General features: G+C 48.2%; 10 protein-coding genes and 1 pseudogene across 34 annotated transcripts; 6 read left to right on the top strand and 5 right to left on the bottom strand.

Annotated features, from left to right (window-relative positions):
• The first annotated feature begins 88922 nt into the window (after positions 1-88922).
• MRPS18A (mitochondrial ribosomal protein S18A) lies at positions 88923-106990 on the top strand. The gene is made up of 6 exons (XM_055406291.1): positions 88923-89055; positions 98445-98476; positions 100868-100975; positions 103378-103501; positions 103717-103786; positions 106579-106990. Exons 1-6 carry the CDS (start codon positions 88944-88946, stop codon positions 106721-106723), a joined length of 591 nt encoding a protein of 196 aa, XP_055262266.1. The 5' UTR covers positions 88923-88943; the 3' UTR covers positions 106724-106990.
• Positions 106991-107388: 398 nt separating this feature from the next.
• RSPH9 (radial spoke head component 9) lies at positions 107389-120961 on the bottom strand. The gene is made up of 5 exons (XM_055406290.2): positions 120706-120961; positions 116944-117109; positions 114833-114962; positions 114272-114418; positions 107389-107602 (listed from the first exon to the last, which is right to left on the bottom strand). The coding sequence occupies exons 1-5, from the start codon at positions 120930-120932 to the stop codon at positions 107442-107444; spliced, it is 831 nt and encodes a 276-aa protein (XP_055262265.1). The 5' UTR covers positions 120933-120961; the 3' UTR covers positions 107389-107441.
• Positions 112832-112931, top strand: LOC129543931 (U6 spliceosomal RNA; annotated as a pseudogene).
• Positions 120962-122376: 1415 nt separating the features above from the next.
• MAD2L1BP (MAD2L1 binding protein) lies at positions 122377-131904 on the bottom strand. Of its 2 annotated transcripts, none has more exons than XM_055406816.2 (3): positions 131565-131904; positions 126648-126913; positions 122377-124442 (listed from the first exon to the last, which is right to left on the bottom strand). In XM_055406816.2, exons 1-3 carry the CDS (start codon positions 131668-131670, stop codon positions 123930-123932), a joined length of 885 nt encoding a protein of 294 aa, XP_055262791.2. In that variant the 5' UTR covers positions 131671-131904; the 3' UTR covers positions 122377-123929. The 2 variants fall into 2 exon arrangements, with proteins under 2 accessions (XP_055262791.2, XP_055262792.2); XM_055406817.2 differs by lacking the exon at positions 131565-131904 and adding an exon at positions 127534-130409.
• Positions 131905-132079: 175 nt separating this feature from the next.
• GTPBP2 (GTP binding protein 2) lies at positions 132080-141715 on the top strand. Of its 2 annotated transcripts, none has more exons than XM_088831038.1 (12): positions 132080-132342; positions 134154-134180; positions 134464-134648; positions 134942-135050; positions 135508-135705; positions 135999-136173; positions 136307-136526; positions 136946-137081; positions 137201-137259; positions 137803-137974; positions 138394-138558; positions 141583-141715. In XM_088831038.1, the coding sequence occupies exons 1-12, from the start codon at positions 132157-132159 to the stop codon at positions 141619-141621; spliced, it is 1671 nt and encodes a 556-aa protein (XP_088687164.1). In that variant the 5' UTR covers positions 132080-132156; the 3' UTR covers positions 141622-141715. The 2 variants fall into 2 exon arrangements, with proteins under 2 accessions (XP_088687164.1, XP_055262909.1); XM_055406934.2 differs by lacking the exon at positions 141583-141715 and adding an exon at positions 138788-140058 and having other exon boundaries at positions 132083-132342.
• Positions 141716-141739: 24 nt separating this feature from the next.
• Positions 141740-173157, bottom strand: POLH (DNA polymerase eta). 3 transcript variants are annotated; one of them, XM_055406931.2, is made up of 11 exons: positions 172881-173157; positions 169067-169207; positions 168416-168550; positions 166859-167076; positions 156667-156836; positions 153457-153560; positions 152183-152302; positions 150627-150750; positions 149818-149883; positions 145562-145731; positions 141740-143833 (listed from the first exon to the last, which is right to left on the bottom strand). In XM_055406931.2, the coding sequence occupies exons 2-11, from the start codon at positions 169201-169203 to the stop codon at positions 142936-142938; spliced, it is 2142 nt and encodes a 713-aa protein (XP_055262906.2). In that variant the 5' UTR covers positions 169204-169207; positions 172881-173157; the 3' UTR covers positions 141740-142935. The 3 variants fall into 3 exon arrangements, with proteins under 3 accessions (XP_055262906.2, XP_088687163.1, XP_055262907.2); XM_088831037.1 differs by lacking the exons at positions 166859-167076; positions 172881-173157; XM_055406932.2 differs by lacking the exons at positions 168416-168550; positions 169067-169207; positions 172881-173157 and having other exon boundaries at positions 166695-166994.
• Positions 173158-173307: 150 nt separating this feature from the next.
• Positions 173308-214897, top strand: XPO5 (exportin 5). Of its 2 annotated transcripts, XM_055406930.2 has the most exons (32): positions 173308-173572; positions 174906-175027; positions 176040-176112; positions 177180-177317; positions 177517-177699; positions 179874-179900; positions 180436-180621; positions 181272-181348; positions 185999-186098; positions 187219-187302; positions 187991-188116; positions 189108-189198; positions 190715-190843; positions 192221-192339; positions 193292-193447; positions 194774-194815; positions 195142-195231; positions 198032-198231; positions 198857-198956; positions 200084-200265; positions 206569-206669; positions 208324-208420; positions 209062-209198; positions 209709-209806; positions 210613-210659; positions 211334-211431; positions 212054-212116; positions 212927-213009; positions 213439-213546; positions 213679-213816; positions 214001-214165; positions 214315-214897. In XM_055406930.2, the coding sequence occupies exons 1-32, from the start codon at positions 173468-173470 to the stop codon at positions 214447-214449; spliced, it is 3600 nt and encodes a 1199-aa protein (XP_055262905.1). In that variant the 5' UTR covers positions 173308-173467; the 3' UTR covers positions 214450-214897. The 2 variants fall into 2 exon arrangements, with proteins under 2 accessions (XP_055262905.1, XP_088687162.1); XM_088831036.1 differs by lacking the exon at positions 179874-179900.
• A 1829-nt stretch (positions 214898-216726) lies between these two features.
• On the bottom strand, positions 216727-223671 carry POLR1C (RNA polymerase I and III subunit C). 2 transcript variants are annotated; one of them, XM_055406936.2, is made up of 9 exons: positions 223468-223671; positions 223277-223348; positions 218473-218580; positions 218168-218300; positions 217761-217880; positions 217515-217667; positions 217212-217361; positions 216979-217095; positions 216727-216865 (listed from the first exon to the last, which is right to left on the bottom strand). In XM_055406936.2, exons 1-9 carry the CDS (start codon positions 223534-223536, stop codon positions 216747-216749), a joined length of 1041 nt encoding a protein of 346 aa, XP_055262911.1. In that variant the 5' UTR covers positions 223537-223671; the 3' UTR covers positions 216727-216746. The 2 variants fall into 2 exon arrangements, with proteins under 2 accessions (XP_055262911.1, XP_055262912.1); XM_055406937.2 differs by lacking the exon at positions 218473-218580.
• Positions 223672-223700: 29 nt separating this feature from the next.
• On the top strand, positions 223701-228017 carry YIPF3 (Yip1 domain family member 3). Its single transcript, XM_055406935.2, has 9 exons — positions 223701-223925; positions 224538-224735; positions 224923-225029; positions 226296-226341; positions 226482-226574; positions 226732-226863; positions 227050-227163; positions 227330-227453; positions 227552-228017. Exons 1-9 carry the CDS (start codon positions 223845-223847, stop codon positions 227698-227700), a joined length of 1044 nt encoding a protein of 347 aa, XP_055262910.1. The 5' UTR covers positions 223701-223844; the 3' UTR covers positions 227701-228017.
• Positions 228018-229647: 1630 nt separating this feature from the next.
• On the top strand, positions 229648-233340 carry LRRC73 (leucine rich repeat containing 73). Of its 2 annotated transcripts, XM_055406099.2 has the most exons (6): positions 229648-230482; positions 231079-231239; positions 231590-231712; positions 232099-232199; positions 232347-232569; positions 232699-233340. In XM_055406099.2, exons 1-6 carry the CDS (start codon positions 230211-230213, stop codon positions 232767-232769), a joined length of 951 nt encoding a protein of 316 aa, XP_055262074.2. In that variant the 5' UTR covers positions 229648-230210; the 3' UTR covers positions 232770-233340. The 2 variants fall into 2 exon arrangements, with proteins under 2 accessions (XP_055262074.2, XP_055262075.2); XM_055406100.2 differs by lacking the exon at positions 231590-231712.
• A 129-nt stretch (positions 233341-233469) lies between these two features.
• TJAP1 (tight junction associated protein 1) lies at positions 233470-257240 on the bottom strand. 18 transcript variants are annotated; one of them, XM_088830998.1, is made up of 14 exons: positions 257152-257240; positions 256569-256664; positions 249081-249180; positions 247858-247970; positions 247637-247766; positions 246608-246681; positions 240639-240736; positions 239840-239965; positions 238273-238301; positions 237421-237582; positions 237157-237223; positions 236039-236146; positions 235861-235944; positions 233470-235228 (listed from the first exon to the last, which is right to left on the bottom strand). In XM_088830998.1, the coding sequence occupies exons 8-14, from the start codon at positions 239936-239938 to the stop codon at positions 234131-234133; spliced, it is 1647 nt and encodes a 548-aa protein (XP_088687124.1). In that variant the 5' UTR covers positions 239939-239965; positions 240639-240736; positions 246608-246681; positions 247637-247766; positions 247858-247970; positions 249081-249180; positions 256569-256664; positions 257152-257240; the 3' UTR covers positions 233470-234130. The 18 variants fall into 18 exon arrangements, with proteins under 18 accessions (XP_088687124.1, XP_088687125.1, XP_088687123.1 ...); XM_088830999.1 differs by lacking the exon at positions 247858-247970; XM_088830997.1 differs by lacking the exon at positions 249081-249180.
• Positions 257241-261592: the final 4352 nt, after the last annotated feature.

Raw genomic sequence — 261592 nt, 5'->3', positions numbered from 1 at the left:
ATTCCAGTGCGGAGACCCCTGGCCGGTGACCCCGCCGGTCCGTCAGCCTCTTGGATGCGTCTTCCGACCGAGCGCCGCTGCCGCCGGCTCCACTCGTCCCCCCAGCGCCGCGGCCTCGTCGCAGCCCGGCTGCCCCAAGCCTCTGCGCTCCTCGCCGCTACGAGCCGACTAAAAAGAAGGGCTGGCCCCGCCCCCGACACGCCCAGGGGGCGGGGCCAGGCCCAGCCTCCGCTCCCGGGCCCGTCCCCTCCGCGCCTCTGGCCACTGCCTTCCCCTGGGGACACCGACCGAAGCCCGGGCCCCCACCCACCCCAGCGAGGGGAGTGCTCGACCCCCACCAAGGCGCACAGCCCGAACATTACCTACCGGCCCCCCCTTTGCCGGGAGACACACACGCCCGCGCGGTATTTGCGGGGAGGGTACAGGAAAGTGAGGTTATGTGCGGTCAGGGCTCCAGAGCTATTCCCTCCTCTGTGCTGGGAATGTTGGAGGGGGCAGGGGTTTGAGGGAGTCGGACAGGGACGGGTGGAAAGAGAGACACACAGATCCGTTGGAATCCTGCGGTGACCCCTGCCTTCTCCACCCCCCAAACACTCTCAACTACCCTCCCCCCCAACACACACAGTCACAGGCGTCCTCGGTCTCACGCAGACGCTGCATCCCAAGTTCGCCCAGCTTCCCTGTGGTGGCTGAGCGCCCCCTAGTGACTGTCATATGCACACCCCATCTCAGGTTCAAGAGGCCTCAAGACAAGGGTTGAGGGAGATTATCCCTGACACCCGCACCCCCGCCCCTCGTTTCTGACCTCTCAAACAGTGGCACGTCTGAGACTCGAGTGGTCCCACGTGCACAAAGCCCAGTGCTGGGCACAGAGGGCATGATGTATCCAGCTGAACTCTGTGCTCATCTCGGGGCCTCATCTGGCCCGCTGACATCAGAGTTAGCTGCAGCCAACAGGCCGGGGTGACTAGGGTCCTTTGGGAAATGTTCAGGGAGGCTCCCCTGGGGAGAAGTATTTGGCACCATGTTTGTGGGGCTGAGAACAAGAAGCCGTGTGGTTCTGGGGTTAGTCAGTGGCCCAGAGAGAAGAGGACCTGTTGGAGCCCACGTATGCACTGTGGAGTCTGGCAGAGCCCAAAGGGAGAGGCAGCTGGGCAGACAGAGGCCCTTGTTTCTGCTTCTCCACCCCCCCTCCCCCAGATGTTGCCAGGGAACTGAGGCCAGGGGGCTGGTGGGGGCGGATGGAGCCCAGGGCCTGAGTGATGATTCAAACCTACTCACCAGCACTAAAGAACGTCTGTAGGCCAGCTGCCCGGAGCTCCCACCAGGCCGGAGGCCAAGGCTTCTATCAGTCCCAGTCCAGGCTCACAGCTCATCTTCTGAACAGAACTGGGGCATTCTCCTCAGCAGCCCCCAGACCTTCAGGATCCACTGCCTACTTCTTGCAGCTAGCAGCCTCTCCTCCCTTTCCCCCAAGTCCCCTCTGTTTCTTCAAAGCCCGCTTCTCCCCCAACTCCGCATGTCTTCCCTAAGTGCCCCCCAAGACCCCCTGCCCCACCCTTGCATATAGTAACCAGCCTGGAAAAAGTCCTGGTTGGGCTTGGACCCAGCAGCTCCCAGTCTCCCCCGGGGAGGAAGGGGGTGCAAGGGGGTGATACCTGTGAGCAGAGAGGGACTAACTGGTCTCATTATTCATCTAGACCTGGCCAGGGCCTGCCTGGGGCTGATGCAGCCTCTGTGAAGGCCTGGGCTGAGAATGGGAACTAGGCTGAGACTAGAATGCACAACTTCCCTCAAGTTGACCCAAACGACACAAGGTTACTCACCCAGCCCCTGGTCTCAGCTCATGGTGCTGTGCTTTGGTGGGGGTGCTAGGTTACCACTTAGTGCCACAGTTCCCCAGAGGGAGTCCTGAGGCCCTTATGGGCAGAGGGACCGGCTCAGCCTCTACCCCATCCTACCCTCTCCATCATTCATACCTCCAGTCCCGTCTCCACCACCTGGCAGGCTCCCCAGCAGCAGGGACAAGGTCTTTTTACAGTTAGTAAATGTTTATTTGCTGGCTCAGGGCCCCTCCCAGGCAGGCCTCCACACCAAAGTCCCACGCTCCAAGAAGCCACGTGGGTCATGGAAGCGAAGTCACTAAACTTCCTCCTTGCCCAACCTGGTCCATGTCTAGCAACCTCAGAGCACAAGATTCGGACACCTTACCAGGGATCTCCTGCCTTATTCCTGCCCTGGGGCCAGCAAAGCCCAGGACAGTGGCTCCCAGTTTTACCACCAGGGATCACCCTGGCCCTCTCCTCTGCATCCCTTCTCACCCCAGCTTCCCTTGGCCCCTGGAGAGGCCTAAAGAGGGCTTAATGAAGGACCCTGAAGTTGGGGGGAAGATGGAGGGGTTCCAAAGAGGGAGGGCCATCGGTTGTCATTTAATAGCCACAGGTCTCTCCCCCACCTGAGTCAACCATTCCCCATTCAGCAAAGTCACAGCAACCTCTGTAGGCTCTGCCCAGGAAACCAGAGGAATGAGGCAGCAGAACTGCAGCCTTGCCTGAAGGGTTCTGAGCACCCTTCACTGGGGTGAAGAGGGGTCTCCTGTCTCCATCCTTCATTTCAGAGCCACAGCTTGAGGGTGACTCGGGGGAGGGGGATTGACACCACCCCCAGTGTGGTGTCACCAGTTTTCACAATAATACACTGCCATGGACTCAACCCCATTGGTTATTATCAAACTGAGAGTCCCACGCACCTGGATCTTCAAGAACAGGGACCAGAAACACACAGAACAAGAACACAAGTCAACAACCATAAGACTACATCGCATCTCTACAGCCTCTTCTCCTCCCATGGACGTAACTCCCTCCAACAAACTTGATTCCACTTATCCTTCCTCAGCAGGCCGCTTCAACCCCAGGAATATCAGGGCAGACTATCGCCCCAGAGGGACCCAAGGTCACCCAGAAACATGGCAGGGAGGTGGGTGGGGGGCTCATGGAGCAGAGAGAAACCCAGACAGAGGTGGGGCCTGACCCTCTCAAGGGGCAACCTCAGCCCCACTCAGAGGACCCCACCTCATGGCCAGGACAGTCTCGGCCTGTGGCTGTGAAGCAGTTCAGAAGAAGCCAAAGAGGAAGGGGAAGGTGTTCCAGGGGAGGGGGAAAGAAAGGCAGGGGTGGGTGGAGAAGAGTGTGAAAGGTGGCCAGGAGCCAGCAGTGGCCCCAGACAAAGGGAGTAGTGACCGGGCCCAAGGCACAATGGTTGTACTTTGTCCTGCTGATCCTGACACCTCTGAGGTTCAGGGTCACTCCCCCTGTGTGGGTGGGGGCGCTTCCCTGCAGGGATGAAGAGGCAGAGCCCCTCCAAAGCCCCTGCAAAGGGAGGTGGGGGAGAGAGTCGGTAAGCCTTGCTGTTGTCTAAACATTTCTCAGTGTGGTTCCTCTGTGATGGAAGAAAGGTTTCTCCCTCGCTCCATCCCCCAAGCCCCAGGCGCCTAGCAGGACACAGAGCTGATCCACCGCAAGGGCAGGAACAGAATATGTTGAATTGGAGAAAGAACTGGGTTGTTCTGCCTCAATTCTCTATCTCTCCTCTTTCTCTCTCTCAGTCTTTATGATAAAGCAAGGAAGAGAGCCCTCTTTTCCCAGTGCCAATGTTGTATTCCCATCTGGATCTGGAGGTCTGACTCGGGGTAATGATGCCACTTAGGAAACAAGATTAGAGCAGAGAAAGCCCAAAAAGAAGAGCCAGTCAGGACAAGGGGAAGCAAGAAGGAGAGGGAATTGGGACTTCTCCGTGGTTAAGAATCTGCCTTGTGATGCAGGGGGCACGATTCAATCCCTGCTCTGGGAACTAAGATCCCACGTGCTGCAGGGCAGCCAAACCCGTGTGCCCTGGCTACTGAGCCCCTGTGTCCTAGATCCTGTGCTTCACAAGAGAAACCACCGCAATGAGAAGCCCATGCCCCACCCCGAAGAGCCTCTAGCTGTAACTAGAGAAAACCCGCACACAGCAACGCAGAGCCCCTGAGTCACAGCAAAGACCCAGCCCAAGCAAACATAGTAATAATAAAAATAAAACTTTTTAAAGATGGAGAGGGAGCAGAAGGGACAGGGTAGGGACACATTCTTGGGGAGCGCCCCCACCCACACAGCCCCCGGCCCCATCTGCCTCTCCTTCACAGGCCTCAGTCTAATCCCCAAATGCCAGGCTCTCCCCCTGCATCGCTGCATCCCAGGCATGTCCACGTCCTGACACTCCAATCTTTGCTACCCCTCAGCATCTGACCCCCATCCTGCCCACTGCTTCCCCTTTTCACACCCAGTCTTGGAGGGAGTCCCTCTGCTGGGAAGAAGGTGGTGGCAGGGTTGACAGCTGAGGTTCTAAAGCTGCATTCTCCCTCCCGACCTGGGGGGTACCTGGGAGCTGAGCTGGGTTCCAGTCTGTGGGACTTCCCCAAAGCCTGGGGGGCACCAGGCTGTGCTGATATTATAGAGACACAGGGCCACCTAAGTAGGGCAGTGGGAAGCGCAGGGACTCTGGCTCCAGATGCAGCCAAGTGATACTGCCACTCTTTAACTGTTTTTCCTCAGGCAAGTTACTCAACCACTCTGATCCTCATCTGTAAAACAAGAGTAAAACACCTGCCTTGGGGAGTTGCTGCACACCGACAGCTGCCCACAGCCACCCAAGAAGTTAGGAGGGAAAGAGGCCCTGAGAGAGGCACAGAGAGTTAAGAAGGTGCTGAAGCAGGGTGGTCAGAAGGGCCAAAATGGGCATCAAGAAGGGCTTTGGGTGGGAAGAACCTCAGAACATTTATTCCACAAGAATTATTGGAGCGTCCCTGGTGGTTCAGATGGTAAAGAATCTACCTGTAATGCAGGAGACCTGGGTTCAATCCCTGGGTTGGGAAGATCCCCTGGAGGAAGGAATGGCAACCCACTCTGGTATTCTTGCTTAGAAAATCCTACGGACGGAGCCGGGTGGTCGCAAAGACTGAACAACTAACGCTTTCACTTTCAAACATCAAATTCAGCCCATGAGCCCTGTTTTGGTCCAGACCCCTGGGGCTACAACAATGTAGAAGGGGCTTCCTGTGTGGAGGGGAACCAAAGAGTACATTGAAAATAGAAACTCTTGAAAGGGGCACTCTGGGAGTGGGGGAAGGCTTCCTGGAGGAGGTGACACTAGAGTCTTGACCGAAGAGTAGGAGTCTAGCCAGCTGAGTGGAGTGGGGATAGGGAGCAGGCAGGAAAGTGAGATCTGGAGGATGCTGCCAGCTCCCTCAGCTCTCCCAGCTCTCCCCTGGGTGACAGAGCTTTTGCAGAGCAGAGGATTAGGGCTTCTTCTGAAACATTCCCAGCCAAAGTGCATAGCGACAATGCTGCTCCCTGGAGGGGTGGGGAAGTGAGCCCCACACTGGTTTCCGCCAACCCTCTGGGACAGCGTGTCTCTGCCACAGTATTTAACCAAACAAGCAGACACTAGAGGTAGGTCCAGCTTGCACATCAAGCACTGCAGTTGTTTGCCCAGGGGCGACAGGAGGAGGGCAGAGAACACCAGCATGTGACAAGCACAGGGTCACTCAGCTGGGGTGGAGCTCAAAGCACAAAGACCTTTCCTCCAGTTCTGCCCCCCTTCCTATCCCGACCTGGTGCCTAGAGCCTTCCCATCTGCCTGCCACAGACGCGTGGAGGCTGGAAACAGCACTGGGCAAAAAACTCGAATAGGCCACATGCTGTGTGACCTCCACCAAGTCAGCCCCCTCTTCTGGACCTCAGGCTTCTTCTAGATGAAAGCCTCTCCCTAAGCTCTGAGGTTCTGTTACAGCTCCATCAAACACTCCAACTGAGATCACTGATATAAAACGTCATGTCTTGGACTTCCCCGGTGGTACGGGGGTTAAGAATCCGCCTGCCGGTGCAGGGGACCTGGGTTCAATCCCTCTGGGAAGATTCCACCTGTTACGGAGCAACTAAGCCCGTGACCCACAGCTACTGAGTCTGCGCTGTAGAGCCTGTGCTCTGCAACAAGAGGAGCCATTGCAATGAAGGTGGTCTACGCACTGCAAGTAGCCCCCACTTGTAGCAGCTAGAGAGAAGCCCGTACGCAGCCATGAAGACCCAGCACAGCCAAAAAAAAGAGCCAAATGTCACATATCCCAGGGGTCTGTGTGTTTCTAAAGTGTCCTGGGGAGGGCAAGGCTTAACTCCAAGAAATTCAGACGAATGGTGACATCTGGCGCACAGCACCAAGTGGCAGAGGGAGATGTGATTCCAAGAAACCCCTCGAATCCCAGCAGATAGAGAACTTCTTCTGCTCTTACCTGGCAGGCCAAGACCTCTGTCCTTTTTGAAATGACACACCAGCTTGGAGAACCCTCACTGTGAAACACCCCGGCCCTGGCTCCCTAACCACACCCTCCTCGCATGTAACATGCAGTGGAAAAAGCCAGAGGGGCTGGGCTCAGTCTTTGTTCTCCACGTCCAAGCCATGAGACTTAGGACAAGCGACTGCATCTGTCTGAGCCGCAGTTTCCTCATCTGTAAAATGCGAGTCCTCGTGCTTACCTTCCAGGATTATGGGGAGATGTTCAGAGACAGTGAATATGAGCAAAGCTCTCGGCCTAGAGTAGGTCTCATGTAATGTTACTTCTCTTCCCTTTCTCCTGTCCCTACTGCCATGTGTGAGCAAACCCTCAGAGAATGCAAACATACGATCATTTGGCTAAAGTCAAACAGAAAGGAATAGGGAAATGGATGTATCCCATCCTTCTTTTGGGGGAGGGAGCAAAGAAAGGAAAGAAAGAAAGAAGAGGAAGAAATTGCACGATGCCTGCCAAAGATGACTAGGGCTTAGTTCCTGCTTTAGCCTCTCTTTGGAGCAACTGTGTCACCAGGTAATCACTGAGTTGGCTATAATGTAGTTTCCTTCAGGGAAATCCTAGGTGGGGGGAGAGAAAAAAGAAGAAGCAGCAAGTGCCCCCCACCTCCTGGCAAGAACGGTCCCTTCTCTCCTCCTCCAGTGACCCCCTGGTCCTGGACTGGAAGTCTGGCCCATGACCCAGGCCCCCCAGGACAGTTCACAAGGATAAAGCCAGTTAATGACTGGCCCCCTGAGAGGAGTTGCCCCACCATCCTGCCTGCCTTCCCAGACCCAGAAGTGCAGGGCAGGCCATGGGGAGTGGAGGAGACTTCCCTTCAGCTTCCAGAAGCAGCTTGGCCTAACATCCTCGAGATAATTAGTGAAGCAGACAATTAGTCAAGGGGTATCTGTGTCAGGAGGACATGGGCCGATTCCTGGAAGCCTGGGATGGGGGGAGCTGGGGACGGGTGTGGGAGCAGGCAGACACAGCACACTCAGTTTCATCTGCCCCGCTGATTGGAATTTCACTTGGGATTTCGTTTGAAAAAGGTTCCACTGCTAAAGAAGTATGAAAATCCCTTCACTGGCCAGAGGGCCCGAAAGAGGCCCAAGGCCATCTGAAGTCATCCACATCTCTTGACTCACAGCTCAGCCTCCCGGCCGCCTCTCCACGGGCCACTTGATCACTTAATCAGGACCCAGCACTGAGCCAGGCACCTTTGGGGTATGTGGGACTTCTGCCCTCTGGAAAGCCAGGCAATGCCCGGGAAGGGTGCCGGCTCTAGGTGCCTTGTGCATCTGGAACATGTCAGCTTCTGGGCCCAGGGCTCCTTGTCAGCTCCCCCTTCCCACAAAGAGGGGCTGAACATGCCCTCATTCCAGGTAGTGCCCTCCAGAGGGCGCTGCTTGTGTAAACCGTGCCCCACTGGGGTCCCCTGGAGAGATAGATCTTTGCACATGTCCCCATCTGCCAGCCCCCTGGTTCAGACTCAGCTCCTTCCAGAACACAGCTGGAAGCATCATGAAAAGTGAAGTAGGGCACACTGCAGGCTGCTGTGCCCGCTCCAGCTTCCCCGAGTCCCGAGACCTGGCCCTGGTCAGCTCCAGCTTTGGGCCACCAACCCCCCCTCCCCCCACCCCCTGCTGAGGGTGACGGTCAAAGTAGCTAACACCCATGACAGCCCAGGCACAGCTTACATGGAGCTGGGGGCAGGTGCTGAGCCAAGTGTAAATCCCTCAGTTTCTGGATGGTGGGGAGGTCCAGAGGACCAAGGAAGGGACTAGGGTGGCCAGAGAGGCATACAGGCAACCCAGGGACTAGAACAGCAGCTGTTTACCAATCAAGTGGCTGTGCCAGCCTGTACCAGCTGAGCGTCTGCCCTGCCCCAGTCCCCTCTCAACCCTAGGCTGGAATGTGTAGTTCCCAGCGGAGAAGGAGGCCTATCTGGGGCCCTGGTCAGCCTGCCTCCATGTCTCCTCCGCTCCTGGGAAGACCAGGGCATGACTCCCCGCACGCTCCATCCACAAGTGTAGTCCACGTAGCAGAGACCCCACCACTCACAGGTTCCAGCCATGGTTTAAAAATGGGCAGGTACCCCAGCCAGGATTCCCAAGTGCCCAGATCATGGACGGTTACGAGTAGTCAGAGCATTTTCCTTCCCTTCTGGTCTCTCTTCCCTTGACTATCTCATCCCACCTCATCTCTTTCTCTCCCACCCCTTTCTACTGGCTCCCATCATCCCAGGGGACTTCCTGAGCAGTCCTATTGGCCGAGAGCTCCTCCAGCCCGTCAGAAACCTCAGCTTTTCTGAGACCTCCCCCCGCCGGGAGGTGACCACTCCCCACTTCCCACTCACTGTTGGGGGTGGGGGGCAAGCAGGGCAGTGGGGGACTAGCTAAGGGAAAATATGGTCTTCACATGTCCCCAGGTCCCCCCTGCCCTCCAGGGACTAGGGGACAACCTGTAGAAGGGACAGCTCTGAAGAGATGGGACGTGCCCTTGCCCGCCAGGCACCAGGGGTATTGGGGTGGCAGTCCTACAGAAAGGAACAAGAACAGAGAAGGCGGCCAAAGCCCCCCTGCCAGGCGCTCAGTGTGGCCTGTGCCTTCAGAGAGGACAGAGGTAGGCACTGTGGGTCTGCCCTGCCCCAGCCCCTCACCACTGCCCTGGGGGAGCTGACCCAGCCCCCACTCCGTGACCCTCTCCCCACCGCGCGTCCGCCAGTCTCGTTCTGTCCATCGCTCCTCAGATCTCCAGGCTGAAGGCTGCAGGGACTAAAAAACCACGTGTGCACTCCAACACACACACACGCACACACACACACACACACACACACACACACAACCCACCGCCGCCACCACGGCCCATGACAGGGCCCCACAGAGAAGAGAGGAGTGTTCCCAGAAATGCAGCTGCTCCAGAGCCAAGCCGATCTGGGTCACGGCGCCCTTCCCACAGGGGCTGCGGGGAGGCCGGGCGTCCTCCGAGCGGCCCCTCAGTGCCGCCGCCGCAGGAGTTACCTTGAAAGTCCCTCACACAGAGTGTCTCTGAGGCCCTGCCGTTAGCACCGCTGCTTCCTGAGCAGAGCTCCTCAGAGACGCCTGTGTGGGGCCGCGACTGGGGGTCCGGACCCCTGAGTTCACAACCAGAAACTGTCACAGTCTGTGTGACCTGGAGCCCACCTCTGACTTCAGCATCTTCTCTGTAGAGTGAAGATGCAGACTGGTTGCTGACGCCCTGTTAGGGCTTCCAGTCCAGAGGTGTAGGGAGGCGGAGGAAGGGGTCAGGGTGAGAGCTGTGGATACTCAGGCCTGTGGCCTGGCAGACTGGAAGAGATGCAGGGAGAACCAGGGAACTCCACTCCGGCACCACCTCTTAGAGGTCACAGGAGGGCTTCCCAGGTGGTGCAGTGGGAAAGAAACCCCCCTGCCAACAGAGGAGACGCAAGAGACGCAGGTTCAATTCCTGGGTCAGGAAGACCCCCTGGAATAGGAAATGGCAACCCGCTCCAGTATTCCTGCTTGAGAAATCCCACGGACAGAGGATCCTGGTGGGCTACAGTCCCTGGGGTCACAACGAGTCGGACACAACTGAGCATACATGAAGATCACAAGAGCATAATGTGTGGGAGACAGCGAAGGGCCAACTCTGTAGTCTGCGATCTGAACAGCAGCCTGGGCTTGCCTGTTGCCATTGACCAGAACAGCTGGGACTGCAGCAAGAAGGATCTGAGATCACGCCGGGGCCGACCAAACTCGTCTTCTCCAGAGGGAATTATAGGATGAGAGCCGCGGGAGGTCTCTCCTGAGACTTCTCACTGATTGGTAGCCTGGGTGAAATGCCAGGGAGTGGGAGACAAGGGGAGAGACAAGAGGAGAGGAAGACAAGGTGTTAGCTCCCGTCCCCTCCCAACCTTTCAGCAGAGGAGCTGGGTGGGGTGCCCGTGCCTCCAGTCTTGGAGCTGAAGTGGAGGAAGGAATTTGTCAGGGGTGTGGTGGAGCCGCGCACAGGGCAGCAGAGAATGGAATGGCAAGGCTGTCAAGTGGCGAAGCAAGTGTTTGTGGGAAACAGAGAGAAAGACCCTTCTCTGGTGGGAGGGGGTGAGAGGGAGCCTCAGCCTGGGGCTCCCTGCCCAGGCACCCCAGCCTTACTCCAGGCTCAACAGAACCTCACTGGGGCAGAGCCTGCCCCTCCGCTGTGACTGCGGCTTGGGCAGGGGAGCCCAGAGCCACTGTCTGAGAAGCAAAGTGACACCCGCCCAGCCTGGGCCCAGGTACTAGCGAGGGGAAGGCTGGGGGTGTCCACAGGGCAGACTGAGCACAAGGGGCCCTCCTTCCCCCGAGACGGCAGGACACTCAGGTCAGCTCTGCCTTTTCTCTGGGCGTCATGCCCACCCCTCCCCTGGGGGCAGCTGGGCAGGCTCTAGGAGAAGGTCTGTCCTCGCTTTCCTCCTGGCCCAGCCCTCAGGCAGGTGGGGAAATTCTGAGACTCATTCCAAAGTCCCTCCGCCTCTGTCCCAAACCTGGCATCTCTGGTCTCCTAAAGGGATGGAGGCTGAAAAACCACCCATCGGGTCCCTTTTTTCCCTCTGTCCTTCTTTTTTTGCTGCAGTGAGGACCAGGAAAGGAGAAAGTTGAGCAAGGCTGTGCGGCCGGGCCCTGCAAATACCTCAGCCAAATAATGAGCAATCTGAGGTGAGGCTGGGGTCTGTGGATGGCGGCCGGGTGAGCAGAGGAGCAGAGATGCAGTGCATGTGTGTTTCAAGGAGGCTGGTCAGCCCTCCAGCCTCCTCTGGAAATCCCAGCACCCAATCTTCCAGCCTGGAAAGATTTATTAAAGTAATTACATACCTCTGTCCAGCCCACCCCCACCCTCCCAGGCCTTCTCCACATCACCATCCTCCTTCTCTGTCTCTTCTACCCAAGCAGGAGGAGTTGAAGATTTCCCACCACCACCACCAGCTTCCCAGGTCTCTCCCTACAAAGTCACCTGGGGACGCACCCCTCACCCCACCTCCCCTCCTGGCCTAAAGCTCCTCTGGAAATTCCTGGTTGTCAGAGGACAGGGACACAGGAGTCCCCCATGCACCCCAGAGCTGGCAGAGGTAGCCTCCAGCCTCCTTGAAGCTGCCCACGGGGCAGGTGAGAAGTGGAGCAGGGCTATCCTGATGAGCTGGCTGGGTGCTGACTAGGGAGCCGCATCTCTGGCTGCCTCTGACCCAGACAGAGGTGGGGGGGCCCTGAACCCTCTTCTACCTGAGCCGACAGTGCAACCCTGCTGGGCACTTACAGCAGCAGGCTTCAGATGAAGCTGTGGTCTGACTGTGGACACCTTCCGGACGTCCTTGGAAACCCAGGACCCCCTCCTCCACCAGGACCCCTCCTGCGTGCCTCACCCACCCTGAGCCCCTAGAGGGCGAGGGAGAGCAGTGCTGGACTTCCCGCCCTTGGGGCATACCCCGGTGGCCCTCGGCACAGGCCCCTGGGACCAACCATCCCCCTGCCCCTGGGCGAAAGGGACCCACGCTAAAGGCTGGGCAGCCAAACTCACCATCTAGGGGCAGGAGAGTGTGGGCCAGGTCTGGGAGGGGCGCTGCTCGGAGGATGCAGGCCCAAGCAGGCTGTGGGGGCTGCTGAAGAAGGATGAGTATAATCAGGAAAGATTATCTGGGACCAATCCGAGATTATTCTGCTATTCATCTGGGAACGGAAAGAAGAGCTATGCCCTGGGCCCTGGGAATTTCTGGTTATTCCCTGATCTGGGAATAACGAGGGGCTTCTTGGCCCACAGAGCAAAGCTGCAAAGCTCCCCCCACCCTCCCAGGGATCAGAACTAGGGTGAGACAAGGGCACAGTTTAAGGAGGGGCTTATTGTCAAGTGCAGGGTCGGCCCTGCCCGTGAGAGCCACCGTAAATTCTGTACCCTGGTTCCCCTCATCTTAGTCCCAGACCTGCCCTCTGGGCTGCCTGTCCTGGGGACTAAAGCCACAGGCATATGGGAGGCAGAAGTGGGGTGGGGAAGCAGAAGGGTCCCTTTTTCACACTGGATCCCTCAAAGGAAAGAGCTAACCCCCAACTCAGCGAGAGGGGAGGGGATGAGGAGGGACAAGCTGTTTGTTAACTGAGCCTAGGTCCCTGCGTCTGTCTGTGTCACTGTCTGCATGTATATTTGTGCATCCAGACTGTGCGTCTGCCAATTTTTAGCTGTGAGTCCTTGGGCAAGTTACCCAACCTCTCTAAAGTTCTGTTTCCTTGAAAACTTGTAATAAAAATACCCATACCACAGGGTTATAGTAAGAATGAGAAAATATATGCAAAGTATGAAGCATAAGCACCTGGCCTGCACACAGTAGAAACTAAATTAATGGTGATTGCTATTCCCATTGTCAATAATATTATTGTGTATGTGGCTTCAGCTTACGTTGCAGCCTTATTTCCCACTGTTGCCCTATGTATAGGTCCCATTCCAGCCAAACAAGTCTTCTGATAGCCCCAAACACACACATCGCTTGTTTCTTCCTCCCGGTCTGTGCTCCATCCGTTGAAAATGCATCTCTTAAAACAAGACTTTCAGAACCACTTTTGTTCAATGGTCTCCCCAAAGCTCTTACAGCATGAACTGTCTATACCACTCATGCCAGCCTCAGTGTGCTGTTCAATGCAGTTAGCTCTCTGGGGTGTGTGTGTAAGTGTGAACTCTCTCCAAGCACACTTATACAGGAGGGGCTGCACTTTTCCATGGTCTGTATCTCCCCGACCCCAGCCCAAGGACTAACACAAGCCTGTAGGTGCAGGGAGCCACGCGTAGGCTCTTTGTGAGTGATGACGATGATAATGGTAAATACTGCCTTTGACTGCATTCCTACTGCGTGCCTTACATGAGCTAATTAATTCCCATAAATTATCACTGTAAAACTATAGTTTGGAGAGTTTAAATAACTTGCCCAAGGTCAAACCGCAAATAAACAACAGGGCTGAGATTTAAACTGTCTGGCCCCAAAACCTGCACTCTTAAGAGTGCAAACCACTATGGTTTGCATAAAAGAATGAACTGAAAACCAGAATTTCCTTTTCATACTCTAAGAAGGAAATAACAGGAAAGCAAAATGATATCAGAACTTCAGTCAAATGCTTTCAGGGTTTCAAACCAGAGTCCAGTGGAGGTCCTGATCCCACACTGTTCAGAGTGAGGCCAGAGGCCTCAGGTGTGCCTTACTCACTACGGTTCTAGGGAAAAAGAAAAATAGCAAATGAAGTTGAAAAAACATTCATCTCAGAAAAATCACTTACCTTGATCACCAGAATGTTCAAGTTGATCTTAGTTCTATTTTGTCTGTAGGAGAAACTTAACTTTCCCTTTGTTGATCATCAATTTAGCAACTTTTTGATAATTAAATGGGCAACAATGGTCAGTCAGCAAATATTACATGGAGTAATCACCAGAAAACCTTTCACTGACTGGTTTTCACACATACCCCCATGGATCCCCAGCTGTTACAGTAAAATTTGGTCATGGCTCTGTTCTCTTTGGCATCTTCCTTTTGTCATTCCGGGGCTGGGCCACCTTGGAATGTCTACTCTACATTCCTCTCCTTCTGATTCAGTTTTCTTACCTAGAAAGTGGGGATAGGGCTTTCCTGGCGGCAGAGTGGTGGAAACATGGGTTCAATCCCTGATCGAGGAGGATTCCACATGCCACAGAGCAGCTGAGCCCTTGCTTCTGCGCCGCAATTACTGAGCCTGTGCTCTAGGGCTTGGGAGCCGCAACTACTGGAGCCCATGCACCCTGGAGCCTGTGCTAGGCAGCAAGAGAAGCCACCACAGTGAGAAGCCCGAGCCCAGCAACTAGCGAGTAGCCCCTGCTCTCTAAAACTAGAGAAAAGCCCTCGCAGCAATGAAGACCCAGCACAGCCAAAAATAAAAAAAGAAAGAAAGAAACTATTTTTAAAAAGAAAATGGAGACAATAACACTACCAATTCCACAGAACTATGGCAAGAACCTAATGAGGTGACATTAGGTTCATGTATACATAAAGCATACGGATGACTTTCCTGGCAGTCCAGGGGTTAAGAATCCACCTGTCAATGCAGGAGACTAAGATCCCACATGCCACAGAGCAACTATGCCCTCACTCCACAACTACTGAGGCTGTGCCACAACTAAGCCCTGTTACAGCCAAATAAATAAATCAATATTTTTAAAAATAAAGCACAGGGGTTGGCATGGAGTGAGTGCTTATAAATATGTCAGGCTATGGTGGTGTCATTTTGAGAAGGGTAGAGGTTCCCTGTTGGCAACCCCACTATGGCCATAGGGAAGCAGCTTCTCCCAGCACCTCTTCCCTCCTGTCTGCTAGGACGTGTGTTCCCGGAAAGCTGCCTTCTGCACTCTCTTAACCGGCCAGTCACACCTCAGCCACCCAAAGACTTAGAATCATCTTTGAACCCCAAGACCTCTTCCCGTCCAACTTTGTTTTTTCTGACTTGGAAGGCAAAACCTTCTGCCACCTACACAGCTTGCCCAAAATTGTATACCATTTGCTTCCAGACTACCTGCAAAATTCTATATATCCCCAAAATGGAGCTTTACACACCGTGGCCAACAAAATCAAGTTTGCTCAAAACACTGTGGACTCTATTTCTTTTTGTGAATTGACCTCAGACTTCATTGTACACCAAACAAGGAAATCAATCTCATAATTTGGTGCCACACCTTGTCTTGAACCAAAAAAAAAAGGTGTTGTTATTACCTGTACAGTTTGCTCACTCTTCTGGGTCACACATCTTGGCATTAAATAACTTTTGGCTATTTCCACATACTATTCGGTTCCCAAAGATGAAATCCTGATATCACTGAGGAAAATTTTGAACAGAATAAAGGTTCTGAAGGCGCTTCATTTGTTCATTTGCTGATTCATAAATTTAGTAAATATTTCTTGATACTTTCTTACATACCAACCCCTGGATGAAATACTATGGTAAAACAGACTGACACAATTTCTGCCCTCTTGGAATGTACAAGTTAACTCCTGAGAAGAACATACATGGTCTATGATTATGTGGAACTGGTAATAATAAAAAGCCTCTAATAATGCATTAAAGGAACTTCTAGGAAAAGACGCCAGCCTGAACACCTGCATCCACTTTTGCTCTTTCCTGAAACTCCACTAAATCAAAGCGAAAGGCTTTCTAAACTTTTCTTCCATGATTTTACTTCTTAAGGTATATACCCACAAGGACAGGAAGAATGGGAGAGAACAGCAACAAAATTTTGGAAGCTAGAAGCAGGTGGAAGAAGAGTAAAGACTATGGAACAAGCGGTGATGAAAACCATTACCAGCTAACCTGTATCCCAGAATCCCCCAAAGGCTCAGGAACTGGTGACACCAGTTACCCGGGGAAGTGAGCGTGAAGTGGATTGAGGACATAAAGAGGACTGGGAATGTGTTAAAGGCAGTCAGAGGGACTTCCCTGGTGCTCTAGTGGTTAAGACTCCAAGCTCCCAATGCAGAGGACCTAGATTTGATCCTTGGTGGGAACTACACCCAGAATGCCACAAGTAAGGAGTTTGCATGCCACAATTAAGACCCGACCCAGGACAGTCAAATAAATATTTTTTAAAATAATAAATGAAATAATTAATTAATTAATTTAAAGCAATCAGATCCTCGGATTCTTTCCCTACCGCATATAGCCAAAGGACTGAAGCAGTTCCCTGGTGAGGGGAAAACAGGTCTCTGATAAGGAAATTCCAGGAAACACTGAAGGAAGGAGTATCTCAATGAAAATGTTCACGTAGTGGGTGCTGAGACCTGGGTCCTCTTACCCGCTGGAATTCCCAGAACACTGGCCGTTGTCCTCCAGGATGGAAACTGGAGGGTGTACCTCTGGGAAATCTGAAAGGAAGAAAAGACCAAGGATACTAACATCAGAGGCCTCAAAATGAAATATTCCAACCAGATCACCCTAGTGTGAGGCTCACAGGCAACAGGCCACACACAGTCACACACACATACACACAGATGAACTTCCAACCAGCTTTTCAAACCCTTATATTTAAAAATAAGCAGACAACCAAGGCTTATGGCACACCTGAGGGAAGCTATGACTTGGAGGAAGCTGAGCCTATGTAGCAAGAAGAAAGCTTAAAAATAACATTATCATTATATCCTGAGCATGATAAGGAAAAACTATTGCAAAAATGAAACAAAAATAGAATAGTGCTTTCTAAAAAGAGAACATGAGAAGGATTTTAAAAATCAAACATGTCACAGAAGAAATAAAAAACAAACTCAGTAGAAGTTTAGAAAACAAAGCTAAGGAAATGTCTGTAAGGTAGAGGGAATATAACAAAAGGATGGAAAATTTTGAATGACTGTGCAATAAAATTGGGGGACAAGTTCAGGCAATAATAACCAAATAAGAGGAGAACATCCAAATAGTTGGAGAAACAGGGAAACTAAGGGAAAGACATCATTACTGACATGCTCTAAAAAAGAACTGAAGAACTTCTGAGATCCCAGTGCAATGGATAATCATTTTTTTAAGTATTATTTTAAATTTCAATTTCCAATTGTTCGTTATTAATATATCAGTTCAGTTCAGTTCAGTCGCTCAACCATGTCCAACTCTTTGCGACCCTATGAATCACAGCACGCCAGGCCTCCCTGTCCATCACTAACTCCCGGAGTTCACTCAAACTCATGTCCATCGATTTGGTGATGCCATCCAGCCATCTCATTCTCTGTCGTCCCCGTCTCCTCCCACCCCCAATCCCTCCCAGCATCAGACTCTTTTCCAGTGAGTCAACTCGTCGCATGAGGTGGCCAAAGTATTGGAGTTTCAGCTTCAGCATCAGTCCTTCCAATGAACACCCAGGATTGATCTCCTTCAGAATGGACTGGTTGGATCTCCTTGCAGTCCAAGGGACTCTCAAGAGTCTTCTCCAGCACCACAGTTCAAAAGCATCCATTCTTCGGCGATCAGCTTTCTTCACAGTCCAACTCTCACATCCATACATGACCACGGGAAAAACCATAGCCTTGACTAGACGGACCTTGGTTGGCAAAGTAATGTCTCTGCTTTTCAATATGCTATCTAGGTTGGTCATAACTTTCCTTCCAAGGAGTAAGCATCTTTTAATTTCCTGGCTGCAATCAGCATCTGCAGTGATTTTGGAGCCCCAAAAAATAAAGTCTGACACTGTTTCCACTGTTTCCCCATCTATTTCCCTTGAAGTGATGGGACCAGATGCCATGATCTTTGTTTTCTGAATGTTGAGCTTCAAGCCAACCTTTTCATTCTCCTCTTTCACTTTCATCAAGAGATATATAGAAATACAATTGATTTTTATATATCTAGCTCATATCTTGCAACCTTACTAAATCCATTTATTAGTTCTAGTAGCTTCTTTGTATATTCCATCAGAGTTTCTACATGGATAATGATGTTGTCAGCAAATAATGACAATTTTACTTCTTCCTTTCCCCTCTGAATGCCTTGTATTCGTTTTTATTGGCTTATTGTACTGTTAGAACCTCTGGTACGAAGTGGAATAGAAGCAGTGAGAGTAAACATGCTTGTCTTATTCCTGATCTTAGAGGAAGAAACATTCAGTCTTTTACTGTCACAGGATTTTTTTTTTTTTGTACAGGCTCTTTATCAGGTTGTGGAAGTTCTTTTCTATTCCTGGTTTGTTGAAATTCTTTTATCAGTAATGATTATTGAATCTTGTCAAATGCTTCTTATACATATATTAAGATGGTCATTTTTTTTCTTTTTTAATTAGGTAGTACAATGAATTACATTGATTTTTTTAATGTTACAAATCTTCATTCCTAGAATAAATCTCACTTAGCCATGATGTGTTATCGTATCTATTAAGATAGAGTTAAATTCGATTTACAAAAGTTTTGTTAATAATTTCTGCATCAACACTCATGAGGGATACCGGTCTATAAATTTGCATTCTTGTAATATCTTTGTCTGGTTTTGATATCAGAATAATGTTGGCCTCATAGAATGAGTTGAGATTTCCCTCCTTTATAATTTTCTAGAAAACTTGTGTAGAATTTATATTTTTTTCTTCCTTAAATGTTTGGCAAATTTCATCATAAAGTCATCTGGGCCTGGAGTTTTTTTTTTGTGGGAGAGATTTCAACAACAAATCTAATTTTTTAAAAAATTGATGTAAGTCTATTCAGACTATTTGTTTCTTCTTGAGTAAACTTCTGTAGTTTGTATCTTCAAGGAATTTGTTTACTTTATCTAAGTTATGGAAATTATTAGAGTAAAACTATTTTTAAAATTTTCTTATTATCTTTTAAGTGTGTGTAAAATCTATAGTGAAGTCACCTTTAATTCTTGATACTGGTAATTTGTGCCTTTTCTCTTTTTTTCTGCTCAATCTGACTAGATGTTTATTCAATTCATTGATCTTAAAAAATGGTTTTTGGTTTCATTGATCTCCAGTCTTCTATAATGTTTTCTGCTTCATTAATTTTTCTCTGATATTTATTATTTCCTTTCTTCTGCTACTTTTTGCTTAATTTGCTCTAGTTAAAATTTTTTTAGTTCAGGAATTCCCTGATCATCCAGAGGTTTAGACTTAATGCTTTCACTGCCGTCACCCAGGTTCAGTCCCTGGTCAGGGAACTAAGATCCTGAAACTGTGAAGCACATGCAGAAAAAAAGTTTTTAAAGTCATTAAAAATCTTAAACTGTAAAACAAGGACTTCCTTGGTAATCCAGTGGCTAAGACTCCACACTCCCAGTGCGTGGAGCCCAGGTTGGATTCCCTGGTTAGGAAACTAGATCCCACACACCACAACTAAGAATTTGCATGCTGCAACTGAAAGGTCCCACACGCTGCAATGTAAATGGAAGCGCCCATGTGCTGCAACTAGGAGCCAGCACTGCCAAATAAATTAATTAATTAATTTTTTAAAATGTTTAAAACAAAAATAATACAAGAACATGTTTTCATCTGTTTTGTGCTCTGGAATAAAATTTCCATTTCAAAAGCTCTCAAGAGATACGAAAACATATCCAGTCATTCATACAACAAATATTGAGTCCCTGAAAGGGCTGAACACTATTCTAGGCGCTAGAGATACAACAGCAAATAAAACAAAGTTAATGCCCTCAGTGAGCTGACTTCTAGTTGAAGGACACAAGGCGATGCCTAAGTAGGCAGATATGTGTATAAGATGTCACGTAGTAACAGATGCTAAGCAGAAAAATAAAGCAAGATGAGAGGGGACAGAAGCTGAGCACGCTGAATGGGACTATTTCTGTTTCAAACGGGCTCAGCAAACAGCCAGCTTTGAACAGAGACATGGAGGAAATATGGGAGGCCACACAATGTCTGAGAGAGCAGCAAGCCTGAAGTACCTGATGTTGGAACTCGCTTCTCTTTGAGGGAAAGTGAGAATGTCTAAATGGCTGGGGAGAGAGGAAGCTGGGGGTCAGAGCATGTGAAGTCTAATTGGTGCTATAGAAACTTCGTATTTAATTCCGAGTGTGGTAGGGAAATGGAGAAGGCAATGGCAAGCCACTCCAGTACTATTGCCTAGAAAATCCCATGGATGGAGGAGCCTGGTAGGCTGCAGTCCGTGGGGTTGCTGGGGGTCGGACACGACTGAGTGACTTCGCTTTCACTTTTCACTTTCACACATTGGAGAAGGAAATGGCAACCCACTCCAGTGTTCTTGCCTGGAGAATCCCAGGGATGGGGGAGCCTGGTGGGCTTCCGTCTATGGGGTCACACAGAGTCGGACACGACTGAAGTGACTTAGCAGCAGCAGCAGCAGCAGCAGTGGTAGGGAAAACTCGGATAGCCTCCCAGGATTCCTCACCTGCTATGCACACACTCTGTGCAATCCCAGGACAGCTCTCACTGCTGCAATTAGGTTCTATTACATGGCACGGTTGACTCTTGAAATGAGAGGCTGTCCCATTGAGCTGGACCTAGTCACATGAATCTTTTTCTAAATTTTATTTTTATTGGAGTCTAGTTGATTTACAATGTTGTGTTAGTTTCTGCTCTACAGCAAAGTGAATCAGGTATACATACACATATATCTACTCGTTTTTTAGATCCTTTCCCATACAGGTCATTACAGAATATTGAGTAGAGCCCCATGTGCTATACAGGAGGTTCTTATTAGCTATCTATTTTATAAATCAGTAGCATGTATATGCCTGGAGGAGGGCATGGCCACCCACTCCAGAATTCTTGCCTGGAGAATCCCCATGGACAGAGGAGCCTGGCGGGCTACAGTCCATGGGGTCGCAAAGAGTAGGACACGACTGAATGACTAAGCACACACACCCAGTGTATATAAGTAAGATTTCCCCAAGTGGCATTAGTGGTAAAGAACCCATCTGTCAATGCAGGAGACATAAGAGATGTGGATTCGATCCCTGGGTCAGGATGATCCCCTGGAGGAGAGTACGGCAACCCTCTCCTGTATTCTTGCCTGGAGAATCCCATGGACAGAGGAGCTCCATAATGTTGCAAAGAGTCAGGCACAACTGCAGCAACTTAGCACACACATATGTTACATGTCAGTCCCAATCGCCCAATTTATGTCTCCTTCCCTCACCCCTTGGTAACCATAAGTGTGACTCTATTTCTGTTTTGTAAATAGGTTCATTTGTACCTATTCTTTCTAAGATTCCATGCATAAGCGCTATCAGATGATACTTGTCTTTGACTTACTTCACTAAGTTTGAACACGAACCTTTTAAAAGTAGTTTTGTCAACAATGAAAAACCAACAGCCCAATTCAAAAATGGGCAAAAACTTGAAGAGACATTTCTCCAAAGATATACAAATGGCCTATGAGCATATGAAAAGGTGTTCAACATCACTATTCATTCAGTTCAGTTCAGTTCAGTCGCTCAGTCGTGTCTGACTCTTTGCAACCCCATGAATCACAGCACGCCAGGCCTCCCTGTCCATCACCAACTCCCGGAGTTCACTCAAACTCATGTCCATCGAGTTGGTGATGCCATCCAGCCATCTCATTCTCTGTTGTCCCCTTCTCCTCCTGCCCCCAGTCCCTCCCAACATCAGAGTCTTTTCCAATGAGTCAACTCTTCGCATGAGGTGGCCAAAGTATTGGAGTTTCAGCTTTAGCATCAGTCCTTCCAATGAACACCCAGGACTGATCTCCTTTAGAATGGACTGGTTGGATCTCCTTGCAGTCCAAGGGACTCTCAAGAGTCTTCTCCAACACCACAGTTCAAAAGCATCAATTCTTTGGCGATCAGCTTCCTTCACAGTCCAACTCTCACACCCATACATGACCACGGGAAAAACCATAGCCTTGACTAGACGGACCTTGGTTGGCAAAGTAATGTCTCTGCTTTTTAATATACTATCTAGGTTGGTCATAACTTTCCTTCCAAGGAGTAAGCGTCTTTTAATTTCATGGCTGCAATCAGCATCCGCAGTGATTTTGGAGCCCCCCAAAAATAAACTCTGACACTGTTTCCACTGTTTCTCCCTCTATTTCCCTTGAAGTGATGGGACCAGATGCCTATTTCACCATTTCACTATTCATTAGGGAAATGTAAATCAAAACTACAGTGAGATACCACTATACATCCATTAGGATGGCTATTTCAAAAAAAGGTGGGAGGGAGATTCAAGAGGGAGGGGACATTGTATATCTACAGCCAATTCATGTTGATGTTTAGCAGAAACCAACACAATTCTGTAAAGCAATTATCCTTCAATTAAAAAAATAAATAAAAATTTTTTAAAAGACAAAATAATAAGTGTTTGTGAGGACATAGAGAAATGGAACCTTATGCACAGTTGTGGGGGATGTAAAATGATAATAGCCATTGTGGAACACACTATGGAGATTCCTCAAGAGGTTAAAAACAGAATTATTATATGATCCAGAAATTCTATGTCTGGGCATACCCAAAATAATTGAAAGCAGGGTCTCAAAGAGATATTTGTATATTGTGTTTATAGCAGCATTATTCACAATAGCTAAAACATGGAAGTAACCAATGTGTCCATCAGTAGATGAATGGATAAACATAATCATTCAGGATATCAGAATCCTTTATTATGCTACAACATGGATGTTCCTTGAGGACATTATGCTTAGTAAAATAAGCCAGTCACAAAAAGGCAAGTACTATCTGACTCCACGTATATGTAGTACTTAGAGCAAAATCATACAGGCAAGGGACTTCCCTGAGGGTTCAGGGGTTAAGACTCTGCCTTCCAATGCAGGGGGTGCAGGTTCAATCCCTGGTTGGGAACTAACGTCCCACACGCCATGGGGTATGGCGAAAATTTTTTTTATAAAATCATAAAAGCAAAAAGTAGAATGGTAGTGACCAAGGGCCTGGGGGAGGGGAGGACGAGGAATTATTGTTTAATGGGGATACAGTTTCAGTTTTACAAGATGAAAGAATTCTGGAAGCATACAGTGAGGATGTTTACACAACACTGTGACTATATTTAACACAGCTGAACTGTACAATTGTAAATGCTTAACATGGTAAATTTTATGTGTAATCTACCACAATTAAAAAAAAATGGGGGAAAAAAGTGGAGCTTTCTTTAGCTGGTCAAAGAAGTCAGAGATTTAAGGCATGAGGCATTAATGTTCCATTGGTGGCTTCAATATGGAGGGGCCCACATGGCAAGGAATACAGGCAGCCTTTAGGAGCTCAAAGCACCATCCCTGGCTGACAGCCAACAAGGAAATGGAATCACAGTCCTACAGTGACAAAGAACCAAATTCTGCCAACAATAAGAATGAGACTGAATGTGGATTTTCCCCCAGAGCCTCCAGATAAAATCTCAATCCAGCCAACACCTTGATTTCAACCTTGTAATACCCTAAGCAAAGAACCCAGCCAGCCATGCCAGACTCCTGACTTACAGAGCTGTGAGCTAATAATTAGATGTTGCTTTAAGGTATTAACACTGAATCGGTGATTGCTTATTAGAGAACAATAGACGACTAATACACTCAGTATGAGGAGAAGCCATAGGTACAGGTAGTCTTTTTATGAGTTTTATGTCACCCCAATTAGACAGTAAGCTCCCTGAAGGCATAAACCCAGCAGTTTAGGTAAACCCAACGCCCCTCCACAAGACTGGGCCAGGTGCCATGTGGACACCTGGGCACTACTCCACAAATAGCTAACACATTTTGATCAAAGGCAAGTTTTGGGGGAAAATGTCTAGGTTCTTGTATTTACCACGGTGAAGGACTGATATATGTGCAAGTTCTTTAAGAAGAAGTTGCACTTTATATACGTATGTTTTGTCCTCTCCTATGGGAAATGACATCCTCAAATGCAACATGCTAAAATAGAACTCACCTTCTGTCCAAACATAGCTCCTCCAGGCCTTCCCTTCCACTACCAGTAACACCACCATCACCCAGGTACCCAGGCTCTGAACCTTAGACTCACACTCAATTCCTGCCTCTCCCATCTACCCCGTAGTTGGAGACCTGGAGATTCATTTTCCAAAATGCTCCTATGTAAGTCCCAGATTATCTGCACAACTGAGGCCTCTTCTGCTCTCACCTGCATAAGGGCGAGGGCTCCCTAAGAGCTTAACCATTCCCTCTTCCCTGCCTCAAATCCTCCTTGGTCTGTCACCTGGCTAATACCCCTAAGATAACACTTGGCAATGTAAGCCCTTTCTATAAGACCGTCAGAGGCTCTTCACTGGTCACTCGGGTAAGCTGGGTGCCCCACACCAGGCTGTGAGCCTCTTGAGGGCAAGAGCCATGTGTAAAGTTTCTTTGCAGCATCATTGACATGCCATGTCTGTATGAGGCTGTTGATGATAATGGTCATGACCATGAGAATTTGGAGGCTTCCTTTTCTTCTACGTCAGAGAAGACCAGTTTGGGTTATCATTCTCCCACAGTCTAAAGACTTAATCAGAAGCAGAGGAAAGCTATGCAATGCGTCTACCTTCTCTATAAACCTATTATCCCCAACCCCTCCCTGAGCCTTGGAATCCTGGCTGGCATGCAACTCCCACCCCAGTTGTTCCTTTATCTATTATCAGCTGTCAGATCTTTTGTTCACAATAAAGGGGTTCCCTTCCCAAGGGTGTATGCAATTTGACATAGAGATAGCCTTAAAGGAAGCAAATATTAATGGTAGGAGTTCAACGGTCAGCTGGTGGGTGGAGTGAGACGTTTGGACTGGGATACAGAGATTTGCTACCACATCCAAAAACAGGACTGATGTCAATAAAAGAATCGTATTGAACACACATACCCTCCCCCCCATAGCTGGGAACAGAACAAGAGTCTAGGAAATGGGCAGGATCCAGAGCAGGCTGCTGGGAGAAATTCCCAGTGAGAAGATGGAGAGGAAATCTGTGAGATGTCAAGTGTCCAGAGATCTTAACCGAATAAAAGAAAAGTTCCTCCCATCCTCTCCACCTGAGACCCTTCTCCAACACCCCCAAAGGTCATGCTGGGTTGGAGGGGTGGTCACTCAGTCTAGAGGTGCAGGGAAGGCTGCTATGATCTTGGTCATTTTCATGCCCCCAACCTCATTACCAACTCCAAAGACAGTTAAAGTCCAACGCTCCCCAGGAGTGAGTGATGGAGAAGCCATCTTCTGATCCATCAGACTCTCCCTGCTCCATCTGTCCTGTTCCCGTTATTAAAGCCCAGAGAAATGGTTCCCTGTGCAATCCTTGCCTCCCCATAGTTGCAGTCGACAGCTTCCTGGACCTAGAGAGGGGAAGCCTCTATGTATGTGCGCATGTGCAGGATTGGGGTGGGGGTGGGTGAGGGTGACCCAGGAGGATGAGGGACCGGGGAGGATGAGGGGTGTAATGGAAAAGGAGGAAGGGAGGAAGATGTGCGCAGCTTGGGGGGTGGGGTGGCCTCTGGCATCCTGGAGGAGTCTTCCTCCTTAATTGCTTGAGTTCTACAGCTGTCATTGCTAACGAGAAATTAAAAAGCACCCTGACCTCTGCCCCCACCCCTGCCCCCATCCTCACAAGTGCTTTCTCAGCACGTTGCTCTGGGAGAAGCACCCGGCTGGAGGATGCTACAGAGACCCAGGGACGCCTTGGGCTGATGGCTCTCTGCTCCCCGAGGCGGGGGAGGCAGGAGGGCACAGTGAGGAGAGGAGGTGAGAGTGGGCCCCCAGCTTCTCCGCTCAGGCTCTGGTTTCCTGGAGGTCCTGATTATTGTATCTCCTGCTTCATAATCCCCACAGCTCTTCTGGGACTTGTCAGACCTCAGGTCCAGATTTGGGGGTTGGGAATTAGGGTCCCTGGAACTGCAGTTTGAAGATCTAGGTTCAGCTGCCCTGGGCTCAGTGAGCAATCAAACTGGAGAGAAACAAAGAAAGGATGCGTCAGAAACCACTGTAAGAAGGATCTCAACTCGCACAAGGGCAGAACCTCCCAGTTCTCTCTCACATCGCACCCAGAGAAGCATTCTCCTCTCTAAGGATAAGAAACTTCTGCTTAGCATCGCCCATGGGAGTCTGCATGCTGCCTGCCTCCTCTCCCCACCACCCTCATGCAGATCTCAGGGCCAGACACTAACTTATTTGCTCTCAGCATGGAATTCCAGCACCTAGATATGAGACCATCAGTGTGGCTCCTTCCTGCCACCCACCCTTCCCTCTCTTCCTGTCAAAGACCACTGGATTTTCACAAGCAAATATTCTAATATTCTAATGTCTTCCCTTCCCATTTTTCACCCACACTGCCCCCACTGTTCTGCACAGTGCAGTGAAATAGTGGCATCATCTACCCAGATTATAGACAAGTCCCCCAGTGGATCCTAGTTCTTTCACTTTAAATAGTAACACTGCAATGAACATCTCCGCTCACTTAGTGAAGTGAATACGATTCCTGAATACATTTGCTATTGTTCTTTCCAACTTGTGTAGATACTACGGAGACGGTGGCTGTGGTTTAGTCGCGAAGTCGTGTCAACCCCATGGATTGTAGCCTGCTAGGCTCCTAGGTCCATGTCCCAGGCAAGAATACTGGAATGGGTTGCCGTTTCCTTCCCCAAGGGATCTTCCTGACCCAGGGATCAAACCCACGTGTCCTGCATTGGCAGACAGATTCTTTACTGCTGAGCTACTAGGGAAGCCCACTATGGAGATTAATGATAGGCGATTTCATTTCAAATTGTTCCTAACTTTATCATAGATTGTTGCCTTCAAAGATTTCCTCAAATGACGGATTCCCATCTTACAACAACTGTCCTTGAGAGTTCTGGGGTGTTTTGAAGGTTTCTTTGCTGTTAAATTTGGGTTTTCCAGCTCAAGATGGCTGGGGATCTGCACACAAAGTCAGCCAACACATGCAATCCCCAATCACATTAGTATTCCATCCGTTCTGGCAAATCTTACATAAGTCCATTTTTACATAAGTCAGAATCCCGTCAAGTCAGGAGATAAACGAAGCAGGTATCTGCCTGACAGCAATGTAAACACAGGGGAGGACGGAAACCTGCCCAGTGAGGGTGTCACAGCTCCCCTTGCCTGTGAACAAGGGTTATTTCAGAACGAAGGAGCAGAGAGCGTGACACATGCGTTTACACCCCATCAGCCAGCGCTCTCTTGCCAAGGCTGCTGGAAAAGCTTGACTCAGGCTGAGTTTACATAAGTCAGCCTTACGTAAGTTTTTACCTATAAAGACACTGGAAGGCACAGGGAGAAATGTAAATAGCCAGGATTATGGGTGTGAGTTTAATTTGGGGGACCCGATCTTATGAGACCACTTTAAAAATCATGTAAGCATGATCAAGATGAAGCTTGGGCAGAATGCCTACTATGCGTCCAGCCCTGCAGAGGGGTTGTCAGATGATTAGAAGATGTTATGAGATGGTCCCTGCCTTAATGAAGCCTATAGTCAAGTTATGGAAAGATCTAGAATCCACTAAAGCGGCTTCCATCTCCCACTTGGCTGGCCCCCCAGGCTCTGGCCACTGTCTGCTCACTCTTAATACCCCTCCCCCCCATTACTCCCTAGCCAAGCCCTCCCCTCATCCTGTCCCCCAGCTTGTCCCCACAGAGGAGTAAACCTCTCCATGTATGGGACATTCCTTGGCATGTTACTGATATTCACAGCAATGACAATGTCAAAAGGCACCCCTCTCCACATCCCCCTCCCTCAGCTGCCCTCCTCGCCTCCCCAGTATCTTTGGGGGGGGCGGCAGTGTTCCTGACTTCACTCTGTCCCCAGTCACCTCTCCAAACACAGCTCAGAGGGACTCAGAACGGGAATGAGGGTGGGAGGGGAACATAGGCCTCCACCATCTGCACGTTCTCAGCAATCAAATCAGTCCTCCCCCAACGCCTGTCCCGGGCTGGGGGTTGGGGTGGGGGGAGGCGGACAAAGGGGGGCGAGTGCTGAGTCAGGATATTCCTCACATTCCCTCCCTTCTCCTGCGGCCGAATGCCACAAACCCTGCCTCCAATGACCGGCCTCAGCTGAGCAGCTGCTCCCGACACTGACCCCAACTCAAGCCCAGCCCTCCTCCCGCACACCCAAGCAGGAGGCCACAGGAAGGACGTTGTACGGCCTGCTGTCCTCTGGGGCCCTGCTAGGAGGAGAGTGGAGGGAGGAGTCCCCCCTTCACCCCGACTCCATCTACCACCCCCCAGCCCCACTCACAGAATCTGCTGCCTGTGGTCAGGGAAGGACAGCGAAGGTGGTGGAGGATGAGAAGGAAGACCCCCCGCGAGGCACACACATCAGGGCATCTCGTGGGGCATGGTCCCCTCTTGCGGGCAATGTCTGGAGAGCCTCCGTGGTGCAGAAGCAAGCCTGAGAAAAGCCCCAGGAGAGGCTTCCAACTCCAGGGAGCCCCCCAGTCTGAAGGGAGGCCATGCTTGTCCTCAGGAAGCCCAGAGTTTGATGAGGGAGACTCCCCGCAAAGACTCTAGGGAGGAGGCTGTGCTCGCGGTAACATATACCAACAAACAAATAAAGACTCGGAAGTTCAAGGGCAAAGCTCTGTGAGTGAGCATTTTTGGGAAGGGTAAGAAGCTCAGAAAAGATCAGCAGGTAAAAACTGGTCCAAATAGGAAAGGATGGCTTTCTAGAGGAAGAGATTCTAGGGGACAGAAAACATTTCCGGAGGCTCAGAAACAAGCAAGAACGACAAGAGCAGTGGGAGGGCCCAGGACACAGAGGAGACTTTCCGAGGTCCTGAGAACGGGCTTTGGACACGGAGCAGGGTCCCAGGCTCCATTCCAGGGACCAGCGGCCAAGGCTCTGCCCCTCTCAGGCCACGGACACCTCCTCAGCATGAGGTGGGGCTCGGCCCCAGGACCCCAAGGGCACCTCCAGCAGGATGTGTGTCGGACCCTCCTGCTCAGCTCAGTGCTCTGATGTCTAACAAAGGAGCTGTGTTTTCCTTTTCACTGGATCCACAGATTATATTTCCGGTCTTGCCCCTCAGCCTGGAAGGTCTATTTCCTTCCCTCCGTCTTCTCCTGTGGTGAAGCCCTGGTGGGGGAGAAAAGCCCAGGATGGCTGCCTGGAGGCTTGCTTCCCAGCTCCTAAAAGATGCAGGCAGAGAGGAGGCGGGCCCCCCCACCCCATAGGCTGCATGGCCTGAGTCCTGGCTCCCGGCACATGCAGGTCCCAGGCCTGACCCTTGGCAGCCAGCAGCAGCCCACTCAGCCCATAAATGGCCTCATCCCTCCGAGGGCCCAGCAGGATCATTTCACAACGTGTGCACTCTACAGAGTTCGTTCTTGGAAAGCTGGGGACGGGACAGCTCAGTCCTGGGTGTGGGAAAGGCCTCAGCCCCTGGGGTCCACACTTGCATGATAAACAACCAAGGGCCGGGGAGTGGGTGGGGACAGAGCTTAGCCAGTGTTCTGTGGCTGGGGGTAGACAAGGGTCCCCCTGCAAGAGCTCATCACACAGCCATTCCTGCTCAAGGGGGTTGCTCCAATCAGATGCTGGGCATGGGAAGAGACTGGAATTGAGGATGTGGGAAACACATAGAGGGTGGCAGGGGAGGCTGTCATAGCCCAGTGGGCTGAATGAGCCAGTGAGCACCCGCATGGGTTTGGGAGATGAGAACTTGGGCAGTAGGTGCCCTGCCTTTGCACAGCTGGCATCGAACCACCTGAGCTGGGAAATAAAAGCAAAAGAGAAGCCGGGACCCCAGGAGGGTTCAATTCGCAGAGTACAGACTTTGTCCTGAGTCTAGTAAGAAACAGGGCAAGGAAGCTGAGCCAGGGGTCAGGCATTCACAGAGAAGGCTTCCCAGAGAAGGGGCTTGAAACAAACCTCTTTGTGACAAAGGAGAAAGAGTGAGGCTTTACACAGAATAGGGCTGAGGCTGTCCTGGCAGAGAGAAGAGCCTTTACAAAGGCCCAGAAGTGCCTGGGAAATGAAGATTCCCCCACCCCACCCTCTTCGGGTTAGAGAAGGGGCGGAGCTGGGCTGATCCATGGAAAAAAAGCCCCTGATGACGGATCAGGGCCAATCCGCCTTTGATGTGCCAGTTCGAATAACTGAGGCCTGGATGCTTCTAAGAGGCAGGGGCCAGGCCGGCCTCCTGGGGGCTGCTGGAGGAGAGGGACTTAGCAGCCTGACAGTCATTGCGCAGGTGCTCAATAAATGTCTTAATGAAGGCATTGATTCACTGATTGATTGATAGGGGTAATGAGTCAGGGGTGGCGCTTTTCTGAGAGACTGGCAAGTGACCCTTCTAGTGCCTCAGTGGAGATTATATAAATACACTGCAAAGTCCACCTATGGGTTAGTGTCTCCCCCAGGCAGCCTCGTCAACTCTCCTGGCTCCTCTACTCAGAGACATCAGCCTCTACAACAATACAAGATTAGCAAAAAGGATTTCCATGTACATATAAAATTTGAGTACATATAACAGCAATAATAATTAACATTTAGTGATCATTTAGTTGCTTTATGTGTCTGACCTCGTAAACCTCAGAACAACCCTTGCAAGTAAACATAACTAGATGCAGGAAAAAAATGTGCGTCCAAGAGAAATGTTTTTAAATTTCTTTTGGTTCTCTGACACACATTTTTCACATTTTAACATCTCTGAAATCAGGATGTGCCCTGCAATCAATAACAAGAAGGCACTGTGTCAGAGTTTAATTAGCAGTGTTCTTTTCTTCTTAACTGTGCGTAATTTGTTTGTCTTGCTTTTGGTGAAATATAGTTGATTACGTCCATGGTCTACATAACTGACCACCTGCCCTTTTCAGTCAATAGTGAATGAGAATCAGCGCTTGTCTCTCGGTTTCCAAATCTGCTTTCTGGGGTTTCGTCTCCACTCATCAACCTGGGGGCTGCCTGAGGACAGGCTGACTTCTCTCCCCAGAGCTCCCAGCAGCCCTCAGTCCAGCACCCCCAGCTCAGGAGCCCCCTCAGACATGGCGGGGGAGAGCGTGATGAGTGGGCACAAAGAATCCTGAACCTCCCAACCAAGTCCTTTTTAGGCAGCATAGAAAGAAGAGCCCCGGGAAGCTGATCTCAGCAGATCCCTGAAGGAATGGAGGTGAAAGGGAAGGAACAAGATTGCCCCACACATCTCCAGGAAGCTCTGGGCCGTTGGAAACCACACAGGCCGGCACTAGGCCATCCAAACCAGGAGCCAATTGCAAAGGCTGGCCCTGGCCTCCTCCAGCCCTTGCTCTGCTTACCTGCCAAAGTGTGTTCCTTGGCCTTCCCCTCTGCCCTGAGGCCGGATCGGAGGAAAAGCAAGAGAAGAAGGGACCAGCCCTGTTGGAGAGCTAAGGAAACTGAGGCCCCGGGGACCCCAACCTGGCTCTACACCAGCAAAGGTGCTGACTGGGTGCCCACGCCCGCTCTCCAGGCTTTCCACAGTGGGGGATCTCCGGGAGGCAAGGGGCGAGGGGAAGGGAGAAGTATCCCTTGCCAGGGACTCTCCCACTTGGTCAGAGCAGTGCCTCCTCTTTCCCTCTCTTCCCAGGACTCCTCCCCTCAGATGCCCGTCTTTTCTGTCCTCCACTTCCCAGAAGCTCCATCCCTGGGATGCTGGTGGCCCTCAGATGCCCACTGACCACTGGGTCAGGTGCCCAAGCCCAGCCTGGTTGGTGGGGGTGGGTGAAGGGAAGAGAAATCACTGTTTGTCCCCTTCCCTTCAGACCTCTGAATCTGCAGATGGAGATGGGGATGGAGGCCTCTGAATCTGCAGCAGGGCTGGAGGATTAGATTTTTAATGAGGACCAGGGACTGCCGGGGTTAGGGAGAGGGGCTTTCATCCTGGCCTGGGTGGGGGAGGGGAGCCCAGGGTTCTGTGCTGGGCTTCCCAATCCCCCTCTTTCAGCACCTCCTCCCCACACCCCTGCTTTTGGAGGCTCACTGATGGACCCCGCTGGGGTGCACAGGGGAGGCCAAATCATGGCCACCCCTCCTGTCCATGGCCCGCCAGGACTCTGCAGCCAGAGCCACACATGCCCAGAATCCCCACTCACAGCTGGGGCTTAAGGACAAAGCCCACGCCTCCTGCCTGTCTTCTACCATGCTCCCTTGCAGGTGGATTTCAGAGGCTCCTTCCCTCTCTCTGTGCCTCCTGCCTGTGGGCTGTGGACACAGTAAATGACCTCTGGCAAAAGGGTGGGGGTGTTAGGGGCACAGGGACCCGACTGTGACCACTGCCTCAGCCACATGTGCAAGGGGAGATGGTGAAAGGGGAGCGAGTGGGGTTTTGGGCAGACACTGAGTACCTGGGTACCAAGACTGAAGCCTGGGGAACTGGAGCTGGGATCCCTGGGACCTGAGTGCATCAAGACCCCATTTCTCAGGGACAGATTGCCCCACGCTCCGGGAATGGAGAAGCCAAGGCCCACTTACAGGGACTGGGATCCCGGGAAAGAATCTCAAAGGCTCTTAGGGATGGGAGGAGCTTAGAGACCAGTAAGATCAGCTTTTCTTACAGCCTGGGAGCCTCAGACCCAGAAAGGGCCAAAGGCTAGTCAACCTGGTGCCCAGTGCTCACACCCACCAGCCTACTGCAACCAACCCACACTAATACTGAGACCTAGAAAGGTATTAAATCACCTAATTCCTCTTATGAAGAAACTGAGACTCAGAGAAGCCAAATAAGTTGCTGAAAGTCACAGCAGGAGTCTGTCTTTAGGTCACTGAATGGTTAACGAGGAACATCTCAGGGGACGCAGGGATGCAGGAACTGAGGTCCGACCCAAAAGGTCGGGGAGCTCTGCTTGGCTGGGGCATAGAGCTGGTCCCTGCCCTGACCACAGAGGAGGACGCCAGGCAGGAAAGGAGACCAGGCAACCCCATGCCCACCTGCTCACTGTTTAGTGGCAGCTCAGCCCTGCTCTGCCAGCACACGGTGGGGAGAGCTGCCCCTCTGTGGTCAGCTGAGCCTGGGCTCTGCTGGACCCCCACCCCTCCCCCAATTCAGCCCACCCTACAGTGATGCTGGGAGACACTGAGTAGCAAAAAGAAGGGGCGAACCCTGCGAACATGAATATTAACCTAAGCACAGTGCCAGGTGCTATACGGGACACATCTTTCACCAGAAATATCTTCAACCCCCTAGCATAGTGCTGGCTTTTGAAAATACTCAGTAACTGCTGTATGAAAGGCTGAGAAATACAGAGATCAATGAGGCATGGACCTGCCCTCCAAGAGGTAACAACCTGATGGAGGAATCAGTTATGCAGACTAATAATTATAACATGAGGCAAACAAAATACTGTAGAAACTCAATGGAGGGAGAGGTTAATTCCAACTGCAGGACTAGGGAAGACTTCATGGAGGAGGTGGCATTTGAGCTACATAATAAGAACAATAATAGTAATGATGATGATGGCTTAGATTTATTGGATTTGTTCAGCACCCGTGTCAGTGCTTGTTACACATTACTATATTTATTCTTCATACTACCATCAGATATAGATACTATTAATATACCCATTTCACAGATGATGAAACCGAGGCTCAGACAAAGTAACATGCCATTAAGTCACACAGTTCTAATAAATGAGCAGAACCACAGTCTGAGCCCAATTCTGACTCAAAAGGATGTTTGGGTTTCTCTCTTCGTCCATTTGACATTCATTCAACAATTATTTATTGAACTACTGTTCTGTACCAGACAGTCAGAGGCTAACTGACCACAGAACTGACTTCTACAGGTGATTCAGCAGGACTATAAATAAACTTAACATAAAACAGGAAGTGATTTGGTTCATAAAAGACGTACAGAGGATGGAGAAAGTGCAAGGCAAGGGTAACAGAAGCTTCATGGGGGAGGGAGCCTGTGAGCTGGACTCTGAGGGATGGATAGAATTTGGACACCCAGAGATGGCAGGGGGCATTTTAGGCCAGAGGAACAGCTTAAGCAAAGGTGCTAAGGCAGGGGTGGGAGGGACCCATACAAGAAAGGGCGAACGGTGCAATTCGACCAAATAGATTGCAAACTGGCACCTGTGGGCCACATCCGAGCCTCAGACATGTTCTGTCTGGCCCACCTGCACTGGCCTCCACAGCGTCCTTGAAAAAGGTGCAGTCCATCACCAGAGCCAGAAGGTAAACAATGAAATTGGGGGTGGAGGAAGGAGGTCTTTGTAGTCTTAAATTCCAGAAATGCAACAACCATCGAGAAGCTGAGTAGAACACCTCCCCCCGCCCAGTCCGGTCCACTTCCCTTGTCCCCAGTTACCTGTCTGGCCCCTGCAGGCTCTTGAGTTTGAGGACCTGGATGACAGCCCAGGGCACCAAAGAGAGCAGTGGTGGATAACCATGGAAAGATACCTTGAGGTCTAGACACAAAGGGCCTTCAACACTGGACTGAAGAATATGGGCTTTATGTCAGCAATAGCTGTGTAGTTACAGCCCCTCCGCCACCAGCAGTTGGGTAAGAAGAGCATGCACACACGCACACACACAAACACACACTGAGGGGCTGGGGACAGTCTAAATTGATGCTCACTGTACTTGGGAAGCCCCAAGAGAAATCTTTACACATATTGTCCTGGCCTCAGGCTCAGTTTTCACAGCCCTCCTGTCCCCATGCCCAGCTCCAGAGTTGTCCCAGCTGTGCCCTCAGCAAGCTTCTCTCTTCTTTATGCAGAAGGGAGTCCCAGAGGTGTCTCCTGATCCCAGAGGCTCCCCAACCCCCAGTGCGGAGTTGGCTGGCCAGAGAGAGAATTCCGGACAGGATTTAGAACTGGAATTTCCCTCTGGGTGGGCGGGGCTGATCAGGTGAGCTGTGTTACAGGGCTGGGGGCTGAGTGGAAAAATTTGGTCTGTCCCGGCCCCTTCCCCCAGTGACTCAGGCACTGGGTGGTGGTGAGTCTGGGGAGGGGACGAGACAGGAACCCACAGAAAAACTTTCTCTTGTCTCTGGCTCTGCTATGGCTCAGATCCCCTCCTCCATTTCACACACACACCCAGCCTTGCTGCTCACCACAGTCGCTGTCTGTACCTGCGGCCACAGACACAGAGCCAGCACATCCCAGGGCTTTCCACGCTGGCTAGGAGCAGGGTGACCAGTCCACCCGAACTTGAGCCAAGCCCACTTCCAGGCAGCCTGGGGGAGATGTGTGTCCCCATGGTGGCTGTGGGGGTAGGCTCACAGGTTTAGCAAATAGACAGGATATTCACTGTCCCATGCAATATACTAAAAAATTATTTGCTATTTCTTCTCTCTTCTTTATGGCAAAGGGAATCCTGGAGCCAAGCACTCTGAAATTCAAATTTAACCGGGAAGCCTGAATTTTACCTGGTGAAAGGCAGGGGTGAGGATAGAGAATACCCAAGGCCCCCCCACCACTCAGGCCCAAGATCTTCTCTGCCCCGCCCCCCCAATCACATGCTCCTGCTTAGACCCCCTTAGTCCCCTGCTGTAACTCACTGCGCCCCTTTCGGCCACAAGGCCTCTCTCAGATCTTCTAAGTCCCCAAAAATCAGGCCTTTTTCTTTTCCCAGAGAGTCCTGGGACCTCAACCCCCATGCCAGACAGGGAGCTGGCAAGGATGTAGAGGGTAGTTTTCCAGCATGACTATGTCTGAGGACACTTCACCTCTGCGGCATTCAGCTTCAAGCTAGGAAGACTGTGGGGAAGAGGGGTCAGCTACTCCAGGGGGCCTCTCTCTCCTCTGAGTTTCCCCCCCGCACCCAGGGTCTGGTTGAAACAGTGTTGCTCATTCCCTCTCTTCTCCTGGACCCCACATGCCTCCCAAAACACACTTGCCCATGACCTTGTTATAGTCCCCATCACTGCAGTATTCAGGCCCAGGCCAGGGGGCTTTGTCCAGGGAACAGAGCAGTGGAGGAGGTGGAGGGGAGGATTGGAGGGGTGTGGATTCCACCAGACTCCCTGCCTGTCTGGAATAAGCACCTCCGATGTGCAGACACTGCGCTAGGCCTCAGGACAGCGGTGGCCAAGGGCCTCGAGCTGCTCCCAGCTTGCTGGAAGACAGAGGACATTCACCAGGCAGTGAAGGAGGGACAGAGAGAGATGACAGAGGACGTGGCTGCCTTTGGGGACATCAGGAAGGACTTGTAGGTTTCATAAGGCAGACGAACCTGAACAGCCACTGCATCTAGATTGCAGCTGTGAAGGGTCCTCCTCCCCCTCCCCTGCGCCGTCCTCCTCAGGTATGGGCTGACTGGCTCTGACAGTAAGCTCCCCGAGGGCAGGGCCCCCAAGCTGTGTCAGATGTATTCTGGAGATGGAGTGTTTTGACTCAGGATGAGTTGACAATACAGTTGTTCTTTTTTTTTTTTTTTTTGGCTGCAGCTGCCTCAGGCCATGGGGTGAGGGATGGGTAGCTGCTGAAGGACCATCTTATCCCAGAGACACACCATCTTTTTCCTGGAGACTCCCACATCCACCTGCAGTAGAGAGAGGGCAGGGCAGGGACCCTTTGTCCACATGGAGAGGCCAAGTCCCAGTGACTCACCTAAAGTCATGCGGCCCACAGAAGGAGGGTGGAGCCAGGAGAAGAGCCTGGGGGTCCCAGAGCACACTGCAGGGCACCCACCACCTCCCTGCCTCCATCCACCCACAAGTTTGTCTGGTGATGCTGGCCAAAAGGGAAGACACTGGCTGTCATCCTAGTGAGGCCTTCTGACTTGTTCAAGCAGAGCAAGCAGAAGTCAGAGGGAGAAGAGAAGCATTTCTCTGACCTGTGTGACCCCTGCACAGTCCAGCAGCCAAGGTCCTGACCCTCAGAAGAACTGGATCCTCAGACGCCAGGTTCTGAACTGGCTCGGTCAGTCTTCCCCCCCAACCTCCTCTGGGATCCTGACTCCCAAACCCCACAGGTCCTGCCCAGGTTGTTACCTCCACATTCATACACACCCTCCCCACCTCTGGGGCTTGCCTTGGACAATCACGTCCTGGCAGTAATCAGCCATCAGGCCTCTGTCAGTCCCCAGACTAGACAGCACAATGGGCAGGACACAGAGCCACGAACCCAGCAGAACCAATCTGGCCAGCACCCAAACCAGACACTCCCCATGCAATAGCCTCTGGTCTCGTAGTCAGTAGAGAGGGTTTTGTCGAAAACAGAGGCTGAATCTTCTGGAACGGCCCCCATCCCTCACCCCACCCCAGCCACCTTCATCAGCAAATGGGGGATAGGGTGACTCAACAGGGAGAAACAAGGAGAGGAAGAGGAAAGGCCCACAATGTCTGAGTCAGGAGACCTCCAGGTGGTCCCTCAATACACAGACAGGGAAGCTGAGGCTGCAGGATAAGGGAGAGAAAAATGGGCTTCCAAAGCTCTGTGTTCTAAGGGACTACTCTGACAGTCCTGTGGTTGACACTCCGTGCTTATACTGCAAGGGACACGGGTTCCGTCCCTGGTCAGGGAACCAAGAGCCCACATGCCCTGCAGTAGGGCCAAAATTTTTTTAAAACGAAAAAACAAAACTCTGGGTTCTAGTACTGGCTTAGCCACTGTGTGACTCTGGGCTGGTGCCTTCTCCACTCTGTGCTCTGCGGTTCCCTCCACCTTTGCTGCTCCAGGGTTCTAGTTAAAGCATCTTGCCCAAGGAGTTCAGGTCTGACCCCAGACAGCCTCCTGAGGACGCCTCTCCTGTCTACCCCTCTAGCCCCCTGCCCCAGCTGGGTCCTGGAGACTTAGGGCAGACAGGGTGGAGGGCAGGGAGGAGGGGGGTATCACCCCAGGGAGGGGCAGTAGGGAAGGGAAACTGAGTATGTCCCTGGCTTGCCCCAGCCTGTCCCCCACATCCGGGGGAGGGTAAGAGTGACTGTCAGCTGGGGAAGGAGGGGGCCAGAGGGGCAGGCTGGGGAGGGGCAGGGAACCCCCGTCCAGACTTGTTGGGGCGGCTGGGTGCTGCTGTTTCCGGCTGATGAAAGGGCCCTGATTGATATGGCAGCGGTGACTGACTCTAACCCCCAAACCTGAGCCCTTCCTGTCCTCAACCTGGGCACACCCAGGGCCCCGCTTTAAAGATAGGCAAAAGCCAGGGAAGGGCCGCCACTGGGGACGGTACTCCAAGGAACACGAGAAGGAAGCTTGTCTAATCTTCTGCCCCAGCCCAGGAGTACAGGCAAGGGAAGAGAGGCAGGGGTTCTCCCTCCTCTCCGCATCCTGGGGTGAATACACCCACGTTTGATCATTCAAATATATACACACAGAAGTAGATTTTATCTCTGTAGCCTGCAGGGATGGCAGGGAGGAGAGCAGGGATTGTTTCTGAACACTCGTTTTACAAACTATCTAGCCATCTGCCTCTTGCCGGACGCACATAATAAGAGCTAATGTTTATTGAGCACGTCCTCCGGTGTGCAGGGCATCTTTTTAAGACCTTAAGGGGCATGAGCTCGTTGACCCCCCACCACAGCCCTATGAGGCAAATGCTATCATCATCCTTATAGATAAGGACGTAGAAGTCCAGAGAGGTTAAGAACTTGCCAGTGGTCAGAGGCAGACTTATGTGAACTCAGTCTCCAGGGACTGAGGTCCTAAACACTGTGCTACTGCCTGCAGGGAATTCACAGTGGAGACCCTGCCAAATTGTAACCAATTTGTAAATAAATAATGACCTTATAAGTGGTAAATAAAAGTGTACAAGGTACAATGAAGGGCACTGTGGGTGGGGGTAGGGGCGGAAGGGAGAACCATACAATAAACATATTAGCTGAAATTTAAAGGGTGTCTTCTACTTTAGGTTGTTTTTCTTTGGGGGGGAGGGGGGTTTGTTTCTTTTTTTGCCTTTTAGGTTTTTTTATTATGGTAAATACACATGATATGAAATTTACCATTTTAACCATCTGAAGTGTACAGGTTTTTTTTCCAGTGGAAGTTTTTAACTTTGATGAAGTTCAATTAATCTCTTCTTTTAAAGAAATCATTGCTAAATCCTAAGTCTTGAAGATTTCTTCCTGTTTTCTTCTAAGAGTTTTAAAGTTTCGGCTCTTAAATTTAGATCACTAATCCATTTCGTGTTAACTTTTATATGTAGCGCAAGGTAGGGTAACATTATGAAATCTGCAAACAGATAGTTTTAGTTATTCCATTCTCGCTAGATATCTTATGTTTCTTTTTCTTGCCTACTTGCTCCAGCTAGGATTTCTGTTACTGTGTGGAATCTCGTTTCTGATTGTAGGGGGAGAGGTTTCTGTCTTTCACCATTAAATATGATGTTAGCTGCATGTTTTTCATATAGTACTTTGTCATGTTGAAAAAGGTCCCCTCTATGCCTAGCTTGAGAGTTTTTATTATGAAAGTTTTTGTATTTTGTCAAATGCTTTTTCCACATCAATTGGGATGATTATATGTCTTTTTTTCCTTCACGCTTTTAATGTGGTATATTACATTGACTAATTTTCATATATTGAACCATTCTTGCATTCAGAGGTAAGTCCCAGTTGGTCAAGGTGTATAATTCTTTTTAAATACCGTTTTATTTGGTTTGCTAGTATTTTGTCGAGGATTTTTTGCACTTATACATTTAAGGGATATTAGCCTGTAATTTTCTTTTCTTATAGTGTTTTTGTCTGGGTTTGATATCAGGGTAATGCTGGACTCATAGAATGAGTTGGAAATGTTCCCTCCTTTTCAGTGTCCGGAAGGTTTTGAGGAGGGCTAAGTATTAATTCTTTACATATCTGGTAGAATTCATCAGTGAAGCCATCAATCCCTGACTTTTCTGTCATGTTGAGAAAATTCCCTTCTGTAGGAGTTTCATTACTGATTCAACCTTTTCCATTGTTATAGATTTATTCAGAGTTTCTGTTTCTATTTAAGTCCGTTTTAGAATTTTGCATGTTTCTAAGAATTGATTCATTTTATGTAAGCCATCCAATTTGTTGGTATATTATTTGTTGTAGTATTCACGTATAATCTTTTTTATTTCTGTAAGGTTGGTAGTAATGTACCCTCTTTCATTTCTGATTTTAGTAACTTTATCTTTTTTAGTAGCTTGCTTTTTTATCTGATTTTAGTAGCTTTATCTTTTTTTTAATGTCAATCTAGCTAAAGATTGTCAATTTTGTGGATCTTCACAAAGAATTTTTGGTTTTGTTTATTTCCTGTATTGCTTCTCTATTCTCTACTTCATTTATCTATACTCATATTTATTAGCCTTGCCTTCTATTAGCTTTAAGGTTACTTTGCCCTTCTTTTTCTAGTTCTTTAAGGTATACATTTAGGTCATTGATTTGATATCTTTCCTTTTTAATGTAGGAATTTACAGCTACTCTCTGAACACTGTTTTCTCTACACCCCACAAGTTTTGGCATGTTGGGTTTTCATTTTCATTCATCTCAATGTATTTTTTAATTTTCTTTATGACTTCTTCTTTGATTCAATGGTTAAGAGTATATTGTTTGATTTCTACATATTTGTGAATTTTTCAGTTTTCCTTCTGTTATTGATTTCTAGTTTCATCTCACTGTGATCAGAGAAGACCCTTTGTATGATTTCAGTATTTTTAAATTTATTAAGACATTTTGTGGCTAAGATACAGTCTGTCCTAGAGAAAGGTCCCTGTGCACTTAAGAAGAAAGTGTAGTCTGCTATTATTAGATGGTGTGTTTTGCATATATCTGTTATGTCTAACTGGTTCACAGTGTTGTTCAGTCAGTCAGTTCAGTTGCTCAGTTGTGTCCGACTCTTTGCGACCCCATGGACTGCAGCATGCCAGGCCTCCCTGTCCGTCACCAACTCCCAGAGCTTGCTCAAACTCATGTTTGTCGAGTCGGTGATGCCATTGTTCAGGTACACTATTTCTTTACTGACCTTTTGTCTAATTGTTTTATCCATTTTTGAGGGTGGTTTTCTCCAATTGTTGGAACTATGGGAAGAGTAAACACTTTCTCTTTTTTGTCGAGTGCATTCTATGTTGTTTTAATTATTTATAGTGAGAATTCTTCATTTTTATAACCAGGAAAAGCAATGATGCCTTTTTTGTTTTGAAGGGTAAAAAGAATAAGTAGGCATTCACTGTGGAGACAAAGTGGGGAAGGATTTGGTCCTAGCAAGGCAGAGGAACAGCAAAGAAAAAGTGACCAGTCATTACACCATCCTCTATTCTAGGAACTGCCAGCCATAAGGCAAAGCTGTAGGGCATTGTAGGTGGCTGGAAAATGTGGCCACATTATCAAGGGCCTCTCACATCATTAAAAAAAGAATACAGCGTTAGTTCTTGCCACGGGGGGCAGGAGATAACAGGTTTTGATTTTACATGTTAAGCAAATTAGTTAATGGGGATGGGGAAGAGCCCAAAGGCTGAAAGGCCACTGAGGAAGGTGTTTCAGTAATTAAGGAAAAAGAAGATGGGACTGAAAGTGAGTCATGGCTTGAAGGGTAGAGAATAAAAATGGAAATACAAGATAAGTGGAGGCCAAATCAGACAACAATTACCCATGAATGGGAAGTGGATTTGTCTGTTTCACCAGGGTCTCCAGTGCCATAGCCTAGCCTGGCATAGTAATTAATGGCAAGAGGCCAGGTCCAGGGGTGATCATGATCACAGTCATAATCACTAACATAATCATAATGAAAATCATGCTGATTCACAAGGCTGAGGAGGAAAATTTCCATTAAAGGAGCACGGTAGCCCCTTTACAGCTGGGAAAATCCTCTGACTTCTGTCTCCTAACACATCACAATGTTATTCCCATTCTACAAATGAAGAAACTGAGGCCTGGGGAGGTAATGCAACCAGATCAAGACCCATACTCCTTGGTGCTAACATTTATTCATTCATTCATTTATAGCCACATAGAGGGAAGCTCTGCTATCCCCCAGCAGAGCCTGAGCCATGACTGTGTGTTCACTTTCTACTTGTACAAATTTTACATTTACTATGCCTCAGTCTCCTGCTCTATGGAATGGGGGAAATAGTACACTTCCTCATATGGTTGCTGAAAGAATTCAATTACTTAAAGAACCTAGAGCCTGTCACATAGTAAGTGCTTAGTAAATAGGTGCTCTGATTACTTTTTCTAATTATCACTAGTATCTACATGTATCCCTGGCAGATCACCTGAAAAGAATAAAAGGAGGGGGAGAGGGAGTGGAGCCAGACTCCTAGCATCCACCAGGCCCTTTCCTTACTTCTCAAACCCCGACTCCTGTGAAAAAGACCCAGAGGTTGGAATACGCATCTGTGGTCTCTTTCACTAGGGCTCTGGGCCTCTTTGCGGCACCCACCATTTCTGTTCCTTTCCAAGCTTCTTGGTGCTAACATCTATTCATTCATTCAACAAACATGCACCAAACTCTGGGCCCATACTGAGGGCTAGGGCTACAAAGAAAACTACAGCCTGGGCCTGCCTTCAAGAAGTTCACCGTGTAGTCGATTCAACTTACCCACTCCCTCACTCACCCACTCCCTCATTTATTCATCACTTACTGGGAGCATCCTCTGGGCCACACACATACACTCTGTTTATGTCTCCTCCTGTCTCTGGACACAAAGCAATTATTCCAGGAGTCTTTTCCCAGGGGTTGTTTGGTTTCCAGTCTTTTTCTCATACTTTTCTTCTGTGGACCCAGATTGTGCCCACACACAAAATCACAGAAAGAAACCAAAACAGAGATCCAGGAAGAATACACTCTTCTCCCTTATTTCCTGTGGCTGAAGATCTTCCACTAGTTCTTGGAGTCTGGAGGGGAGAGAAGCAACAACTGAATCCTTTGGACTTTCTTCCTTTCATTCATTCGCCCATTCATTATTTACTTAGCAAGCTGCTTACTGAGCACCACGTCTGGGCCAGGCCTTGTACTGGTCAGTACAGAAAACCGAAATGAATGACCAAACAGTACACCCTCAAGGCACCTCCACTGAGTCGCTCAGAGGCTCCTTCTTTCCAGGAATATTTACTGAACATCTTCCATGCATGAAGCACCAGTTAAGACTTTGGGCCTGTGGACAAGAAAGATGAAGTCCCTGCCCTCATGGAGCTTACCAACTAGACAGAGAGACAAACAGTGGGCAGCCAACACACAGATAGGCAACGACCCATGATCAAAGCTTAAAGAAAGTAAAGCAGACTGATATGGTAGCGACGAGGGTGAACAGCACAGGCTATTTGAATCTCCGCAGGGCACTTGCCTTCTCTGCAATCACACCTTCCTCTGATGCTGGACACGACCGAGCGACTGAACTGAACTAAACTGCTGTGAGGAAGAAATGAATTAACATATGTGAGGCCTAACACACAATAAGCACTGTAAGTTATCTATCTTTTAAAAACAGATGCATAAATGGGTTATCAAAACACTGGCAGCCAGTGTGGGCAAGAGCGATATAGAGCTAAGGCATTCTGAGAGCACTGGGGAGGAGCCCCAGGGGGCCAGGTGTGGCCCAGCCAGGGACAGAGGGGAGGACCCTGAACACAGAAGCTCTTCTTCCTCCTTCCCCAGCCCCACCTGAGTCCTGCAGCCCCCGGGCCACCCCTAAAGATGCTGCTTCTCTAAGGAGCTCAAGTGGGTGGGGTGGGACAGAAGAATCGCACATGCCTCCCCTCCCCCTGGGACTAGAGAGGAGGCAGGGCTCACAGGTGTCCACTGAGGCACAGGGCAAGGGGCATAGTGCCTGCTTTCAAGGCCAGAAACCTTCCAAGGCCCTTGGCTCTCCAAAGTGTCCATTGCTTCATCTGCTGATGGAGATGCAGGGGGCGAGGGTACCCAGATGCTCAACCCACCGGAGAGTGAATGAAAGGTCAATCTCCATCCCTGGAGTCCCTCCCTAGATCCTAGGCTCCCTTCCAGCATCCCATCTTTCAGATGAGCACACAAGGGCGGAGGGAGAATACAGATCATTCTTGGTCACTCAGCTCAGAAATGGCTGCTGCTGCTGCTGCTGCTAAGTCGCTTCAGCCGTCTCGGACTCTGTGCGACCCCATAGACGGCAGCCCAGAAATGGCAGTGGCAGTTAAAACCTGGCCTGCCCAGCAAGCAGCTATTCTTTTTCTCTTCCTCTATTCTGCTTCTCCTCAAAGGAAGCGAGGAGCCTTTAGAAGACTATGGGGGCGCGGGGGGTTGGGGGGGTGGTCAGTAGAGCTGGGAGACTCAGGAGGGCGGAGGGAGTGAGACACGAACTGAGGTGAGGGCTCCAGGATTGGGGGACCACGTAGTTACAACCAGGAAGGGATGGAACCACAGGAGAAAGCCCCACCTGCCCCACCCCCACCACAATAGGCATCCTGGCAAACAGGATGAGGATGGAGCAAGGCCCTCCTCTCCGCACCAACCCCCCCCCCCCAACACCCGTAGCATCAGCTGACCCGGCAGCCCCATTTCAAGGCTTGTGCCCACAGGGACCAGGATGTGGGCACCCCAGGGAAGGACAAGTCCTGACGTAGACAAGTCTGCGACCCCCCATGCCCGGCCTCCGCAGCCGCAAGCCAAATACTCCTTGCGGTTTGGGCCGCGAGCCAAGCGCCCACACCCCGGCTCACGGGACCGCAACTTCCCCGTTGCATCAGGTTCCCGAGCGCGTGCATACAGCGCAGAGCCTGTTACACAACCGTGGTGCGCGCCCCCGGCACCCACACACCCCGGGTGGCCCGGCAGCCCCACAGAGGAAACCGGAGCCGTGCAGGGAAGGCACAGGCCCCTCTACAAGCTCTGGCGTGGAGAGCAGTTGGGGGAGCGGTGGGGAGGACCCGGCCCGGAGCCAGGGCTCTGCGGGCGCCGCCACCGGCTCACGGCGAAACCCCTGTAAGCCACGTCCCCTCAGAGCCTGTCTCCCCACCTAGAAAGGAAGATCTCTTTCCACCCTCATGATCCTGAGACTCCCTCCCCTCGATACCACTCAGCACCCTCTGAAACCCCACCACCATCCTCCTTCCCCCTAGGAACGTCTCTGAGAAAGGGAGGCAGGAATTATGCAGGGTGGAGACAGAGGGTTGGATGCGACGACCGCTAAAAGGGCCCTTTTCCGGATAGGGCTTCCCCCTCAGTTGAAGTGGGTGTGCCTTGAGGGGAACCCCATGGTCACCTCCTCCCTGGGAAGAGGGAGGGCAGTGGCCAGAGCTTTGTGAAGTGACTCTAAGGATCAGGAGATGAGGGAGGTAATTTTCTTCCTTGCACGTTAATTTTTTTCTCCTTTCTCTATAACAAACATACGGTTGCATATTATTAATTCTTTGCGATAGAAGGGGGGATGGGCTTAACCTTCCCTGGGGCATTTACCCTCCGCCCAGGATGGTGCCTGAAACCAGTGTTTCCCTAAGCGTGCCATGTGGTGAAAGGGCTGGAATCAGCATCGGAAACCTGGACTGAACAAAATCTGACACGTTTTCCTGCCTGCAGGACCTCTCTGAGCCTCTAACGTACTAGTATGGACCGAGACCTTCTGAGAGGAGGAGAGAGATGAGGAAACACATTTGGATGCAGAGCTCTCTATAGGGAAGCATCTCCAAAGCCACTTTCTAGGTATTGTGGGAACTCAGGGTCCAGCGAGGCGGAAAGCCAGGCACACACCCAACTGTGAAGGGCTGCCATGGGAGGAGAGATGGCAGGCCCTGGAGGGCACGAGGGTGGACGCAACTACATGAGTCAAACCCCAACCCCTCTGCCCAGAGCTGGCCAGAGCACCGCATCCCTGCAATGATGGTTACAAAGGCAGGTAGTAATGTGAGAGGGCCCTTGGGTGGCCAGGCCACCTCCCTGAGGTTACTTAGATCTGCAGTGACCCCTGCTGGTTCTGCCCAAAATCACCCCTCCCTTCATTCCTCACCTTCCTGGTCTCCCTCACCCTCCTCACCCACCTTTTCCTCCCCAGTCTCTGACCCTCCAGCATCTCCCCCAGTGCCTCCACCCAGCCCTGTCGGGGTGTACTCTGACTACACCCTGCCACCAGGACTCCACTCATCTCCCCATCCCTAGGGCTGGGATCTGGCTGGGCTGTGATAGAGTGTGTGAGTGAATTCTGGGGCCTGAACTGGGGAGACTCTGATGGCACAAGAAAGGGGGCTTCAAGACTGCCTGCCTCCCTCTCGAGGGCATGGGACACCCCTAAGAACACTATAATAATGGCAGACATTCGCTGAGCACTCACCATCTTCCAGGAACACAGCTAAACCTTTGTGTAGATTATCCCCTTTGAGTCTCACAAGAATCCTAAGAAGTAGGCACTATTTCTACCTCTGACATTAACCCAGTTTCCAGAAATGAAACTGATGAGTAAAAAGTAGCAAACTGCAGAGCCTGGATTCAAATCCAGGTCTCTGACTTCACTTATCCATTAAGCTATTTTATTATTCTCAAGTCTCCCCACCACCAGGACCACCTTCATGTTCCAGGTCTGCCCAGTACCCATAGTTTTAGGGAAATGTGCCTCCAGGGGCCTTGGCCCCTGACCTCCAGGGATGGCCCAGGGAACCCAAATCTAACCAGTTCTTATACCCTTCCTCCTGGTAAATTGGGCTCCTGATTTTGATTTCCCTGCCCAGGACCCACTCCTTCTGATCATCATGTCTAGATTTCTTCTGGGCCCTCAATAGAAATGACTTAGACAGAGATGACTCACCTCTGCCCCTCATCTCCAGGGGGAGACATGTGATTCAGGCTTGGCCACTCAAGTGCCAACATGTCCTAATTGGTCCAGGAAGTCACATATGAACCAAACCAGGCCAATAGAGCCAATGCTGGGATTTTACTGAAGCCCCTGGGAAGGAGAATATTAATAGTTGTCTGCCCTGGAGTTGCTAACTGGATGTGCATCTGTCAGAAGCTGCCTGAGAAGGAAGCCAATGCAGGGGAGCAGAAACCAATCCTGATGACATTATTCCTGCTGTGCCAAAGACAGTCCACCTTTGGACTCTTCAGTGACCATAAGCCAATAAGTGACTTCTTTGCTGTTCTTGTCTTGAGCAAGTATGAGTTAGGTTCCTTCCTTTAAAACAGAGATCTATCTGAGCCCCCCCCCCCCACTGTTAATCATCGTTAACAGCTGTGTCTCCTTGCCCATTCCTCCTATGCTTATTTAAACATACTGGACATTTTTTCAAATAAAAATTGACACCTCTGGCTACTCCTTCCTTCAAGATATATATACTCTTTCGCTTATTTTTTATGAAACTCCACTCCCCTAGTTTTCCTCTGGCCTCTCTGAAGTCCCGTCCAGCTCATTTTCCTTTGCTGGCTCCTCTTTATTTGTGAGTAACAGAAACCCACTCTGGCGTTTATAAGGTCCCCCTCACCACCACCACCAGCATTTATTAGAAAAATATTGAGGAAGCAGCTCAGGGGTTGGACTGGGAGACTGGACATGAGACATAAATTTCTTGACTGGATTCCAAAGGCCTCTTCCATGCTAGTGTTAGGACACTCAAGATACCTAGTCCCAAGGTAAAGTCTGGTCAGCTGAGCCCAGCTCACAAGGCCACCGCTAGGCTGTCCCATGCAGGTGCGAGGAAGGGTCTGACAGGCCTCTAGGAATCCTTTGAAAACTCGAGAATGAGAGGAGATTATCTGATGTATCGCCCTACACGATGGTAGAGAGACCATCCCCAAAGGGAAATAAGGACCAGGAGGCCACAAAATGAGGGTGAACATCTCCCGGGGTCAGGGCTGTGCCTTCAGTGTTTTCTCTTCTCACTTTTAACTGCTCCCCGGGCCTTCTCATTCCCTCCGTGATGACTGCAGTTGCCACTAACATGCCTCTGTGTGTGTGTGTGTGTGCTCACTCATGTCTGACTTTTTCTGCAGCCCCATGGACTGTGGCCCACCAGATTCCTTTGTCCGTGGAATTTTCCAGACAAGAATATGGAATGGGTTGCCATTTCCCACTCCAGGGGATTTTCCCAACCCAGGGATCAAAACCACATCTCTTGTGTCTCCTGCATCACCGCACAGGTCCTTTAGCACTAGCGCCGCCTGGGAAGCCCCCAGCTGACAAGCCTACAATTTCCAATATAGACCTCCAACCCAGCCCCGTCTCCTGAGGCCAGATCCATATCAACAGGAGCCTCACTACGTAGATGGTTCATAGGCCCTTCAACTCAACTGGTCCAACACTGAACTTGTGCTGATCCCCACACGTGCTCCTTCGGACTTCCCTTGAGGTCCAGTGGTTACCAATCTGCCTTCCAGTGCAGGGGATGTGGGTTCTATCCCTGGTCAAGGAACTAAAATCCCACATGCCATGGGGTAGCTGGGCCCATGCGTCATATGAGTTCTGCAACAAGAGAAGCCACCGCAACGAGAAGCCTCACACTGCAACTGGAGAGTAGCCCTCACTCTCCACAACTAGGAAAAGGCCGTGAGCAGCAGCCAAGACCCAGCATGGCCATAAATAAATAAATGTTTTAAGGTAAATGTTTGGAAGGAAAAAAACAAAACAAAACCTGCTCCTTCTTCAGGGTCCCTCAGCTCAGCAAATGCAGCCATCAGTCACTCAGCTGATCAGACCAGAAGCTGGGAGTCATTGAGTCATTCTCAATGGCCTGTCTGCCTGAGGGCCTCCACACGCGCCAGTCCCTCTCTCCGACACTCTTTTCAGTCTTCATTGCCCCTGTCTCTCACCCAGCTAAGACCTTGTGTCATAGACTTCTATCCATCTCTTCTTCTTCAATATTATTAGCAGAACTGCTGATCTGTTGCTAAGGCCATGGCTATCTAGCATAAAGACAAGATTCCTCAGCCTGGCAGAGTTAGCCTCAATGGGTCTCAGAATTCCAGCTCAACAAACAGGCTCATATATATATATATCTGAGAGTCTCCTCTAGCAAGGAGGAAGATGGCACTCACCAGCATCTTCTCATCAGGTATCAGGTAGCCATGAGAAAAAATGGGCCCACAGGCCAGGTGTAGCCCCTCCAGGGTCTACTGTCTCCAGTTCTTAGGGCTTGCTCCAGTGCTCCAGATTTTCTCTGACCTCCTGACTCCAGAGAATCCCCCTCTCCACCTCTGTCCTGTACATTCGATGATCTCCCAAAAACATGAGGATGTGTCCAAGAGGTGAAGTATGGAGGGTAAGGGGTGGGAGACTGGTTTGGGATTAAACCCCACCAGGCTGTGACCTCCTTAGGGCAAGGATCAAGCTTTATCCGTCCCTTTCCTCCTACACCTGGAAGGGTACCTGGCACAGAGTGGGCACTTAGTAAGTGCCTAAGGGATAAATAGAAAGGCTCTGGGGTGTGTGGCGGGGTGGGGTGAGGAGGATAATTTGAGATGCTGCTCACTGGGTGCTCTGAGGGCTGGGGGAGAGCATGAGATGGGAAGGGAGTGCCAGCTAAGGGTCTGCCCGGTCCCCACCACTGCCTTTGATGGGAAAGGGGACAGAGTCAGGGGAGGCCAGGGGGAATCCAGGGTTGGTGGGAACTGGATCCCAGCAGACCCTCCTCACCCCCACACTCACACCCAGGCGGGGTCTGAGAGTAAACAAGCACATTCGGCTGTTGTCTCTGATCTGTGATGCCCTTGCTCCTCTTGACAGAGCACAGTCAAAGGGGCACTGCCACGAGGCCACATAAGAGCCACACAGGGGCCTTCCAGGCCAGTGTCTTCTCTCCACCCCCGCCACTGCCAGGGACCAGGCTGATCCCAGGGAGGCCCCAGAAACAGGAGACGTTCCAAACAGGTAGCTCGACTCCAAATGTCACCTGGAAAAACCTTCGGGGAGCAGCAGGTTGAGTCGGATGCCTACAGAGAGCAGACGAGGAAACTGAGGCCAGAGAGCAGGGTTTGCCCCCAGTCACAGAGGATGCTGTCTGTGAAATACGGATATAGCAGTGATTGCACTCATCTTACAGTGATGTGGGCGAACTCAATCAGGACACATATCAGGTGCTTGGAAAGGGCCTGATACGTAGCAGGCACTCAGTGAACACTGGCTATTGCTACTGAATCATCATCAAAAGGTCTCCTCGTCTTGCCAGAGTCTCTCCCAACCCAGCAAAAAGCCTTCCCCTGAGGAGTGGTTTGCAGGAGCAAGCCGCAGGCAGCTCTAATCACACCCATTTCCCAGGGTGTGGGGAGAGCCTGGGCCCTTCCCGACGCTCCCACCCACCCCGGCCTCCACTCCTCGGTCTCTGGGATTCAGTGGCCCCTCGGCGTCTCCAGTCGCCAGCCTGTCTGCCCGGCTCTCACGCCTGATGCAGAGATAAACACATCCCGCGATAGTATTGTTTCCCACTTCCAGAAGCTCTCAAGTGTGATCCTAGACGGTGGGATTAGCCAGGCATTTGGGCAGTTTAGGGGCTTGGAAGGATTGAGAGGCTGTTCCCAGAACTGGCCAGCCTTGTCCTTAAAGGCAGTTGAGGTTGGCTGGGCCTGCAGACAAGAGGTGAGGGGAGCAGCTGTGACCTGAACTTCTGGAACATTCTGCCGTCCTCCCCGACCACCATACACATTTGGCCTAGGATGGCAGGAAGGGCTGCCCAGCTGAGTGGAGAAATGAGATAGCTCTCTCCAATAGTCAGTTCTCTCTCTGCACCCAGAAGAGAGCCTTCTGGTCCCTCCATTTCCCCCAGGTGACTGAACTAGGGGTCTCCTGGGGAAGAGAAACTCCGAGCCCGTGGCAGAGAGCACCCACAGCGCCCAGAGCCACCGAGGGGCAGGCAGAGGGGAGGGGAGTCTGGAGGAATGCAGTGTCAAGACTGCGTGCATCAGACTCGCCTGGTGGTCCCGGGGTTAAAAGTCCACCTGCCAGTGTGGGGGACACAGGTTCAATACTTGGTCTGGGAAGACTCCACATGCTGTGAGGCAACTAAGCCTATGAGCCACAATACTGAGCCCGAGCTCCAGAGTCTATGAGCTGCAACTACCGAAGCCCTCGCGCCTGGAGCCTGGGCTCCGCAACAAGTGAAGCCACCCACACACTTCAACTACACAGTAGTCCCCAGTCTCCACAACTAGAGAAAGCCTACCTGCAACACCGAAGAAACAGCACAGCCAAAAGTCAAATAGTAATTTTAAATATATACTTTTTAATTTAAATTTTTAAAAAAATCTATGTGTAAAAATATTAGAAAAAAGGCTTACCTCATCATTTCTGGTAGGGTCAGCCTGAGGAGAGAGGCCTTTCTCTCCCAGCCAGGGCGGGCCCTCCTCCTTCCCACCCCACCCCCTGGACTCTGGGTACCGCCACTCTCATGACCTCACTGTCACGGCCAGGCCAGGCAGGTGGCCGGGAGCCAGGGGCCCGCCAAACTCCGCATCCCCTCGAGATGAGCACGAGCCAGGCAGGGCCGGGACATGTCGCTCAAATAACCTCCACCCGCCTGAACCCACGCCCTTGAAGACAGCCTGTCCCATTCCTCATTTACAGCTGCCAGGCAGGCTCCCCTCCCCCCCTACAAGGTTGAATTCTGGGTGCCCTCCACTACCGATCCCATCTGTCAGCCAGATACATACCCAAGTCCTCCCCTGCTAGGTTCGGCTCAGCTGTCCCAGCACAGGAAGTCTCCCCTGAGTCCCCTCCCTGCCCCTGACCTCTCCAGAATGTCACAGAGCAACGGCCATCGTGGTGGTGGTGGAGCTGGTGTTGATGGTGGTCATAGTAACAGTGCTCGCGGAGGTAGAGGTGATGGTGGTGGTGACGGAGGGAGGGCTGGCGGTGACAGCAGAAGTGGTGGCGTTGCTGGGAGGTGACGACAGTGGAGGTAGCAATGGTGACTGAAGCAGCAGGCAAGAGGTGAATAGGGGTGTCTTCCTTCCCTCCCTAAAGCTAGGGATGCAACTAGACCCTCAGACGTGTCCCCGAGGACTCCAGGGACAGTGGTGAGTAAAGCGTATCCAGGACATTTAGTCACAGAGGGCCCCAGAGCAATGAGGTAATGACCCCTCGCCCAGTTCCCCGGTGAGGCGTGGTGATTTCCCCTCCCGGGCCCTGGGAGAACTTCCCTCCGACTTAAAGCATGTATCCTCTGGCCCAGAAAGTGCTGTGCTTCCCTTGAGAGAAGGTGGGAAGAGACCAGGCTTCGGAGACGGAGGATCCGATACTGGAATCCCAACATCATGGAACAAACTTAGGTCTGAATCTCACTATAGAATGGGAGTCAATTCTTCCCGGCAGGGTCCTTGTGAAGAATGAGATAAGTATCTTTAAATGTGCCTGGCACATGAGAGTAGTATGATGAATAACAGATCTTTTTCATTTTTCATTCTGCTTTACACGGCTTTCTTATCAACCCCTGGCCCCACCAACCCCTTTGCCTTATGCCTCCTTTTATCCGTTTTCTAGGACTGCCATCACAAATTACCACAAACTTGGTGGCTTAACACAACAGATATGTGTTACATTGCCATTCTGGAGGCCAGAAGTCTGGAGGCAAGGTGTCAGCAGGGTCAGGCTCCCTCCGAAGGCTCTAGCAAGGAGTCCTCCCTTGTCTCCTCCAGGTTCCAGTGGCTTAAGGCGTTCCCTGACTCCAGGCTCCCATCTCTGCTTCTGGCTTCACGTGCATCCTCTCATAGCCTTCTTCTCCCTTCTCGCTTACATCTTCACATGCAAACTGCCCAGGGACTGCATGTTCATTTCTGCTTCTAAGAACACCCTCATTGGATTTAGGGCCCAGCCTAATCCAGCATGATCTCATCTCAATCTTTACCTTAATGACATATGCAAAGACCCTATTTCCAAATAAGATCACACAGTGAGGTCTCAGGTAGATATAGATTTGGGGGGGTGGGGGGTATTAAACCACTGCACCCCTCCCCAACCTCTGCCAAACCTAACTCCCCAACCTCCCTCCCACTTGGCAGGATCATGGCCCTAGTCCCCCTATACCTCCCAGGCCAGCACCCAGACACCCTGCCCCGCCCCGATCCCGTAGCCTGCCAGGCCCTCAGCCCTCGGCTGGGCTCGCTGGTGCCATGCATGCATGCCTGTATCCATGTGCAGACTCTCCTTTTCACTTGGCGGTGAAAAAGGGGGATTCTAGGCTTGAGTTGGAGCCCACAGGGGCCTCTCTGCTCGGAAATGCTTCTTCCTCTCCCCCTGGCAGCTGTTTGGCTTGGCGGGGGCCCAGCTGGCAGGCTCAGCAGCCAAGGAGCCCTGGGGGGCAGGGGGAGGGAATAGCGAGGGGCAGGCAGCTCCCTCTTCGGGCCCAGGCCCTGGGAGCCGGGCCAATGGCGGGCCTCCTTGCTGGCCGGCTCCAGCCCCCTCACTCTGGGTCCTCCTCCTCCTGTCCCCTCCATCCCACAAAGGGGAATTCTGGAGACCCTCCACCACCCCGCCCCGACCAAAGAGAAGACGTGCAGAAGTGGAGCAGCACTGGGAAAGCAAGAAACACACACACCAGGAGAAAGAGCAGTCAGCAGGCCCAGGGGCTTTGCTCAGGGGGCCGGGGGCACTCTGAGGCCACCTCGGGACAACCTGGACTCCTTCCAACCTCTGGATCCCCTGTCCCCAGCCTCCCAGCCCCCTCCCCAACCTGCTCCTCCCACGTCCTGAAATCTCCCGCTCTTAGTACCCTTCTAGGGCTCTTGGCTTCTCCTCCCAGGGCCCCTCTGAACCCCTGAGCTGTTGCCCATTTTTCTGACACGGTCTTCTCTTTAGGTGAGCTGGGTTGAAAATGATGCACCCCAGCCCCTAACAGGTCTTGGAACCTTTCACTACTAATTGAAAAATAGTAGCAACAACAAAAACCAGGGAGGGGCCCAGTATAATGAGCCTGGATTTTAGGGTCTAATAGGTCTGGGTTCATGTTGACCCATGTGACCCTGGACAAGTCATTCAGCCTCTCTGATCCTCAATATCTGCTCATAAAAATGAGGGCACTCATAGTTAATTTCCAGGTTGCAAGGGTAACATGGCACAGCTTCTGAAACAAGGTAGGTATTTTCTGAGTGGTAAAAACGTACTACGTGCCAGGCACCATGTTAAGTGTTTTGCATAGTTTACCTTATTCAACTCTAATAATAGCTTCACGAAACAGAAACCATTGCATGGCCAAGAGAGCTGAGCAGTGTGCCTTGGGTTCCCTAGCTGGTAAGTGGCTGAATTGGGATTCAATCCCAAGTGCTTGGAATTCAGCCCCTGATCTCTGCCTCCACCACTGGCAGTATAGCCAAGGTCAATAGTATCAGGATTAATATTATTAGAGAAAAAGTGTGCTTATGTAAATTTTGGAAGGGAACGTATACCAAGAGTATAGTTTTAATCTTATTTGGGCTTCATTTTAAAACATCTTTTAAAGCCTCAGTCATTTTATGGGTTTGTTAGCTTTAGGGAAGAGATTCAAATCTTGGACCAGCCCTAGATGCTCCATGTTTTTGTGACTACCATTGGCTGTCATCTCCAGAGTCTTGCTGGAGATGAACCATAGCACCAGATCCCATGCTTCATCGTCAGTCTTGACCCAAAGATGTCACCATTCCTAGTTACCTGTCACCACATAATCAGCATTGATCGGAAACTTTTCCTGAAATAGGATAGAACCGCTCATTTGTCTCTTTCATGTCATTTAAGCTTAGTGATATAAATAAAGTAATAATCAGGGATTTCCCTGGTGGCTCAGTGGTTAAGACTCCGAGTTCACAGTGCAGGAGCCATGGGTTCGATCCCTGATCAGAGAACTAAGATCCTGCATGCCACATGGTGCAGCCTAAAAACAAAATAAAGTAACAGTTGGATGTTAATTTAAAAAAAAATTTTAAAGGCATAGTAAGCAGCTGGGCCACAGGGGTTTTCCCTGCAGGTGCAGCACAGAAGTCTTCCTTGCCCTGCTCACATGGATTTGCATGAAGCTCTTGAGTAGGGATCTGCCCAGGGGCCTTGGAAGTCCTGAAGTCTGGGACACAGAGGCCAGCTTCTCCCCGCCTCCCAGCCATGGCAGGAGACCACTGGACCGGAGGCTCCTTTGGCTCTCTCGTGCCCTGGCACATCTGGAAGCTGTTAGCCTCCATCCCTTCTCCCACCTCCCCCTCCGTGCTCCAGCTGTTCTTGGTGGCTGATTCTGAGAAAGACCCCCTTAGCCATGGATGCCTGCAGAGGGGGCGGTGGGGTAGGGGGGCCTCCCCACCGTGTGGGTAGGGTGGGTGGGAGGTGGGCAGGCTGCAGAGGGTGCATGTGCGTCACCCAGAAGAGCTTCGCTCCTCCTCCCTCAACCATGCAGACAGTCTGCCTGCCCTTGGGGTTACTAGGGGTTGAGTAATGAGGAAGAAAGAGAGAGGGAGGAGGCAGGGGAGAGTGTGGAGGGGACCAGGGACAGAGATGAGGAGAACGTTTCTGCTGGATGAAATCTGCAAAAAGTCATCTGATATTGTCTATCCCCCAGTTGCCTGGAGGTCATGACAGCAACCACATCATGTAGCGGACAGAGGGCAGCCTTTGTGGTTGAGCAGAGCTGGGTCACAATCCTGGCTCCATCACTGTTGGTCCGTGTGACTTTTGAGCAAGGTCCTTACCCTCACCAGGTCTAAGCAGCTCCAGCTGTGCAATGGGAGAATGGCACCGCCCTCGCCAGAGGGTTCCCTGGTTTGGTTTACACCCAAGATCACTGCCTCCCCCGTCTCTAAGAACTGCAGGAAACTGCACGGGATTCTATCCCCTCACTCCACACCCTGTCCCACTTTCTGGGGTCTCACTCACTAGTGCCTTCATCCGACTCCCCCACCTTGCCTGGACCCACTATGAAAGCAATGCTCTGCCCAAATGGAGCCTGACCCTCCCTCCACTCTGCCCAGTTCTGTTCTCCTCATTTTCTAAACTTGCTCAAGACATCCTGCTGAGGGAGACTGCCGCCAAATCTCCCTCTATCCCATAGTAAATGTGACCATGGGGAGGTTATTGAACATCTCTGAGACTCAGCTGTCCTAGGGGTTAAATATCACCACTGCTGCAAAGATGCGACATGTCATCATCACAGAAATTCTGGAAACTATGGTTTCTTCGCCACCATTCTATAGATATGGAGAAAAGGATGCATGCTGACATTCATTAAACCCTCGCCACACAACAAGCCATGTACTGTGCCTGGAAGAAAAGCCGAGGAAATTCTGGATTCTTCTCTTAAAAGATGTGGGCTTGAAAAAGCCAAGGACTGGTTAATATTTCCTGTGGGTGCTACTGCATAATGACAATGTCCCCAGGCCACCGCACAGCCTGCCCTGCCTGTCGTCATCCTGACTGGGACACTCAGAGCTGTTCAGTCCCAAGCCAAGAAACTGATTCGAGCACCTGCAGTTGGATGGCCCTACACCCACCCTTTCCTGCTGGTCGACAAGCTCCAGTCCCTCTGGAACAATGAAATCACATCCCCCCACCCCCACCCCTGGGCTCTGACCTCATTCTTAGCCTTTCCTTTCCCCACCCCTTATTCCACACCCCCTTAACCCGTTTGAAGACTGGTCCCCAGGAGCCAGGGCTTCCCTGGTGGCTCAGATGGTAAACAGTCTGCCCACAATGCAAGAGACCCAGGGTTTGATCCCTGGGTCAGGAAGATCTCCTGGAGACTCCACTGTTCTTGCCTGCAGAATTCCATGGACAGAGGAGCCTGGTGGGCTACATTCCATGGGGTCCCACAGAGTTGGACACAACTGAATAGCTAACACTTTCACTTTTCTTTCCACAGGAGCCAATCGAGGTTGGCTCCATGTTATTTTTTTCACAACCATTCTAGTGCTTCTTTTGTGCTAGGCACTGTGTTAAGTGCTATACGTCGGCTATCTCATTTGACCTCCCACAGCAACACCCCCCCAAATGTGTATTATTTATACCAATCTTGCAAATGAGGAAACCAAGCCTCAGAAACAGAGCCACCCCACACGCTGTGCAGACCTGGTCTAAGGGACCAGCACCCTCTGTACCTGGCACAGGTGGTAAAGAGCAGACTCCAGTCCAGCCAGAGCACAGGATTCTAGACCTGAGTAATCAACTGCCTATGCATCAGCGCCCCCTAGGTGCCCACTAGGGGCTCAAACTCAACATGTCCAAACCAAACCCCCGATCTTTCCCTCCAAAGGCACTTCACTCATAACTTCCCCAGCACAGCTAATAGCAACTCCTTCCTTCCAACGAATGGCTCAGTGCCACCATCGACACTTCCCTACATCTCACCTTCAGTCATCAGGAAGTCCTGTTGGTTCTACCCTCAAAATATATTCAAGCCCTATGACTCCCAGCCACCCAGCTGCCTTCCCCTCTCTCCTGGTTTACTTCAGGGACCTCTCACAGATCTCCCTCCTTCTGCTCTTGGACCCTGTAGTCTACTCTCTACACAGTCACCAGAGTTAGAGTTGACCCTTTTCAAGCCAACCTCATCCGTCCTCTGTTCAACACACGCCAGTGTTACTTCCCATTTGGAGTAAAAGCCAGGGGCTCAAATGTCTTCCAGCACTCTGCTGCCTCCCTCCCCTCCTATCACCCTCCCCTTCCCTCTGCTCCAGCCACACTGGCCTCAGACACTTTTCTGCCTCAGGGCCTTTGCTTCTGCTGTTTTCTTTGCCTTGAATTCTTTGCCCCCAAATATCCTTCCCTCCTTTGGAGAAGGAAATGGCAACCCACTCCAGTATTATTGCCTGGAGAATCCCATGGATGGAGGAGCCTGGTGGGCCACAGTCCACGGGGTCACAAAGAGTCGTACACGACTGAGCGACTTAACTAACTAATCCTTCCCTCCTTCAGGTTTTGATCCTAAACTCACCACTCAGTTAGCTGACTCTGACCCAACAATACACGTCTGTAACCAATCTTCTGTCAACACTCTCAATCCTCTCCCCTTATCCTATTCAACTCTTAATTTCCAAAGTCCTTATCAGGCCTAATATACCCTAAAACTTACTAATTTTTGTGTTTTCTTCTTTGTCATCTCTCTCAACCACTAGAGTGCCAGTTCCATATGGGCAAGCAAACATATCTGTTTTTTCACTGTCAAATCCCAAGTGCCCAGTACTATGCTGGGCACACAGTAGGTGCTTAATTAGTATTTCTTGAATGAGGTGGCTGAGCTGGTACAAATCCCGAAGACACCTATGGAACACATCTTGAGGGATTCAGGTGAGCAACAGGTAAATCTACTTTTGTGCTAAGCAGTTTTGGAGGTCTGCCATGTATCAAACCCTGTGCTGAGTCCAGGGAAGTGATCAGGGACAGACATGGTCCCTGCTTGGTAGACTCCTTACCCAGAGGAGGGCACAAGTACCATCTCCAGGAATGGGGTCAGGGCAGAGGTCACTGAAATTGATACAAACAGTAATCATTGAACACAAGCATATGTGAGGACTCTCGCTAGGACACCAGTTTTATTTTGCCCTTTAATGTAGATTTCACGATTGAAAACACCTTTCCATCCTATCTCCTGGGTTACCTACTATGTATCTCCTGGGTTACCTACCCCAAAGCCTCCCACTTCCCTCCCCTCCACTATCCCTCCCTCCCTTTATTCTCTCCTTCTTTCCTTTCTTCTAAAACACTTGCTGAGCACCTGTTCCATCATAATACAGAAAGGTGGGACTTCCCTGGTGGTCCAGTGGTTAAGACTCCGCACTTCCACTGCAGGAGATGTGGGTTCAGTCCCTGGTTGGAGAAGGAAACTCGCTCATGCCAAGCGGTACGTGAATGTGGTATGGTAAAAAAATAAATAAAAATTACTTTTTAAAAGTGCCAGCTGATCTTGTACCTGATGAGGTACTTTAAAATGATAATAATAATACAGCAAAGTGTGGGTTGCGGTATACCAATGTGGTTTCAGAGTCCCAGGAAATTTAAAACTACACTCACAACCATTTCAATAAGAACACCAAGATGTTAGATAACGAACAAAGCAAGTCATAGCCCTCAGAAGCAGGTTCTTGTTGTTCAGTCGCTGAGTCGTGTCCGACTCTGCAACCCCATGGACCGCAGCATGCCAGGTTTCCTGTCCTTCACTATCTTCTGCAGTTTGCTCACACTCATGTCCATTGAGCTGGTGATGCCATCCAACCAACTCATCCTCTGTCAACCCCTTCTCTGAGGCTCAACCAAAAATATAGGGCGTTCCCAAGGAGAAAGTAGAGCTAAGCCAGATCTAAGAAGGGGGAGAAAAAAAGGATCATCAGATTTTCCAAGATAGAAAATAAGAAGGAAGAGGATGCCATGTGGAAGGAAGAGCTTGAACTAAGGGTGGAAGAAGAGACCGTACTGGTCATCAATCTGATTGGCGCAGCAAAGTCATCAGAGGGGTGCTGGGAGGTACAGACACCCAGACCACGTGATGAGTAAGAAGGTCAGCAGTTGGACTGTGCAGCTGGCCTTGATGGCAGGCAGTAGAGCAGAGCACCCACTCTGGATTCACATGAACCCGGAGCCAGATCCTGGCCAAACCCCTGGGGCAAGTCACTTTCCTTGTATTTCTCACGTCTAAAATAGAGATAATAATTCCCAGCTCACAAAATGTTTATGAGGATTAAATGAGATGATGTATATGAAAACTTCTGGCATAGTACCTCATAGATGCTTTTTAAAAAATGTTTATTGAATCTGAGAAAATGAAGGCAGTGGGTGTGAACCGCTCATTCAAGAAGCTTAGTCACGGAAAGAGGGAAACATGTTGCACAATGGCCAGAGAGTGCAGAGCAGGGTCAAGGGAGGCTTTTTTTCTTTTAAGTTGAGGAAAACTGTGGGTGTTTGAGAGCTAAGGAAGATGGGTGCAGCCAAAAGATGGGTGGGCTAGTAGTGATGGAAATGTTCTAAAACTGCTTGTGGGGATGGTTACACAACTCTGCGACTAGACTAAACCATCGAATTCTCACTTTAAGTGGGTGAATTGTGTGGTATGTGAATTACACCTCAAGAAAGCAGCTTTTTTCAAAAAAAAAAGCAGGCTGGATAGAAGGAAGGGGATACTCTGCTAGGGCCAGACTTAGAGAAGTTAGGCAGATACTGAGTTCCTCAAGACAGACTGGCAGGCTGGTGGACTCATTTCTTGGTGCCATGGGCTTTAATGAGTGGCTTCCCAAGTGGCTCGAGTGGTAAAGAACCTACCTGCCAACGCAGGAGACGTGGGTTCAATCCCTGGGTTTGGGCAAGTCCCCTGGAGGAGGGCAAGACAACCCTCTCCAGTATTCTTGCCTGGAAAATTCCACGGAAGGGGGGAACCTGGTGGGCTACAGTCCATCGAGTCACAAGGAGTCGGACAATACTGAAGCGATTTAGCACTCACATGGCAGACATCTAATGCCAGGCCCTGTGTCAGAGGCTGGGAGGCTGCGATGCTCTCAAGGTGCTCACAGTGCCTGGGAGCGGCCAGCAGGAGCGGAGACATGGCAGGGCATGGTGGGGGCGGGGAAGACACTGCCCTGCCCACTGTCTTCAGCTGGAGGGGAGTTGATCTCTCTCTCTGAGACAGACTCACCGGTGGGCACAACGCTGCAGCAGACAGATGCCAGGGCTGTGACTGAGGGAGGGGAGAGGCGGTGCGAGGAGCTGCAAGGTGGGGCGCTCCCTAGCCTAACTGGGACAGCTGTTGCAAGTGCCCCATCCTGAAAGAGGTCAGAGGGTCTCGATGCCGTCACCCTTGATCCCCTAATCACTTTCATCAGACCTGGACAGGGAACCACCAAGCGCATTTATGGAGTTCTCACCATATACAGGTCTCACCTGCACGTGGTTTCTTTGTTTCCTGGAGTAACCGCCCCCAACCGGACTTCTCTGGTGGCACAGTGGATAAGAATCTGCCTGCCAATGCAAGGGACAAGGGTTCGATCCCTGGTCCGGGAGGATTTCACATGCTACGGAGCAACTAAGCCTGCGAGCCACAACTAACACAGCCCTCTGCTGCAGCTACTGAAAGCCCTCGATCCTGTGCTCTGCAGCAAGAGAAGCCACCACAGTGAGAGGCCCGGGCCCTGCAGCTAGAGGAGCCCCAGCTCGCCACCAGCAGAGGAAACCTGTGTGCAGCAACGAAGACTCAGCACAGCTGAAAATAAATAAATACAGCAGTGCACACATATCAAAATAAACTTTTTAAATGCCCCCCACCCCCAAAACACGATGAATCCTGCTTGTGTGGTAAAATGATGCTACTGATGACAGTTGGGGGCGAGAGGGAGTTACCTGGTGGGCTCGAGGACAGGGCAAGGCGTTAGTCTGGGCCACAGAAAAGCCACCAAGCGGACAGACCACAGCTGAAGGGGCACCAAGAGTCAGATTATCTCTTGAGTCCACAGCAGGGGTCTTTGGGGCACAGGCTGTTTAGCACATCTCCAGGCACCAGGCTCTCCCCACCACCACTGCCCAGAACACACCTCCATCTCAGAACCATATGCCTCCTGACCCTTCCCCACACCACCCTGCCCCACTTTGGGCCCATCAGGCAAACTGAGGCAACGTGCTAGCGGAAGGGTCCTCAGTGCGGTCCTGGCTTCTAGCCCCTTGGGTTCTGCCATCAACCTGCAGTGTGACTGCCTCTCTGGGCTCTGCCCCCTCACCTGTGAAGCCAGGGAACACGGGGAGGTTCAGGACATGGACTCCAGACCAGAAGCTCCAGAATCCTAGGTTTTAATTCCCAGCTCGTCCCCCGGCAGTTACATGAACCTGATGGTAAGCTTAGTGACGGAGGGCAGGGGCAAAGGCACACTCTTCATAATTTACACCTTCATTCACTTAAAATATTGAAATATGCAAATATATTACCTACCAAGGAAAAATAAATTTTTTAAATCCAGATGACACTTCATTGGAAGTTCCCTGGTGGTCTGGCGATTAGGATTCTGTACTTTCACTGCTATGAACCAGATTTAATCCCCTGGTTGGGGAACTGAGATCTTGCAAGCTGCATGCCACGGCCAAAATTTTAAAAATAAAATAAAAAATAAAAAAGATGAGATTTCATTCGACCTAGAGATGTCTTTGCTGGTCCTCACCCACTGAACCTCTGCCCGGTTGCCTCTGTGAAGCCACTTTCCTCAACATCTGATAACATGCAAAACTTTCCCTCTTGACCTCATCTTCACCTATTCAAGCCCAGGCCTGTCTCACCCAAAGGTCCCATTGCTGTATTTTCCCCACAAAATAACCACTTCCTCAAGACGAAACACAGTACATTCCTAGAAAGCAGAAAAAGTGGCTGTAGCTTCTATATTCAATGGCCCTTTCATTTTTCTGCCAGGTCTGTTTCCACACCAGCCTCCCATCTGGACTGTGAGTTTCTTGGGGGCAGAAACCTGTCTTATTCATTCTCTGTCTCCAGCCTCATGTGTCCAGGGGATTCACAGCATCCTAAGGGCAGGAACTCCAACTTAACACATCTGGTCCTCCGTCAATGCCTGGCACAGGACGGCTCAGACCTCACACAGAGAGCACAGCAAGGAAATGTCTGTCATATTGAATTGGTCTGGTGAGGTAAGTATGTGGACATGAGCGACAAACAGGGAGGGTGCGATACTGGCCAGATCTGGAACAGGAAGGCAGCAGCTGTGTAAAAAGCTCAGCTCATGTGAACTGAGCTTTTCACTACATGCCAGGTGCTCCTCTAAAAGCTTTTCATGCATTAACTCACTTAATCTCCACCGCAACTTACCAACTACCAACAAGCCTGTATTATCCCCACTGTACAGATAAGGAAACTGAGGCACAGAGCCATGAACGAACGTGCCCAACGTCACAGCTAACAAGTGGCACAGCTGGGATTTGACCACCGTCTGAACCCAGAGCATATGTCCCCAACTATTTAAATTGTCTCGAGGCTTCCCTGGTGGCCCAGTGGTTACAACTCCACGCTTCCACTACCGGAGACACGGGTTCAATCTGTGGTCAAGGAACAAAGATCCCAAATGCCTCACCATGCAGCCAAGAAATAAACAACAACAAAAGCCAGAAAATCCATGTATCCAGCACCTTATAAATATTCAATAAAAATTAGCTATAGTAGAAACATGATAAGGGCTTTCCAGGTGGTTCAGCAGTAAAGAACCTACCTGCAATGCAGGAGACACAGGTCCGATCCCTGGGTCAAGAAGATCCCCTGAAGGAGGGCATGACAACCCACTCTGGTATTCTTGCCTGGGAAATCCCATAGAGAGAGGAGCCTGGCGGGCTGCAGTCCATGGGGTTGCAAAAGAGTCAGACATGACTGAAGCAACTGGGCACGTACACAGAGTCATGATAAATGGTTATTAATGAATACAATTAATAACAATAATAATAACAATAAATCATTAGGATAAATAAATAACCACAATTCTTACGCTCTCCACAGAGAGGCTGGCCTGGCCACCACACAAGTGAGATGGAAAGGCTCAGCCCAGCAAAAGTGTGGGGTTGAGGGGTGGAGAAAAGGCCTTATAGAATCTCCCTCTGCAGAAGTTTTTCCAGTGAAGAGAGGACCACTCTCAGTCTAGGCCTACATGGAGGCCAGGGGCTGGATGAACACCTTCCAAGGTGTTCACCCTCTTCTGATCCACACCTGAACTGAGAGCCTAAGGGCAGAAGTCTGTGTCTGGAGGTCACTCAGTGGCTACTGCTTGGAGCAGTCACCCATGCCAGAGGCTAGAAATGAGAGCATCACAGCTCCTTCATACAAGGAGAGAGACAAATATCCACCTGACCCCAAATCTCTGCCTGGCAGACAGAGGCCCCAACAAGGCTTCCAGGAAGCAGGCAGGAGACAAGAAGCCTGGGCCTTCCAGCTCCCAGACTGCCAACCCCAGCCCAGAGTGGCCTGACCCTTCCCACCAACTACCCATGCTCCCAAATGCGTCCCAGCCCATCAGCAGGACCCCACACCCTCCCGTGGTACAGCCACTCTCAGCTTTGATGTGTACCAGTAATTATACACCCCAAGAAATCCGTTCATTCTCCTCCCACAGGTTTTCCCTGGGCTCGCCACGCTGAAAGTCCCAAGTTAGGCACCAAGTATACTGGCCCACAAAGAAGTTGCCCATCCAGGGACTTCCCAGGCAGGTCGGTAGTTAAGACTCCACACTTCCACTGCAGGGGACATGGGTTCCATCCCTGGTTGGGGAACTAAGATCCCACATGCTGCGTGGCCAAAATAAAATAAAGAACTTCTTCAAAATAAAAAAATGAAAAAGTTACCCATCCAGTGGGGGAAACCAGTGGCGTTTAGGTGCCTTGTTCAAAGGACGCACACGCCCTCATCAGTTAGACGCCGAGAAGGAAATCTGTGATGGATGCAGGAGTCAGTCAAGGTTACTTAAAGGAGTTAATGTTTGAGCTGAACCTTGAAAGAAAATAATAAATGAGGTCGGGGGAGCCGGGGAGGGGATGGGCTTTCCAGGCAGCGCTGAAGCCATCTCATTTGTGTGGCAGCCAGGCCAGACTCTCTCTGGAGAGCATATGCTTTATATTGTGGGAGCCTGCGGGCCAGCTGGGGAGGGTAGGTCGTCTGGGGTGACCGGCTTGTGGAGCCCAAGACTAACAGCTAGAGACAAAATGGAGAGGTGGGGGGAGCAGAGGGCTGGGAGCTGCTCGGGCCCCTGCAGAGTCCTGGGCTTGTGCTGCCGGAGACAGAGAACTGTGTAGGGACTGTAAGCAAGGGCATGACAGGGCCTTCTTTCTGGCTTAGTAAGATCATTCTGTCAGGGAAAAAAAGTGATATGAAGGGGGAACCCTTGACTGTCAACGTCATGGTCTGCGGGCCCCTCCTGCTCTTCACACCAAGCAAGACTCTGTCGACGTGTGTTCGAACCACATTTCGCAGGCATGTGAAGGGCAGAGAAAGGAAGAGGGCCCCACACATGGCCGGTCTGGACGCTGTCTTAGGCCCCAAAGGTGGCAAATGCCAGGCCCAGCTGGTCCCCATTGCTATCGACCATATCTCCCGCAGCGGCTCAGAGGAGAACAAAGAGAGCCTTTCATGGGGCAGGAGAGACTGGAAAATAGGGTGAGAGATTTAAGATGACAGCAAACACTTATTGAGTGCTTAGCATATACTGGTGACTGTCTCAAGGTTTTATATATGTCAGTCCTAAGAAGTAGGGTCTATGACTGTCATCGTTTTACAGAATGAAGCAAGTCCCACAGTATCTACCAAGAGCATTCAAATCCAGAGTCAGGCTCCTTTTATTTACACTATAAATACGTACTGAGCGCCTACTATGTGGACAGCACTGTCTGGACACTTAGTATGCAATGGCCAATAAATAACAAATTTACAAATAGTCCATGCAGTCAACAAGTACTCCGTGCTACCTCCCTGGGGTGGGATGAACAGAAGCAAAGGTCAGTCCTCCTGCCTGGAGAGGATGCTCAGGGCCCCCAGGGCATCACTGGCCCAGTTGCCAAGGAGAAAGAGCAGCCCCTCTGCCAAGAAGCTGGTGGCATCTGAGGCTCGTGATCCCCTCTCTGATAACCAGGCTGCAGAACAGAGGACCCAGGGCTCAGGCCCTGCAGCACCCTCACCTCTGGGCAGAGTGCCCCTCCCGTGTCTCTCTGCTCTGTACCCAATCTCTTGGCAGCCACTGGGGAGGGGGAGGGGGTGAGAAGGGTGAAGGGCAGTCTGCCAGACAGACTTTACAGGAGAAACAGAGAGAGAATTTCTCCTTCCCCAAGCCTGTTCCTGACCTTACAGTGCCAAGGGCCTCTCTAAGGCTGAAAATGAAGTGAAGTCACTCAGTCATGTCTGACTCTGACCCCATGGACTGTAGCCTACCAGGCTCCTCCATCCATGGGCTTTCCCAGCCAAGAGTACTGGAGTGGGTTGCCATTTCCTTCTCCAGCGGATCTTCCCAACCCAGTGATCTAACCTGGGTCTCCCGAATTGCAAGCAGACGCTTTACCATCTGAGCCACCAGGGAAGCCCCTAAGGCTGGAAGACCAGAGCCTATAGGCTGGAGGAAATGGCAGAACACTGGGGCAACTGGGCTGCTCTGCTGCCTGGGTGGTCAGCGACTACCTCTGCGATAGTGACTCAGCAGCAGCCTCTAAAGCCAAGACAAGGGCTTTGGTGTTGCAATCTTGCACCAGCTGCTCCAGGAAGGTGGGCTAAGGGCCAGTGATCTGGCCTCAAGGGTGTGGACTAGGGTAGTGTGTGTATTGGAGGGATCTTTTGGGACTTTCTCAAATTCATAAGCCAAGGGCAAGAAAGACAGTGTCTGGACTTATATTCCTGCTGCAGGCTCTACAGAGCTCCAGCCATGCCCTTCTTCCAACCTGTTCCTTTCTTCCTCCCCTCTCTCCAAGAAGCTCCCTGAAATGCTGCCTCCTCCAGGTAGCCTTCCTGAATTGTCAGGAGTTAATGCTTCTCCTCGCCTGCATAGATTGACTCAAGGTTTCTCCAGTGTTTTCCTCCAACTGTCATCCAAGTCAGGGAGTATGGCAGGCCCATGCCTCCTGACACGATGGTCAAATTTCTTTGACATCTGATCTTTTAGCTTCAAACATATGTGAGCTTTGCGTTCTACTCCAGGATACAGCCACACATATCTGTTAGTATATATTTTTAAATGTCTTAAGTTACTTACAAGGTGAATCGTAATTTTTCTCCTAATATCTTCTAGGAAATTGATGCACCAAGAAGATACCCCATGCGTAACCTGTAACTTTGTAAACTGCCTGGGACTTCAGCACAAAAACATGAATTTCCTCCATTGTAGGACCAATGAGGAAATAAACTTCAGCTAGAAAGACACAAGCACTTCTTGCTGACACAGAGGTATGGAGTCATGCAGTCCTTAGGGACAGCCAGACAGGTGGGCAGCTGGAGTCCCCTCTGTGGTCACCTCTGGTGACATAGAACAAATACATAGAACAAACATCCTGCTTCCCTGGTGGCTCAGAAGGTAGAGAATACACCTGCGATTCAGGAGACCTGGGTTCAATCCCTGGGTCGGGAAGATCCCCTGGAGAAGTATTCTCCCCTGGAGAAGTATCCCACTCCAGTATTCTTGCCTGGAGAATCCCATGGACAGAGGAGCCTGGCAGGCTATAGTCCAAGAGGTCGCAAAGAGTCAGAAACACGACTGAATGATTAATACTTCACTCTATGGATATCATGGTGGGACCACGGTCAGGAAGAAGTTATCTAGAACAGTGGTTCTCAAACTTGAGTGTAAATTAGAATCTTCCAAAGACCTTGTAAGAGGAGCCTGGTAGGCTACAGTCCACAGGGTCACAAAGCGTCAGATACGACTGAGCGACTAACACTGACTAAGGACCTTGTAAAAGCCCCAGTGCTCAGGCCACAGCCCATACCAATTAGATCAGCAGCATCTCTGAGGATGAAATCCAGTTAAGGGTAGTTTTTAAGGCTCTCCCAAAGGATTCCAACATGGAGTGCGTTTGAGAAGCAGCAATCTGGGCCAGCCCCTTTGTAATGCAGATAGAGATGCTGAGATGCGACCGCCCAAGGTTATGAAGCTCAGAAGTGGCCAGACCCAAATCTTTCAGTGCCCAAGGCAGATCTCCTTCTGCTGTGCCCCTGCCCCCATCTTCCACGTTGCTGTGGAAACCAAGCCGGCCAACTGCTACTCCCAGAGGGACCTTGGAGTTCTTGGCTCAAGGCTGGCTCAGAAGAAGAGATCCAGGACAGGCTGAAAGAGTCTGCTCACCCCAGTGTGCCCCCACCAAGCAGCCCCTGAGGCTGGACACCTTAGGCCAGAGCCCCACCCAGAAATCCTTTGGGCCAGACACAACCCTGGATTTAACTGGAGCTCAGGGATTTAGCTGGGCGGTGGGTGGGCTTGCATCAGGGACACCAAAGGGAGATGTGCTACAGCCAGAGGGTAGAGAAGATGATGTCCCTGGACCCACCCTATGGGCCCCAGTACACCCCACTCCCTCCATTCCCCACCCTGCTAATAGCAACTGACCCCTGCCCTCCACTTCACCTTCTTCACCCCCAGGGAGGTGACAAAATGCCAGCAGCCTGTGAACTGTCAGCAGCTGTTTTTATTCTGGAGTCTGGCTGGGCTCGATGGGTTCATCCCGGACCTCCTCAGGGCCCTGTATCCAGGCCATCCTGTGTGGGAGGCACACTCGCTACACAGAACTTCTAGAGGCAGGGGAGGAGGCAGTCGCAGGTTCTGAGCCACTGGACTTGGGGCATTCATGGCCCTTGGCGGGGGGTGGGGACACAGGGGAAGACGGAGGGGCTGAAGTGGGTAGGGGTGTCTATCCTTCTTCCTCTCTCCTAACCCAGTGCTTCTCAACCCTGAGGGCACCAAGAAGCACTTGGGGAGGTTATTTCAAAGACTGATGCCTGGGTGTTTGAAAGTTGCTAAGACAGCAGATCTTAAAAGTCTTCATTAGAGGAAAAAAAATTGTCACTTTCTGTGGACATGGATGTTAACTAGACTTATTGTTGCTATCATTTCGTGATATATACAAACATCAAATCATCATGTTGTACACTCAAAACTAATATAGTGTTACATGTCAATTATACCTCAAAAAATATTAAAATCTAAAAAAGAGGACCGATGCCTGGGGACTTCCCTGGCCATCCAGTGGTTAGAACGTGGTGCTTTCACTGCTGTGGACCCAGGTTCAATCCCTGGTCAGGGCACTAAAATCCTGCTAAGACACTGCAGCATGGCCAGAAAAAAAAAAAATACTGATGCCTAGGGGCTATCTGCTTTAAATCCCCGCAGCGGATGCTAAGGTGCAGGCCAGAGGGAGAAACTGGCCTGACTGAATCCTGTGAACCGGAGGATGGATTCTTAAACTGGGCAGAGACTCAGGGAAAGTGTCAGTCCTTTCTGGGGGTGCAGGGTGGGTGACATACCCTGGGCCTCCTTCTTCAAGTCCATCATCCACACAGTGCAGTGAAGGGTCATGGCTGGAGCGCACACAGATGATGATCCTCCCTCTCCCCTCTCCTCGCCTTGGGTAAAATTACTTGGCTTTCCAGAGCCTCATGGAGAGAACTGTTGCCACCTGGGAGGTACCTGTGACAATTACGTCATTGTGTCTGTGCGGTCCCAAGCACACAGTAAGCAATCAATAACAGGTAGCCTTTTATTATTTTTTAAAAAAGCTAATTTGTACACCCATGTTCAAAGCAGTCTTATTCACAACAGCTCAAACGTGGAAGCAACCCAAGTGTCTGTCGAGAAAAGAATGGCTAAGCAAAATGAGGCATATGCGTACAAAAGAATATCACTCAGTCTTAACAAGGAAGAAAATTCTGCAATATGCTGCAATATGAACACACCTTGAGGGTATTACGCTAAGTGAAATAAACCAGTCACAAAAAGACAAATGGTGTATAATTCTACTTATAGGAGATACTTGGAATAGTCAAATTCAGAGAAACAGAAAGTATTGGCTTGGCCAAAAAGTTGGTTCCAGTTAATGAATACATTGTTCAATACGGTTCTAAGTGAAAATGAAAAAGGTGTCTTTTATTTGTACTTAAAGTTGAATGAACTTTTTGGCCAGCCCAACAGAATGATGGTTGCCAAGGGCTGGGGAGAGAGAGGAACGGGCAATCAGTGCTTCATGGGTACAGAATTTCATCCACAGATGAAGAGAGTTCTGGAGATGACAGTGGTACATTACAAATGTACTGTACACACCTGAGCTGTACACTTAAAAAAACGGTTAGTATGATAAATTTTATATTATGCATATTTGACCACAATTTTTAAATGTGGCAAAAGTAAAAGCGCATTTTTAAAGAATCGGTGATACGACTGACCACAGGCCTGAGCAAGGCTGTTCCCAAGGAAGGGTGGACACAAGGCCCTGCCTTCGGGCCTTTTCTTCTGAGACGGTACAGGGAGACAGATGCACAATGAATGAACTCAGGATTTACACTGCTAATAAACAGGAAATAATAGATGGGTTTAAATATTTACACGGTATGCAGGCTTCAGGGTGAGGACCTCACTGAGGCAGGCCAAGAGGAAGAAGGGGAGGAGGGGCAGGAGATACACGGAGAATATAAACCCTGGTAGAAAATGGGCGGGGGGGGGGGGTGTGAAGCCGCTCAACTACGTGTTTCAGGCGCACCCAGGAGGAGGGGGAACCCCTGTTCAAGCCCTGGGGAGTGTGCCAGAGCCTGGGCAGCGTGTCCCTTCCTTTCACGGGAGATTCTTGTTTACCCTGAGAGGCTGGAAGAGAATGTAATCAAATTATGTCTCGTTATTCTAAATCACTGCCTCCGGTGGGGCAGGCAGGGAGCCTGGAAAGGGGAAACAAGTTGTTTTCCAGGACACTGTTTGTTTGTTCATTCTCCAGCTCCCTCTGTCCCCAAGCCCTTTCCTCCCTTTCTGCCTCCCCCTTCTGGCCTCTCCCTCCTTCCTTCCTGGATTCTGCTCTCTCACCCTTACCAGCTCCTTGGGCAGATTGGAGGGGGTAGGGTGCACAGTAGGCACTTCTTAGCAGTCAGCACCGTGGGGAGGACCACAAGGATTATTCCACCACCCAGGACTACCTGACCAGCCGAAAAGATTTTTATCCAGCCCTTCCCACCTCCCAACCAGAAAGAGCAAATACAACGCCTCTTTTTCTAGATGTCAGGTCACTTGATTGACTCGGACTTTGCCTCTAACTTTCTGTGCCACTTTGGGCAAGTCACTGGACCACTCTGGAACTGGAAGTTCCTTCCAGAAAGAGGAACTCCCTCTGCTTGCCCTTTCCTGCCTCCCAGGACTGCGGCCACCAGTCAGAGACCCTCAGCTCTGGGAGCCTGCAGGCCTGAGGCGGGTGGTGTGCACAGGTCTTCAGGGGCAAGGGCTTGTGGTACGGTCTCCATGGAGATCCCAGGGCCAACCTGGACTGGAAGGGCCCCTCTAAGAGCATCCCATCCGTCCCCCAGTCTCCACTCAAGCCCACGTGCAGCTTCTCAGAGAGGAAGGTCGTGGGGACATGGGTCCCTGTGAAAGCCAGATGGGCTACAAAGGAGAAAGCAGAGAAGACATCCGCCCTCGCTCTGTGCCCGGGTGCCTTCCGACACCCCCAGGACTGAGACGAGAGGCTGCCTTCACTGCCTCCCCTGCGTTCTCACGTTCCAAGGCCTGGTAGCTTGTGGTGATAAACAGAACTGAAAATCTTCTCAGGTGTCAAAAGGAAACGGAGGAAAAGGTGGCATTTTTCCAAACTTGACAGACATCTCTGCCCTCCCAACACGCACATACACAAGAGCACGTACCACGTGGTCACTAGATCCGTGTCACTGATAAAACCTAGTTTACATTCTTTTATTATTAATACCCTTGACTTTAATCAATTCATCCAGAAACTGTCAGACCCAAAGTTCATCCGGAGGCTGCCACCAGCCAGGAAGGACAGTGCGGAGGGGCTGTTGTGACTGCCCATTCCTGGCCCTGCAGTTTTCTCACTGCCCGCCTCACCTTCCAACCACCACCCCAGCCCCCTCTACACAAGGGCAGGCTTCCTGAGGGGCCAGCAGTGGCTTCTGTAGGGAGAGCAGGGCCAACGTGAAGGAAAAGAGGAGAAAGCTTAGCTCTCTGGCTCCCAGCCTCTCCCCTACCCATCATAGCCCCAGGACAGAGGTACAAACGATGGATTTCAGCTCATCAAGTCAGAGATGACCTCAGAGACTCACACCCCACCTCTCAGTTTCCAGTGAGGTCACTGGGGGCTTCTCTGGTGGCTGAGTGGTAAAGAATCCATCTGCAATGCTGGAGACACAGAGACCCGAGTTCAATCTCCCGGTTAGGAAGAGCCCCTGGAGGAGGGCATGGCAATTCACTCCAGTATTCTTGCCTGGAGAACTCTATAGACAGAGGAGCCTGCAGGGTTACAGTCCATGGGGGTCACAAAAAGTCAGATAGGACTGTAGAGACTGAACACATACATACGAGGTCACTGGAGTCCAGAGCATACCAGGGACATGCCCCAGGGGCCACGGCCAGGGGTGAACCCAGTCCTGAGAGCCAGGTGACTTGCCGATAAGCCATGAACCCCCAGATTTCTCAGTTGTCTCCCTCCCCACCTCCCACTCCCACTATCCTACTCAGCATGGGCTGCTGTGACAAACTACCACAGACTGAACGGCCTAAAAACCAGACATTTCCTTCTCACTGTTCTGAAGGCTGGGCAGGCCAGGACCCAGATGCAAACCAACAGACATGAGTTTTGGTGAGGGTCCACTTCTTGGAAAGCAGACAGGCCCATTCTCACAGTAACCCCACGAGGCAGAGAGAAAGTTCTGACGTCTCCTCTTCTTATGAGGCTGCTAATCCCATCACTGGGGATTCACCCTCAGGACTCATCTAAGTCTAATCAACTCCTAAAGACTTTCCCTTCTCATACAATCACATTGAGGCTTAAGGTTCCAACGTGTAAATTTGGGGTGGGGGGGGACACACAAAGGTTCAGTCTCTGACAACCACTTTGTGGCTTTTGCCTTCCTCTCATCAGACCATTCCAAAGAGCAGAGCTCCCCAGGGACTCTTGCCAGTTGGTCCCTAAAGTTGCCCCCTTCTGACCTAGATGCCCAACCCTGGCCTAGGACTCAAGTGATCATGCCTTCTTATAATATCCACAGCAACAAAGATAAGATTGGGGGTTTATGCGAGGACCTGGGGATGGCCTCTGGATTCAGATCAAGCCTTTGAATAGAGCTACTCCCGTATCCAATCCCTCTCCGCCCATCTCACCTGGTGATTCCCCAGACATCAGTTTTCAGTTTTCACAAGAGGAGAAACTGAGGCTCAAAGAGATGAACGGACTGGCCCCAAATGACCCAATTGATCTGTGGCAACTGTAAGCCCGTAGATCTCCCACTCAGTGACAGACTCCATGAGGCATTGTCCAGTCCCCACTTCAGGAATAAAGGGCAGATTTTTCCAGCTTTTGAGAGTGCTGCAGGCAGAAAGACCTGAGCTGCCAACCTCTGTGGAGTCTACCCACCTCCAATGGTTGACTGTCATGAGGATATAAAGATCAGGCCCTCCTGTCCCATTTGGAGTCACCCTGAAGGATCACCCCAGCATTGGAACTCCTTGTGAGAGGCAGGGGCAGCTCACTGAACCCCACCACAGCCTGACCCCTCTCTCTGTCCGACCTCCCTTCCTTCCCTTTAGCAGAACAACCAAGTACTCCTAGAATACCCACTGCATACTAACCTCTGCCTCCGAGTCCACTGCTCAGGAACCCATTCTCTGACATACTCTGAATGCAGGGTGTGGGTTTCCATTGCTCTGAGAGATCTTACATTTTATCTAAGAAAATACAATTACCTGAAGGAAGACAAAAAACAGACTGCTCCATGGGGGACATGGAGGATGGAGAGGGCATGGCTTCTGACCTGGCAGAGGTCGGGGGGAAAGCAGATCTACCAACTGACAGTTAAGGTATTAAATGAAGGCTTCGCGAGAGCAAGATGGCATTGACATAGAGGCTTGGGAAGCCCCTCCTGCTTTGGGGTCAGTCTGCGGAGAAGCAGATTATGGAGTGAGGTGTCACACCAGGATGAGCATGAGGTTCGAGGATAACAAGCCCCTCGGGCCAGGTACATTCTGTCTCAATCTGGGGACCTTAATAGATGTAGGGTGTTGAAATGGGGGTACCAAGAGCTCGGTTATATCTTGTAACTGGTCACACAACATCTGGGACACTGGGTCCAGCTTAGAGCATCTCATTTTAAGGAGGATACTGACCAGCCCCAGCTGCACACCAGAACGCTGAGGTCTGGAACTTAGGAGAGAGAAATGGAGCTGAAGGATGATCAGACCAAACAGACTTGGGTGCCAGGATTGTCTTTCAACCATTTAAACACCATAGTGTAGAAAAGGGCACCCCATTAGCGGGAAATGCCCCCTCAAAGCCCTTGATGGACTAGGGTCACGGTGCATCCACGGTCCCCTGACATTCAACCTCTCCTCCCTTTGTGCTTAACAGCACTCCTGACTCTTAGCTGTACACATGGCTGCTCAGAATTAAGATATTTCCCAGAAGCCCATTCAGCTCTAGCCATAGAACTTATGTCTGGCAATATAAGGGATGTAAGCTAAAGCATGTACAACTTCCATAAGGCAACCTTCAAGGATGGCAGGAAGTTGGACTATTCTTTTTCAAAAAAATATTTACTTATTTTTGGCCATCCTGCATAGCTCATGAGATCTTAGTCCCCCCACCAGGGATTGAACCTAGGCTCTCAGCAGAGAGAGCTTGGAGTCTTAACCACTGGACCATCAAGGAATTCCCAAATCATTCTTTGTTTCTTTCTCCTTTCTGTTCCCTAGATCATACAGGCAGAAAGGCTGGAGCTCAAGCCATCATTCAGGACTAAGAGGTGGCAGAGCAACCAGCTAGAAGGAGCTTGGTTTCAGAGTCCTTGGCCATCTTATCACTGCTGCTTGGGGTTTTCTGTCGTGTGTAGCTGACCTGACTTCTAACTAACACGGTGGTGACCATGTGTAGGTCTTTCTGTCTAGGACTTTCCCTTTCTCTTTCCCTTCTTTGGGGAAACTCCTTTTTGCCTCTCCTGCAGTTTCTCCATACACTTCCACTGGGGCCTGCCAATCTTAGTGACTCAAGGCTGGGAACCACTGGCAGCCTCTCAAGGAGACAACGACAAGAGAATTAAAGCAAAGTGCAGAGAGAAACAGAGACAAGAGCAAGAGGGGAAGAGCCTGGTGGTGGCTGAGTCTCTGGCTCCAGGTGTCCTGAGGCCCCACTGAAGCCTCTCCACCCATGGTTGGTTCTAAGAGGTAGCAAATGGGGAATTCCCTAGTGGTCCGGTGGTTAGGACTCCAGGCTTGCACTGCTGAGGACCTCCATCCCTGGTCAGGGAGCTAAAATCCCACAAGCTGTGCAGCCAAAAAAAAAAAAAATCTAAAAATATAAAGATAAAAGGTAGGAAATGTCCTTCTTCAAACTGGATGACTGCTACTTACATCTCAGACAGTCCTGTCTAATGTAGAACAGTATGTACCTAAGGAGTCAGAGGAGAAGGCAATGGCAAGCCACTCCAGTACTCTTGCCTGGAAAATCCCATGGACAGAGGAGCCTGGTGGGCTGCAGTCCTTGGGGCTGCAAAGAGTCAGACATGACTGAGCAACTTCACTTTCACTTTTCACTTTCATGCATTGGAGAAGGAAATGGCAACCCACTCCAGTGTTCTTACTTGGAGAATCCCATGGACAGCGGAGCCTGGTAGGCTGCCATCTATGGGGTCGCACAGAGTCGGACAAGACTGAAGCTACTCAGAGGTAGAAGTCAAATGAACACTGGAGCAGCAGGAAGGAAAGGGTGAGAGAGAATGCAGAAAGATCAAATGGAGGAAGTCCTGACAAAGGGAGTGAAGGGTGGGCCAGGCTTTGAAAGAGGTGGGGATTCTGACTAGAAGGTGAGGGAGGGTATCCCCAAAGTGAAACATGATGGGGTGGACAAGGGAAGGAAAATGAGCAGGGGTGGGTTTTTTAAAAAATATTAATTATTTGGCTGCACTGGATCTTAGTTGTGACAAGAGGGATCTTTGGCCAGCTTCTGTCTGATTGTGGCCTGGGGCTTAGTTGCCCCACAGCAAGTGGGATCTTAGCTCCCCAACCAGGGATGGAACCTGAGTCCCCTGCATTGGAAGGCAGATTTCCAACCTGGGACCAGGGAAGTCCTGGGATCTCTTCTTTAGTTTCAGCATGTGGGATCTAGTTCCCCAACCAGGGATTGAATGCCATGCCCCCTGCAGTGGCCATAAGGAGTCTAAGCCCTGGACCACCAGGGAAGTCCTGAGCAGAGGTAGGTTTTGAGAGTCTGTGTGGGAGGAGAGGGAGGAAGAGTTGGGAGGGGAGGGGAGGCATATCACAGAAGGTGCCTCATGTCAAGCCTCAGAGCTGGGATTCTATTCCCCTTAGTCAGCAGTTTTCAGACTTTCATCTTTCAGGAGTTCCTTAAAAATGCAAATTCAGGCAGCAGCTGTGGGCGATGAGATACCATCGAGTAGGAAACTGATTGCGGTGTTTAGGAAAATCAGACAGAGAGCAGAGTAGACTGGAGATGGGGAAACGGATGGGCAAATTAGAAGATGGTGGAAATTTAAATGTTAAGGAAAAGGAGGAAATCATGAGATAACTTTGAAATTCATGAAAATTGTGAAAACTTTGGAAATTGGATGAAGGCAGTCAATGGTGACTATCTGAGCCACAGGGAGACCAGCAGCCCTGATGGCATTTATGAGAAAGGCTGTGGTGCCCTTGAACTTCCCAGGTGGCTCAAGGGTGAAGAATCTGCCTACCAATGCAGGAGATGCAGGTTCAACCCCTGAGTCAAGAAGATCCCCTGGAGAAGAAAATGGCAACCCACTCCAATATTCTTGCCTGGAAAATCCCATAGACAGAGGAGCCTGGCGGGCTACCATCCACAGGGTCACAAACAGTCAGACATGATTTAGTGATTGAGCATGAGGTGGCCTTGCTTAGAGAGGGTGCATATTTAAGCTCCTTCAGAAGAACCAAATCGAAATTTTTGTAGGCAGTTGGAGACAGCGGTTGGAGCTCAAAGGTGGGTTGCTGTGGTTAAGATTCCTCCCTTCTAATGCAGAGGACGACGGTTCGATCCCTGACATGGCCCAAAAGATTAAAAAAAAAAAAAGCATTGTTGTGGATTTTGGACTTATCAGCCTCAAAGTGAAAGCCGACGGTGAAAGTAGCTGAGACTCTAAAAGAGCAGAGAGAGGGGTGAGGACTGAAGACTGAACTCTACCACTCTGGGTTACAAAGACAGAAGTGTTCACAAAATCAGTATCCTAGAACCAGACAAGACTCCTCACAGATGTAGAAACTGAGGTCCAGAGAGAATGAGTATCGACTTCAGGTTGCCCGTTGGTTAGAGGAGAGCCTGGTTTTCAGCCTGAAGCTCCTTCCTTTTGCTTTTGTAGCCATTCCCAGTGCATACAGGGGAAAGCATCTCCTAAGGTGTCATTTTATTCATTTCAGTTCAGTTCAGTTGCTCAGTTGTGTCCGAATCTTTGCGACCCCATGAATCATAGCACGCCAGGCCTCCCTGTCCATCACCAACTCCCGGAGTTCACTCAAACTCATGTCCATCGAGTCGGTGATGCCATCCAGCCATCTCATTCTCTGTCGTCCCCTTCTCCTCCTGCCCCCAATCCCTCCCAGCATCAGAGTCTTTTCCAGTGAGTCAACTCATCACGTGAAGTGGCCAAAGTATTGGAGTTTCAGCTTCAGCATCAGTCCTTCCAATGAACACCCAGGACTGATCTCTTTTAGGATGTACTGGTTGGATCTCCTTGCAGTCCAAGGGACTCTCAAGAGTCTTCTCCAGCACCACAGTTCAAAAGCATCAATTCTTCGGCGGTCAGCTTTCTTTACAGTCCAACTCACATCCATACATGACCACTGGAAAAACCATAGCCTTGACTAGACGGACCTTGGTTGGCAAAGTCATGTCTCTGCTTTTTAATATGCTATCTAGGTTGGTCATAACTTTCCTCCCAAGGAGTAAGCGTCTTTTAATTTCATGGCTGCAATCACCATCTGCAGTGATTTTGGAGCTCAAAAAAATAAAGTCTGACACTGTTTCCACTGTTTCTCCATCTATTTCCCATGAAGTGATGGGACCAGATGCCATGATCTTCGTTTTCTGAATGTTGAGCTTCAAGCCAACCTTTTCACTCTCCTCTTTCACTTTCATCAAGAGGCTCTTTAGTTCCTCTTCACTTTCTGCCATAAGAGGGGTGTCATCTGCATATCTGAGGTTATTGATATTTCTCCCGGCAATCTTGATTCCAGCTTGTGCTTCTTCCAGCCCAGTGTTCCTCATGATGTACTCTGCATATAAGTTAAATAAGCAGGGTGACAATATACAGCCTTGACGTACTCCTTTTCCTATTTGGAACCAGTCTGTTGTTCCATGTCCAGTTCTGACTGTTGCTTCCTGACCTGCATATAGGTTTCTCAAGAGGCAGGTCAGGTGGTCTGGTATGCCAATCTCTTTCAGAATTTTCCACAGTTTATTGTGATCCACACAGTCAAAGGCTTTGGCATAGTCAATAAAGCAGAAGTAGATGTTTTTCTGGAACTCTCTTGCTTTTTCCATAATCTAGCGGATGTTGGCAATTTGATCTCTGGTTCCTCTGCCTTTTCTAAAACCAGCTTGAACATCTGGAAGTTCACAGTTCACGTATTGCTGAAGCCTGACTTGGAGAATTTTGAGCATGACTTTACTAGCATGTGAGATGAGTGCAACTGTGTGGTAGTTTGAGCATTCTTTGGCATTGCCTTTCTTTGCGACTGGAATGAAAACTGACCTTTTCCAGTCCTGTGGCCACTGCTGAGTTTTCCAAGTTTGCTGGCATATTGAGTGCAGCACTTTCACAGCATTATCTTTTAGGACTTGAAATAGCTCAACTGGAATTCCATCACCTCCACTAGCTTTGTTCATAGTGATGCTTTCTAAGGCCCACTTGACTTCACATTCCAAAATGTCTGGCTGTAGGTCAGTGATCACACCATCATGTTTATCTTGGTCATGAAGATCTTTTTTGTACAGTTCTTCTGTGTATTCTTGCCAGCTCTTCTTAATATCTTCTGCTTCTGTTAGGTCCATACCATTTCTGTCCTTTATCGAGCCCATCTTTGCATGAAATGTTCCCTTGATATCTCTAATTTTCTTGAAGAGATCTCTAGTCTTTCCTATTATGTTGTTTTCCTCTATTTCTTTGCACTGATCACTGAGGAAGGCTTTCTTATCTCTCCTTGCTAGTCTTTGGAACTCTGCATTCAGATGCTTATATCTTTCCTTTTCTCCTTTGCTTTTCGCTAAGGCCTCCCCAGACAGCCATTTTGCTTTTTTTTGCATTTCTTTTCCAGAGGGATGGTCTTGATCCCTGTCTCCTGTACAATGTCACGAACCTCCATCCATAATTCATCAAGCAGTCTATCTATCAGATCTAGTCCCTTAAATCTATTTCTCACTTCCACTGTATAATCATAAGCGATTTGATTTAGGGTCATTTTATACCCATCAGCAAAAATGTGCCAATAACTCCAAAGTGTTCTAGAAGGTTAAAAGCCTTCCCCTTATACAAGAACTGAACTGAGGCACCGGGAGAAAGAAATTTGATGAGTTTCTCAGCCGGACAGGGACATGAAGTCCTTTTCTGATAGAGCATCCAGCCCACTGCAGAAATGCCCAGTCACAGCCAGGGCTTGCTTGGTTTGGGTGGCAACTGAGTGGAGCAGGTCCCACTGCCCCCCCCACTGGCTGAAGATGGAGCGAGGTGAATGCCAGCCAAGCGCTGGGGGTCCAGACTAGGATACCCTCGCTTGGCATGTCTCCTGGCCTCGGCCTGGAGGGTGGCCACAAAGGGCACTGCAGGCCTGCTCTCCCTCCTCTGGTAGTTCTATTTTGGGGTTGCCTTCCTCTGGTCTCACTTTCCGGAAAGGTTCTAGGGCGCTGAAGGCCCTTAAAGCTGCTTCCCACCAGTCCCACTTCTCTTGGGTTTCTCCCCCTGTCCATATCAGGGTAGCAGCATGCCCAAGTGATCTAGCATAGAAACAAACCAGTTTTGCTTTACAATTAATCTATTATACGGCACAGTCAAGCTTTATGTACATTTCCTGACTGTGTGTTTTATTTTATTTTATTTTTCAAAGAATTTTTGCAGGGAAGATGAGGGAAGGAAGAGAAAGCAAACAAGCCCAGGTCAATCATCCAGTTTACTACAACATATTTATCAGACAAGAACTTTTATCCTTGGAAGTGTTCCCCTGAGGCATATAATCATTTGTTCACAAAAGGTACATAGTAGCTGTTCAGCTGAGACTTGCTGGCAAAGAGAATCCAAGAAGGAATAGATAAGATGAATAACTTGGACACAGCAAAGTCCCAATGAGGAAATGAAACAACACTGGAAAACACTGAATGTGCGAGGACACACCCGATGGTTCCCAGGGCCATTGCGTCAATCAGGGCACACCTGTAGGTAGAGAGGCCATCAGTGAGCAAGAGGTTCTTTGTCCAAGGTCTCCCCATCCACCCCCACCCATACCTGTTTGGAAGCAGCAGCCCAAACAAGCAGAGAAGTGCCCTTTTTTAAAGGTCATAGGAAACCAAGGTGAGCAGCCAGGCGAGCTGAAAGTCAGCAGTCCCTGGCTGTTATCCCCAGCCCCAGCTAGGGTTCTGTCCCTTCCCTCATCTGCACAAAGCCAGCTGGGGAGGAGGGGCAGCGGCCACAGAGGAAACCAGACCCTTGTGGGGAGGATAGTAGCGTCAACTCCTGGCCCAGGCAGGCCACGTGTTGTTATGGTTTGAGTTGACCAGCTGGAATCAGCGGGGGGATTTGTAAGGAAACCACATTAATTAGGAAAAAAGCAAACAGGACCGTCCCTTGTCCCTCACTCTGCCAGCCCTTTCTGCCAGTGGCTCGCGCGGCCCCCTCCCACCGTGTCTCTACCCTATCAGCTCTCTCCACTTTCCTGAGCCTTTTTGCAGCTGCTGCTTCTTCACAGCGAACATCTGTGTGGCTCTTGGCTCTGACCCCCTCTTCCTGGGCGAGGTGGGAGGAAGGCTGAAACAGCAAGCACACTCATCCACAGCTGGGACCAGGACTTCCTCAGCCCCAAAGCCATAGACAGGCTGACCGACCCAGGGCTTCCTAATGCTTGCTTTTGCTCTGACCTGAGCCGGCTGTCCCATTGGCCAGCAGCAAGTCACTGAGACCAAACAGATCATCTCTGCTGCAAGTTTTTCTTGGCGAAACGAACATTTTCCTGGGTTTCTCTGTTATGAATGTTTCCCTGAACGTCTTCATTAGGAGGGTTTACTTGGGGCTTGAGTTCTCTCCAGGTTTAATATCTGGGGTCCAAGAAGGATCCCAGAGGAAAGAAGGAGGATTTCCTTGGAAAGTGGGGTGGAAGCAAGGGGGCTGGGTTCCTGGGAAGAGACGGTGGACAGAAGAGTGTGTCAGGACAAGCAGTTGTTCAGCGGCCTCCTTTCTCTCATATACGCGCACACAGTGCAGCGTCTTGGCAGCCTATTCCAGGGTCGCTATTGCGGCTGGAAATAGTTCCTTCCCGTGCATGAGAGTGAATCTGCCAACAGCCCTTTGACTCTTGAAAGGACCTCCCCATTGGGTGGCAGCTACCATTTTGCAGCCCTCCAGAGAAGGGCCCTCACTCCATTATATCCCACAGTACAGCTATACTTGAAAAAACAATACTGACAAAAGCCACAACCTACTCCGCTGGGAACAAGGTATGTAAGACTCACTAATGAAAAAAAGATGCTATTTTTGGAGTAGGGAGATAGGTCTTCAAAAATATGTTTGAATTAAATGCAACCTATGGAGAAATATCAATAACCTCAGATATGCAGATGATACCCCCCCTATGGCAGAAAGTGAAGAGGAACTAAAGAGCCTCTTGATGAAAGTGAAAGAGGAGAGTGAAAAGGTTGGCTTGAAGCTCAACATTCAGAAAACTAAGATCATGGCATCTGGTCCCATCACTTCATGGGAAATAGATGGAGAAACAGTGGAAACAGTGTCAGACTTTATTTTTTTGAGCTCCAAAATCACTGCAGATGGTGATTGCAGCCATGAAATTAAAAGACGCTTACTCCTTGGGAGGAAAGTTATGACCAACCTTGATAGTATATTAAAAAGCAGAGACATGACTTTGCCAACCAAGGTCCGTCTAGTCAAGGCTATGGTTTTTCCAGTGGTCATGTATGGATGTGAGAGTTGGACTATAAAGAAAACTGAGTGCCAAAGAATGGATGCTTTTGAACTGTGGTGCTGGAGAAGACTCTTGAGAGTCCCTTGGACTGCAAGGAGATCCAACCAGTCCATTCTGGAGGAGATCAATCCTGGGTGTTCATTGGAAGGACTGATGCTAAAGCTGAAACTCCAATACTTTGGCCACCTCATGCAAAGAGTTGACTCGCTGGAAAAGACTCTGATGTTGGGAGGGATTGGGGGCAGGAGGAGAAGGGGACGACAGAGAATGAGATGGCTGGATGGCATCACCGACTCGATGGACATGAGTTTGAGTGAACTCCAGGAGTTGGTGATGGACAGGGAGGCCTGGCGTGCTGTGATTCATGGGGTCGCGGAGAGTCGGACACGACTGAGCGACTGAACTGAACTGACTGAACTGAGTGGTTCAGTGGTTAAGACTCCTCGCTCCCAATGCAGGGGGCCTGGGTTCCATCTCTGGCCAGGGAACTAGATCCTGTATGTTGCAACTGACAGCCAGCATGCGGCAACAAAATCCTGTGTGCCACAACAAAGACCCAGCACCAGGCAGAAAAAAAATCAACTTAAATGCCTAGGAACTGGGGATTGATTAAGCAAGCAATGGCACTTCCAGACAATGAAAAACAGAAAAAGAGACCAAACAGAGATTCCAGAAACAGATCTATATCAGATAAAATGCAGTGGGGAAATTATAATATATTTAATAAATGATGCTGGGTCAGTTAAATATTGCCCTGGGGGAAAAATGAATCTTAATCCCAATCTCAGACCACATAATAAAAGAATTCCAGATGAGTTTAAGACCCAATGTAAAAGTGGAAGACAACATAGGAGTACATCTTCATGACCCTGACGAGGAAAAAATTTGAATTAAAACCAAACAAGCCAACAACAAAGGAAAGAAACCTGATAAATTACATGATGTTAAAATAAAAAAACTGCTTATCAAAAAATATACAGTTGGTGTATACACACACACACACACACACACACTGAGTTGGGGCTTCCCTGGTGGTTCAGTGGTAAAGAATCCACCTGCCAATGCAGGAGACACAGGTTCAGTCCCTGGTCCAGGAAGATCCCATATGTGGACCAACTAAGCCCATGCAACACAACTATTAAGCCTGGGTTCTACAGCCTGGCAGCCGCAACTATTGAGCCCATGTGCCGCAGGTACTGAAGCCTGCATGCCCTTGAGGTCATGCTCCACAGCAAGAAAAGCCACCACAATGAGAAGCCTGAGCACTGCAACTGGGCTTCCCTGATAGCTCAGTTGGTAAAGATTCTGCCTGGAATGCAGGAGACCCCAGTTCGATTGCTGGGTCAGGAAGATCCCCGGAGAAGAGATAGGCTATCCACTCCAGTATTCTTGGGCTTCCCTTGTGGCTCAGCTGGTAAAGAATCTGCCTGCAGTTACAGAGTAGCCCCCACTGGCCGCAACTAGAGAGTCAACACAGAGCATCGAAGACCCAGCACAGCCATAAATAAATATAATTATTTTTTAAATATAGTTGACCCCTAACAACATGGGTTTGAATTGCATAGGTCCATTCACATGCAACTTTTTTTCAATAATGAATACTATAGTACCACTCAATCCTTGGTTGGTTGGTTCCATGGATATGGAACAGTGATTATGAACAAACTTCATATAGAAGGAAGCCTGTATACAGAGGTCCAACTACAAATTATAATTGGATTTTAAACTGCATGGAGACTGGTGCCTAACCCCGACATTGTTCAAGGGTCAACTGCAATGCAAAAGAGTGAAAGCAACCAAAGAAAGGGAGACGACATTTGCTATACATACATCCAACAAAGGACAAGTATCCAGAGTATATAAAGAACTCCTGCAAATGAATAAGAAAGACAACCCAACATAAAATGGGCCAAAGACTTGAACAGACACTTTACAAAAGAGGATGTCTAGATGGCTTGTGAAAAGTGACTCATCCTCTTTTAGGCATCAGAGAAATGTAAATTACACAATGAGAACCTACTCTGTACTCACCAGAATGGCCAAGATGAAAAGTACAAAAAAAATATCAAATACTGATAAGGATGTGGAATAACCATAATCAGTAAAACTACTATGGAAAACTGTGTGGACTTCCCTGGTGATGCAGTGGATAAGAATCCGCCTGTCAGTGCAGGAGACGTGGGTTTAATCCCTGTTCAGGGAAGATTCCACATGTCACAGAAAAACTAAGCCCATGGGCCACAGCTATTGAGCCCTGAGCCTCAGCTACTGAAGTCACTGTGCCTAGAGCCTGTGCTCTGCAACAAGAGAAGCCACCCCGATGAAAAGCCTGTGCACCTCAACGAAGAGTTCCCCTGCTCGCCACCAACTAGAGAAACCCCTTGCAAAGCAACAAAAAAACAGCACAGTCAAAAGTTTAAAATTTTAATTTAATTTAAAAAACTGTTTGACAGAATCTACTTAAGCTGAGTATACACATACCCTATAAGCCAACAGTTCCACTCCTAGGTATATTCCGAAGATAAGTTTGCGCTTGTATTCACCAAAAGTCATATAGAAGAATGTGTATCACGTCACTGTTTGTAACAGTCCCAACTGGAAATTATCTAAATCCTATCAACAAAAGAAAGGATAAGTAAACTGTAGTGTAATCACAATGGAACATTATACGCAATGAGAATGGATGATGATGACGATGTATAATAAAAGTGTGGGTGAATCTCACAAACCTGACGTTGGTGAGCAGATGAAAGTAGATGGAAAAGAGTACATGCTACATGAGATTCAATTTCTATAAAGTTCAAATGCAGGGGAAAAAATTTATGGTATTAAAAGTCAGGATAATGATTACCTTGGTGGGGGGTAGGGAGTAGTGTCTGAAAGGGGACCCTAGGGGAGTGCTAGTGATGTTCTACTTGTTGGTGTGGGTAATGTGTTATCTTTGTGGAATTTCATCAGTTGTATGCCAATAACTTGTCTACTTTCTTCAACAACAACTTTTTTTAGGTAAATCTAATCTCTTAGCAAAATCTGGTCTCACAAAATTCTTTTTTCACATAGAGACTAATTACAAATGGAGTCACAAAAAATAGGGACTTCCCTGGTGGTCCAGTAGTTAATACCTTGTGCTCCCAATGCAGGAGGCCTGGGTTCAATCCCTGGTCAGGGAACTAGGTTCCACATACTGCAACTAAGACCCAGCACAGTGAAATAAATAAATATGGACTTCCATGGTGGTACAGTGAATAATAATCTGCCTGCCAATGTAGGGGACACAGGTTTGATTTCTACTCTGGGAAGATTCCATATGCCAAGGAGCAACTAAGCCCATGTGCCAAAACTGCTGAGCCTGTGCTTCGTAACGAGAAGCCACCACAATAAGAAGCCCTCACACCACAAAAAGATTAGACTCCGCTCACTGAAACTAGAGAATAGCCCACTCAAACAGAAACAGAGACCCAGCACAGCCAAAGATTAATCAAAAAAAGAAGACATTATAAGACAAAGAAAACACACAGTATTATTTCATTTTGCTGAATGCAAATAATGCTTCATTGTTTCATTTTTTTACAATGATCACATGTTACTTATTGTAGAAAACACAAGTTTATTTTTTTAATAAACTTTGATTAAATTAGGATATGATAACAAAGAGAGGGTTAACATTCAAATCTTTTGAATCACTCTGTCCAAAACAAACCCTAGATGGGGCTCTGTTACTGCCTTGGTCCCAGTTGATCCCCAGAAGCTGGGGACTCATAAACAAACACGGGGTGTGGTACAAGCAGGAAGGGTTCAAGGTCATCTGTACAGAAGGAAAGTAGAAGCTACCAGGACAGCTGAGGACTTCCTGCCCTGGCTAGAACACCTAGACATACACACCACCAAACTCTCTGCTCCACTCCTAATCCATGTGTCTGTCTCACCTCCTAGATTGACCATTCTCTCAAGTTCCCCCTTCCTGGAACCTGTCTTTTCTGAATGTGATGTTTTAAAGAAACCCAGTGCCACATTTTTCCTTCTTTCCTCTTAGTTGATACCACTCAAGTACCCAATACAGCAGCTGCTCTGCATCATCTTAGTCCACCAATTTGACAGTCCCTACTGGAAGACTGACTCCTTCCCTCCCCTCATCAGAGAGCGTGCTCTGCCTTTTAATAAGCCTTATCTCCCCATGTATGAATCAGACTAGTATAACAAGAAAATCCCCCTTCAAGTGTGGAAAATATTATCCTAACCACCACATGGAAGAACTGAGGTGTGAATGGCTATCCTTTCTTATACAGCTCTAGAGGAATATTCTGTTAATCCTGCAAATCCAAAAGATAGAAAACTGAGCTTTCTTTTTGGTACTATAAGTTTTGTTATTAGACAAGTATGTCAAACTTATGGAAAGTACCTAGCACATGGTCATCTCAGTAACTGCCTTATTAATAAATTATGGTTATTGAGCACTTACGTTTTATCTCATCTGGTCATGTAGGGATGTGACAGTTGGACTGTGAAGAAAGCCGATCGCTTAAAAATTGATGCTTTTGAACTGTGGTGCTGGAGAAGACTCTTGAGGGTCCCTTGGACTGCAAGGAGATCCAACCAGTCCATTCTAAAGGAGATCAATCCTGGGTGTTCATTGGAAGGACTTATGCTGAAGCTGAAACTCCAATACTTTGGCCACCTCATGCGAAGAGTTGACTCACTGGAAAAGACTCTGAAGTTGGGAGGGATTGGGGGCAGGAGGAGAAGGGGACGACAGAGAATTAGATGGCTGGATGGCATCACCGACTTGATGGACATGAGTTTGAGTGAACTCCGGGAGTTGGTGATGGACAGGGAGGCCTGGCGTGCTGTGATTCATGGGGTCGCAAAGAGTCGGACACGACTGAGCGACTGAACTGAACTGAACTGAATCTTCACAAAAGCCGTAAAAAACAGGTCCTATTCACTCAACAAATATATATTGCACTCATTATGTGTCAAGCACTGTACTAAATGCTGGAGACATGAGAGTCAACAACAACAACAAAACCAATGTCCTTGCCTTCATGGAGCTTACAGTTTACTGGGGAGACACATATTACACAAATTGATACAAAACTATAATTGAACAGGGTACTAAGATGGGGGGGGCTCCCCTGGTGGCTCGGTGGTAAAAAATCTGCCTGTCAATCCCCAGCCTGGGAAGGTCCCCTGGAAAAGGAAACGGCAACCTATTCCAGTATTCTTGCCTGGGCGATCCCATGGACAGAGTAACCTGGCAGACTACAGTCCACATTGTTAAAATAGTCAGACACGACTTAACTAAGAAAACAACAACTAAGATGGAGAGATAGCTGGTGCAGAGAACCAGTGACAGAGAGGTTAAGGAAGACTAATGTGGAAGTGAAGTTTGAGCTGAACCCTGAGAAATAAGTCTCAGTTCAGTTCAGTCGTTCAGTTGTGTCCAACTCTTTGGGACCCCATGAACCACAGCATACAAGGCCTCCCTGTTCATCAACAACTCCCAGAGTCCACCCAAACCCGTGTCCATTGAGTCAGTGATGCCATCCAACCATCTCATCCTCTGTCGTCCCCTTCTCCTCCTGCCCTCAATCTTTCCCAGCATCAGGGTCTTTTCAGATGAGTCAGCTCTTCGTATCAGGTGGCCAAAGTATTGGAGTTTCAGCTTCAGCATCAGTCCTTCCAATGAACACCCAGGACTGATCTCCTTTAGGATGGACTGGTTGGATCTCCTTGCAGTCCAAGGGACTCTCAAGAGTCTTCTCCAACACCAGAGTTCAAAAGCATCAATTCTTTGGCGATCAGCTTTCTTTATAGTCCAACTCACATCCAATCATGACCACTGGAAAAACCATAGCCTTGACTAGATGGACCTTTGTTGACAAAGTAATGTCTCTGCTTTTTAATATGCTGTCTAGGTTGGTCATAACTTTCCTTCCAAGGAGTAAGCATCTTTTAATTTCATGGCTGCAGTCACCATCTGCAGTGATTTTGGAGCCCCAAAAAATAAAGTCTGACACTGTTTCCCCATCTATTTGCCATGAAAGTGATGGGACCAGATACCATGATCTTAGTTTTCTGAATGTTGAGCTTCAAGCCAACTTTTTCACTCACCTCTTTCACTTTCATCAAGAGACTCTTTAGTTCTTCTTCACTTTCTGCCATAAGAGGGGTGTCATCTGCATATCTGAGGTTATCGATATTTCTCCCGGCAATCTTGATTCCAGCTTGTGCTTCCTCCAGCCCAGTGTTTTTCATGATGTACTCTGCTGCTGCTAAGTCACTTCAGTCGTGTCCGACTCTGTGTGACCCCACAGACGAAGCCCACCAGGCTCCCCCGTCCCTGGGATTTTCCAGGCAAGAACACTGGAGTGGGTTGCCATTTCCTTCTCCAATGTGTGAAAGTGAAAAGTGAAAGTGAAGTCGCTCAGTCGTGTCCGACCCCTAGTGACCCCACGGACTGCAGCCTACCAGGCTCCTCCATCCATGGGATTTACTAGGCAAGAGTACTGCAGTGAATTGCCATTGCCTTCTCCGATGATGTACTCTGCATGTAAGTTAAATAAGCAGGGTGGCAATATACAGCCTTGATGTACTCCTTTTCCTATTTGGAACCAGTCTGTTGTTCCATGTCCAGTTCTAACTGTTGCTTCCTGACCTGCATACAGGTTTCTCAAGAGACAGGTCAGTTGGTCTGCTACTCCCATCTCCTTCAGAATTTTCCACAGTTTATTGTGATCCACACAGTCAAAGGCTTTGGCATAGTCAATGAAACAGAAATAGATGTTTTTCTGGAACTCTTGCTTTTTGATGATCCAGCAGATGTTGGCAATTTGATCTCTGGTTCTGCCTTTTCTAAAACCAGCTTGAACATGTGAAAATTCACGGTTCACGAATTGCTGAAGCCTGGCTTGGAGAATTTTGAGCATTACTTTGCTAGCGTGTGAGATGAGTGCAATTGTGCGGTAGCTTAACATTCTTTGTCGTTGCCTTTCTTTGGGATTGGAATGAAAACTGACCTTTTCCTGAGTTTTCCAAATTTGCTGGCATATTGAGTGCAACACTTTCACAGCATCATCTTTCAGGATTTGGGGCAAAAGGTCAGCGTCAAGTTACCAGAATGAAAGACCCCTTGGTGAGGGGAGCGCAGCTTGGGGGCAGTGGGGCGGGGGTGGGGTGGGGTTGGGGCGCGAGTATTATTTCTATCCCAGATCTGTGAGATACCTGATTTTCCAGAATCATTGTCCTAATCATTTCAACTTCCCTGGTACAAGCTTAGGCGCAGCCTCAAGAAGCTGAAAATCCACATCTCACTTGTAAAGAAAAAGTTTTAAAGAAATAAGGGTAGTGCATGTAATTTTACCGAAGAAGTCTGCCAGGGAACGAAAGCGACCCTGGAGACTTCGAGGACTGGCAGACAGGAGCTAAAAACCTCCCCAGCCTCTCAGAATGAAGCACAGGCTTCACACATTAACTCTGCTTTGCTCAGAGCTGGGGAGGTGAGGAAATCGAAGTAACTGACAAGAGTAACGGAGCTGAAAGCTCACAAGACGCACTCTTCCTGCCCACTACTGCGGCTGCGCGCGCGCGCCGTTCCGGAAGCGGAAGTGCACAAGAGGTCAGCGATAGTTTTCAAGATGGCGGCCCTCAGTGTCCTGGTGTCCGGCTGCGGACGGTTTCTCAGAGGGCTGCTGACAGGGCCGACCGTTTCCAGCTGGACTAGGCCACCAGCCCGCGGGTTCAGGGAAGGTGAGTGCTGGGTCCTGGTGACCTCCGAGGGTTGAAGAGAAGAAACGAAGGCTGCTTCTTTCTGCCCCCATGCGCCCCTCCCTCCCTTTCCTTCGCGCGATTCTGAAATGTCGGAGATGTTTGAGCTCCGGGAATGCCAGCAGTTTTCTTCCAAACCCTGATGCTATTACCTTGATCTCTCACCCATCTTGAATGTCCTCATGGGTGGTGGCGGGGAGGGGGGAGAGGGGAATGAAGATCGGAGAGAAAGCCTTGCTTATTTAGGAGAAGAATAGAAACCTGTCCTAGGGTTCATAAAAGTTTTTTGTTAAGGGCCTGGCAATGTAAGAGACGTAAGAGACATGGGTTCGATCCCTGGATCGGGAAGATCCCCTGGAGGAAGGTATGACGATTCACTCCAGTACTCTTGCCTGGAGAATCCTATGGACAGAGGAACCTGGCAGGCTACAGTCCATAGGGTCACAAAGAGTCGGACACGACTGAAGCGACTTAGCACCCACGCACGCAGGCTGCTGCTGCTGCTGCTGCTGTGTCACGCACGCAGGCACTGGATGTTAATTCTCTATTCCATATTCTTCGAACCGCCGCCTCCTTCACTAAAGAATTACTTCGCGATCAGGGAAGGTCAGCTGGATACCCTCCCCTGGGGCTCCTTTTCCAGTTTCTCATCTGAAATGCTGTAATCTGATGGCATCTTTCACGGCCCGAACCCTTAGTCTAAGAGGTGGAAGGTAAGGTGGAAAGGCCATTGAACAGCTGAAACAGACATATACTGGATGGTGGTTTTGCTTTTCATTAAGTCTGGAAAGGCAGCCTGACATTGAACTGAGAGCTTACTGAAGGCGAAGTGCTATTCTTCAAACTGTCAAGGGGTTCCTGAGAAGTTAGGTTCCAATGAGATGATGGAATACTCTCCAATGAATACAATTTAGGTATTAGATATTGGGGCTTCCTCGATGGCTCAGCAGGTGAAGAATCCTGCAATGCAGGAGACACGGGTTTGATCCACAGGTCTGGGAAGATTCCCTGGAGAAGGAAATGGCAACCCGCTCCAGTATTCTTGCTTGAAAAATCCTATGCACAGAGCCTGGTGGGCTACAGCCCACGGGATCCTAAAAGAGACGGACATGACTTAGCGACTAAGCACACGTTCAGAGAGATTTGGTTACTGGAAACAGCAAACTGAATTGGAAGTTCTCCTGAAGGGGGTGTGTCTTTAACAGGCTCATAAAAGGATGGAATCTGGCGGAAAATGAAAAGGTCTTTTCAGTACATAACCTTCCTTTGTGCACTGCGGGAAGCTGGAAAGGATAAGTGATATGCAAAGAAGTGGTTTTGTGTGTGTGTTTAAGATCTGGAGTAGCGTATCCTTTAACTAAAGCTGAGATGTATCCAGGGAAAAATGGTGATCATTTTGCCAGGGCAAGCATATAAGTCCGAAAAAAAAGAGCCTAACAAGGGGAGCATTGGATTTGTCTCAGAAAACGTCTTTTGTAAGTTTTCAGTAGAATGGCAGATAAGGAACCAAGTTTGGGAAAATTAAAGAGATAATTAATGAAGAAATGGAAATAGGTGTTTGAAGAATTTAGCTATGAAGGGAAGATGGAACATTTGCTAGAAAAAAAAAAAACAAAATCCAGGTACTGCCTCCTTAGCATTAGATTAACTAATGCATTGATAAAGAAAGACACCAAAGAGATCGTGCTGATGGTGAAAAGGACTCAGAAAGTTGTTTCATGTGTTCCTATGCTGTAAAATAGGCATATGCCCAGAACTTTTTTTTTTTTTGGCCATGCCACTTGGCTTGTGGGATCTTAGTTCCCCAACCAGGGATCAAACTTGGATTCCTTGCAGTGAACGCTGCTGCTGCTGCTAAGTCACTTCAGTCATGTCCGACTCTGTGTGACCCCATAGACGGAAGCCCACCAGGCTCCCCCGTCCCTGGGATTCTCCAGGCAAGAACACTGGAGTGGGTTGCCATTTCCTTCTCCAATGTGTGAAAGTGAAGTTGCTCAGTCGTGTCCGACCCCTAGCGACCCCATGGACTGCAGCCCACCAGGCTCCTCCATCCATGGGATTTTCCAGGCAAGAGTACTGGAGTGGCTTGCCATTGCCTTCTCCATGCAGTGAACACACAGAGTCCTAAACACTGGGCCACCAGGGAGTTCCATGCCTGTAACAATTTTGATGACATCTACCAAGTGTCAAACATTAACAACTACAATGCACATATCCATTACAAAATTAAAAGTTGAAAACAGTTCTTTGCCATGTTCCCAGAGGGTAGGTAAAAGGAATAGCTTTGTTTTTTTAACAAAGGAATATTTGAGATATGAATTTTTCAGTTGGAGAGATGGCTATATGATGAGATGAATATTTGAAGTCTTCCTCACCATGAATACCTGGTAGCTTCTCTGTTACTATCAGACCTAAAAGCCAGATAATTGAATTGATGTGATCTTACTTGAAGGCATTGGCTTATACTTTTCTTGAGAACCACCTATCTCCAAAGCCTTTAAAAACAACACCAACAACTTTCTCTTGATATTCTACCTATTATGTGTGAAGCTTAAAGAATTACACATATAGCTAACTTTGACTGGTCCTGGCTGGTATAGTTGAAGAATAATATTGTATACATAGAATTTAAAGTCACAGAGAGGAAGCTGGCGTCTTGCTGAAAACATTCAAGCATTTCTACTTTTCTGATACGATAGTACTCTTTAATTTTAGTCAGAGTTCGTGGGCACTCAGCACTACTGCTCCTGCCTGTAGAAGCTATCTCTATAAAGCAGTGGTTCTCAGTCAAGGGCAGTTTGCTCTCTCAGGAACACTTGGCAATGTCCAGAGACATTTTTGGTTGTCACAGCTGGTGCTCCTGGTGTGTGGTGGTAGAAGCCAGGGATGCTGCTATGCATCTTCCTGTGCACAGGACAGCCCCCCACAACAAAGAACCACCTGGCCTAAAATACCAGTCCCACTGCTGTTGAGAAAGCCTGGTCTGACCTTTGACCAGACGGACATACAGAACCAAAAAAGATGACTATGGAAGAAGCAAGACTTAAGGGAACACAAAAAATGGAAATTGTGGTTTACTAAGTGTCTGCTGCAAGCACTCTGCCAGGTTTTCCACGTACACTTTTCAGTCTTCTCAACAACCTTTAAAGGTGGATATTACTGGCATTTTTACAAATGAAGAAATCTGGTCCAAAGGTGTTAGGAGCTATGCCCAGCATCACACAGCTAGTAAGTGCTGGAGTCAGAAGTAGGGCCAGCAATCTTCCCTCTCCACCAGTGACACCACCTTGGTACTCCACGGCAGGGCTTCCCAGTGGCTCCCTCCCTTCCCTAAAAGCTCTTATCGGTTAACTTGCTGGAGTTGATTTCATGACTGACACCGTCAGACCTAGTAGAGATAAGACCTTGATATTGCCTTGTCACTCTTAGAGCCCTTGTGAAGGAAAGCATTTAAAACAAGAGTAATAAACACATATGACTTTCTAAATGAACAATAATGATCTGGCAGATCCTCAGAGCAGAGTGTGCTGAAACGAGTAAAGGCTGAAGGGAATGTTTTTCTTCTTTTCCAGTTAGCTAAGGGAGCTTTCTGGAGGACCCAGCATTTCAGACAAGGATGTGCCTTGCAGGATGGACAGCCCTGTAACTAAAAGCTTTGAGACAGCAGTGAGCAAGTTGGGGGCTTTAAAGAATTCAAAAAACATGATCCAGAGTCACCTGCTAGTGGAAAGAGATTTTTGCGTAGCAGTGAGCCTCCTCATTTGAAAGATAGTGCAGAGGGAAGTCCCCTCAGGTGCAAGGGAAAAAGAAGGAGCAGGTGGTGAGAGAACCAGAAAACTTTTGTGGCAGAGTTAAAGATGAGCAGAAGGGAGCAGTGCTCGAGGGTGGAAGGAGTTTGAGAAAAGTAGTCAATGGCCACACTTGCCAAGCGTGCTGAGATTGTTGGTGCTGCCCTGTAGCCACCTTGCCATTCAGTTGCTCCATCCCTTCATGCTCTGCTTGGGACTTGATGTCCATGGAGCCTTTCCAAGAAGGACATCTGTCCTCTGGGCACTTCCTGCAACAGTTCCCTCCAGCCCTTGTCATTCATCTCCCCTCACTTCCTCCTTTACTAAACAGTTGGGCCTTTATCCTGCCGCAGTTCTCTGTGTCTGTTTGTGTGGCCATCAAGGTCTTTTTGCCTCGCTGCGATCTCACCGCGATGCTGTTTGCTCTAGACTTACAATTTAGTTATCTTGGACTCCATCCTAGGCGAGTATTTACTGAAGTACTCAAAGGACCTCTTTACAAGGCATGGACTTTATTAGAGTGAAGTTCCCATGCTTGGTTTAGTTCTCTTTTCTCCTCTAGGGCAAAGATAGTGTCTCCTCTTAGAGGGGAGCTCTCCACGTGAGTGGAGCCCAGTCATACACTCCATGGGTGCTCAGCAAATGCCTTGCCTCCTGTGGCACAGATTGTTTGATGTGTAAGATCTTGGCCCTTAATCTTGGTTTAGAAAACCGCTTCTTTAGTTTACTTGATCCAGCCACATCTCAGAACACAAGGGCAATTCCAACTTTTTCTAAACAAGTTTTCAGTCAGTGACTAATGGTCTGTTAGTCCAGCTTTTCTTAACCACCCCCACTTCTCTTGAATGGAGAGGAGGCCAGGGATAAAATGGATCTCAGGTCTTGTTTGGTTTTGACATGTTTTTGTATGCATGCTGAAAAGCAATACTGTTTTGATTCCTATTTCTGTTTTGAGAGGCCTGAAATCTACTAGGGCCTCTTCAGGCTCCAGTGGCCCTCTCTCCCTGCACTGAAATACCGTCCTGATCAGTCTCAGTTCCGTATGAGTTCTCAAGTCATTCCTCCTTGTTTGACAAGTCGTCTCTATGAGATAAGCATCTGCCTATTGTTTTACCCGCTAACTTATAGTGAGATGATTCACTGGCTCAGAGCTGCTGTGTGTGGGGAGCTTGTGAACAGTGGCACTTGCCATGGACGTTGATCTCTCTTCCAGGGGCCAGTGTGATGACTTCAGGGCTTGGTTCTTTGCTGGGAGTGATGTGTGTTTTGCTCGATTTCTTTACCTCATGGTTAGGACCCAAGTGCCTCCACGGAGAGGGGAAGCACATGTTGGTCCGCTTCACTTCAGGGCGCTGATCTCACGCCGACTCAAGGGATTCCGGAGTAGGTCTCTCCTTTTGTTTCCCATCTGGATTCTTAAAAACCTGTGCTGCCCCCCTCACCTGCCGTTGCTCAGACTGGGTCATCCTCCGTCCCTCTTCCAACTTGGTTTTTGCAACGTTTCCTGGGTGCCCAGCTGTGCTAGGGCTCGGCCCTCCTGGCCTGATGCTCTTGTAAGCTGACGCAGTGCAGTGACCATCCCCCTGCAGATGTGCTGGCCTCCAGACTGAGTACCAGGTTGAGTCTCACCCACATCCCGTTTAGGCTGGTCTCTTGGGAACAAGTAGATCCTTGCATGGGGTGATGCATTTTCTCTTAGGGAAAGAAGCTGAGTTTGTCTTTGAGTTGATTAGTAACTATAGTGTTTTCTGGAGAAAGCCTCAGGGCCTTTCTGGCCAGTTGTCACTCCCTTGTGTGTGTGGAGTCGCAATTGAGGGGCTCTTAGGTTGGTTGTTTGTAGTAACGGGTCTTTATAAATGGCCGTGCCCAGAAAACGATTGGGGGATAGTTCCAGGCAGTCTGGGTCCAATTTGGTGTCGGTCACAGAGCTCAGTGATCACAGATGTTGCCGTGGGCCTCCGGGTGGGTTCAAGTTGCCTCACTTTTTTTTTCTTAGCCTCTCTGTTTTTACTGCTTATTTTTTATTGCAAAAGAAGTACATGTTTATTTTGGAAACTTTAGAAAATCACCTTCTGCCACCACTGAGAGAAAACCAGTTTTACCATTTAGGTACATAGCTGCAGGGGTCTGTGAGCTTCGTGTCAGTTCAGTTCAGTTCAGTTCAGTCGCTTAGTCGTGTCCGACTCTTTGCGACCCCATGAATCACAGCACGCCAGGCCTCCCTGTCCATCACCAACTCCCGGAGTTCACTCAAACTCATGTCCATCAAGTCGGTGATACCATCCAGCCATCTCATTCTCTGTCGTCCCCGTCTCCTCCTACCCCCAATCCCTCCTAGCATCAGACTCTTCCAGTGAGTCAACTCGTTGCATGAGGTGGCCAAAGTCTTGGAGTTTCAGCTTTAGCATAAGTCCTTCCAATGAACACCCAGGATTGATCTCCCTTAGAATGGACTGGTTGGATCTCCTTGCAGTCCAAGGGACTCTCAAGAGTCTTCTCCAGCACCACAGTTCAAAAGCATCAATTCTTCGGCAATCAGCTTTCTTCACAGTCCAACTTTCACATCCATACATGACCACGGGAAAAACCATAGCCTTGACTAGACAGACCTTGGTTGGCAAAGTAATGTCTCTGCTTTTCAATATGCTATCTAGGCTGGTCATAACTTTCCTTCCAAGGAGTAAGCGTCTTTTAATTTCATGGCTGCAGTCAGCATCCGCAGTGATTTTGGAGCCCAAAAAAATAAAGTCTGACACTGTTTCCCCATCTATTTCCCATGAAGTGATGGGACCAGATGCCATGATCTTCGTTTTCTGAATGTTGAGCTTCAAGCCAACCTTTTCACTCTCCTCTTTCACTTTCATCAAGAGCCCTTTGAGTTCCTCTTCACTTTCTGCCATAAGGGTGGTGTCATCTGCATATCTGAGGTTATTGATATTTCTCCTGGCAATCTTGATTCCAGCTTGTGCTTCTTCCAGCCCAGCGTTCCTCATGATGTACTCTGCATGTAAGTTAAATAAGCAGGGTGACAACATACAACCTTGACGTACTCCTTTTCCTATTTGGAACCAGTCCATTGTTCCATGTCCAGTTCTAACTGTTGCTTCCTGACCTGCATACAGGTTTCTCAAGAGGCAGGTCAGGTGGTCTGGTATTCCCATCTCTTTCAGAATGTTCCACAGTTTATTGTGATCCACACAGTCAAAGGCTTTGGCATAGTCAATGAAGCAGAAATAGATGTTTTTCTGGAACTCTCTTGCTTTCTCCATGATCCAGCGGATGTTGGCAATTTGATCTCTGGTGCCTCTGCCTTTTCTAAAACCTGCTTGAACATCTGGAAGTTCATGATTCACATATTGCTGAAGCCTAGCTTGGAGAATTTTGAGCATGACTTTACTAGTGGGTGAGATGAGTGCAATTGTGTGGTAGTTTGAGCATTCTTTGGCATTGCCTTTCTTAGGGATTGGAATGAAGACTAACCTTTTCCAGTCCTGTGGCCATTGTTTTCGAAATTTGCTGGCATACTGAGTGTAGCACTTTCACGGCATCATCTTTCAGGATTTGAAATAGCTCAATTGGAATTCCGTCACCTCCACTAGCTTTGTTCGTGGTGATGCTCTCTAAGGCCCACTTGACTTCACATTCCAAGATGTCTGGTTCCAGGTGAGTGATCACGCCATCGTGATTATCTTCATCATGAAGATCTTTTTTGTACAGTTCTTCTGTGTATTCTTGCCACCTCTTCTTAATATCTTCTGCTTCTGTTAGGTCCATACCATTTCTGTCCTGTAATCCATGTCTAATTGTGTGTACACTGAGGGACATGTTTCTAGGGCGAGGTCTGTAACTTTCATTAGATTCACAAAGTTAACCTTAGGTTCTTTCTAATCTGTACTGCTTCTTTCCTTGACTAGAGCTGAGTAGAACTAATTGCGGTAGCCAAGCTGCTGTTAAAATATGGTTTTAGCATTTGGGGAGACACTTTGCAGCCTAGCTATAGCTGTGCACTCACATTTTCTATTACGGTAATTAGCAATCAGAAGGGCATCACGGCCAGTATTTTGCTCCCTAACATTTATGGAGCATCTGTGGTGTGCCAGTTCCTGTGCTGAAAGCCACGGCTTCTGTCTTTCTAAAGAAACTGGGCAACCATGGGAGACTCTCCAAGAACCTTCTGTTTGATTTTATTTGCCAATGTGGGTTATGAGCTTGGTTCTCCCTTAGAATATTATTGAAGTTGTCTTTCTGCATCCTGGTTAAATAAGAGGACATAAGTACAGCCTGACATGCATGCAGTGAAATTGTTTTGCCCTTGGGTTCTTTTCTGACTGCCTCACTCCTAAATAGGCGAAGAGCTGAATGAGTCCCTCTCAGGATGGCTCTGCAGTCCTCTCCTTGAAATTCCGCCCCAACCCCAACCCCGTACCTGCAGGCCCCTTGTTCCTATCACTCTTCCCTCTCCAGTGTGAATAACAAAATTCATCCCTTCAGGGAAGAGAGATAGCTGCCTTTGTACAGGTTTAACACAAGGTTCTCAAGATGTTCTCAGAGTGAACTGATCTCATTATTACCCATTGTGGGGCCCCTGGGTGCTGCATCTTAGATTGCAGACTGGTCAAGGTCAGGAACCACATTTGTCTGGTTTCTCTTCATGAAGAACACGTAAAATGGGTACTTTTTGTCTTTTTATGGCCTCTGTCCACCCCCAACCCCTGAACTCTTAGGCCATGATTGCTAGCCACGGTAGCGCAAGATCTTGCCAAGTACCTTGGATGGAGCCAAGATAAATCTTGGCTTAGAAAGAGAAACAGTGTGAAGACCCTTAATCTCAGAGAGGTGATATGATATGGGCATTTGGATTTGCCCCCCACTCAGCCTGCAGGAGAAGTGAAAGTGCAAGTCGCTCAGTGGTGTCTGACTCTTTGTGACCCCATGGACTATACAGTCAATGGAATTCTCCAGGCCAGAATACTGGAGTGGATAATCCCTTCTCCAGGGCATCTTTCCAACCCAGGGATCAAACCCAGGTCTCCCACATTGCAGGCAGATTCTTTACCAGCTGAGCCACCAGGGAAGCCCAAGAATACTGGAATGGGTAGCCTATCCCTTCTCCAGCAGATCTTCCTGACCCAGGAATCAAATTGGGGTCTCCTGCTTTGCAGGAGCCCTTGCATTATGGGCTTCCCAAGTGGCTCAACAGTAAAGAATCTGCCTGCAGTGCAGGAGCCACAGGAGACATGGGTTCAGTCCCTGCGTCAGGAAGATCCCCTGGAGGAGAAATGGCAACCCACTCCAGTATTCTTGCCTGGAGAATCCCCATGGACAGAGGAACCAGGTGGGCAACAGTCCATGGGGTTGCAAAGAGTTGGACACTACTGAATTAACTTAGTACTGCTCTGCACAGCCTGCAGAGCGCAGAGCCTGGGCACTGGGACATAAACCCTGCACATTTGCGGGGGGAGGCCATGGGAGGGTGCAGACAGAGCGCTTCATTTTTCTTCGTGTGTGAGGTTTGAGCTATTATTTAAAACTCCCTGTTCCTTATTAAATGGTTGACCTAATTTTTCCCCTTTATCTCTGCAGTGGTGGAGATCCAAGAAGGGAAGACGACTATAGTAAGTATTGTCGAGTTGGCCACTTCTAACCTCTGTACCACTTGGAGCTGCCTGGCTGCTCCTCTGAGAAAGAGTAGGAGCCCCAACTGGACTGGCGTCAGGATCTGCTCCCTCTGTGACCATAAATCCCGCATTTACTATTTTCAACCCATGTGCGGGAGTGTGGTTAATCAGGAACAGTCGCTGTGTTGGACTGAGGCATCTGTTACTTGATTAAAGTGACCTTTTGTATGACATGGGCTCAGAAGTATTTGCTGCTATATTTTTTGGTGGGCGATAAGTCAGTTTTCCAAAGGGGAAACTAAGGTAATGGCAAGGCTAGAGAGAGTAAGTTGACCCCAGGCCAGGAGCCTGGATCTCAGTCTCTTAACTTTCTGCCTGGAATGACTAAGCTACTCCTTCAGTGAGGCAGTGAGAAGGTGACACTTTCTGGGCCCTGGGCTCATAGCTGGCGCCCTGGCTCATCTGTTGGTGAGAAAGCTAGACGGTTTTTCACTCCCTCTACTCCTCCCCCAACCCCCACCCTCACTGGGCCCATCTCGCCTCCCTTCCTCAGGGAGTCATGGGGCCTAGATTATCCTATAATCCCTAAAAGACAACGTTGTTTTCACATGGCCTTCTGTGCCTCCCAAGAAATCCTCAACCACTCCACAGAGTTCCCAGAAGCCTCTGTGGCTTCCATGTCAACCAGGGATTTAACCCTCTGGCAGCTAGCCACGCGCAGCCCTCCCCAAGACCTTCTTATCCCCAGGACAAGCCCTTAGGGTTCCCTCTTTGGGTCTTCCCCAGAAGGCTCCCCCTCAATCTTTGTACTTGAAGTTAAGACCTCAAGACAGTTCTTTCTAGGGATTCCCATCCCTTTAAGAATAGTTCCCTTATCCAAAACCAAAGCAAACGTTCACCCTGTAAACTCCATGCTGGTGGAGAGAAACTCATCGGGTTTCTGTGTGTGCAGAGTGTTTTTCCTGTGGGGCATGAATTTGCTATTTGTGGAACGAACACAGAGGCATGTGGTCCCATAAGAGCCCTTGGGGAGGGAGCCCAGCCATACCTGGAGAGGCAGTGCCATGGCTGACTTTGGGTATTACTCATTGTCCAGAGTCTCACTTCTTCATCAGTAAAATAAGATCATGAATCTGCCCTCACTAGGCTGTGAAGTTAAATGAGATGATCCATGTGGACCATTATCAGCACAGAGCCAGGCCTGTAGTGGAGAGTGTGTAAAGTTAGCTGTCCCCACTCAGGCCCACTTTGACCCCTTCCCAAGACCTTCCATACACCTGCCCATTTTTCCGAGCACTTGGCTCCATTTCTGGCATCGCTGGGGTGGCATTGCCGGAAAGGCAGTAACAGCACCCTGCATAGCCAGCTCCTTTGCCTTTTGCCACTTCTCCCCTGGGAGAGTTGCTTCCCTCTCAAAGCCTCTCAGACCTGGCCCAACCTCACTGTCATAATCCGTGGCCTCAATCAGCAAGGCTGTCTAACCTCCCCCTCCTGCAATTGGAGCTGACGCCCAGGTCACTGGTTTATTGCGCTTAGTCTCTCCAAGGCTGTGTCACAGGACACAGCAGCCATGGCGGAGGTCACTTCACACGTGGCCTGAGTGGGGTGTGAAAGGTGGCATCCAGAATGCTGAGAGGAGGCAGCCCGGGAACTGTGTCCCTGCTCTATGTTTTTAGAGGGAGGAGGGGCGTGCACATAGTTGTCTGCTCGTGTAGGCCTCGACCAGGTTTCTCAGGCCAGCACTGTTGTTTTTTTAGACGGGCTGGTTCTCTGCTGTGGGGGCCTGTCCTGTCTGTCATAGGATGCTTATTAGCAGTTTCCCTGCTAGGGGCTGGGGACCCATCCCCACCCCACCCCACCCCCGTGGTGACGATCAGAAATGTTTCAGTCCGGTGTCCCCTGGGAGGCCAAATCACGCCTGGTTGAGAACCACTGGCATAGACTTACCTCTGTCAGAGCTGGAAACTGCAGTTTCTGGTGAGAAGGATGTTCGGGATGAGGGGTGAGACTTCCTTTGGACTCCACATCCCTGTACAGTTTGAAACTTTTTACCATGTGCATGGATTGCTTTTTCCCAAATCAGGGAGAGGGAAGCATAAAGTTCTGGAGTTTTTGTCTTTTTGAGGATGGAAAGCTAGCATTCAGCAGATACAACGCAACTCTTGCCACCAGCATTAAGTTCAGTTTCTATTACCCTCCTAGGTCACCAAACTCAGCTTTGTGGCCACCTGAGGCCATGTCCAGCAGCTGTGTTCAGGCAGAGAGGCCCCTTAGCTGCTCCCCCCAAGGCCCCCAGAGAGGAAGCCTCACCAGCTTTGGGGGGTTGCTCCAGGATCGGGGTCTCCACACAACGCTCTCCCTCATCAGCTCTCTTTCTCTGCCTCCTAGGTTGAAGGCCGAATCATAGGGACTCCCAGGGAAAGTCCAAATCCCCCCAACCCCTCCGGCCAGTGCCCCATCTGCCGCTGGGGCCTGAAGCACAAGTACAATTATGAGGTGAGTCTGCGCGTCCCAGAGCCCACGTCCCTGCGGGCCCAGCAAGCGCCTTACGGAGCCACCGAGACAGAAGCACTGTGTCCAGCGGCTCTCAACACTGGCCGTACATGAGAGTCCCGGGAGAGCTTTAGAAACGCTCAGACCCCACGCCCAGATGATTCTGCTGGCCTGGGATGGAGCCCGGCCATCATTAGTTTTTAAAGCTCCCCAGGTGATTCTAATCTGCCGCCAGGGCGGAGAGTCCCTGACTCAGTTCCTGGTCTGGTTGTGGGCAGCTCAGACCACCAGGGCCCTGGAGCCCAGTCTCACAGGGCTGTGTTCCCGAGGGGTGGAATCAGAGTCCGGGTTTGATTTTCCTCCTTGTGTAATGAGGGCGTGTCTTGAGAGTCCTCACTGTGATCTGAGGACACGTCACTCTCTTCCCACACTGGAGCTACAGGGACCCCTGTTTGCTGTGGCTCTTCTAGAGCTGCCGTTTCACGGAGAGATGATGAGAACAAGCAACTGTAGGTGCTGCTCTGTGTGTTAAGCACCTGCAGGGCATAGTTCACTTTGTTTTCACAATATCCTGGTGAAGTAGGCACTGTTTTCATCCTTGTTTTACAGATGAGGCAATTTGAGGCATGGCCGAGTTAATGCACTTGCCTCAGATCACACAGCTAGTAAGTATCAGAGCTGGGATGCACTCTGGGGTATGAGACCCAGGCAGAGCCGGCAGTCCCAGCTGCTGTTCTGCATCGTGTCTGGAGATGGGGCGGGCCTGGGGATGGACACAGCCCTGGAGAAATACATACTTGTCCTTCAGAGTTCTGCTGGTGACATTAAGCACCCTATTTTTAGGTTTCAGGTGATTCAGGCTTTGGGCCAGTTTGACCTGCACGTTGTCCCTGTGCCCCTCTGTGGAATGGGATGACTAAGGGCAGAGATCCTGGTCAGGTGGTGAGAGCAGGAAAGGCCACATGCCCATGGGATCTGAACAGAACAACCCAACTAATCTCCTGGGCTGGGAGCCTTGGCCTCACGCCACCCCAGGGTGGGGGCTGGAGGTATTCTTTCACCCTATCCCCGCCCTTTTGCTGATGGCCACTTGGAGTAACAGGAAACTTGCAGGCCACAGGCAGTGCTCTCAGCTTCTTGTGACATGGAAGTTAGTAGGGTCCTGGCCGTACCTAGAATCCCAGCTGTGAGATGGGGAGGGGAACCCACACCTGCCTGACCACTGTGGGGTATTCTTCCTACCAGCCGTTTCCAGGAAACGGACTTGGCTCTGTTTATCAAGAGAAGAAATCCAATCCCCTCCAAGGTAAAGGCTGGAGAAGTTGTTTTCCTTTTCACCCCTTTCTGCTCAGGACAGCGCCACTCAGAGCTGCAGAGAGCTGTCAGCTTCCTTGGCAGCCTGCAGTGGGGGCAGCACTGGGGCTGTGAGCCCAGTGTATTATCCCCAGATAATCCAGTCCAAGTTCTTTTCATCAGATTCTGAGGATTACAGGGGTGGGAATTGGGAGCCTGGGTCCCCCAGGAGCTGACCAGTGATTAAAGCAAATCTGCAGTTATACAGCGAGGCGCCTGCCAGGGCAGCGAATCCATTTGAGGACCAGAACCATGGAGACAGGCCTGTCAGGCCCCTGAGGGTGGGGTGGGAGACTGTTTCTCTAACCCATGCCGTCCTGTGAGAGTGGGGAGGGGACTTTGTCTCTCTGGGCGCTGGCTTTGTTTGTCGTTATTTCCTTGACTTAGCCAAAGCAGTCTGATGGTTCAAAGGAAGCCCAGGAATCCATTCACATCTGGGCACAGGGGTCACAGAAGATGAGGGATTTAACTTCACAACTTGACCTCCTCCTCAGCTTGTTGTTGCCTGGCGCTTCGCTCAGAGGGCATGGCAGAAGTGGAGGGGCTCTCTGCAGGTCTTCTGGGATGTGGTGTGTAGACTCTAGGGGTTGTCATATGTAGACTTTAGGGGCGGAAATGGTACAGGTCTTCCCTCTTGTGTGCAAATATATAACATACCCTCTACGTCACCCAAAGAGGAGATAACACACTTTTCATTACCAGGAGAGATACTGTGGGTGCATGATAGCTTGTTAACCTTCTTGAAAAGTTCCCCTTCTCTCACCAAGTCTGCCGGAAGACTGTCTCATAGAGGAGCTGAGAACTCTTGGGGTTGGTAATGGGGCTAGGAAATCTTGCTAAGTTGGGATTGAACTTGTTGCAGTGGAGGCAGCGGGCCTGAGTGCAGGGCTCTGTGTGGAGGGAATGGTCTCAGGTCGCTTCTCAGGGTAGCGTCAGCCCCTTACAATGCCAGCCAGCTACAGCAGCCTACCCTACAGGCCACGTGGCCCTGGCTTCCTGGCAGCCAGCACCCATCCACATGACCTTCCTCTCCTGTTTTCCGTTTCCGCTAGGATGTTCTGTTGCTCAGTCAGTTCATCCGGCCACATGGGGGCATGCTGCCCCGGAGGATCACCGGGCTGTGCCAGGAAGAACACCGCAAGATAGAGGAGTGTGTGAAGATGGCCCACCGAGCAGGTGAAGGACCTCGGGCAGAGGGGCAGGGGGCTGTGGGCACCATTACACCTCCCACACCTCCTTGCCCCTCCCGAAAGAGCAGTGTGTGTCCAGAGACTGCGTTATACTCGCCCCCCAGTGCCAGCTTCCCACCCCCTTGGGCTTTCTGTTCAGCCCTCCAGAGCTGCAGAGGGAGTGCAGAGACCATCCTCTTAAATGCTTTTCCCTCCATTCAGGTCTTCTCCCAAATCACAGGCCCAAGCTTCCTGAAGGATTTGTTCCAAAGACCAGACCCCGACTCAACAGGTACACACCTGGGCTGGGGAGGCCAGCCCCTGGAGCTCATCCTGCAGCTCAGGAAGGCTGGAGAGCTCCGTCCCTTCCAGCCTGAACGCCACCCCGTCACCCCAGCAGTCCCACCACTGTGCACACCTCTGTTACTCTCCCTCTGCCAGCCTCAGCTTCTTTCCTTGTCCCTCCCCAGCAGGGCACTTAGCCCAGGGGTAACAAGGGTAAGGAGATCTGCTGGTTGGGCATTAGAATGTGCTAATCCTCTGTTTATGACATCATACTGGGTTGCTATGGGAATGTCAGAGCAGTTCTACAAACTTTCAGTAATAGCGCTGGGGTTATTAAAGGGCAAAATGAGACTTTAGAAATAGAAATGGGAGGGCTCTCTGGGATAGGGCCACCATATAGAGCTATCAGATCATATACTGTAAAACTTGAAGGCAGCATCCATGTAGACTAGATTGTGAATGTTCCCCCTAGAGTTATACAGTTAACAGCCTGCTCAGCTGCGTATGGCATCCCACGAGATCCTGAGGTTTTATGGAACAGGAGAGAAAGGCCTGTAGATCCTAGAATCAATCAATCTGCCTTACAGCCTGAGCAGGGTGGCCCCCTCTGGTGTAGGAACAGGTTCCTGTCTAACTCAAACAGCTGTCTCTGACATTGCCACCCTACATACTCCTGGAGCTGCAGTACTCTCTTACTGAGAGTAGATCCAGGTCTGTAAAACTGATGTTGGTGTTTCTTGTTCTCTCCTATCAACAGCCCTCTCTCCTTCAGCCTGTCCTAATGCCACTAGAACTGTGCTCTTTGGGTAGAGCAAAGCAAGATCCCCCACCTCCAGCAAACCTCCTAGGCTGATCCCCAACAAAACCCAGGAATGGAGGATGGAAGGCCAGGCAGATACCAGCTCTGGATTGCTGGGCTTGGGTGCAGGGCCAGAGCTGGCTCTTCACTGACTCCTCGCCAGCACCCTGGCCCCTTGCTTGTCTCCACCTGCGCCTCCCGCGCTGCCAGCTGGACCATTTGCCAGCAGCCCTGGGGGAACAGGACATATTAACCACCTCTTGTCTTTCCCAAATATGCTGTGGACCATTTGGGAGTTGAGCCCACCCCCACTCCCAACTTGTTAAGAGACAGCAGCAGGCCTGAGGACACAATCCATCCTGCCTTCAGCCCTCTGAAGCAAAGCCAGGCTCCCTCCCATATATCCAGTGTCCATTAGCGTGACACAGGATTGATGGCTTATGGGGGCTCATGGGGTTGCAAAAGGCCTTCCTGGGGAGGAGAGGGAGTCCTGGCTACAACTAGGGCCTTGACAATCTCATCCAGTGGCCCTTGAGCTGCCCAGGCCCATGCACTGGCCCAGGCTCTGCCGGGCCCTGAGGAGCTGTGCCATTTCCTTCCCTGCCCCTTCCAGAGAGGTAAGAAGAAGGAGCTTGATTAGCAGGGAGCCTTGGTTCTTAGAGCTGGAGTGGTCCCAGAGAGCTGACCGGAGGCCCCAGTCCCTCTGCAGCAGCTGCCTGCTCCTTGTGACACAGGCATCAGGCCCAGGGCCAGCCGAAGCCCAGCTTCCCAGGGTCTCTTCAGGGTGGGAGGGCAAGGGTGGGCGGAAGGATGCAATAGGGCAGCAACTAGCCTCAGGATCTTCAATCCTAGGGAGCCTGTTTCCAAATCCCACCTCTTCACCACCCCCTCTGAAGCCAGGGAGACACCAGCATAGGGCCCTGCCAGGTCCCAGCACCACCAGCCACAGCAGAGGCAGCTCTGGGGCCAGCTCAGTGCATAGAGACCTCCCTGCTGGGGGGCTGGCAGCCACCCAGTGGTCATCAGAAGCCCTCTTGCCTGCCCACCTCACACGTGGCGTATAGTCCTACAGCTTCTACTTCCTCTCAAAACTCAGAAGATAGAGGTCCAGAGGAGCTCAGTTGAAATGTATAGATTAGCAGTCACTTTTTCACTCTTATCTAAAAATTTTCAGCCATGGTTATTCATTTTTTTAATTAAAACTTCTCATGGGAGGGTCTCTAGAGGCACTGGGTTGAGCCCTAACCTAGTGTGGAAGCAGGGGAGGATCCTGGCCTTTGCCAAGGCTGAGCTTTCAGGACGAAGGGTGGGTCTCTGGGTAGGATTCAAATTTCGTTCTGAACAGAGTAAACCCCAGTCTTAGCCGGCATGAGCCACTCTTCCCGGAACTGTCAGGGCCCTGCCATCCCCAAAGGAGGCCAAAGAACTATGGGCGGCAGCCATCTTTCCCCATCCCTGCTCGTATTACACGAACCTTCCTGGGCTACATCTGCACCCACGGGCCCTCACCTTTGGCTCCCATCGTGGCCTGCTTGAGGGTCAGGGGTCAGGGGTCCTCCGCCAGTTATGGCTGCCCAGGCTTGTTCCCTGAGGCCTGGGGTGGTGGAGTGAGCCAAGTGGGGGAGAGGGAGGGATTCCTCCAAGCCCTTACATCAGCCTCTCCTCACCCCACGACTGGGCCAGAGAGGGCCGATCTGCTCTCTGAGTAGCCTCTTACTCTGCCTCCTCCCCCAGCAGATACACACGCACACAAACTGGCAACTCACAAAGACAAGGGAGCACGTGGCCACACACGCCTGCGGCCACCAGGGCCCAGCCCATCTGTTTACAGCACACTGGGCAGCTGCTCCCAGGAAAAGCCCCTTCTCCTCAAGAAGGAAAAGCTGGTGAAAGTGTTTGACTGACCAAGTGCAGCTTCAGCCCGAGGGGCCCATGCCCGTGGTCTCTGCTACATCCTGGGCTGCCAGCCCTCATGGCCGCCTCCCATCCTCCCCCAACAGGTACCTGACCCGCTGGTCTCCCCGCTCCGTCAAGCCCATCTACAACAAAGGCCACCGCTGGGACAAGGTGCGCATGGCCGTGGGGTCCCCCCTCCTGAAGGACAACGTCTCCTACACGGGCAGGCCTTTGGTGCTATATCACTGACTGAGAGCAGGGCCTCCTGAGAGCCTGAGCTCGTCCTGCACTCCCACCCCATCCCACCAGGGCGGCCCGGCTCCTCCAGTGCAGATGGCACGGGGGGCGGCAGGTCTGCTCTAGTGCCTGGGACCTGCACCACCACAGTGCTGGGAGCTGGGGGCAGACAGGGCAGGCTACCCTGCGCAGCTGCAGTGGTCTCACACCTGGCCTGGGCTCAGGGCTGGGGCACCGGCCCTTTGTCTAAAGGAATATTATAAACCAGGCTTGTGCTCACCTGCTGGGTGTGTGCTCACTGCTTGGGAAGCCCGGGGGCTCAGCCCGTTTCTGCCCAGTCACTGCGCATTGAGTCACTGGTCTCTGGTGCTGGGCCATGTGGGTGCACTAAGCGGAGCTCACGGCCACACAGGTTCCCTTCCTCTCTGTTGACAGCCGTTGGCTTTTTGTTAGGCTGCCCAGCTACATGCAGCTCTCTTCTGAGTCCAAGAAGCTGCCCTCCTCAAAGGCCTCCTGACTGTCACCTTCTCCCCCATGCCGTTTCCTCCCACCATTCTCTCTTGTTAGCACATTCCAGCCCTCTGCCACTTGCTCTATTTAGAGCTGGGCCTCTCCTCAGCCTGGACACCAGATGGAGGTGGAGGTGGGGGGGCACAGACCGACCAGAACAGACCGACCAGATTCACCGCCTTTTACTGTTTAGACTCCGCACACCCTCTGGGCGGCCCGCCTACAGCATGAAGGGCAGGTCTAGGTTCTTCTCGCCGGTGCCCACATAGATGTAGCCATAGTTCTTGGTGCGAGGAGCATGGTAGAAGGTGAGACCGGGCCAGAGCAGGCTGCGCAGCACCACCAGGGCGTTGCCCCTCTCCATCTGGACACTCCAGGACCCTGGGGGTGGGGAAGAGACGGCAGAGGGCAAGGCCTGGGCGTCATGGAGGCAGAGCCCGGCCAGGGGTGCGGAAACCCCAGCTCCAGGCAGCCAGGCCTGAGAGTTAAGGTTCCACTGGGAAAGGGAAAGAATTTAATTATCCCGGCGCTTTACTCCTCCTGATTGCCTTTGAGCCATTTCACTGCTCATTAAAGCCACTTCCAGAGGGAGGGCGAAGGAAATGAAAAGAGGTGGAACTCAAAGCAGTCCGTTTTGTTCCTGTCAGCAAGTCTAGTGACAGGTTGCATGGGGGAGGAAGCTGGGTTACTCGTGCACAGGCGGAGCCGGTTGGGGCTAGGCCGGGGAGACGCCAGGCTCCTCTCTTCCCTGCACTCAGGGGCTCGCTGGTGGCCTGCTGTCCTGGTGCACTTCACCTCTCTTGCAAAATTTTGCTCCAGGCCCAGCAACTTCACTCTGAGATGGATGAGACCTGCCCAGGCTCACATAAAAGTGTGGCCTTCTCAGGCCTCCAGCTCAATAGCCCTTTTCTGGCAGCCGGTAGACTGAGAGCCGTCCTTGGTGGGAGGGGACTTGGGCGGCAGCTAATGAGCCTTTGTCTGTCTTGGATTCTGCCCTGGTTTTTGCTCCCCAGACGGGAGCAGCCCAGCCTGGGGCTGAGTTGTGCAGCCACGGGGACTTGGCGGGAAGGGCCTGATCCAGCTCCAGAACCAAGGGAGGGAGCCGCTGTGTGGGAGGAAGGAGCCTGGGAAAATCGCCCCTGGATGCAGATCTGGAGCTTCTATTCCCCTGTGCTGAGGCCTCTCCCAGCCCAGCCGCAGCTCTGCCCCAGCCCTTGCCAGAAAGGCAAATGCTTTGAAGGTTTTGGTGTTGGACCAGCCAGTGATGCACTGAGAACTGCGCGGAGACCTTCATCAGCTGCCAGCCCAGCCCGGCTGCCTGGCTCCCGCTGCACCACTGCCCCCAGGCTGCCTCCAACCATGGCCCACCCCGGTCACCCCACACCCAGCAGCCTTAGAGCTCAGGCCCCACCCACCAGAGGCCACCCTGAATCCAGAAGACCTGACCACCAGGCACCCTTTGCCTTGATGGCAGCTCAGCCCGTCTCAGGGCTCCAGCACCTGCCCAGGTCAAAGCTAGAGCTTTTGGGGTATATTTAGTCTGCTGGCCCTGACCTGCTTGGGGGGTGCCCATGCAGGGGCCACCTCAGCACTGAGCGGTAGCCTGCACCAAGTACCACCAGCCAAGGCTGAGGTGATGAAGCAAAAGCCACAGTGTAGGCTTGACCCCCCCTCCCCCAGACCCCTCAGTGCCAGCCAGCAAGCATTGAGAAAGAAGAAGAGTGTCCCTGGGTCCCCAGAGCTCTGACTGGGCACTGCCTGGGGTCGAGGGGGGGGGTAGTCAGAGAAGTAGGGAGTATCTCTGCCAGCTCCTGCAGCTTGCCTCTCTAGATCCCTGAGATCCTCCACCTCATAAACCTGCCTGCAGGTTCTGGAGCCTTAGCCTGTTGCTCTCCCAGTCATTCATTCCAGAAAACAGATGGCCTAGGGGTAACAGGAGAGGGGGTGTGACAGAACACAGTGTTCCCAGTACACCGTATGCAGCTTCTGGCCAGAACACAGACCCCCGGAAGGTAACCCCGTCAGCTCCCTGTGCCAGTCCCTGCAGCAGCATCTGGGCAGTCCCTCTCTGCTCCAGGAGTCCACAGCCACAGCCCCCTGTAACTGAAAAAGGTCAGGCTCTGACCACCCAGAGGAGGCAGCTTACAGGCCCACTGCCCCCCGCCCCACACCCTGGGCCAAATGCAGCCCTGGAGAAAGAACTGGAGTCCCCCAACCAGACACGCTCAGCAGTTCCCTGTCATCAGCGCTTTGGCACACCCTGAGCAAGGACTGGCTTCCCCGGTACCAGCCTGCCTGCCTAGGGCTTGGCCACCTCTTGCTTCTAGTGGGTGGGGGAGGGGCCATGCTCATCACGGGCTCCCCCTATACTGGCCAAGCAAGAGCAAGGGGAAACAGGGTTCCCCCTCCAGGGTTGGGGATCTGTGCCATGCAGGCCCAGGGTGCTGGCAGAGTACAGAAGTGCTATTTGAGGGGCTGGGCAGCCAATGACACTACTTCCTCCCTCCCTTGCATTCCTGTCACACTTCTGTCCTTTCCTTGTCCCTGGCTCAGCTTGTCGCCCAGGAAACATACTCTCAACGTGCCAGGAGTCACGTAGCATATACCTGGGAAGCCAGGCTCTTGCTTTCACCTTCACCCACTTTTATTACTGCAGCTGCTGGCAAGGCTGGGCCCAGCCAGCTGCCACCACTGGGACTCTGGGGGAAGCAGCCTCCTGCAGCCCTAGTGTTCACAGCCCATGCTGTCTCCCAAGTCTCCCCAGACCTCCCCCTCCAGCCCCCTGTCGGCCACTCTTCTCCACAAGCTCTCTTTTCTGAGGATGTGGTGGGATACAAGCTGGTAAACCAGGAATGGGGCCTCCTGCATGAGCAGGAAGTCCTCCTGGATTTCCTGGGCCTTGGGGGTCTCACTTACCTTGACAGTGTGGGAGGCTCAGGCTGGGAGATGCTCATCATAGTTGCATTCCCCTGCCCTCCAGGAAGAAAGGCAGCCAAGTTCTGAGATTAAGTTGGAGGAGAGTGGACCAGGCTGGAGTTCAGGGCTGTCCAGGGGCGGCAGATGGCTCAAATCCACTCAGACCAACAACACACAAGTTGTCTCACACACACAAAAATGGCCACAGGCCCCTTCTCAGAGCAACCACTCCCCCACACCAGGGCAAAAGCATATGGGAGGGGGCGGGGGCGGGGACAGGCAGAAGAGTGCCCAGTCTTACTGACAGGCAAGGCCAAGCCCCTTGGTGCAGAAAGCCAAGCACCTGTCACCTGAACCTCCACTGGGCTGGAAGGAGGTGCCACCTGCATACCCCCCCGCCCCCGGAGAGAGGGCTGATCCCAGACCCCGGCTTGCAAACCCTCTCCAGGGCTGTCTCCCCTGTCCCCCACCTCTTCCCACCCATCACTTACTGAAGGCGGCTTTCCAGGCAGGCAGGCCCCTTGCTGCCCTCTGCTGCCTACTCTGGGCACTGTGCTGGGGTCCTCGCTGCTTCGTATCGGGCAGTCCCTGAGATCTCTGCTCCAGCCCAGAGAGAGGCGCTCTGCCCTCCACCCGCACGCTCTGCTTCCCAGGACAACTGTGCGGCACCTGCTGTTTTGCATTGCCACTTCCCATCCTCTGTTTCATTTGATCTTCCCAAACGCCTGTGAGGCACGGATTGTGCCTTGTTCTCAACAGCATCACCGGTCGCTGGGACATACTAGCGGCTCAGTGACTATTTGCTGACAGCATAGAAGGTTAAGGAGCGTTGAACAGCAGAGTACTGCCCAGAAATCCGGCATCCTGACTTAGTGCTCCATGTCTCACATAGCAGCAGCCCAAGCTCAGTGAACTCTTGGCTGTTGCCCTGTGTCTGCCAGAAGGATGCTTCTGCTGCCAAAGCCCTACTCCCACAGAACTCCACAGACCCCACAGCACAGTGGGACGGCTCAGGAGGCCACAAGTGGCTCCAGGCAACATCCCTCCATCCTTTCTCCAGCCAAGGGTGGTCCAGGGACCAACTGCTGAGTGCCTGGTCAACCCACATGGCCACAGAGAGTGGCCCAGGGACTGCTTGAACCATTCCTGCTCACAGGTGACACAGGGTTCCCCTCAACAGTTGCCTCAGACCCATAAAGGAAGCTGATCCTACCTGGGCAGGAAACAGCTCCCAGATCCTATTCTTCCCGCCAGTGCTGGTGCCCCAGGGAACCCTTCATTGGGACTTTGCTTCACTTGGCAGCCATTCCGGCTGCTGTCGCCTGGTGGGGCAGCCTCCCAGCAGCTCCTTCTGCTTTCAGGGGTAGACATGGCAGGGAGTCTGGGAGCAGAGTCAGAGTGTCTGCTGTCCCCCAGCCAGCCACATTTTCACCGCCACACCGCAGGCCCCACCAAACCATCCTGAGTAAAACCCAGCCGGACTTCCTGCAGGCTTTCTAGTGGTGGCTCTGGGAGGAGGGGAACTGGAGGCCCAGAACTGTGGAGTTTCCCAAAGTCAGGCCAGGAGCATCTCTACCCTCCGGCCCCTCCACACAGGAGACTCCAGGAGCCCTTCACTCCTATGGCTCCAGCACTAAGGACAAGGCAGTGTTCTGGGAGGGACTGGGGTATCAATCATCGGTTGATCTCTCAGCCCTGAGGCCCACTGTTAGTGCAAGAAGTCTAGGCTCCGGGGGGGGCAGGGGCAGGGGAGGAAGCCCTCTTGTGTCACCCCCCTGCCCTCCCCAGTCACCCAGCGCTCTGAAGGGAGAGCCTCATCTGCTGGCCCTGGGCTCCCTGCTGCCGCGGCTGAGATGTCCACACTGGGCAGAGCTTTCCAGCCACGCTCCGAATCGGGGAGGGGCTGCTGCCCCCAGATTAGGGGCGCTAAGAGGACTTTTCTCAGTTGGTCACGCAGGCCCTGGCCCTGGGTCCCACCACCACAGTGTTCCTAACTCCCTTTACCAACCAGGGATGTGCAGCTCCCTCCAGCCCCTAGTCAGGTGGGGAGCACAGAGTTGGAGGAGGTAATGGGAATCTGGAAAGTGTGTCTGATGGTTAAGAAATGCTCACCCTCTATAACCATCTCCCTGCCAGGTCCAGGACCCCCAGTCTATGCCCAGGGAGGCTTGACTCTGATGCCCCTGTGTGGTGGAGGCCAGCGAAGCCACTCTGCTGGCAGCCCTTAGCCACCTGTGACCCATGGCCCAGCCCCCAGGGCACTGCAGTAGCCTGAAAACGGCCTCCAGAGCCCTGGCTTGCCCCTCTGCATCCATTCATGCACCACTGCCTTATTATCACAGATCTGCCTACAAGCCACCAGCAGCTCCTACTGCCTCGGTCTACTCTTAGGGCTTCACAGGTGGCTCAGTGGTAAAGAATCTCCCTGCAATGCAGGAGATGTGAGTTCGATCCCTGGGTCAGGAAGATTCCCTGGAGAAGGAAATGGTAACCCACGCTAGTAGCCTTGCCTGGGAAATCCCATGGACAGAGGAGCCTGGCGGGCCACAGTCAATAGGGTCACAAAGAGTCAGACACAGCTGAGCAACTAAACGCTCCTACCCTTTGGCCCTCTAGGCCCTCCCTAGCCTGCCCAACCCCCCTCTAAGGCCTTTTTGCTGCTGAAAACTATCAATGATACTTATTTTCACTTGAGTGCTCACTTTGGCAGCACATATACTAAAGTTGGAACGACACAGAGAAGATTAGCATGGCCCCTGCGCAAGGATTCTCACTTGAGTCCTTAATGGCTTAAGCACTATCATAAATGTTTTGTATATGTGTTATCATTACATTTAATTTTCATAACAATCCAATGAGGTAAAAAATATCAATTTTCCCCTTTTAAAAATTGAGGGACTTGTCTGAGGTAACCAGGTAGTACACAGCAGATTCAGGATTCCAACACAGGCTTTCTGTTTCCAGAGCCCTTGTGTTTAACCACTACTGCCGTCCCACCCCTACTCTTGAGTTCCAGCCCAATTGGGTTGCTCACCGCTCCCCAGAAATGTTTCCCTCTAGTGATGGGGGTGACTACTGTCCAGCGATTCCCGTTGTCCACTGAAAACACCATCTACTTGACACCACAGTCAAGGCCAGAGCCTTGGAGTCTAATGCTTTAACACATACTGTGTCCTTGGATTTAACTCTCTGAGCCTCTGTTTTTCATCTGTAAAATGGGGGTAATGATATAATAGTATCTAACTCACAGATCAGCTGTGAAGATTAAAATGAACTAAGAAACAAAAACGAGGCACAGGAAAGAGGGTACAGTGCCTGGCACACAATAAGCAGTGTCGTTGCCTTTATGAGTAGTTCGTAGTATCATTGTCTTTGCCATCATCAACAACAGATCCCTCCAGCTCTCAGAACACCAAGCGTGGGGAGGGAAAAAAGCAGAGGTGCTGAGGCAGTGCCTTGGGTGTGGCCCCTGAATGCCCAGAGCCTGGCACCTGTCCTGGGATGCAGAGCCCAGCAAGAGCATCTTCCGAGGATGTGCTTCATCTCTACTGGTGGAGCCCAGGGAGGAACCAGGCTCTCTGACGCCCACCAACTGCCGGCTGTGTGCCTGGGCCAGGTGGGCCCTGAAGCACAAGAAGGCCTCTGAAGTTGTATGTTTTATGATTTAAAAAACACTTAGCAGGAGACAGATGTACAGAACTCATTTCCTTAGCAGGTGGTCCTCTACAGGTCAATAGGCACCTACTCCTGAGCACCAGCTGTATGCCAAGCACTGGATCTAACCCTGAAACCAACTGTGAAGATGTATATACAGCTAGTATTTTCAGGGATGTTTTGGTGGGGGGAAATTCCCAACTTGCCTTCATTCAAGATTGATATGAAAATCAAGAGAGACTTCCTGTCTGTGGAAGCACCTGGAAAACAATCCTTTTGTCTGCAAACATTTACCAACTCTCTACTGGGAGCTGAGCCCTGTATTGGGCCCTGGAGGAGCCTCCTACTCAAGGCCCCTTATTGAACTCCCAGTTGCCACCCAGGCCGTGGGTCCCACTCTTAAGAGGGAATGGCAGGTGGCATGGCCCACTGTTCTGACCTGGGGGTGGATCCAATGTCCTCCAAGTAACAGGCTGTTACCTTTGGGGATGTCGTGCTCCAAAGAGTCCATGAAGTCTAGGGACGGGTCGAGCTCAGCCTTCTCCAACAAGGTCTTGTTCTTCAGCTCAACAGGCTCCCTGAAGTGGAAGTAAGAACTCAGCTTCTTGGCTTCGGACAAGGACAGTCCTACAAAGGGGTGGCAGGTAGGAAGGGAGGGTCATCCCCAAGCCCCACAGTCCCCTTCCTCTCTCCTTGGAGACCACATGGAGGGGCTTGCAGAGGATTCAGTCAGCTCCTGATGGGGAACTGAAGGGTGAAAAGGGACCAGAGTTCTCTCAGCCAGAACTCGGCTCAGACCCTGCAACGAGAACAGACTATGGAGGAGGAGCGTGGGGAAGGTGGGGAGCCCAGCCCCACACACAGCCCCGAACCCAGGTGGCCAGACGCTCTCTCAGCCTCAGGCATAAAGGAGTCAGGGTCCAGTAAGGCCACTCGGCAGGTCCTCCCAAGTGATGTGGCGACAGTTATTCCTTCTCTGAGAAAACAGGCTCCCCTGGACTCCCAGACATGCGTCTGACTGTGCTCGGGAAGAGAACTTACCTTCAAAGGTCCGATTGACACTGATAGGTCCAAAAGGGGTCTTAAAGAGGGCGCCTCGGGGGATGATAGCCACAGCCTTGTCGATCTGGTCAATAACGGACACCAAGCGCGTCTCTTCCTTGATCTGGACCTGAGGAGACAAGAAACAAGTTATCACACTGGGGTGCTGTGCCCAGTCAGTCACGCCTGGGGCAGGGGCCCTCTGCATGTCCATCTGACCTGGGTCATCACGCAGAGATGCAGGTGCATGGAAATTCACCATGAGTGAAGCCCTTACCTGCCTTTCCTCCCTCCCATCCTTTCTTAAATTGGTAATACGTGCTGGTGGTGAGTACAACATTTAAAACTTTAAAACAAATTAATAAAAAGCAGTGTCTCATCTCATTCCTGGTCCCCCAGTTGCCCTCACTGGGAGCAGACACCATTAACAGTGTTTTATATAGCGGTCCAGAAACAAACCATTCTGTCATCATATTTTAATGTTGCTTATTTTGCCTTTTTAAAATATAAAAGCTGTCATGCTGACTATAGAATATCTGGGTGATATAGAAGTATTTTATCATATATACCTAAGAAAATTAAAGCCATTCATAATCCCACCTCCTGAAGGTAATCACTGATAACATATTGGTATAATCCCTTCTATTCTTTTTTTTCTCTGCCTGTATTGAAAGTAAAATTAGAGTTACAGTTTATAGTTTCTTGTCCTGCTCTTTGACTTAACATCATTTCTCAAGCATCACCCCATACTGTAACATGTTTACACAGATGAAATTTGGTTAGAATCAATATCAAGGGCTACCCCAACCCAAACAAAAGGACTTCATAGAGATGTTTGGGAGAAAACAGCACTTGACAGGGAAAGGGTCCCTGGGAGACCCCAGAGTCACTCAGCTACGTATTTCCCCTGGGCTGCTGATTGGAATTGTTTACAAAGGAGGAGATGGGAACTAGTAAGTGTCTAGGCCGGGTGCTTTAAATACATCACCTTGGGAATTCCCTGTCTAGTGGTTAAGATTCTGCACTTCCGATGTAGGGGACCTGGGTTCAATCCCTGGTTAGGGAACTAAGATCCCGCAACCCTTGTGGCAAGGCCAAAAAAAAAATAAATGGCACCTCATTTAACCTGTGCAAGTCTCAATTCTACAGAAGAGAAAACAGAGGATGTAGAGTTTGTCTGGCAGGCAGGGGGTTGCCACTGAAGCATCACAGACCTAGACCCAGACATTTGGCCTCACCTAGGTTCAAGTGCAAAGGTTGGATTTTGAATCACAGGTTTGTCTATTTTCAGAAATTGGGTTATTTTCCAACCATTCAATCCCATATTTTAATGTTGCTTATTTTGCTGTTTTAAAATATAAAAGCTGTCATGCTTACTGTAGAATATCTGGGTAATATGGAGATATTTCATAATATACCTAAGAAAAAACCACTCATAATCCCACCTCCTAAAAGTAATCACAGCGAACAGTTTCAAGTGAATGTGTTATCTGCCTGTGTGTGTGCTAGTCTCTTCAGTCGTGTCAACTCTTTGCAACCCTAACAACTGTAGCCCTCCAGGCTCCTCTGTCCGTGGGATTTCCAAGGCAGGAATAGTGGAGTGGGTTATCATGCCCTTCTCCAGAGGATCTTCCCAACCCAGGGATCGAACCCGCGTCTCTTGTCTCCTGCATTGGCAGCCGTGTTCTTTACCACTAGTGCCACCTGGGAAGCCCGAATGTGTTATCTAGTAAAATATAAATCTATACAATATAAGCACCTGTGCACATCCCTTGACCCCAAAGCAATGCACAGACCACTTCTTCCCAGCCCTGGCCCCATAACCCAGCTCTCCCAAGAGCTGCCCATCCCCTTGCCACCCTATTATCACTCCGGAGTGACGTGACCCCGGGCAGGTGACTTAACAGAGGTTTCCTCCTCTCCACCCGCTGGAGGCAACGCACCAGCTTCCCAGGGCCACGAGGATGGAGTGAGGGGGCCGGCACGGAGGCCCAGGGCCGAGCGCCCCAGGCCCCGCGGCCCCAGTGGCTGTGATGGTGGCCGTGCTTGCCACCACCAGTGTCCACCGGTGCAGCCCCTTGCGCTTGGGCCCGCCTCCTCTCTTCACTCACCACCACTTCTTCTTCAAAGACCTTCTCACCCTCGTTCACCTTCTGCAGCTCGGTGTGTTCGTACTCGTGGGAGGGGTCCCCCATGAAGCGACCCTTCACCACAGACGTCTGCGTCTCCATCTCCTCTGTGGCGGGAGGCAGGAGGCTCCACTCCATGCAGTTGAGGCTGCCAACAACATCTGCATGACCCCAATTCTAACTCCCCTCTCATTCCAGCTTCCTGCCCCTGCCCCTTCTCCCGAAGGGCTGAGGCCCAAGAAAGGCTGTTGGGAGTCACACCTTTCCCCCCTTAGAAGCCGCAAGAGCCTGTGGTATACCCCCACCCCATATGTGATGACATACAACTTAATTTCTTAAAAGCTTCAGTCTGCCAAGATTCCAAGAGCGTCTTCCTACATAGCTGGATTGTGAGACTGCAGATGAGTTTCTGGAAGCTAAACTTGCCTTAGTTTCAGATCCCTCTGCTTCAGGGGGCCCCACATCCATACTCAGCCTGCCTGCTGAGCTGATACACAGCCATCTCCCCCACACTTCTCCCGGCCCAGGCTCCGGGAGCTCTCCTCCTCAGGGCTTCAGGGGCGTCGCCAGCCCAGTCACTTCTTTCTCACATCCTGCCAGGAGGGGTGTCGCCCGCTCCTCCCTCATCTGCCCAGCACCTACATCCCCAGCCTGCTCTGTCTGCCCCATTAACTCTCCACTGGCTCCTTCACAACGTGAAGATGCCCCAGCTTTATAAAACTTTCAGTCTTCAAATCCATGCCCCTCTGGGAAATGCCCCTTTCCTGCCCATCCCTCCTCTTCCCCAACTCTGGACCGTAATCAAGAACACTTTGCCCTGCCAGAGCCCTTCCTCCCCACCCTGCTTTCACTCTGACCACTGCACCAGGATTCCACCCCCTGGCACCCCAAGAAACCGCTCTGAAGAAGGCCATCCTTGGGACCTACAAGCCAACAAGGGCATTTCCATGTCTGCTTCCTTTGACACCACCCCTTCCCCTTCTCCAGTGCCTTAAGTGTTTCCGAGGACCTGTTCTCACCCCTTTGGTCTCCACAGTCTCACCTACCTGACTCCTAGAACCCCAGCTACTTCCTAGTGGGTACCCCGAATCCAGTCACCTCTCACCACCTCCACTGCTTCCACCCTCATCCAAGCCACCATCTACTCTGGCCCAATATTGCAGCAGCTTCCTAACTGGTCTCCCCATGTCTGTACCTGCTCCCGCTTCAGTCTGGTCCCCACCCAACTGGGAAAAAATAAACCAGACTGTAACTCTGTGCAGACTCTCCCAGTGACATCCCATTGAGCCGAATGCTCACAGGGCCCTGAACAATTGTCTCAGCCTCGCTGACCTCACTGTGTAGTGGACCCCCCACTCCTTTCTAGCCACACTAGCCTCTACAGGATCCCACAAGTACACTAAGCCCACACCTGCCTCAGGACCTTTGCACTTGCCTGGAATGCTTTTCCCTCAGATAAACACATAGCTCACTCAGTTGCCTCAGGTCTCTTCTCAAATGTTACCTCCTGAGAGAGGCCATCCCAGATCACCCTGTTTATAATAGTACCCCATCCTGTATTCCGTGTCTCCCTTAGCACTTAGCACCAATGCTAAGCGTATGCTGTATATGTATGTGTGTTTATTGTCTGTCTTCTCTCCCCCGCCCAACTGTTGCTGCTGCTGCTAAGTCACTTCAGCCTTGTTCAACTCTGTGTGACCCCACAGACGGCAGCCCACCAGGCTCCTCCGTCCCTGGGATTCTCCAGGCAAGAACACTGGAGTGGGCTGCCATCTCCTTCTCCAATGCATGAAAGTGAGAAGTGAAAGTGAAGTTGCTCTGTCGTGTCCGACTCTTGGCGACTCCATGGACGGCAGCCTACCAGGCTCCTTAGTCCATGGGATTTTCCAGCACACACACTAAAATGTAAACTCCATGAAGACAAGGATTTTGGCACTGAATTCCCCATGTCTAGATCAATGCCTGTCACATACTAAGTGCTGGAGAAATAAAAACTTATTGGAATACAGTGAGGTTCAAATCTATATCTTCAGTCCAAATTTTTCTTTTGGACTGCAGATCTGTACTTTAATATGCTTCCTTACCACTCTGCCCCACGGGCACCTGACACCAAATTCGCTGGGCCTTCCCTAGTACCTCCTGAATTCTTTCCCAGTGCATGGCACCAGCCCTTACCCAGCTGCCTAAAGCTAGAAGGGAGGGTCAACCTTGACCTCCTCTTCACCTTCCCCCATTTGGTCACAAGCCCTGCCACTTCTACCACTGAACTCTTTCTAACCCCACCCCCCCATTTCTTCCCCCTTTCAGTCTGCAACAGACATCCAAACGCTCGCCCACTTCCAGACCCTTCTGCCCACTCAAGTCCGAGCAGGCTCTTCTTGATTGAAGGCCCTCAGTGGCTCTGCATAGCCTATGGACAAAGTTCAAATCTCCTGGCCTCTCCATCGAGTTCAACATGAAGACCCTAGGCTGCCACTGTCCTGGTTGCCTACCCTCTGTTCTCCCAAACACCCCAAGCCAGCTCCAGCCAGCAAGTTTGCAGTTTTTCCCTCTGACTGGCCTGCCTTTCCCCAACTCCTTCCTGGAGAACTCCAGGTCCTCTCTCAGATCTCAGTAATCTTATCTATTAAAAATTGCTCTCTGAATAGCATTGAAACACGCATACTACCATATGTGAAACAGATCACCAGTCCAGGTTCGATGCCTGAGACAGGGCGCTCAGGGCTGGTGCACTGGGACAGCCCGGAGGGATGGAATGGGGAGGGAGGTGGGAGGGGGGTTCAGGATGGGGGACTCATGTACACCCGTGGCTGATTCATGTCAATGTATGGCAAAAACCACCACAATATTGTAAAGTAATAAGCCTCCAATTAAAATAAATAATTTACAAAAAATGCAAAAGGAATAAATAAGGTCTTAAAGCTGAGATATTGAAGGCAAAAAAAAAAAAAAAGATGCTCTCCAGGAGAACGTCCCACCCTGCCTCCCCTTCGTGTACACCTCTGTCAGTTTTCAGATGCTTTGCTGTAGTTACTGGGTGTGAATAAATTGGAGATAGGGAGAGTCTTAGCCATCTTTGTAACCCCAGGTTCAGCACGGAAAACATTCAGTCAATGTTGGATTGCTGCATGGATAGGTAAATGAAGTCTCCAACTTTCTTTGGCCTGAACAGAACGCTTGTAAGATGGGGAGCTCTCCATCAACGGGGTAGTCAAAAGGAGGCTGGATGGTCCTAAATGGCAGTGTCCAGGAAAATTTCCTCAGTTCTAAATCCCTTCCCTTCCATTCCACATTCGTTCACTACGTCCTGGAGTGCCTCCTATGAGCCAACACCTCCACCCCAGATGCTTCAGGACCCATTTCCAAAGAGCTCCCCACTACCCCTCAAGGCTTCTGACCCTTCTCCAAACTAAAGCCAAACTTTAGTTTGGACCCTTCTCCAAACGTTTCTCTTTGGAAAGCCAAGTCCACCACAGGGCTTCTACTCCGGGTTTTCATTCTCCGGAAGCTTTCATCTTGCCCCGCCTCCGTTCTTGCCCTGCTTCCATTATTAAACCGTCAACCTCTAAGTTTCTCTGGCGCCCCTCCCCAGGTGTCCTCCCGGGGCTGCTCTCTCAGATCTCACCCTCTCGCTTTCTGGAACCCGCCCCTTTAGGTCCTACCTCCCATTCGCCCCTTCCCGGCCCGGTAGCCCTCCCCTCAGTATCCCCCTGCGGCCTTGGCCAACCGGGGCGCCCTCTCCACCTGTACAGGGTCTTGCGCGGTGCGAGCTGGTCCTCGCTCACGCCCTGAGCGATGTAGTAATCGCCGACGAGGCCGAGGATGCGGCCCCAGAAGAGGACCCGATCGAACCGGTAGTCGCGTTTAACCAACGTAAGAGAAGTGAGCAGCGAGGCCCGACGGTCCGGGCTAAGGCCCTGCCCACTGCCAGACGCCAACTCCAGAGACAGCAGGAGGCTTTCCGCGTCCATCCGGTCTGCGGCTCTGCTCAACGCCCGCCGGGTTGCTAGGAGAAACCGTGTCCATGGAAACCCAAAGCCCCGCCCCTCCATCCTACCGGAAGCAGGATTTCACCCACCTGACCTTCTTTCTGCAGGCTAGCCTTCTGGGGCCGCCCGCCAGCCAGCCAGCCCTTCTTGCCACGGGGAGCTTCCGAAAAGCCTGGGCGTACACTCGCTCCCTCCTGCTTCCCTTCCCCACTGGGTGATGGGAGGTGTTCAGTTGTCACGGCAACGGCATGGTTTTACCCCAGAATAAGCAGGATACAGTGGTAGGTTTGAAGTCCCAACTTAGCCCAATTCCAGGGCTATTTTGCTTCCTCTAAAGCCCCTCCACACAGTCGACATTTATTGAGTCCTCATTGTATAACACACCCAATGGGGGCTTGGGAAGAAAAACAACAGTAGGACTAGCTATTTCACTCCAGTTGTGTCCGTTCTTGGCCTCAGAATTTCCTAAGAATTTAAGATCTTCCTGGCTCTAAGATTCCCAAGACAATCAATCCCCCCAGAACCAGGTCTTACAGAGTGGGGTCCATCTATTCCACTGTCTTCAGTCTTCACAGATGGCTCTTTATTTTTCCCTTTCAGAGGATTGTTTCAGCTAAATGGCAAACAAAGACCTAGAAGGGTGAGTAGGGATTCCCCAGAGGCCCAACAGTCAGGACACCAGTGTGTGGGGGTAGGGAGGGGCTGGCTAGGCAATGAGGCACCATATAGGGCCACACCCTGGGAAAGGAGGGTGCAGAGGGTTACAAAATGTGTGAGTTTATGAACTACACTTCCCCATCAACATTTTCATATACAGCATCAACAGGTACACGTTCCCTACCACCTCCATTTACCTTCCTCAGGTCCCACACCTATTGCTTTTAGGTTCGAATGGTACCAACAGCTGAAAGACCAGAACCACTGAAGCTGGGGCTCTTCACTCCCTGGGCTAGATACAATTTCTTCACATGCATCTCTGGAGTGCCCAGCCAAGGTTAAAAGAGATAAACAGGTGCATCAGCAGGCTTGTTGTCAGGGAAGATGATATTTGTTGATAAAATTATTAACTGATCTTTTAATTTCTGGATTCCTTTGGAGAGGATTCATGAAATCAGAATGACCTGGGCCCCAGTGCCAAGCCAAGACTTGTCTAAATTACCTGGATGATTAACTTTGTTTGATTGTCTAGACATTGTTTGTGAAGGTTTTTAAAGTAGGACTTGAGGGATCAGACTTGCCTTTATGTCTTCCATCTCAAAAGTTTATAATTCCCTTCTTCAAAATTCTCCCTCAAGTCGACCCCTCAGCCTGTCCGTTTCCAAGTGGGAGATAGGGCCCTGTTCCTCTTCTGTAAGGTACTATCAAACACAAAAACGGGAGAGTCCAGCTGGCGGAGCAGGCTTCAAGTGGACACAGCACAGAAAAGAACTCAAACCTTTTGTTTGCATTGATTCTATATTTATTTAGCACCAGTAAGTGGCAGGTTCCACGTCAGGAAACACAATCTGAAGCCAGAGATGAAGTCCCACAGCTTTCCAATGCTACCAAATTCAGCAGGGCAAACCCTGTTTAATCATCTCAGAGTAAAATCACACAGAATGTACAGTACAGTGTAAAGCACTCAGCCTCTGGAGTCAGCTGGACTGGGTCTGAATCCAGGTTTCAACACTTATGCAAGTTATTCAGTCTCCCCAAGCCTCATCTATAAGACAGAGGCAATAATATGAAATCTGTTAAGGTTATTAGATTAGATAATGTATGTAAAGTGCTTAAAACCTACTATAAAATATAAACTATTTTCCATGTTTTCTTAAAGTATAAAAAATAGTATATATTGTACACACACACACACCACACACCTATCTCCAACACTAGCAGGGTGAGGATTCTGCCTTCAGAAATAAGCAGATGTTCTTAGGGACAACGAGCATCAGTGCTCAGTGGTCAGGACAGCATCAAGCTGGAGAGGATAACAGTAAGGATCAGGATGGCCAAGCCACAGATGAAGCTGAGGAGGAACGGCCACAGGCAGGAGGGCAGGGATGACACGCCGACAATACTGCCAACAGTAACTGCCAGCAGCTGAAAAGCAACTGCAATGGAGACAGCAGGGCGAATTCCAGAAGGGACATTTGGCCTCACAGAAGTGACTCTACAGGGCAGACCCGGTGTCTTAGCCTATGGTTCAATCAGGCTTTGCAGACTCTCTTGGTTCTTTTCGCAGGTCCCTCCTGCTGTGTGACCTCTGCTTTGGGTACACATACTCTAAGGGTCACAGAAACCAACATGTGGCAAGCAAAGAACATCGGGCTAGGAGTTAGCTGATGAGGATTCTTAGTCCCAACTCTGCTATCAAAGTGTTAAAGAACCTTGGCCAAGTCATTTAACGCCCCATATTGGCCCAGGAATAATGAAGGAGAAAGAACTATTAGAAAAAAAAGAAATCATGGAAGGCTGAAGCCTAAGAGACCAAGGGAGACGATTACTCTAGCCTTAAGCCTCTTTAAGGCAAAAATGTTTCAGGAAAATTTAATATGAATCCATTCATTTTATAATATATTTAAGTCCACGAGTCACACCCACATTATATCCCTGTTAAAAATTCTGAAAAGCCACAACAAAAAGATAAAAAGGGTCACCTCCCCACACACACCCCCACCCTGGGGGTGTGGGTGGGGAGGGGAGGGGAGGGAGCCTGTCTGTGGGCTCATTTTTGCTTTCCAGCCCCCAAAAGAAAACACCTGACCCAGCACCCTCTGGGAAAATCAGCCTGTGATTCAAAGAGATGCTTGTTCAATGATGATTATTAAAACCCCAGCCATACCATCAGTCCACCAGAAAGTCTAAGGCGGGCAGGCAGTCAGAAGGACAGAACCTTCCTCTCACCAGGAATTAACTAGCTCCAAGCAAGAGATGGGTGACGTGGTGCCACCAGGGGAAAGATAATTTAGCCACTGTGTTCACGATGAGCATTCCCATTCATTCGTGGAAGCCTTTCAGTGTCACTGGTGCCTGGAACCAAATGTAATCCTCCCAGGTTGTAGCTGGGATGGCGGGTCGGCCACAGGACAAGGTCACAGTCAGCTTGTGGCCCCGGCTGGGCACTCTGTAGTTGAGCTTGGGTCGAAACCAATCTTCTCCACAGTCGCGGTGACCCTGTGCCATGACGATGGTGCCCATGAGTGGAGGGACCTGCAGTTCACTGAAGGCATCGGCCAGGAAAATGGCTCGGAAGAGGCGGCGCAAACAAGCTGCCGTGCTCAGGCTCGGGTCCATGCTGTTGGGGGCTAATCGGGACAAGTCAAGCTCGTAGAACTCCTTGGGGCTGAGGGCATTGCCCCCAAGGAGGATCAGCACTCGAGGGACTAATGTCCGGGCAAAGAGTCCCTCCAGGTGGCTGAGGACACTCTCCAGTTCTGCCAGGGTTTGCTGGCATTTCCTGCTGTTCATCTCAGCAGCGGCCCGAGGCTGCTTCTTCACCGCGTCCTCTGCCTGTGAGGAAAAAGAATGGTGACAGAGGTCTGCAAGGCAGACGAAAGCTAATGCCCTCTGAAGAACCCTGCTGGGACGGAGCAGACTTACAGGACTGGAGCTCCAGTTCAGTGAACCGCCACACTCAAGACCCTGGGTTTTATCACAGGGAAATGTATCAAAAAGGAAAATAGATTCTTTGTACAAAATCATAATTTTTCACACTCAAAATAGCAATGACAGTGTTCTGAAGCAGGAGGGCATCCAGAAATTAGCAACTAAAATACTAAAATACTCATGTGGTGGCATGGCAGGTAGTAAGCTTTTGCTGTGCTGAAAATAAAAACAAGACTGAGGACTGGGGACTTCCCTGGTGGTCCAGTAGTTAAGAATCCACATACCAACGCACAAGAGGAAAGCTTGATTCCTGCTTAGGGAACTAAGATTCCCGTATGCCACAGGGCAACTAGAGAGCCTGTGCTTGGCAACTATTCAGCCAAAAAAAACAAAAACCACCAAGGATTATTTGGTCTAATTAATTCTGGAGTTCATCCTCCAGTTAAACATGGCATTCATGTTGAGGTTTGACAGACACAGCAAAATTCTGTAAAATAATTATCCTTCAATAAAAAATTTTAAAAAAACAAACATGGAAAACTGACGGAAGGAAGGGACGAAGGAAATGAAAGAGTGGGTGGGAAGGAGGAAGAAAAGAGGGGAGGGAAGCAGGAAGGGAGGGGAGAGAAAGGGGACTCCCAGTGGCAAAAATAACTAAAAAATAGATGACAGTGGCTAAAGATAACAAATTTTTGGAAGAGAGAAAGCAGTAAGCACTCAAGAGAGCTGAATACCAAGTGCTGTCAGAGGGGACTCCCCTGAGAAGCAAAACCACACTGAAGAAGTCCATAAAAGGCCCAGGAGTTGTTCACTTAAGCACCACAGAACACAAAAGTGGACACATGGGGGCCTAGTGAACACCTGTGCAAGGACCCTCAGCCTGCATGCACTCTAAGTCACTTCAGTCATGTCCGACTCTTTGTGACCCTATGGACTGTGGCCTGCCAGGCTCCTCTGTCCATGGGATGCTCCAGGCAAGAATACTAGAGTGGGATGCCATTCCACTCCAGGGGATCTTCCCAACTCAGGGATCAAACCTGCATCTCTCCTCTCTCCTGCATTGGCAGGCAGATTCTTTACCACTAGTGCCACCTGGGAAGTCCAGGACCCTTAGATGGTCTGCCAGTTTCCCTCAATCAAACACAATGTTTTGGAAGTGTTCTCTCTCTCTTTCCTTCCTTCTTTTTTCTCTCATTGAGTGGCGTATCAGATGGGAGCACAAATAAACCGTGTTCAGTTTACCATGTTTAACTGAAAGATAACTCCAAAATCACCTTTATTAGAGCAAATAATCCTTTATCATTACCACTTCGTTCCCACCCAATGTCCTTTAAGTCTATCAGCTAGCTCACAGGGCCTGCCATGCACGCAGAACTTTCAATGACTTATTCTTAAATATTCAGACACCAAATACAAGCCTCAACTGTGAAAGAGACCAAAACAAATATACAGGAAAGGAATCTGGAAGAAACAGAGACAGTGCAAGGAACAGAGGAAAACTTCAAAAACACAGTAATTAATACCCACAAGTAAGAGAAGTTCATACAGACAGGAAACAACAGGATACAATTAAAAAGGAACATGTGGGACTTCCCTGGTGGTCCAGTAGGTAAGGCTGTGAGCTCCCAACGCAGGGGTCCGCGTTCCACCCCTGTTCAGGGATAGAACTAGATCTTGCCTGCAGGTTGCAACTAAGACCCAGCACAGTCAAAATAAATTTAAAAAATAAAAATTTAAGAAAAAGTTCTTAAGACTGTGACTGCCAAAAAATTACTTTAAGTGTAAGAATATAAACTCAAGGAAGAAAAGTATAACAAAAACAAAGAAATGAGGATTTGGAGAGAAAATACACTAAAATTAGAGAATCAGTTCATGAAGTCCAAATGTAACACACAATAGGAGTTTCAGAAAAAGAAAACAAGAGAAAAAGCAGGAAGGCTTTGACTATCCAGACTAGAGTGGGAAAGGACTAAAGCCATAGGGCTGAAACATCCTTAACAGCTGCTTATGCTGACATGTGTGAAGGTTCCTTTGATCACCCTTTTTACCTGCCACCATCTAATAGCCACAAAGTTCACTCACCAGTATTCTCCCAAAGCTTGTGCCTACCTGGGGAAAAGGTTTTCGGTAGAAGTGCTTAAGCTGTTCGTAGGGCAGAGGTAGTTGCTGGCGTTGGTACATGATATGTTTGAGAAGTTCACAAGTAAAGCGACAGCAGCCTTCCTGGCTCACAGGCCCAGGAAACACCACTGGCACCACGCGGTCTCTGGGGCGAAAGGGCTCCAAACGGTTGGGAGGTTCCAGGGTGGAGGTGGTCTCAAGTAGTTCTATCTGGGGGTCCTGGGTTTCCTCCGACTTCTCACACCACTCCAAATCTAGTAGGTGCACAGAGGGACAAGAGAGAAAAACGAAAAACTTAAAAGGTCTATGGACATACCACCCTGAAGCCCAACCTCCTCTGCTCTCCAAAGCTAAGCAGGGTCCGGCCTGACTAGAACTTGGATGAGAAAAAGTTAAGAGGCCAAAGTCAGCCTTCCCATCCCTTGGGGCGACATCAGCCACCACAGCTGAAGCCACACGCCTACACTGGCAGATTCCCTCCGCAAACTCCCCTCTGGGCGGCCTCTTGCAGGTTCCAGATCCCAGTTGCCTAAAGTAAGAGACTGCAGGATTTGGGGGGACCGGGTGGCGGGAATTTCGGAAACAGCGACTGGAGATCTCCTCAGAAAGCAGAGGCCCTGATATGGGAAAATGAGTTGAGAGAAAGCGGTGTCAAGCAGGGCCCAGAACACGTCGCGAAGAAAGAGGAGAGTGAACCAATGGAATCCAGGGCCGCGGGGGCGATGGAGTCAAAGGAGCCGAGTCAGAGCTGGGAGGGACGACGGGAAATGGGGGCAAGGAACACGGATTAGTGAAACGCCTACTGGCTAAATGACTGGAAGGAGCCGTGGTAGGGAGGAAACAAACTCCTCGAGCTCCGGACTCCATACCTTACCAGGGACTGCAGCCGGGGACTGCACTTCCGGCTCCCGGGCGGCCATCACGACCTCCTCCCCGTTCTCCGTTCGGTTTGAATAGGCGCCCCGCGGTGCTTCATGGGAAGCCCGCGCCTCCACTTCCTGTTCTGCTGGCCCGGAAGTGGGAGGGGCGCCGCGTCAGTGTGGCAGAGGCTGCGCTGGCTGGGGAATGGATCCCTGTCATGGACCGGAGCGGATCCCTCTTTGGACACCCTTCGGCGAGTTCGTCGAGCCCTCCTCCCACAGAGAAACCGCGGGTTCTCAACTACTTGGCGCTGCCTTCCGAGGACACCCGCTCGCCCGCATCCATTCTTTCCTGCGTCCTCTATTCGCTACGCACCTACTTCGTGTCAGGCCCTGTCCTAGGTGCTGGAGTCTCTGCGGCGAAAAAGCCAGCGACTAGAGGGGTCCTCAAGGGGTTCAGTGCCTATAGATTCAATGCAGTGTGATGAATTATACAGTAAGGTGTGCAAGGGCAGTGGACGCGGAGAACAGGAGCGCCTAACCTAGAGGAGGTGGGAGTGAGGAGTGGTCCAAGAGGAAATTGATCTTTAAGATGAGTAAAGAGGAGGGCCTGGTGGTCCTGGAGACGGTTCAAAACAAACAAGGCCCAAATGGATTCACTTCTGCTAAATCTCACCAAGACTCATTTCCTAACCTAGTAGGAGTTTCAGTTTCTCCTGGAGTGGAATTTTAAACTAACCAGTCTGGCATTTCAGCGCTAGTGAGGTAATCTGCAAGATAAGTCCCCCAACATTCCCCCTAAATGGAATTACCCTTTCTTTTGCTAATAACCTCATTATCCTGCCTCCATTTCTATAAAAGTCTTGCATTTTGTGTCAGAGTGCCTTTGTATTTACTCGACGAGATACTTCCTGATTCATGAATTGTTAAATAAAGCCAATTAGATCTTCAGATCTTCAGTTGAATTTTGTTTTTTAATAAGACCTTGAAATACAAGAGGATTCTCAATTCAAGAAATAAAAAGAGTTCGGCTTATGAAGTATTAAGGCTGTGGAAGACAAACAGGAGCCAAATCTTAGTAAGGAAGGCTTTCTAAGCCATATTAAAGAGTTTGATCCTGTAAGGGGATGGAGGAACATTTGAAAGGTTTAAGTAGGAGAGTGACATGGTCATATTTACATTTTATACTGAAAAATTTCACCTCTACACTGGCTGCAGTGTGGAGATTAGATTACAGAGAGGATAAAGGAGGAGGCACAGATACCAGTCAGAGCTAGCAAGTGGAATTACCCAAGTACATGGTGAGAGAGGCCTGAAATAGGGTAGTCACAGTGGGGTGGAGAGAACTGGGTGAACCCTATAGATACTCAGGAGGTCCAATGAGTAAGCTGGTTGATCCCAGGAAGAGGAGGGAGAGTGAGAGACTGTCCAGAAAATAAGCAGAAAAAAAAAAGATAAACAGACTTTTTATACTTCAGCAACTCTATGGCCAGATTGTGCCATTCAAAGAAGGAGGGAACACCAGAGGAAGGCCAGTTTTATTGGGTATGGGTAAGGAGAAAAGATAGGTTCCATTTTCGATAGGTTGAGTTTGCTGTTCCATTGGACAGTGAAGAGATAATTTAGGGACACCGTGAGGAGCAGAAATATGTATTTGAAAGTCATCAGCATGGGAGTGGTTAATCACCCAGGGAGGTTGTGTACAATGAAAATGAGCAAGGATCCTGAAGACACTAATGTTTGGGGATGAGCAGAAAGAAAAAGTCTATGGAGGAGACTGAGGAGTAGCCAGGGAAGTAGTAATAAAAATAGACAAGTGTTAGGTGATAGAGACCAAGAGAACAAGTGTTTTTCGGGAAATGGACGAGCGATCAAAACACTCCATAAAAAGCATAATAATTAAAATACTGTGGTATTGGCTTAGGAATAAACAAAACAGAAGAGAGTCAAGAAACAGATTAATGTATCAATATATATATAGGTCTTAGCAATAATGAGGCTGACTCTTAAAAGCAAATAATTTGAAACAACTCCCTATCCATTTAGGAGGGGAAAAAAATTAGTTCCCATTACACACTCTACATAAAGATACACTCCAAGTCAATTAAACATATAAACATAGAAATAAACCTCAAAACTCCTAGAAGAAAATACTGGAGAATAATTCATAATTTAGGAGTGGGGTTGGCCTAGACATGACACAAAACCAAGAAAATATAAAGAAAAATATTGCTAAATCTGACTTTAAAATGTATGTAAAGGTACTATACATAAAGAATGAATGACTAATTATGTACCAGGAAAAAAGTCTGCGTGTGTACATCCATTATTTACCCCACAGGCAACCACCTCATAAGCACCTCATAAGCAACCCCTCCAGGAAACTAAACACACATATCACCTTCCATCTCCCAGGACCCTGATCTCCTCCTGGGCAGACATCCCTGCTCCTCCTACTCCTCTGCCAGCCTTCACTCCTGTTTGTGGTAAGCCAGGTTGTATAAGAACAGACATCAGAATGGGCTATCCCACCCCATCTCTTAAAAGAAGGGAACTGGAAAGAATGAAGTGAAACTGTGTGTGGGACAGCTGAAAGATCTGTGATGATGAGAGCACAAGTGTTATCAGGTGACTGCAGCAGACCCTGGTTATCAAGAGACCCCAGTGGTGGTGGTGGTGGCGGTGATAATGTTGGAGGAATAGTCTTAGCTCTCGCTTCCAATTCTCATCTTTCTTCAGCTATCTCACTCAGCCCCTAAGTAGCAGTTTTCCTGGAGGGGTTGTGTCCCTAGCTGTCTGCAACATAACCTTCCTTTAGCTGAACAGGATACAGAAGTCACAGGTGCTTTCAGTGAAGGCCCCATAATTGGTTGGGTCTGCTAAGCCCTTTTGGAGAAGGCAATGGCAAGCCACTCCAGTACTCTTGCCTAGAAAATCCCATGTACGGGGGAGCCTGGTGGGTTGCAGTCCATGGGGTCGCTACGAGTCTGACGTGGCTGAGCGACTTCACTTTCACTTTTCACTTTCACACATTGGAGAAGGAAATGGCAACCCACTCCAGTGTTCTTGCCTGGAGAATCCCAGGGACGGGGGAGCCTGGTGGGCTTCCGTCTATGGGGTCACACAGAGTTGGACACGACTGAAGTGACTTAGCAGCAGCAGCTAAGCCCTTTTGCAGATTTTGGTCCTTCTGCTTTCACCGGTTTGGGGAGTTACACCATGTGGACAGCATCTACCTGATCACTAACCTGCCTTCCTCCTTGTGGTCCTTGGGGGGGCAAGCCATGGACTCCAGCAGGTCTGAACCTCTGCAAGGATCACCAGAGGTAAGCCACTGGTGCTAGTTTTCCAAGGAAAACTGAGGTCTGCAGGGAAGGGTTGTTTTATTTCTAGGCTGCGTTTGAGGATCTCGCTGTTTGTGAAGAGAGGGGAAGTGGATGTACAATGGGTGAGTGGTGAGTCACGAGACAGCCACGAGGCTGGGAACTGAACTCTGGCGTCCTGACTCCCAGCTCAGCAACACCATCTGCTTCTCCACTCTGCCTTTCTAGTGTGTTGTACACTGGTTTATGTCACTGAATGTGTTTACTCTTTGCTGACTACAAGAGCCCTAAAGAGCAAGAGAGATGACAGCTTGGCAAGAAAGTCAAAAGTCAGCAATCCCCTGGGCCCTTGGCCAAGTTTCTATTCCAGGCAACTTCCCCCGCCCTCGCAGCGGTTGACGTAACCCGAGCCCCAGCCCCGCCTACACCCCTGGCTGTTTTAAAACCAAACTCGGTTCTCCCGGATTGGTTCTGCTTCAAAACAAACGGGAGGGGTAATACTCGCTGCGGGCACTCGCTGCAGGGCAGGGCTGGTTTATGCATTCCGTCCTTGTGTCGGGGCCACCGCGGTGTCTCGGGCTCCTAAAACCAGCCCCTGGAGGGTGCCAGCCCGGTAATAAAGCAGTGACTACTGTGTAAATGTGGCATAATCATCGCAACAATAAAAGCCATAATTAGGCTAACCACCATCCGCCCCCGCCCTGGCATTGGTCCTGACTCACCCAGAAGGCACGCATGCCGTCGAGGGAGAAACTGAGGCATGGGCGGAACCAGTAGGCTGGAGGGACAGGTCGCCCTGAATTCTTCAGCTCTCCAGGTCCAAAACATCTTGTCTGCGATCGCGTTAAGGGGATAAATCCAGAAGCGCCTACAAGGCTAGATTCTATGTGAGCTCCCGCGACTTCAGTGACTGCCCCACCTCCAGGCCCCTGGAAAAGACCGGCTCAGCTCTCGGAGACTGGAACCAGACTACAGTTCCCTTAGGTCTTTGCGCGCAAAGCCACGCTCCTTGCCTACGCCCCGAAGGCACCCGCGGGCCCTTGCGCCGCGATGCCTCCTGGGAGTTGTAGGGCTGCAGCGAGCTCTTTCCAGGGAGCTCCTATTGCTTGAGGACTCTATATCCCATGGTGCTCCGCGGCTGTTTCTGACGCGACCCGGAGGCCAGGGGATGCGGGGGCGTGGCCTGCGCAGGGCCCCACCCCGCTCTCCTCTGGCTGGCCCGGCTCGGCCGTGGCAGTAGGCGCGGCGGCGGCGGTGTCCGCGGCGGCGGTGGCGGGGGGGAGGGGCCGGGCGGGGGGCTGGCGGCAGCGGCGGATGGACTCGCGGGTATCGGAGCTGTTCGGCGGCTGCTGCCGGCCCGGAGGGGGCCCGGCCGTGGGCGGAACCCTCAAGGCTAGGGGCGCCGGCGGCGGCAGCAGCTGCGGTGGCCCGAAGGGGAAGAAAAAGAACGGAAGGAACAGAGGGAGCAAAGCCAACAACCCCCCGTACCTGCCCCCCGAGGTGAGCACCTGAGGAGTGGCGGGGTCAGAGGTAACCACTCCTTCCGGTCCCGGGACTCCAGGAAGGCGGGACAGAGAGAAGTAGTACCCCCTTCCGGTGTCATAGACCCCCGAGAAGAGGAGGACCGTTTTTTCCGGTCCACGGACCCCAGGGAGGAGGGACAGAAAGACTGGGTCTCCTTTCCTGTGTCAGGACCTTGGGGAGGAAGAGTTGGGAGGGCGGCGGTAATCTCCCAACTCTGATCTAAGTAACTCCAGGTGAAGTGGGGAAAGGCGGTCCCACCCGCATCCCTTGGGAAGAGCAGAGTAGACTGCCCCAGCCCTTTTCCTGTTCAGCTGAAGGAAGGGAGACTGCATCCCGGAATATGAGGAGTTAGAGTTTTCTAAACTTGTTCCAGGGAGAAGAGTACCGGGAAAAGAGCAATATGTTCCCTCCCTCTCCACACACACAAACACAAGCAGAGAACACTCAGGCTAAGTCCTCCCGCCCTTTGCCTGTCCAACGAGGAAGTGTGGACAGCCTCCACCTTCCTGCTCCAGCTGTTCCCTAAGGCAGACAATAATTGCTACTTTGTCCCTCTATAGAAAAGGAGGACACAGGGGAAGAGCCTCATCCAGTGGTTGTCAAACTTAAGCGCGTTAGAGGATCCCCTGGATTGCTGCTCCACCCCTAGAATTTCTGATTCAGTAGGTCAAAGGTGTCCCTGATAATCTGTATTTCTTACTAGTTCCCAGGTGATGCAAATGCTGCTGGTCCTGGGACCACACTTGGAAAAACTTTAGACTAGACCGTCATCCTTGTGTCAGTATTCTGAAGCCACCCATTCTAATTTTTCATCTCCACCAAAATGATACAAAGGAAGGTCTCTGTTGATGGGGAAAGGTCTCCTTTACACTCCCATGTGATTGTGGGTGAAGACCTATAAGAGCCTGAGAGTCAAAGAGCCTTGAAGGGATGGAATGATGACAGGAAAGGGAGAAGAAAAATGAAATGGCCAGGGAGGAGGAGTGCAGAAATACAGGACTGGCAGAACAGGCAAATCTCATATCCTTTTGCACCTGAGAGGGGAAGGCTCGGGCAATGGGATACTTCTGTGTTGGGTCACCTGATATAGGGAAGAGGAGGAAGTGGAGTGATGGATTCAAGATTTCACCTCAGCTGGGGCATGAAGGTTAGGGGACAGAAGGGGGAAAGCCACAGTGGTCTGGTTTGTGCTGTCTGTCTCCTTCATTATCTTTTCTGAGTTTCTTCATCTCAACCCCAACTTTGGAGACTTGTCTCTCCTTCACCTGGCTCCTCTCTCATTGGGTTTGTAGTGACCAGTGCTGAGCTCACCCTCTGTCACTGCTCCAGAACCTCTTGCAACCTCTTACTCTTGGTGTCATCAGCTGAGAGGGGCAGGCAGGAAGGAAATGGTGTCTCTTAGACCAGTGGCAAAGAACGGCCTCCGCAGCCTGGACACGGAGAAGACACAGACGTGGGGACAGCAATTTGAGGCCCTAGAAGGAAGGCAACAGGGTGATCTTGCATCTAAGAAGAGCATGCTGCCAGAGATCCAAAAAAGAGGGACTCAGGGTTCCGTTCCTGGCTTAGATGGATGACTGTGTTCTTGGAGGCCTTTCCTTCAGAGAGGTCACCCTGGAACTGAGTACAGGGCTGAGCTGCCTTGACCTTTGACAGACACCTGCCTAAACAAGTGCGGGCTCAAGCTTCCTGCTCTCTTAAGTTAGCTGCCTGAACCCCAATGGGAATCGGGGAAGTAAGGGTTAGGTCTGGACAGTGTGTGGTAACAGCTCCCTGTTTCTTTTCAGGCTGAAGATGGAAACATCGAATATAAAGTGAGTCTTAGGCTTGGGAGGGGCAGGTTGTCCTTGGTGTGGGATGATTTCTTTATGATCCTTCTAACTTTATGCTCTATAGTCATTTAAAGATGGGGTTCAGAGTAAGGGTTCTGTACCTCATTCTGTTGGAAGAGGACTCGCTGTCCGAGGAGGTCAGGGATGAGGGTGGTTAAGAAGGAAGGGAAGGCCCTGGTCCTTGCAGCAGGACAGATGGGGAACCTGTGGGGTCAGGAGGAGCATCTCTGACTCTTCCTTCTTGTGACACTTCACCTGCCCTAAGCTGAAGCTGGTGAATCCATCCCAGTATCGTTTTGAGCACCTGGTGACACAGATGAAGTGGCGGCTCCAGGAGGGCCGTGGTGAGGCCGTCTACCAGATCGGGGTAGAGGACAATGGGCTGCTGGTGGGGCTGGCTGAGGAGGAGATGCGGGCTTCCCTCAAGACCCTGCACCGCATGGCAGAGAAGTATGCTTCCCTTTGGTCCTCCTTTCCCTAAATCCCCAGGGCCCGCCTTCTCTGGACAAAGGGCTGAAGTGGAGAGGGTTAGTTTTCTGGGATCCTCTGTCCTGGATCCAGGCTTTTTTGCCCCTTGACTTAAGATTCATTTATATCAAGGGAGCTGTGGATGCAGGATAGATTGGAGGCGGGTAGGAACTGGATAAGGTGTTCAGAGCTCGGGGGGAGGTATGAGAAGGCCATGAGTCCAGAGGTCTGGGGAGTACAGATGAGATGTGGCAGCTATGGCCTTGCTGTGACAGAGTCGGGGCAGACATCACCATTCTCCGGGAGCGAGAAGTGGACTATGATAGCGATACACCCCGGAAGATCACCGAGGTGCTAGTGCGAAAGGTTCCTGACAACCAACAGGTGGGTCCCCACCCCTCCCTGCGTCTCACACCCCTGTTCCCTGGGAAGGTCCTATGGTGGCAGACTCTTCCCTGGCCGGGGACTCTGAGATTTGGTCCCCAGAGACTGCTTATGCCTTTTTTGGGGGGTTGGACTGGGTCTTTGTTGGTGTGCTCCGGCTTTCTCTAGCTGGTGAGTGGGGGCTACTCTTCATTGTGGTGTGTGCTTCTCGTTCTGGCGGCTTCTTTGTTGTGGAGCACTGGCTCTAGGTGCACAGGCTACGGTAGTTGGGGCTCCTGGACTTAGTTTCTCCACTGCATGTGCAGTCTTTCTGGACCAGGGATCAAACCCCTGTCTCCTGCATTGGCAGGCAGATTCTTGTCCACCGCACCACCAGGGAAGCCCCTGCTGCTGCTTTTGACCTTTCCGTGGACAAAGTTGAGGGGTTGGAACCTGACCTCTGACAATTCATCTGCAGTTCCTGGACCTCCGTGTGGCTGTCCTGGGGAACGTGGACTCGGGGAAGTCAACTCTGCTTGGAGTCCTGACCCAGGGAGAGCTGGACAATGGGCGGGGCCGGGCTCGGCTCAACCTTTTCCGCCACCTGCATGAGATTCAGTCGGGCCGAACCTCCAGCATCAGCTTCGAGATCCTGGGCTTTAACAGCAAGGGAGAGGTGCATGCAATCAACGGGACCCAGTGGGATCAGACTCTGAGGATGGGATGGTAGTGGACAGAGTGTGAGGGCAGAGTGTGGAGACATTGTGGAGTAGTGTAGATGAAGGCCCTAAGGGCACTGAACCCGCTGTGACCTCCTTAGAAAACAAACAGGGAATCGACTGAACTAAATCCTCAGTGGGGCTCAGGATTAAGAGGCAGGGTTACCCAGGGACTGGTTTAGGTCCTGGCAGCTCTTGAAGGGTTGGGGAGGCTGGCCGGGGGCACTGAGAGCCCGGGGCTCTGGGCCAGGTGGTGAATTACAGTGACTCACGGACGGCAGAAGAGATCTGTGAGAGCAGCTCCAAGATGATCACCTTCATCGACCTGGCAGGCCACCACAAGTACCTGCACACCACCATCTTCGGCCTCACCTCCTACTGCCCCGACTGCGCCCTGCTCCTTGTCAGTGCAAACACTGGGATCGGTAAGAGGCGTCGGTGCAGGGGCGGGCTCGTTCTTCTGCCCCAGACCCCACACATCTGGGAGTCAGACCACCTCTTCTCTCGCTCTCTCCCTCTTCCCGCATCCTGACCCTCCCGCCCGCCTTCTCTGAGCAGCTGGCACCACACGGGAACACCTGGGGCTGGCACTGGCCCTGAAAGTGCCCTTCTTCATCGTGGTCAGCAAGGTGGACCTGTGTGCCAAGACCACTGTGGAGAGGACAGTACGCCAGCTAGAGCGGGTCCTCAAGCAGCCCGGCTGCCACAAAGTTCCCATGCTGGTCACCTCCGAGGACGATGCCGTCACTGCTGCACAGCAGTTTGCCCAGTCCCCCAAGTAAGGCTTTCCTCACTTCAGAATCCTCAGGGAAGCCTGCCACAGGGCCCTGGAGCATGGGGCACCTCTCCCCTTCCCTACAGACCAGACCAGTTCCGACTCAGTTCTGTGGTTTTTCAGGTTGGGATTGTGGGAGGGAGTCTTTGCTGAAGGCTGGATCCTTCCCTCAACCAGCTTCGCTGACCCCTGGGAGCCTAGAGGCAAAGTGTTGTGCCAGACATTTCCCATCTCCCTGGGCTCCGGGATGGGTCTCATGTGCCAGGCTCATAGAGAGGGGCCCCAAGCTCCTGAGATGGTTACCAGATAGGAGAGGAGAGCCCCTGTCCACCCCGAGAGGCTTGCCTTTCCATGTAGGGGCTCAAGCCTCTGCCTCCTATTGGAACTTTCCTCATCTGCCCGTTCCCTGCCTCCCTCAACAGCATCACCCCTATCTTCACACTGTCCAGCGTGTCTGGAGAGAGCCTGGACCTGCTCAAAGTCTTTCTGAATATTTTGCCACCACTCACCAATAGCAAAGAGCAGGAGGAGCTCATGCAGCAGCTGACAGAGTTTCAGGTAATTGGCCATCTGGACAGGCGGTCAGCCAGGGAACTAGGAGGGACTAATCACGAGCCCAGAATCTGTTTTGAGGTTTTGGAGCTGCCAGCCCTTGATAGAATCTTCTTTGGCTTCAGGTGGATGAAATTTACACAGTACCAGAGGTGGGCACAGTTGTTGGAGGGACGCTCTCCAGGTGAATTGCCTTTCTTGCTTGTTATCTACCCCACTCAGCCCTCACATACCCAAGGACCTGAAAACATCATAGCTCACAGGCCACCCTGGTGGGGAACAGACATGCTTGTTTGTAGATGAGGCTTTCACCATCAGAGGAGCTGGAGAAAGCTCATAAATTGGCTTATAAGGGCAGAAACTTGCCACTTCTTAGGACCCTTCAGGCCCCTGCAGGGGGAAGTCTGGGTCTTGACCCCACAGAGACACCTAGAGTGCATTCAGCTGACTTCATTGCCACCAGCGAAATGAGGTCCCCTGAGACCCCAAGGGCATGATTGCTTTTTCAGGAATCAGGTGTTCAGTGTTAAGCCAGCAGGTCCCTGTCTGCCAGGCTCTGCTGGTGTGAGCCTTCAGTCTGGACTGGGGCAAGGCAGTCATCTCCTTAGCTTTGAGTCACAATTTGGGGGTCTCTCTCCCCCACCTGAGGGACTCAAGGGAATGACCTAGTAGAGAAATAGGTGGGGGGCTTAGACTGATGCTGTGCCTCCTGCCCTCTGGGCTGCAGTGGGATTTGCCGTGAGGGGGACCAGCTGGTGGTGGGCCCCACGGATGACGGCTGCTTCCTGGAGCTCAGAGTTTGCAGCATCCAACGCAACCGCTCTGCCTGTCGTGTGCTGCGAGCTGGTCAGGCTGCTACGCTGGCCCTCGGGGACTTTGACAGAGCTCTCCTTCGCAAGGTGAGGTGGAAGGGTGGGTTGGAGAGAAAACACAAAAGTGCCTGGGAGGCTGGCTGCTTGAAGGAGAAGCATCAAAGATGCTTCAGGGAAACTCAGAAGGAACATGGTCTCTAACCCAAGAAGCCTGTCCGGGTATGGAGAAGGCTTAGGATACTCACAAAGCACAGATCACTAAATGTGAATCATTGTGTCACAACCCTAGTGTCCAGGACTCTGAAAACACCAAGCATTAGAAGGGTTAGAGGACACAGAAGGTGGGTAAGGGAGGGCTCCTTAAAGAGAAGGGTTTTCAGCCTTCTGAGGTCTTTGTGTTTGAAGTCCTAGAGGAAAAGGAAGCTGTAAAGGGTGTGAGGGCGGCCAGGGAGGAGAGACTAATGTGAGGTCTGCCCTTCCTGAGTCCGAGGGCTCTGCCTCCCCAGGGCATGGTGATGGTGAGCCCAGAGATGAATCCCACCATCTGCTCAGTGTTCGAGGCAGAGATAGTCCTGCTGTTCCATGCCACCACCTTCCGGCGAGGCTTCCAGGTGACAGTACACGTGGGCAACGTACGCCAGACGGCAGTGGTGGAGAAGATCCACGCCAAGGTGAGGGGACCCAGCCATGCCCCTGTTGTCCCAGGGAACAGTCAGAATTCTCCTGCGTCCAGAAAGGAGGGAAGCCTGTCCCCAGACTCAGAGACCTCCCTTATCCCTCAAAAGGGACAGAGCACTGCTCGGGGTGGGTAGATGCCTGCTCAACCCTCGAGGGTGGAGGGCCAAAACTAGTAGAGACAAGAGGTATGGTCCAGGGCCAGTGACCGTATATCTGCTGCAGGACAAGCTGCGGACAGGGGAGAAGGCAGTGGTACGTTTCCGCTTCCTGAAACACCCAGAGTACCTGAAGGTGGGCGCCAAGCTGCTGTTCCGGGAGGGTGTCACCAAGGGCATCGGCCATGTCACCGATGTGCAAGCCATTGCAGCAGGAGAGGCCCAGGCCAACATGGGCTTCTGAACTCCAAGCGGGCACAGCTCTTCTGCTGTCCCTACAATACAAAAGGTGACTTCTGGCCATGCTGCCCCCCACGTTGGCGGCGCTGTGTGTTAGTAGGCTAGAGAGAAGGGGTGCTCTCCACTGCCTGCTCCCTGCCACCTTTTCTGGAGACATGCCAATCTAGGTATGACCAGGGAGGGGCAGTCAGTCGTGAGGGAGAAGACAGAATTCAGGGCAGTGCTCAGCAGCCTAGTGTTCACCTGCTTGGCTCATCAAGCCTGGCAACCCTGCGGCCTGTCTACCGGAGGGAGCTGACCACCGCCACACCAACCCCACTGTCAGGACTGGGCATGATCCACCGGTGTGGTCCCTGCACGTCAGGAATTGTCACAGCTGCTGGGGGTGGTCCTCGAAAGCTCTCCTTTTTCTATACCTCTTCTCAAGGCCATGTAAGTTGCCCACCTCTACTTGACTGTGGACAAAAGACCTCTGCTCTGGGCCATCCGGTGGCCCAGGGTCTGAAGAAAAGGCACAGGGACAGTGAAGGCAGAGCTCCCACCCTGTGCCGAGACACAAGGTCAGCTCCTCAGCTTTCTCCCCTTGCCCTTCTTCACTCAAGGGCCACGTCCCCGCTTTCTCCTCTCAAAGGCCCCACAGGTGCTATTTGTTGTGCTGGCCCAGGTGTGGGGCCGCCAAGCTAAGACTTGGCCAACCGAAGGTCAGCTGCATGTCAATAAGTCTTGTCCCTGCCTCCGCAGTGATCTGTTGATTTTAACGCTGGATCAACCAGGACGTTTTACTTTCCTGACCACAGCTACCCATCCCACACCCTCACCTCCCCTCTGGCCCCGTGTAAGTCCTCTCTTGTTTTAGTAGTTTGCAGTGAGCATCCCTTTCCCTCTGTTGCAGGGAACCTGGAGGAAAAGGAAAGATGTTGCCATATTTCCTACTCTTTAGGGCATGGATTCCCTCCTTTCCCTTTGTTAGTGTCCTGGGTTCCCATGGACTCAGGGATTTGGTTGAGGTTTCTCTGCATATATATATATACACACACACATATATATATATTTAAATACACATATATATATTGTACAGAATAAAAATGTTTTATTGAACACACCGTGCTTATGTTTAAGCCCCAGGCTCATCTTCCAGAGCTGAATTCCTCTCGAGGATCAGAGAAAAGCGAAACCCTTACGTTGCTAAGCCCTGATGGGGGGAAAGAACCCATCTGGCCTCTCGTTCACCCTGCGTCCTTTCCTCTCCCCCACTTGCGGTCAGTGTTCCAGTGCTGTGACTCAAGTATTCTGGCTTGGTTTGCATAGTTCTTTGAGCAGAATAGAAAGTGAAACTGTTGCCTTTTCAGCTAAGACAGGTACCCACCCTGTACTCGATGAGTTGGCCACTTGCTCATGGTCACAGGGTTACGTAAGGAGGCTGACGACTGCCCTCTCAGAGATTTGGAGATAAGCGTGCCAGCTGTGTAGTGATGGGTAGAACTTAAGAGACATGGCAATCTGATCCTCACTCTTCCTAGCAATGCAAATGAAGTGAGTTCGTAAACTGACTTTTTGGAGCTGAAGGCTACCCACTGAAACCTGTCTTCTTCCTGTTTGTGTTCAGAGTACCTGACTACCACATTCTGTGGGTGGAGAAATATGGCTCAAGGTTAAAGTCCAATGCAAAAAACAGGGACATTTGCAGTACTGATACTTGCAAAAGAAATTTAATAATAAATGTGGCCTATGGTCCCAGGGGTATTGTGCCTTCAGAGTATTAAAGTGAGCCTCCCTACCATTCAGGCTTAGCTGCCCTTTTTGGCCACACTGCACAGCATGAAGCATCTGTTCCCTGACACCAGGGATCAAATCTGTACCCCCTGCAGTGGAAGCACAGTCCCTTGGCTGCTTTTTAAATATCGCTGGTTTAACTGGCTACTAAGAAGCCTGTGGTTTAAGAACTTCCTGCTGGTGTTGGGAACTAAGAACCCTTTATTTCCTTCTGTACAGCTGCTCATAAACTGCTATGAGGGAAGGCTGCAGTCAGCATGTAGGTGCTACAGCTCTTGCCCAACACTGGCCCCTGCACATCTGTCTGCTGTCCCCTCCACAGGCTCCTTGCCAGTATATGGGGGCAGGGCTGGCATCCCCAAGAAACCAAGGTGTGCTTCCAGTGTGGCCTTGTTGGTTCTTCACTAGTGCTCCCTCTCGCCTCCCCCAGGGCTGCTCCTGGCCTCTGGAAGGCCATTGGAACCAAAGTTTCTACCACAGTGCTTTTCTGTATGACTTCTTCCTATCTACTGAAGTGTTAACAATTTGTTCAACTTGATCTGTACAGCACCCAAAGGAGATTTCTTTTCAAACTTCTCCTTAGATTAAGAAAGTAAATTTTAGAAAATGATACTGAGACATCTCCACAAACTAGCGAGGCACTCTGCACTGATACAGCACTGAGAAGGATCAAACAGTGTTAGTCTGTACTTCTTCAGTGTTCCCCTAACCCTAAAATTTTCACTCTATTTAGTCATCCAGTAAATATCAAGCACCTATTGTGTGCAAAGCACTGTGAAGAATTTTTTTTTTTCCCATTTTAAATGTTTGGTTGCACTGGGTCTTCATTGCAGCATGTGGGATCTTTAGTTGCAGCATGTGGGATCTAGTTCCCTGACCAGGGATTGAACCCTGGGCCTCCTGCATTGGGAGCACGGGAGTCTTAGCCACCGGACCACCAGGGAAGTCTCTGTGAAGAAGTTTTGCCTTTAAGAAATCTACAGATCTAGTAAGGAAGAGCCATGTACACGGTAAGTACTGTCTTTTATTAGATACTTAATTGCCACAAAAGTGGAAAGTATTCTTGGAGGAAGAACTAATTTGCTAGACACAGTGGCTTTCAAATGTTCCCCCTTCAAACTATAGGTCCCCAATTTATAAATAAGCTAAAATAAACCTAAAAGTACTGGTTTGAGTACATGTACCTTATACCCCCATCAGTCAGTTCACCTTTGGTTGGCTTCTCTGTGTAATCAACATGTCCCACATCAGAAAAGCCACAGCTGACAGCCACACACATAGGCAGAGTAAGTATACAGTAATATAAACAGACAAGTGCAAAAAGCTACAATAATTCATTTAAAACCCTAAGCTAAATAAATATTCACACTTCAGTAGAAAAGAGCTGAACAGGGCAGTGACCCTGAAGGCCCAAGTACTTCCCTCTTAAATGTGTATTTAGGGTCTAAGGAAATGACATTGCCCAGAGGACAGTTCGGAGAAGGCAATGGCAAGCCACTCCAGTACTATTGCCTAGAAAATCCCATGGATGGAGGAGCCTGGTAGGCTGCAGTCCGAGGGGTCACTAGGGGTCGGACGCGACTGAGTGACTTCACTTTCGCTTTTCACTTTCACGCATTGGAGAAGGAAATGGCAACCCACTCGTGTTCTTGCCTGGAGAATCCCAGGGATGGGGGAGCCTGGTGGGCTTCCGTCTATGGGGTCACACAGAGTCGGACACGACTGAAGTGACTTAGCAGCAGCAGCAGAGGACAGTTATTATTTTCTAGATCAAATTCATTTCTCAAGTTCATTAATACACAGATTCAGCAGGGGTGGGGATAAGGCTGAGATTATGTTTAACACATTCCCTCCTGTTGCTGCTGCTCAAAGTCGCACTGGGAGTAACAAGGTCCTGGACAAGGTGACTTGCCTGAGGACATATTCCAAGATGCAAAGCCAGGTTTGGAACCAGATCTCTTAGGGTGCAAGGCTCAGGCATTCTAAACTGACATTATGATCTAAGATGAGTTTTTACATCCTTATCAGCAATAGGATTTGAATCCATGCCTGTAAAGAGATGGGAGCCTTAACTCAAGATCTGGATTATTTTTCTTATTAAAAATTTCATGAAGTTTTAAGTCTCCTTGAGAAGTGAACTTATTCCCACCTCCCAGGTTACAGATAGAATATTAACACCCTGCAGCAAGCCTGAAGGCAGCACTAGTGTGTTAATGGCTTAAAAAACGATTCCAATGTCTGCATGCCCTCAGGCCTGGGCCGTTTATTATTGGAGGCCAGAGGGCTCTTGGGATTTCTTTTGCTTTGAGGAGAACTGGCAGGAACAACCTGTGGGTTTGAGGAGTGGGGCTGCAAAAAGGAGTTCTGTAACTCCATTGCAAAGTGATAGTCCGAGTGTTCTGGCATGTCCCACACAGGTACCAGAGAGCCACACTTCTCGCAGGGCACTTGGTCCTCAGCAGCCAGAAAACTGGAGGTCATAGTTGCCTTCTGAGCCAGCTCCAGAGCAGATGTGGAAGTTAAAGAAGCAAGGCTGCTGAGGCTGTTCTGGGCCAAATCCATCTCTGTGGGAGTTGTTTTGGGGGAACCTAGCTTCAACATCTTTTCACAGTCAGGGGCACAATCTGGATTCTCTGTTGGAATATAGTTTGGTAACTCTTTAGGACTGGACTGTGGCTTCTGTGGAGGGAAGAAAACTGAAGGATTAGTGAGCTGCTGCTGCTGCTTTAGAAACAGACTTTTCTGCTTAAAGAAGGGCTCGGTTCCTGTAGTATGACTGCTTTGAAAAGGTAACGAGGGCTTGGATGGTGAATTGCTCGTGGGGGCCTGTATAGTGGCAGTAGGAGAAGAAAGTGAAGCTTCTTTGACTTTCTGCTTTTCTGCGGCTTTCTGGAAGAATGATTCCAGAGAAGTGGTTGCTTTCTTAGGGGTTGTCACCGCTGGGCCACTTCCCTGGATCTTGGCTTCTGAACTGGTGATTGGCACTTTTGGCAGAGAACTTGGGTCACTGCTCAAGAAGGTGGTGATGTCTGGGCCAGGTGAAGGTGTAGAGGAACAGAATTTGGTAGCACAGAGGAAAAGCATTATAAGGGGAGGGGACCTGTATAGAAAGTGAAAGAATAGATTAGCAGCAGGTCACAGATTAAGTTTCTAAATGACTGGGACTCTGGTTCTGCCATAAAAGGAAATTATCACTCTCTCAAACTTTGGGGTATATTGGGTTAATACAGAGTCAGCCGACCTGGGATGGGTAGAGAATCTGCCATTCTAACAAGTTCTCAGGTGATGCTGATGCAGCAATCTAGGACCACACTCAGAACCACTGGCTTTGGTGAACACCCAGCAAGTAGGATGTATAAGTTGGCTCCCCTGACAAGTGGGTTTACTGTTTTCACGATATGGCTGCACAGCTGCTGAAATTCAGGGTTGAGGCAAGACACTATCTAGAGCTACAAAAAAGTTTTTAAATACTTAAGACTGGAAAGACTTGAAAAAAATGCTCTATGCAGTTTTTAAACAGAACCTGACCTCTGATAGATTTTCAACTCTGGAATTTATCTAGAGAATGAAATTTCACAACTGCTTTTGATTACCTAGCCTAGTCTCAGAAATACTTCAAGAAATTTGTCATAAAGTTCCTCATTATGTCTCATTACTCAAATAAATTTTCACATAAGTTGAATTTCAGAAGATGAACATGTGCTTTTATATACAGATTTAGCCCCTCGATGAGGTAAAGGGTAAATGCTATTTTAAGATTATTATGACAGTATCTCACTCTTCTCTTTCATGCTTTGGGACAGTCTTATAATCAGATACTACTATTCTTCCCTGCCAATATAATATTTTATACTCTTGGTGAAATTTGTTATCTGTCAGTTTATAAGGTTTAATGTGAACATAGTATCACAATTATCATTTGGTTCAGTAAAATCACTCAATGTTTGAAAATACAGTCTTCATTCTTTACTTAGAATAATTTACTTCTTGTTAGTCTTTGTAAATAACAAGTATACCAAGAAGTAAGTATTCTTCAAGTAAGTAAGTCTTCTAAGTATTACAAAGACTCTGACTTTAGAGAGTAATATATTCAGATAAGCAATAACTTAAGATGGCTAACTAAACTTTTCTTTTTATAATCTCTAATGTAGATCTATATTAAACAACCAGTTTATCTTCCTCACATATTATTAATATATTTACCTTGTGAATTTGGAATACTTTTACAATTTAAGAGGCTATGTTAAAATAATGATAGGATTCCAGTACTGAAAATCATTACTATCTGAATGATAGTAATGGGAGTAAATGAACATACTCCCATATAGAGCTGATTATTTTTAATGGCCAGCTGAAGTGAAATTTATTATTATGACATTGGGTATTACATCAGTGGAGCTTGTAACTGAGTTGGGATGTGAGATGGAGATTACTGGTGAATACAGGTTATTTTCATTATCAAGGAGGGTGATTTTAAAATACAATAATCAGACAGCTGAGAGCAAAGTTCTCTGAAATTTGGAGTTCTGCACTCCCAAGTACAACTGGCCGTTCCCCTGACTATAACAAATTAGTATCAGAAAGGGTAATATTGGTTCAGTCTGCCTCTCAAACCTACCCCTGAGCACTGGGAAGGCACCAAATGTAGACAAAGAGGCTGAACCCTGTTTCCGGTATTTCTACTGTGTCCTCTCCCTTAATGCATGACCACCCCTCTCTGTAACAGGTCCTGCTACAAAGAACCTACCCGAACTGGAAAGCTTATATACTAATTTTAAAAAAGACAGGGTATGAGTCTCAAACGAAGATGAGCTAGAAGGAAACTCACCATTCAGTCTGGGTTCCTGAAGTGTTACAGTTCCTGATGGTAGCAAATGCATCATGGCTCATCTTGTGAGCATCATAGTGGGTGAGGGCACAGCAGCGTCGCAAGCTGCTGAGACGCCTGTCTCCTTGTATGCGCATGCTCACGACCAGCTGAGTGGCCACCCTGTCGTTCTGTGGGTGTAAGAGGATTGAGACAGAACTAAAGTTACCTTGAGCAGCTGGATTCTAATACTGAACTGTGTGAGAGAAAAGAAGCAGGGTGGCAGAATGGTTTGGAAATAGGGTTTAATTTTAAAAATATTTGTGCTGTTTCTGAGTATAAGTAACTGGAGAAGACATAATTTGGGTGATGGAATATTAGAATATCTAGGATATTTTGACAGAATAAATGAAAATGGTTTCTTCTAAATGTTCTTTTGTGGTATACATGCAGGAAGATTATACAAAGGTCTACAGTACTATATTCTGTGACTGAAGGAAGAGTTCACGTAAGTCATTAAAAGGGGGTCAGGACTGAGTAGTGGATCTCTCTGAAGATCTCATGCTCAAGAAGAGAAGTTTCCACTAGCACCTCCTTACAACCCATCTATAGAAGATACACAGGTAGTGAGCTTGCCTCTAGAAAGCAAGATCACTGACTCACTTTTCAGTGAAATTCAAGTATATGAATCCTGTTGATGCAAAGCAAACTAAGAAAGTAAGGCCAAGAGGCAATAAGGTGACAAGTATACACAGGGACCCCTCAAAATCAAAAGATTCTAGTGAGAAGAAATATACTTAAAACAAACAAACCAAGAGTGGCAACTAATTTTTAGGTAAAGATATATTTTGTATTTTTGTGCATTTTGTAAATACAGCTTATTCAGGTTTGTATGTATCTCGAGAGAATACAAATTCACAACTACAAAGAAGTCTTTGTTGACTAAAACCAGTTAACTATAACTGTATCAGGTACTATCTAGAGATAAAGGAGAGAACAAAATAAAGTCCAGGCTCTGGAGGATCTTATCTTGTAGTAGAAGCTACATATAATATAAAAGTAGGCTTATAATAGAAATGACTACAAAGTGCAATGGAAAAAAGTAGGGTAAGGCAGAGAGTGACGGAGGCTGCTGATATGATAGAGGAACTGGGGAGGAAGTGAAGGTGAAATTTACTTGGTGTGTTAAATAAACGGGGAAGAGACCAGCAGAGTGGAGACTGTTAGTGGAGTAGGAAAGGGGGAAATGACAGGACATGAGGTCAGACTATCAGAGGATAAAGAGATGAGAACGGAGCGACACCTAGTGGGCAACATCAAATAAGCCCATAGCACAACCTCTTTATGTTACCTACCGAAGAACAAAGACCCAACTGCCAACCTTTGTTAGATCACAGAGAAAGCAAGGGAATTCCAGAAAAAACATCTACTTCTGTTTCACTGACTACGCTAAAGCTTAGACTGTGTAAATCACAACAAACTATGGAAAATTCTTCCACAGATGAGAATACCAGACCACCTTACCTGCCTCCTGTGAAATCTGTATGCAGGTCAAGAAGCAACAGTTAGAACCAGACATGGAACAACGGACTGGTTCAAAATTGGGAAAGGAGTACATCAAGGCTGTATATTGTCACCCTGCTTCTATGCAAAGTACATCATGCATAATGCCAGGCTGGATGAAGCACAAGCTGGAATCAAGATTGCTAGGAGAAATATCAGTGACATATGCAGATGATACTACTATAATGGCAGAAACTCAAGAGGAACTAAAGAGCCTCTTGATGAGGGTGAAAGAGGAGAGTGCAAAAAGCTGGCTTAAAACTCAACATTCAAAAAACTAAAATCATGGCAACCGGTCCCATCACTTCATGGCAAATAGATGAATAAAAAGTAGAAGCAGTGATAGATTTTATTTTCTTGGGCTCCAAAATGACTGCAGATGGTGACTGCTGTCATGAAATTCAAAGATGCTTGCTTCCTGGAAGGAAAACTATGACAAACCTAGACATCATATTAAAAAGCAGAGACATGACTTTGCCAACAAAGATCTGTATAGTCAGTTCAGTTCAGTCGCTCAGTCGTGTCCGACTCTTTGCGACCCCATGAATCACAGCACGCCAGGCCTCCCAGCCCATCACCAACTCCCGGAGTTCACTCAAACTCATGTCCACAGAGTCGGTGATGCCATCCAGCCATCTCATTCTCTGTCGTCCCCTTCTCCTCCCGCCCCCAACCTTTCCTAGCATCAGAGTCTTTTCCAGTGAGTCAACTCGTCGCATGAGGTGGCCAAAGTATTGGAGTTTCAGCTTTAGCATCAGTCCTTCCAATGAACACCCAGGATTGATCTCCTTTAGAATGGACTAGTTGGATCTCCTTGCAATACAAGGGACTCTCAAGAGTCTTCTCCAACACCACAGTTCAAAAGCTTCAATTCTTCTGTATAGTCAAGGCTATGGTTTTTCCAGTAGTCATGTAGAGATGTGAGAGTTGGACCATAAAGAAGGCTAAGCACTGAAGAATTGATACTTTTGAATTGTGGTGCTGGAGAAGACTCAAGAGTTCCGTGGACAGCAAGAAGATCAAACCAGTCAATCCTAAAGGAAATCAATCCTGAATATTCATTGGAAGTACTGATGTTAAAGCTGAAGCTCCAATACTTTGGCCACCTGACACAAAGAGCTGACTCATTGGAAAAGAAGCTGGTGCTGGGAAAGCTTGAAGGCAAAAGGAGAGTAGGGTGGCAGAGGATTAGATGGTTAGATAGCATCACTGACTCAATGGAGATGAATTTGAGCAAATTCTGGGAGGTAGTGGAGGACAGAGGAGCCTGGCATGCTACAGTCCATGTGTTGCAAAGTTGGACACAACTTAGTGACTAAACAAAAACAACCACAAGAACAAACATGTACCACCAATTCCGCTAAAAAGAGGCATACAGTTAATTACAGATGATTCCTGACAGTATACAGTTGATGTTTCAACAGGAGAGGACACATCAAGCAATACCATCAGTAAAATGAAAAGAAAATCCACAGAATGGGAGAAAATATTTGTACATTATATATCTGACAAGGGATTTGTATCCAGAACACATAAAGAAGTTTTAAAACTAAATATAAAGAGACAACTCATTTCAAAAATGGGCAAAGGATCTCAACAGGTATTTCTCCAAATAAAATCAGAAAAGTCAATACGCACCAGAAAACCACTTTATACCTAGCGACTAAACAACAAAGATATAGAGAAATTAGAAGCCTCTTACATTGCTGGGAGTATAAAATAGTGCAGCAACAGCCTGATGTGCTAACACAAAGTTACCATGTGACTCAGTATTACAGGTATATATACAAGGGAAGTGAAAACATGTCTACACAGAAATCTGTACGTGAACATTCACAACAACATTACTTATAATAGCCAAGAAGTGGAAACAACTCAAATATCCATTCACTGATGAACTGATAAATAAAATATGATATATCCATTCAGTAGAATATTATTGTCATAAAAAGGAATAAAGGACTGATAGATGCTACAATATGAATAAACCTTGAAAACATGTTAAAGATTTCAAGCCAGAAACAAAAGGCCACATATAAGATTATTGCACAGATATGAAATGTCCAGAATAGTAAATCTATACAGACAGCAGACTAGAATTGCCTAGGGCTTGCGGAATAACTATTAGTGGGTACAGGATTTCTTTTGGGGTTATGGAAATGTCCTTAAATTGATTATAGAATAGTTGAACTCTGAAATATACGAAAACTTACTTAACTTTATACTGTAAATGGGTGAATTTTATGGTATGTAAATATATATATGTATCAATTATAGTTTTTAAGAGAGAAGATAAACTAATCATATGTTTAAATCTTTGCCTTAAGACTCTGTCTCTAAAACTGAATACTTGGCACATCACATGGACTGTGTTAAAGCTGAATAATTTACAGTCCAATCCCTAAATGTCCTGCTTAACAGTTCTGTACTCTGATGAAGATCCACTGTGTATTCAGAGTTGGAATAGGATTTAGATAATATACAAAAATGTAAAAGCAAATGGTAATGAGGGAGACAGGAGTAGTTAGGTCTTCACAGATCTAGTAGTCAGCAGTTCACAGACCGCTAAGTTTTTGAAAATCATATTGAGTTTTATGGCAGTTTTACGGGAAAAGATAAAGATTTAACATTTTCTAGCTGGTATCTTTTTGTATCTCTACTTCATACTGATATTTATATCCCAAAGCTCACCCAAGCAATAAAGAAAATCTTACAGCATTTCGGTCCTTGGTGAGTCTCTCCTCTAGTTCCTGGGCTAATTGCAAAAGCCACCACTGCACCTAAAAAAAGTATTGAGATTTTAATCTTTCATTTAAAGACTCTAGGTTTATTATAGAACTCTCAGGTGGCGCTAGTGGTAAAGAACCCGCCTGCATTGGTAAGAGACAAGGGTTTGACGTAAGAGACATGGGTTTGATCCCTGGGTTGGGAAGATACTGGAGGCATGGCAACCCTCTCCAGTATTATTGCCTGGAGAATCCCTTGGACAGAGGAGCCTGGCCGGCTACAGTCCATAGGGTCGCTAAGAGTCAGACATGACTTAAGCAACTTAGCACATACAAATGGTCGTTTTGTTCAGTTCTTCCCAAAATGGAAGTGTGCAACAAAGTCTCCCCCATAAGGATCACCAATTGATAGAAATCTTCAGAACTCTGACCTGCCCTAATCTAAGAGTTTTCACTTTCTTTTCTTGCTGGCATGCTATCAGGTAAACTTCAGGCATGTTCCAGCTCTGAGAAAAGACACAAACTTGAGGCCCAATATCCTGGCTTTCTAAGCTTTCATCTACCAAAGAATGAGTAATTCCATTACAAACTTCAGTCAGTTCCATTCTATTTATTTTTAGATGAAAGGAAAAAAATAATAAAAATCCCAAGTGAAACTCATCAATTTTCAACACAAAACCCTTTCTGTTTCCTGCATATTTTACAGCATAAAGGTTCCATCTAAGTTTCCACAGCTACCAAAACCTACCCACCAGTTCCCTTAAAAGAGACAATGTCCGTCAGGAATGTCTGCCCACCTGATCCCGAGTAGACAGAGCTGTTTTTCCTGGGAAGTTCTTGCTGCAGCCAATGGTTTTGGTTATTGGCCTGGGTTTAACTGGATCATGTTCAATCCCCCGGCACATGGCATATAGCCAAGATCTAATAAAACCAACACAAAAGTTTAAGGTGAAAGCAAATGACTATTCTTGTTAAAACAAAATTTACCTATATTATACTAAACCTTTTATCCCTTTCATGAAAAAGGAAAAATCTATTCAAAATTAAGTACATCACAGAATCTTGCCCTTCCCCAAGAATTCCAGTACGATAAACTGCTCAGGAGAAGAATACTGATTATGCTTTCTAAGGTCAAGGCATCATTTATATTTTTTGAAAAGTACCAACCAAGCTACAGGATTTCACATCCCCAAGCTTTTTTGATACTTCAGTTCAGTTCAGTCGCTCAGTCGTGTCCGACTCTCCGCGACCCCATGAATCACAGCACGCCAGGCCTCCCTATCCATCACCAACTCCCGGAGTTCACTCAAACTCATGTCCACAGAGTCGGTGATGCCATCCAGCCATCTCATTCTCCGTCGTCCCCTTCTCCTCCCGCCCCCAACCTTTCCCAGCATCAGAGTCTTTTCCAGTGAGTCAACTCGTCGCATGAGGTGGCCAAAGTATTGGAGTTTCAGCTTTAGCATCAGTCCTTCCAATGAACATCCAGGATTGATCTCCTTTAGAATGGACTGGTTGGATCTCCTTGCAGTACAAGGGACTCTCAAGAGTCTTCTCCAACACCACAGTTCAAAGGCATTGATTGATTCTTCGGCGATCAGCCTTCTTTACAGTCCAACTCTCACATCCATACATGACCACGGGAAAAACCATAGCCTTGACTAGACGGACCTTGGTTGGCAAAGTAATGTCTCTGCTTTTTAATATATTATCAAGGTTGGTCATAACTTTCCTTCCAAGGAGCAAGCGTCTTTTAATTTCATGGCTGCAATCAGTATCTGCAGTGATTTTGGAGCCCAAAAAAATAAAGTCTGACACTGTTTCCACTGTTTTTCCATCTATTTCCCATGAAGTGATGGGACCAGATGCCATGATCTTTGTTTTCTGAATGTTGAGCTTCAAGCCAACCTTTTCGCTCTCCTCTTTCACTTTCATCAAGAGGCTTTTGAGTTCCTCTTCACTTTCTGCCATAAGGGTAGTGTCATCTGCATATCTGAGGTTATTGATATTTCTCCCAGCAATCTTGATTCCAGCTTGTGCTTCTTCCAGCCCAGCGTTCCTCATGATGTACTAAGCCTAAATACAAGGATCTTGAATAACAGCATCTTTGTACACGTATATAACCAAGCTTCAAAGTAAGAGTTCCTTTCTACCAACCTAGTTAGGTACATGGAAAAAAAAAACAAACTAGACTGATAGGCTATAGTGATTAATATTTTAAAGCAAAAGGATCAATGCAGTTACCTCAAGGAGTGAATGTTAATAGGTCTAGAGTTTACCTGATACTTTTGTCTACATTTGAATTTAGCATACCCATAAAAGTTAGGACTGAACAGTATCAGGAATCACTTACCCATTCCTCTCCCCAAAATGACTCTGGAGCTGGGATTCAGAGAACTGGGTCAGCTCTCCCATGTATTCTACCCCCAGGATTTCAATGACAGAGGCCCCTAGTTTTCCTCCAAGACTACGGCTAACAAGAACAACAAAAGACAATAAATTTGTAAGTAACATCATCAATATCTAGTTAGCAGTAGATACAAAACGTTTTGTCTGTGTAAGCAGCTCTCCAGAAGATTCAGGGAAAATGACAACACACAGTGGTCCTGTAAATTATTTTCTAGAATAAGACTAGATGACTGGGAATTCAGTACTCTGGGAGTTAGGGCCTAGGAATAAGAGTAACCATAGCATAAACACAAGGGTAAATTCATTAAGTGGTTATCAAATCAACTATATAAAATTTTCAATTATATAGGATCTACTGTCCCATTTATGGATTCAAATTCCACCTCCCAAATCAAACCCCTTCAATAGCTAAAACCTTTTGTATTTAAGAATACAGTAATTCTTCAGCCTAGCCTTTGAGATGTCTAATAATCTGTCCTTAACCTATCTGTTCAATCCTTTTTCCATTACTTATTTTCCTCAATATGGTCCTAGGTCATGTCCCATTCACTGAAAATACCTTATACTTTCTCCTTTTTTGTGTTCAAAACATTCTCCAAATTGGTATTTCTCTTACATTCTCATCTGACTCTAAATTGTGCCAAATCTGAAAACAAAATCCCATTCCCTTTTTATAAGTCCTTCTCAGATGACTTTTATGAACTTTGGTGACTCCCTGTACAATTCATTTAGAAGTTCCATATAGTCTTTATTACGGAACTTTTACTATTGCTTTGAACAGTTATATCTTGTCCCTTCAACAATATTATAAGCCTTTGCCAAGGACACACAATTGGTATGCACAGCCTAGTTATTAATTTTATTTGGGAACAATTCAGTAGCCCTGAATGGCTTGCTACGATATTAGAAAAAAAGAAAATCCCTATTTGTTATTTAGTAATAGGTTTTAATAAAAAACCTAGAAGGAAGTTAAACGTATGGCTAAAAATCAGTTCATTTTTTAAAATTCAGGATTAATATCTTCCACAGATAATCTGGAATTGAAGGTTGATTAAGAAATCTCAGTGTGTTTGCAAAATTTTCTATGTCATCTCCCTCCTGTCTCCATGGTACCTGTTTTCCTTGGCTCCAATTCTTAAGGAACAGAAGAAATTCCAACCAGAGAGGGCCTTCACATAGATAGAGGAGTGAAATCTGAGGTGCTCCCTGAATACTTACATTTTGCTAATTGGCACTTGGTTGAAGAGTTGTGGGACTGACCCATGTGAGACCAGGGTCTGCCGGTTGGGCTTGTTTAATCCACAGGCCAGTTTTGCCAGAACCTGGAGCATGGAAAGCGTAAAAACCTCATTACTGCCAACACCCACACATAGTGAGTATTACTTATACACACATACCCACATTCACACACGAGGTACAGCTTAAGGGCTGTAACTAGTGGTTTCCACATTAAAAACAAAAACAGAACCAGAAACTCAAGACATCTCCAAACCTGGGTGTCCAACAACATCCACAGTGGAAAACATGACCCACTATCATTATCCTCATTGTTCTTCCCACATCTCCCCTTCTGTTTTCCTTTAATAGTTTCTTCCACCCTCATCTGTTCCTTAAGGTTCTCCTACTTCAAGAGGGTAAAGAACAAAGAAGCTACAGAAGAGACGTAAGAGGCATTTCTTAGTGTGTCCATATGAAAATGCTAAAACAAACTAATTTTGCCCTACCCCACTTATAAACATTTCTTGATTAATGGTCAGTCCATTTTAAGTCCCAGTTTAATACGGATTACCATCATTTAGTATCTGTGACAAAGGCTGGGCTCAAATCATCATCCAGTAGCAAACATCTTCTTATACTAAATAAGACTTCAAAATGAAAAACACCCACGAGAAGGCTTTTCAAAGAATAAGGTACTTCAATGGCATCATTTCACAAATTATAATTGGTAGGAAAAAATATAAAATCACATTCATGGCTGAGGGAATTCAGCATCACCAAACCAGCTCTCCAACAAATACTAAAGGATCTTCTCTAGACAGGATACACAGAAAGAGTGTATAAACTTGAACCCAAAGTAATAAAGAAAATGGCTACGGGATCGTACTTATCAATAATTACCTTAAACGTAAATGGGTTGAAATTTTCAAAAAGGCTAGGAAACAATTCTCATAGCCATCAATAGTTCAGTGTTGAGTTCATGAATAGTTTTTAAAGTTTGGGACAAACTGTAGTATTTGCTATTTGAAGTACTATTTGTAATTGGCATATTACGATGTAACATTGGTCTTCATTTCCAACTTAAAACGCCTAAAAATGCCTAACAGGTTTTTAGATTTGTGAATTTTAGTTGAAATGTATTTTACGATGTTACTAAACCTGCAGAAATATTGAAATATTTCAGAGAACTTATTCACTGTACATTTAATTTATTTTATTTATAAAAGTTATGAACTGTAGAAAGTTTTACTTGTTGGGTCAAATGCTTGTTGCATTTGAAGTGCTAGTTACAAGAAAATCAAATACCTTCAATGTATAAATGCTATTAAGTTTTTAAAGGACTCTGGAGTATAAGTCAGTTTGTTTAAAGAAATTTAGTCTATTCAACCTGAATCAGCTCTGTCAAACATTAATTAAAAGCCTCATTTTAAATAAATAAATAATGGTGGTGGGAGGGAGGGTTGAGAAGCTGGCTGGAGGTGGAGGTGGTGAAGTTTATAAATCTAATTAAAAATGAAGTTGCATTTCCATTTTCCAAATCCACCCATCCACCAGCGTACTGTGTCACTAGACATTATGTACGATTTTACTTTGCAACAGAAACCATTACATTTAAAAATTCATTACAGCAAGGTGAGTTAGACACATGATGGATGCAGCTTTAATTCTGCCATATATTATTACAGTTAAAATGTAAATGATGAAAAATATTTTGTGCTTATCAGCATTTATGTGGAAATGTGTTTTACAGTGATATATGATGTTATATTTCTATTATTGTGATGAAAAAAAAAGCAATACAAAAAGACGAAGTGTTTATTAAAACATGAAAAAAAAAAAAAAGAAATAAATGGTTTTGCAGCACTGAAGAGATTATAGAAAGTAAATAAGCTAGATCAGACCTGTTTTATGTAGTAATTTTATAGTTTATTTTAATTATTTCAGTTGTAAAATATTGTTATACTGTTAATTAGTTCTGATTGTTCATATTAAACTATTGTAATGCAAAAAAATAAATAAATAAATAAAATTAAAACAAGAAAAAAAAAAAATCACATTCATGGGAGAGATTCTCTGAAACTTCTACTAGGTCATATTTAGTTTAAATTACTACATTGAGATTTTTGTTTCCTCTCCCTCCACCTAACCAGGAAAAAACCTCCCAAAACTCTACTGGGTAATTTGGCAACTTTCCTCTTCTTGGAAATTCCCTGGTGGTCCAGTGGTTAAGACTCAGTGCTTTCACTGCTGAGGGCCTGAGTTCAATTCCTGGTCAGGGAACTAAGATCCTGCAAGCCGCACAGTGCCGAACTTTCCTCTCCTTGAGCAAGGGAGAGAAGGTAGTAACCAGGGAATATCAGCTACCACCCTATGACTAAGCCTAGACCAACAGGGATGCAGATCCCAGGGCCAAATTGTACTTTAATTAGGATATAAAAAAGCAGAGAACACCTAGGTCACACCACAGAAGAAGTGAGATAATACTAGAATATTCAGCAAGTGAAAAGAAAAGGAATAGGTTCATATATACAATAAAAAGACTAGCCTCTTTTTTTTTTTTTTGGCCACACTGCCTGGCTTGTAGGATCTTAGTTCCCCCAACCTGGGATTGAACCCAGGCCCCGTGCAGTGAAAGTGCCAAGTTCTAACCACTGGATCACCAAGGAATTCCCACTTCTTCCTTTCTTTGGATAGTTCAATCATTAAGGAAATATTGTGGCTACAACTATGTAAATAACCATTTCCAGCAAAATTTTCATCCTGTTTCTTAGGAAAGTACATATGCAATGTCGATTCTCATGTTGAAGAATTACTTAGGTTTTTGTCGTCAATGTGAAGTTTAAAGAGGAACCCATTTCAAAGATGTGTAATGGTTTAAATGCCCCACTCAGGGACTTCCCCTGGAGGTCCAGTGGTTAAGACTTCTCCTTCCAACACAGGGGATGTGGGTTTGATCCCTGGTCAGGGAGCTAAGATCCTATATACCTCAAAGTCAAAAAAAGGAAAACATAAAACAGAAACAATATTATAAGAAATTCAATAAAGACTATTAAATAGTTCACATAAAAAAAATCTTAAAAAAATATGCCCAACTCATATCTAACCCGTCTATGTTTTATTGTTGTTGTTTTTTTAAGTTTGTGTTTGTTTCCATCCCTGTGTTTATAGATATATCTATGTTTGTCTTTGAAATCTACTATTAGCCTTCACCTTATTGTGTGAAATCCCAGCCGAACACTGAAAACCGGTCTGCTTCTCGATGGCTGCTCGCATTTCTTCCACAATCACTGCTCCCATTGTGAGCTGTAGGTCTGGAGAGCTGGTGCTTTCAGTCTGAAGAGAATCAAGCCATTGCAATAAGCCTTGTTTTCGCCTTTCCTCTGAAAAAGTTGAGAGGTCACAAGTAGACATTTTTTTAAAATCAGGGTTTTATTTAATTGTGTTATCCAATGCAGAAATGCTTAGATTTCAGGTACTTTAGATATGTTTTTAGAAGACTACTCAGTATCACAATAGAGATCAATTTCTCATACCAAGTCCAGCAGCCTTGATTTCCAGCCTAGGCTGAACTTTATAAGCTCCAATAACCAACAAATATTTTGTATTATCTTTTATGAGCAATAATTTAAAAGTACTTCTGTTTTCTCTCTCCAGTTTTGAACTTCCTCCAACTTTCCTTGCATGCCACCAAGAATTCTATTAAGTTACTCAATTAGAAATTATTCAGAATTATCTCACGCTTCAGTATAAACTTAAGTTAGCACGTCTGTATTTTTACAGGCTGGTTCCAGTTGAATAGCTTAAATCTAATCAGAGCCACTAGAAGACTTATTCTCTTGACAAAGTATTTAAATTAGATGTAGCTTTGAACTTAGGGCCTTGAAAATATCTTATTATCTAATTTAGGACTAGTCAGTTTTGGAAAAGTATTATATAACAAGAAAGTTAAGAAATATACACGCTGGTTTAAAGAGGCTGAAGTGAGGGCTTCCCTGATGGCTCAGTGTTAAAGAATCTGCCTGCAATGCCGGTAATGTGTGAAATGTGGGTTTGGTCCCTGAGTTGGGAAGATCCTCTGGAGCAGAAAATGGCAACTCACTCCAATATTCTTGCTTGAAAAATCCCATGGACAAAGAAATCTGGCAGGCTGCAGTCCAAAGGGTTGCAAAGAGTTGGACATGACTGAGCACACACACACACAAATGAGCTGTGAACAAGGCAAGAAAATACAGAGTATCTTGAAGAGGTGGAGTGAAGGTTGGTATATATGAGAGGAGGAGGAAGATGAGCACATAGAAGGAAGTATTTTCCAACTGCTGTTTCTTTCCATTGCTAACCTGTCTTCCTCCTCTAACGCCCTAACTATGGATACTGAGCAACATTCTTCTCTGTATAGATACCTTTTCTCTCAGTGAACTGGTACTGGCTTACATTTCAATTTGCTTATACTGAGTACACGCGAATCTTAAGCTCCTTCCCCAAATTCTTAAACTTTAATCCTTTATTTCTACCTCCCTACAGAAATTTTTTCATTAAATTTTTGAATTTTTCATTAAAGTATCAAACAAAATGCTACTAAAGTCAATCTTTGTATCTTCCTCCCCAAAGTTTCTTTCCCAAACAACTTCCTGTTTCTCTTAAAGGTTTAAAATCTAATATTGACTTCTTTTCTTTTACTCCCCTTCATTGTAGTTATCTATGGAGAAGGAAATGGCAACCCACTCCAGTATTCTTGCCTGGAGAATCCCATGGACAGAGGAGCCTGGTGGACTGCAGTCCATGGGGTCGCAAAGAGTCAGATAAGACTGAGCAACTAACACAATTGCAGTCATCAAGTTACCAAGGCCACTTCAGCATATTCCACATATCCATTGCAACTCACTCTATTTTATTCGTATTTCTTCCATTCTTGCCTGTGCCACCTTTTGCTCAAACCCGTACCCCCTGCTGTGGAAGCACAAAGTCTTAACCACTGGATCACTAGGAAGTATCTATAAATTTATAGTTCGCTCTTAAAATCAGGTAGTGTTAAGTTTTACAAATTAGTTTTTTCTAAAATTGTTTGACTATTCCACATCCTTTGCCTTTCCATATAAATTTTAGAATCAATTTGTCAATTTCTATAAAATCCTGCTGGGATTCTGGTGAAAATGCAATGAATCTGTAGATCAGCTTGGGGCTTGACCTGCATATATCTTGAACTGTTTTTTCCACATATATTTAGATATATTTCTAATAATTTCATGGTTTTAATGCTATTGCAAATGCCACTGTTTTTTAAATTTCAACTTCCCATTTTAGATTTTAATATATAGAAATATTATAAATTCTTGCACATTGACTTTGTCCCCTACACCCCTGCTAAACTCAATTATTCTAGGTTCTTTTAGTGGGAGTGGAGGGAGGGTAGATTCCTTAGGATTTTCTATAAACATGGCCATGTCTCCTATTCATTCTTCCTAATCTTTTATTTCTTCTCCTGTACTGACTGCATCATCTTGAACCTCTAGTACAATGTTGACTAGAACTGTCATAAGAGTGAGCACTGTTAATTTGTGCCAAAACTTCAGGATTAAACTGATAAACTCTAGCTATGGTTCACAACTCTAGGATCCATAACTATTAATACAAAAGAGAAGTCCCTATACTGACAACTGGTGTACCTTCTTCTGTGCCATGAGCTGATTAGTACCTTCCAAGCTCTGGTGGCTCAGATGGTAAAGAATCTGCCTGCAGTGCAGGAGACCGGTTCGATCCCTGGGTCGGGAAGATGTCCTTGAGAAGGGAATGGCTACCCACTCCAGTATTCTGGCCTGGAGAATTCCGTGGACAGAGGAGCCTGGAGGGCTACAGTTCATGGAGTCACAAAGATTTGGACGCAACTGAGCAACTGGGACAACAGAGAATGAGATGGCTGGATGGCATCACCAACTCTGTGGACATGAGTTTGAGTGAACTCCGGGAGTTGGTGATAGACAGGGAGGCCTGGCGTGCTGTGATTCATGGGGTCGCAGAGAGTCGGACACGACTGAGCAACTGAACTGAACTGAACTGAGCAACTAATACTTTCACTTTCAAGCTACCTCTCATTGTTCACAGAATTTATCATCTTGTGGCTATAGGTAGGACTGAGGTCCTCCTTTCTTGCTTGCTGTCAGCAGAGGGCAGCTCTCAGAGCACAGACCTTGGGGCTTCTCCAAAGGCCTTCTTGCAATATGGCACCTTCCTTCTTCAAAGCCTGCAAGGAGTCTATCCCAACTCTTACAACTCTCAACTCTGGCAGCTGATTTTTTAAAAGTTTTTAAATATTAATTTATTTTTATCTTCTTTTTGGTTTTTTTTGGCTGCGCTGGGCAGCACGTGGGCCAGGGGATAGAACCCATGGCCCCTGCAGTGTAAGCATGGAGTCTTAACCACTCGACTGCCAGGGAAATCCCTGACAGTTGATTTATAATTTTTTTCTATTAATACAACTACACAACTGTTTCTTGTTATATACATTCACATGTTCAATATTTGCTTAGAAAGAAATGAATTAAGAGGAAGCAAAGGAGAAAACAAAGGAGTTCTTTAGTTAACACAGTTACAAAGAGGCCCCAAAGGGAAATTTTTCACTCTGGCAATTTTTGAGTATTATTTTTAAGTAATCATACTACTTAAACTTCACTCACACACAACTATTTCAGAAACAGAAAACCCAAAGTTGCAAATGGGTAAAGAGGACCCATTAAGAGGCAGGATGGTAAAGTTGAATGGGAACTTCAGTATCAAAACATCACAGATACCTGGATTCTTTTCCTAGCTTTGAAATATATGTCACATTCATGAAAAATAATTTCTGGGAGAATATATACACTTCGATCAGCTAATTTCTGTTATCAGATTTTTTCTGGCTGCATACATCATATGAAGACTCAGGAGTATGATATGAAATATCACCGTAAATCATTTCCTAAACATTGTATTATTCTGAACACTCTAAATAACAAGATGTTATCATTGCATCTGGAAGCTTAAAATTTAAACTGGACACAATAAAGCAACTTGTTCCTTCATATACAAATACCTTTTATTTCCTCATACAGACTTCTTTAAAACCCTGGCATTTTATAGAAAGACGTAATAAAGATAGGTATAGAACAACCATTTGAGTTGAAGTAACATTTGACCACCAACGAAAGTATGCACCATCATCTTTCACCAGAGAGCTCTTCAACGATGAGTTGCCCCCCACAAAACCAACGTAATATGTAATAAACAGTTCTTATTCTGAACTGTGTAGGTTTTGAGAGGGTCTGCAAATCTCCTGAAAACTGCATGCAAAATTGTCTTATATGTAGGTTTCTATTTTTCTGAGACAAGCAAGGGTCCATAGCTTTCAACAGGTTTAAAAGGGCATACAGTCTTCAAAAAAAAAAAAACTTAACAAAATATTTTAAGTATTATAAAAACAAAACACAACCACACAAAATCTGAGATACAGCAAAAGGAGTCCCAAGAAGGAAGTTCATAGCAATACAGGTCTTCCTCAAAAAAAGGAGAAAAGTCTCAAGACTTCCCTGGCTGTCCAGTGGTTAAGATTCTGGGCTTTCACTACAGGGGGCACAGATTTGATCCCTGGGCAGGGAACTAAGATCCTGCATGTCACTTGGCATGGCCAAAAATTTAAAAAGAGAAAAGCCACAAACCATAAGATGTTGCAATATATATATTTGATAATGATTCACATCCAGAATACATTAAGAAGTCCTACAGATAAATGAGATAAGACAACCAAGAAAAATGGGCAAGTGCTTAAACCGACACTTCATGAAAGAATGGTCATCACTTACAAAAAGGTGCTCAATTTCATTAACACCAGGAACATGCAAACTAAAACCATAACATGATATCACCATATATGGTATCACAATCATCAAAATGGTTAAAACACAAAAGAGAAAAAAGCAAGGGTTGACAAAGATGTGGCACAACTGGAACTCTCATATACAGTTAGTGAAATTATAAATCAGTATAACCATTCTGAAAACTTTTAGGGGTACCTACTAACACTGAGTACAGACAAACTAAAGTTGAATACAGGCAAACCCCACAACTGAGCACGTCAGTCACAGGCTCAACAGAAAGTATACATTTGTTCACCAAAGATATTTACACAAATGTTCATAGCAACTCTTATTAGTGGTCCAAAACTGGAAAAAAAAAAAAACCCACAGACTATCCATGGGTAAATTGTGGCATATTCATACAATGTAATACTACACAAACCCAACTATATACAACAGAATGGATGCATCTCACAAAGACAATATTGAGTGAATGAAGGCAGACTCAAGTATATACTGCATAATTTCAATTTTATAAACTTCAAAAATAAGTTAAATAGAAATCAGGACAGTTGTTATATAGGAGAGAGGGGAGAGGGACAGAAAATGACTGGGAGGGAAAGCAAATGTGGCTTCTAGAGTTCTGATGTTTTTGGATCTGGGTTCTGATATTTATACAAGTGGGTCTACTTTGTGAAAATCAGTCAAGTGTACACTTAATTTACACACTTTATATATATTATATCAAAGTTTAGATGAGAAAGAAAAAGGGAAACCTACTGGATTCCAGATTTCAGAAGAAGCAGAAATAATCATATCATAAAAATTATAATTTAAAAATTACTAAAAGGTATGTGGAGTCTAAAGTAGGACACAAATAAACTATCTATAAAACAGAAACAGATTTACAAAACAGAGAACAGACCTGTGGTTGCCAAGGGCAGCAGGGAGGGATGGATTGGGAGTTTGCAATTAGCAGATACAAACTATTACAATACTAGAATGGATAAACAACACAGTCCTTCTGGATAGCACAGAGAACTATATCAATATCCTGTGATAAACTATGGTGGAAAAAATATGAAAAAGAACTATACATATATATATGTCTTAAAGAATCACTTTGCTGTATGGCAGAAATTAACACATTGTAAATCAACTATACTTCAACAGGGCTTCCTTGGTAGCTCAGTGGTGAAGCATCCGCATGCTAATGTAGGAGACACAGGTTCAATCCCTGGCTGGTCAGAAGCAGCTAGGACCATGTGCCACAACTACTGAGCCTGTGCTCTAGTCTAGGAACCACAACTACTGAAGCCCACGCGCCTTAGATCCTGTACTCTGTGACAAGAGAAGCTACCGCAGTAAGAAGCCTGTATACCACAACTGGAGAGGAGCCCCCGCTGGCCGCAACTAAAGAGCACACATAGTAACAAAGACCCAGCACTGTCAAAAATTTTAAAAAGCTACATTTCAACAAAATGCATTTTGAAAAATAAATAAAAATCACTAAAAGGTACATAAGTGAAGACCTAAAAAACTGGTGAAATGTTTATAGATGGGATAATTTAACACTAAGATACTATCCTTTCTAAAAATGTGAATTCAGGGGCTTCCCAGGTGGTCCAGTAGCTAAGACTCTGAACTCCCAATTCAGGGGACCCAGGTTTGATCCCTGGTCAGGGAACTAGATCCCACATGTCGCAACTAAGACCCAGTGCAGATAACTAAATAAATATTTTTAAAAAATAAATAAAAATGTGAATTCAATGTAACTTCCAGAATTTCTTGAGGAATTCAACTAATGCATTCTAAAATATATATCAATCAGTTCAGTTCAGTCGCTCAGTCGTGTCCAACTCTCTGCGACCCCATGACGACACGCCAGGCATCCCTGTCCATCACCAACTCCCGGAGTTCACTCAAACTCATGTCCATAGAGTCGGTGATGCCATCCAGCCATCTCATTCTCTGTCATCCCCTTCTCCTCCCGCCCCCAACCTTTCCCAGCATCAGAGTCTTTTCCAGTGAGTCAACTCGTCGCATGAGGTGGCCAGAGTATTGGAGTTTCAGCTTTAGCATCAGTCCTTCCAATGAACACCCAGGATTGATCTCCTTTAGAATGGACTGGTTGGATCTCCTTGCAGTACAAGGGACTCGCAAGAGTCTTCTCCAGCACCACAGTTCAAAAGCATCAATTCTTCGGCGATCAGCTAAAGGTCCATAAATAGCCAAGACAATTTTGAAAAACAAAAGTAGAGGGCAGTCCTGATCAAATATTATAACATACCACAAACTAATAAAAACAATGTGTTTCTGAAGCAAAAGGAGACACTAATGGGCTATTATAGAAACAGACTCACTGACACATGAGAAGTTGAAAAAAATGGATTACTAATAAATAACTGTTGGGAAAACTGACTCACTATAAGATTAATAATTAAGGTGGAGCCCTACTTTAAATCAAATAAAATGGTAAACTCCATAGAGTTGAAATACCTAAAAATAAGCTATAAGACAAACTGAAGAAAATGTAGAAAAATGTCTTTAGGAACATCTGGTAGAAATGTCTAAAATGAGATTTAAAATGCACAAACCAAAAGGTGAAAAATGGAAGGACTAAAAGAATTCTTTCAACAAAGTGCAGTATAAATAAAGTTAATGGATGACAGACCTGGGAAAAGATGTTTGAAGTGTCAAAAACAGACAAGGAACCAACAATTAGGATACAGAAGGAGACTTCTCCCCAGACAAAAAAGGGCAGGAAATCCAATAGAAAATTGGGTGATTATAAATAAGCAAACTCATAAAAGTAGAAACTCAACTGGCTAACAAGTATATGAAAAAAAGCTCAACTTCAATTAGTAAATAGAGACATATAAGTTAAAACAAGCCCCAAAATATAAAGTACACCTTTATAGCCATTACATTTTAAGATATTAGATAATACCAATTGCTGGTGAGGATAGGGAGGAATGGGAACTCTTGTGTACTGTCAGGGGTTAGGAAAATTGTTACAGCAATTCTGGAAACCAATTTGGCAATTGGTAAAACTAAGTATATGTGTATACCCTATGATCTAGCAGGCCACTCCTGAAAATACTCAGAGAAACCCTTGCGTAGGTCCAAAAGAGGATTAATAAGGACATTCATCATATAAACAGAAGGGTCTGTAAACATAGTAGATCCATACCATAGATTGTGCTGCAATTAAAAGCAATCAGTTGGGCTTTCCTGGTGGCTCAGTGGTAAAGAATCTGCCTGCCAATGCAGGGGACACGGGTTTGACCCCTGGTCCAGGAAGACCCCACATGATGCAGACCAACTAAACTACTGAGCCTGTGCTCTGGAGCCAGGAAGCCACAACTACTAAGGCCCGTGCACCCCAGAGCCCATTCTCCACAACAGAAGCCTCTTCACTGAGAAGCTCGTGCACAACTAGAGAGCAAACCCTGCTCGCTGCAACTAGAGAAAAGCTCACGTAGCAATGAAGACCCAGCGCCCCCTAAAAATAAATAATTTTTTAAAAAACAATCAATTACACATAAATACAGCTACACGGATAGATCTATAAAACCACCAATGAAAGAAAAAGAATGAGATCTATAATACCATAAAACTATCTTGTAATTAAGAAGCACAAGTTTTTCTTTTAACATTATTTCACAGCAAATTAATGCAGTTTATACTCAACTGCATCTTTTTTAAAAAAATTTTATTGGGGTACAGGTGATTTACAAAGTAGTATTAGTTTCAGGTATACAGCAAAGTGAATCAGTTATACATGTATCAATGCCTATATCCACTCTCTTTTTTTTTAGATTTTTCTTCCATATAGGCCATAACAGAGTACTAAGTAGAGTTCCTGGTGCTACACGGCACGTTCTTGTCATCTGTTTTATATACAGTAGTGTATATATGTCAGTTACAATCTCCCAATTTATTCCTCCCTTCCTTATCCCCTGGTAACCACAAGTTTGTTTTCTACATCTGTGACTCTACTTCTGTTTTGTAGATAAGTTCATTTGTACCTTTTAATTTCACACACAAAAAAATCAATTTTTTTAAAATTTCACATATCATGTATGTCTGACTTACTTCACTCAGTATGATAATCTCTAGGTCCATCCATGCTGCTACAAATGGCATTATTTTGTTCTTTTATATGGCTGAGCGATACTCCATTGTATATATGTACCACATCTTCTTTATCCATTCCTCTATTGATGGACATTTAAGTTGCTTCCATGTCCTGGCTGTTGTAAATAGTGCTGCAATGAACACTAGGGTGCATGTATCTTTTTGAATTACTGTTTTCTCTGGGTATATACCCCAGAAGTGGGATTGATGGGTTATATGGTAGTTCTGTTTTTAGTTTTTAAGGAACCTCCAAAACTGTTTTCCATAGTGGCTGTACCAATTTACATTCCCACCAACAGTGTACAAGGGTTCCCTTTTCTCCACATCCTCTCCAGCGTTTGTATTTGGAAATTTTTTGGATGATGGCCCTTCTGACTGGTGTGAGGTGATACCTCATTGTATTTCTGATTTGCATTTCTCTACTAATTATTGATGTTGAACATCTTTTCACTTAAATAAATAATGTGTGCTTTTAAAACTTTAGCACAAGTTTTAAAAGCACACGTTAAGTCAGAAAAAGACAAATACTGTATGTTATCATTTATATGTGGAATCTAAAATATAAACAAATAAATACAACAAAACTGAAACAGACACACAGATATAGAGAACAAACTAGCTGTTACCATGAGGAAAGGGAAGGAGAAGGGGCAAGTTAGGGGCGGGGGTTTCAGAGTTACAAACTACTGTGTATAAGATAAATAAATGGATACAGCACAGGGAAATATAGTCATTATTTTATAATAACTGTAAATGGAATATAATCTATAAAAATATTGAATCACTATGTTGTACACCTGAAAATAATATAATTGTAAATTGACTACACTTCAAAAAAGAAATGAAAAAATAACAAATTATCAAATAACTAAATAAACAAAAATAATTAAAAGCACACGTACAAAGCAACACTGTACAATTTGTAAAGACATATACATATTTAAGAAGATCTATGTCAGTGAGTGCCAGAGGGTTTGTGGGGTAGGAAGGGAGTGAGGGGAATCACTATGAAGGGGAAAAGGAGTAAAATAAGTCAAATAAAATGAGAAGCCTTGAGCAGCTCACTGATGACATCATCCTGTGAGTAGCCCAACTCCCTGTTTTTGAGGTCCCCTTAAAAAAACTCACCCTTCTTATGAACCAAGTTATAAATTAACCTACAAATAATGGAAGTGCTCAGTCAGCCTTCTACTGATAACTTTAACCTGCCCTAGCTACACTTAAGGAGAAACTTGATTTTACAGATTTCACAGCTTCTCAATATCCATATACCTGGAAAGATAAGAGAATTTGTATATCCTTCCATGTGAGTCCTTGAGATTCATTCACGTTGTAGGTTAAGTTTCCTTTCACTGAATCCAAGAAGGAGCAGTGTGACCAAGCAAAGCAGGCTCCAAAGGCAGGAAGCAGAAGCAATACTGATGCTATGGAAGTACCTTTCTCAACAGTCCCTTCTGTTGTTGTAGGCCCTTGGGGAAACCCTTCAATGCAGGTGGTTGGCAACAAGTCTGCTGAGATACGCTGATTTTGGAGCTTTTGTAGTCTCTCTTGCACAGCACTGGTCAGGTCTAGATAAGCCTCATCAATGCTGCCACGTTCCATGACAGCAAAACGAGACATTACCTCCATCACTTCCATACTGGCTTCCCGGTACCTAAGAGCATAACATACTCACATACATACAGACCAAGGAAAGGATGTTCTTTTGCAGTAGTTGGTGTTCCTTCATAGACTTGAGTAAATTACTCCAAGGTATTTTTACAAATACTTGAAAAACTTAGTGTGTATGTTTCTGCAAATCATATTTTTATTTTTATAATGTGGCATCTCAAGTTAACTGTAAAAATAATTTTAAATTATCCAGATCTTAATAAATTTCTGGTGTATAAACATATTCTTAAATTTTTTAAAACTGCCCTTGTTTGTTACTTGATAAAGATTTTAAGGGTAAAGTAAATGATCCAGGATAAAGTTGGTGGCATGTGGCTTTTCAAAATCATACTCTGAAGTCAACTATATTTCTGGGACATGACGCTGTCTTTCCCAGCCAGCATAAAATTCTATTCAATGCAATGTAACATATGTCCATTAGCTAAATTAATTCTACTTTAGAGTAACAGTATTAATCTTCAGTTAAATCTATTTTTCTGGCAATAATTCCAATGTAAGGTTGGATATGACACTCCACTTTTAGACTTCTGATAGGTGAATTCAGGAATATCTCAAGTCCCAAGTCAAAGCATGATCCCTACACACACCACCACACACAGTATAGTGTACTGTGAGAACATGGGGATCTGAAAAAAAGTTGAATCCTCAGTCTTCTACTTCTTAGCTGTGTGAACTTAATTTAACCTCTCTAAACTTGTGTGTGTGTGTGATGAAAAATTTCACACAGTGTCTGGCATATGACATATGTTCAATATATACTAGCTATTAGGATTATTATAATGGTAGGGGCTTGTACCTACCTCTAATTTGGCTCTGCCTATACTAATGTCTTCTATTCTCAGGCTAACTTTCTAAAATCTGGGAAAAGAGAGTTCAGTTCAAAACAGAGAAGGTCAGCACCTTTGAATCTGTTCAGTTCTGGCAAATAATTCTAGATATTGCACTAGAATGTGAAACTGACTCAACTTTCTCTGGGAAAACTCTTTAAAGTTTCACAATCAATTTAGTAACTTCAAATACTTCAGACTTTTGGCCTGAGAACATGGGAACTGGTATTAAGTTTTAATTACAATAACCAATTTTTAAACCTTTAAGGAACTGAAAAGGTTTTAAGGGTAGATATTATTATAGGTAATAATGATTCTCAACTGTTCCTAAAACATAATATTAAAATCTGTTTTCATTTCACACTGAAAAGTTGGCTGACTGAAGGGAACCTTTTCAGATGTCATTTACACAAAACAAATTAGAAAACATCAGTTCCTAGCCTCATGAAATGATTCCAACTCTTCCACTCCCCTTAAACCATCTTCTCTTCTTACTTGGCGAGGTTAGCTTTTCCATGGAGCTCACGAACTTGTGCCAGTAGAAGATCTGGACATAACTTCTTAGCATCATCTGCCCACATGTTTCTAGTGACCCCAAATGCACGAGCTTCATAACTTACTGCAACTATTCTAAGGTTAGGAAAAAAAGGGGAGCAAAAACATTACATGATCATAAGCAAAAGTAATTAAAATTCAGCATGATGAATGGGTTATAAACATAATAGAAACTTTTTGATCACAGATGCTACTTTTTTCCGTAACTTTTTGGCCATGGAGCAAACATATTACATGATCATAAAAATTTTACATGATCATAAAAATTTCACATGATCATAAAATTTCACGACAACTAGGTTATAAACATAATAGTAGAAACTTTTTGGCCACTGATGCTACTACTATTTTTTTTAAACTTTTTGGCCACTCCACAGCATATGGGATCTTAGTTCCCTGACCAGGGATCAAACCCATACCCCTTGGAGTGAAGTCTTAACCTCTGGACTGACAGGGAAGTCCCATTGATACTACTATTCATTCTCAAACACAGCAGTTCAGAACTCTCAAAAATAGGACCTAGCATAATGCCATGTATTCTCAGAGATTAAAACAGTAGTTTAGAGTTATAAGAATAACTATGATACATACCCACCACCCTTCCATGAAGTGTACTGTACAACTGCACAAGGTTTATTCCTCAAATGAGGATTTTGCCGCTGTTCCACTTGAACGAAAAAACAGTCCATGTCCACTAGAGCAACTACCCGGTCTCTTCCATTACTCATTTTTCTGTAATACAATATATTATGAACAGTTAGAAAGGATATTGAATCTAAATCACCAAAGAAAACTGTATTTCCATTCTTTCACTGTCGAATTACCATAAGCATGGGAGCATGGAAACTAACAAGAATGAAACAGGTGTTTAACAAATTGATACAACTTTAGAAGGATAACAATATTTCCCCCCAAAGAACTGAACACTTTACAAAAGATATTCAGATAGTCAACAGGCACATGAAAATGGGCTCAATGTCATTCAGTTCAGTTCAGTTCAGTCGCTCAGCCATGTCCGACTCTTTGTGACCCCATGAATCACAGCACGCCAGGCCTCCCTGTCCATCACCAACTCCTGGAGTTCACTCAAACTCATGTCCATCGAGTCGGTGATGCCATCCAGCCATCTCATTCTCTGTCGTCCCCTTCTCCTCCCGCCCCCAATCCTTCCCAGCATCAGAGTCTTTTCCAGTGAGTCAACTCGTCGCATGAGGTGGCCAAAGTATTGGAGTTTCAGCTTTAGCATCAGTCCTTCCAATGAACAATGTCATTAGGCATAGGGAAATGCAAACTACATGTACATCAATGCAAATTACAATGTACATCAATGGTGGGATAAAGCCAACAGTTAATCTAATGTACAGACAAATTTCATATATAAGTTCAGGGTAAAGAGAAGCACAAAATAACATATAATATCAAAGCATTCATATGAATTTTAAAACTTTTTATTTTGAAAAACTTTTAGACTTACAGAAAAGTTGCAAACATAGTAGGGTTCTCTCATACCCAGTCTCCCCTAATGCTACATTTTACACAGCACAATTATCAAAACTAAAAAATGAACGTTAGTATAATATTCACACTACAAACTTTACTTGAATTTTACCAGTTACTCCCATTAATGTCCATTTTTGGTTCCAGAATCCAGCTTAAGATCCAGTCTTAGTCATCACATCTCCTTAGTCTTCTCCAATCAGTGCCACTTCATGTTTCTCTTGACCTTGACAGTTTCAAAGGGAACTACTCAGTTGCTTTGAGAACATCTCTCAATTTAGGTTTGTCTGATGTTTTCCCTCTTTTTTAAATAAATTCTTTAAAAAAAATAATTGTATTTATTTTTGGCTGTGCTGGGTCTTCATTGTTGCTTGCACTGTTCTCTAGTTGTTGTGAGTAGGGGCTACTGTCTAGTTGCAATGTGCAGGCTTTGCACTGCAGTGCTTCTCTTGTTGCAGAGAACAGCCTCCAGGTTCATGGACTTTAGAAGCTGCGACTCCCGGGCTCTGGAACACCAGCCTAATTGCTCTGAGGCATGTAGGATCTTCCTAAGTCAGGGATCAAACCTGTGTCTCCTGCATTGGCACCAGCTTCAACATCTGGAAGTTCACGGTTCACGTATTGCTAAAGCCTGGCTTGGAGAATTTTGAGCATGACTTTACTAGCGTGTGAGATGAGTGCAATTGTGCAGTAGCTGGAGCATTCTTTGGCATTGCCTTTCTTTGGGATTGGAATGAAACTGACCTTTTCCAGTCCTGTGGGCACTGCTGAGTTTTCCAAATTTGCTGGCATATTGAGTGCAGCACTTTCACAGCATCATCTTTTAGGATTTGAAATAGCTCAGCTAGAATTCCATCACCTCCACTAGCTTTGTTCATAGTGAGGCTTTCTAAGGCCCACTTGACTTCACATTCAAAAATGTCTGGCTCTAGGTGAGTGATGGTGGCTCACACCATCGTGTTTATCTTGGTCATGAAGATCTTTTTGTACAGTTCTTCTGTGTATCTCTTCTGTGTATCGTGTTTGGAGGTACATGATGTCACTATGTCTTAATACTAGTGACAGTAAATGTATCATTGAATAGTGACAGTGTTTGCTAGGTTTCTCACTGTAAAGTTACTATTTTTTCCTTTCTTAGAAGAGATACTTGGAGACTATGCACATATTCCGTTTCTCTTCAAATTGTGAACTTCTGAGCACCCATCAGTGGATCTGGCCCGTATAACAATTACTTTGTAGTGTTCTAATGCTGATTTTCCATCTATTCATGTTCAACTTTTGAAGACAAAAAGAAAACCAAAAAAAAGAAAACACTACACACTATTTGTAGACAGACATACCTAAAGGTATGGATGCTAGATTGAAAGACCACACCTTATAAACCGTTGATAGAGGCTAATGTTTTCATTTAACATTGTTAGAAATCTGAAAGAAGGCTTTAGTAAATGAAAGCAGTGGCTCCCAAACTTACTACAGATTGTAATAACCTAGGAACCTTTAAACACTATTGATTTCTGGCTTCTACTACCAGATATCTAACTTAATCAGTATGGGTGTGACCTGGGCATCGCAATTTTTAAAAGTCCTCTCTAATGCGCAGCAGAGATTGGAAACCACTGACCTAACAAAAACAAGATATTTGTGGAGATACCAGTAATTCATGATTTAAATATGAAAGAACACAGGTTTTACAGTTGAGTAAGCACTCAACTGTATTTTTTTTTAAGTGTCAAAAATTAACATTCACCTTGAAAAAAGTGCATGCTACTACAAAGCTGGAAGATGGGCGGGGGGTGGGGGGGTGACGACTTCAAAAATTCAGAGTAATCAAGGCTTTAATTCCTTACAAATTCCACTCACCGAAAACAGGCAGAATGGAATACTTCAAACCATTACATATCAGAAGTCACTTTGCCCCTCAAGTGGCTTTTGTGTAGTCTTCGAACAGATTTATATTGGTTTAAAAATTAGTAAATGCATTGTCTCATACACACACAGATTTACAAATCTGCCTGCAGTGCAGGAGACCTGGGTTCAATCCCTGGATTGGGAAGATCCCCTGGAGAAGGAAATGGCAACCCACTCCAGCATTCTTGCCCGGAAAAATCCCATGGACAGAGGAGCCTGGTGGGCTGCAGTCCATGGGGTCACAAAGAGTTGGGCAAGAATGAGCGACTAACACTAAAAATAGTAAATGCATTGTCTCACACACCCACACACACACAGACTTACATCGGATTAAAAACAGTAAATGCAATGCCTCTCTCACACACAAACATACACAAACACAGACTTACATCGGATTAAAAATAGTAAATGCATTGTCACACACACACACCTAAGTACCATATTAGATACAAATACTAGAAGTGGAGTAGGAACAGGGAGCAGTGATTTAAGTACAGCAAACATTTCCTAAATATTCAAACACCAAAAACATATTTAGATTTTACCTGTTTCAGTTTACGTATTTTGCTGGAGAAAGCAACAGCTTTTTAAAGATAAAAAGTGAAACACGCTCTATGTTAAAACTTCCCTTTGGGAATAAGGATTAGGCTACACCTCAAATGACCAAAACTGTACAAACCTTCGGTATTTGCAATTCCTCATCTTTAACGATCTCGATTTACCAAGATCTGTACAAAACACATTTAGTGCCTATCAGGTGATAACACAGGCAAGGAAAACAAGTACAAGTGAAGAGGGAAGTTTAAGAGCTACCATTTTTCCCCACAAGAAAAATTCTCTTAAAAGGCAAAAGAGGGCCTTTTCTGTAAGCAATGCTTTCTACTTCATTGTAATGTCGGTCCAGTGTTGTCCTCAATCACTGCTATATTATAGAACCAATAGCCAAGGCAAAATGAAAAGTCTAAAAACAGAGATACCGAACGATACTAAATTCTCTTACCAATGTGACGACACTTGGCAAAACAGCCACCGGCGGAGGCCGCCGAGACTGGGCTAGGTGTCCGCTGGGAGGACGTTAAAGCGGTCTTGAATTACTTGTCCCCTTTCTGGGAACGGATCAGTCGGTTTCGAGACAGATTTGCTCCCCGGAACGACGGAGAAAAGAACCGACGGTGGCAGACGGCCCTGGCCTAGGCAGCTGCCAGCACCGTCGGGCGGGTCCAGCCTTGCCCAGCGCGACCGGCACACCGCCTTCCTGACAGTCACTCAGCGCGCGCGCCGCCGGGGACCGTTGACGCGCCTGCGTACAGCGGCCCCAAAGTCTCTCGCTCCGCCCACCAAGGAGCAACCGTCACAGGGGAGCCGCCACTTCCGCGGGCGCATGCGCACTGGCACGTCGGGCGCGTGCGCAGCGCCGGCTCTCTCCCGGCTGGATCTTCGGCGGCTCACGCTCCTCCTCCTGCTCCTCACCGCCCCGCCTCGGCCCGCCGCGGCCCGGTACCAGCGTGTGGTCCCGCCAGCGGAGCCGTCCGCGCCTCGTGCTCCCAGGACTGCGGTGCTGCGCGCTCGTGGTGCGTGGCACTACTCATGGCGATGGATCGAGTGAACGCGCTGTGCGAGCAGCTGGTGAAAGCGGTGACGATCATGATGGACCCCAGCTCCACCCAGCGTTACCGGCTAGAAGCCCTCAAGGTATCTGAGTTCTGGCGACCCGGGCCTGCCCCGAGACCCTCCCCCAGCCTCAGCCGTCCCGGCGCAGCTCACGACGCTGGCCGTCTCCCGCCCACGCGGCCCTGGACCTCGGTCCCAACCCCGGGGGGCCCTCCCCCTTGCAGCTCTCCGCGCGTCGTCCCACTCCCCGCCTTCTTTGCTCGCCGCGCCTACCCTTTTCCCGGGACGTTCTGGTCCCTGCCTCACTGTAGCCGTCTCTTCTCACCGACACTCTCCACTGCCCTCTCCTCCCCCTCTCCCCGCTTCTGTTTACTCTTCTCCGCACCACGATCCCCTCCACAGCTGGCTGAACCCACTTTATTCCCCTAACCCCTACATTCCTGCATCCCATCTCCTTCCCGTGGAGCACGTGTCCAACCCGTCCCCAATATCGGCCACATTCTTTATAGTCTCCCTCACTAAACGTTTTCCTGCTGACACACTCTCCTGACTCGCCCTAGCCTCTCTAGTGCCCTTTTACTTACATCCCTACACTTCTCCCTAACCCTCTTCTGTGTCTTGGATATTTCTGGCTTAATTCTCATCCCCCCACCCCCATGTTTTTTACTGTGTGATATTCTTAGACTATTTTGCGCAAAGGTGAACTTCTACCACTTATTTTGCATTTTAGCAAGGGCTTTTTGGTTTCCTGAAAGTAGTTTTCTTGACGGCCAGATTCTCTACTACTGAGACTGATTCTTGTGTAAGTTGGGAAAGCTAATACAGAACAAATGGGGATGCTAATACGATTTGAATTTATTCCCTCATCAAACAATGTATGTGGGCAATGAGAAATGACCACTGGAACAGTACTGTGTGTGTTTTAAGAGATGTAACTTCATGAAGTAGAGAGATCATCACTTGGAGGAAGTTTTACAATGCATAGATGTATGCCATAGGATTTGGAATCAGAAATATTCGGGTTCTGTTCTTTTACTGTGAAATAGAATAAGTAGAATGCTGTAATGACCTTGTGTATACCTATCACCTAAACTCAGCAGTTGTAAAGACTTTTCCACATTTGCTTTATTCCTCCCCCAACCAAAGGTTTTTAATCCTGGTAACTGTCATTTCAGCCCTGTGTGCTTCAGGGGTTTATCTCTAACAGTTTTTCACTCATATAGGTCACGTTATTTATTTTTTCCAACACTAATTGGCCATTGCATGGGAAATCTGGAACTATCAAAGTGAAAATAATCCTTTATATAATGTTTATTTACATTTTGCCACTTAATAGCTCAGGTTGGAGTTTTGTTTTTTCTAGTCCCACTTTCTTGTGGCTCCTAAGGGAAACACCAAATATTCTTTTTTTCAGTTTTGTGAGGAATTTAAAGAAAAGTGCCCTGTCTGTGTCCCCTGTGGTTTGCGGTTGGCTGAGAAAACACAAATTGCCATCGTCAGACATTTTGGCCTTCAGATCCTGGAACATGTTGTCAAGTATGTGAAAGAGCAAATCTGTATTTCTTATATAACTCTTAGAGATAGTCTTTAGGTGAGTAGAAAAAAGCAGTCCCCATGGAGAAAGGAATGCTTGGTAGAGGTCATCACAGCCTCGTGGGAGCTCTCATTCAGAACTTAACCTTTCCTAGTTTCTTCATCTGTGTAAAGTGCATGGTACATACTAAGCACTCTGCAAATATTAGCTCACATCACTTAGCTAGCATTTATTGAGCTCCTAATATATGCCCACCAACCTGAGTCTTTTTAGAATAATGCAGTGTACAGGTAAATAAATACCTGATTAGACACTAGAAAGATACTGCCTTTAATTTCTTTTTCCTTAAGTTTTGAGCGTGCATGGCAGGATTCTAACCAGGATTATATGAGAATAACTGAAAACCCATTCTAACGTGAGTCTCCTTCCCCTACTGCCTATCTGAAGAATCCATCAGCTTTTAAGATTTAGTCACAGTTTGTCTGGAATTGTGCTGTTATTACCTTCTAAGCCTAAGATGGTTAGATAGCATCACTGACTCCATGGACATGAATTTGAGCAAACTCCAGGAGATGAAGTACAGGGAAACCTGGTGTGCTGCAGTCCATGGAGTCGCAAAGGTCAGACACAACTTAGTGACTGAACAAAGCAAGTATAGAAAGGAAGTTAGTACTATCAGATTGTAGTTTCTGAAAACCAACTACATACATTGTTGTAGTTGTCCCAGATATGTATTTGCTTATGGTCTGTCAATAAAATCAAGAGGGAAAGCTCATCTGTGCACAAATCCTACCTGGATTCTAATTAATGGGTCACTGTCTATATTAAACTTTGCTTTTAGTATTTTGATTAAATGTAGACTGTTTCTGTGCATTTTTTGAAGGATACAAAATCCAGAGTATAATTTCTGAGTAAAATCACCAGCGTAATTTTAACACAGGAATCAAAGCTAATCTCTTCTGAAAAGAAGGCTTCTGATGTTGTTCTGTTGACTTTATGCATTTTGGTGGCCAGGTTTCGTTGGAACAACATGTCTCGATTGGAGAAGGTCTATCTGAAGAACAGTGTCATGGAGCTGATCGCAAATGTAAGGAATGGTTGATTGGAAGACTTGAATTTACTAGGTAGTTTAGACAGAGTGTGACTTTTCCAGTGTAGCACTTGTGTAAAAATTCACTGGTTCTACATCAGTCAAACAACTTTATATAATGTTAAATATTACCTTCAAGTTAAAAAGTACCACCATCACTGGAAATCACAGTTCATCCCATTTACTTGGTTTAATTAATCATTTATGTGTTGACTTTTTTTTTTTAATTATGAAGACAGGGTAGAGATAGTAAACATTTTTTTTTTTTTGAGATAGTAAACATTTTTAACAAGTGAATAAGCGTCTTAGAGTAATCAGTTCTAGATTAGATTGCACTTTGCTGTTTGTTTCCTTTTATTTTAAACTGAATTATTTTATGTTACTAGCAATTAAAAAAAAAGACTAAATGAGTTTGTTTTGGGAGTTCTACTATAACTTTATAAACACATTTAGAATCCACAGCCTTTATGTTCTTTTTTACAAAGGACATAAAAAGGGGTTTCATCCCCAAAGTCTAGTGTCTTTGATAGAAAAAAAAATTCCCTTCAAAATTATTAACTTACCTAGCTAGGATTTGTATTTTGTTAGTTCTGGGGAGGTATGATAGAAATCTTAATCCATTAAACTTGATACCAGACTTGAGAAGAGAGTCCCAATAATGATCTTCCTGTGTCTTCTAAAGCTAGAACTGTTAGGAAAATATTCAGTTGCTCCTGAATCTCTCACTTTATCAGCCTTTCAATGTATTCCTTATTTCCATACTCTTCTACTCTGGCCCTCATACAAAATGAAACAATATGAAAGTCTCTTCAGTTTGTAAAGAACAGTGATGTCTTCCTTGCTCCATGTGACAGCCATTTTATTAGCTGATGCAACCCTCTGTTAAGCTTTAAGAGGAAAGAATGATTAGTGAGAATGCAGGACAGGTGACTCAGACATGGAGAACAGGTTGGTTTGTTTAGTTTGAAAGTAGGCCTGCTCCTAAGTTTTCTATACTCTACAGCCCAGTTTTTTCCTTTGAATTCAGTCTTGCAAACCTCTTGATGTCACTCATTCTTTTGCAGGGAACACTGAACATTTTGGAAGAGGAGAACCATATTAAAGATGTTCTGTCTCGAATTGTAGTAGAAATGATCAAGCGGGAGTGGCCACAGCACTGGCCTGACATGCTAGTAGAATTGGACACTCTTTCCAAACAAGGGGTATGCAGTACAGCTGTATCAATTCAGGGTTTTGTTTTTGTTTGCTTTTCCGAGTTTTTCTGGTTTGTTTGTCAGCAGAAAAGAGCCTTTGGTCATATTTATAATGCAAAACATATTTTCACAATATTATAAATCAACTATACATACCCCAATTTTTTTAAAAAAAGCATATTTAACTACCTTCTTTCTATTGGTATAGGAAACACAGACTGAATTGGTGATGTTCATTCTTTTGCGGCTGGCAGAGGATGTAGTGACCTTTCAGACACTACCCCCTCAAAGACGAAGGGATATCCAGCAAACGTTAACCCAGAACATGGAAAGAATCTTCAGTTTTCTCCTTAACACACTTCAAGAAAATGTAAACAAGTACCAACAAGTGGTAAGGGATACTGATTACACCCTCCACCTTCGTCAAGTTCTGTTTTCTGATGTGAGTGGGTTTGTGTGTGTTAATCCTGCAGCAAGGAACTAGGGTGTTCAGGTCAGGAAAAGAAAAGGCTATTTTATAAGTAAAACAGAAAGATGACAGGAAGAACTGGAATTAATTTTCTAGGAGGTTCAATTCAGTGAGTTCTGAACATACTAGAAAAAATAATTCCCTTTTTAGTAAGAAAATTCCTGAGATAGTGTAAAAATGAAGCTAAATTTTTTAAAATTTAGTGCAGTGGTTCTCAGTGGGAGGGCAATTTTGCCATCTAGGTTGTCACACCTAGGGGCTGCTGCTGACATCTAGTGGGTAGAGGTCAGGCATGCTGTTGAACATCCTGTAGTGCCCAGAACAGTTTTCCACAATAAAGAATTATCTGACCCAAAATGTCACTAGGATTGAGGTTTCAGAACTAGTCTAGACTCCTCATACATGTTTATTTCACAAAAATAGCATTCATTGAGATTCATTATTTTTTCTGCCCTCAGCAGCTTCCTTAAGTTTATTTTCAGAGCTCTAGAATACTAACACAAATGATAAGACAAAGTTTTTTTAGCTGTCAGGGTAGGGAGACACAATGAGTATCTAATATTATGCTGTATACTTTTTCATGCTTTACATATTATTTAATCCTCAAAACAACCCTGAGTGAAAAACTATTGTCTCCATATTATGGATGAAGAAACCAATTTTCAGAGAGTAATTATTGAAGATCCCCTGATTATTAATTGTGGGGAATTCACGCCCCATCCTTTTTACTAGAATGGACTCTTCCCCCAAAACACCTCCCCAGGATTTTTCAAAAGAATATCAAAGTATTTTAATTGAAAAAACCTATGTGTATTGAGGGTGAAAAGAGGTATTCTTTTTATTTTCTCCTAGGAGACTTAATCCCTAAGAGAAATGAACAAATTATGAATGCTTTGATGCCCTAGACATCTAGCCAATATGCTAGAGCAGGGTGACACAAGTTAGAAAAACATCCACTGATGTTTTTCTTTAGCCTCAGTTTCTGTTTTCTCCATCTGTTAAACCAGGCTCCCAGGACCAGAGGATACCAAGGGACATTTCTTGTACCTGCAACTTCTTAGTTTGCTCGTAGTTCCTTCTCTGCTTCCATCCTTTCCCCTTCCCTGGGCAGTAGGCTGAATGGCAAACAAGAATGGGATGTGTAGGCTTACTCTCCCTGTCTATCCCCTGGCTCCTGCACTCGTCCCAGGGGCAGAAGGGGCAGAAGATTAGGATCCGAATGGGAATGTGGGCTTGTTGGAGTAGGGGGTCAGGGCGGGACTGGGCTGTTGTTACCTGGATCCCTTTTCCTTCTTGGGCAGCATCAGTAGATACTGGTGAAAGGGTTCTACTCATCTCTGTCCCATTAACACCCCTCCTTGATCACTGCTGGTGAAGGCTTAATACTTGCTCTTTGTTAGAAAAAATACCTTTTGAAAGTTGAAAAAAAGAATTATAAAACAAATCTTTTATGATGCTAATGGTGGTAAGTTTTCAAGTACTTCAGGAGTTGCTGCTCCTGCTTATAAAATTATAAATTGTTTAGTTTACTGAACAGACATTATTTTGGTCTATTTAGCATTTAATATTCTTTGTGTATGTGGTTTTCCTACAGTTATGTCCATATATACATGGTCATAAATTGTACTCATTTTAATTTTGCTTCTTGCTTTTTTCCACTAACATTACATCGTTTTAGTATACCTTTGCCAGTTATAATTTGTCTCTATTGTAATATGGAAAAATTGCCAATACTTAAATTTTTACTGTTTCTTTTCATCAATAGCAGTGTTGAGCCTGCTTCCATTGTTCATTTGTTAGTTGTATTTCTTTGTAAACTGCTCTTTGAAACTGTCTTTTGGATCTTAATGTTCTAATAAATTTATGTAAGCTCTTTAAATATTATCCTTTTCTCATATTACTAAAACTAAAATAACCTGTCCTCTTCTGGAGAATATCAGTTATGTGTTCTTAGTAAAGTTGTCTTCTATTCCAAAATTAAAAGTTGAGTCCATTTGAAAATCGTTGTTTGAGGGCCTAGATTATGGGGATGGAAAGTTATTACACAGCCTTTTGTTCATTAAAAACATTAGATCCTTATACTTCTTTTCTTTCAGAAGACAGATAATTCTCAGGAGTCAAAGGTAAGAGCTCTCTGGAGCTAGAAGGAGGCTTTTTTTGAGACTTTTGGGTACGGGGCTGCATACACCTGGTGGAGGGCAACCTCAGCCTTGTTGTGTTTTGTTTGTTTTTGGCCATGCTGTGCGGCTTGTAGGAGCTTCAGTTTCCCTACCAGGGATCAAGCCTATGCCCTCAGCATTGAACCCAAAGAGTCTGAACCACTGGACCGCCAGGGAATTCCCTCAGCCTTGGTTTATTTGATCACTGAGCTATGGTGAAAGGGAGTTAAAATGATAATATCTGAGATTTCTTGAAGGACGTAAAATGACCACACATGCCATTGTGGTCTTATTGGCGGACATTGAGGCGCCATTGTTTGAGAAATGATTGTGTATCAGAGAAAACCTTTGAGTTGCCTATCAATAATTGTTGCATGAGCCCTTTTTTTCCCATTGTTTTCTTGTTAGAATTAGAAAACAGAAGGAGGTCGGGTATAACCACAGCTTTCTTACCTGTTAGTGAGGACTTAACGGTTAAAAGTTACTTCTTTTCATGCAGGCCCAAGCAAACTGTCGAGTAGGAGTCGCAGCACTGAACACTCTGGCAGGCTACATTGACTGGGTGCCCATGAGTCACATTACTGCTGAGAACTGCAAACTCCTGGAGGTGCTGTGCCTGCTCCTGAACGAACAGGAACTTCAGCTGGGAGCAGCTGAGTGTCTTCTCATCGCGGTCAGCAGGAAAGTAAGTCACCACTTCAGGCTGACTTTGATCCTCAGCCTCTGAGGGATGCATATGTGTGTTCCTTTCCATGTTGTGGTGAAAGACATTTAAAGGTTTAGGTGTTTTGTTTTGTTTGTTTTACTTGACTCCAACCTTTTGGACAATAGTTTGCCGGTATTCTAGGAATCCACTGGCAGGATATACAGAGATGAGTAGGGCTGTGTGGGTCTTGAAACATTTGTGGGTTTTGGTGCTTCACGTTTAAAAAACTGTATAAATGTCATGTTAAAACTCACATAGTGTTATGTCAAAGAATAGTAGAAGGTGACTGAACTGACTTTATAGGTGATTTGGCTAACAAAGGAGAGCATGACTTTTCTCCATGAAGAATGTTATATTTAGATGTAATTTGCTTTCATACCATCATTATTACCCAGCATATTTAATTTTTATTCATTTATTTAATTGGAGTACCAACACATTTCAAAATAATGTCTTACCCAGATTTCAATTTAAAGAGTTGACCTTTTTCCAGTGTTCAGTTTGCCCCAGGGCTATGTGAAAATTAGCAAGTCAGTATATTTGATTATATAGGCATAGAAGTTGTTAGTACTTAGAAGTCTTTAGTAACATAGTTTGTATTACCTGTGTTTCCCTAAAATTGGGTCTAGGGCAAGTTGGAAGACCGGAAGCCCTTGATGGTCTTATTTGGAGATGTTGCCATGCATTATATACTCTCCGCTGCACAGTGAGTGTCTACTTTTCTATGTGATTTCTGATTTCTTTGTCATTTTTGTATCTTATTTGGATATATCCAAAGTTCCTATCTGACTGTTGGCAATCAGTCAACTTTTTTTGGTTTTTAAGTTTGAGCTTTGTTCTAAGGACAGTGTGAAGTTCTTACGGTTTATTTTGCTGTGGGTGTGTCTGTGTCTTTCTCTGTGTGTGTGTGTTGGCTATGCTGCGTCTTCATTGCAGCATGCAGGCTTCTCTGGCTGCAGTGTATGTGGGCTGTCTGCTCAAGGTACGCAGTCTTAGTTGCCTGTGGGATCTTAGTTCCCCGACCAGGAATGGAACCTATGTCCCCTGCTTTGGAAGGCAGATTCTTAATCACGGGACCACCAGAAATTCCCTATGTTTTTAGAAGAAAACTCAGGCACTCTTAAAGGGACTGTTTGACCTTTTTGAAGAGCTTCTGCTGGAAATAAGTTGTGGCTGTTGATTTAGCACCCACTCATATTCCGCCAACCTGTAAACACATTCTAGGTCCTGAAATAATGGCTTGTGCTTATTTTCTTCTAATTGCTCTGGAAAATATTAAAGCATTTCCTGATATGTGTTTCTTACCCAGGAGTCAGATAGAACTGTGTGTTATAAGTAGTTGAAACTGTCACAACACCCACTTTTCTTCCATACTCTTCACTTTTGGTGCCAAAGACAAATGAAAAGATGTGAGACACATATATATTACTTGAACTCTCTCACTGTCCGTTCTAACACAGATTTTATGATGGCTTTCTTTCCTATGGATACTACAGGTCTGTTTTTAAGGAGGCTTGTTAATTAAATGGATAATGTGTCTTTTGGGTAGCCACTTTAGTTACTATTTCAGAGTCCCATTTCTTAGTTCTCTAAAGATTATGACATTCCCACTGAGGTATCCCATCTCCATTAGTGCCACTGGTACTGGTTAGTAAAGCTGAGATTCTAACCAGGCGGTCAGACGGCAGAGCCAGCACCAGAAACCACAGTGCCACGCTGCCTTTCAGCGTAACTAGCTCCTCCCTAGGTCTTTCTTATCCCGAGGCCCGTGCTGTTTGCATTACAGTGTACTGCCTCCATGGCTGCTGTCCACACCAGTCCTGATTAATTCTTGTTAGTGGGAATTGTGCTACGTCATTTTAGGTCAGGTTTTGCCACTAAATAAAAATTCTCTTTTTAATTTAAAGAGATATTTGCACTCTAAAATAGCACCTAAGTGATTATTCATCTGAACTAAATGACTTGGAGAAATGAGACACCAAGTTAATGTTTTTAATACAGTCTTTTAAAAAAATGTTTTCTGTTTTTTGAGCAGTTTAAGGTTCACCGAAAAATTCAGGGGAAGGTACAGAGATTTCCCATATACTCCCTGCCCCGACACATGCACAGCCTCTCCATTATAGACCTCCCCCCACAGCAGCGACACATTTGTTAGAGTTGATGAACTTCAGTTCAGTTCAGTTCAGTCTTTCAGTCGTGTCCAACTCTTTGCGACCCCACGGACTGCAGCACACCAAGCTTCCCTGTCCATCACCAACTCCTGGAGCTTGCTCAAACTCACATCCATTGAGTCAGTGATGCCATCCAACCATCTCATCCTCTATCTTCCCTTTCTCCTCCTGCCCTCAGTCTTTCTTAGCATCAGGGTCTTTTCAGATGAGTCATTTCTTCGCATCAGGTGGCCAGAGTATTGGAGTTTCAGCTTCAGCATCAGTCCTTCTAATGAATATTCAGGACTGATTTCCTTTAGGATTGACTGGTTGGATATCCTTGCAGTCCAAGGGACTCTCAAGAGTCTTCTCCAACACCACAGTTCAAAAGCATCAATTCTTCGGTGCTCAGCTTATATATGACTACTGGAAAACTATAGCTTGTACTAGATGGACCTTTGTCGACCAAGTAATGTCCTGCTTTTTAATATGCTGTCTAGGTTTGTCAAAGCTTTTCTTCCAAGAAGCAAGTGTCTTTTAATTTCATGGCTGCAGTCACCATCTGCAGTGATTTTGGAGCCTCCCAAAATAAACTCTCTCACTATTTCCATTGTTTCCCCATCTATTTACCATGAAGTGATGGGACTGGATGCCATGATCTTCTTTTTTTGAATGTTGAATTTTAAACCAACTTTTTCAGTCTTCTCTTTCACCTTCATCAAGAGGCTCTTTAGTTCCTCTTTGCTTTCTGCCGTAAGTGTGGTGTCATTTGCATTTCTGAGGTTATTGATATTTTTCCCGTCAGTCTTGACTCCAGCTTGTGCTTCATCCAGCCCAACATTTCACTTGATGTACTCTGCATATGAGTAAATAAGCAAGGTGACATTATACAGCATTGACGTACTCCTTTCCCAATTTGGAACCAGTCTGTTTGTTCCATGTCCGGTTCTAATTGTTGCTTCTTGACCTACATACAGGTTTCTCAGGAGGCAGGTAAGGTGGTCTGGTATTCCCATCTCTTTCAGAATTTTCCACAGTTTATTGTGATCCACACAGTCAAAGACTCTGGCGTAGTCAATAAAGCAGGAATAGATGATTTTCTGGAACTCTCTCATTTTTTCTACAATCTGATGGATGTTACAACGGATGAGGAACTTACAATGACATACAATGTGTTAGACATTATGTTACACACATTATGTTCTACCTTTTATGAGTACATGCTGTGGGTTTCAGCGTTATCCTTATAGTATCCTACAGAGTTTTTTCACTGCCCTTAAAATCTGCTATGCTCTACCTGTTCTTTCCTCTCCCACACAGATCCCTGGCAACCACTGATCTTTTTACTTTCTCCATAATTTTGCCTTTTCTAGGATGTTGTATTATTGTTGTTCAGTCGCTGAGTCATGTCCAACTCTTTGCGACCCCATGCATTGCAGCACACCAAGCTTCCCTGTCCTTCACCAACTCCTACATCTTGCTCAAACTCATATCCATCGAGTCGGTGATGCCTTCCAACCACCTCACCCTCTGTCGTCCCCTTTTCCTCCTGCCTTCAGTCTTTCCCAGCATCAGGGTCTTTTCTAATGAGTCGGCTCTTTGCATCAGGTGGCCAAAGTGTTGGAGTTTCAGCTTCAGCATCAGGCCGTCCAGTGAATATTCAGGGTTGATTTCCTTTAGGATTGACTGATTTGATCCCCTTACAGTCCAAGGGACTGTCAAAAGTCTTGTTTGTTGCCTTTGCAAGTTTTTTTTTCAATCAGGATCATGCATTTAGAGTTCCTCCATGTGTTTGATGACTTGTCAGCTCATTCCTTTTTACCACTGAATAATATTATCTGTTCACCTACTAAAGAGCATCTTGGTTGCTTCCAAGTTTTTGTAATTATGAATAAGGCTTCTGTAAGGGGACGACAGAGAATGAGATGGCTGGATGGCATCACCGACTCTGTGGACATGAGTTTGAGTCAACTCCGGGAGTTGGTGATGGACAGGGAGGCCTGGCGTGCTGTGATTCATGGCGTCAGGGAGAGTCGGACACGACTGAGCGACTGAACTGAACTGAATATCTATATGTAGATTTTTGTATAGCGATGTTTTCAGCTCCTTTGGGTAAGTTACCAAGGAGTGTGATTACTGAGTCATATGGTAAGAGTATGTTTAGTTTTATAAGAAACTGTCAAGCTGTCTTCCAGTGTGGTTGAACTATTTTGCATTCCTACCAGCAATGAATGAGAGTTCCTGTTGCTCTTTATCCTCCCCAGCATTTGGTGTTCTCAGAGTTACAAATTTTGGCCATTCTGATAAGTGTGTAGTGCTATCTCGTTTTTGTATTTGCAATTCCCTGATAGCAATTTGATGGGAAGCTTCTTTTCATGTGTTTATTTCCCATCTGAATATCTTCTTTGATCAGGTATCTGTTGGCCCATTTTTTAATCAAATTTTTTTTCTTATTGGGTTTTAAGAGTTCTTGTGTATACTGTATAATAATCTTTCTCAAAAAATGTGTCTTTTGTAAATATTTTCTCCCAGCCTATCACTTATCTTTTCATTCTCTCTGTTTAATAATTATTTATCTATTCTTGGCTGTACTTGGACCTTCATTGCTGTGTGTGGGCTTTCTCTAGTGTGGCAAGCAGGGGCTACTCTTCATTTCATGGCACAGGCTTCTCATTGCAGTGGTTTCTCTTGTTGCTTTGTAGCATATGGGATCTTCCCAGACCAGGGATTGAACCTTTATCCCCCACACTGGCAGGTGGATTCCCATCTACTGTACACCAGGGAGGTCCCTCATTCTCTTGATTATAGTCCTTTTGATTTTGTCAGTGGTTTAAGGAATTACTACATGCTTCCCTAGGGATCCAAGTCCTTCCTAGGTATCACTGTCTTTTCGTGCAGTTTCTTATATGTGTTGTTGTGTGGAGTCATGCTTAGAGTTTACTATTCCAAAATACCCCAGTACTATATAATACCCCAAATTAGGGTGCCTCTTAAAGGATGAGATTGCATTGAACCCTCTTCTTCATCAGTCTTTCAGTGTTTGGTTGGAGGTTTGGGGGTTGATTTTTTTTTTTTTTTTTTCTTTTCAACAGTAGCAATCACCTGAAATTTGAATATTGGAGCACAGACCACATACAGTCCATTCCAGGGGAATATCTTTGGTGCTCTTGATGTGCTGCTAATCTCATTGTTTTCTCATCTCACAGGACTGCTGACGGAGGAGGCTTAGTCGAAAAACACTATGTCTTCCTGAAGAGACTTTGTCAGGTGTTGCGTGCCCTGGGCAATCAGCTGTGTGCATTGTTGGTGAGCACTTTCTGGAGAGTTTCAGGGCCATCTGAGGAGAGGATTTAGAAAGTTGTATTTGTGTAAGGGGTAACGCGTGCCCCTGACTTTAGCCTGAGGGAACATTGCCCTACAGATTATTTCTTATAATTCTGTGGATTAAATTATCTTAATTGAATTTGAATGATATAGATTTATTTAATGTCAGTTATTATTAATATCTATAGTAAGTGTTCACATCTGTTATTCCATAAAATCAGTGTTGCTTCTCTTCATTTTGGTGACTTGTAAAACTTCAGTCTACCTGGTGTCTTTAAAGTCCTATTAGGTCATGAAACATGGTTTCGAATAAAGAACCCTTTTCCCAAATTAAAGGATATATTATTGAATCATTTTTTTAAAAAACGCTTTAGTCTGATTGACCTGAAAATAACTCTCTTACACGTTAAAAGATCGAATGTTGGTACAGACTTTTGTACTTGATATCAGTGCCCTTTTTTGGTGGCTTGAATGGCTTGAGGGGTTAGAACTTCAGGCATAAGATGTGTACCATTGAAGGATTATTTAATAGGCTGAGTCACAGAAATGTGACTAGACCAGGTCTGAAGAAATAGTGATTTCTGAAATGAATATTCTTTTTTTAAAAAAAAATTTTTGTTCATTTACTTGAGGCTGTGCTGGGTCTTCATTGCTGTGCAAGGGTTTGCTCTAGTTGTGGTGAGCAGGGCTCCTCTTCGTTGCGGAGGTTTCTCTTGTTGCAGAGCACAGGCTCTAGGCGAGTGGGCTCAGTAGTTGTGGTGCCCGGGTTTAGTTGCCCCAAGGCATGTAGAATCTTCTTGGACCAGAGATCAAACCTCTGTCCACTGCACTGGCAGGTGGATTCTTAACCACTCAACCACCAGGAAGTCCGTGAATGCTCTTTTGTTTTACTGTTTGATCACAGAATAGATTTTAATGGTGATTGAGGTTAAGTGCCTTTTCTGGGTTTTTGCCCTTGAAATGATGTCTTCCTTAGGCCACAAGGAAGTATAATAAAGTCCTTTCAAAACTGAAAGTTTTGAGGATATAAGTTGTCTTACTCCACTCTCCACCCTGACCTCCCCATCAACATTATTAATATAGCCTCCTTTTTATCCTACAGGGTGTGGATTCTGATGTAGAAATACCAGCAAACTTTGGAAAATACCTGGAATCTTTTCTTGCTTTCACAACTCATCCAAGTCAGGTAAACTTTATGGCGATAACTAATAAAAATTTTAGTTAGTAAATTAAAATCAAGTGCTATGACCTGAAATAATTAGCTCACATATAAAGTGTGACTCTTAAGATCCTGGGGAATTACTCTAGTGGGATTTCATTCAGAGAATTGCTCCTTCTTCTTCCCAAGTTAGCTTTTACAGTCTAGATTAGCAATTATCCCCTCAGGTAATACCATTCTGATAATGCTCAATCAGATGTGAAGTGTTTTCTCAGGTAATTTGCTACTAAACATACCCTTATTTAAATAAAACTTGTTTTCAGAAGCAAACAAAAAAAAAGTCTGATTAATTGTGTTATTATAAAACTAATTTCATCCAATCCAAGATTTTCCTTGTAGTATCATCCTTAGGTGTCTGTATGCTTTCTTGCATTAAAGAGAAAGTGGTGGAGTTCAGCTCATTCTCTGGGTATTGCACGTGATCCACAGTCTGTCTGTCTTTTACCATATGGTCTGTAGTGACCAGTCATTGCTGATGTACTCCAGTATGGGCAGTTTCAGTCAAAGTATTACAGAGTTTTATTTCCATGGAAAAATATAGTGGATAATTGCTGAGCTAAGCAAAACTTAGTTATGTAAAACTTGGTTTTTTTTTTTAACTTGGTTATGTAAAACTTAAATCCTTAAACCGAGTGTTTTTCTTTTTTTCCTTTAGTTTTTGCGCTCTTCAACTCAGATGACCTGGGGAGCCCTCTTTCGACATGAGATCCTGTCCCGAGACCCTTTACTATTAGCAATAATACCAAAATACCTGCGTGCTTCTATGACTAACTTGGTCAAGGTATGCAGTGGGACCCTAAAGTGGAATGTAGGTGAATACACATCTTAAGACTTAGATGGCACCATTGACAGCCTGTGTTGGTCACTGAGATCCTTTCCTCAGGCCTATTAGTCTTTTATTCCTTAAAAGAAAACTTGTTACTATGTCTACTCATTACTATGTCTGCTCTTTCGTATTTGCAAGCACTTATGCGCCAAGTGTTGAGCCAAGTGCTGGGAGAAAGGAGTGATAGGATGAGAGCAGTGACTACGACCATAAAATGTGATCATTGCTTTTCAGGAGCTAAAAGCAGAATGGAGGGTAGAGTCAGGGGGATGCCCAAAGGAAGTGAATATCTGACTTTCTGAAGGCCAAATGAGAGTCAGGAACGTGAATGAGAAGAAAGAGTGGAAGCAGATTGCTCACTGCCTCAGTCGAGAGTTGCTTATGAACACTCGGAGGTCTCCTCAAGGCTCTTGGCAACTGACCGATACTTATTTTTGATTTATAAACTCAGAGAATGGGACCCATTCAAGGATTCTCTTATTTCCTCCAGGGATTCAGGTAGCACACTGTGTTCTAGATCTCTGCCATCGTGGTCTTTGGTACTTTTTGAATGAAACACACAAAGTTCCATGCTTATTCCCAGGGTTCAACATTTAAGAGGACAAGTAGTTTCAATTCTACTTATTGTTTGCTATATTAGCACTTTATTTTGAGACTTTATTTTATCTTTATACTCAAAGACCTTAAACTGATTTCAGAATTTAATTTTCCATGAGAAACTTGAAAGAGAGTATCAAATAAAAATGTTCTCTTTCTGTAACTCCCAGGACTATTCCAACTGGGAGCAAATTGTGGATTAGACCAGAAGTAGTTATTTATCATAAAACCCTTAACTCTTGTAAATTCTTAGTTCTTCTTAAATAAAAGGTCTCTGAGCTCCTGAAATTGAAACCTCTTTCAGTGGGTCCATTTTCATTCCCTCCCCCAATTATCTTTCTCTTTCCAGATGGGCTTTCCTTCTAAAACTGACAGCCCTAGCTGTGAATACTCTCGATTTGATTTTGATAGCGATGAGGACTTCAATGCTTTCTTCAACTGTGAGTGAACTGGCCTGAAATTTCTCCCAGCAGTCTCAGCATGGCATCTAGCGTTGAGTCATGGTGCATGAGCTGGGGTTCTGTATTATAGAGCCCCAAGTCTGGATGTTGTTGTCATTGTTGTTTAGTCACCAGGTCGTGTGTCTGACTCTTGCGACCCCATGGACTGTAGCCCGCCAGGCTTCTCTGTCCATGGGATTTCCCAGGCAAGAATGCTGGAGTGGGTTGACATTTCCTTCTCCCAACCCAGGGATCGAACCCTTGTCTCCTGCTTGGCAGTGGATTCTTTACCACTTAGCCACCTGGGAAGTGCCCCCTCCCCAGGTGTGGACGGCAGTCTGTTTAACCTCCAGCTCCGCATTGCAGAGGGCGCTGGGACTGCACTCACGCCAGGCTTGGTGCTCTCTCTTAAAACATGCGCGTGCACACTGCCTTTGGACATGGATGTTTAGAGATGCTGACCATATGTAAGGCACTTGGATTTTTAAAAGAGGATTAAATACCATGTGACTTTGTAGGTCTTTTTTTTTTTTTTCCTAAAAAAAAAAAAGAGAAGAAAAACTCACTATTCCTAATTCTTGTTCTAGGTTTTCTGTAGCTTGGTTCCACACCCTCTCCCCCCACCTTTTTTCAGTAACAACTTTTCTGAGATAATTCATTCATCATACAGTTCACCCATTGATAGTATACAATGCAGTGGAGGGTTTTTTGTGTATTTTCAGAGTTTTACAACCACAGTCCACATTAAGATGTTTTTTGATCTCATGAAACCCTGTAACCATTAGCAGTCATCTCCCAACCCTCGTGTCCCTCTGGAAAACCACTCATTTACTTTTATTTAACCTGTTCTGAACATCTGATGGAAATGGAGTCATACCGTGTGTTGTCTTGATAACTGCTGTGTTTCTCTTAGTGTATTATTTTAACAATTAATTGATGTTGTAATGTTTATCAGTACTTTTATCATGTAATGTTTATCATTTCTTTCATTGCCAATAATATTTCATTGTATGAATATACCACATTTTATTCATCCATTGATAGGTTGATAGATACTTGAGTTATTGTCACTTCTTGGCTTTAAGAATCAAGGTGTAACATTTGTGTACAAGGTTTTACGTTAATGTTTATTTTTGTTTTTCTGGGGTATATGCCTAGGAAGGGAATTATTAGATCATATGGTAATTCCATGTTTAATGTTTTGAGGAATTGCCAGACCATTTTCTTCAGCAGCCATACCGTTTTACGTCTGTACCAACCTGATCTTTTAATTCCAACAAAAAGGAGAGTTTCTGTTTGGTTTGCTGCTTAGAGGATTTAGCTGGTGTGACAGCTTCTTAGAATTTATTTTGGAAAATTTCTAGATTTGTTAACAAAGCTTTAGTGAACATTTGTTAGATTCTTTCTTCAAAACAGAATCTTTTTGATTATCTTTCTCTTGGGGTGGATAAATGAATAAACATTACCTAAGTATCTACGATACGCTGATCTTAGCTTCATGTCTTTCTCTTGGCAGCCTCTCGGGCCCAACAAGGAGAGGTAATAAGGTTAGCATGTCGTTTGGATCCCAAGACTAGCTTCCAGATGGCTGGGGAGTGGCTGAAGTATCAGCTCTCAACTTCTATTGACCCTGGCTCCATGAACTGTAAGACTTTTTTTGTTTTTTCCCCCCAAACATGAGTGAAGTATTTTATCAAAACTGCATAGAAATAAACTTAGCCCCATATCAATGCGTTATGATAGCAGTGTTCAGAAATAGCTTGGCTCACTGCCCACTTCCATCCTGGAGAGTGAGCCTTTTCATTGGGAACACAGGCAGAGAAGAGAGGTGTAATGCCAGATTTTCATTCTGTTTTAATTAGGGTAGAGCCATGACCCTATCAGTTCTGCCTTCAGTTTTCTTTTCTAACAGAGTCAACCAGTTGTTTATTGTTTATTTTACCACTTCACCTCAGTGAAGTAATTTGTGTTAACAAATTACATGTCTCAACCTAACTTTTTAAAGCTTTTCAACCAAGTTCTTGCATGGCATTTCTCTTAAACTGGAAGAGAATGGCTTGTTATATTCAACAGGAGCAGTGCAGGGGTTTCCCATATTGCTCAGCTCCCCTTCAAGTCTTTGGGAAATGTCACTTTATGTAAAATCAAAATAAGCCCCCTCTGCCCAAAAGCGTAGGCCAGGTAACTTCTCTGTATCTTCTGTCTGTCATCTTATGAATGCATGCGGCGGGTGAGAGGATTTTAACGGACAGGTTTAAGTCACTGCTTTGGAAAAGCACCCCACTATGATCAGTTAGCAAGTACACTAGTTACTTGACTTTCATGGGGGGACATTCAGTTTTGTGTATTCACAATTTATTCTGAAGGTCACTGGTATCTATTAGTAGCTTCAATATTCATGGAGGCCCAAATAGGTTGTGTACCAAGATGAAGCTAGTAAATGTGAGCACTATACGGTAACTGGAAAAATAATTTGTGACTCCTTTGGCCTGTGCCTTGCTGTTTGAGTGATGTGCTTCGATGATACTTGTGAATTTGGAGGGTGGCACCATTGTCTGCACACAGCCCTTGTAGATGTCATGAGACTGCTGGATGTGAAGCAGCATTTTGTATCTTTATATCAGTTCCTTGTTGGAGGGATTCTTTATGGTCTTAGATATCTTTATGTAGATGCCCATGGACAAAGGGGAAGGGAGGGGAAATTAATATTTCTCAGTTGTCTAATTGGCCAGGCACTGGTTTTGATGATTATGTGTATATTCTCATTCAATAATCAAACTGGTTTTGCAGACGAGGCTCACAGAGGTAAATCTAGATAGCTCATTTTTAGAGGTGGAGGCAAGATAAGGACCCTTTTCTGCTTTTCATCGTTTTCTCTTCCCTGGCTGAGCGGGGTTAGTTTATCCTGTTCCTTCAACTGTGAAATTACCTAGTAGTTTCTGAGGCCCTACTGGCTCGGTGTCTTCTGTGACCCTATAATGCTTATGTGTGTGTGTGTCTTTAAAATCCTGTTCTCCCACAGCTGGAACTGGAGAAAGCAGCCTCTGCTCCATATTCTCACCATCATTTGTGCAGTGGGAAGCCATGACCTTTTTTTTGGAAAGCGTGATCAACCAGATGTTTCGAACGCTAGACAAAGAAGTAAGTGCTTGTTTCCCATGCTGGTTGCATAATAATTTTGACCTTTTTAAAGCTGGTAGGGAGATAGGAGAATATGTGAATGTGCATCTGACAGAAGAGGAAACAGATTCAGAGAAGCTGAATAACATATTCAAGGTCAAATAGTTAATAAATAGCAGAGTTGGGACCCAGGTAGGTCTCTCTGACTCTTAAGCCCTGCAGGGTTTAGTATTCATTTTTACATAATAAGATGAGCCTGATAGTACAGTGAACCACAAGCAGGATAACGATTACAGGGAGGACAGTGATAGAAACCTTGAATCAGAAAATCTGGAAAGATAATTACCATTAGGATTTATGGTAATTACCTTTTCAGTTGATGGCAGATCGGCCAGAATATTCATAATGACTGATCTTCGTCCCTCTTTGCTAAGTAATCTGATTAAGTAGATCTTGCTTTTCTATACTTCATGTCACCTATCACCCATCTCTTATAATGTTAAGGTAATTATGTAATTATCTGGATAACAGCATATACTGTATTAACCATGTTAATTAGATTAAAATAATTGGATCACTTGTTTGAGGGGTAATCATCTTAGTGCATTCTAGGTTAGTTGTCGAAAGAATCTTGAGTCCCTTGACGATAAGTGAGATTTATTGCTTTTTCACATAAATGGCATATTAACAAATTAGATGTTAGGATCATTGACTTCATCTGCTTTTACATCACTTCAGTTAGAAATGATGGCATTCTGAGTTTGTCCAGTTTCCAGTAGTAGGTGATGCTGCAGCCCTAATAATGGTGGCATTTATGAAAATTTTTAATAACATGGTATAATGTTTAGATTGTTTTATGGGTTAAGAAGCAGTATATAAAACCATATTTGGTGGCCATAATTATAGAGTATGAAGGAAATTTAACAGAAGCAGTTTCAGTTCTTGCAACCTCCTTTTAATGTCTGCATCACAGGAAATTCCTGTTAATGATGGAGTAGAGCTATTGCAGATGGTTCTGAACTTTGACACCAAGGATCCCCTCATCCTGTCCTGTGTCCTCACTAACGTCTCAGCACTATTTCCATTTGTCACCTACAGACCAGAGTTCCTGCCCCAGGTCTTCTCTAAGGTATACTCCCCCTCCTTTGTAAACTTAATTTTGGCCTTTCTAAGCTGATTATTTTTTGTAACTGTATAAATATGAGATAAGCTAATAAACAGTTGTTTATTCAATTATCAGTATTTACTCTGTACTTAAACGGTGGAGTAGGAACCATGCTAGGAGGAAAGCATTGTCCCTAAGCACCTCTGTGTTTGGAGCGGAAACACACGTAGACAGGTGTGATGCCTCCGTGGCATCGCGGTTAGTAGACGTACACACTGAGGAATGGAAGACTACCTGAAGGAGGAGGTGTCAGCGTGTGCTGGCAGGTTGGGAGGAGATTTGTGAGAGCAAAGTTTCCAGGGTCCAGTTCAGGTGATTAGTGAGAGTTGGAGCCCCTCCTGAGTGAGCATATTGGACCAGGAGGAGGGTAGGAGTAAGGAAAAGAAGGGATGAGCTCTGTTTTGCAGGACTAGGTTTGAAGTATACATAGTTTCTAGGTGGAGATGTGTCACACCGAATTGGCTGTTTGAAATTAAGTCTAGACTCAGACATAGCCATGATAGAAGTGCCAACAGTATAGACAGTGTGTGTGTGCTTAGTCACTCAGTTGTGTCTGACTCTTTGCAACCCCATGGATTGCAGCCCACCAGGCTCCTCTGTCCATGGGGATTCTCCAGGCAAGAATATTGGAGTGGGTTGCCTTGCCCTCCTCCACAGTGGAGACGAAGCCTTAGCAAAGGAGGTGTATGTGGAGTTGGACATGGGTTTAAGCAGAGAATCCTGGTGATCAGCATCATTGAGGGAGGAGCCCTCAAAGAAGAAAAAAGGGATGACCAGAGAGAAAATGTGTTACCAAGTCCAGGAGAACTTTAGACTTCAAAACAGACTCATTTGTTGCTACGGAAATTTTCTTAAGAATTGGAAAATGTCCATTGAGTTCTTCGATCAGACCTTTGTTAGTGTATTACTCTATTACAGGGACTAGGGCAGCAGTTCCACCACACTGGATTAAGTGGGAAGTTGTGAAATGGAATCAGGAGAGTAGACCACTCAACTTTTAATAAAAAGTAGAGCGATGTTACCCTGGCTCAGTGTTTGGGTGATGGCCTGGATTGTTCAGGGGTTCTGTGAACTTTTTATTTGTAAGATGTTTGATGGTAAAACTATGACTATCAAACCTTTTCCAGTTATCTGAGGAAGGGAACACTTCAAACTCTGTAAAGCCACTTGAAAACCCTTTTGCTACCGTATTACTCGCACTTTGGGGATTTTGTTGAAAATTTTATAACTATTATTTTAAAATATTTTATGCATTTGGAACTGATGAATGACCTTTTTTCTTCCCCTTAGCTGTTTTCATCTGTCACTTTTGAAATTGTTGAAGAAAGTAAGGTAAGACCATTCATTCAACCTATAAATTATAACTGCTTAAGAACAAAAATGTAAATACCCAACACTTAGTCTAGCTTTTTTCTATAAGCAAAAAGGGTTAATAAAGGCAGGAGACAGTCATATAATGTGGTGTCGGGCACTAGAGATACTCTAGGGCAGGCAGTAAACCTGTGGGTTCATTCATGGTAAGTATAAATGTCATTTCATTATGCTCCTGTAGTTAAGAAAGTTGTGTTTGCCTCTGAAGGAGATACTTAGATGATCCTCTGCAGCATCTGTAAATTATATTTAAAGTGGCTCTCAGTTGACTGAATATCTCTTCCCAGGCTCCCAGGACCCGGGCAGTGAGGAATGTGAGGAGACATGCATGTTCCTCCATCATCAAGATGTGTCGTGACTACCCCCAGCTTGTGCTGGTAAGCCCTGACTCTGGTCAAGGAGCCACTGAGACATGCCCAGTTTGCGCACATTTCCCTGTAAATCCACCCCTAATTATACCTCACATGGGGGAAAACTAGGAACTTTAACTTTGCTAAGAGAAAGTATTAGTGTACGTATTCTGGAGTTGGTGTCTTCTGCCTCTCATGCTTGTGGTGGTGGTGATGTTTAGTCACTGTGTTGTGTGCAACGCTTTGTGACCGCATGGACTGTAGCCCGCCAGGGTCCTCTGTCCGTGGAATTTCCCAGGCAAGAACACTGGAATGGGTTGCCATTTCCTTCTCCGGGGCATCTTCCCGACCCAGGGATTGAACCTGTGTCTATTGCATGGTAGGCAGATTCTTTACCACTGCATCACCTGGGAGGCCCCCTCTCCTTCTTAGTGGAGTTAAATATGCAAACATATTATCTCAAAACGCATAGTTCTCTTCCATATGGGAGTGTCCCTGTCATTGTACACCTCTTTACTATACTATGTGATGTTCTTAACCACCACAAGCCAGGTGCAAACCCTAACCTTTTTTGGAGGGTTTCTCTAAGAAGTTTATCACTACTTCAGATAACAATTAACCAAATCTTTCTTCTCTGAATACACGGTAGTTATGTCTGTCTGTCTCTTTCTTTCCCTCTCCCCCGACCTTTTTATTTGCTTTATGTACTTATAAAGTATATAAATAAGTATACATATAAAGCAAACTGATCTTTGTCCATAGTTCAGTTGCTCAGTTGTGTCCGACTCCTTGTGACCCCATGAACGGCAGTACGCCAGGCCTCCTGTCCATCACCAACTCCCGGAGTTTACCCAAACTCATGTCCATTGAGTCGGTGATGCCATCCAACCATCTCATCCTCTGTCGTCCCCTTCTCTTGCCCTCAATCTTTCCCAGCATCAGGGTTTTTTCAGATGAGTCAGCTCTTTGCATCAGGTGGCCAGAGTATTGGAGTTTCAGCCTCAACATCAGTCCTTCCAATGAACACCCAGGACTGATCTCTTTTAGGATGTACTGGTTGGATGTCCTTGCAGTCCAAGGGACTCTCAAGAGTCTTCTCCAACACCACAGTTCAAAAGCATCGATTTCTTCGCCACTCAGCTTTCTTTATAGTCCAACTCGCACATCCATACATGACCATTGGAAAAACCTTTTGTCGGCAAAGTAATGTCTCTGCTTTTTAATATGCTATCTAGGTTGGTCATAACTCCTTCCAAGGAGTAAGCGTCTTTTAATTTCATGGCTGCAATCAGCATCTGCAGTGATTTTGGAGCTCAAAAAAATATAATCTCTCTGTTTCCCCATCTGTTTCCCATGAAGTGATGGGACCCGATGCCATGATCTTAGTTTTCTGAGTGTTGAGCTTTAAGCCAACTTTTTCACTCTCCTCTTTCACTTTCATCAAGAGGCTCTTTAGTTCTTCTTCACTTTCTGCCATAAGGGTGGTATCATCTGCATATCTGAGGTTATTGATATTTCTCTCGGCAATCTTGATTTCAGCCTGTGCTTCTTCCAGCCCAGTTTCTCATGATGTACTCTGCATATAAGTTGAATAAGCAGGTGACAATATACAGCCTTGACGTACTCCTTTTCCTATTTGGAACCAGTCTGTTGTTCCATGTCCAGTTCTGACTGTTGCTTCCTGACCTGCATATAGGTTTCTCAAGAGGCACGTCAGGTGGTCTGGTATTCCCATCTCTTTCAGGATTTTCCACAGTTTATTGTGATCCACACAGTCAAAGGCTTTGGCATAGTCAGTGAAGCAGAAATAGATGTTTCTCTGGAACTCTATTGCTTTTTCCATGATCCAGCGGATGTTGGCAATTTGATCTCTGGTTCCTCTGCCTTTTCTAAAACCAGCTTGAACATGTGGAAGTTCACGGTTCACGTATTGCTAAAGCCTGGCTTGGAGAATTTTGAGCATTTTTTACTAGCATGTGAGATGAGTGCAGTTGTGAGGTAGTTTGAGCATTCTTTGGCATTGCCTTTCTTTGGGATTGGAATGAAAACTGGCCTTTCCAGTCCTGTGGCCACTGCTGAATTTTCCAAATTTGCTGGCATATTGAGTGCAGCACTTTCACAGCATCATCTTTTAGGATTTGAAATAGCTCAACTGGAATTCCATCACCTCCACTAGCTTTGTTCGTAGTGATACTTCCTAAGGCCCACTTGACTTGGCAATCCAGAATATCTGGCTCTAGGTGAGTGATCACAACATCATGATTATCTGGGTCATGAAGATCTTTTTTGTACAGTTCTTCTGTGCATTCTTGCCACCTCTTCTTAATACCTTCTGCTTCTGTTAAGTCCACACCATTTCTTTCCTTTATTGAGCCCATCTTTGCGTGAAATGTTCCCTTGGTATCTCTAATTTTCTTGAAGAGATCTCTAGTCTTTCCCTTTCTATTGTTTTCCTGTATTTCTTTGCATTGATCGCTGAGGAAGGCTTTCTTATCTCTCCTTGCTATTCTTTGTAATTCTGCATTCAAATGGGTATACTTACCTTTTCTTTGTCCATGAAGATACTATTAAAGTTAATATGGAAAAAAAAAGACAGATGGTTTTCATAGTTATAGATGAGGAAAGCACAGTTCCCCAAATACTGAAGGCTAAATTGCCTTGCATGTTCAGGCAAAAGAAGAGTGTTGTAATAAAGTTATCAAGTGACAGTCTTATTGTCCTGACTATTCTGGGCGTGTCTTCGTCCTCATTTTACCTTCTTGAGTGACCCACACTCCCTGAAAAGCAGACCTTCACCCCTTCTGGGTTTTCTGTCTGTGATGTGCAGCCCAGTTTTGACATGCTGTACAGCCATGTGAAGCAGCTCCTCTCCAGCGAGCTGCTCCTGACGCAGATGGAGAAGTGTGCCCTCATGGAAGCCCTGGTTCTCATCAGCAACCAGTTCAAGAATTACGAGCGTCAGAAGGCGTTCCTCGAGGAGCTGATGGCACCTGTAGCCAGCATCTGGCTTGCTGAAAACATGCACAGGTAAAGGAGAGCCTTTGCTCTTGACCGTTGCTGCATTTGAGCACCCAAGCTCTTCCAAGAGCTATGCCTGGGGTCGGGGCATAAGGATATGGAGGTGTCATGGCAGCAGTACGCCTCGATGTTGTCAGTGGCTTGTTTATTCTCACTGCTCTCAGTGATACCTGAAGATGTCTAAAGGCAGTCTTGGAGTGAAGTGCTGAAAATACCACCTTGCTCTGCAGAGGTAGAGGAACAGAAGAGAAATTAATAAAGATGGATAGGATGGGGCAGGAAGCCACAGAGGCAGGTCTGCTGTGGCGTCAGGCTACAGCCCCAGCACATGTAAAGAAGTGGGAACAGCTGGTGGGGGCCATGCAAGTTGGAGCAGCATGGATACCCCTCTGTGCCCACATAGCATTTTCAAGTTTGCATCCTCTTTGATTCTTAAAGTGTCACCAGTAACATTTAGAAGGGCGAAGAGAAGTTTAATGAATCCTCATATGACAGCCGACAATGAAAATGATTAGACTCCTCACTGTAACAACTGCTTTTGGGGTTTAAGTAATACAGCTTATTATCTCTTGAGGAAGTAATTGTCCTTGGTTAAAATCATAGTATAACCTGTCTTTCCCCTGCCAACCTGCAGAGTGCTCTCAGATGTTGATGCTTTTATTGCCTATGTGGGTGCCGATCGGAAAAACTGTGATCCAGGCCTGGAGGATCCCTGTGGCTTAAACCGAGCACGAGTAAGTAAGCTTCTCCTGGGAATGGGAAGGTGTGTTGGCCTTGGATAAAAGTAGGGTATTGTCATTCACCCAGGTTTGTGGAGATTTTTTGTATACAACTGAAAAATCTGGGAGCCTCTGCTTCCCTGAGTGTCTCCTTTCTTTTCTTTGGTCTTGAATTCTTGAGTTAGTTCTCACAGCAGAGGTGCTGGTCTTTTTATGAAGCCGTTATTTTGATTTTAAGGATATCTAAGTAGCTCAGAGGACTAAAGGTGTAATGAGGAAGCAGGTCAGAACTTGGTCAGCAGGGTGGGTTCTCCGTGCCTTTGCTCTCTGGCATGTAAAGTCCTGGGCTTCCCTGGTGATACAGTGGTACAGAATCTGCCTGCCAATGCAGGAGACACAAGTTTGGTCCTTGGGTCGGGAAGATCCCTTGGAGAAGGAAGTGGAAACCCTTCCAGTATCCTTGGCCGAAAAGTTCTGTGGACAGAAAAGCCTGGTGGGCTGTAGTCCATGGGGTTGCGAAGAATTGGACATGACTGAGCACAAAAACACAACACAGCATAACGTCCTAAATGGTGGCCTGACTTGCAAACCTGAGATTTTCCAGTTCTTTGCTATTCAAATGAGCAGTGTTCCTGGCTCCATAATGGCAGAAAGTCTTATTAGTTAACCTGGCAAGTCGTCGGTTGGTAGAAAGTACTGTGAGTGAGGATTAAGGCAAACCTATGAAGGCCTAAACTGCAGGGTGCAAGACCAACTCAAAAGCAATATGAAATGTTGTTGGGGTAAACACAGTTTTGAAACATGTCCAGTCTGCCGCCATTCCACCCTGAACGTGCCAGTCTCGTCTGAAGCATGTCCAGGCTACCTTTGATTGGATCCTGCAGGAGGGTCACCACAGCCTCTAGGACCTCCTCATGAAAGGGATGCTTCTGGAACCTACCATTGGTCTTGAAGATGGCATTGAATGGGTCCCTTTTGGACCTGACCTTAAAGAAAGAAACAAGAATGGTGGGGGGTGGGGAGCATCTTTTCCTTCTCTCCAACTTCTGTATCACTTTCACCATAATCTTGCGAAGATCTAACAGCACTGTGGTCTCTTCTTCCCCTTTTATGTTTACTTCTCATGTTCTGTTTTTCTATAGATGAGCTTTTGTGTTTATAGCATCCTGGGTGTTATGAAACGAACTTGCTGGCCCACTGACCTAGAAGAGGCCAAAGCTGGGGGATTTGTGGTGGCTTATACGCCCACTGGGAACCCAATATTCCGTAACCCCTGCACAGAACAGATCCTGAAACTTCTTGACAATTTGCTTGCCCTTATAAGGTGAGTCAGACTAAGGGTTTTTCTCTGTTGTATTTAAGACTTTTTACCTGACAAATCTCCAAAGCTTAATTTGTTTATATTTCTTCAGACCATTCGGTGGTAAATGAGAGATTAGGTCTTGGTTCTTTCTAGAAGGGCTCTTCCTTTTAAAAATAACATTGGCTCTCCCTTGTCTAAGTCCTGCATTCCAAGTGAGCACATCCATGGGTGCTAATCTCAAAATGGCTTTTCTCATTTTGAGCACCCCCTGAGTTCTTTTACTTCTTTAAACTTCATTCCCTACCAAGTTTTCTTTAGTCTAAAATGTTGCCATTAAGGGAATTGTTCTTTGGGAGCAGGGCAGTTGTTTTCTGTGGTGGTGCTTTTCTGGGTTAGATGTTCAAATGAGCTCATCTGGATTTATTAGTAGTGACTATGCTCTCAAATGGACCAATCATGCCAAAGGAAGGCATGGACCGTCTTCCACGGCAGGGTCCTTGGTTTTTATTTCTCAAAGGTGAGTCCTCACACCAGCAGCATCAGCAGTCACCTGAGAGCTTGGTTAAAATGTAGAATTAGGGCTTCACCCCAGACACACTAAATCTAGACTTACTAATTACTCAATATATGTTTGATGATCCAGGAATAGTCTGCAGTGCAAGAGAGCTTCTGGAGAGAAGCAATTCTTACTGACCAAAGCAAAATTTAATTGCTTTTTTACATCTTACAGTGTTTCTGCGTTCAGGTGAGACCTCTGTTCCACTGCATTTTGGCCTCTTACCCTGTGGTGTAAGACCACAGTCGCAACTGGGCAAGCCAAATTACTCATGTCTTAGGGATGCTCTGCTGGCAACAGAATCCAAGGTTTCAAGTTAATGTGGACCAAATTGGAGGGCTGGAGTGCCTGAACAAGTTGTCATTGTGGACATGTCTGTGGAAATAGACAATATTTTGTTCTGTTTTCCAAAGGAGAAAAGAGATTTCAAAGAAGTATGGCTTGCAAGTTTAGAGGGTAGTAGAATATTTAGTCAAGGAAAGGTTTGTTACCATGTGTATGCTTCTAAGACCAGAAGGATCTTTTGTAGCTAAGAGAAATAAGAAAGTGATGAAGTCAGGCGGCAAGAGACGCACTGACTTTTTAGGCCTGTGGCCAGGATCCCTGTGGTAGGAACCTAGACCTGAAAAACAGGGTGCACCCCTGGTCAGGCAAGGAGACAAGACGGTTGTCAGAGAGTTCAGTGCTTTTGGAAAATTCCAAAGTCAGTCAAAAGGTATTTTGAAAAATGTTGACTGTAGTTATATTCCTTGAGCAGTGTGCAGCTGGAGCTGTTAAAAAGTTTGCCTTATTTTTGTAATAAATTTTATCTTGAAGTATAATGTTAAGGGTACAGATACACATAAGAAAAGGAATTGAGTTGTGAGTTCAGGCAGATGGATTTTGACAAAGTGGACACCTCCGTGTAATCAGCACCTACATCAATAAACAACCTTACCCAGTGCCTTTCAGTCCTTACCTACCCCTCAAGGGTGACCACTGTTACTTCTGACTAACACTTTATCTGGTTTTGGGGGCTTTAATAAATGGAGTCAGAAGCATGCAGTCTTTTGTGTCCTGGCTTCCCTTGCTCAGTATTAATGTTTGTGGGAGCGTCCATGTTATTGCATGTAGTTGTGGCTTGTTCGTTTTCATGGCTGATATGGTATTCCATTGTGTGAATATGCTCTAACTCATTTATCCACTTAGTGTTGATGGACTTTTGGGTCATTTCCAACATTTTTTTGTTTTATTACAAAGAATGCTACTATTAATGTTCTTACAAATGTCTTTTTGTGTTGGGTCGGAATAGAATCCTACATATAGGAATGGAGTTCCTGGTTTATAAGGTGTGCATGTTTTCAGCTTTCATAGAGTGAATCAAATAGTTTTCAAAAGTTGTACTAATTTACATTTCTGCCAGTTTCTGTATTAACTCCTTGTTAGAAAATTCCTGTTTTAATTCCTTATCAACTGATAATCAAAGGTGTTAGAGCTGCGCTGTCTAGTGTGGTAGCCATTAGCCACATAGCTGGCAACTGAGCACTTAAAATATGGCTTGTCTGAATTGAGATACACACCACATTCCAAAAATTTAGTACAAAAAGAATTTAAAATACCTCATTAATTTTTATACTGCTAACACTGAAATTGATCTTTTTATGTGTCAGGTTAAATAACAATATAATTAATTTAAGCTATTTCTTTTCACTTTTCAAGTTTGGCTGGCTAGAAAATTTTAAATGGCGTATGCGGCTTACCTTTTATTCCACCGGACAGTGTTGCTGTTAGTGGGTTGGATGGAAGATAGAGGTTCATTATCACTCGCTATCTATTAGAATAACAACTTTTCTGATAAACTTGAAGTTTGTCACGTTGTTCCCATGTATCTGCGATGTTTTATTGAAATCTTTGTATGCGGGAAGCCTTGGTTAGCCTAGTGATTGTGCTTTTTTGTTTGTTTGTGTGATATATGTATATATTTTGAAATGTTACCACAGTAGATTTAGCTACCATCATCATCTCACGTGGTTACACATTTTTTTTCCTCTGTGATCTCTTTTTTAAGATCTGCTTTTCAAACACATAATTCAGTATTGTTAACTATAGTCACTGTGTTGTATATATTACCTCTCCAGAACATACTTATCTTTTTAATGGAAGTTTGTACCTCTGACCACTTCACGCATTTTCCCCACCCCCATCTCCTTCATCTGGCACCCATCAAACTGGTTCTATTTCTGTGAGTTTGGGTTTTTTGATTCCATATGTAAGATCATATTGTATTTGTCTTTCAGTGTCTGATGTATTTCATGTACATAATGCCCTCAAGGTCCATCATGTTACAGAGAGCAAGATTTTCTCCTCTACTGTGACTGAATAATATATACCTGTGTGTATGGTGGCTACATTCTTAGCTGATGAAAATAAGAATATTTCAGATAGGTACAGATCATGCACAACTTAAAATTTTTATCGCTTGCTTGTCTTTTTCTTTGCCAAACAATAATTAGTTCTTCTTAATAGTGGAAGCATGGTGCTCTAACTTGCAAGTGTGTCAGGAAAGGCGATATTTTAGGAATCTGAATATTACTAGGGCTTGTTGGATGCCCTGCTTATGAACATATCTGGAGTCAGAGATACCAGAGCAGTATGTACTGAGTCCTTCTTCCACTGCATGAGAGTTAGAAGTGCAGTACCATGGTGCCACCTCCTTAGTGAGAAGTCGTTAAACTTAAAAAAATATATCAGCATAGTATACCACATTAATAGAAAAAGGGGGCGACCCAGTTGATCATCTTAGTTGACACAGAAAAGGCATTTGACAAAATCCAACACCCTCTCATGATAAATCCAACACCCTCTCAACAGGGTTGTTTTGCAACAGCAAACTAGGACTAGAAGGAAACTTTCTCAGCATGAAAATGATTTTTACAAAAAATCCATAGCTTACATTATGGTGAAAGATATAAAGCTTTTCCTCTGTCATCAGGAGCATGAGAAGGTTGTCCACTTTCACCATTGTTGTTTAACGTTGTATACTAGAAGTCCCATACACAGCAATTAGATAAGAAATAGAAATAAAGGTGTCCAAATGGGAAAAGAAGCAAAACTATCTCTGTGCACAAATGATGATCCTCCCATTTCATGGAAGATCCCAAAAAAAACCACCAAAACAAAAACTACTACTGCTAATAAATAAATTCAGCCAAGTTATAGAATACAAGATAAGCATACGAAAATCAGATGTGTTTTTATACACCAGCAATGAATGATCCCCAAAGGAAATTAAGAACTTAATTACATTTGTAGTAGCATTCATAAGAATAAAGTATCTAGGAATAAATTTAACCAAGGGATATGAAAGACATATTCTGAAAACTAAAAACCATTCCTGGAATTAAAAATGACCTAAAGGGAAAGGCATCCTGTATTCATGGATTGGAAGACTCAAGTTCATTAAGATGGAATATTACCCAAAGTAATCTGAATGTTAAATGCAATCCCTATTGAAATTCCAACAGTGGGAATTCCCTGGCAGTCCAGTGGTCAGGACTGCATCCCCTCTACTGCAGGGGGCACAGGCTTGATCTCTGGTCAGGGAAATAAGGTCCCCCAGCCTAAGCGGCAAACAAACAAATTTACAACAGTGTTTTGTTTCGCAGAAAGCTGATCCTCAGATTCATATGGAATTGCAAGGAGCCCCCAACAGCCAAAGCCGTTTTGAAAAAGAAGCACCAAATCGGAAGACTCAGACGTCTCGATTTCAAAACTTACTGCAGAGCTAGAGAAGTCAAAACAGTGTGTAACTGATAAGGATAGTGATGGTGCTTCAGTCACTAAGTTGTATCCGACTGACTCTTTGCGATGCCATGGACTGTAGCCCACCAGGCTCCCCTGTCCATGGGGTTTTCCAGGCAAGAATACTGGAGTGGGTTGCCATTTCCGCCTCCAGGGGATCTTCCCAACACAGAGATTTAACCCACATCTCCTGCTTGGCAGGAGATGAGAAGCCCACTGAGAAGGGTAGACATATAGAAACAGATAATCTCATCAAAATGTGCAAAAGGCTTGAATAGACATGTCTCTAAAGAAGATAAGCAAATGGCCAATATGGCCATGTAGATGCTGAACATCTTTAGTGATTAGGGAAATGCAAATCAAAACTAAAAGAAAGAAACCTCACACCCATTAGGATGGCAACTATCCAAAAATCAGAAAATAAGTGTTAGGAAGGATGTGGAGAAATTGGGACGCTTATCCACTGTTGGTAGGAATGTAAGATAGTACAGCTGCTGTGGAAAACAGCTTGGCAGTTCCTCAGAAATTAAAAATAGTGGGAATCCCTGGTGGTCCGCTGATAAGGACTGTCTGCTTCCACTGCAGGGGGGCCAGTTTCAATCCCTGATCAGAGAACTAAGATCCTGCAGTGCAGCACCCCCCCAAAAAAAAGAAAAACGATTAAAAATTGAAAACAGAATTACCATATTAAGCAGCAATTCCAGCTCAAGGTATATACTCAAAAGAATTAAAAGTGGGTCTTGAAAGACATGCACCCATGTTCATAGCAGCATTACTCGCAATAACTGTATAAAACATGGAAGCAACCAGAGTGTTCATCAGTGGACCAGTAGATAAGCAAAATGTGATCTATACAACGGAATATCATTCAGCCTTAAAAAGGAGGGCGTTTTTGCAACATGCTCCAGTGTGGGTAAACCTTGACTTTATGCTAAATGGAATAAGCCAGTCACAAAAACACAGTTTAAAGGGGTGTAGTGATGAATGCACATGGTTAGCTTTTTTAAAAATTATTGAAGGTTTTCAAAAAATAAGCATGGTCTACAATAATCGTGTCAATCTTTTTTAAAAGTTATCTATTTATCTATTTGGCTGTGTCGGGTCCTAGTCGCAGCGTGTAGAATCTCGATTGCGGCACACAGACTCTAGTTATGCTCAGGCTTAGTTGCTCCATCACATATGGGATTAGTTTCCCAACCAGGGATTGAACCTGAGTCCCCTGCAATGCAAAACGGATTCCTAACCACTGGACCACCAGGGAAGTCCCTCAGTGTTCATCTTAAATATTTAATCTGCCTGGTCCATTTTACATTCTAGAATTTTCTGTACATTTGAAGTTTGTATAATTAACTTTTGAAAGAAAAATAGGTAGCTATGCTCTCTGGCTGTCGTGTTCAGGGGTGCCATTGCTGTGGAAGACAAATCAAGCCCATACTCTAACAAAGCTGATAACTATTCAGGTGAGTCATTTTTGGTGAGGAAGAAATGCTCACGTTAGGAATTGTAGATGTGCCTCTAGGAAGCTAAACAGCTGTCAGAAAATTGTTGGGTCCACCCTGCTGGATCAGAGACCAAAAAATCCTAAAGATGGGGGTATATTATTACCTGCTGTTTGTTCCCGCCTGTGTTCCTGCACCACAGTGCCTCTGACATTTCATCCTTAGTCACTGGCAGTCAGAAAACAAGAGTGCCCAGGCACTGTCTCAGATCTGAAAGAATTTTGCTTTCCAGCTTTAGACTGAGATATTGTTCAACTCTCTCAGAATTCGGTTCTTGTGGTTGATTGCTGTTGTATACCATACAGATAAACTTAATAGCTTCAAGTCTAACCCCTTCTCCAGGGAAACATTTAAATTCTTCTGCCAAGAAAAGTGCTGACAGGAAGATGTCTGTGTGGAAATGCAATATCTTTGAATTATAAGGTGAAATCCACTCTCTCCTTCTGCAGCAGGCTAAGAAAGTTCACATAGCATTCTTATTTTTTTCAGAACTCACAATACATTATATGCACCAGAAATGCTAGCCAAAATGGCAGAACCTTTCACAAGGGCTCTGGATATGCTTGAAGTGGAAAAATCTGCTATTTTAGGTAAGAAATCTAACCTTTTTTTTTTTTCTTGAAGTTCACCTTATCCCTAATGCAGCTTCACTGTGCCTTGTGTCCCTTTCTCTGCACCTGGCAGTACCTTAACCACTGGTTTGTTCAGAAATGCACATATGGAATTCCTGCAGGCTCTCTGGAAACAAACGCATTCACGTCATTATCTTAACATGCAGAGAACATCTCCAGAAGCATACACACCCCCAAATGAACCCCTCCTCCGCTTTAGCTACCAGCTGGTGGTACATGTTAGAGCGTTTAGATTGTAAATAAACCATGGTTTTTTGACCTGAGGGCTATTAGGTTACTTTCCTGTCTTTTGTATGAGGGGAAGGGGGAAAGGAATCAAACAATTAAACTTAAATAGTTTTTATCAATAAAATATTATATTTATTTTTAAAGGAATAGTTTCTAAGTCAAGTTTCTCAAGTTTTGCCTTTATCAGAACATTGCTTTAACTGGTATTTCCCATTAGCAAATAACTTTACAATCATAATCATGATACGTGCTGTGTAGGAAAGTGACTGGGAGAGAGGGTTTACTGAAAGACCCAACCCAGTCGTGAGAGGAGTCACAAGATTGCCTATGAGTGGAGACTTAGCAACCAGACTGGGGGGCAAAAGGAGATGCTGAGCATTCTAAGCAGACAAGAGTAGCAGATGTCAGATTCCCAGGCATGAGGCAGAGAGCTCGACATATCCAGGGAAGAGGAGGCGACTCGTGTGGCTGGAGCACGGAGAGCAGGGTGATCGGTTAGAAGTTGGAACTGGAGACAACAGAGTTGTGTGTGCTGATCTGTGAAAGCTCAGGCTGGCTCTCCATCACAGCCCCCACAGTGTTTCTTGCCCCAGCTATCACCTCTGCCTGGGCCTGGCCATGATTAAGCGACATAATGAGCGTGCCTCAGCTATGACTTAATGACACGAAGACTGTCAGTTTCCCTTTCCAGGGCCCATCTGTCTTGACCTAAATGATCCTGGGCCATTTCCTTTGGCACCATTACTTAAGCTCCCTGTTTCAGACACCAGTGAAGATAGAACATCCAAGAAATGTCTTAGTAGAAAAAATAGGTTTTACTTCACCACCTCTTCCATCCCCCTTCAGTTATTCAAATTAAGCCAGGAATTCGTGCTGTAGAAATGTATGACCAACCAAAACATAGTAGAATGGGTAAACAATTCCCTCTGGCAGCTACCAACCAGAAGCAAGGTTGGAAACAAAATTGCCTCTGATGAGAAGAGTTAAATGGGCTTCATTTTGATCTGCTATACATCTCAGCCGTTTGCATAAAATTTTGTTTGAAAAAGAGATTCTGTGACTTAAAAAGGAAGGGGTACATTCCAAGTGCTTTATGTAGAGATCATTTGGGGCTGTCATTGTGTGCTTTGGTACAAGTTCCATCTGGAGAAACCCAGGCAAAAGTTGGAGTACTCAGACCTGGATACTTAAATGGCTTTCACCTTTTCCTGCAAAGGCAGTGTAGTAGTCCCTTCAGGGAAGCTATTAGCGTCCCCTGCTGGTAGAAGACGCGGCTAGCTGCTTTGCATTTATAGCACCGCACCCCACCCGCCACTCTCCAGACCACCTGTGCCTCCACCCTAGGCGGTGGAGCAGCAGGTTCCTGACCCATCTTTGTCTGTAGGATTACCTCAGCCTCTCCTGGAACTGAATGACTCTCCTGTCTACAAAACGGTCTTGGAAAGAATGCAGCGTTTCTTCTGCACTCTCTATGAAAACTGGTAAGGAACCAATGCTGCCTTCTCATGTTCTTCTCCTAGACATGCACTGTGTAGGAATGGCCTTGGGTTTTACATCTGACCCAACATTCTAGCGTACAGGTAATATGAAGACAGAATTTGACTAATGATTCTAGTGTCAAAATGAACAGGCTGATTTCCTCCTTTTTCTTTTTTTTTTTAATTGTCACATGTGCCTTTAATCCTAGCCATGACTTGATATTTTAATGCCTACCTTGTCTATTTCCAGTGCATATAATGATGCGATCAGAGTAGAAGATACAGTGATGGGGATGCATATTCTCAGACCCCTCACTACTCATAGCCCACTTTCCATGGGACACTAGAAGGTGGTGGCCATGTTTGGTGGCCTAGGGTCCTGGGTGTGGGATCAGGGGCCGGGGGTAACTGGCTCTGCTGTCAACAAGTTTCCTTAAAAGTGGTGGGGGCTGGTATTTTCACTTCTGATAGAAGATTAAGTCCACATCTTCAAAGTATGCTGATTAAACTGAGTTCTCTTAAGGAAGTACAATTAATTGCTTTTCTAGCTGAGAAGTCTTCTCGTAGACAAGAGATTACCAGGGGAGTCAGGAATGGTGGTGACAGATCATGGATTTGATTTTGTCCATGATTTTCCCTTGCAGTTTCCATATCCTCGGGAAGGCAGGCCCTTCCATGCAGCAGGACTTCTACACTGTGGAGCACCTGGCCACCCAGCTCCTCAGCTCTGCCTTCGTCAACTTGAACAATATTCCTGACTACCGACTCAGACCTATGCTTCATATCCTTTCAAAAGTCCCTGGAAAACCCCCAAAGGGCCAGAAGGTTAAGACAGGAACAGTTCACAGGCACTAGAGGAGGCAGAGCTGAGCTGCGTGAAACAGATGGAGTCATTTCTATTCAGTGTACAGTAACCACGTTAAAAACAAGAAGATTGAAGTAACCAGCAGGGAAAACCTGAGAGCAGTTCAGAGGGTCTGGAAAGCTCTTTCTCCTTAGAGATAGCTATCTTTACCCTCCCACTGCTTGGAAAGATAGAAGATGAAGCTTTTATCCCTTTTCTGTACTTTGTCAGGTACCTCTCTTTAAAGACAGACTCTCATACTGCATTCTCATTCGGATTGCTTTTGTTTGTTTGTTTTGGGGAGTGTCTTTCTTCCCTGAAGTTAAAATATAAGGAGAGTGGTGAAGGAGAGCTTACTGTAGTTCCAGCCTCACAGGGGAGCGAGCGGTGCTCTGGAACAACAGGGTGTACGCGCATATGCTAAGGCTCCTTAACCTGCCTCGGCATGGGTCTTTGTGAAGCCTCTGGTGCTCTTCTGTCCCCCGGAGCACTATGAAGCCCTGGTGTCTCCCATCCTTGGACCTCTTTTCACCTACCTCCACGTGGTAAGAGATCAGTCAGGAAAGGGTAGCACAGAGACCTCTTAGAGTGGGTGGCCTCTTGTGAGTCTCACAAGCTAAGAGCTCCCAGAAGTGTTTTCTCCTCGCCCTGCCAGGACAGCTGCACATCCGCCCCACCCTGCCCCCCCCCACCCTGCACTGGATAGAGCAGCTCACCCAAGAATTACCCTGGTTCCATTGCCCACCGAGCACATGCAGGCTCAGGTTCTGCTCCTGTCCTCCTGTTAACTGAGCAGAGGTGGTCAGCAGCGTGCTCCTCCGGAGATCTGTTTCCCCAACTCTGGAATTAAGCAGGGAGACCAGCTGGGCAGAGAATTAGGTTTGTCCAGAAGAGACTCCGGAATTCTAAAATGCTCTTGATCCTTGCCAAGCAAGTAAATGTTTGATATGCTGCCCTTGACTCGGGTTTGGGAGAGGATGTTTTTCCGTTGCTGAGTCATGTCACTCTTCAACCCCATGGACTGTATGTAGCCCGCCAGACTCCTCTGTCCATGGGATTTTCCAGGCAAGAACAATGGAGTGGGCTGCCATTTCCTTCTCCAGGGGATCTTTTCAGACCAGGGATCAAATCCGTGTTTCCTGCATTGTCAGGTGGATTCTTTACCACTGAGCCACCTTGGGAGAGGTTACAGAAACCATATCTGTTTTTTTAACCTTGTGGGATTTCCTAAGGGTCTGCAATTGTTACCCTGACTCATCCTCAGCTAATTCTAACTACAAAGTGGCCCTTAGATATTATCTTTTCCAGACTTGCGCCCAGTGTAGTGCTTATTTCTGTTTTGTTTTCCCAGAGGCTTTCCCAAAAATGGCAAGTCATCAACCAGAGGAGCCTGCTTTGGTAAGGGAGTATCTCTTCTCCTTGATGGATGAGCTGGCAGCCAGATTTGGGGTGAGAGAAGGCAGCCATGGGGTAGGAAGGATTCTACCATCCCAAGGCTAGAAGAGTAGTGGGTTATAGTCATGCTCAGCCGAAATGGTAGATGGCCTTTTTGTGACAGGCAGACTCGGCTCAAGCTTTCGTCAGGGGTACCTTCAGCTGCCTTAGGTGAATGCTGAGACATTCTTAGCACTTAGGGTTTTGATATAGTCCCCTCGAGCCAACTGGATAGTCACAAGTATTATAATAGTGCCCCTCAGTGATCACTGCTGCTGCATACAGGCTTTTTGCAGTTGTGGAGAGCAGGGGTCACCCTTTGTTATGGTGCCTGGGCTTCTCATTGCAGTGGCTTCCTTTGTGGAGCATGGGCTCTAGGGTGTGTCGGCCCAGTAGTTATGACACATGGGCTTAGTTCCCCTGTGGTATGTGCGATCTTCCCGGACCAGGGAGTGAACCCGTGTCCCCTGGGTTGGCAGGTGGATTCTTCACCACTGGAAGTCCACTGCTGCCCATTCCTAACGTCCGAGTGGAATGTAGACCAGAGAAGTCAGAAGAAGGAAGTGGGCACAGAGGGCCTGGCTAGGGTCACTGCTGCTTTTGCATTCTCATGAGACTTGGTCCCTGGATTTCTGCAGTGGAGAAGATGAGACAACAAATGAAAACCCAGAGTCTCAAGAGATGCTGGAGGAACAACTGGTGAGGATGTTAACCCGAGAAGTCATGGACCTGATCAGTAAGTGGCATGGGAACCAGGGGCAGAAGACAAGCCTTTTTCTGAAAAAAACAGCTGGTTACTCACCTAACATTTGCAGCAACACTGAAAGACTGTTAAGAAATAATGAACTAAATAGAAACTAGGCAACCCTTAAGTCAACTTAAAGACACGTTATAAATTGTGAACTGAATTGTAGTTGTTCATACTAACGCCAGTACATGAAGAAATGGTTCAAATAGCAGGAGGAATTTGGATTAATGATAGGAGTAACTTCCTAGCTTTGTCAGACAGGGAAAGTTTTAATTCTTGGACATGCAGGTGGTTATATTTCTTTTTTAATTTTTGGTTAGTTCATTTGTTTGACATCCAAAGTAGTCCAATTATACCTATGAGACCTCCACTCCCGGTCGGTTACTCTTAGGTCATTCTGTAATTTCCCTCCAGTTGATTGAACTTGAAAAGGGACCTGAACACGGTCTGGTCAAATGCTTCAGTTTCTATTGGTGAAGCTGACTTTGTGCCCAGACGGTCCTCTACCTTCCCCCGTCCTCATCTGCCCAGAGACAGTTTGGGATCCACTGGCCTGAGATGGCTGTTGTCTGGTGATAATCAGCCCAGTAACCCTGCTTTCTTGCTTTAGCTGTGTGCTGTGTTTCAAAGAAAGGTGCTGACCATACTACTGCTCCCCCTGCAGATGGAGATGGTAAGTGAGGCTGTTGCAGCGCTTGGAGGTCAGCCTTTAAGCTCCTACTCCTAAATATCGTTACTTCTGTAACCAGGTCAGTTCCCATAGAAACCATGTCCCTAGCAGGCTGGTGTGGAGGAGACTTTGCAGCTTTCCCCTGTACTGGCCCCCTTGCTGTATTCTCCCAGCACCATCCCCCCACAGAGCCTCTGCACTTGGTGATCCCTCTATCCAGATTCTGGATCAGTCTATCCAGAATGATTGTTCTCCCAGCTATATGCTGGACCATCCCAGTATATTGTTCCTTTTATTCAGGTCTCTGCTCTGAGGGGTGTCTTTTATGACTATCTTATCAAAAACAGCAATGCCAGCCTCTGGTTTCCTCCTCTGGTTTGTCTTACCAGCACTGATCACTACCTGACATCGTGTTTTACTTATATTTTATCAATTAGTTCTCTCCCTCACTAGAACTTAACTCTCAACAAGGAAGGGATTTTGTCTTATTCCTATTGTATCCCCAGTAAGTAAATCAGAGTCTGCTACAGTGGGTGCTCAAATATTGGTTCAGTGATAAAAGAGCCTCAGCATTTGTGGCTTTTTAAGTAACTGTCCAGAAAAAATTGTTTTGCAAGTGTACAGTTAGGTGCATCCCTAGATCTGCCATGGGCCAGGGCTTCTACACCCTCTCATGGGCCTAAGGGGCTGTCCCAGTACCTAGAGCCACCAGTCAGCCCAGGATCCTCACTCTGCTTTATTCCAGGCTTTTGTCAGAAAGGACAGCCTCTGTTCTGAAAGCATGAACCTTAACATTCTGCTTTCTGCTTTCAGATGAAGAGATGATGGCCACGGAGGTAGCCCCCTCGGCCATGGCGGAGCTGACCGACCTGGGGAAGTGCCTGATGAAGCATGAGGTGCGTGGAGGGGCAGACGCGGCGCTCTCCTTGCCCTGCTGGGGAGCCCGCAGCCACTGTACTCACTTTCTGGTACCACCAGGAGGGTATTTTGGTAATATTTCTTCATATGAGAAGGGCACAAGGCCCCAGTGTTCCCATGCTAGCATAGGTCAAGGCTCAGATAAACACCCAGGCACATCACCACCAGGCCTCAGTGTCCAGCTTCCCCAAGCCTGGGTTCTGTCTCTTTCCTGCACAGGTTCTTTTCTGTACTGGCTGGTTCCTGTTTTTGGTGGCCTGATAGACATAGCAGAAATAAACTCACATCTCTTCAGTAGCTGCTTTTATAATTTTCCTGCTTACCTACTGAAACACTAGCTGCTGATGCATAATACAGAGAACACTGTGCTTGAGTTCTCATTGTATTCCTTCATCCTTTTCCCTTAGGATGTTTGTACAGCGCTGTTAATTACAGCCTTCAACTCCTTGGCCTGGAAGGACACTCTGTCCTGCCAGAGGACAACCACACAGCTCTGCTGGCCTCTCCTCAAACAAGTATGGTTCCTCATCCCTCCTTCTCACCCCTTATGAAACGTTGGGGTCACGGGGATTGAATCAGAGGACGAACTGGAGTGCTGGGGCCTTCAGAGAGTCCCCCTTCGGCCCTGAGCACAGCTGTCTCCCCAGGTGCTGTCAGGGACACTGCTCGCAGATGCTGTTACATGGCTGTTCACCAGCGTGCTGAAGGGCTTACAGACACATGGGCAGCACGACGGCTGCATGGCTTCCCTGGTCCACCTGGCCTTCCAGATATATGAGGCACTGGTGAGTGGAGAAAAAGCTTCCAGGCAGGATGGCTTCAGCTTGATCCCTCGCAGGCCGCTTCCAGTCACTTGCGTCTTAATAAACTCAATGCAGGCAGCTGCCAAGTTGCTAGTGCTGCCCCTGAGACGTGGGTGTGGCAGGGCCCAGACCCACGCCACTGAGTGGGTTTATCCATACTTCCCAGCGGCCCAGGTATCTGGAGATAAGAGCTGTGATGGAGCAGATTCCAGAAATTCAGAAAGACTGTCTGGACCAGTTTGACTGCAAGCTGTTGAACCCCTCTCTTCAGAAAGTGGCTGACAAGCGCCGGAAGGACCAATTCAAGCGCCTCATTGCTGGGTGCATTGGGGTAGGTCTCACATTTTCCTTAGTGCTCCCAACCACCTTTGTAGTCGCCTCAGAAACCAGCTGTGGTCATGCCCATTATGGTAAGATAATCCTTAAAATAACCCACTACTCAAGCCCCAGCATTAGTTCTTTCTCTTTTGTCTTCCACAGAAACCCCTGGGCGAGCAATTCCGGAAAGAAGTTCACATTAAGAATCTTCCCTCACTTTTCAAAAAACCAAAGCCAATGCCGGAGACAGATGCGCTGGACGAGGAAGGCGGCCTGGCCACCATCTTTGAACCCTAAATCAAGCTGTTGCGCATCCTTCCTCGACCTTTATTGTCATCTCTCCTTCCCCCGTGTAGCTGATCTCTAGGCCCCTCTCCACTGCCACTTCACTTTCCACCGTCGTCAGCCTGGAGAGAGATCCAGGGCTGGAGCTGGAGAGAGTGGGCCCTGTTTAGGGCCAGAAGTCATTGTGCTCAAGTATCAAAGAGAGGGAGTCAGGGCTCACACCATTCTGTCTAGATTTCCCAGGTATCTCCCATCCTCGTTGGAGTTTTGCCTTTTCCCAGAGAGAAAAGCTAGAGCAGAGCAGCCCTTCTCCCCAAGCCCTCCCGTGCCCAGGCAGCCATACACCTGTGCAGAGTGGCAACTAGGGGCACTGCACCCAGTGCTGCGGCCAGCCAGGCTTGCAGTGCAGGCTCAGCCCTGAACTCCTTGTGCCAGAGTTTCTCCTGGCTTGTTGCGAGTTCCACTGAGCCCCCTTGCTGCTGGGCTGACAAGAACCTTCCCCATTCTCCAGGGGCATATCTGGGTCAGTCAGGTGCTGAACTGAATTTGGCCAGTTCCCACTTTGTTTTGAGCAAGAATCTGGTCACCTGAGGGGATCTGTGGTATTAGCCACTGCTGAGCTCTGGGTACAGTATCAAACACTAGTACCTTCAGGGAGCAGGGCTGGGCCAGGGTCTATAGTGCTCTCTAACATCCCTTAGAGCTCACACATTTTGTCCCACCATGAACTCCTCAGTGTTGTTTCCTCAGCCCCCGGGGTCCACTCAGACACAAGAGCCACAGTACCCTATCTAGTGTCATGTGACATCACTGGCATTTAAGGATAAATCCAGACCAACTAGGCTATATCTGTGACAAGCAGCTAGCCACTGGTCTCCTCTCCTAGGACTAGCTGAGTCCAGGTGCCTTCAAAAATCTCATGGTCTTTCAGGTCCTGGTCACTTCCCTCATGGGCCATTTCCAGAAGAAAAAAACAAACATGCCTTCCCATCAGAGCCTATATTGTGAGTCTCCAGTCTGTTCTAGACATCACTGGATGGCCCTGTAAGCAGAGGGCACATGGGTGTGGGAATCAAGTTAATCTACACAGTGTTCACGTGCTCCCCACGGAGGCCTGGCATCAGTCCAATCCACTGACCAGGCTTTTCAGTGAGAGAGCATGGACTGAAGCTGCAGCTCTTAGCTGGTGTGGCTCCAGGTCAGGCGGGGGCAGGAAGAGGTGAAGCTGGAAAAGACTGGAGTCCACGTGGCACCCTCTGTGGCACAGGCTGGGTCCGTCCCCTTTCTGGGTGGTGCTTTGGGCTTCCTGTCCACTGTGAAGGCCATCTCCGCATGTTTCCCTCCAGGTTTATCAGCTGCCTACTCTTCTCTGTGGTGGGGCTATGGAGGGTATAGTTGTATTTATTGTGTTGTAATATTTTTAACATCCGGTGACTTCATGCTAGGAGTTTTCTATTGTTTATATAACCTTTTTGTAGAAACATTTAACTGAAGCACATCTGCATGTCAGTAAAAATCTGTTTCATACAGAAAGGGCCCTTCTGCCTTTTTCAAACCAGTGACACACTCCAGGGTCTCTGTTCCTCACGAGCATCTTGCCAAGGGGGCTGGACAGGAGGAACTGACTGGTAGACCTGCTCCATCAGGCCCTCTGAACTGAGAATAGCATGCCAGCCAGAGCATTTCTCTCCGTGACATGTAGACCAGGTAGTCCTTGCATCCTCTCAAGTGCTGTCACTGGCGGTTGCTGGACCTAACCCAGAGGCGCTGTCCAGAGAGCTGCTGTTCTTCCTGCCTGTGTCTTGACAGCACTGTGACTTGACTGCCGTGGAACACCCTCTTTTCTCAGGAACGGCCTCATATCCAGGAAATAGGTGAGCGGCACATAGTGTTTTTCTGTGGTCTGCTTGTGCCACCATTTGGCATTCTCGTGGCTGCAGAGGTACTTGGCCCTGACCTGCAGTCATGTCTGAGCCCAAAATTCCTTACTGCTAAATAATGCCAAATCTCTTCTGAGGTGGGGCCCCATGTTTCTGGATGGAACCTGAAGAGATGGTCTCCAAGAAAAGGACTTTTGTCTGGATGTGAATTTATTTACACCGAGGCCTTACAAAGGCATAAAAGTCACATTTTGTGGCACATTTAACAAAATGTATTGACTGAAAATAAAGCTGGAATTGTCCCCAGAAAACCCAGGCCCCCTAGTCTCTCTGGGTTCTCTGTAGCAGTCCTGTCGGGGCAGGGCGGAACCTGAAGTCTCCAGCTTGCCTCAGGAATATCCGATTCCAGCCATACCATCCAGCGCGGTCTTAGTCCATCTGAACCGCATCCAGTTCGTCCAGGAACCGCCGACACTTCCCCATCAGCACCTTGATGGCTTCGCTCACCAGCACGTCTGGTGGCAACACCCCTGTGGACTCAACAGAAACTGGGGACCAGAGAGAAATGCGCCTTACACATACTGCTAGATTCCACATCTGACCTCCAGGAAACTGCGGCACCAAAGAACCACCGCCACCCCACCCTCAACTTGAAACTCACAAATATAATGGTCTCGAACACGTGCAAGCTGTACAACCTTCTTCAGCTTCTCATTCCGGAAGACTTCCCTGCTAAAGGTATCTAGCCGGGGATTGGCAACTCTGGCCACCTTTTTACCTAATGAAAACCAACCATATTATAAATACATGAGCCCACAGCTTCAATTTCTCTCTGCTACCTTCAAAGGAAATATGCTTTAGGGCCGGGCTTACACAGCATCCCAAATCCCATACCTTGGATTTCCTGCACCTCAATAACACCAGGTGAGAAGCAGCGGCTCAACTCTTCTGCCGCCTCCCCTTCCACAGGCTCCAACAGGGTGATGTCCGGCAGAAGCCTGTAACTGGCTGTTGCCACAGGTGAAAACTTGGCATGATCTTTGCCTGGTGGAAAGAGGACACTCAGAGCCTGGGAGGAGACCCTTCTTCACATTCCCTAAGCTACTAAGTGAGGTCCAGTGGCTTTCTGCCTGTTGGGAACATCTCAGCCGAGTTCCTTAGTCATATCTCACTGACAGTGTAATCAAAAGGTCTCACCAATGCCCTTGACACAGTGCATGAGCAGGTCAATCTCCTGGCCAGGCCGCAGCTGAGCAATGAGGATGTCGTCATGTACCGGGCGGACGGTGCCCTCCGGGAAGAGGTCAGCCTGGTTCCCCAGAGGCACCCATGTCATGTGCCTGGTGTACACTGCAGGAGGAAGCACATCACACCCGATTCCCTAAAACTAGCGCCCACCAAGAAGCAAGCACTCTTCCTCCCCCTGCAGCCCCCGGTACTCACCTTTGTGGTTGACATAGAGCTCATTGGGGTCAGAGGAGTCTTTAGCAGCGTGGGGGTTCCGAGTGCACCTGACCTGCAGCCGAAACTGCAGGGTATCTATCTCTGTGCCTTCTTCATCTCCTGCGCAAAGGGAGAAGGTGGGGGCTCTTACAGAGCTAATGGAGACCAGCAACGGGCACTATGCCGACTGTCTGACATACATTTCTCTCATTCTCTTGGCAAACACAGGAAGGGCAAGGGTAAGTGTTCTCACAGAGACGAGCACGGACGCACCCCAAGACTAGTAATGGGCCCAGGGTCCCAAGGTAGATAATAGAGGATTCGAACACAGGCAGTCTGATTCCAGAATCCCTTTCAGAGGAGCACGGCCTCTCTTTTCCCCAGATTTCATTTTCTCAAACCCTCACCTTGGTTCCGATATTCAAACAGACGGGGGTCGGCATGAATGGGGATGAGGCCCAGGCGGTGGGCAAGGATCTCATCCTGGACGATGGATGTGTTGTTGTACACCAGGACCTTCTCCACAGCCATGGTCGGCACCTGCCCAAGGAGAGAGACCCTGCAGTCCCCCCATCAACTATCGTCTCTGGATACAGGGAGACAGAGAATGAGCAGGAGTGCTCAGTAACACTGCAGGAACACCGCTTGAGACAATTCTCCAAGTGAGGACCCCCCATAACCCCACCTTTGCCACCGTGCCCACCAATAATACCTCAGCTAACAGAATGCGCCGAAACGCATTGGCAATGGCTGCGTCGATTCCCACCATGTCAAACTCCAATGAGTTTTCATCCATGTGTACCACATCCACACGGAAATTCTACAGAGACAGGAGAAACACTAAATGAAGCCTGTTCTCTGTATACGCAATACCTCCCCCCACCTGACATTCCCCTCAAAAACCTCCCTTCGCCCAGATGTACCTCATTAGACCTTTCTTTCTCCCCCAATCAGATTTTGGAAAAACCTTCATTTTTATCTTCCATTCATTTAAAACCCTCTGTAGGGACGTCCCTGGTGGTCCAGTGGTTAATGCAGGGGGGACACGGGTTCGATCCCTGGTCCAGGAAGATCCCACGCACCATGGAGCAACTAAGCCCATGAACCACAACTACTGAGCCAGCACTCTAGAGCCCATGCTCCACAGGAAGAGAAGCCCCTGCAATAAGAAGCCCTCCCACTGCAGCTAGAGAGCAGCCCCCGCTCGCTGCAACTAGAGAAAGCCCAGGCACATTAATCAAAGACCAAGCACAACCAGAAATAAAATTTTCTTACAAATTCCTTAAAAAGTAAAAAAATAAATAAAACCCTCTGCAATATGGCTTCCAAGCCACATTCACAGAGGCTATGTTACTAAGAACAGGCTCACATACTGCTCACCCAGTTGATACTACTCAACTTTTATCTTACTATACACTTCTGCTACACCTGGCACTGTTGAAAGAAGCCTGTTTCCAAACTCGGCTGCCTTGATTTCAAAGTGTCAATCATCTCCTCATCTGATCAATCCTAAATTCACAGTCTTCTACCTACTATATAAATGTTACTGTTTCCCAAGTTTTTGTCTCTCTCCAGGGTGACCTCACAGAGAAGGCGATGGCAAGCCACTCCAGTACTCTTGCCTAGAAAATCACATGGACGGAGGAGCCTGGTGGGCTGCAGTCCATGGGGTCGCTACGAGTCAGACACGACTGAGCGACTTCACTTTCACTTTTCACTTCCACACACTGGAGAAGGAAATGGCAACCCACTCCAGTGTTCTTGCCTGGAGAATCCCAGGGATGGGGGAGCCTGGTGGGCTGCCATCAGCTGGGTCACAGAGTCGGACACGACTGAAGTGACTTAGCAGCAGCAGCAGGGTGACCTCAACCCTGCTCATGGTTTCAGCAATTATCTGTATGAACAACTCTTTTATATATATAAAATCAGTTTGCTGGACTTCACTCACAGGAAACTGAATGCCTCAACATTCCCCTTCCCTAGACTGATTTCTCATCACTAAATGACCACCACCCATCAGAGCAGTAACTTTACACTGCCCCCTAACAGCCCAGATCCAAGTAACCACCAAATTTGCCTTTGGTCTCCCCTGGGCTCTACTTCCATCATCACAACCTTCATTTCTGCCTTCAGCCTCAACTTCCCTGTGCAACTGTCACAAACTGTGCACCCCACAGGACAAGCCTCAACCCCCTCCCTACCTCTGGGCTTGCAGACAGGATCATACTTCTTGAAGAACTCTGCCAGAGCTCCCTATCGCCTCTGGTGCCTGAATTGCACTTCAATCTTGCCCACCACTGAACTGCTTGGACACTCCTCAGCCTCTGCTCTTTGTTCAAGGCTAAATTTAGATGTCATCTCCTTCAGGAAATCTTCCATACCTCTGCTCCCCAATCCCATTCTGGATTAAGTGTCTGTGTGGGATACCCCACCCCCAAAAAAATCCCGACCCCCACCCCACCCCCATCATCCTTTTTTGCTTTCAGCTGCCTTTGCCGTATCACACTGGAATCATTGGTTTATGCCGGCCTTATCATACACAGACATTAGGCAAAAGGCAAAGCCACCTCTCATTGTTCTGCACTGAATGAGATGAAGCATGGTGGAATGGCATCAGGAATAGGAATTAAACCTTGATTAAACTCCGTGACACCTGTATAGGAAACCCTGACTAGAAACCCAACGGAGCTTGGCCAAGCATGCGCAATAAAGAGGCACAGGCTTCTATACAACCTTCCACACCTGGTGCTTCACTCTAAGGGAAAATTAAGGGGAGAAAAGGCTCTTAGTGTGGCAGCTCTAGGAGACAGACGCACAAGAGAAGCTGTTATAACCAAGTGCAATCAAGATCCCACCCATCCTCCCAAAAATAAATAGACCATCCCTAATCAAAGAAGTCAAGTGGGCCTTAGGAAGCATTACTATGAACAAAGCTAGTGGAGGTGATGGAATTCCAGTTGAACTATTTAAAATCCTAAAAGATGATGCTGTTAAAGTGCAGCACTCAATATGCCAGCAAATTTGGAAAACTAAGCAGTGACCACAAGACTGGAAAAGGTCAGTTTTCATTCCAATCCCAAACAAGAGCAATGCCAAAGAATGTCCAAACTACTGCACAACTGTGCTCATTTCACACGCTAGCAAGATCATGCTCAAAATTCCCCAAGCTAGGCTTCAACAGTATGTGAACCAAGAACTTCCAGATGTTCAATCTGGATTTAGAAAAGGCAGAGGAACGAGAGATCAAATTGCCAACATCCTCTGGATCACAGAAAAAGCAAGAGAAGTCCATAAAAACATTTACTTCTGCTTCACTGACTAAGTTAAAGCCTTTGACTGTGTGGATCACAACTGTGGAAAATTAAAGAGATGAGAATACCAGACCACATTACCTGCCTCCTGAAAAACCTGTACTCAGATCAAGAAGCAACAATTAGAACTGGAGATGGAACAATGGACTGGTTCAAAACTGGGGAAGGAGTACATCAAGGCTGTGTATTGTCACCCTGCTTAACTTATATGCAGAGTACTGCATGAAGCACAAGCTGCAGTCAAGATTGCCGGGAGAAATATCAATAACCTCAGATATGTAGGTGACACCATCCTAACGGTAGAAACTGAAGAGGAACTAAAGAGCCTCTTGATGAAGGTGAAAGAGGAGAGTGAAAAAGCTGGCTTAAAACTCAACATTCAAAGAACTAAGATCATGGCATCTGATCCCATCATTTCATAATAAACAAATGGGGAAAAAATGGAAACAGTGACAGACTTCATTTTCTTGGGTGCCAAAGTCACTGTGGATGGTGACTGCAGCCTTGAAAGACACTTGCTCCTTGGACAAAAAGCTATGACAAAGCTAGACAGCTCATTAAAAAGCAGAGACATCACTTTGCTGACAAAAGTCCATATAGTCACAGCTATGGTTTTTCCAGCAGTCGTACACGGATGTCAAAGAATTGATGCCTTCGAATTGTAGTGCTGGAGAAGACTCTTGAGAATCCCTCAGACAAGAAGGAGATCAAACGATCAAACCAGTCAATCCTAAAATAAATCAACCCTGAACATTCATTGAAGGATTGAGGCTGAAGCTCCAATACTTTGGCCACGTAATGCCAAGAACTGACTCACTGCAAACAAGTGATGCTGGGAAAGATTGAGGGCAAGAGGAGAAGGGGGCGACAGAGGATGAGATGGTTGGATGGTATCACTGACTCAATGGACATGAGTTTGAGCAAACTCCAGGAGACAGGACAGGGAAGCTTGGCGGGCTGCAGTCCCTGGGGTCACAAAGAGTCAAACACGACTGAGCAACTGAACAACAACAAAGAAATCTGCACCCATTCAAGGAATTAAAATAAAATAGAGGAGGGGGGCTCCTCACTCGTGTGGACACCCGCATTCTTCTTGGAATGCCTACTTTCCCTTCTCCTTAATAAACTGCTTCTTTGTTCTCTCTACACCCCAGTTTCTGTGTGTGACTTTTTTTTGCACTCCCTGTCCGAATTCTTTTGGACAGGTAGAATAAGAACCTGAACCTTTAATTTAGCCTGTCCCACATCACAAGTATGGTAGGAGACAGACGGGCTCCAGTTGAGGAATTTACTATCACTCCTGTTTGCCCTCCAAAAATGGAAGAAACAACAGAAACAGAGTAAACAGTCTTTGTCTCTTGTAAACATCTTGAAGAAATAATTATAGCAAGGACAAAGCAAGGCAAAACCCCTCGTCTGAGTAAGGATTCAGGGATCTCCGCTTCCCCCTTTTTAGGATATGGAAGATAACACCACAAGTACAGAAAGGATGCTGCTGCTAAGTCGCTTCAGTCGTGTCCGACTCTGTGCGACCCCATAGAGGGCAGCCGACCAGGCTCCGCCGTCCCTGGGATTCTCCAGGCAAGAACACTGGAGTGGCTTGCCATTGCCTTCTCCAATGTGTGAAAGTGAAAAGTGAAAGTGAAGTCGCTCAGTCGTGTCCGACTAGTAGCGACCCCATGGACTGCAGCCCACCAGGCTCCTCCGTCCATGCGATTTTCTAGGCAACAGTACTGGAGTGGCTTGCCATTGCCTTCTCCGACAGAAAGGCTACTTGGGGTCAAAAGTCAGAGGATAATTTCAGGCCATAATGAGTCTTGCTCTTTCCAGAAGGCTTCCCTTCCAGATCCATCTTGGCTAAGAGGTGAGTGTGACCCCATGGGAGGATCCTGCCCGTGTGCCTTTCTACATGTACTTTTCTTTTCAATAAACTTCATACTTTACTCTGTACCTTCCGCCTCCTCGCCTGAATTCGTTCTTGACTAGGCAGACAAGGACCAGGGACTCTAGCCCTAACTGCTGGCTCCTGTGGTCGTGGTTAGGACTACCGGTGGGGGAAGCTGAGACCCTGCTTCCAGCTACCGCCCTCTGCTGCTTGCTGCAAGCTGCCCTTTTCTGCTGAGCCTTGGAAATGACAAGGACAGCTTCTAAGGCACAGGTTGCTCATATCACAAAGTCCGATCCCACAGTTCCAGCTCCACCTACTTTCTCAAAGCGGTCCTGGTCCCAGGCATCATCGTAGCCGGAATAGTTCCCGGGAAAGTCAGTGGTATGAACCTAGACCAAAGAGAGACAAGAATGTCCGCGAATGGGCAGCGAGGCCAAGCCCGTCCCCACTCTGACCCCAACTCATCCCTGATTCACTCTGCTCCCTAGCTGAAGGCCACAAGACTTACATTGCGAACCCCGAACTCCCCTAGAACCACGCGGGTCCTCATTTCCTCCACAGCCTGGGCCGCCGCCATCTTCAACTCCTCCACGTGACCAGGGTACCTGAGACGTGCGCACTAGTCGTCCGCCTCCGTTTCTGTAGCAACGCACTACCTCCCAGAATCTTAAATATCGCGAGACTGTGCCTTGCCTCCGTCCACGTCCCCAGCTACCGGAAGTCAGTTTGAGCCAAACATCCGGGTTTCTCTGTTTTTGCGTTCCGGCCCATCGTACCTTTCTTTCTCGTCCCTAGACCTGTCCCTCTCTCAGGCCCACGTCTCTCCCACTCCTCCTCTGCGCGCGGGACAAGCGCGGGCTTCAGCGACGGGAGCCCTCGAGGGACATGGCAACTCCGGTGGCGCCGGCTGGCGGCGCCCGAAACGGGGCCGGCCCGGAATGGGGAGGGTTCGAAGAAAACATCCAGGTAATGGCCCCACGGCGCCGGCTGCCCCCAGCCCCAGGGCCGGCAGCCGTCCTGAAGTGTCGTGGGGACTCTCCCTCAGAGCCTGGAAGTCTGGTCCATTTGCACCACTTTTTCTCTTCTTTGAGTCTTCGTGCACAAGAAAGGCAGTGGGACTAGTACTGATCTTAAAGGTCCAGACTGGTACTCCAGCCAGGGGCCTTGGGTATCTGGGCCCAGTTGCTCTTGCTTTCCACAAGTTAAAGAAAGTCAGTCGGAATCAGTCATGGCGGGAGTGGGCTTAGGGGTGGATGGGATTCACTAGCCAAAACCACTCTTTGTGCGCATAGCCTTGTTTTGGGGTTGGGAGTGATGAAGGAAATGGGCACTTTGCAGCCCTTTGGGGCCTTCGTAGGGAAGGTGGGAAAAAGGCGTGTATGGAAGACGGACTAGGTTCCCTAGACTAGAACAGAGAACCAAACAAGCAGGGGTTCTGAGACCAAATGAGGGGAAGAGAGTGGCATCATCTGTGGTGATTTCAAGTCCTATCCCCTATCCCCAAATCTTGTGGTGAACAGAGGACTTAACTGGATGAAGCAGAAAGGTCCTGCACTCTAGGATCTGTTGTCTTCACAGGGTGGGGGCTCAGCAGTGATTGACATGGAGAACATGGATGATACCTCAGGCTCCAGCTTCGAGGATATGGGTGAGCTGCATCAGCGCCTGCGTGAGGAAGAAGTGGATGCTGATGCAGCTGCTGCTGAAGAAGAGGATGGGGAGTTCCTGGGGATGAAGGGCTTTAAGGGACAGCTGAGCCGGCAGGTGGCTGATCAGGTAAGCAAAATTGGCTCCCTGACAGGTGGAAAAGTATACCCAGGAGACCTCTGGTTCTGGAGTTGGTGAAGTTCACCCCAGGTTGTCCAGTTCAAACCATGCTGAAATCAGATAAAAAATAAGTAACAGAGCATAGAGGCAAGAGTTTGACAGTATCCTTTCACCCCACCCATCTTCCTTGCTATAGATGTGGCAGGCAGGGAAGAGACAAGCCTCCAGAGCTTTCAGCTTGTATGCCAACATCGACATCCTGAGACCCTACTTTGATGTGGAGCCGGCCCAGGTGCGAAGCAGGTGAGGATCCTCCTCCTGACAGAAACTGACCTCCTAACACCTAGTCCTTCATCCAAACTACAACCAGACATCAAATACTTAGACTCCCCTCGTCATGACCCAGCCACATCATACCTCTTGTCATGGAACAGGGCATGGTGATAACACACTGCCTTCTTCCTCTTCTTCATCTAATAAACTACTCATCTTCCCACAAAGCTTGGCTCAAATGTCAATTTCTTTGCTCCCCGTCCCCAGTTTGTCCTTTCCTGGTGCTCCAGTAGGGCTCTGCACTTCTAACAGGTAACATTTCAGCAGTGCTGTACTTCCTTATTCCTGGGTCTCCTTTTTCAAAGACTTCCTCAGAAGCAGGCTCGGTTTTGTTTACTTTTTAATTCTCAGGACCAGAACAGTCTCTGAATCTGAGTATCAGTACATAGTTGTTGAATGACTTCAAGAACTGGATTTAATCCTGGCTTGGTTCTTTGTTCATTTGTTAATTCAACTAGTGCTTATCAAATACCCACTACCACTTAGCATGTATTTACTAAGCTTTGGCTGTGCATCAGGTACTGTAGTAGTTGTGTCTGGGAGCCTTAGACACAAGATGGGATGCCTTACCCTCAAGGGCAGCCCTCAAGCACTCATTTGCCATGAAGGGACACACCCAAGAGGGACCCCTGACCCAGGGTTGGCTGAAGGGTTGGACAAGGCAGCTTTCTCAGAAGTAAAATCCAGTTAAAATCTAAGGTACTATTAAGAGCTACTCACTTAAAAAGTGGGGAAGTTTTCGGTACTTCTGTTTGTCTTGCCTGGAATTTTAATAGCACTTCAAATATATTTCTCAAGAAAATGCTCAGTGGTATCTGGAGGGATGATAAGTAGGAAGAGGCAAGGGGCACCCTGGTTCTCTCAAGTGACAACCTTCCTTCTAAACATTTCCGAGGGGTTTATCTTTACATCTCTGGTGAGGTTTGCATGTCTTTTAAAGGGGAACAGGTCACATAGATAAATGGCCAAGCCCTCCCAAAGATCCCAGGGGCTCTCTGGATTCTCCGTGTCGCTGCTGCATCAGTCCGCACAGCGCCAGGGCTGTTCTTCCTGGAAGCATTTTCAGGGGCAGGGTAGTGACTTCCTCGTTCATCTGTCTTTACTACCCTTTTCTTCCTTACCGTCCAGCGTGTTCTCTTCAGTTCGCGAGATGAGTAAGATTCAGGCTTTCCACAACCTCATAGCCTAGTGCTGCCTCTGTGCTCATCTGCTCTCCTCTCTCCTCTCCCCGCCCAGGCTTCTGGAATCCATGATCCCTATCAAGATGGTCAACTTCCCCCAGGTGAGTTGGGGGGCGTAGCATGTCTGTAAGAGCCAGGGGAGGAACTGGGGCAGAGGGTGGGGCCACCAGGCAAAGCCCGGGAAGACATCAACAGAAGAGCCATTGTACCCCCCAGCCTGAATGAGTTGGTATATTGACAGAAAATTGCAGGTGAGCTCTACGGACCTCTCATGCTTGTCTTCACGCTGGTGGCCATCCTCCTCCATGGGATGAAGACATCTGACACCATTATCGTAAGCAGGACAGAGGACTTTGCGGGGGGGGGTGACTGAAATGAGTTGAAAGCTGCCCACAGAGACATGGTGGATAGAAGCAGGCCCTGAGGGAGGAGGCCCTGGGCGAGACTGAACCAGAGGCCTCACAGAACTAATTAGAGCCTTCACCCCACAGCGGGAGGGCACCCTGATGGGCACAGCGATTGGCACCTGCTTCGGCTACTGGCTAGGCGTCTCGTCCTTCATTTACTTCCTCGCCTACTTGTGCAACGCACAGATCACCATGCTCCAGATGCTGGCACTGCTGGTAAGGAGTCCAGCACAGTGGTGGGCAGGTGTGATCTAAAAGAGTAACCAGGCTCTGGTCTGCACCTGTCCTAGGGCCCCAGGGTCTGGAATGGGGTGAGTTGGCCAGTGGACCATTTATTTTTCAAGGTCCCCGTGAGGCCAGCTCAATCTGAGCGACTTTCCTCTCCACTATCCTCCTTCCTAGGGCTACGGCCTCTTCGGACACTGCATTGTCCTGTTCATCACCTATAACATCCACCTCCATGCTCTCTTCTACCTCTTCTGGCTGCTGGTGGGTGGGTTGTCCACCCTGCGCATGGTAAGCTGGGCAGGAGGTTTCTAGGGGTGGGCTGCCCTACCAGGAGTTGGGAAAACAACTCAAAGCTCAAGTCCAATCCCACAAAGGGTTTCTGCTCTGGGTAAGAGTGGCTTCCTCACACCACTCGCTCGGAGCAGGCTTCTGAGCTCTATTCCTGTTGTCCAAGGTGGCAGTGTTGGTGTCACGGACCGTGGGCCCCACACAGCGGCTGCTGCTCTGTGGCACCCTGGCTACCCTGCACATGCTCTTCCTGCTCTATCTGCATTTTGCCTACCACAAGGTGGTAGAGGGTAAGTGACAGGAGGGCCTGGCTGCGGGGAGGGGAAGGACAGCTGCCTAGGGCAGGGCCCTGCCAACCCTCACTCACTTTCCATCCTCCTCCTTTCAGGGATCCTGGACACGCTGGAGGGCCCCAACATCCCGCCCATACAGAGGGTCCCCAGAGACATCCCCGCCGCACTCCCTGCTGCCAGGCTTCCCACCACCGTGCTCAACGCCACAGCCAGGGCTGTCGCCGTGACCCTGCAGTCACACTGACCCCACCTGAAATCCCCGGCCGGCCCCTTTCCCCCAGCGGTGAAGCGGAGGAAGATTAAAGGACAGTACTGATGACATGTGTCTCTTTGATGGGGTCTGCAGCTGCCACAGAGCTGTATCTCCTCAATGCTTGTCGGGCTTCTGGGGCCACAAGGCCAGGAACTCCTGGTCAGGACTGCAAGGCTCTGCAGCCAGTGCAGAAAGTGGGTCAGCTCCTCGGAGGCCCTCTCACCACCTACCCCTTCCTTCCTCTTTATCTCTTACATTGTCTTGCTAAATATAGACTTGGTAATTAAAATACTGACTGAAGTCTGGGACTGCAGCTACCCATTCCATTGGTCCTCCCTGCCATCCTGCTTCCTGTGCACTTCCCTGTTCTGTCAGTGGTGGTCATGTCACATGTCCCTCCCTTAAGTACACCCCTGTGCGGGCAGAATGAAAGTCAGACAGCCCAGGGACTTCCCCTGGCAGACCAGTGGTTAGGACTCTGCACTTCCACTGCAGGGGGCATGGGTTCAGTCCCTGGTCAGGGAACTAAGATCCTACAGGCCACATGGCCTAGCCCAAAATATTAATAATAAAGTGGGACAGTCCAGACTACGTTGAAGACTGCCTGTCCCCGAGGCAGCGGGAATGAGAATCCATGCAGTATCTCGGAGGCCTTAGCTCAAGAACCACGAATCTGATGGAACAGTGCACCCAACTTGACTTGGGGCTCCGTCTCACTCTTGGGATGCCTATGGAGCAGTGACAATTGGACACAACTTTCCAGATGCAACTCCATGTCATAACAAGGTCCTTCGGCACCTGGGTCATTGTGTAAGGATAATCTTCCTGCGGGTGCTCACATCTGAAGTCAAAGTTGGCTTTGCTCTGTTCATACGGGGCCAGAGCAGCAAAGCTTTCTTCAGTTCTCTCAGTCTTTCCTCTTAAAAGCAATAACCACCCCAAGCACAGCACATCCACCCCCACTAGCCCTTTAATCTGTTCACCTAAGGAGTTACTTAGGGTGGTTAATGGAAGGAACAGGATCATTGGCCTCCCTTCACTACTTTGTATGATTCACTTTTTAAAAATTCATTATCCTAATAAATCTGGGTCAGCATTTCTGCGTTCTAATAAGGGAACTAAGAACACATGCCTAGTGTTTGTCCTGTATGACCATATGGGAAGGTCCCTACACTGTCACCAGTGGACCAAGTTGTAAGTGCACTGCCTGTGTTAAGCACTGTGCCCTTACTGAAAGCTCCAGCCAACATCCACGGCTGCAAAACCACTCCAGGAGGCCATCCTGGCACCCCTTTCATTTTGGCCACTCCAGTCTCCACGGGTACCGAGAACGTCAGAGCATCAGGAGGCGCCCTGGTCACCTGGGAAAGGAGCCGCACCAGCACCTTGCACCTCCCTGCGGCTCACCTGCTCCAAGGACCCTTTGAGGGTTCCACAGGGCCTGTCAACTCAGGCCGTCTCGGCCAGGACGGGACCCCGGAGGCCGCAGCTGCGCCGCAGCCATCATGGCAAGGGGCACGCGGCTGGAATCCCCACGCACGCGGCGCCTCTCGTCGCGCGGGCGGAGCGAGGCGCAGATTAAAGGGCCCTAGGGACCTCGAAACTGGATGGCGGAGCCGGTAGGCGGCGGGGAGAGAGGGGTGCCTTGGATCCCAGCGAAGGCACGACGGAAAAATGAGCAAAAGGACCCAGTACACTAATACACGATCTCCACGTGACGTGCCTCTGTTCTCCTCGCCCCATCCCCTGCCCGACCCAGGCTTCCACCCGGCTACCTACTCTCCACCTGTTGTCTGGCCCACACCCAGGGGAAGGGCGTCCCCACCTGAACGCCGGGTGTGCGCAAACCTCTGGGGCCCGTGTGGCCTAGGCCGGGCAGGGGGCGGGGCGAGCGGTGGTGACGCGGCCGTTGCCATGGGAACCCGCCGCCCGCTCCGGCTCAGCAGCTTCAGCCGGAGCTGCAACCGGCCGCCCGCTGCCCGCCGGCCTGCCCGCCTCGGGCTCTCCCTGCGAGGCGGTAGGGGGAGCGGGGCTGGAGGAAGGGAGAGAGCAGATGCGGCCTCCGAGCGGAGACTGGTCCCGCGCGTCCTAAGCTGAGGTCCCTGAGCCGCCGCCACAACCGCGAGGGACGAGGACCAGCGCGGAGCAGTGCCCGCCCACCCGCGGAACGCGCCCCCCGGCCGGTCGCCCAGACACGGACCGCACGGTCCGTCCCAGCTCCAGCGCCGCGCGGTCTCAGCCCGGCCGGCGACCTCGGCGGCTCCGCAATCCCGGCCGGCCCCGGCCCGGGCGCTCTTCGCCGCCGCCGCCGCCACCGCCGCCGCCGCCGCCCCCGCCGCCCCCACCGCTGCCGCCACCTCCGGCGCCTCTGCCGCCCCCGCTACCCCCTCTGCGTCCGCGACCCCAGCCCGGGCCCCGACCCCAGCCCCGACCCCGCCCGCGGCCCCGCCAACCTCGGCCGCGGCCCGGACCCCGGCCCCGGCGGCCCAGCCGTGGGTACGATGCTGCCGAGCTCCATCCAGATTTCCGGGGAGCCGCTGTCAGGCGCCGAGGTGCGGGACATCTGCCGCGGCCTGCGCGACAACGCCGTGCGCCTGCTCTCACTGCGCGGCTGCCGTCTCTGCGACCGCGACTTCGGCCGAATCTGCCGGGCCCTGGCCGGGGCCTCGTCCCTGGCGCAGCTCAACCTTAACCTGGGCGTCGTGTCCAGCCCCAGCCGCATCAAGCAGCTGGCGGAGGCGCTGCGGACCAACCGCTCCATCCAGTCTCTCTTGTGAGTGTGCTCTCTGGAAAGGGGGTCCTGGGCACCACACCCCTTCCTCGCACTCCTCTTGCCACTCCTGTGCCTTCCCACATCTCCTTGTACCTGTCTTTGCACTCGACCTGTTTCTCACCCCCTATTCACGCACCTCTTCTCTCTGACCATACCTCCACCACACCCTCCAAGCTCCTGCTTCATCTCCAGACTCTGAACACCAGTCCCACCCCCTTCCTGGCAGGGTCCGCGTGCCTCCCAACCCGATCACCCCAATGGCTTCTCCAGGGCAGCTGCTCAGTCCCCAAAGACGGAATCCTCCCCTGAGGACCAGATCCCTGCCCATACATTCTGTCCAAAGTACCATCCCCACACGCCCCTTCTCTGTGTTCTGATCTGGAGCCTAGTCCCTGCCCCCGAAAAGAAGCCACATTCCTCTTCTAACTGCATTCTTTCAGAATCTAGAACTTTCTTCCTTCCCAGGGCCTCTCCCATGTGTTGTGACCGAATGTCCTCCTCGCTACTAGGGCTCACCATCAGGGAGGGTGCCCCTTCCCCCTTACAGACAGGGCTGATGATGGCAGTAACCTTTGCTCTCTGCTCTTACCCCCCAGCCTGCATGGGAGCCCTCTGACAGACGCAGGGCTGGCTTTGTTGAATCCAGCCCTGGCCCTCCACCCTGCCCTCGTGGCACTGGACCTGGGGGACTGCATGCTGGGTGATGAAGCCATCAACCTCATCTGTGGCCTCCTCCCGCCTGACGGGGCCAAGTCCGGTGAGCAGGGGCCCTGCTGAGGGCAAGGGCTGATATGGCCTTGATGAAAAGCTAAAAACTAAGTGTGGAGGGGAGGGGGCCTGGCCCAGAGAAGAGGGTTCTGACTGTGGGTGAGAATGTTTTTCAGATCCCCTCAAGGAGGGAGGGTTGGGGCTGAGCAGGAATGGAGACACAGGAATCCAGGTTACAGCAGGCAGGAAGGGCATGGGGCTCTAATGTCCCTGAAGCTCTGTGGAGGGGATGGCATGGCTCTCAGTCACTAGGGACACCCCAAAGATCCCCAGGTGGAGGAGGGATTGGAGAAGGGCCTGACCTTCCCCATCCTGGCTTCTCACTATGACGCTGCCCAGGCTTGAAGGAGCTGACACTGAGCGCTAACCCCGGCATCACCCCTAAGGGCTGGAGCCGCCTCGCCATTGCCGTGGCCCACAGCTCCCAGGTCCGCGTCCTCAATCTGGACTACAACCCCCTGGGTGAGGCTCACAAAAGTCCCTTTTGATTCTCAGCACGCCCCTCACCCCACCTCCAAGAACCTGGGATCATCAGTTGCCATGGTAACCACCACACTGGAGAAGGGAAGGAAAAAGGGGGTTGTGGGTGGAAGTACAGGAGCCACCGGTGTGGAGGACCAGCTGACCAACAGTCAGATTGGAGCATCCATCACCACCCCCGGGGCCTGGCTGGCTTCATCCATTTACTGGCCAGTCACAATGCTCCCCTCCTGACCATCTACCAATTGCCAGCCTTTCCTGGGCTGGGGTGGGATCTCAGGTGTTTAGGGTGATGGGGAGGCTGTAGGGAAGAGTTAGCAGGCCCACAAATAACTGAAGGTGAGTGTGTGTGTGTGCTGTCTCTCCAGGTGACCATGTGGCAGGGATGCTGGCTGTAGCTGTGGCCTCCAGCCGCACCTTAGAGGTCCTAGACTTGGAGGGCACAGGGCTCACCAACCAGTCAGCTCAGGTGAGAAGTCTTCACGTTGGGGGATGGACCAGGGGTTGAGGTTAGCCTCAACATACATCCTGTGGACATACCGAAGGGGTGGCAGCTTGGAGCCTGAGGAGCAGCCTTAACTGCCTTCATCCTTTTCCATATTCTTCCCCACTGCAGACCCTGCTGGACATGGTAGAAAATTACCCTACAGCTCTGCGGAGTCTGGTGTTGGCTGAGAACAGCATTAGCCCGGAGCTCCAGCAGCAGATCTGTGACCTCCTCTCTGAGGGGGAGGAGGAAGAGGAGGTGGCAGGAGGGCCTGGCGACACCCAGGAACGAGAGCGAGCACGGGAGCCTGCTGCCCACCAGAAGGGCAGCAGCTCCTGGACGGGCCCCAGTGGTAAGAGCCCCCAGGGGTTGATCGGAGGCTTGAGACCAGGGAGACGGGGTGTGGGAAACTTAGGCCACTTGTTTGTGGTCCCCAGAGGAGGGACACATGGCGGTCTGAACACCCCTCCGCCCTCCACAGATCCCAGCTCTCAGATGGTGCTAATGACATCAGGACTAGGGGACAGTCTGTTGGCTGAGACTGAGATGTGACTGTCCGTTTCTGCGCATCATTACACTTGTGTCTCCAGCACTTTGCCCCAGATGTCAGGGTCAGACCCTGGGGCTTGGGGATGAGGGGTGGTGCCTGGGGCTCTGGCAGCTCCTGGCAGTGTGGTGGGAGCCTCTGGAGGCCGTGACTCAACGAAATCCTTGGGGGCACTGGAACCAAAGGCAATGCCTCTGGACTTGGCAGCTCTGGCTGTAGCCCGCTGGCTCGGAAGAGATTTTATGAACTCTATAACCTGGTGTGTGGCTCTGGTCACTGGGGGACGGCAGTCGGGGAGGAACTGGAAATGCCTCTAGACATCACTAGGGGGCAGTGCTGCCCTACGGCCCAAGCGCCAGGCAGTCTCCTCTGGCCCCAAATGTCTCAAACAGGTCTGGCTCAGGTTGCTGACTTCTAGGACCTGGGTTTTTGGGGTGACACCTTACACAGGCCCTGTAAGGACCATAAGTGAGGTAAAGCACCCCCAAAACTTGGCTGGACCCTACCCCAAGGAGACTCAAGAGCCCTGCCAAGGTTAATTGAGGGACCCTCTCTCCCCACCTGATGCTCTGTGCCCAAGGAAGTCCCAGGCCGACTGAAGGTAGGGGGAGTCAGGAGCAAAGACGAGGACATGACTAGGCCTGGGGATACTCAAGAATGGGGAGAAGACTGGTAAAAGGAAGGTCATTAATACAAATGAGGCCATTCCAGTAAAATAGTTTTAATTTTAAAATAGTTACCGATGTGAAAATTTCCCAGTGCTGGGAGTAACAGTCTAGAGCCAAGGCTGGGAGTGGGGCCAGGCTTCACCTAGAGCCCAGGTTAAGGCCCCTGAATCCCACCCTCTACTCCCTTCCAGAGGGAGGAGGAACATCTGAGGAGCCCTGAGTCAGTCCTCTCCCGCACCCCCGAGGGCCTGCTGTGCTAGGCCCCTTGAAGGCAACAGCTCGTGCAGAGGATTGAAGGAGAGGGAAACAGGTCAAAAACTAGAACTTAGAGGTTAAGAATCCCAATGAACCCCTACACTCTGGGGGAAAAAAAACTGGTGGCTATGAAAGGATGGAGGATAAACACTGATGTAATAAATGCCTCAGCTCCCCAGAACAGACCGACTTGGGCTGACTGGAAGAAAGGTCATGAGCCCCAGCTGCACGCTACCATTGGAGAATAAATATTCTAGGAGGGAAAAACCACGAGGCCAGCTGGTACCAGTTACAGTCAATGCAGCTGAAAGGCCTGGTGTGGCCTGACCCTGTTCGCGCAGGGAGCAGAGGTCAAGGGCTTGGGCTGGGCGGAGACCCTGAGCTGCAAGAGTAGGGGCGCCCTGCAGTCCCAGCGCAGCAGTGGCAGGAAGGCAAGGTGGGCCCTAGTGGAGCAGGGTGCCCTGCTCCTGGGCCTGGGTCAGGCTGTCCTTGCGGTGTAGGTGGTGCACCCCCATCCTCTTGGGGCTGCGCTGGGGACGGCTGGAGCTGGGCAGTGCCCACACCCTGCCCTCGGCACGAGGCGTGCCGGGCCCCTCCTCAGTGCCAGCATCGCTGGGCAGCAGGCTCTGGCGCTCCTCCTCCGGGCTGATGGGCAGATTCAGCTCTTCCTCGTCCTCCCTGGGAAAGCCAGGGTCAGCTTCGTGCAGCAGCAGAAGCCCGCTTTCACCAGGTGGGGATGACGGTGCCTGCACCTCCTCATCTCCACCAGCGGGCCCAAGGGCGAAGTGGCGCTGCAGCTCAGGGAGTGCATCCCGGCCGAAGGCTGTGCGCTGGACCACAGCAGCCGGGGGCGGAGCGCGGTCCACAAACGCCCGCTGCCAGCTGGCCAGCAGGTCCTCCTCGGAGCTGGCAGAGCTGGCTGGGGCACTGAGCGCCGGCGGGGCGGGGCGGGGCTGGTGCTGGGGGGAGGCCTGGGTCGAGGCAGGGCTGCTAGGCACCGGGCTGGGGCGGGCCCGTTCACTGCCCTCCTCCACCAGGCTCAGGGAGATGGCCTGGCGGGTGGCATATGTGCAGTTGGGCAGGGGGCTGTTGCGGGGGATCCGCACCTTATCCTCAGAGAATTCGATCACCCTGCGGCCAGGATATAGCGGGTGTGGCGGAGATGGGGTTGGGTAGGGGCTCAGCTTTTCAAAGGCCGGCAGGGGCAGCTCCTCCTCTGGGGAGCCCCCCACAGTGCCCAGGGAATGGCACTCCCCGTTGGGTTGGGGGCTGGGGCTGCTCGGGGCTGGGGGGCTAGCTGAGTCACCTAGATCAGCCCCACTCATATCCACATGCACGAAGACATCCTCAGCCAAGGGGTGCCCAGCACTGCCTGATTGGGCCGAATTGAGCAGGAGAGACTCCGGCTTCTCCAGCACGCGGGCAATGACCGAGGTGGGTACAACAGCCCCAGGGGCCAGGCTGGGGGCAGGACCCGGGCTGACGGCCTCCTGACCACTGTGCAGGTGTTTCCGAACCATGTCCTGTAGCTCACAGGGCAGCTGGGGTACGGAAACGAGAGAAAGAGAGACATGAAGGACCCCAGCCTAAGACAGCTTGCTTCAGGGCAAAACTGAAGGCTGCCATGTGCAAGGCTCCCTGCTCAGTGTGCTGGGTGCTTTGCTGTCATCTGTTCTCACAGCACACCGAGGTACACCTCATTGTGCAGTGAAATGACTTGAAGCTTTTGATCAACACAGCCAGGATCTGACCCCAGAACTGGTGCTAAGGCCCACTCCTCCTGTCGACCCTCTCAGCCCTAGGCCAGAGCTCTGGGGTCTAGAGCTTCCCCTTGGAGCAAGGGGCTCTCTCAATTATCTTATGGCCCATATTTCTGGCATCCCCCTCCTTCCTGCATCAGATCTGGAAACTGAGACCCCTCCCTGTCTCTGTTCCAGAAACACCCGTAGGGCCAGTCCTCATCCTGCCCCTAGTGATGGGCCCGTGACAGCATGCAGGACACCAACCAGAGGCTGAGCTGCTTGGCTTGAGGGGAAACAGGAAGGCAAGGGGAAGGCAAAGCAGAAAGGGGGGAGCCAGAGCTGCAAGGACAGGACAGAGAAGTGTAGAAACTGGAGCTGGAGAGGTCCTACAAAGGTTGGATGGCCACTGGCTGGGAGGGCACACTACTCACATCAGCAAACTTGTGGTTACGGAAGTGGGACTTGTTGCACTTGAGCAGCTGCACGGCCAGGTTGCAGTCCAACCGGTACCGCTCCTGCAGACACAGACACAGTTCAGAGCCCGGCCCCGCCCGGGGAGTGGGGTGGGGACACAGTGGCATGGGCAGGGAGGCTCCAAGATGCCCGTACATTGAGCTCCTCCAGCTTGTTGATGGTGTTCCTGGCGTCCAGCAGCTTGTTGGTCAGCTCCACAATCTCCCAGTCCAGCGTCTTCCTGTCCATCTCAGCCTTCTTGATCTGAGGCACGAGACTCACAGTGAACCCAGCCCAGGTCCCAGCCAGCCCTTCCTCCCCTCCTCCCAGCCCAGAGACACAGGAAGCCACAGGTGCTAGGGCAGCCAAGGCACATGGAGTAGAGACATGATGGACAGACAGAAGGAGACCGGACACTTCTGCAGTGCAGGCGGGCTGTGGGGCAGGGGCTTTCTGAGCATGACCGACAGTTGCCCAGGCCCAGAGCAGAGCAGTCTAAGAGCTGCCCAGCCTTGGAGGGCGCTCAAGGGGCTCTACACACCAGGGGAGGGAGCTTCTACCCCGAGAGGCAAGAACTGCAAACCCAGGGGCTCAGGCCTATGCTGCATGTAGCTGTTTCCAGGATCAGGCCATTGGGTCGGGGGAGGAGGCTGGGCAAGGAGCGGGGCTGGGTGACAGCTGGGGGCGCCTGTGAGATTATCTAGTTGAGCAGGGAGGGAGCTGCAATCTTCTGATCTTCAGCTCAGGGACTGGATCCACAGGCCCCCTTCCTCCAAGTGGCAGGGCTGGCTGCCACTGCAGCTGAGAGGCTATGAGTGTTCAGTGGTGACATCAATCAGTACCTCTGCCCAAGCCAAGAACAGGCTCCCCACCTGTCCCCCAGGAGTGAGGCACTGACTGCTGACCAGGCCCCCCATGAGGAAGAGGAAAGGAGTGGGCAGAGGGCAAGGGCCGGGCCCCAGCCATCCCAGATCTCAGCTGAGGCGGCGGCAAGGGCAAGGGAGGGAACACACAAACTCAGACGCAACTGCAAAAATCCAGCTGTGGCTAAGAGAGGCCTGAGAGAAGTACAGCAGCGGCGGCGGCAGCATGAGGGGAAGATGAGAGAAGAGAGACAGTGTGAGCACTGAGACAACCCTGGCCCCATAGCACGCGGCGGGCCCCGCCCACCTGCCACCCCTCCCAAGCCCAGCGCAGGACGGCCCTGGCAAGGCCCAGCCCCGGGCTGAGTTGTGAGTGCAGCACCAGCCAAGCTGCCCTCCCGGACCGATTACCAGCGTGTGCAGCTTGTCCTCCAGCTCCTGGTTGGTCCTCTGGGAAGCCGTGTAGCTGTTCTGCAGCCTATAGAGAACACAAGGCAGACCCCCGGGTCAAGACGCCATTCTTCAGACCCTGCTCAGTCCCTTCTTGATGCGGTGCCCCTCCCAGAACTTCAGTTTTCACATCAGAACCGGATCACCTCTGAGGCCACTCCTGGCTAACAACCCCCTGTGAACGGGGAGATGCATGCATGCGTGTCCGAGCCCCTGGTCCCACACCTGCGGAACTTGTCCTTAAACTTGTCCAGCTCCTCCCGGCTCTGGCCCAACTCCAACTCCAGGCAGTCCTGCCCGATCTCCAGCTCGCGCTCCAGAGCCTCAGTGCGCCTGGTGGCCGAGGCCAGGCGCCGGCGAAGCTCCTCGTTTTCTTGCTGCAAAAGCCTGGGAGGATGAGGGGTCAAGGGCAGAGGGGCATCAGAGGTGGAAGGGCCACCCTGGAGTCCGAGGATGGATTCAGGAAGGAAGTAGGGGTGACAAGAAGACAGGCAGCTGTGGGCAGGCAACTCCCTGAAACTCAGCCTGAGTCCACGGAAGCGTATCCCATCGGCCTGTTGGCCCTGAGAACATGGCTTGGCCTGGAGGCGGAGGGAGGCAGAGGGGGACAGTCGGCCCCCCTCACTGGAGAAGACAGAATTGCAGGGGCCACAGCTGCCATCTGTCTCTGGTTACAACCCAAGCTAGCCAGCCCCCAGCTCCAGTTTCTCCACTGCACAGTCAAGCTGCTCCATTATTCAACTCGTGGAAACCCAGCCCAGGAGGGCCCTGCTCTCCAGAGGCCTCACGGAGCTGACGGAAAGGGCTGCAAGCAGACAGCTGGCACAGGAGGGCCGGGAGCTGAGGAAGGGCTCGCAAGAGCAGGCCCCTCAGAGCCATTTGCCTCCCCAATGCCAGGTTCTCATCAACAAAGTTGTTTCCAGAAGGAATATCCAAAACTTCAAGCTGCCTTCCAGAGTCCCTGAAACTCCCCAACCTTGACCTGTACCTAATCCAAGGAAAAGCCCGACGGTACCAACAGCCGGGGCTGAGGGGCTGCGCCGAGGCGGGGAAGGCCCTTGGGCAGCAGGTACTCACCTCATCCTCTCCGTGTCAGTGAGCGGCTCCTGTGCACAAAGAACAGAAGCGAGAGGCTCAGCTCTGGACCACTTGCCTCCCGCTCACTCCCACCTCCCCCAAACAGCCCCAGGGAGGGTCATGTCTGCAGCATACGTGTCTGGCACAAGTGGGTTGCAGGGCCCCACAGAGATGGAGGCCGTCCAAGAACTTCTGGACCAGCCAAGACTACACTCGCCCATGCCACCAGACTCCAACCCTTCCCCTTCCCCACACCAGCTCCAACCCCTCTGAATCCTAGAGCCCATGCCACCTCTCCCTGGGCTAGAGAGCCTCTCAGCTGTTCACTGGGCTCCTAGCGGGCCCTGTAGGCAAGGTTGAAGATTTTCCAGAGAAGTGAAAAAGCCAGGTGGGATGGAATAGGGTCCTGAGCTCTGATGAAGCCCTGCGGGCCCCCTGGGCAGCATCGGGCCCCCAGAGGCTCAGGAGGCACAAGTGCAGGACAGCCTCTGGGGTAACCCAGACGGAGAGGAGTGAAGCGCCTTGTCCTGCTTTCTCCCTCCTGCAGCATCCTCCTCAAGCCTCCAAACGGTCACAAGCCCAAGGGCCAGAACTCGGCCAACCACAAGGCAGAGCCAGCCCACGCTATGGCAGGAGGGAAATGTCGAGTGGCATTTGATTGGCCTCATAGCTTCGGGACGCTCATCACGGGCAGGAAAATGAGGCGCATGGCCCAGACTATGGACCTGGGAGCCACTGACACCTGAACTGGTTACATGAATCTTGCTGAACCCTAGAGACCACATCTACAAAACTGGGGGGTGCCCAGAGGGCGGCACCTCACACAGTGTCTGACCTTTTAATGTTTCCTGAATTGAAAATGGGCAAGTCATGGATGGCACTTCTGCCCTGGGCGCTTGGCACACGCTGGCCATCTCTCAAGTTCTCTAAATGTGCTCCATGAACTTCATCAGGATAGAGACACAGTATCAAGGAGAATAAACTCTCCTCCTTCTGCAGGAGCTTAACAAGGGAGGAAAACTGATCTGGAGAAGGTCTGGCAGTTGCCTGAAGAAGGCCTCCTAGGAATCTAATGCGGTTCCTAGCAGAGAGCACACATTTGATCAATGTCAGCCAGACAAAGCAAAGCTGGACAAAGGTCAGCCTTTTGGAGACAGTGGAGAACAGCTAGTCTGAGGGCAAGCAGCTGGAGCTTCCTAAAGGCACCCAGAGGGGCCACAGGTTGAACAGCTCTACTCCACCAGCAGAGGACCAGAGTCCCGGGCTCCAGGCAGGTCAGACACCTCTGTCTGATGGGCGGCCTCTCATACCAAGAATAATACTACACAGATCACTTAGGCTGAGCTACAAGACTCTGGGGCTCCTGGATATGTGGACATGTCATAGCCATCCCCCATTAGTCGGCACGGCCCCCCACAAGCATGGTGGCAGCTGAGAGCCCAAGCGGGTACCAGCAACGCCACACCCTCACCCCAAAAGGGGGAACTAGATGCCCCCTCAGGACAACCAGGCCCCGCTTCAGGGGTCTGAAGCTGCCAGCTGGGGCAGGGGGACCACTGTTGCTGACCTCCTGCTCGGGCCAGGAGCCAGGACTTTCCAGCCGCAGCTCACGATGCTCGGGTGGTGCCTTACGGTAGGGCTTCTTAGCAGGGGCTGCACTGGTCATTCTGGGAGGTGAGAGCTCTTCAACCTGCTGAGGGAAATAAGGTGGGAGGAGGCTCAGTGGCAAGAGGCCTCTGAATTAAGGGAAAAAGAGGACAGGTAGGAGCTGCCAGGCAGGCAGGCAGGCCTGGGCCACTCCCAGGGTTATCTGAAGTGCTCAGCTCTGGTGTATCACTGCCTGTGGGCCAACGGTGAGCACAAGAGGGGTCCAGGGCCAGTGGGAACACATGAGGGGAAAGGCAGGGCTCAGGGCCTGGGCACAGGGCCCGTGGGTTGGGCTGGAGGAGTGACCCACCCCTGGCCCCTGCGGGCATGGGAGGGCCGCCGCAGAAGGAAGAGCGACTCTCCAAACACCAGTTTCCTCAACTCTAAACAGGGTTGAGTTTCATTTCAACAATCAATTTCATAGGGTTATTGTAATGATTATGGAAAGCACTAACAACAGAAGCTGGCACTTGGATGCTCAACTAATGTTAGCTTTAAAGCAAACTGTAAGCAGAAAGTAAGGGCTTGAGATGTTCACCCAGCCTGGCCCCCTCGGGGCAGGGCGTCACCAGGTTTGGGGGCCCTGAAGGTCAAGCCTCTCTGGCCTCCACCACTCTCTTCACCAGCCCCCACCAAGAGGGGCCACCTGCTGCCCTCTCACTCGCCAGCCTCCCCAGGAGGGAGGCCAGTGGGGGGCGCAGGCCTCACCACGAACATACCGTCTGTCTGTCGGCAGCACTCTCTGTTCCGCTGTCCGGGAGTCAGCCTGCGGCTCTCTGCATCCCACGACCTGGCCACTTCCTCTGGCCAACAGCTCCTGAAACCAGAGACGGGAAGAAAACAGAAACCAGGTGTCAGCGCCTGTCTGTCAGTGCCCCCAGGAGAGCCGGGCAGGAGAGCCATGGAGATTGGACAGGAGTGGAAGCACTGGGCTCCCCATGAACGGTGTTACAGGCCCAGGGAGACACAGGTGTGTCTGTGTGGCCATGGTCGTGGCTTACCACACGCCTGACCCCAGAAGAGGCCTGGTCCTGTCTTGTCCCTGTCCCACCCCGTATCTGTCCTGTTCATCTCCAGGGCCTCTCAAAGTCTAGAAACAACAACTCAGAGATTTGGGGGACACGGGTTGCAGAAGAAAACACCAGGAAAAAGCCTAGGAGAGGCCCAAAAAGATGCTGGGGAAAAAAAAGCTCCTAGCAATGATTCCAGAGGAGCCCAGACACTAGTTCTGTGGACAACAGTGGCGAACAGACTGTGTGAGGAGCAGGGGTAGGTCCAGGAGAGAAAATGGGAAAAGGCAGCATTTTAGAGCAATGACGGCTCTCAACCAGGGCGATTTTGGTCTTCCCTGGCCCCCTCCTTTCCCCGTCCCGGTATCTGGCAAATATCTGAAGGCATTTTTCCTTGTCACACCAGGGGTGGGTGGTACTGGCATCTAATGCGCAGAGGCCAGGCATGCTGCTAAACATCCTATAAAGCACAGTGCAGCCTCCCACGACAAGGAATTACTGGCACACAATGCTGATAGTGCCCGGGCTGGGAAAGCCTGTGTAGGAAGCCCCAGTCTGGGGACCTGAGACACCTGGCTTCCGGGCTCAGTGCTGCTTCTGATACACGATGTGGCCCTGGTTAAGTCCCTGCCTCACGGGATAAGCTTGTCTCTCATCTGCAGAAAGGTGGCTGGAATGAGTGGCCTGTGAGGTCCCCACCAAGTTCTTGGGGTTCCGACCTCTCCCCCACCTGTAATGAGCTGGGCTGCAGCATGGGGGCAGCAGCTACCACAGGGACCAGCGGAGGCAGCAACCTCAGGTGGCCTTCCGGGCATCAACAATTCTGCCTCTGCCATCCACCTAACCAGAGCTGGGGGCTGAGGGAAGCCTGGCGGGCTGAAGCATGTGTTCCCGCTGTCGGGACATGCCCTGGCCACGACTCCTGTCACATTCCAACAGGGCCTGAGGCGGGAGGCACGGTGAGGGGGTGGGGAGGGCGGGAAGAGGAGTGGCCTCTCCCCTCTGTCTGGGCAGCCTGGACTCTGGTGTGGGGTTCTGAGGTGTGGCAGCAGGCACGAGCCGCCAACCTCCAGCCCTTTGATGGCGAGGCAGAGCATGTCCCCACAGGGCACACACAGTGGGCTGTGTCGGGCTGACTCCCTGTACAGGAATCCGGGCAGGCCTGAAGGGACAGCACATTCCTGAGGTGTGGGGGAGCAAACAAGTCACCCCGACAGTTCCCTGGGGCTACCCCTTCAGTGGGGCCCTGGGTGGAAGCTCCTCTGGGCCAGGGAACAGGCCCAGAAAGTGCCAAGCCAGCCTGGGCACCTGGGTTCTGATACTCAGAGGGTCTAAGTTGGGGGGTGGGGTGTATATGTTAGGAAAGGAAGAGTCAGACCGCAGGAATGAGAGATACTGGTAGCCAGGAGCGCCCATGAAGTCCAGAGCCAGACTCTGCTTTCCCTCCTCCTCCCTATTCCTGCCAGCGCCCATACTGTCCTCCAGGCCCTGGGACACTGGTGTGGGCGGTAAGCAGAGGACACCAACGTGCCCAGGTATCTAATCATTCTACCTGTGAGGAGACGCAGCGGCCTCACTCCATGTCCTGCTGCCCCAGCTCGAGCTGTCGCATGTCCTACGAGCTCACCCTGTGCTGTCTCAGCCTCACGGCCCCACAGCACATATTCCTGGGGCTTTTGTGGCCAGTTGATCTGGCCTGCTGAGGGGACAGATAGCGTGGATGTGGCTAGCAGTGAGACGGGTCAAAGTGCAGACTAGGGCTCTCAGATGAACAACAGTGGTTTCACAGGTTCTTTCCCCGGGCCAGAGCCCGCCCTTTTCACACATATTGGAGTCACAGGGAGGGACATGACTCCCGACTGGGGAAGCAGACCACACCCTGCTAGGGAGGACAGCCCACCAGGGAGCCTCAGTGACCCCAACGCAGGTCCAGGAGGGAGACTCCATGCCACTCCCTGCCCCACAGCCCTATTCAGTGCATGGTGGGCCCTGGTTCCAGCTCCTGAGGTCTGCTAAGGGCCCCAGACCCAGCCTGGAGGAGACCACAGTCCCAGCACTGAACAAGCACACCCAGGCCTGGCAGGCCGCTGGCACTGCAGGAAAGGTCAGCCCCTGGGGTAAGCACGATGCCAGGCCTACTGGAGAACACGGGGAGCAGCAGCCAGGCAGCAGGGCCACAGTTGGGAGAAGAGGAGAGGCAGGTTACAAAGCAGCAGAGCGGCCCCTCCAGGAAGACCCAGCTCCTAGAGGCCGCCTCCCCGGCCACACAAGAAAGAGGCCCCCAGGGAAGACCAGACAAGTCCAAATGGGCCACAGGCCACAAGGAGCAGGCAGACAGCCCTTGAGGTCTCTTAGCCTCTGGATGCTGCGCTGGCTCCAGGGCACCTCCACGAGAAGGGTCTTCTAGAAAGTCTAGAAACTGACGAGGAAGAATCCCACTCCCACCCCTCACCACAAACTACCTGAGCTTCAAGGAACTGGAAGCAGAGGCCTCAGGATGTGGGCTACCACATCTCAGGCTGGGTTTGTGCAACAACAGCCGTGCTCTGGGAGGAAAGTGAAAGTTGCTCGGTCGTGTCCAACTCATAGACTATACAGTCCGTGGCATTCTCTAGGCCAGAATACTGGAGTGGGGAGCCTATCCCTTCTCCAGGGGATCTTCCCAACCCAGGAATCAAACCGGGGTCTCCTGCATTGCAGGTAGATTCTTTAATAACTGGCTATGAGGGAAGCCCTTCTGGGAGAAAGGCTGAGACCTAAGTCAATCCCCCCGGCTGACCTGGCCTGGTCTGGGGCTCTCGGGGCTGCACCTGCAGGCACTGTTGAGGGAGACACCCCACCCGCATCATGGGGGCAAGGTGAGAAAGGAAAGTAGCTCTCCCCGCAGCCCCCACCCCACCTAACCCCGCCTCCTCCTTCCTCTCCTGCATAGCATTCATTCTTCACTTACTCAGGAGCAGTTCAGAGGACTTCACGCATATCTGCTGGGGTGGAGGGAGCGGGTGATAGCCTTGTAATTGCCAAGTTGCAATCTGCCAGTCGGCGCAGGCCCCTGTTGCCGCCTGCCCTGTATTAAATACCTTCTCCCTGATTACAGCCCATGGGCACGATTAGCTGCCTCCAGAGAACAAAGTCTACTTTCATTAGAAATGGGACTCGGCACGCACAGTGAACCTGTGCTCTGAACCCACTGAACAGCTGAGCAGAGTGTATCGGAGACAGATGTAAGGAGCAATATATGCCAGGAGCCGGCTGAGCAGTGTCCTTTAGTCAAAGGACAAAAAATCTGCCAAGCTCCTCTCTCGAACCAGGGGACGGCTCTCCGCTTCGCTCCCCTTTGTGGACGTGGAGCGTGTGTGGATGTGACCCGGGGGCCCCCACCGAGGTCAGTTCTGACGCTGCTGGAGACGGAGCAGGATGAGGAGGAGCCCTCTTCAGAATCTGACTCTCTCCAAGCCACTATCCTTTCTCCTCCTCCCTGCAAACACCCGCAGAGGCAAGAGTGAAAGGTTCGATTCCAAGAGCCAAGGACACCCTCTTACTTCCCTCTGCCATCCCTTCTGTGGGTCTGCCCACGGCCCAGGGCAAAGTCAAAGGTGTAGGAGAGGAAGGGAGCTCCCAGCATCCAGCTTTCTCTCTGCTCAGGGCTCAGAGGTTACCCCCTTGACAGTGGCCCAGCAGAGGGAGACGACTGAACCCAAATCCAGGGGGCTCGAACTCTGCCCTCCCCCGTAGCCCCCAGGCCTCTTCTAGCCCCCAGGCTCTGTACTACACCCCTGCCCCCACCCAGTTCAGCTGCCTACTCAAAGACACTGCCCGCCTCGGCTACTTCCATCACCCACGTTCTCTTTAAGAAATGATGACCCCAGCAGTTTATCTGGGCTCAGCATTTCTGTACTTACTGATGCCTCTGTCCCCAGCTGTCACTGAAATCAAGCAAGTGAAGAACCCTGAGGGGCCAATGAACCCAATCTTCTGAATCAGGGAAGGCACACACATCACAGAAATCATTAACTAATGCTCTTCCTTCATAATTCACCCAAAGAAAGTCAAATGGAAGGTAGCAATCATTGCTGCTGTTAAGATGAAAGGAAAACTGGCCCCTCTTCAGAATACCCCAGCTGTGTTGTAAGCTGCCTTACCCCAGCAGGATATAAATTAATAATAAAACCAAATATGGGCCCTTCCTAAAGCCCCCGGTGAACCACCAAACAGGAGCGTGTGGTCACAGGGACGAGTGCCTCCCCTGTGGGAATGGTCCTCAGCTGTGAAGTGGTCTCTGAACCCTGCAGGCCTGGAGGAAGCTGCGCCTCGCAGGGCGGGGCGGGGCGGGGTGGGGTGGGTGGCAAGACACACTCCTACAGTGCAAGTCCAACTGCTTCTCAGGGCTCTGAAATCCAGGCTCTGGCTCCAACTAAGGACCAAGAAACACAAACCTCCACCCTGCAAGGGCCAGCCCCCTAACCAGGTGTGCCAGCGGGGGGTCCGGAGACTGCCCATAACGACCCCTCCCACGTCCACCCCTAAGCAGGATGGCTCGTCTTCCCCTTGACTGTCAGTGAACAGCCGCTTGGAGAACCGATCCTACTGAAGCAGCCTGTGTTCCATCCTCCCAGCACCGGCCCCCAGTTTCCGGCGCAGCTGTTCCCGAGATACCTGAGCAAAGCCCTGAGCGATCCTGGGCGCGTGGCAGGCAAGCAGCCAGCAGAACACGGGTGGGGCCCGGGCAGGCTCTCCTCTGGGCCGATGACAAGGCTGGAAGATGCCAGTCTGTGCCCAGACCAGCCCGACTGCCCCTCCCCCAGGCAGGCCTGCCACCCCTCTGGGAAAGTACAACCTCACCCTTTTGGGACATGCTGCCTGCGGCGCTAACCTGGCCCCCTGCCCACTCTAAGCGGAACAGACTACAGGTATTTAACAAACCAGAATGGGGGGGAATATCCTGCCCCAGAGTCACCCTGAGGTCTCAGAAGTAGTGCTGGTGACCTGTGAGAGCTTACCTGGCTCCCCACCAGGGCAAATACCTTGAGTCTATCCACCTGGCCTCTTGTTCAAGCCAATACTCGACAAGAAGAAAGGGGCTGAAGACTACTGATGACAATGATCCAAGGAAACCAACCCCCACCCAAAAGCCCCCAGATCAGAAGCAGCCCTTGACCTTCGCCCCCACGACCTCCCCTCAGGAGAACCAACCCTCCATTCCGCACCCCTCCTACTCTCTGGTCAAAGCCAAGCCACAGGCCCCTCCAGGGTGCTGCTGCTCAGTCGCTCAGTCGTGTCCGACTCTGTGATCCCATGGACTGCAGCACGCCAGGCTTCCCTGTCCTTCACCTTCTCCCAGAGTCTGCTCAAGCTCATGTCCATTGAGTTGGTGACGCCATCCAACCATGTCATCCTCTGCCATCCCCTTCTCCTCCTGCCCTCAACCTTTCCCTCCAGCTTGCTAACTCTCTATTCAGGGTCCACACCATCTGCGGAGCCCCTGCACCCACTCCTGTTTACACACTTCCACTCTGTGGGCACCGGCAGCTTCCTGCCCTCTGCCTCCCGGCTCAAGGGAAACAGAGGTGGCTTAGAGGGCCTCCAGGTCTCAGGTTCCCCTATCAAGCGCACCACACTCCTCCCCACTCCCCAGGCACTGCCCCCAGAGGCAGCAGACAGGATCTGTCTACAGTTACCTGTGCAAACCACCAGGGAGCCCCACGCAGTCAGCCTTCCTGCAACCTCTGGACCCCCCTTCTCCTTTCCCAGCCTGGAGGGAGGAGGGAGCTTGTTGGGAGCTTCTCCATGGCAAGCTGAGGCCAACGCCTCCCTCAGGCCCGCTGTGGAGTCCAAAGCCAGGTCCTGCCCCTTCTGACTAAGGCGCCCTTCCCAGCTCTTTTCGGTTAAAGTCCACCTGAAGCTCCAGACATGGAAGGTGGTGGGGGGACCAACTTCTCCCACTCCACCTCCCAGAGCAACGGTCGCTAACGGGAGCTACATCTCAGATGGGTATCCAGTTCTGGGCTCCAACTTTCAGACAGAGCTTCACTCCTCTGTCCAGGCCATTTCTCACAGCCAGGCCAAGGTTTTCCCCAACTTCCCAGTCCCCAAGAAGAACCTACAGTTTCAAATCTTATCCTGGGATGAGAATAATGGGGACATCATGTTCTCCTTTTTTCTTCTGGCTACGTCCATGAGGGATCTTAGTTCCCTGACCAGGGACTGAATCTGGGCCCTCAGCAGTGAAAGCGCTGAGTCCTAACCACTAGACTGCCAAAGGAATTTCCATCATCTTCCCCTCTTGATAAAGGGAGGAAACTATCCAGTCTAGCAGAAAATTCCCTTCCTACTCTCCTCCCATCTGTCTCTGAGGCATGAAATCAACAGCATGGTAACTGAGGGATGTTCTCAAACCCCATGGTGCTAAAAGCAGAGTAAAGGGACACGCTGCTCTGTTTCAGGGGAGAACTGAGAGGCCAGCACTGACTGAGGGGAGGGAGGGGGCAGAGTCCAGCAGCCAGCTGGCAGGTGGACAGGTGCCTGTGCGCAGCCCCACCTACGGTGCGGAGACTGGGCAAACGGAGGGAACCTCTGCTCACTAGGACAAGCAAGCAGAGGAGGTGGCACGGGGTAAGCAGAGGGGAGGCGGCCGGGGCAGGAAGGGAGAAGAGAGGCGTGGCTGGAGGCACCTTCAGGGTGGGTTAGCTGGCCCGGGTCAGACTCACAGGGTTAGTGTCTTCTCCCCAACCAGCCAGCTCTCCTGGTTAGCACGGTTAGCAACAGACTCGTGGCAGACGCCCTCCAGGCACTCCATACAAACAGACAGCTTGGTCTGTGAGCAGCCCAACTCCGGAGCTGCAAAGAGAGAGCAGAAGGAATGCCAGGCTGCAGGATGCCCAAGGGTACACACTGCCCTCTCCTGACAGGGACGCTCCTCCAGACTTACCGCCAGACTCTTCAGGGCCTCTCCCCTCTGGAAGGCAGGCCACATGGAAGTATAGCACCCACCCTGCCAAGCAGTGAGCCCGGCTGGTGACCCCAGGGAGCAAGACTCTCTGGCTGTCAACAGAAATAGAGCATCGCTGTGGTGGAAGGGGGCACTGCTACCAGGGGGCAGCTCTCCTGTCTCACCTATTCCCGGAACACTGCTGCCAGGCTGAACCACAGCCCTGAAAGCTGCTTCTAAGAACAAAGCCACCCACAGCTGCAGCTGCCACCTCGCCCAAGCCTGTGCCAGTATAGTCCACCCCACCCCCTCCCACGGGCTCCGAGGAAAGGAGATGGGAGAGAACTGGCCCAGGGACCGGAGGTTGCAACAAGAGCTGCATGGAAAGCACAGCACAATGGGGCAGTGTGTGCCCAGCCCAGAGCCATGCCAGCCCAGGGAACGGGCGACACACTGCCACCTTTCAGCTTCAGAAAGGGTCAGGGGACGGTGTTTCCCAGGGAGCTGGCCCCAAAGGAACCCATGGGGCAAGGGTAAGGGCGAGGTCAAAGTCAGGCTCCCCAGACCCTGAGAGGGACTCCCCCACCCCCTCAGAATGACAAAGCCCAGAAAGGTTAAGGTTCTCACACAGCTAGCCCAGAGAACACTCTTCCCTGAAGCTTCCAGAATCACCCAGGGAAAGTGAGACACCCTGGCCTGGAGATCTCAAGGCAAATTTGCCACAGCAGTGGAGTCCCAGAGACCCCCTGCCCTGGCCAAGATGCGACCCCTGGGGAGGCAGGACAGGAAAGTTACAGCATAGACATCAGCAAATACTGCCTGTGATTCATGAAGAAGGGCTGGCAGGGAAAAAGCAGAACGACCCCCGTTCAGTCTGACGATGAGATGACTCGGGGTGGGAACGGGAAAACAGAGACCACCCTGGCCCCACACATAGGCCTGGCTTCTCCCGAGCCCAGGCCAACGATGAACACAAGCAAGAGAAGCCTCAAACAGGCTTCCCAACTGCCCCCTTGCTGGGCTCCCCGCCTTGCTCTGATAGCCCTGGAGGGCAAAAGGCCGAGGCCTGACCAGGAAGGGTGAGCTAGCCATCTAGCAGAGAAGACGCCAACTCTTCCTGTGGGCTCTGACCTCTTCCCTGGACTGGCAAGGAATTGTGGCTATGGGCAGACTACCTTCTGAATCCTCGACACAGACATACTATTAAATAAACAAACACGCACCAGTTGGGTCTGGTTTGTTTTTCAAACGGGGAGCAGCAAGTGACCTGGTTAACCCAAGGTTTCAGACAGCAGGGGTTGAGAAATCAGGTAAGTCTTCTCCCTTTCCAGCCAGAGATGAAAGAAGAGTGAAGGAGAGAGACACATGTGAGCCGGAGGTGTAGGTGCCCACATCACACCCGCACCCATCCTGATTCCCACTCCAGGGCACTCCTACCAGAAAATTTCATCCCAGCATAAAAGACAATCCCTCAGAGATAAGTAGGGTGTCTGCTGTGGCAAGAACCTCTGGGAAAGCTGTTCCAACCCTCCCAAGGAGCCAGCCAGCCCGCCAGGAACACACCAAGCTGGACAGGAGGCTGCAGCCGGGCTCCTCGAAGGCTCCAGCAGGGACTAATTCCCCCCTCCCCGCCTCATCCAGGGTTGTTAGGAGGGCAGAACAAGCTGAAGAACAATATGTATTACTACTGAGTTGTGTTTATTTTACAAGCAATACATGATGGGGAATGTCTGGAAGTATTAATACATTAGAATGATTAGAAAGATACAGGATAAATGGTTAACAGTATTCCCTGTCTTTGGAAAAGGGCTTAGACAGGAGCAGTGGGGGAAGAAAGGGAAGGTCTTTTTACTTTATTTTTAATGTTGTATATTTTTCTGTACGGCTGGTATTTTCAATGAGGTGATACACCATGTTTATGATGGAAACGCATTGTTCCTTAACAAATGGACAAAATCACTCCATCGGCACTGTGCTGCACCCTGCCAAAAGTGCTTTCCCAAGGTGATATCCCACTGGTTAGCTTAATGGAAGCCCGGGGTCTTCGGGTCTAGGCTGACTCTCTGCAAGGCAGTCCACCCTCCAGGGAGTTCTCTGCCAGTTTACTATGAGAACATAAAGCGCTTCACAAATAGGGGGCCGTGTCCCTGACAGACCCCAAAGGTCACCCAGCAGACAGCTGGCACTCACAAGACAGACGGAAGAGAGGAAGCCTCACTCTCCACTCACGGGCCCTCACCAGACTCAGTCCCTCTGAGGCCCAAAAGCACACAGAGCAACCCAGTCTCGCTGGCCCATCCGATCTCCTCTCAAATCTGCTTCACGTACAACGCTCCTGACAAGATGCCATCATGAAGACGGGCCGCGCTGCAGTGCGCACCCCACACCAAGGGATGAGGGGCAGAGCCCAGGGAAGACTCCTTCAGTCCACCTCTAACTACGGGCTTCATCCCTGTGGTTCTTCTCGGCGTGAACAAGGCTGTACCAAGAGGTCTCGGCTGTGAGCATGGAGCACACCAAGGTAGGGCCAGCGATACCACAGAAAAGCCAGCAGGTGACTGCAGGCACCAAAAGGAGCTCAATGAATAACAGAGGAGGCCGGCAGCCAAAGCCTTTTTAAGAAGATGCTAATTAAGCAAGAAAATACACCTGTGTGTACTTCAGTTCCTCTCTTAACTCCTTCCGGCTGGCTTAGGAATGTGTGGTTAGAATATAAGGCTGAAGAGGGAGACGGCTGAAGCCAAGCACCTAGATCATTTAACCACATTAACTCAACCCTGGAAAATAATTAGCAATGCGATTGTTAATGCAGGACCTTCCTTCCTGAGAGTTCAGAGAGTTCACCAGATAGATTTTATCTGCTTTAGTCTAAGAAAGGACTAGATTGGGAACAGGACTGCTCAGCACCTCCTATGTAGGGGCTAACTAAACGCTCAGCCTTCAGTAAATGACCTTGCCCCTAAGAAGCCTCAAAGAAAGACCCCTAGGTGGGCAGAGACAGGTTAACAGCCCCGCTGCATCACAGTGTGGTGAGTGCTCTGAGAGCAAACAGGAGAGGCATCTGGCTGGGGCAGGGAGTTAAACACCAGACAGAAAGGTTGCCCTCTCAAGAACCCAGACGAATGTTCCTGTGATTGCAAACTCCCATTGGAGTGCAGCCCGGTATTATACAATTAAGAGGTCTAGACTTCTGGAAACAAACTTCTCTGGTGCTTGTTCAGAACTGGTGCTGAAGAATTATTCCCATCAGCTATACTGAAAACAAAAAGTCAAAGAATGGACAGTGACCCTCAGCCTCCCATGCCATTTCTGGGGAGCACCCGAATTCATAAGCCTGTTCTGTGACACAGGATCATCGAAGCCTCCCCCCCAAAAAAATTGGGACAAGTCTGGCTTTCTCAAAGCCTAGACCACCAGCTTCACCCAACATTTTTCCAGTCCACAAAACACCAGGGAACATGGATCCTCAAACACCCCATCCAATACATGCACATGTATGGCTGAGCCCCTTTGCTGTCCACATGAAACTATCATAACATTTTAACTGGCCATACTCCAATACAAAATAAAAGTTTAATGAAAGAACAACAACAGCAAAAATCCACCCCATTTAGTCATCTCCGGCCTTAACTACATAACAAATCCGCCACCTACTAACCCCCACTTGTATCCACCAAAGTCACTGCTAATTTCACATGCTTGTCACAATCCATCAAAGGAGTCATTTCAACATAACAGATGGGAAGAAGCATCAACAAACTTCCTTTGCACACTGACACTGTTCCCCAGTCTCACCTTTTTTTATTGCTCAGTGAAAGAGACAGACAGGTAAACAGGCAGATAAGTGTCAGGACAGAGGTTCAAAGTGCTTTAGGGACCAAGAGGAAGAAAGGAAAACAGAGAACTCTTCTCATCTGGGGTGACAGAGAAGCTGGGTCTCAGGAGGTCAGCAGAGTTTCAGAGACAAAGGTGAACACCATGCAGAGAGTGAAATGCACAAGTAAGAAGAAAAAAGGAAACAAAGGTTCGGAAAAGGTTCTGGAGCAGTAGGAAACTCAGGAGCAAGGAAACACAGGACAGATGAAACAGTGGCAGTAACTCAGTCTAGAAAGTGGAGTTTGGGCCTTCCGGCACACAAGGCTAAAGAATGTGCACTCTATCCCAAACAAGAAAGAAACCATGGCCTAAAGGGAAGAGACAATATATTTTTTCTAGGAAAGTAAATTTTTACAGCAGCATGGGAGATAGAGTAGGGAGAGACTGCCCATCACATTTCTTTCATTCTATATGCACCACAGCATTAGAAAGCGCCTCTTCTGCACCCTGCACTATCTCAAATGCCGGAATACAACAGTGAGTAAGACAGTCTCTGTTCTCAGGGCATTCACAGTCTTGTGAGAGTCAGACAAATTACAATATAGCAATTACAAAACAGGCAATTACAATATAGCCCAAGTGTTAAAACAGAAGCAGGCACAGGACAGTAAAGGGCAGTGGGATCCCAAAGGAAGTGACATAATATTAAAATGAGACCACAAGAGCCATAAAGAAGGTAAAGGGAGTCTGGAATGCAGCACAACCAGCGTGTACAAAGGCCCAGAAGCTACAGAACAAGATAAGTTTAAAGAGCTGTTAAGGGACTTCCCTGGTGGTACAGTGGATAAGAATCTGCCTGCCAATGCAGGGAACATGGGTTCAATCCCTGATCTGAGAAGATTCCACATGCCACAGGGCAACTAAGTCCGTGTCCCACAACAGAAGCCATAGCAATGAGAAGCCCATGTACCAAAACAAAGAGTAGCCCCTGCTCCCCGCAACTAGAGAAAGCCCTTGCAAAGCAACAAAGACTCGGTGCAACCAAAACTAATAATAAAATTTAAAAATAATTTTTTTTTTTAAAAAAGAGCTGTTAAGAGGCTGAATCCTACTGGAGAAACGAAGGCCCAGTTTACTCATAGGACTTGGCACTCAAAATATGATGACGAAAAGGAGGTGAAGGAATTTGATTCAAAGATAACAAATGAATACAGGGTGTTATGAGAACAAACTGATTTAGACAACAAAAAGAGAATGGTAACAGGGGAGAACTGGCTCAAAATCCATTGGCCTTCACCCTTAAGTTCAATCATTTGCTAAAATGTGACATCAATCTAGGAAGCCAGAGAACTTCTACCAAAACACAAACATGTACTCTATGGAGATAACACGTTTCAGCATGCTGACTGCAGCACAAGTCAAGATAAAGCACACCATCCTGAGGCCTGTGGCTCCTCTGTTGATGGAGGAGGGGAGCAGAGACTGACAGATGCTCTCAAAATCACATGTGCTATGCTACAACAGACAGAAAATTTCATCACGGGGCAAGTCCTAGGTCCTGAGCCCCCGACACCATGAGCCCAGGCGTGTGCCTGCCCTGATGGCAGAGTGAAGAGTCATTTACTAAAAAAAAAAAAGATGGGCCCCGAGGGCATGTGTTAAATAGACAGGGCATGACTCAGAAGGAGGGGAAGAGTAAGTCTTAAATACCGGGCAAAGGAAAGCCAGCCGTCAGTCAATCCTTACACACACTCTGTCTCCTGCCTGGCTTAAAGGAAAGAGACCTGGGCGTGGCACCAAGGCCTTCCTCTACAACACAAGCTTCAGCAGAAGCACATTTATTTTCCAACTTCCTCTCACGTTAATACCACAGTTTTTCCCCTTTTGTAGTTCGCTGTTTTTTAAAGAAAGATGCATGTAGACTGTCTATGAGTTTAACACTATGGTTCCTTCAACGGTTCATGTCCATAACCATAGTCAGAAATGAGCCCATATTTACACCTACATTAACTAACACAAACACCAGCACACTCAATGCACGCTAAGAATGGATCTCTGCGTCATTCTGTCTGCTCACCCCAGCCAGCTCAAAGTTTCCCAAAGAGCAGTCACCAAGCTGAATCATGATGAGAGAGTTTAGATTTGGCGAACACGGCACAGGGCACTCCCACACCAGTCCCTCTGTGTATGCTAAGTCACTTGAGTCGTGTCCGACTTTTTTCGACCCTATGGACTGTAGCCTGCCAGGCTCCTCTGTCCATGGGATTCTCCAGACAGGAATACTGGAGTGGGTTGCCATGCCCTCCTCCAGGGTTCTTCCCGACCCAGGGATCAAACCCAGGTCTCTTCCATCGCAGGCAGATTCTTTACCACTGAGCCACCAGGGAAGTCCCACCAGTGCCTGCACGGGTTATTAACTCTGAGAGGAAGGGGAGAGCTGAGGTAAGAACTCAACTCCTAAAACATTTTTTAAACAATCAAAAAAGTGTTTACTACAATATGGGTTCACATCTAACCATCATGACAAGCAAACAAGAGACACAAATTGCCAGTAGGCATATTTAAAAGTTAACTTCATACCAAATGCAAAAAAAAAAAGCAGCTCAACTGCTTAAGCCTGACTGCCTAGCTTCAAATCCCAGCTCTGCCACTTACTACCTGGGTGATACTGAGCAAATTACTTAACAATGCTGCACCTCCGTGGGGTCGCTAAGGGTCGGACATGACTGAGCGACTTCACTTTCACTTTTCACTTTCACACATTGGAGAAGGAAATGGCAACCCACTCCTGTGTTCTTGCCTGGAGAATCCCAGGGATGGGGGAGCCTGGTGGGCTTCCGTCTATGGGGTCACACAGAGTCGGACACGACTGAAGTGACTTAGCAGTAGCAGCAAGATGGGGATACTATTAAACCACTAATCTACTTACATAAGTGCCAAGCATACAGAACATGCTCAGTAAGCACTGTTATTATAGTAATAGTAATAGCACTATTACTATTATTATCACCGTCACTTAATGGTAAATTGATAATTCTACAGTCTCACAGTTTCAAACAGGAAATCACTGGCATTTTAATATCACTTTAAATAGCTTAATGAGGATATTCTCGCTATATGTAAAATCTATACTATCCTCTTCTCACATCAGGAGAGCAGCTTAAACCAGTACAGGTCCGCCACAGAGAGACACCAAGTTCAACCATGAAGCAGAAATTAGGGCTGAGATCTGGCTAGCATAATAACAACAAATATATATACTGAATGTCAGGCACTGTTCTAAAGACACTAATGTACTAACTTATTTGACCTTCGCACAACTCTATGAGATAGCTACTCCAACCATCTCCATTTGATTGATGAGAAAGCTGAGGCAGAGAGCTGCGCAATATCTAAAGGTCACAAAGTCACAAATGGCAAGGTCTAGATTTGGACAGGCAATCCCACTCCAGAGTCAGTGCTCTTGATCTCTATGCTGGCTCACCACACTGTGCTTGCTGGTTACAGTCTCTTAAAGGCATCCACAAATTGTTCTCAGAAAGAGAAGTTTTTCAACCTTCCAGAAATGAAGTCACAGCTCAATAACACCACCAGTTCCTCAGACACCTGAAGGTACTGAAGCTACCCTAGTGACAGTGACTGAGGCTGGTCTGCCTGGAATAAGACTTTTAGGGGCATGGATGGGTTGAGAGTAGGGAGTGGAAGATGGTTAGTAAGGAGTCCTAGATCAAATCAGACTTGCTGAACCAACCATGGAGCAGATGTTGCAGCAGATGCTTAAACAGGTTCCAGTAAGAAGCATGCTCCTAATTCTGGCTTAGGCATAACCAAAGGGCATCAAAGAAGTGGGAACCATACTCACTGCGCTCTGTGCCTCCAAACCCCTTCTCTTTCCTCCACACCCAAGTCCACTATCTCTCAAGCAATGGTTAGTTTTGCTAATAAAACTGATTTTTTTTGCCACACCACATAGCCTGTGGGACCTAAGTTCCCCGACCAGGGATCGAACCCATGACCCCTGCATTGGAAGCACGTAGTCTTAACCACTGCATCACCAGGGAGGTCCCCAAAATTTAAAAAAAAAAAAAATTTAAAAACGTGGTTTGATAGGAAGATATAAAGGAAAGGAAAAACTACCAGAAGAGAAAAAGGCAAGTTCTGCAAGCTTTTCCTTGCATCACACTGCTCCAGGTTGTAAAGCAACTCTCAAATATCAGGGGTGTCAGGGCCAGAATGATGTGAAAAACGTGCAGAGCTTTGCACCAGTCAGCCTGACCTCTTACCATAAACTGATCTGGGTTTCCCCTCCCTAATCCCAACCTGCCTGCCTCACTCCTCTGACCCCACCTAGGAACCAAATCCACACCCCCAAATAACACAGGACCAAATAAATGAGCCCTTCTTACCAAAAGAAAAGATCAAAAGAGGCAGATATGCTGCAAGAATGAATTTAGGAATCGGTGACAGCAGGTGCCTAAATGGTTAATGGACACCAACCATAAGTTTGTTTTCTTACGGCTGCCCACCATCTGTCACCCACAAATCTCCACTTTGGGCAGGAGACCAAACTGAAGATGTGATGGGGAGCTCAAAGAAAATACAGTGACCGTGAAGGAAACTGCTTGTGACAGGGATGTGTTAAAATATTTTCAGTCTGATCTCTAGGCTCTTGCCCACATTCGCCTGCACAGGTGAAGGCATACAAGGCTCAGTACTACACTCAACTCTCATAAAATCAGCGTGAGATCTAAGCAGAAGACTAACTTAGGGACCACAGGCAAAAGGCAGCCTAAAGAATAGCGCCCTTCTCAGAATAAATGATTTTCAGCATCACTCGGAGCCCATGCATCCTGCTTCCAGGGAGCATGCCAGCCTGACAACGAAGGCCACCTTACCCGCCCTGGGGTTGAGCTGGGGCAAGTCGCTACCTCTTCTTCTTTCCAAGCAGGTACTGTGATTTCTTCCAATCCCTGGGGCCCCTGAGTCTTCAGCTGAAATTGGGGCAGATGATGCTATAAGAACTGTGGAAAGGCTGATCTAAGTCTAGAAGAGGGTCATCTGTTTGGCTTTAGTTGCCTCTTTCCTTCAGGTCTTTCTTCCTCCGTTCCCTACTATTCTCCTCCACGGAAAAGACCCTTTTTCCTCTCCCACCAGCCTGCGCTAGGGCCTCCACTCCACGCTCCGGGCTTTTTACTCTTGGCTAAGAAGTTCCGCTCCAATTCGTGACTCTGCTTTTCCCTCCCTGCACACCTATTTCTGGCTCCCCGCCTGGAATCCCCTTCCCCGAGGCTACCACTGGAATCTAGGCCCCCTCCCCTCCATCCCTATCTCATTTTTTTCTCTGCCTCCAACCTTCCACCACTCCACTTCCTCTTCTCAACCCCAGAGCTACGCCCTCCGCCCAATTCCCCGTTGGCATCCTCACGATCCCCTACAAGTATAGACTCCCAGCCCGACTAATCCAATCCCACAACAAACTTTCTGCCGCTGCCCACTGCCTTCAGACCGCCATCTTGCCGCGGGGCAGGCCGGGTAGTGGCCACGGCCGCGGGAATCCCCACGCACCAGGCGCCGAGCGTCATCGGGGGCGTGGCCATAGGGGTGTGGCCTCCGGGGCACTGGCGCGCTGGATCCGGAGGAAAGCCGCGGATCTTGTAAAAGCAGGGTTTTGTGGGCTGGCTGCAGATGAAGGAAGGCGGTGTCTTGTCAGGAGTAGGGAGATAGCGAAAAGGGTGGGGAAAGATACTGGTATTCAAAAAGAAAAACAGAAAAAGAATGGGAGGAAAACAGCACAAAAAGGTAGTGAGAGTTGTAGCAATGGTTTCCCCATCACTCAAAGGGTAAAAAGCAGCTTCTCAGCTTGTCACGTGGAAATCGGCAAGACCTAGCTTCTTCGCCCCTTCACCAGCCTCATCTTCCACCTCTGCCGGGGAACTTGATGTTCGTCATTGCAAGTCTTCTCCTCCCCTTGCATTATGAAGTCCTGCTCCTTCAGCCCTCAAGTCAGGTTATCACCTCCTCCAGGAAGCCTTCCCCAATTTCCTAGATTGGATTTGGTGCTCTATTGCTGGTTATCTCTAGCCACTTACACTTCATTGTAGCTACCGTATGCTGTAATTATTTATTTGCACTTTATGTCCCTTGGTAAACTTGCTGCTCCTTCAGGGCAAAGCCTGAATCTGATTATATCTTCATACCCTAGCAGGTGTGTGGCTCACAATAAATGTGTAACAAATAAATAGCATAACATCCCATGCCCTAAGCATATATCTGCCTCAGGACTTTAGGTTTACTGTTCCCTGTGCCTGTGATGGGCTACTTCCAGACAGTCCCACCCATTTGTGTCTCTGCTCAAATGTTACCACCTCAGAGAAGTCTTCCCTGGTCACTCTGTCTAAGACAACATCCCCAATCACTCCCCACTTGGGGCTTCCCTGTAGCTTAGATGGTAAAGAATCTGCCTGCATGTTTTTAAGTAAAGATTCCTAAAATTTTTTTTGAAAAAAAAATAAAATAAAAAAAAAAAAAAGAATCTGCCTGCAATGCAAAAGACCAGGATTCAATCGTTGGGTTGGGACGATCCCCTGGAGAAGGGCATGGCAACCCACTCCAGTATTCTTGCCTGGAGAATCCTGTGGACAGAGGAGCCTGACGGGCTACAGTCCACGGGGTTGCAAAGAGTCAGACACAATTGAGTGACTAACACTACACCACACTGCTACTGCTAATCACTCTCCCTTATCCTGCTTACCATTATCTGACATATTTTTGTTTGTTGATCATCTCCGACTGAACTGCAAACTCCAGAGCTCTAGTGCTTTCTCTCATTCATTACTGTATCCCCAGGATCTAAAATAATGCCTGGCATAGTAAATACTCAATAAATGTCTATTTTATTTATTTGGCTGCACTGTATGGCATGCAGCATCTTAGTTCCCTGACCAGGGCTCAAACCTGTGCCCCCTACATTGGAACCATGGAGCCCTAACCACTGGACCACCAGGAAACTCCTCACAATAAATGTTTGTGGAATGCTTAAATAGTATGGAAAGAAGTGATGGAGGAATTTTGGAATGTAGTGAAGGGGAGAAGAAGTTGAAAATACTGTAAAATAGAGAAATGCATAAATGGAAGGTACAGGTCCCCAAGGCCAGACTTGGCCACATCAGGTATGGTAGTGAAGACAGAATCCAGACTCAGGAAGGAAGAGAGGGAGCAGGATGAGAGCCAGGTAGAACTCCGGAGCAAGGTCCTCAGGGAGTAGAGCTCTCCTGGGAAAGCTCCAGTTTAAGAGCTGAGGAGTTTACTCAGATCTAAAGATAATATCCACCCCAAGCCCAGGCCTCTTTTGGCCAGATGGTGCTGGAGAAGCCTAGGCATCTGTTCCTCTGTAAATTATCCGTGCTGCCTCCTGCCTGTCTTCTCTGGTGACAGCCGGAACAATTGTCCAGGAATTCAATCTGCTCCCCTGTCCTTCTCCCCTCCATCTGCTCCCCTGTCCTTCTCCCCTCCACAGCTCATCAACATTTCAGAGTGGAGAGGTATCCCCTTTCCCTGGGCTCGAGGGTTGGGAGTCCGGTTTGTCCCTTGGTGGAACTGGCCTCGAGCACTCACTCCTCGAACAACATAACAAATAAAACCTCAGCAGAGATTCCCAGGCCCCTGGAAGGAGAGGTCAGCCATCTTTATTTCTCATCCTGTCTGTGTTTTTCAATCCCATGCAACTTTGTATTGTTACTAATTTAATAAACTTATACTAAATGAATCAATTATATTGGTTCTTGCAGAGCTTTTCAAATAAGGGTTCCTAATCATTGTACATTTCTTTTTTTTATTATTTATTTTAATTGGAGGCTAATTACTTTACAATATTGTGGTGGTTTTTGCCATATATCATCGTACATTTCTGCATGCGTGTGTGCTCAGTCACTCAGTCGTGTCTGACTCTGTGAGACCCTATGGACCTTAGCTCTTCAGGCTCCTCTGTCCATGGGATTTTCCAGGCAAGAATACTGGAGTGGGTTGCCATTTCCCTCTCCAGGGGATCTTCCTAACCCAGGGTTCAAACCTGCGTCTCCTGCATTGCAGGTAGATTCTTTACCACTAAGCCACCTGGGAAGCCACTTTTCTGCATGTTTCCCTTTAAACTGCCCATACAGGGACTTTCTTGTGGTTCAGTGGCTAAGGCTCCTTCCTCCCAATGCAGGGGGCCTGGGTTTGAGCCCTGATCAAGCACCTAAATCCCACATGCCACAACTAAGAGTTTGCATGCCAAAGGAAAGGTGGAAGATCCCACAGGCCACAACTAAGACCCAGCACAGCCAAATAAATAAATATTTCTTTAAAAAAAATTAAAATTACCCATACAGTACTTTCAAAATGTGACATTTTTGTTGTGATATGAGACCACAGCAGGTTATTTTGAAATGACTTTTACTATTTTCTGAAAGGAATCTGCCTGAAGGAAGAAAGAGAAAGGAAAGATCATCTCTCTACCTTTCTCGAAATTGTCTTGGGATCCATAGGGAGAGGAAAGTCCATGAACTGTCAGGTAAACAAATTTAGTGTAAATAAATCTGAAAAACTATTTAAGTTTATATTTTGTAAGCAGGGAAAGTGGCAGTAAACATAAACCTATCTTTGAAAAGAAAGGAAGTCACAGTCCTCCAGAGTTTTTAACTTTTAGCAAATGCTGCTGCTGCTGCTGTTGCTAAGTCACTTCAGTCGTGTCCGACTCTGTGTGACCCCATAGACGGAAGCCCACCAGGCTCCCCCATCCCTGGGATTCTCCAGGCAAGAACACTGGAGTGGGTTGCCATTTCCTTTGCAGGATAAAGTTATTTTTACTGTGAAGGAGCTGGCTGACATCATCACTCCTCTCTTTGTGGATATGCAAATGTACAAGTGTGTATGGCTTTTTAAAAAATGTTTATTTACTTGGCTGCACCAAGTCTTAGTTGGGGGCATGCAAGATCTTCCATCTTCACTGTGGTATGCAAACTCTTAGTTGGGGTATGTGGGATCTGGTCCCCTAACCAAGGTTCACCCCAGGCCCCCTACATTGGGAACATAGGGTCTTAGCCACTGGGCCACCATCATGGGAAGTCCCTATTATGTTAGCTTGCAGGGCCTTAAACCATATTCAGTCATTTGAGTTGCAACTGACTTTATCTACTAATAGTTTAGGAAGTTGTCTTCTTGTTTGTGACCTGATTAGACATGCTGGACTCCATTTACATGTTTTTTCTGACAATGCTTTCAAAACCTCAAGAGGTAATAACTTAGTCTGCTTCCCTAGATTTAAGTTATACACATTTCATAATTCTTCTATCTATTAATAGAATACCACAGCTGCCACCCTGGTGGATAAGCTTTTATTACATTTAAATGTCTTTTTTCCTATCTCTGGATGTTGAATTTGATGTAAGGCTAAGAAATGTAATTTTAAAGACCCTGAAACTGGATAGGATCTTGCATTCTTTAATATTCTTAAAGCCTCTTAACTGTTAAAGATAATGAAGGAAGGAACTCAAACAAATATTTCTATACCAATACAAAGAATAATGCTATGCATGGCAGGATTATGACAACAGCCAAAAGGTGGAAGCATCCCAGTTGTAAAGGACAAATGGATTAACAAAATGTGAAAATTACATACAATGGAATTTTTTCAGCCATAAAAAGGAAATTCTGACACATGCTGCAACATGGATGCACCTTGAAGACACTGCAATATGTACAATAAACCAGTCACAAAAGGACGAATACTCCATGATTCCACCTACATGAGAGGCCTAGAGTAGTCAGGTTCTCAGAGACAGAAAATAGAATGGTGGTTGCCAGGTGCTGGGGAATGGGGAGTGGGGAGTTAGTGTTTAATGGGTATAGAGTTTCAGTTTGGGAAGATGAAAAATTCTGG

The sequence above is a fragment of the Moschus berezovskii genome, chromosome 23 (genome assembly GCF_049115385.1).
Source record: "Moschus berezovskii isolate FMDL1 chromosome 23, NW_MosBer_1.0, whole genome shotgun sequence".
Taxonomy (NCBI): Eukaryota; Metazoa; Chordata; class Mammalia; order Artiodactyla; family Moschidae; genus Moschus; species Moschus berezovskii.
Note: the sequence above shows the minus strand (reverse complement) of the source record. Positions and strands in the feature narration are given on the sequence as shown.

What these genes read in the sequence shown, in the direction of transcription:
- MRPS18A (XM_055406291.1), top strand. Translation starts at nt 88,944, where the DNA reads ATGGCGGCCCTCAGTGTCCTGGTGTCCGGCTGCGGACGGTTTCTCAGA. An exon ending in AGCCCGCGGGTTCAGGGAAG is followed by an intron (nt 89,056 to 98,444) that starts GTGAGTGCTGGG and finishes TTATCTCTGCAG; the next exon opens with TGGTGGAGATCCAAGAAGGG. An exon ending in ACCAGACCCCGACTCAACAG is followed by an intron (nt 103,787 to 106,578) that starts GTACACACCTGG and finishes CTCCCCCAACAG; the next exon opens with GTACCTGACCCGCTGGTCTC.
- RSPH9 (XM_055406290.2), bottom strand. Translation starts at nt 120,932, where the DNA reads ATGGACGCGGAAAGCCTCCTGCTGTCTCTGGAGTTGGCGTCTGGCAGT. An exon ending in TCTTTGAAGAAGAAGTGGTG is followed by an intron (nt 114,963 to 116,943) that starts GTGAGTGAAGAG and finishes TTGTCTCCTCAG; the next exon opens with GTCCAGATCAAGGAAGAGAC. An exon ending in TGTCAATCGGACCTTTGAAG is followed by an intron (nt 114,419 to 114,832) that starts GTAAGTTCTCTT and finishes ACCCCTTTGTAG; the next exon opens with GACTGTCCTTGTCCGAAGCC.
- MAD2L1BP (XM_055406816.2), bottom strand. Translation starts at nt 131,670, where the DNA reads ATGTTTTGGACCTGGAGAGCTGAAGAATTCAGGGCGACCTGTCCCTCC. An exon ending in ACGGCATGCGTGCCTTCTGG is followed by an intron (nt 126,914 to 131,564) that starts GTGAGTCAGGAC and finishes TGCACCTACTAG; the next exon opens with ATTTGGAGTGGTGTGAGAAG. An exon ending in ACCGAAAACCTTTTCCCCAG is followed by an intron (nt 124,443 to 126,647) that starts GTAGGCACAAGC and finishes TTTTCCTCACAG; the next exon opens with GCAGAGGACGCGGTGAAGAA.
- GTPBP2 (XM_055406934.2), top strand. Translation starts at nt 132,157, where the DNA reads ATGGACTCGCGGGTATCGGAGCTGTTCGGCGGCTGCTGCCGGCCCGGA. An exon ending in GCTTTAACAGCAAGGGAGAG is followed by an intron (nt 135,706 to 135,998) that starts GTGCATGCAATC and finishes GCTCTGGGCCAG; the next exon opens with GTGGTGAATTACAGTGACTC. An exon ending in CAGTTTGCCCAGTCCCCCAA is followed by an intron (nt 136,527 to 136,945) that starts GTAAGGCTTTCC and finishes CTCCCTCAACAG; the next exon opens with CATCACCCCTATCTTCACAC.
- POLH (XM_055406931.2), bottom strand. Translation starts at nt 169,203, where the DNA reads ATGAGTAATGGAAGAGACCGGGTAGTTGCTCTAGTGGACATGGACTGT. An exon ending in CAAGTGCCAATTAGCAAAAT is followed by an intron (nt 152,303 to 153,456) that starts GTAAGTATTCAG and finishes TGTTCTTGTTAG; the next exon opens with CCGTAGTCTTGGAGGAAAAC. An exon ending in CATTTTGGGGAGAGGAATGG is followed by an intron (nt 150,751 to 152,182) that starts GTAAGTGATTCC and finishes TGGTTTTATTAG; the next exon opens with ATCTTGGCTATATGCCATGT.
- XPO5 (XM_055406930.2), top strand. Translation starts at nt 173,468, where the DNA reads ATGGCGATGGATCGAGTGAACGCGCTGTGCGAGCAGCTGGTGAAAGCG. An exon ending in GGAAAAATCTGCTATTTTAG is followed by an intron (nt 206,670 to 208,323) that starts GTAAGAAATCTA and finishes CTTTGTCTGTAG; the next exon opens with GATTACCTCAGCCTCTCCTG. An exon ending in CCGACTCAGACCTATGCTTC is followed by an intron (nt 209,199 to 209,708) that starts ATATCCTTTCAA and finishes CTGCCTCGGCAT; the next exon opens with GGGTCTTTGTGAAGCCTCTG.
- POLR1C (XM_055406936.2), bottom strand. Translation starts at nt 223,536, where the DNA reads ATGGCGGCGGCCCAGGCTGTGGAGGAAATGAGGACCCGCGTGGTTCTA. An exon ending in ACCAGGACCGCTTTGAGAAA is followed by an intron (nt 218,581 to 223,276) that starts GTAGGTGGAGCT and finishes CTGTCTCTGTAG; the next exon opens with AATTTCCGTGTGGATGTGGT. An exon ending in GCTCTATGTCAACCACAAAG is followed by an intron (nt 217,668 to 217,760) that starts GTGAGTACCGGG and finishes TTCCTCCTGCAG; the next exon opens with TGTACACCAGGCACATGACA.
- YIPF3 (XM_055406935.2), top strand. Translation starts at nt 223,845, where the DNA reads ATGGCAACTCCGGTGGCGCCGGCTGGCGGCGCCCGAAACGGGGCCGGC. An exon ending in GCCGGCAGGTGGCTGATCAG is followed by an intron (nt 224,736 to 224,922) that starts GTAAGCAAAATT and finishes TCCTTGCTATAG; the next exon opens with ATGTGGCAGGCAGGGAAGAG. An exon ending in AGATGGTCAACTTCCCCCAG is followed by an intron (nt 226,342 to 226,481) that starts GTGAGTTGGGGG and finishes GTATATTGACAG; the next exon opens with AAAATTGCAGGTGAGCTCTA.
- LRRC73 (XM_055406099.2), top strand. Translation starts at nt 230,211, where the DNA reads ATGCTGCCGAGCTCCATCCAGATTTCCGGGGAGCCGCTGTCAGGCGCC. An exon ending in GCCTGACGGGGCCAAGTCCG is followed by an intron (nt 231,240 to 231,589) that starts GTGAGCAGGGGC and finishes GACGCTGCCCAG; the next exon opens with GCTTGAAGGAGCTGACACTG. An exon ending in CTCCTGGACGGGCCCCAGTG is followed by an intron (nt 232,570 to 232,698) that starts GTAAGAGCCCCC and finishes CGCCCTCCACAG; the next exon opens with ATCCCAGCTCTCAGATGGTG.
- TJAP1 (XM_088830998.1), bottom strand. Translation starts at nt 239,938, where the DNA reads ATGACCAGTGCAGCCCCTGCTAAGAAGCCCTACCGTAAGGCACCACCC. An exon ending in GCTCCTGGCCCGAGCAGGAG is followed by an intron (nt 238,302 to 239,839) that starts GTCAGCAACAGT and finishes CTTTGTGCACAG; the next exon opens with GAGCCGCTCACTGACACGGA. An exon ending in ACTGACACGGAGAGGATGAG is followed by an intron (nt 237,583 to 238,272) that starts GTGAGTACCTGC and finishes TCATCCTCCCAG; the next exon opens with GCTTTTGCAGCAAGAAAACG.